General features: G+C 40.6%; 13 protein-coding genes and 1 long non-coding RNA gene across 30 annotated transcripts in view; 7 read left to right on the top strand and 7 right to left on the bottom strand.

The window, feature by feature from the left end:
* Window positions 1–3,157: 3,157 nt before the first annotated feature.
* On the top strand, window positions 3,158–17,540 carry LOC129188952 (phosphatidylinositol 3-kinase regulatory subunit gamma-like). Its single transcript, XM_054790119.1, has 12 exons — window positions 3,158–3,707; window positions 5,292–5,891; window positions 10,416–10,556; window positions 10,853–10,958; window positions 11,277–11,375; window positions 12,865–13,045; window positions 13,506–13,625; window positions 13,734–13,876; window positions 14,083–14,283; window positions 14,442–14,510; window positions 15,774–15,935; window positions 16,012–17,540. The coding sequence occupies exons 2-12, from the start codon at window positions 5,663–5,665 to the stop codon at window positions 16,199–16,201; spliced, it is 1,641 nt and encodes a 546-aa protein (XP_054646094.1). The 5' UTR covers window positions 3,158–3,707; window positions 5,292–5,662; the 3' UTR covers window positions 16,202–17,540.
* Window positions 17,541–23,377: 5,837 nt separating this feature from the next.
* LOC129188286 (gamma-interferon-inducible lysosomal thiol reductase-like) lies at window positions 23,378–29,387 on the top strand. The gene is made up of 7 exons (XM_054788533.1): window positions 23,378–23,905; window positions 24,375–24,563; window positions 24,649–24,720; window positions 24,803–24,892; window positions 25,325–25,477; window positions 26,144–26,212; window positions 26,602–29,387. Exons 1-7 carry the CDS (start codon window positions 23,765–23,767, stop codon window positions 26,659–26,661), a joined length of 774 nt encoding a protein of 257 aa, XP_054644508.1. The 5' UTR covers window positions 23,378–23,764; the 3' UTR covers window positions 26,662–29,387.
* Window positions 25,658–127,518, bottom strand: pde4cb (phosphodiesterase 4C, cAMP-specific b). 7 transcript variants are annotated; one of them, XM_054788525.1, is made up of 17 exons: window positions 127,343–127,518; window positions 118,476–118,523; window positions 108,747–108,949; window positions 48,593–48,784; window positions 47,257–47,293; window positions 45,847–45,920; window positions 45,719–45,768; window positions 45,376–45,488; window positions 43,172–43,265; window positions 39,222–39,394; window positions 39,052–39,150; window positions 38,804–38,968; window positions 38,614–38,713; window positions 37,834–37,988; window positions 36,057–36,179; window positions 35,591–35,773; window positions 25,658–34,191 (listed from the first exon to the last, which is right to left on the bottom strand). In XM_054788525.1, the coding sequence occupies exons 2-17, from the start codon at window positions 118,488–118,490 to the stop codon at window positions 33,736–33,738; spliced, it is 2,232 nt and encodes a 743-aa protein (XP_054644500.1). In that variant the 5' UTR covers window positions 118,491–118,523; window positions 127,343–127,518; the 3' UTR covers window positions 25,658–33,735. The 7 variants fall into 7 exon arrangements, with proteins under 7 accessions (XP_054644500.1, XP_054644501.1, XP_054644503.1 ...); XM_054788526.1 differs by lacking the exons at window positions 108,747–108,949; window positions 118,476–118,523; window positions 127,343–127,518 and adding an exon at window positions 105,123–105,500; XM_054788528.1 differs by lacking the exons at window positions 108,747–108,949; window positions 118,476–118,523; window positions 127,343–127,518 and adding an exon at window positions 78,334–78,940 and having other exon boundaries at window positions 25,659–34,191.
* An 11,802-nt stretch (window positions 127,519–139,320) lies between these two features.
* On the bottom strand, window positions 139,321–146,904 carry mpv17l2 (MPV17 mitochondrial inner membrane protein like 2). Of its 3 annotated transcripts, XR_008572706.1 has the most exons (6): window positions 146,573–146,904; window positions 145,357–145,518; window positions 144,966–145,042; window positions 142,572–142,700; window positions 140,983–141,138; window positions 139,321–140,914 (listed from the first exon to the last, which is right to left on the bottom strand). XR_008572706.1 is itself a non-coding variant. In XM_054789948.1 (5 exons), exons 1-5 carry the CDS (start codon window positions 146,760–146,762, stop codon window positions 141,034–141,036), a joined length of 663 nt encoding a protein of 220 aa, XP_054645923.1. In that variant the 5' UTR covers window positions 146,763–146,904; the 3' UTR covers window positions 139,323–141,033. The 3 variants fall into 3 exon arrangements, 2 of the variants coding, with proteins under 2 accessions (XP_054645924.1, XP_054645923.1); XM_054789948.1 differs by having other exon boundaries at window positions 139,323–141,138; XM_054789949.1 differs by lacking the exon at window positions 142,572–142,700 and having other exon boundaries at window positions 139,321–141,138.
* A 1,206-nt stretch (window positions 146,905–148,110) lies between these two features.
* On the top strand, window positions 148,111–167,993 carry LOC129188864 (ras-related protein Rab-3A). Its single transcript, XM_054789950.1, has 5 exons — window positions 148,111–148,165; window positions 157,325–157,549; window positions 161,002–161,120; window positions 162,431–162,555; window positions 163,301–167,993. Exons 2-5 carry the CDS (start codon window positions 157,325–157,327, stop codon window positions 163,489–163,491), a joined length of 660 nt encoding a protein of 219 aa, XP_054645925.1. The 5' UTR covers window positions 148,111–148,165; the 3' UTR covers window positions 163,492–167,993.
* Window positions 167,994–170,613: 2,620 nt separating this feature from the next.
* On the bottom strand, window positions 170,614–172,081 carry LOC129189124 (transcription factor JunD-like). Its single transcript, XM_054790480.1, has one exon. It carries the CDS (start codon window positions 171,893–171,895, stop codon window positions 171,092–171,094), a length of 804 nt encoding a protein of 267 aa, XP_054646455.1. The 5' UTR covers window positions 171,896–172,081; the 3' UTR covers window positions 170,614–171,091.
* A 2,540-nt stretch (window positions 172,082–174,621) lies between these two features.
* lsm4 (LSM4 homolog, U6 small nuclear RNA and mRNA degradation associated) lies at window positions 174,622–179,962 on the bottom strand. The gene is made up of 5 exons (XM_054790481.1): window positions 179,846–179,962; window positions 179,482–179,523; window positions 177,882–177,980; window positions 176,197–176,377; window positions 174,622–175,798 (listed from the first exon to the last, which is right to left on the bottom strand). Exons 1-5 carry the CDS (start codon window positions 179,846–179,848, stop codon window positions 175,695–175,697), a joined length of 429 nt encoding a protein of 142 aa, XP_054646456.1. The 5' UTR covers window positions 179,849–179,962; the 3' UTR covers window positions 174,622–175,694.
* Window positions 179,963–180,964: 1,002 nt separating this feature from the next.
* LOC129189252 (pyroglutamyl-peptidase 1-like) lies at window positions 180,965–194,332 on the top strand. Its single transcript, XM_054790760.1, has 5 exons — window positions 180,965–181,109; window positions 182,860–182,912; window positions 183,538–183,654; window positions 189,363–189,595; window positions 191,254–194,332. Exons 1-5 carry the CDS (start codon window positions 181,076–181,078, stop codon window positions 191,447–191,449), a joined length of 633 nt encoding a protein of 210 aa, XP_054646735.1. The 5' UTR covers window positions 180,965–181,075; the 3' UTR covers window positions 191,450–194,332.
* Window positions 194,333–196,079: 1,747 nt separating this feature from the next.
* Window positions 196,080–211,476, top strand: LOC129189052 (regulator of nonsense transcripts 1-like). Its single transcript, XM_054790327.1, has 24 exons — window positions 196,080–196,463; window positions 196,883–197,025; window positions 197,419–197,508; window positions 197,905–198,072; window positions 199,505–199,685; window positions 199,846–200,007; window positions 200,173–200,260; window positions 200,426–200,524; window positions 200,894–201,002; window positions 201,843–202,002; window positions 202,206–202,324; window positions 202,435–202,599; window positions 202,864–202,978; window positions 203,549–203,692; window positions 204,007–204,220; window positions 204,321–204,438; window positions 204,513–204,669; window positions 205,844–205,986; window positions 206,111–206,285; window positions 206,363–206,444; window positions 206,528–206,692; window positions 207,371–207,585; window positions 207,750–207,872; window positions 207,987–211,476. The coding sequence occupies exons 1-23, from the start codon at window positions 196,293–196,295 to the stop codon at window positions 207,867–207,869; spliced, it is 3,303 nt and encodes a 1,100-aa protein (XP_054646302.1). The 5' UTR covers window positions 196,080–196,292; the 3' UTR covers window positions 207,870–207,872; window positions 207,987–211,476.
* Window positions 208,560–216,524, bottom strand: ddx49 (DEAD (Asp-Glu-Ala-Asp) box polypeptide 49). The gene is made up of 13 exons (XM_054790328.1): window positions 216,249–216,524; window positions 216,043–216,166; window positions 215,527–215,612; window positions 215,326–215,447; window positions 214,824–215,011; window positions 214,594–214,734; window positions 212,428–212,503; window positions 212,266–212,342; window positions 212,100–212,197; window positions 211,702–211,776; window positions 211,474–211,562; window positions 211,310–211,381; window positions 208,560–210,456 (listed from the first exon to the last, which is right to left on the bottom strand). Exons 1-13 carry the CDS (start codon window positions 216,361–216,363, stop codon window positions 210,274–210,276), a joined length of 1,446 nt encoding a protein of 481 aa, XP_054646303.1. The 5' UTR covers window positions 216,364–216,524; the 3' UTR covers window positions 208,560–210,273.
* Window positions 216,525–218,155: 1,631 nt separating this feature from the next.
* il12rb1 (interleukin 12 receptor subunit beta 1) lies at window positions 218,156–231,908 on the bottom strand. 2 transcript variants are annotated; one of them, XM_054790937.1, is made up of 15 exons: window positions 231,742–231,908; window positions 229,120–229,249; window positions 228,899–229,050; window positions 227,814–227,950; window positions 227,694–227,736; window positions 225,519–225,641; window positions 225,291–225,367; window positions 224,953–225,181; window positions 224,734–224,880; window positions 223,141–223,239; window positions 220,860–221,015; window positions 220,472–220,627; window positions 220,273–220,348; window positions 219,192–219,267; window positions 218,156–218,933 (listed from the first exon to the last, which is right to left on the bottom strand). In XM_054790937.1, exons 1-15 carry the CDS (start codon window positions 231,869–231,871, stop codon window positions 218,628–218,630), a joined length of 2,037 nt encoding a protein of 678 aa, XP_054646912.1. In that variant the 5' UTR covers window positions 231,872–231,908; the 3' UTR covers window positions 218,156–218,627. The 2 variants fall into 2 exon arrangements, with proteins under 2 accessions (XP_054646912.1, XP_054646911.1); XM_054790936.1 differs by having other exon boundaries at window positions 225,519–225,644.
* LOC129189334 (uncharacterized) lies at window positions 231,759–241,788 on the top strand. Its single transcript, XR_008572787.1, has 3 exons — window positions 231,759–232,114; window positions 239,658–239,799; window positions 241,666–241,788. It is a non-coding gene; the product is annotated as an uncharacterized LOC129189334 (long non-coding RNA).
* On the bottom strand, window positions 235,802–244,987 carry LOC129189333 (uncharacterized). 4 transcript variants are annotated; one of them, XM_054790942.1, is made up of 7 exons: window positions 244,961–244,987; window positions 241,498–243,532; window positions 241,204–241,347; window positions 241,018–241,122; window positions 239,683–239,841; window positions 237,252–237,289; window positions 235,802–237,180 (listed from the first exon to the last, which is right to left on the bottom strand). In XM_054790942.1, exons 2-7 carry the CDS (start codon window positions 241,565–241,567, stop codon window positions 237,043–237,045), a joined length of 654 nt encoding a protein of 217 aa, XP_054646917.1. In that variant the 5' UTR covers window positions 241,568–243,532; window positions 244,961–244,987; the 3' UTR covers window positions 235,802–237,042. The 4 variants fall into 4 exon arrangements, with proteins under 4 accessions (XP_054646917.1, XP_054646913.1, XP_054646915.1 ...); XM_054790938.1 differs by having other exon boundaries at window positions 241,018–241,347; XM_054790940.1 differs by having other exon boundaries at window positions 241,018–241,347; window positions 241,498–241,648; window positions 244,961–244,982.
* Window positions 244,988–252,859: 7,872 nt separating this feature from the next.
* The window catches only part of mast3b (microtubule associated serine/threonine kinase 3b), a 44,564-nt gene continuing 9,065 nt past the window's right edge, over window positions 252,860–288,358 (top strand). The window contains exons 1-17 of one of the 5 annotated variants that reach the window (XM_054789542.1): window positions 252,860–253,150; window positions 258,879–258,968; window positions 265,662–265,750; window positions 269,992–270,064; window positions 271,747–271,767; window positions 272,659–272,737; window positions 274,734–274,891; window positions 278,545–278,620; window positions 278,873–279,082; window positions 282,066–282,167; window positions 282,476–282,608; window positions 282,739–282,800; window positions 284,556–284,647; window positions 284,808–285,016; window positions 285,194–285,332; window positions 287,485–287,617; window positions 287,697–287,862. In XM_054789542.1, the coding sequence (XP_054645517.1) occupies window positions 253,104–253,150; window positions 258,879–258,968; window positions 265,662–265,750; window positions 269,992–270,064; window positions 271,747–271,767; window positions 272,659–272,737; window positions 274,734–274,891; window positions 278,545–278,620; window positions 278,873–279,082; window positions 282,066–282,167; window positions 282,476–282,608; window positions 282,739–282,800; window positions 284,556–284,647; window positions 284,808–285,016; window positions 285,194–285,332; window positions 287,485–287,617; window positions 287,697–287,862 (1,879 nt within the window). In that variant the 5' untranslated portion in view covers window positions 252,860–253,103. Of the gene's footprint in view, window positions 253,151–258,878; window positions 258,969–263,204; window positions 263,608–265,661; window positions 265,751–269,991; window positions 270,065–271,746; window positions 271,768–272,658; window positions 272,738–274,733; window positions 274,892–278,544; window positions 278,621–278,872; window positions 279,083–282,065; window positions 282,168–282,475; window positions 282,609–282,738; window positions 282,801–284,555; window positions 284,648–284,807; window positions 285,017–285,193; window positions 285,333–287,484; window positions 287,618–287,696; window positions 287,863–288,358 lie in introns of those variants that run through there. The other 4 variants (XM_054789543.1, XM_054789546.1, XM_054789544.1 and 1 more) reach the window with 4 other exon arrangements.

Genomic DNA, 288,358 nt, shown 5'->3' on the forward strand with positions numbered 1-288,358 from the left:
TGTGTTAAAGTTTCACCCTGAATAAGGCCCTGTCCACACAGGAATGTTCTTGGAATTTTTTTGACAGGTTGAAAAAATGTGCGTTCATAGTACCGGATTAGTAAATACATAGTTGCATCCAGGTGGGAAGGGATTACTGGGTGAAAACGATGTAATACACAAGGCACACCTATGTGTGGCGCTGTGAAGAGACAGGCAGACGGAACCATGTGACACACCAAACTATAGAAGAAGAAAGAACACATGTGCATAAGTCCATCGTCTTCTGGTTTCCAAGGCTCCTCTAGACTGACGACGAAAGCAGAATAACTTCCACAAGTCATTTTGGAGAAAAGACAACAAAATATCAAGAGAATGTTGACTGGAGTGAGTCACGTCCGTCGAAATATTCAGATATTATGTTGGTATGTCGTCAAAGCTCATTTCTGTTCACTCTGGAAGCAGTTTTTAAAAAATACTGTTTCAGGGCACCCAGAACGCCGTTCCGCTGGATGAGAGGCTGAAACAATAAAATACTTTGCCGTTTTGTGCTGAAAACATTTCGGTGTGGATAGCCCCTTACAAGTAAGTGGTAGTATGCTAATACTGAGCATGTTAGCATTTTAACCACCATCCGCACACTCTCCACCCCTGACTTTGCCTTCTTTTTCTTGTGAAATACATGATAGTAGAGCCCCAGAATGGTCCTCCATGGAGACTGGAGCATGCGCACAAGGCCAGACCTGATATCACACTGAAATCTAATCACTTATCTGGTTGTCCATAATTACCCTGTTTTGTGGGCATGAGACTAATTTTCGCCTGAAAAGACAGTTAAAAAATGCATTACACAAGCATGAAACATGCACTGATAGTCGTGGTGGCATTTTGTGAGCTAGACTTGAATGAAACCCATCTTTAAAAGTACAACTCGGCATACAAAGAATAGTTTGTCTATCCTTATAGGTCAAAATATTTTAAACTCTAGTTTCATAAAACCCAACTGTTTTCCAGCTGAAGTATATTTGACCTTTCACTCCAACCTACACAATGAGAAAAAAAACGTTCATGATATGGTACGTTAACAAATCAAGTGTGACCTTGTGTGGCTGTTCAGTGGAAAGTACCATCTGTCACGGAACATAGTGCTGAGAGTCCGAATGGAGATGAACAGAGTCGTTTGAGTGTACACGGAGAAGCGTGTTGAGCCTTGACACAACAGACGACACTTCAGTGTCTCACATAGACAAAGCCCACAGCACAATAACACTGACGGAGCTCTGACAGGACATCAACCGAGACAGAACACCACTACGTGCTGTCAAAGCCATGCAGTTCCTCACCAAAGGCTGCAAAGAAACCACCCAGCGTTAGCTGATAATCAAAACAAGACATTTAACCTCAACTCATCCCATAACTGACATGGAATGAGCATGAGCATGACAGTTTTCCAGCCTTATACTCTCCTGCTTGTTTGTCGTTGAAAAGATACTAAAAGGTGGAAGCACAAGAGGCAAACCACATTGGGAGAAAAGGGCTAAGCTATGGCCTCATGAGACGACAATCCAAACATGAATGCAAACCTTCACAAAGGACAGGAAACAGCTACCATACATGGCAAAATGGTTGAAACCATCCCTGAGGAACTTGAGCCTGCCGGAGGCTTTATAACACCGATCACATCCGCCGATCAGCTCCGCCCGCATTGCAGCATCCTTGCTCAACCAATACAGACTGATACACACATTTCAACTTCAAAGACTTAAACCTTTGGATTATGCTGACTGTTATTTCTGAAATATAAATCAGCAGGGGTGCACGGAGGCCTGGTGGTTAGCATGGTGGCCACACAGTCAGGAGATCGGGAAGATCGAATCTCCGTTGGGCATCTCATCCCCGTGCGTGGGTTTTCCACAAAACACGCATGTTAGGTTAATTGTCTCGAGCCACCATAGGTATGAATGTGAGAGTGAAGGGTTGTTTATCTACACGTGCCCTGCGATTGACTGGCGACCAGTCCAGGGTGTACCCCGCGTCTCGCCCGAAGTCAGCTGGGATAGGCTCCAGCATACCCGCGACTCTAGTGAGGATAAGCGGCATAGAAGATGGATGGATGCATTGCGTATTGTGTGTATTGTTGTGTCATGCTATCTCTAAGAGGCACATAAACTGGACACTTGAAGTCTAATTCCCTTCTTTATCAACGTCCATCAACGAGGCAGCAAACTGCAGAAAAGGCAGCAAACATTCAGTAAGCAGCAGTTGATGAGAAATGCAATTAGCTCATTTTTGATTAAATATCATTACTGATTTTGTTGTTTTGTCATTGGTATTATAAGTAGTCAGTGGACCAGAAATGTGACATCCAAAGTCTCTACTTTAGTCGCCTGACTAATTACAACATTGATGTATTTTATTGATACTGTCTATTTGACAGGATTAAAAAGATATCATGGATAAAAGAGTATTGTTGCATCAATGTAGTCTATTTAATGGTCGTTAAATAGCTGTCTTATGTCAATTACCAGCCAAACTGTGTCCTTGCAAGAAAATCACTTAAAAAGCACTCATATTTCATTAGAAAACAGGGGATACCATAGAACTCATTCACGTTTACATGTTTGTCTTCAGCCAACACAAGGAATTAAAAAACCCCTGCTAGGAATATGTTACTGTATTTTACCAACTCAGTAAAAGTGTACTCTAGACAAGACTAACAGATCCTTGAATTCACAAACGACATTCAAGAGGAATTTGTTTTCTTACGGTACTGGCTCACGTATCACCGAGAGGAAAACAACCGAGGGGGCTGCGTCTCGTGTTTTGTCTATGATGACCTAACATTTTTTTAACCACTTCCTTCCACACCACTTCTTTCATTATGTTGATCTGTGAAGTGGAACGTAATGCTGGCAGAGTAGAGGGGTCAGGGGCTCCCACTGCCTAGATACATACAGTCTAATATTAGAACATTTCCTTGATTTGTTAGCAGCATCTCTGCTGATTCCCAAGCACATGGCAACAAGCCGGCCAATAGCATTTCAGGAGCCCACTAAGCACCTCGCTCTGTATAGCAACAGCAGCATCCGTCCTTTATTTATTTATTTTGGAGGGTTTTTTTTTTTTTTCCCCCCACCGACTCATTCTCATGCTTCTGACCCCCACTGTGCTGGCACACTATGCTCCTCAACTGTGAAAAAGAGTTCCGGAGCGAAGACAGCAGTGCTGCGTGTGCCTTTACCTTTCTCTCTCTTACAAAATACCATCGTTTATGTAGTTGTTTTAAACCTTTTTTTTCATTCTGATGGACAGTTTCAGCATTTTAACTGCAACCCCAGAAAAGTTTGGTTTTCCTTATTTACAGGGATGTCAAAAAATTAACATAAGTGGGAAAAGTCCTGGAATATGCTTCATTTTAAGGGGGACACTGACTGCCTTGGAGAGGAGAGGAGAAGAAATACTCAGGGGGACTGACATCCTGGGAAGAAGTTTCTTTCGGACGGGATATACAAACACAAAGTGGAGAGGATTTTCAAAGATGGAGGACACAGTAGAAGAGGCGGTACAGGATAGGAGGAGCGGAAAGACATAAGATGGCGTGAGGACCAAAGCCGGTGGTTGGTTTGATCTGAGCCACGTGTGCGTTCAGCCACGTCTCTTCACCGCTTCATGGATGTCGACGAAACGTTGGGTTCCTCTGATGGCCGGTCTCTTCAGTCTCAGACCAGGTAAGTGAGTGCTGTCCCGTACCGCAGGCATTCCCAATAACAGATTCATTTATCTGGCAGTTCGGATATTACCAAAAAAGTTGCCATTGCAAAGTTCTAGGCATGTTTAGGCAAAGGCAGCATGATGGCTTCGTGCAAATATGGCGAACGTCAACCGTCCCATCTGCAGAAATCATTCCATCGTCATTCGACTTTATCTGTTGGACATTAACTTGGTGATTTGAGTTGCTCATGTCCTTACAAACTCATGGTAGTCAATGCTTCAGCCTTTCATTCTTATTTTACCATATTTATTGTTCCGTAGAGCTTTTCCTGTATTTCACCAATTCATCAAGTGAGCAAACGATTGGTTTGGATTACATCATCATCAAAATCCACCAATTTGTGAAACTAATCTTTGACTTGCTTCACAGAAATTCAAATTGTTAGTTGATCGCAAAAACAAGATTATCTAACGTTGCTGTGTGACCCAAATGATTTTGAATAAGAAATGTTATTCTAAAACTGCGTCGTCCGCATAACATTTGAAAAATTTCTTTCCTTACCCAACGTATTGACCAATGATTGTCATGTGTTGGCAAATTTGGATTCAACCGTATACTTCTTTATGAAAATGGATTACGTCACAAGTAATCTGTTTGGTATTAGATATAAAGCATGAGTAAAGTAAGTAAATCTGAGTTTAGCAATAAATGTAACGGTAAAATCAGTCTGTGCTGATATAACTGCAGAATCTGAAAGTCTTAAATCAGTGACCTGGATAAAGGTTTGTACGCTTATGTGTTGTATGCCCTTAGTATTTTTTCAGTTGGAATCGACAAAGTCAGAGATTGATTTTGTTTTTGACCTTAGATGAGCTTAACTGGCATCAACTTTATTCATATTCCAAATATAACCCATAAATATAAATTGTTTTCTTGCGTAGACGTCAACTGTAAACCCACTTCACCTCACATCTCCTTGGCAGTGCGTCATAAATTGCTGACTAATTCCAGAAGCTTGGGAGTAGATTTAGCGGCATTCCCCTGAATTCTGCGGCTTATGGAATTCTTCGGAAAAAAACAAAGCTAATATATGAAATGGCCCGCTACATTCTGGCTATGCTGTGGCATTGGGGAATTAAAAAGACATTTCATATACTATTTATTATCTTACTAATTGGTGCGAGCCTAGGTGTCTTTGACTAAGGCATCAGATGACTATGATTGCGGGACATTAGATAATCACTGGGATTTTTTTTTTTATGAACTAAATAATTTAAATACATAAATACATATATAAAATTTAAAGAAATATTTCAAGAAATAAATAAATGCATCATGAAAGTAAAATAATTATGTTTTCATTGTAAATAATTTGGATAAATCTTAAGAAACAAGTAGGGTTTTTTTTTCTTACCTTGCGACACTAGGAGGTGATATTATTATTATTTTATACAAAACCTAAATTGTGTCAAAAGAAGGGAAGGGTATGTGTATTTTGGCTTACATCAGGAATGCTTTATTTTCTCCTAAAAGCAAAAATGCAGCTGTCATGATAAGTGATTTTCTGTTTTCTCCGTTTCTCCCCCCCCCCCGTTTTCAGGTAGCGCATTGTTCAGTCTAAAGCAGGTTTGTGGCTCAGTAACTGATATAGAGGGGTAAATGAACCAAGCGCTGCCCGAACAAGACATGAAACTGAAAAAATGACTGTGAATGTCAACAGTACTAGAAAGAACAAGATCAACTGACAATGTCACCACTCATCGCTCAAGGACGTGGTTCAACCAGGGATTCAGACAGAAGAATGAGCCCTTCCTCCTGAACCCATGGCGTCCATGAAATCTGCACTGTCGCCCTCTCTATCACTGGCCATGAGTGTAACTGGAAGCTGATAGCATGTGATCAACGGCACTGGGAGAGACCCAGCATCCCGCTGTTACACCACCGTCAAACCTAGCCGTCTTTGTCAAGAAAATGGCCGATGCCGGTTTCCGACTTTGGAAAGAGGACGAGTTCCAGCAAGCAGATTTTCTGACGTCACAGTTAGCATCACTCCATCTCATGGATGAGAAGACCAACCAAATGGGGGATGAGCCTCCACCCCATTTTGTCTGTCCTCCAATGATGTCATCATCCAGCCAATCACAACAGGAGACTGACATATCTTCAGCTACATGCTCTAATCCGTCACCAGCAGATCAAGGTAGAAAGCAGATGCAGTTTATTGACATTATGCTCATCCATCTCTAAAGATATGACTTACGAGCTTCAACACACACAACAGTGCATTCTTATTTTGTGGTATGCAAGCAACAGATCTTCTGCTACCCAGACGTTGCATCAAACTGTAGATGTAATGTATAAACTTCTGCATGCATGATTTTGTGTTACTATTGTTCGCTTTGCTTCTGCCGTCTTTGGTTAGCTTGCTTCCTGATTGGTTATTATTTCATTCCGTGTGATAATCACAGGGTACGAGGCTGGGGCTTCTTATGTTGATCACACACAGCAGGTTTTCGATCAGAAATATTCAACATTTAGCATCTGTAGTGCACCTGCTATTTTCTTTGCCGACTTTGGTCGAAAGGGAGGGGGGGAATCAGGGTCAAAATCATCTGTATTCAGAATAATATTTATAACCATGCAATTGAATTCCTTCTTGTTAACAAAGCGAGATGGACTTCTGAAATGAAGACCAATTGAACTGTGGCAGATACACAATTGTTCATTTAATGTGTCCGACAAGTCTCACCACAATGGAATTGGCAAAAAAAAAAATTGACACTGTAATCACGCTATCATATAAGTTAGCAACTCGCAGAGCAGTTCCCTTTACAGGTGGTCCTCAGGTTACGAGCGAGTTCCGTTCCTACGACGCATTGAAATTCACGCTCCTACCTGAATTTAAAACACTTACGTCACTCACACTGTACACAGAACACTTGAAGGACATACAATACAGTGATAAAAACACTAAGAACTAAATGAAACAGTAAAAAAAAACCCACTATGCTGCTTAGTTATTTATCCCTGTACTTCTCATAGAAGATCCTTTAACATGCTCAAGGATGCTGTAGCGACCTGACAGTTACTCTAGTGTTAGAGTTTTGCCATTTCCGACATTCTGTGAAGTCGTGAACGTGACACGAGCGATTTGACCGACAGTAGCCTATTTTGTTTTTGCAATAAGATTGTTGATCGACTAGTGGTTTGCATTTTGGCCACACAGTTAGGAGAACGAGAAGATCTGGGTTCGACTCTCCGTTAGGCATCTCTGTGTGGAGTTTGCGTGTTTTCCCCGTGCGTGCGTGGGTTTTCTCCGGGTACTCCGGTTTCCTGTTACATTCCAAAAAACAGTTAGGTTAATTGGCAACCCTAAATTGTCCATAGGTATGAATGTGACAGTGAAGGGTTGTTTGTCTTTATGTGCCCTGCGATTGACTGAACCGTGACCACTATATCAAACAATACGCAATTTCCTATTTATTTGATCAACTACTCTGGCTTAAGTTGCATTATCAAGCACAGAGCCACTGAGCTCCGCCTCCCACATTCATACCATGCTGAAAGTGTGAGGGAAATGTGAAAAATGCTGCCAATTTCAGTGAAATTCACATTAAAAAAAGCCAATTAATTTTTTGTATCAAAAAATATATAGAATGTATCGAACTGAACCGTGAATTTTGTACATCGTTGCACCCCTAACATGTATTCTTCAGCCACCGTGCGCTGTAACTAGTTCTCGAGCGAGTCCGGTGTTCATAACCACAAAACATAATACAAAATGCCATACACCGAGTATCAAATGGATTTTCTAGAAGTCCAGGTACCTTGTGGCTCCGGTTTCCTCCCACATTCCAAAAATATGTTAGGTTAATTGACGACTCTACAACTGTCCATAGGTATGAATGTGAGTGTGAATGGTGCCCTGCGATTGGCTGGCGACCAGTCCAGGGTGTGCCCCGCCTCTCGCCCAAAGTCAGCTGGGATAGGCTCCAGTATACCCCCGTGACCCTAATTAGGATAAGCGGCGATCTAATAGCAATCTAATTTATCTTATTATGTATTGTGTAAAACTAAGACATGAATAACATCAAATTAAAAGCACAAAATGAATGCCGACCCACCATCCACCAGGTCAAGCATCGCTGTTTGACGTGTGTGGTAAAAGGCAGTGTGCTAGCTTGAGTTAACTTGAGACAAATGTGCACATTAGCACTCAATAAGTCATCAAAACTTAGCTTTATGCGTTCCCACATAGTATCAGCATTTGACACCAAATATGAGATGAAAGAAAAATGGTAAAAATACAGTAGTAGTCTATCTGTGCGGCATGAGATAAAGTTAGCACACGCACAATGGACATGCGTCAAGTGAGACGGATGTAACAGAGAGAATCCGGACACTTTTCAAAATAAAACATAAAAAAATGAAATAATGGAAATTATTTTTTCTTTCTGTGTGGCCCGGTACCAAATGACCCACAGCCCGGTACCGGGACACAGAACATTGTGTTCTGTGGCTATATAAACATGGAACTTACCAAAAGAAAACTTACACTGCTGTCTTTAATCAGAAAAAAAATAAAAGTTTGTGTCTACCTTTTTTCGTTCTATAGCACTCAGCAGTAGAACATAGGTTAATTTCTGGAAAATATCAGTTCCCGACTAGAAAAGGGAGAAAAAGGGTGTTTTGTGAAAAGATGCATTTCAACATAACTTTCACTTTGACACAAATATTTGTTGCGTTTGTGACAGCTCAAGTATCTAGACAACTATACCAACATAAACAACACAAAAAAGGTTGTTGTTGTTACATCAAAATAACAATTTACTTACAAATATAACACCCTGAACAATTTACAATTTTCACATTTGGAACAGAGCTATGTGAGTTGGAACTGACACACTTGGTGTGCATGTGCATGCGCGCATGCATTAAAATTTCAGTGCATAATTTTTTTTCATGCGGTACGCAATGTAAAAGCTGCCTTTAGGCTTCTCCTTCCTCTCGTGATGCACTTCTGCCAACTAGTGGCCGTTTTTAATGGCATTAATATTGCTCTCAAGCCTAATCCATTCGTGAGGAGTTGTGTCATCACCTCCCTTAGCCTCTCGTGCAAAAAAACATAAAAGACGTATAAATACATAGTTGGGATCGGACGTTCGGGTTTATAGAAACTTATGACTAAGTCTTTGGTATTGAATGAGTTAACTAGCACTGACTTTATCTTCTTGGGCATGGAATTCACCAGCACTGCACAGATTGTTACTGGAACACTCTTCCACTCCTCCATGATGACTTTGTGGCGCTGGAGGATCTTCCGGTTGACGTTGCCCCACACGTGCTCAATTAGGTTCGGTTGTTAGCTTCACCATCAGCTTCCTCAGCAAAGTAGTCACCATTTTGGAAGCGTGTTCGGGCTCATATTGAAAAACTTACATGTGGCCCAGTTGCCGAAAGGGAAGGGCAGGGCTCATGCTCCACAGTACATGTTGAAATTCATGTTTTCCTCAATGAACCACAGCTCCCCAGTGCTGGCAGCACTCACGCAGTCTCAGCCTATGATGCCATCACCACCATGCTTGGTACTCACTTGTATTGCCAGCTTTTTAGACATGGCTGTGTATTCAGTAATTTTCAGTGCATAGTAAAGCTACACTACTTTATAAGCAGTACACTGACTACTCTTGTTTGATTTCTATAATATTGTCCCTTGAGAAGATATATTGTCATAAAAATAGTTGCTGAAATGTCGGGGGTCTTAAATATGAGAGATACTGTACATGTACTCTCAGCAGCCCAGCTGCCAGAGTTGAATATGCAGTCTATTAACAGGAAGAACTAATTGTACGAATGCGTTCTATACAGTTTGGGATCCAACTAATTTTTAATTATTTTAATTTTAAAATAAGTATATACTATTTTTTAAAGGGCTAAATGTAGCATTCAGGTGGCACAATAAACGTGTTGACCAAAAATGTTCGTAGAGGCATCATCTGACCATGCAGATATTTTAACAGCTGGGATGATACGGTTTTTGAGGTTCAGTGGGTGTGTTCAAATAGATTCAACATTTAATACAGACATGATTTATGACCAAGGTGAAATTTCCTGTATGTAGGGCACGGGTTAATAAGTTTGGGCCTTTCTAATTTTAACACGTCATACACATTATTTCCACATGCAGCCACAATTTTATGCATCTCTTTGCATGCCACCGTCAAGTATCAAAGGGGTAAACTTTCATGTCATAGTCTGCACACATAGAAATCTCAATCTCAATACAAACAATTTGCACATAGATATGAGATACGTAGAAGTCTGAAGCCACGCCACTATGAAGCCATGCCATAATAAACAGCAGCGATTCAGCGTAACACGAAATCTCTATGTAGACAGCTGTTGTTTGTGAGGCAAGGCAAAGTGAGGCGAGGCAAGGCGAGGTCGAACTCGAAGCAACACACATTCTGGCCCAGTGTGCCAAAGCATTGAGGAGTGCCATTTCTGGTATTCTAGGCAGTCAGACAGTGTCACCTGTCAGCAGACTAGTCTGGGCAGTGTCTCCTACATGGTGCAGTACTCAGCAACATAACCATACACTCTCTAGAGTCCTTGTTCAGTAAGACAGCAGGGTGTGAACAACACACAAGTAGATTGTCACTTATAGACTGGTCGGAACGGACTGGATGGCTAACACTGGGCCGTTCTTCGTTTGATATTGCAGAGTCCGTGGAGCCTAGGATGAGCCGAAATGACAGCGAGGCTCAGCCTCCTACTTTGACATCTTTCCTGCAGGACCTTTCCACCACTGCCGCTGCTGATAATGATGTGTTTCAAGAGTTAGGAAACGTCCCCAAGGAAGACGGTACTTTCTTCAACTTGTTTAATTAAAGGGATTGTCGGTATGTGTCTTAAATAATGCATTCTCCTTCTTTATTGTTTCTCCCATCGAGTGCCTCGTCAAAATATTACAATCCAATAATGGAGGGATTAGATTATTATGTTACATTTGTTTTTTTCCCTGATGGTGTAATATAACAAAAAAAGTGCAGGCACTATTAGCAATAGGTCAACAAATGCCTTTCATTAAAAAATAATAATAATAAATCATATAATACAATACATTCTATCGTCTTGTTATCTTTACTTCTCTGCCGGCAGAGATCCAACGCAAGAACATCATCACTACCGCAATGGCAGCATGTGATTCCTGCTCTGAGCAAAACCAGCTGGTTGATGCAGAGTGGTACTGGGGCAACATCTCAAGGTGCACCAGCTCTCTTCTCCTCTAAAAGCCACAAATAATTCTCCAAAGTGGACACTTTGGAGAATTGATCAAATGAATACTTTACATTAAGCAACTGTAACATACTGCAATCTAGAGATTAAACGGGAAGTCGACAATTAACAAAATGCATTACATTATTTGAATGTGTTCAATATTTTCTAAAAGTGTGTTCATTTACTAACACGTATTCCGTAATTTATTTCTCTAAATCAAGGATGCAGTTGTCAAACTTTTATTTTGGAATTGTTTTCTTCTCGCTGCTAAATTAATGAAAAATTCATTGCTGTATTTGACCAGAGACGAAGTGAACAGGATGATGAGGAACACACCTGATGGCACATTCTTAGTCCGAGATGCTTCTACCAAGGTCAAGGGAGAATACACCTTAACACTGAGGTAAATCATTTTATTCCTTTGTGTGCTGTCATGTGTCTAGTTCTGTGGGGATACTGATTTTTTGTTGTTGTTTTGTTTTGTGAGGCTCACTAGTACTAACAATAAACAATACTGCAATATAGTATAAACCTACAATAGAGGTACAGGTTTAAAAAGGGAATGGAGTCAGGTTTGCATGGAAATAATGGGCAAGAAATTATTTGGGAGAAAATGCATTCATTCTGCACAAAAAAAAAACCCAACCAAAAAAAATAATAAAAAATAGCAATTTAGAGACATAAGTGGGGCCCTATGATTTCCGCGTTAACAGAACCGCAGACGGAACTGGCCAATAGAAACGGAATCTACTGTTAAATAATCTCGTGAATATTGACATAATGTGAATGAAATGTTGTCATCGTGAGAAGAAGGAACGTTTGTGTGAGGAAGGATTTCCCCGGCGGGCCGCTCCAAACTAAACATGTTGAAACGCCGACCTGAAACACTGGCAAAATTTGGCGAAACTCCTCTCTTATGGAACGTGCATGGAAGCTACCAGAGTTAGCTTAGTTTGGCGGCGCATGCTAGTGCGGTGTGTGTGTATGCGACTCAGCTGTGTTTTACAGCTTGTTAATGGAAATGAGCATTTCACGATGCCCGCTGTTGTCGTGCAAGTTCTGAGTGAAATAAGGACAAAAGACTTGTTTATTCTTGCACCTAGCTCGTCTGAACAGTCAACGGACATTCTCAACACACACACAACACACTTCCCGTCTTCAAAATAAGAGCAAAATAAGAATGTGTAAACAAAATAAGGGTGTCATAAAAAATATCATACATAAATGACGTAATTGGAATTGCATTTAATTAACGGGCATTTTATTTTCACACTTCTATGCTGGTGAAATAAGTGTAAAAGGTAAAAACAATTGATAAAAAAAATTAAAAAGAAAAAAACTACTTGGAATTTTTTTTTTTACTGATTTCATAGGGCTCTAAACAAACAATTTTATTTCTAAATGATGGATTCTTTTTTTTTAACTTTACTTAATCTGCATCACAAATGTACAAATGCTGCCATGTCATTGCCACTTGATAGATTACTTTCAGTCTTTCTATTAAGAAAACCCCCCCATCAACTCCCACGAAGAACAACCAGAAGACCATTAGAAGTTTCTTTAAAACACAACAAGACAATAAGGAGTGTAAAATGATGATAAAAGTGTGATTTCTTTACAATCTAAGTCTGTGTACATGTGCAAAAAAATCATCCCAGGGAAACGCAATCTCAAGTCCAAGCAAGAAAACCGTCATTCACATTTTTTGCAGAATAGTGCACCCCCGCTTCACTTGCATGGTTTAATCATTCAATTCATTTTCCTTGTACAAGGAAAAGGTTTGTTACTGTACAATGCAAAATATGATGGAATTTTAAGTGTTTTTTTTTTATTATTATGTGTTCTAAATATTTGTACAACTGTTTAAAATCAGATGTGCTTAAATCTTACAGGAAAGACGGCTCCAATAGACTGATAAAGATCTTCCATCATGGAGGGAAGTACGGCTTCTCTGAGCCATTGACTTTCCTTTCAGTCGTGGATCTTATTCAGTATTACCAGGACAAGTCACTCGCCCAGTACAACTCTAAACTGGATACCAGGCTGCTGTTTCCCATCTCGAAATATCTGCAGGTGAGTTTCTGGTTTGTATTGTGAAGAAATGGCTATTATTCAGGCAGAATACTGTATACATTAAACGTCAACGGAATCAACAACATTTTAAAGATATCACTCAAATATAAGATGTAGACAACATCTTGGCATTGAGTAAGTAGGAGTATCCTGAATAACTCCTACTTCACTTTTCTCAGAACCTGGACTGTTCAGGTTGTTTTGCTATTCTAGAGCTGTCCTATCTAGTCAGACTGGAGCTGTCCTATGTAGTCATTGCGCATGAACTGATGAAGCCTGCTCGGATAAGAGGCAAAACGTCTTCTTAGACAACCTGAACAGTCCAGTTGCGATCGATTCCGTGTCCTGAGAAATGGTAAGTAGGAGTTATTCAGGAATTCGATAAAGAATATTTGTTTCAATCAGATAATGTGCCGTATAAACATTCACCATTAGTCTTAGTCTTTATCTGTCTGTGCAGCAAGTGATGGAGGTTGACATTGATGCAGTCGGAGAACGGCTCAAGTTATTTCAGGACCATTATGAAGAGAAGAGCAAAGAGTATGACCGCCTCAACAAGGAGCTTAACCAAACATCACAGGTACAGCGCTATCCCCAACTTTGAGTTCTTTACGTCATCAAAATAGATGTTTTTCCAATTACAGAATGGCCAGTCTAATATAATTTTTTTTTTTTTATCCAAATGTAGGAATTGCAGACTAAACGGATGGCCATTGAGGCTTTCAGTGAAATCATTCGGATTTTTGAGGAGGAGTGTGAAACCCAAGAACGCTACAGCAAGGAATACATTGACATGTTCCTAAAATTAGACAACAATACGGAAACTGACAAGTATGGATCCAAACAACTTTTCTTTTGTTTCTTCTTTACTTTCACTTCTAGCAGGCTTTTTGCCATTAAGGAATTTTCTATCACAGACCAACTTCAAGTAGAAAATATGATTCAAGTGTCATAACATTTTTCCCCAAATGCAAACTTGCAGATAATGTTCATTAGTGGTGCAGATGACAAATAAATAACCATTCTTCTTTACCGAGGTCGACTCTCCTGCCTGATTCTCGGATTCAGAATAACTCTGATGAGCTGCAGTCAAGGGTGGAGGAGATACACAACAGCAAAATGATGTTGGAGGACGAATTAAGGAGCAAAGTGCTGGCCCACATGGAGGTTGACAGGAAAATAAACCACCTGAAGCCAGACCTTGTGCAGCTCAAGAAGATCAGGGATCAGTATTTGATGTGGGTCCATACTTCCACTTGGTTTCAAAACAGTTTTTTCTCCTTCAAATCTATGCACGTATACCTGGACTAGTCATGATAGCCAAATACGCCTCAGTATGTGCATAATTTATTGCAAGTCATCCATTTTGGCAAACTAATTGAGCTTTCTGTTACAGCTGGCTCTCACAGCAAGGAACCAGTCAGAGTCAGATTAATGACTGGCTCGGTGTACGAAATGAAGAGGAGTGAGTATCATTGTTTATCCTGATCTACTTATTTTTTTTATTCACAAAAACTGCTGCAAATTGACGTGGCCTAATGACACGGTTCAGTCATAATGCTATTGCTCTGTTGAATTTGAAAAGTATGAAATAAAATACATTTCTTTGCTGGACTATGCAAGCAATGCGCAATACAGGTGGTCCTCAGGTTACGCACCCATTCCGTTCTTAGACTATGATGTAAGTAGAGTTTTGGTGTAAGCCGCCTCTTGTAGCTAAATTTTCTCCTGTGTGACTTACACTGTACACAGAACACATGGACATGAAATACAGTAACAAAACACTAACTACAAGAATTACAGTAAATGGAACAGTAATAAAAAAATCCCAAACAAATTAAATTCTAGCCAAAACACGAGGAACCTTTCTATGTTAGTTTATAATAAGACCAGTACACTGCTTAATTATTACTGTTGCTTTCAGAGGATCAGCAACTTGGCAGGTATGTACTGTCATGTTTTTGATTTCCGTATGGGGTGCTGAATATGAAAATTCAGTCACACTTTTTTGGCAGATCTTTTGAATATTTCGATCACTATTGTCACAGCTAGTTTTCTTCATAATTGGAAATTAAATGGTGAAACTAAATATGAACTGTAAATGTTAATTACAAATATTAAATATAAATTGTAATTGTAAACATTAAATATAAATAGGTTGAATATAAATAAAAATGTTAAATCAAATGTTAAATCTAAAATATATATATATATATATATATATATGAAAATATGCAAATACAGTCGCCACCTGCAATATCGCGGTTCGATAACAGCTCCCTCACTATATCGCAGTTTATCAGAAATTAACTAATAAATGATTGCTGTTTAGTCAAAACCTATTGAAATACAAGTGATATGTAGTATTCTGGTCACTACGCGGCAGTAATGACACAAAACATTGAGACCTTACATTATATTACATTACCTTAACACTGCATGAAGTCATGAAGTCAGCCATGGCATGTCCGACAGGACTGAATGGAAAAAAGGTTCTCCTCCCATTGCGTGTGGAAGTGGTTAGCTCACTAGCTTGCTGGCTAGCAGCCGTGTCAAGTCCCTGCACCATAGGAGTTGCGCAATGTGTTGTAAACAAAGAATAATAGGAGTGTAAAGGTGACTATAGGGGTGTTATTTCATGTCAACGGGCTCTAATAATGTTAAAAAACGTATTTAGATAGTCCAACATTCCATGTTCTAACTATGAAAATATTCCACTTTTTGTTAGCCCATACACCCTGGCAGATGGTACCCACCACGAGGAGAGGACCTGGTATGCTGGAGGCATGACGCGGAAGGAGGCAGAGGAGCTGCTTAGGGGGAGGAGGGATGGCACTTTCCTTATCAGAGATAGCCAAAGTCAGAGAGGATCCTTTGCCTGCTCGGTCGTGTGAGTACCTTCACATTTTACTTCTTTGGGTAGTGGTATTCACGATGGAAATAAAGACAGGTGTCCTCCTGCACAGTGTGGACGGGCACGTGAAGCACTGTGTGATCAACAGGACATCTACAGGCTATGGCTTTGCTGAGCCCTATAACCTGTACTCATCCCTCAGAGAGCTGGTCCTCCACTATCAGCACACATCCCTGATCCAACACAACCAGCAGCTGAATGTAACCCTGGCCTGGCCTGCTCTCAGCCAGCAGCCCAGCTGAGAAACCACCAGCACGCCACACTGATAGCACTTTCTCAACGCTTCACTATATGAGCACTCAGAAGATGAAAAAAAAACAGAGGGACACTGTTAACCAGCTCAAACTGAACAAAATATTACTGTTTTTAAAATTTTAGCGGTTATTTTTATATTTATATCCAACTGTCCAACAAAAGCATGATGTCACATCAAAATATCAGAAATACCGTCCTTTCCAAGGCAGTTTTAAGGATAATTACAACTGGCATGTTTTTCTTGTTGGGCAACAGTTACACAAAATTAGCAGATGTGGTTCTACATTAAAAAGCTTTTCTAGCAATGACAAGTTTGAAACCTCACGTGCTGTGACAGTATGATGGAGTCAGTCAGTGTTGCCATGATGCGATTTTCACTGGACCCGTGCTGCTGGTGGACCCAAAACCGTACAATCAATCAATCAATCAATCGGTGCAACTGTAATTATTATTCATTCTCATTTTTTTACTAATATAGTGTTCATGTAGCTTACTTTACTACGAACTCTCAAAAATTCAACAAGAGAATAAGCCAATTTTCACACAAGTGTAACTTTTTTCAGCTAAATCGCAGCTCTGCTAAATTATTTTTGGAATTGTCATGTTTTCATGGTTGGAAAGGACAGTCAAACCTCGGTTTTCGAATGCCCCAGTTTTCGCCATAATTTTGCCTTTGTTTGTGTACACTCTCAGTTTTCGTACAGTATTGTGCGTAACAAACTAGTCCGGTTAACCTGTGCTGTACTGTATGTTTGTATTTTTTGTTGACATCTTTGGGCGTCTGGAACAGATGAATTTTAATTTGAATTATTTCCGATGGGAAAACTTGCTTGGTTTCGTACATTTCTGTTTTCGTCTGACCTAGGGGTGTCCAAACTTTTTCCACCGAGGGCCACATACAGAAATTGAAAGGATGCAAGGGCCACTTTGATATTTTATAAAAGATACGCTAAGAATTTATGTATTTCAAGAAATTTGTGATATAGGTGAAAAAGCGTATTAGTATAAACTTCAGTCTTTGCTTTTTTTTTTGCTGTTGTTTTTTTTTATTTCAACTTTCTTCTTAAATAATCTTTGTAAATTTTATTTTTGTAATATTATGACTTTATTCCAATAATATTTTGATTTTATTTCCATAATGTAACGTAACTTTTTCCCAACATAGATTTTCCAAAAATTATAACTTCCTTTTGTTTTGTTTGTTTCTCATATTACGTAACACACACACACACACACACACACACAACACATATATGCATATATATATATATATACTGTAAATATATATGCATATATATATATGCATATATATATATATATATAATATACATACATACACACACACATATACACACACACACACTACTACTAATACTAATATATAATAACACTTTATTCTAATAACTTTTTCCGCACCTAATTTTCAAAAAATGTACTTCATTTGTTGTTTAGTTTGTTCCTCATAATATTCTTGTAAAAAATAGCATCTTTTTTCTCTAATTTATTAACTTTAGCATTAAAATGACATTTTTTGTCAAAGTATTACGACTTTACTTGTTCACTTTTTTTTATATTTTGACCTTATTTTTGTAAAATTATTGCTGATTTTTCCATTTTTCCTTTTTTTGTTTAACTTTTCTTGTTCTTCTCACCCCTGGTCTAACCTTTTGGAACAAATTAATAACAAAAAGCGAGGTACCACTGTAGCCGGCACAGTACAAGCTAATTTTGAGATTGGTTTAAGACTGGATCTGCATGTCGTGACTGTTCAAATAGTTAACAGTGGCACGTAACTCTATGTAACTGCATCTGTTCTCCATGTTTTCATAGTTGTACTGTTCTTCCTGGCGCAAACATGACCACTTCTTTCATTCACAATTTTAGGCGATTTCTCAGTCTATCACAGATCTAATACTTAGGACAAATAATACATTTAAAACGATATAGAACTTACAGATTATCCTTTTAAATTGACTAGGCGTGGGACAGTACAGTATAGTGGTAGTCATATAATAATATGTTTGAAAGCCAGTGAAATGAGAAGATTTGGACTGGAGAAAATCATCCAGGCAATTCTGCATCAGAAGTGCCTTTGAGTGCTTTTGTAAGGATATTTCCATTCATATTGAGGTGTGTCCACAGGGGAAATAAAGCACAATAAAAAGCCCATTTGGAGTACTGTATTGGAAGGTTTGGTTTCAGGTCAGCCATTATTTCTACTTTTAGCAATTTCGGTTTGGTTGACAGACAAAAGTGAAATCCATCCGCAGTGTTAGGATGACTTGTGTGAAGCCAGTGTTAGGTACAATCAACAGAGCAGTCAGCGGTAAGGATTACTCTTGAATTTAATGCGTTTACATTTCAGATCTGTCCAGATCCGGACAGGTGTGCTCTCTTTGATTGTGCTCTATATAATCATATATGACAAAACTATTTTTTATATGGAAAAATACTTGGGCTCATAACTCAGCGCTTTCATTATTCCTTACATATAGAAATAATGAAAAGTCATGCATGCCTGGTGTGGTTTGCTGTGGAGTTGACAGCAATGAAGCAGTCGTTCAAAACTCAAACGTTTTTTACTGAATCGGAACTCACGGGTACTCACCTCCTTTAACTTGTTCACCTGCTACCACTGGCTACATTAAAAAATGAAAAGCAGTTCATATGTCACTAATTGTGCAACTGTTACTTTAACTGCATACGTGATGACTGATTCACAACGGTTCACTCGACTTAGCCAGCGAGTTTCACTAACTCACCAGTCCCCGACGAAGACCCGATGTTCTGACTCACGGGTACGCAACAAAGATTCAAGTTTCTGACTCACAGTTAAGCAACAAAGACTCAAGTTTCACTGACGGGCACTCTACAAAAACTCGAGTTTCTGACGCCCGGTTACTCAACAAAAGCCTCAAGTTTCATTGAGTTACGGGTACTTGTCGAAGACTCGAGTTTCTGACTCAGAAGTACGCGACGATTATTCAAGTTTCACTAACTCACGGGTACTTAACAGACTGAGTTTCACTGACCTACGGGTACTCGTTGGAGACTTGTGTTTTTAACTCACACGTAGTCGACGATTAAAGTTTCACTAACTCACGGGTACTCGACAAAGACTCGTGTATCACTAACTCACGGGTACTCAACGAATACTCGAGTTCTTTACTCATGGTACTCAACGAAGATTCGAGTGTCACTGACTCAAAAGGTATTCAATGAAGACTCGAGTTTCACTCACGAGTATTCAAGTTTCTGACTCATGTGTACTAGACAAAAACTCAAATTTCACAGACGCACGGGTACTTGAAGACTTGAGTTTCTGACTTGAGTACTCGACAAAGAATCGAGTGTCACTGACTCACGGGTACTCATTAGAGACTTGTGTTTCTGACTCACAGGAAGTCGATGATGATTCAAGTTTTACTAACTCATGGGTACTCGAAGAAGACTCGAGTTTTTGACTGACGGTACTCGACAAAGACTCAAATTTCACGGACTCACGGGTGCTCGAAGACTCCAGTTTTTAGACACACGGGTACTTGATAAAGACTCGAGTGTCACTGACTCACGTGTACTCGCCAAAGACTCATGTTTCTGACTCACAGGTAGTCGACGATGCTTTAAGTTTCATCGACAAAGACTCAAGTTTCACTGACTCACGGGTACTCAACGAATACTCAAGTTTCACTCACCCACGGGTGCTCGAGTTTCTCACTCACGTTTCTGTGCGTGCGCTCTGCGACGAGTGGCCCGAAAAATTGAGTACCCGATTCACTTCAGTAAGTGACTGAAGAACTATTAGTATGTGTGTGAGTGCTTGTGTTCTCGTTTCCGTTTCACAATTTATTTATCGCAAGCATATATTTTAAATAACAGTGAGTGTTTACTGAAGTCCATAATGTAAAATATTGAAACACATATTTAACATTGTGCAACTGAGAAAGAAAAACATATTTAAAGCACATGCACATGACAGGAATTGCACAGCAGCTCCGAAATGGGGTCAGTTTCAAGCATATTTTTGCACTAATGCATCTTATTTGATGTGGAGGTGTGATGACCGTTTCATGTTGTCATGTCATGTCACTGTAACTGAAGCAAGCCGATTTGTGATGGTGCTAAGTGTGCTGACTGATGACTGAAAGAGCACTAGTGGTGCTTGTGTGTGGCATCTTAACCGCGTTCTCAGCAGTGTTTTATTATTTCAAGTAGACGACTTTGTGTTCCCTTAAGTGTGCGCGATTTCTTTTTCTGTTGGTGTAAATATTTCGTCACTGTGCAAAAAGAAACACACTAGCCTAGTTTAATGCACGTGGAATGCTCAGTTTGTTGAAACTTCAGGCAGAAAATGAGCTCTTATTACAATTCAGTATTTAGTGATGAAATGTTATTTATATAATAACCAGATCTGGTTGTCTAATTTTATAGCAGTAAGTGAATTTTTCACTGCGCTCACCATCATTCACGACAAAACTCATTCAAAAAGAAACGCGCTGGGTCCCGTACGCTCCCTCCTCGAGTGACTCCATGATATTTCGTGACGGTCCTTGAATGGTTGCGGTTGGAGGGAACAGATGTTGAAAGTCTTTTCCCCAGCCACCTCGGCTGTGATCATATTTCTAATCGTGTCATGGCATGTGCTCGAAACAATCACATCAATTTAGCATAATTGTGAACACGATCAACCATTACAAGATACTGCATGGATTATCAACTTCAGCTTTCATCTTGTTGGTGGAGGTTTTGTTTAGGGACTCTGTTATGTAGAATATGAGGTTGTGCTTTGGTGTTTTTCAATTGCTATGGCTGCGTTTACACTGCGGGTCTGAGCGCCCAATTCCGATTTAGTGGCGATATCCATGTTTTTTCATGGAAGTAAACAAAAGTGATATGTACCAAAATGCACCATATCAGACCAGTGTTTACCATATATTCATTTATTTGTGGCGGACCAAATGTGACAGTGGTGGGACAGATTTGACGGTACCTGTTCATCCCAACACATTACGATGGCACTATCTAGACAACTCCATAGGTGGTATCATAACTCCGCTTCTTAACACACCTGGTCTGCCAGAGAATAAGAACATGTAGCAGGAGGGATCAGTGTTACGAACTTAGCGACCGCAGGTATTCGGACCTCTATCGTTTTCATAAGAAGCGACTACCAATAAATGTAGCGACATTCTCTGGTCTTATTGGACACTTTTGGAGATGAACATGAAAGAGCATGTCGCTCTTCTCAACGAGCCCCCCCGCCCCCCAATCAAAAAGCACTCACAGGCTGCCCTGTCTTGCTTGTGACATACAAAAACCACAAAAAGAAGCGTCCCAAGAAAGTTAATTTGGAGTGCGAAACTTATTAGTTCGGTTTTTCGTGTTTTTCGCTCACTTTTTTCCTCTGCCTCCGTGACCAGTTATGCAAATTAGATGGGGTTGATCACCATATTTCAGGCTCGCATTGACAGTGTAGATCTGTTTACGGTCGACACACGTTGGCAGATATCCGATTTCTATGGGATTTTTAAAATCACAAACCTCCTCTTTTCCTTTTTTTTTTCTTCACGCCATCATGAATTGTGCCACTTGGGAGAAAATCGGAATTGTGTCACCATGTAGTGTAAATCTAGCCTGTGAGGAGGGCATACATTCAGGAAATGTAAGGGATCGGTGGGATTAAGGGAAGTGTTTTCTGTCACGTTTGTCAAACAAAACCAGTCATCCCTCCAAAAAGAAACATTTTAGAAAAACATGAGGTCAACCAGAGGACTTATTTAGCATGAAAAACAATATCTAAAATCCAGTGACATAACAGATTTAGGAAAGTTGTGTTTCAGTTTGAGCTGTGCATATGATCAAATACCTCTCTACGTGTTTGTGTATTTCACTCAACTGTTTCCGTGACCTTGGCTTGTTGCTCTCGTGACTGTAGGAAATTGTCCCTCTGCTTTCATCAAAAATCATTTAGCTGCACTTAATAGTTTATTGCTGTGAAGAACTACTGTTAACGTAAATGTTTGTTTACTACTTTCAATTATGCAATGGCATTGTGCGTTTTGTCGCGGTAGCTTGTCTTTCTTTTAGGAGTCTGCAGTCATCTGAGGAAACGTGTTGGTTTCAAACTATTTTGTTGGTGTAAAACTTATTGTCCTTCTTTACCTTCTTCCAGAGTACCATTGTTCATGTATGCACTTTAACTACCAAATAAAGTCAAGATTATAAAAGACGTGTGTGTCTGTTGAGCTCATTTGAGATAATTACATGCCCCGATCATGTAGTTAAATAACTGTTACCTCGCAGTATGATGCAATGCAGTGCTACACCATTGCAAACTACAAAAACAGAGCAATAACCGTATTGTTGCTAGCATACCTTGTGTCCAGTACTTTAAGTATTCCAGGGCATTCCAGGGCTTTGAACAAGGTTGCAGACTCCAATTTCACCACGAGATGTCACTAAAGCGTACACAATAATAATACTATCATACTGTATTAAGACTACTTAATATCATACATAGGACACTACTGTTCATGTAATATAAATAAGAGATGCGATTAATTAAACCACAGTGACATGTACCATTGCTTGACATCTATATATCACACGACACAATACCGATAATTGTTGAGGTTTTGCTTTTGCTGTATTTCATAAGCCATCACCTGTGTTTGTTGGCATTCTGCTTCAAAACATTGGCATGTTTGATGAATCTTGGATACAACAAATAGAAAACAAATGAAATACCTTGTTCTGGACTGGGGTGGCGTCTCAACGTGGTGCAGTTGGGCACACCTGACTTTCCAGGCGGAAGACAATTTAAGATGGCGCATTAACTTCAAATGTTGGTATATTCATTATGCTTCTTTCGACGCCGTTAGGAACTATTCGGGTTTTTGTTGGAAAGTTATCGGCTAACTGACAGCTAACTAGTTACTCGCTCACCTCGAAACTGTTCAAATAAGTTATTTCCCCCGTGCTTCACTATGCAAAATGACTGGACACTGGAGTGGACGAGTGTCAATGAAGGCATCGATGCAGCCTCCATACCTGGATGCAGTCAGCTGTTATTAATGCTGTGTTTCAATTCGCGCACTTTTCTCACTTGAGTGTATAAGTGCGTTCCACTGCTAAGGTATGGCAAAATGCGGGCTGTTGTATTCAACACGCTCCAGTCACACCTCAATCATCACCAGTTTTGTGTGTAATGTTTTGTTTTTCGTTGTTTATAAAATAAACAACATTTGAAAAAAACATCAACGCAGAAACCTTAAAAAACTCAAACATCGCCATCTTGTTTACGTAGCGGAAAAGGCGGGACTGACTGAAGTGTTTGCGAATAAATACCGGGTCGTCATTTCCGGTAAGTGCTCAACGACAGTAATAAATTTGGGACACCACTACACAGTCAAAACTCTCGCCCTCGGAAACTAAGTACGCAGTGTACACAGTACTGTATACTTACTGATGTCAACACACGGAAGCGCGCCAATTGAAACACGGCCAAATAGCTCCAGTCTGTGGCGACGTCTTCTCGCCTTTCAGCAGCAATGAAGCTCGCAGCTCTTGTCGCTTTTTTTGTGCTCCTCTGTAACGACCGGAGATGTTCAGGCTCGTCTCATCCTAAGCATTCGTGTCGCTATCCTCCATCACAGTGGTGTCGCTCTTTGGAGATTGCTATTGAATGCAAGGTGAGTGGAGTGCTTTCCCTTTTCGATGAACGTTGCAGCGTAAAGTTGAAACGCACACTTTATTAGGTACACACTGTCTAAACTAAAGTGATTCAATTCAAGATGTTTGATAATGAATTAAGACTAATGTACTGTATTTAAGTATACTGTAACTAATATTGTGTCATATATTTTTTGATAAATAATTTAAATTTATCGGCATATTTAATGGAGAATTTGGAGGTGACCTAATACAGTGTATATATGCAGTAAAAAGTTTCATTTCTGCGCTTAAATGAGAGTCATGCTTCAGATTGAAGACCAGCGGTTCTTCATGTGACCCCTTAACTATTAAACACTTTAAATTAGATTTAACTTCTACCGAATGTTTTTTTTTTCTCTGTTCTTGGCTGCAGTGAAAGAAGTGTTTGTTTGCACCATGTGACGGTACTTTCACCGCTTCTTCTCTTGTTTTCTCCGCGTAACACAGGTGCAGAAGCAATGCATGGAGCTCAGCGCCGTACGTCCAAATGAGGCGGTTCCTCAGGTGTCTGTCACGCTGTACTATGAGAGCCTGTGTCCAGCCTGCAGAGCCTTCATCACGCAGCAGCTGTTCCCCACCTGGACCATGCTGCAGGACATCATGAAGGTCACGCTGGTCCCGTACGGGAATGCTAAGGTGCGCTCATCTAGTTGGTAATTGTTAAAAGTGTTCTTCATAAGGTAGCATGAAGTTAAACATATGTTCCAATGTTGTCTTCCAGGAGCATATGTCAGGCAATACCACCTTCACCTGCCAGCACGGAGAGCCGGAATGCCATGGGAATATGATTGAGGTTGATGGTGATATGATGTGTTTCGTCAATGCACTGCACTCTCATTCTAATCAATCTTCCAATCAATGAATTGTTCCTTTAGGCTTGCGTCCTGCACCTGTCAGACCATGCAGCATTCCCGATCATCTTCTGCATGGAATCTGCTGCAGACGTTCTCAGCGCAGCGCAGCCAGTGAGTAGCATTATAAATGTCATTGAGAGTAGGGGCAATACTATAAAAATGAAACTTATACTGTAGAGTAGTCAGTGTAAAGCTTGTTTGGCAGTATCGATTTGATATCCTCTGAAAAAGGCTTGCGTTGACAGTTATTTAACAAAAGTGAGCAGCAAGGTGAACATATCTCGCCTACAGTCATGCATTGTGGTTGTAGCGTCACCGTCTGGGGCTGCACGAGTGCCACCCGGCACTGGGGAGCTGCGGTTCATCATGGGGTAACATGGATTCCAACATGTCCTTTTGACATTGTCAAGAAGCACATGATCCCCTCTCTTGGGGAAACTGGGTCACATGAGCGTTTTCCACCTTGATAACGAGTCCAAACACACCTCCAGGATGACAAGTGCATGACAGCCGCGTCCCCATGTTGTGCACGTGTTGTCGCAGTGTCTTCAGATGCACGCCCCCTCCATCCCCTGGGCCAGCGTGGACTCCTGCGTGAGGGGAGGTCTCGGCCGCAGACTGATGCACGCCAGCGCCGCCATGACGAGAGCGCTGAGCCCCGCCCACACACACGTCCCCTGGGTCACCTTCAACGGGGTAAAAGACTCCACACGATGTTTCATTTTGCCACGTGGCAACGTGTTTCTAGATTTGGTTTTTCAGTTTGTTGGCGCAAACATGCAGCAACACGCTGAAGGATCAGAAAAACAATGCAAATGCCAAAAAAAAGACAAAATCCCGCTAAAGAGCTGCATGAGATAAATGCTGCAAGTTAGCCAGGATAGCAGGGAGAGAGACCCAGCTTTAGAAACATGATCGGAAGCTGACGCCCCCCAGGTCTGGCTCCCGTGGTTGCAGCGTTGCTCTTATGCAGTTATTTTAGGGGTTTGTGTGTGTTTTTGAATTTTCATCCTTTCTTCTTTTGCATTTTTTTTTACATTTTTTCATTTCATTGTCATTTAACTGCAGCATTTTTAATGTGCAGCAGTTTCCCATTACGTTTGTTTTATGGTGTTTTTGGTTTTGGATAATTTCTGTCTTAGTGTTAGGTTAGGTGTTGCTGCACGTTTGCCCTAACCTGCCACCGTAGTATGAAAAAAAAACATTTCTAGGATAATTGCATAGCATTTCATGCAAACACAGTATGTGTTCATTGAAGTCATTATTTTCCCAAGTTAAATTACACCTCAGTGTAATTCCCAATACTGCCACCAGGGGGAGATTAAGCACAGACCGGCCGATAACTCCCTGAACTCTTGACAGGAATACAAAGAAGATCACGAAGACAAGGCCATGTCCTCGCTCTTCCATTTGGTTTGCCAGCTGTACAAGGTGAGAAAATGATGTGATTTTTGACACTGCTTCATTTATTCACTTATATTTGTTTCTGCTTGCAACAGTATCTTTCCTTTCTTTGCATTTCTCTGCTGACTGATCATGAAAATGCGTCAGTGTTTCTCACAGGACTGATGCACGTGCATGTCATTTTTACTCATTTCATTTTTTGTGTTCATTCAAAATGAATTCACCTGGCCACGGCGTTTGGTACACCCGCTCGACACAATGAGCTCCTATGCCAGCGCTTTAACTACAACCAATAATAAACATATACCACAGCGTCAATCTTTGATACAACTCTTGGATTGGACCTACCTGATGTACGTAATGAAGTGGCTGGCGGCTATAGCTATGCTATGATTGTGACTCTTGCGTCTTTTCAGGGGGTGAAGCCTCCAGCCTGCACCGGAGCGCCAGTCAGACTCAACAGAGGCTTCTGCTGAAAATGTGGACATGTACTGATAGATTGTAACACATACAATATTACATTAAAATCATACCTTACCACTTACAAGCTATGATGATGATGTGCATGGTGGCTAACACATACAGTATTCCATCAAAATCATACTATACCACAGTTATAAGCTATGATGATGATGATGATGTGCATGGTGGCTCATGAAAGGAAATCCAGTCAGTATAACTTGAAGTAATATTCTGTGTAAGAATCATGAAAAGGACAAACAGCGAGATCAATTTCCATATAATTTATTGGCATTTTCCCCACATAAAACACCCTGAACTCCCGAAAATCATTTGGTTTTTAAAATGCGAAAGCTTTCAGAGTGGCAGATCTTCTCTATACTTGGAAAGTATGTTTGATCTTTCGGCTCCAGAACATGATTTTTAAATTTTTTTTTTATTTTATTTTTTTTACAGTACTTTGTCCTCGACAGACAGACATGTACGAATAAATAGCTTTCGAGACGTTTGCACGACATGATTAACATGAATGATGACAGCTCAACACAAGAAGTGAGCGAGTGCAGGAACACCCGTGTACACCTACAGCATATTGTAATAATACTTTTTGGCACTGATGTTTTCATGTCAAGAACCACTGTGCTGAGTTCAGCTCGTCTGCCCGTTCTTCGCATTCATTCAGTTTCACATCATGAGCCTTTTGGCTATACGCCGAACGCAACAGACGACTTTTTATGCCAATTAAAAATGAGTTAGGAGCTGACTGGCATGTTGACCTTTTGAGTACAGTAGATATACTGTAACTGAGGCTCCCATAAAATGTCTGTTTTGACGTGCTAATCTCTCCCTCACTCACGGTGCAACCAAAAATAACACGTGAAACACACATGTAACGCCACCACAGAGACACCATAATCCCTCGTTTATCGGTTCCAGACCTGACCGCGATGAGTCAAAATCAAATATTTTGGTAGTTTGAGCATTAAAAAAAACTGTTTACAACCTTCTAAATACTGTTTTTAACATTATTAGAGCCCTCTAGACATGAAATAACACCCCTACAGTCACTTTTACACTTGTATTACCCAATATAGTAGTCATAATAAGACTAAGACTCGTGCTCGAGTGTTGCTGTAAATGTGTTCCGATGCTAGGGGAGCTGAGTGTGGGGCCGACAGGAAGTGACGTTGAGAGTTGTATCTTGGTGTGGGTTACGGCAGCAACAGCGCCCCGTGTTAGGGATTACCGCGCCTATTGTGAGATAATTCAAACCTGCAAAAAAAGCCTACTGTTACGACGATCGAGTCCGGTGCTTGTGCGTCTCACCGAGCGTTACAGTAGCATTACTGACTCCTAGTGACAAGCGTAGAATACTGCGACTCACCGCAATGTTTTTGAATGCATCTTCTGAATGCCTTATTGTATTTTAGTTCATTTAGACATTTTTGTGCTTGAAAATGCAAATGCAGTGTTCCCTCGTTTATCGCGGGGGATGGGTTCCCAAACTAGCCCGCAATGAGTGAAATCCGCGAAGTAGCCAACTATATATTTTTTGTACAATTATATGTTTTAAGGTTGTAAAACCCCTCACCAGACACTTTATACTCTTTTTTTTTCTCAGACAGGCATTAACGTTTTCTCACATTTCTCGCTTGTTTAAACACTCTCAAAGTAGAATTGTAATGATCAACCTACTAGGTTGGACACTAGAAATTATTTAGTGACTCACGTGTATTTCACTCCTCTGACTGCCTTGTCGTCCTGGCGCCATTCCGCTGTACTGTAGCGTTTTTTGTATGCTCGTTAAAACGAGGATATCGCTCCTGTCGTATTTTCCTCACACGGTTTGTAGTATGTATGTTTACAGTATTGCCGGTTAGTAGGCGGCACGAAGCAGATTGATTGATAATGGTGTACAGCCAATCGGGACGTAGAAGACAATGTGCGGTGCAGACTGAAGAGAGACACCGCCTAAAGCGTAGAACTACGACACTCAACTTCCCACAATGCAATTCTTCTTAAAGGGCCAGATTCGGACTATAACAGCAGCGTTCATACGCTGTAAAGAAATTAAAAAGCACTAAAATTGCACAAAAAAAATCCATGAACCAGCGAGTCCGCGAAAGGCGAACCACGATGGAGCGAGGGAACACTGTACATAAATTTTGCTTAATTATGCTCTTTTTTTTAATTTTTTTTTTTTTAACTAATAGGCCATATTCAACCACAAAACAGTTTGAAAAAACAAGATAGAGTGACGCCGCAAAATTCTAAGCGCCATTTTATACTAAATTTATACCTGCAAGGTATGTTGGGTAACTTCCTGTTGTGGAAGTGTGCCTGTGAGCTCCCAAGCATGCCTTGCGGGTTATAGATAAGAATAAAATATTATTAGTATGGGTGTTTATGCCTCTATTTCAATACCCGCTTAGTCCGTGCGGTACAGTTACATTGTAACGTGTTATTCTGGTGGCACCGTGAGCGAGGTAGGAATTTGGCTTAATAAGTGCCTGTTGGTTTGTGATGAGTCAGGGTGTTCATAAGGTTAAGTGTGTAAATATCAAGCTGGCTCACTACGTACCACGAGCACCTCTCTGACTACTTTCAGTGTAATTATGGAGAGCCTTGCTGCAAATGAAAAAAATAAAGCTCTGAAAATCTGCTAATGTGCAAAGCTGAATCGTACGGCCGAGTATTAGGGCCACATAGGGAAAATAAATCTGCAATTTTGAAAATAAAGTCGTAAATTTACGAGAAAAAAAAGTTGTACATTTACGAGAATAAAGTCGTAATTGTATGAGAAAACAAGACGTAAATTTACGAGAAAAAGAGTCGTAATATAAATTTTTATTTCAACTGCTCAGTTTTGCCGCCAAGAGCAAAGTTTCCTTCCTTCCTGAAGAGCTATGCTCTATTTTCCCTCTGACGTGTATGACACGTAATATTACAACGTTATTCTCGTAAGTGTTAGCGCCACATTGGAAAAAAACCTCAGAGGTTTCGAGAATAAAGTCATAAATTTACGAGACTAAAGTCACACATTTACAACTTTTTTTCTCGTAAATTGATGACTTTTTCTCGTAAATTTCAGAGACAAAAAGGCGTATATTTACTAGGATAAAGTCTTAAATTTATAAGAAAAAAGGTCATCTATTTACGAGGATAACGTCATGGATTTACAAGAAAAAACGTCGTACCTTTACAAGAATGAAGTCGTCAATTCCCGAGAATAAAGTGGCACGTTTACGACTTTTTTCTCATAAACTGACGACTTTATTCTCGTAAATCTACGATTAAAAAAAGTCGTACATTTACGAGAATAAAGTCACACATTTACAAGAATAAAGTCGTCAATTTACGAGAATGAAGTCGTAAATTTAGGAGGAAAAAAGTCTGACATTTACGACAATAAAGTCGTAAATTTAGGAAAAAAAAGTCATACATTTACGAGAATAAAGTCGTCAATTTGCGAGAATAGCTGCACATTTACGACTTTCTTTCTCATACATTGACGACTTCATTCTTGTAAATTTACAAGAAAAGAACAAACAAAGTCGACAATTTACGAGAATAAAGTCGTAAATTTATGAGTAAAACAGTCGTAATATTATGACTTCATATTCCGAGAATAAAGTCGTAATATTACGACTTTTTTTCTCAAGAATAAAGTCGTAAATTTATGAGAAAAAAAAATCATAATATTACAACTTTATTCTCATAAATTTCCAACATTATTCTCGTAAATTTACGACTATTCTCAGAGAAAAAAGTCGTAATATTACGACTTTATTCTCGGAATATGAAGTCATAATTTTACGACTTTTTAACTCATAAATTTATGACTTTATTGTCGTAAATTGATGACGTGCGGATTTTTTCTCTGATTTTTTTTTCCAATATGGCCCTAACACTCCGTCGTAGAATCCCAATCTGTATTAAACAAATGTTTCTTTCACTCCAGAACACCGTATTTATATTTTTCGTCTCAGCATGTCCGAAACAGTACAATGGTCCTTTAACATCAACCGCCAACACTCCACTAAATGTAAGGCTGATCAATACGACTTACTAGTGTTTTCTACCACCGCCTGACCAGGAAGTGCATTAAAACGTGTAGTGCTGGCTTGCTTCCTGGTCTTTCTATCTGTGTGTTGGCCACAAATACTGCTCTAGACGGGACACACACAGAATATACACACAGACGCAAGAACTCCTCAAACACTCGGATTAGAATGGCAGAGCACTACTACTTGTAAGCCGCACAAACTCTAAGAAACTGTCCGCTCTCAATACAGTTGACATTGATGCTTGGTAAAAATTATCACTACAAAGTCACTGTCTTTGATACAATCATCCATTTAGAATCTCTAGTGTAGAAATGTAGCGTTGTAGGCTGGCAGGTGTGTTGTGTGTGTGTGTGTGTGTTTATAACACCGTTGGCACACAGTTATCCCAGTCAAGCACTTTACTACCAAATAAGACAATCAGTTTGAATTACAGTCATTTCTTTCTGCAACTTTCACACCTGTGCTCCTTTTTTTTCTTCTTTTTTATTAACCAAGTGTACCTGTGGGCTGGGCAGGAAACGAGCCCCCACTCTTGGAACTTTAAAATGTAGTAATAAATATGTTTTGTTTGTGTGTCAGGTAATATTTGGGCTTGCGTGATTTAACCACAAACTAGATTAAACTACTGTACATTCTTTTTTGTATTATTTAAAGGCACTAGAGTTAATGAATGGCGGGTCTTTCCCACCTCATCCTGCAGAAGCCAAGAAGGAAACACTAAGCTTTCAAGTCGTGACAGCGAAGTCCCCTTTGAAGGATATAGAGCAGGGGTGTCCAAGCTTTTTCCATCACATAGTGGGGTAAGGTGTCAGGGGGGCCCTAAGAAGCAGTGGGGACTACTCGCACTCATAACATTTCTTCAAGATTGGCAGGTCTGTTAGTATATTTAGTCCTGCTCGAACGATGCTGGTGCCAGCCAGCAACTCGTACAGTGGTTTGTACAGATAAATAAATCAAGATAAAAAAATATACTAAAAATATTTTAAAAGTTGAACATTGTAATTTAAAAAAAATAAAAAAACATTTCACTCCTCATGACCATGGCAGAAAATAATTTAGCAAATAATTATTACTGTAATATGTCATCACAATTTATTATAAATTTCCTTTGTTAAGAGTATGCCAAGACCAATAAAAATGTCCTCTGGCCTCCACTGTGGACACCCCCATAATGATTAAAGTGTTGATGATATATAATAATGCATGTAATTCATTAATTTATTCTATAATTTTTATTTAGCGTATAAAAAACATAACTAAAAAAAAAATCAGAATTTTGTTTTTCACTTCAGTTTTCATGTTTGGGATTCACATTGCTTCTACATTGTTGCACTGAGCCGTTAAAATGTTTTTTTGTAAAAAAATGTTTTAAATAAAAAAAAAATAAGGGTCATTTTTTTGCACAATTTTGATGTATTTTTTAATAAAAGTATTTAAATGTAGAAATCCATCCATCCATTCATTTTCAATGCCGCTTATCCTCGTTAGGGTCGCGGGAGCCTTAAAAGTAGAAATAAATATGTCAAAATATAATAAAAAAATGCTGCACCGTTTGAAATGATAGGGTTGAAGGACAAAGACGAGCAAAAACATTAAGAACTGGACTAAATGTCCTTGAATGCGTCATCTTTTCATTATTATTATTATTATTATTATTATTATTCCTATAATTACAAAGAATAATGCAGCTTCTGTTTCTTTCCATGCTGAGCTACTTAACCAATGTCTGGTAAACTTTATGAAGTATTTCGGTCCAAGGAACTTTCATCTTGTTGGCTTTACGAGTGCTCGAGAGCATACCTCCTCCAAGGCTGAACCAACCTTGCCACGCAGCTCCATAACATTTTGTGCAAAACACTCGGATGGGCATAACAATAAACCAATTTGTAACATGATTTCATACCGGAGACATTTTAAAGTCATCTAAAAACATATTTTTTTACTACTTTGTAAAATTCAAAACAAGAAATGGGTTCTTGGTTCCTGCCCGCCTTCAGGTACCTGGTGCTGTATTCATGGTGTGGAGGCCTACGGTGGGTGAAGCCCTTTGGAACACATCAACAAGAGCTGAGCGACAGAAATGGTAAAGTGCTACTGCGGACTGGAGGCACCCTGATAAATCAAGCAAAAATGCTTTTCAAGCACATAAACACGGACGGGACCAGCAAATGTACAATGAAGACGTGATAAAAGACATACGTTTCAAACAAGGACACCATTTAAATAAATCTCAGGTATAAAAAACAAACAAACAATAAAGCTTCGATACAGGTAGTGTCTTCTTTAGTGCTCAATCTGTGTGCTGCTACAAGCTGGTTCGATGATTGCTTTCGGTGCCGAATTTAAAGGGTTTCACTTCAACGCAGAGACTCTGCCTCTGGAGGTAAGTCAAACAGGGAAGGACAATTTCCGGGTGCATGCACAACATCCACGCTACATTCGATTTGACTTTTCATACCCTGAGGTCTAGGTCCATTGATTCTCTCGCTGCTCCTCAACAAACACTTCAACTCTCACGTCGTTCTCAACATTTTTAAACATTAAAAAAAAAAACATCGGACTCTCATATTCTAAATGGTGCAAAAATGTCATTTCCAGGACCCTGTTACACCACTGCAACTCTCATTCGCTCGTGTCCAGATGTTACAGTTATTTAGGAGGAAGACGTTTCTTTTACCTTTTGTTCTGGAAGGGCGTCGCCTCGGCGTAACTCTTCTTCCTTTGCGGTTGGATTGCGGTGGACACTCCCAAGTGAAGCTCCCAAAGCATGGTGGCAAATGAACCTACTAGGCACCCGAAGAGAGGCTAAAATGAATATGAAATCAAAAAGAGGGTGATCATCCCTCCGTCTACAGAGAGGCTGTCTCCAGTGTAAAGGGACTGTGGTGATTTTACAGACTTTATTGGTAGGTAAGGGCCCGCCCTGCCTTCCTCTTGGTGCTGCTGTATCTTCTCGGCAGGGCAGGTTGTGCTGGTTGTTATGTGCCCTTATGCAAGCAGGGGGTGCTTTCCTCCTGGCCTGGCCTATGAGGGCGGGCGCTCTGCAACGTCAGACTCAAGTCCCATCAAGGCCCATAACGGATGAGGTGAAGGGGGGCGGTACCTGCTGCCGGCGTCCGGGGACGTCGAGGGAGAGGGCGAGTCCTGGTGCCGCTCCACCCCCGACTGGGGGTCATCCTCCAGTGGACTTTCCAGGTCAGAGTCCAATTCCTCGTCCTCCTCTTCTTCCTCCAGTGTGAGTTCGAACTGGAACTTGTCCCCGCCTAGCGCTGCTGCAGGGTTAGGCCCCCCCACGGTTCCTCCCGGTCTCACTTCGGCGTGGGGCTCCTCGGGGCTGGAGGGTGAGGGGCTACGAGGGATCATGCTCTGGTACCACTCTCTGTTGTCCTCCAGGGTGTCCAGGATGTCCTGAGCGTCGGGGTGCACCAGGTCTGCCCACGTCTCCCACAGAGGGTGTACGATGTAGTCGATGAAACCCACCTGGCAAAGACAAACATGTCAGAAATGACCTGTCAACGTTTGCATTTGTAAATAAGGAACATTTTTCTGAGACTAATTCTGCTACCGACACATATTTTTTCCACGGCATTTTGTAAATACGATCACTTTGGACAGCCACAAATAGATTTGGCGCTACCTGTTCCCCCTCGCTCATAAACACATTATAATGGGACTATCTGTGAATGGAGCTTGCTGTTCTAACGCCGTACGATAAACGGTATCGTAACTCTGCTTCTTAACACGATCGATTTGCCAGAGAATAAGAAGACGTAGCAGGAGGGATCAGTGTTGCCAACTTAGCGATTCTGACCCTTCTAGACGCTCTTTTTTTTCAACAAAGCAGCTAACGGCAAATCTAGTGACTTTTTCTGGTCTTTTTGACGTGACAGCATATCTTGCACTTCTCAACGAGCAGCGGGTGCTGCTGTGGGTCCCTCCCCTATCTAAAAGCACTCAAAGAAAGTTTATGTGCATTTCTAAACATACAGTAATCCCTAGTTTATTGCGGTTAATTGGTTCCAAACCCTATCGTGATAAGTGAATTTCTGCAAAGTTGGATTTTGTAGACCTGTTTACGCCCTTCTAATATGTTTTTTAACATTATTAAAGTCCTCCAGACATGAAATAACACCCCTATAGTTACCTTTACACTCGTATTACCCAATATAGTAGCCATAATAACATAAAATAAGCCATTTAAGGCATAAAAAGCCTCGTTTTTGTGTGTTGCTGTACATGTGTTGTGGTGGTACGGACAGGAAGTGACGTCGGGGTTCAGAGGTGTGTTTTAGCACGGGCGTGGGTTACGGCCGCAACAGGAGCTTGCGTTAAGAGATTATTGTGTGAGATCATTCGAACTTGCAATAAAAGCCTGTTGTTCCAGCAATCAAGTCTGGTGCTTGTGTGTCACACTGAACATTACAGGAACTCTACTGACACCTAGTGTCCAGTGTAGAATACTACATGTCATTACAACATCTTTGCATGAGTCATCTGAATTCCTTATTTTTTTTATGCTTGAAAATGCTTCATTTAGGCAAAAAATGCGTAAAATGTGCATAAATGTGCATTTTTTCCAAAAACCAATAATAGGCCGTATTCAACCACAAAACAGCATGTTTTACAAATTAATATTTTTTTTTAAATCCTGGAATAAAATCCAAAATTCAAAGTGCAAAGTGTATTTGTTTTGCTTTTCAATTTTTTTTTTTACTCATTTTTTGTCTCTCCCACAACGTTATTCCTCTCTTACAGTGTACAGTATACATTTATACACACATATAATTATATTATACATTATACATTATACACACATACACACAGTTGGATCTCCATAGATAAACAATCATATTTCCAGATGTCTTTCAGGTTGCGTTACCTGGCTCTTCTCAATGGAGGCATTGTGTTTGTCGCACATGGGACTGATCTCCATTCCCTTGTCACGCTCTCTGTCTCCCTGTGTGAAGAACTCCACCATGATGCGGTCCGTCCACTGTCGGTAGAGCTCCAGAGGCTTGGTCGGGTTGCTCAGGTCGGCACAATGAACCATGTTCTGAAGAACCTGAAGGAGGCACGCGTGTCAAAAGTAGTTCATGTAGTAGTAGTAGTAGTTCAACACTTGTTACTGCGCAGATATCAAACAAAAGTATCCAAACGGTGCAGTACAGTATTTGTCCACTAGGCGGAAGCATGTTTACAGATTCAGTGAATCCTCCATCCATCCCATCCATTTTCTATACCGCTTCTCCTCCTTGGGGTCGCGGGGGACAGCATAATAACACAGTGTATGTGGCATAGGTGTAAGCATAAATAGGTATAAGTTCCTTTTGGGTCAGCACTCTAACCTGGATTCGGTCCGAGTAGTTGTCAAGAAGCAGAACACCCAAGCTGGTCACTTTCTTGGTCTCCACCATGGTCTTCATGTCCGCCAAGAAGTTCATATGTTTAGACATATCTGTGGCTAGCACCTGTGGAAGACATTCAGAGGAGATAGTGTATATCCTAGTAGAAAATGAATAACTCATTGCTTTTTAATGGGATTGGAAGAGTCTCTCTGAATGATGGGAACTTCTGTTTTAATGACAGTGGTGTAGAATAGTGACGTGTCGAACGAGTCGGCTCTTTGAAGTGAGCCGGTTCCCTTTTCTCTATTTAATTCCGTCCGAGCCACATGTGATTGGTCAACATCATCGATGGCTTCTGCCTGTCCGCACTGACAGGAAGGAGAGAGGCGGGGTTACGGACATGCGCACACAGACAGAGAGAAGTCCACTACAGAGAAAGGTTAGAAAATGAGTGACTGAGGGAAACACAGTTATGTGGTAAGTCCTCGGAGCCTGCTGACTAAAAACCTGACGTTTAAACATGAGGTGCACTCAAAACTTGCTTATTTTTTGCAGTGTTCAATCACCGCCACGTCATAAAACACATGTAAAAAGATTACTGTACAAGGTTAAGTTAATGAAAAATGGTGGCAAACACAACCTAAAAGCAATTCTTAAGACTCAATTAAGAGGTCATGCCAATCTCTGATGAAAACCAATTGGGAATTATCGTTGAAAACAATCTTTGATGGCTACATTTTGCTTTCACAATTACTGCTACTGCTATCTTATCATTGCAGGTGTGACAAGGATCCATTACGTTTCTCACTGATACAGTGGTGTGCCATCAGGGCCAGCAAAGCCTTCTCTGCTGGCCTACACACTATCAGAAGCAAAGACCTACATTTACAACTTAAATTCTAGTATTTCTTCAATGAAATATTATTTTTTTCTATTATCTACATTTTGTAGTGTGTCTCTTCTCTGCACTGCTTTCAGGCGTGTACAGTGTGTATATGTTACTTATATATATATGTTACTTTTTTTTTGTCCAATCAGACTTCAGTTTCTATGTGTTGCCATATCAACGGATCTGCCCAGAGCCTTCAGAATCAGTAGTGCTGGCCAGATGTCACGTAAACTATTAGCAATGGGGCTGTTTCTTTAACCAATAAGATTTCAGATTCGCCTCACAGGGCCAGCTAGCAGGCGAACAGTAACATCGGCATTTTTATGTCCTCTGATTGGTTGATGTGAGAAAGCCAATGCGCTTGAACACCTAATCACATGAACAGTGCAGCGCATAATTGATCCTGTTCCGACACAGAGAAAGAAGACAGACACGGTGTTGTTCATCGTTCAGCATGTGTTATATGTATACAGTATGTGTGTATATACTGTATATTGGGAAAGGGTTTGTCCACCACTTTCACAGGAAGCCGTCCAGACCAGTGCTTATGAGTGAGTGTGATGTATTTTATTTCATTTTTTTATGTTTTTGTCATGCTATTAAGACAAATATTGATACAGAACTGCTCCAGATGATGTTGCAGTGTAGAGGTTTGGCGTTAATTCTAAGATAAAGGGTTAACCGGGTTGGTATTCATCCCTAATTCTGTAATGCCACGCATTTTCATATTGCGTTTTTGTCTATTATCAATGGTTTGTATAATTGTGACGCAATAGTGGTGGTATTAAAAGGCGGACTGGGTCACTTAAGGCCCCACTGAAGGCTCAGGTTATATATGTACAACACGCCAATGCTGCTACTACTAACACACGATGTACAAATTCTCACCATGTCGATCACCATCTTGCGGAGGGAATCTCGCTGTTTCTTGCTGAGGTTCTGGAAGATGTCACAGTTGTCCCCTTGGAGTAGTTTGAAGCCCACGGCGAGGTGATGGTTCTCTAGCACTGAGGCATCGTTGTACATTAACGCCAGCTCAGAACCTGCGAAGAGGCCGACGTGGAAGTTGGAACTACAACAATAGTTTGTGTTGAGCGAGTAGCCAATTTGCGCTTCAAATTTCATGGGTTCACTCTATCACGTTTTTAAAAAAATGCATTAATTAATAAATCCTCAGTGTTTTTCGTGGTTTAATTTAAAAATATCTAAATTTAAGCAAATGTTACATATTTTTTGCCAAAATGAAGCATTTTCAAGGATAAAAATGGCTAAAAGAACTGAAATACAAACATAAGGCATTCAGAAGACACATTCAAAGACATTGTGACTATGTGTAGTATTCTACGCTGGTCACTAGGTGTCAGCAATGTTGCTGTAATATTCGGTGAGACACACAAGCACCAGAATTGATCGATTATGTCTACTATATTGGGTAATACAACTGTAAAGGGGTATAGGGGTGTTATTTCATGTCTAGAGGGCTCTAATAACGTTAAAAAACCTTATTTAGAAAGTCACATCTATGCACTAACTACAAAACTATTCCATTAATAAATACAGAATCCTACTTCGCGGAAATTCACTTATCATGGTCGGGTCTGGAACCAATTAAACGAAATATATAAATATCGGGGTCTCTTTAATGTGGACACAAAGTAAAATACCTACTTGTGTTTATTAGGAACTGGTTAGTGACGCCTGGGTGGTCAACATCGTGGATGGCACTGGCAAACAAAACAGCCATGATCTCTAAATCTGTAAAGACAGCCTGGGAAGGAACAGGAAGAGAAAACACACAGAATTAGAACTCACGTTAGACTGGAAGTGTTCACCATCGCTAAATGATCCACTGACTCACCTCTAGAGCCGGGGTGGACAGGAGCACGTGTGTGGACTGCACCACATCAGCAGCATGGATGTTGTTGTGATAAGCTACATCAGCACGGTAATGGTCCTCTAACGTCATCATGAAGGTGATGAAGGTGTTCATTGGGATTTTAAAGGTTTTTAAAAGCTCTCGCTCCTGCCAGGATTCAAAGAAGGTCATATTAACTTTCAGTCTTTTTCTTCCCGCTCCCATAACTTTCTTGCTCTACTTGTTTCTACCTGGAAGATGGAGAACATTATGACCGTCAGAGGGCGATTTCCAGAGAGTTCTGCTATCTTGAATATATCCAGACCCCAACGGTTAAGGTCCTCAATCTCCTGAAGAAGTCAAACATGACATTTAGAACATGTTTTCTGTCTTTCTTTTGTGTGTTTATTTGAAGACCCACGCCAGCCAGCAGGTTCTCCTGTGGGGTGTTGACTCCAAAACGAGGGATGGAGGTAGATGCGAGGCTGGGGCTCTGCGTGGTCTTTTTCACGCCACTGATCTGTGACATGGGCCTCTTCTTCTTCTCCTTCTCCTTTGGAGGTGGAGACAAGATCTCCACATCATGTTGTTTCTCTGCAGTGACAACCATAATTCTAATTATTATCATAATTATCATAAACACAAAATATACATTCCGGGTGGTCCTCTTGTCTCAATTGCTTGACTCTCGCAACAATCTTGGAAGGATCAAAACCGTATCGTAACGTCTGTCTGGACGTTGTAAGGATGACAAAGAGGTGGTCCATCAACAATCTCTTTAATGCGAACACAAAACAGGCTACTGTCGGCTGAACCACGCCAAAACAACATCAGCAAACTTTTCGCTCATACAGTAATTGTATAAATACTAGGGCTGCCAGAAATTGCGCGTAAATGACGATAACTAGTTTATTTAATTCCCTGTTATGACGACAAAGGAAGGTACAGAGTAGTGACCCCACAGAGTCTGACGCTCTTTTATGACTTTATTCTAACCGGAACACATCAACAGCGGGGCAAACCAACACCATAAATGTATCTCCAACTCACAAAAATGTCTGTAGTCCCTGTGTCATCGGAAGGACACTTCCTCATGGCTGCTAGACGGCCGCGAGATGCATTCACCGACGTGCCAAACATCACAATAACGTCTTTATTATGCATGTATATGTGGTCGAGATAAACAGAAATACAAAGACAAACAATACATGTATATTCTTATCACTCACTTTGTAACTCTTAACGCGGAGGTACAACTTGCTGCATTTAAGTACGCTCGGAAAATCCAAAAAATAAACTCAAAACGTGAATTTAACTTAAATGACGTGGTGTCTTTCGACACAACCCTCATAATAATGCTTATAATAACACAGTTAAAGTGTGATTCAAATGTTCTGCTACTATTAAAGAAACTAGTGTTCGTTAAATAAGATTTTCAGACGTGCGTGCTATCTTTTAGCTTGATTTAAATTTTCAATTTATTTGGAGCTCTTAATGCATACAAATATATATTATTCTGCTTTGTCATTTATATTTCTTTCAGCAAAGTATAGTAAAAATGGGCATATTTCAGACATAGTTGCAAATGGTGATTATTCATGATTAATTAATTTGAAAACCGTGATTAGTCTGATTAAAAATTGCAATAATTTGATAGTCCTGACAAATACAACAAGCCGGGTGTAATCAAGTATTTCTTTATAATATTACTGACATGTATATGGAATTGATAAACACCAGCCAAAAGGGATTATGGGTAAGCGGGTCTCTTTTGCATGCACATATTCTTGTAAAAACACTTGAGGAACGACATGCTTTTTTACCATACTTCAAATAAAGGTGGTCATCGTCCTTTCTGAAAAACCATGGAAATCATCAAACAGGAAAGCCTCACTATGGCCTAAGATGACATAAACATGCTGTCCCCATACGCACAGCGTGTTTAAAATGACTCATCACTTTTTGTGTACCAAATTGGAGCCTTAAGATCCGCCAACAAGCTTTACCGAATGGCTACGAGCAGTAAATGAACATCCACATAACATACTAACATACACCATCAGGATGCAACGCAACCACGGCGCTGACATCGCACAAGAAGCCGTGCAGCGCCTCTCACCTCTCTCATAGTGCCTCCTTTTCCTCACACCCGAAACCATGGTGGTCATCTCCGAGCAGAGCCAAGCTTGACGTCGAGGCACCCATATCAAAACCCCGTGTGACTGACAGCTCCCTTCTCACTGAGCTGAGCCGCCATCCTCCCAGCCGGGCTGATGTAGACTGAGCCTTCTATCGATGCAACATGCCCTCTAATAATATTGCACCCTGTTGCTACGACAACGCCACACAATGTGTCCGGGAATGCTGTCTGTCACAGCACCTCCTTTTTTAGCGTCGGGGGGGGGGGGAATCACCCTATTCCGCATGAGAAACGCTCCTCTCTTCCCAACTCTCACTTAAAAACAAGCTCTTTATTCTATTTGATTCAACTGACATCTGTTCTTTCTTTTTCCCCTTAGCACAGAGGTGTCCAAAGTGTGGCCTGGGGGCCATTTGCAGCAAACAGCGAGTTTTATGTTGGCCCTCTACTTCTAAAAATGAGTAATTAAAAAATACATAGATAGATTAGATATCGCGCTCATTTCCTAGATCACCTGGAACACAAAACAAAGATGTGAATGTTTTGTTCGGATAGCTTAGCATATATTTACCTAGACTGTATCGTTTTAAGAACCTTTAATGCACAAAATACAGGTGGTCCTCAGTTTACAAACGAGTTACGTTCCTATGACGGCGGTGTAAGTTGGAATTTATAACTACATTACACCGAAATGAATGCCTATAAGTCACTCACACTACACAGAACACACAAAGGACATACAGTACAATACAGTAATAAAAAGATTAAATGCAAGAATTACATGATACAATAATAAAAGAGAGAAGACCTCCTTAATTATTGCAAGTGCGGGAGAGACGGGCTTATTGGGAGGAGGAAGACCACTGCACTGCTCGCTTATCGCTGACCCTTTCACAGGAGCAGATCCTTTCACACGTTGAAGGATACCTTTGTCCTTGATGATGGTTGCGACAGTCGCCCGACTGAGACCTAGCGTGCGGCCGATGTTGGTCGGCAATTCTCCACATTACAGTGTGTAATTTGACTTCACTTTTCACTTTCACTTTCCTTTTCTTTGTGAATCTGACTGACGCTTGAGAGACGTACTGAAGGTTAAAGTTAAACGTTAAGTTACCTAAAAAAGAACAGAACTGACGTCGTCCTTCGTCAGTGTCGCAAACAACGAAAAGTCGTAACACCGAACGTTGGAAAATGAGGACGGCCCGCATCCTTCGGTTTTTCTGTATGCGGCTCTCGACGGAAAAAGTTTGGACACCTGTCTTAACAATAACAGCAATAGTGACACTACTTTTGCCTTTCGGGTGTAGCATGTTTCGGATAACACACTTTTTAATGTTATCATTTGCCGTCAACCAAAACTAGTTCTACTTGGTTATAAAAAACAAATATGAAACATTACCACAGTTGCACAAGAAGAATATGAAGGTGGGAAATATTACATTGCCAATTTTAGCGCAAACTAGCAATTAGGTATACGGTAATCTGTTCATCGCGGTTAATTGGTTCCAGGCCCAACCATGATAAGTGAATTTCCACGAAGCAGGATTTCTTATTTATAAATAAACTATTTATAATATAATATAATTATAATATATATATTTATAATAGTTATACTTAGAAAACCCGTTTGTGAGCTTCTAAATACATTATAAGAGCGCTTTACACATGAAATAACACCCCTATAGTTACCTTTACATTTGTATTGCCTAATATAGTAGACATAATGAAAGACAATAATACATATTAGACATAAATATGACATAAGAAAGACTCACACATAAGCATTGGGAGAGTTCCTTGGGTTTTTTTTTTTACTTCCTGTTCTGCACAGTACTTCCTGCGGTGGCTATTGTCTCATCAATTAAACATTACTGACACCTAGTGACCAGTGTACTACTGATCATCACGTCTTTGAATACGTCTTCTGAATGCCTTGTGTTTATTTTAGTTCCTTTAGCCATTTTCATTTTTGAAAAAAACATCAACAAAGCGAAGTTGCAAAATTCAAAGCGCGACATGGCAAGGCATTACTCTACGGCAATAATTCCCTTTTTATTTAAAAAATCCCAGAAAAACATTAAAACATTAAAAAACATTAACAAAAAAATTTGAGGATACATGCTTTTTAACTAGACAGCAACATTTATCTTTGTTATAACTGACTAAAAAACATAAAGAGGGCTTCATATGACACCAGTAATGCGTTTTTCCTGCTTTGTGCGATAACTCACCGAGGAAGGTATTGGCGATGAACTCTGACACCTGATTCCCTGAGCGACTGGTCTCTGATAGTTGAGTCAGTTCTCGGTTTAGCATCCTCTTAAACTGTGTGGAGACATCAAAATGACAAACGCACGTATGTGGTTAGTATGATAAATATTTTTCCGCAGTTCCAATTGTACATACAGTTTTTTACATGCTTGTGATAAGGAGGAACGACAATAAATGACGTAATCTGCTATGCTCGCTGCAACAAAGTAAATGCATAATAGGATTGCTGTTTTGAGAAATTGTTTGTAGGAAATAACAAGTAGTAGGACATAGAGTCAAGTGCAATGTAACACATATGTAATACATTTACTGTATGATCACAGATGCTAGCAGATGAGCACATTGCACAGCGCAAAACTGCGATAAATTGCTTCTTTGCAAACTTCAGTGTTCAGCATTGATGTGGTATCGCACTGCAAGCGGTTATGTAACATCTCCAGCACGTGGTGAATGGGGATCTGGGTGAGAGTAATGCTGCAGTGGTAACACCGATGTTACTGTGTGCCACACACTCACACACATGTGTTCACGTCATTTGTAGCCCCTTACGACAGACGCTTCATGTGTTCACTTCCGCCCATTTGTCACTCATGTCACCTATATTGTGTAAAAATGCAACATTCTCCAGTTGCAACTTAATCCCTCTAACGTGCATCCTTGTCTCACTCACTGCTACGTCCCCCCCCCCCGGCAAAGCCTGCACTTCTGATCAATGCAACGTCAAATGTAAACAAGGCAAGCTGGCAGATGCTCACCTGTCTGAGTCTCCAGTACAGACAACCCCAGGGAGCCAACACAGACATGCCATCCCACGCATGTTGATCTTTCGCTGCTTAAAATCCAATCCAATGAGTGGACACATTTATTGGTTTAGTCCCAAGCAGCAAACTGCTCCATCACTGCTGCTTCACGCCCAGCAGTGACGGTTCAAAAAGCAAAAGAAGCCCCTCCGTGAAAGTACAAGTAGCTGAGGTTTGGGTGGGTTGTTGGGGTGGCGTGCAGTGGGGAAGACTGGAAATGGGGTCTGCGAACGGGGAGGAAAAGGAGCGACTGAAGTCGCCCATTCAACTACTGATACACACTGTCAATGAGAAACAGAAAGAAGGAGAGTCAGTCCCTCCCCCGCCCTGCACAGTGTTTGCTTCCCTCTGTCCAATCAGATTGGTCTCCTTCAGAGGTTGGGCAGAGGAGAGGAATCTGACTCGCTGACTGGGGAAGATTTGAGTGTAACAGCCTGAAAGAAGCAGGTGGTGATGGGTGGGGGTTAACTCTTTCATTGAAGGCACCGTTCTTGAGTCTCACGGTAGCTCAGTACATTTACGTGCACTGCAACAGCCGGATTCCTGAAATAGTTTGGCCTCTCCATTTTTCACACGTCTATGTGAGGACCCCGTTTACATGTAATTTCATGGTGGGCTAAGCGATGTGTGTCTCCCATACAGGCAGAATGCGCGCTATGTGTAGGGAACCCCAGATCCACGGAACGGCCCCCAAGGGGACGCATTCTCTCCAAATGCGCAAAGGTTGCACCTCGCTGCAGTGAGGCGTAGAGCACCAAGTCAGCCTGAGGCAGGACAGAAGGCAAAAGAGACGAGCAATGTGACACTGCTGATTGACAGCACGCGGCAGAAATCACTCGCTCACTTGTCAGTCTCCGGTGGTGTAATGGTACAGCTGCTACCTTGTAAGGCAGTGGGCGCTGGCTTGTTCCCAGCCCCAGATGTTTTTTTTTTTATTTAAATCTGTTAATTTGTTATTTTGTACTAAAAATAATGTACCGATACGATATGAACCGATGTCTAATTTCTATGCCAATATCGGCAGACAATATCGACCAGCTGATGTTATCGGACATCCCTAATTTTATGCTACACAATGGATGTTAGCAAAACTTGTGTGCCATTTCTTGACATGGACATTGCCTCGTTCTTGTCAGACCGCACGCTGCTGATTGCAGAAACTGATGCGCAGCACACTTTGTTCCGACAGACAAAAATATGAGACTTCAGTGTTTCTTTTCACCTTTGCTAACAGTTCAACTTTGGCACTGAGTGACATGTCGGACAGAGCAAGAAGGAATGATTACATCCACCCCCTATTCAGTGCACAACAAAAGCATACACTCGATAAGATCCGTGATAAGCAATCCCGTCTGTCTCCTCACCTTATTAGAAGCCATCTCGCTGACCGAGTGCCTCGTCTGAAGCGTCTCCAACTGGTCCAGACACCAGTCCAGCTCTTCCAGAGTCTCCATTGCTAGTTTTTGATAAGGCTCCTCTGAATGGACAAAGACAGGGGCCAGGCCGACCAAAATTCAGTGCTTCATCATTATGCTTCTGCTGTTTCAATGCAATGTCTGCAGATACTAAATAAAATGAGAAAGCCTTTATGTATTCAATAAATCTATTACTTTGGCTATGAAATCCTAGTAGGTTGAACGATTTACATGCATCTTCAACTTTGACTGGAACGTACAGACATTTTGCGGGAGCGTTATGAGGACTGACCTGCATGACATGGCTTACACAGAGGTGGCTGGTTGCTGCTGGATGGCCACCTGCAACAACGAACAGGCCAACAGTGGGTAGAATAAAACCTAGCAGACATTCATTTGATCCTTTTAGCTCGCTCTTACTTGTTCCCCACACGGTCTTGCAAGTGTGTGAGAACAGCGAAATTACTTCTCACTGTTCGTAGACTGGCGAGAATCTGAGAAGAGAGAAACAAGTATGAAGTGGAGGTGGCGGATGGACGATCATATTTGGAGATATATTTAGCACATCCACAGGTTATGTTCATAGACTAGAGCAGGGGTGTCCAAACTTTTTCCGCATACTGACAAATCAAAGGATGCAAGGGCCACTTTGATGTTTTACATTTTGTAAACCTACCCATGTACAGTCATGACCAACAATGCCAATGTTTTTGGTCAAAGACGCCAATGTTTTTGGCTGTATACAATAGGCCGACTTGGTTGTATTCCATACAGGCATGGCCAAAAACAGTGGCATCTCTGGCCAAAAACAGTGGCATCTCTGGCCAAAAACAGTGGCATCTTTGGCATGCCAACATTTTTGGCCATGACCGTAGATATGCTAAGAAGATATACAGTATACAGTTCAAGGAAAAACAGCCTGCATCTCAGGTTTGTGATATAGATGAAAAGGCATATTATTAGTAGGAATTCCCTGAATTACTCTTTGTGCTCCTTTTTCCATTTCTGTAGTTTTTTTTCCAAATTATTTGAACATCTTTATTTTTGTGTAAAGTTACGAATTTATTGCCAAAATATTTAGACATTATTCTTGTAGTATTAGAACTTTTTCACAACCTAATTTTCCAAAATGTGCAACTTCATCCTTAGTTTTGTTTTTAGAAAAGAACATATTTCGTCTTGCATTTTTCAACTTTATGCTTCTAAAAATGACTTTTTTCCTCATAATATTGTGATTTTATTCTCATCAAATTATTACTTTTTTCCCATACGGTTACCATTTTTTTCCATTAAATAATATGACTTTATTTTCCCAATGTTTCAACTTTATTCTTGTAAAATTACTGCTGCTTTTTTCCATGTTTGCTGTTGTATTCTTCATTTTTAATTGCAATCTTTAATTGCAATGTGCCGTGGGCCAATTAAAAAAAAAAAAAAAACAGTCGCGGGGTGCAAATGGCTCTGGGCCGCACTTTGGACACCTTACGACTCGAGAATGAGGCAAAAGACAATGTTTACTGGTGTGTTGGTGTCTATGGTGAAAAATGCACCGCTGAGTAACGACCAGTCAGATCTATGGGAACTGTCTGGACAAACTCCCACCGACTGTGTGCGGATGAAAACAATGTTTATGCAAACGCATGCTGTCCACAGACACAACAGTAATATCACGACACATAGCTTTAGAAGGTCCATGTTTTGACAAGCACTAAAAATAATTATTAGATTATTATTGTTACATTACTGTCGAAGCTGTCATTTTTACTGTGACAGGGTTGTAATCAAGCTGAATACTGCATTGTGTGTGAATGCACTGTAAATGTTACCAACCTGTGCAAATGGAGTAACTATCATGTCTTCTCCATGCCTGCGAAAACAACCAAAAACATGAACTTTAGAAGATCTTCTTTTGGAGGATTTCCGATTTTTAAATTTTTTTTTTTTCAACTAGGTGGTTCTGACAGGTTTCTCCACGTAACACGACTTCTTAAGTAACGCTTTATGAGCTTTATACTGTTACGTTTTACTAGCGAAATAACTCATGTAAAAAAGAAAAAAAAGCCGTTAAAACAGCAAAGCTAGTGGTTGCACATCCATTTTATGTAGTAGGGCACTTTACACATGCAGTATGAAAATAATTGTATGCATTTATTTCTATCCTGAATGCACTGGTTGGCATTCACCTAAAATTTCACACTTTCACTCTGGGCGCCCAGTTGATTGCAATTTATATGTGTGATGAAAACAAGTGACATTTGTGCATACTTCGGGGTGTCCAAACTTTTTCCATTACAATGCTAAAAAAAAACTACATTATATACTTACTATTTAAAGACAAAGCTTTGTTTTATTATTAGTTATTAATATTGGTTCTCTTTACTATATGCCTTTTTATTTATTTTAATTTCAACACTGTGCTGAGGGCCAATAAAAAACAAACCAGATCCCGCAAATTGCAAATTGGACACCCCTTCACGACATGCTTACTTCCAATGCATGTTTTCATCACCAGAGCTTTTGTATATGCAAGGGATAGGAATGTTTTCATGCATTATGTGCTTAGGTGTTTGAAACGTTAAGAGCTCTGTGAAAGCTTTTAGGTCACAACATGCGTGTAAATATGTAAATGCATGGTGACAGCGACAAATAAAGCAAGAGCGAGACAATACTGTACATCCCACATGGCTCATATTCCAGCAAACATTTTGACAGTCAGTGTTTGCAGACATGATGCAGCTGCAAATTGTATGTGTCCGCTAGTTGCATGTTGACTTCACTCCAAGCCTATGTGATGTAGCGTCACTATCCATAGGGCTGTGTTTGCATCCAAGATTGCGCTCCAGGAAGGGTGGCATACGTAAAAAGAGTAGGATGTGAGATGTAGTGGATTTAAATCATTCGGATTAGATCACAGCAATCGCCACACTCTGCCTCACCGAGGTAGCCAACTGACTTCGCATTGCTTCAATCCCTCTTCCCTTCAAAACAAAGAAGCAACATCTACTGATTGATGAAAATAAGTTCATATTAATGATTCAACACATCAGTGTAAAATGTGCATTAGAGGCCAAATGCAGCCAGGACACGTGTAGTGGTTCTACTGCTTTACAGTAACCATGTATGGAGATATTTGAACCGATCCAAGAAGTCTTTAGGAAGTACTCACAAGTCGCTGGCCGTGGATGAGTTGCGTGACATGGTTTTGGGAGACAGGTCATAATCAGAGTCGGAGCGGTAGAGGAAGGACTCACGACGCTGACTGTGCGGGACGTTGGACTGGAGGACCAGGCCCGAACCCGGGCTGGTCTGAGTGTCCAGAGGACTGCGACCCACTGATAGGCCATTCTCCACATCAAAACTAAAAAGAGAGAGACATTCATGTCAGTGTTTCTGGTGAGTCTAAAGAAATCTAAATAGATGTGGATAAGATGACAAGACAAGACACAATGGATTTCAAGCTGTCCAATATAGAACATAGAAATAGACATAGAGAACAGATAAAAAAAACAGATAAAAGATACAAGATAAAGCACCAAACAGCATTCTTGACATAAGGCAATTTATTAGTACAGCTTAGGGCTAAAACAAAATGTGATCTCGATTCACACTAACATGCAATCTTGTTTCTAAATTTCATAGATAGATCATTTTGCTTAACGGGCTGCATCGCCAAGAAACGCTCCCCGTCCCTCAGCGAGCCTCCCCGGCCGGGGCGAGTTGGCTCCCCTGACCTGGTTCTCCCCATCGACAACCAACAACCGACGAGGCTCGCTGGTAGGAGTGAATGCATTAACTAATTTACTTTTCTTTTGTCTTTACTATGTGCAAGAATGTACTGTCAAGTGAGCGAGCGTACCATGTTTTTGACTTGATGGAACGTTTTTTGTCTTTTTAGTCATTTCTATCAAGAAAACTGTCCTTCCGGGACCTCCTATGAAGAACAGCAGAAAGGCCATCGGAAGTTTCTTTCAAGCAGAACAACACAATGAGGAGTGTAATAATAATGATAATAAACTCCTAAACTTTGCATAGAAACAAGACCACAATTGTTGCTCAGGTTGAAGTTGCGGATGTCCACCATCTCCTGGTGTAAAATAGTAACTACATGAGGCATCATATTTGTCTCTATGGCTCTATGGCTCTCTGTGGCTCTCTATGGCTCAGCAATGTTGCTTGTTGTAAATTTGTGACTTTGTCGCTTAAACGGCTAACTGTCACGATTATTCCAATGGTTCCTGAAGCGAGAGACTGTGTGCTTTCTAGTGATATACAGGTCATTACGGTAATCATTGGAACTACTACACAGCAGCTCCAGGAAGATGGGACTTTGACAGAAAGCAGTGTCGGTGGAGGTCTGTGTACGAAGCAGCTCGAGCCCGTGTGACACAGAGCGTCAGGGAAGCAAACTTTCTCCAACAAAGTTCTGCAGAAAGGTAAATTACATTTTTTTAGATTAATTAATTATGATCTGTAATTAACTGATATAATTAATGTTCTTTAATCTCAAGTATCATTAGCTGTGGCTGCACTTGCGACTGGGTGCTTTACATTGATGTGTTGGGTAAACAAAGAAGGCATATCACTCTGCCTTTATCAACGGTGCCGTCGGGTCGTTTTTTAAATGTGAATTTCCCATTCATTGGACCAAAAACTCTCACATGAGCCTCCATTTTCATGTCTCCTCTCAGCTACAGGCCGCTCCTCACCTTGCCCTCCCAACTACAATTGGAGCCTATCAGGTGGCGGTAAACAAGCCCAAACGCAAAGACAGCCAATGAATGTCCACTTCAGGGTGCGACTGGCCATAGTTTTCCACACCCAAGAACTCAAGCACAAGGAGCCCAACGCATAAAATTTGATTGCAAAACAGTTCGAAGGTCGTCCCAACCAGGGGTGCACGTACTCCAAGTGGTACGGGAGCAAATCGCAGGGGGCACGTGGAAACATTTAATTTCCACGATGATACTGTAAGTAAATACTCTCAGTCATTTCATATTAAGCCAGAAAATGAAATGGAGCGTGTGTGCGACAACTTGTTTCCACAGGGTGACAATAACCTGTGGCACAGCTGCGCCAAAATCGTAACAGTTGTGTTACATTCTACTTCCGGAGAATTATCAACACGTATGAGTGAGAGGGTACTCATGGTATGACGAAAAGGCTCTGGGGGTACACAAGGCAAAAACAGTTGGGAAACACTGGTCTTGGAAGTAAACAAGTTGGGACGCTCACAGTCTCTTGCTATTTGATGTTTTATAGTTCATCGCTCATACTGTAAATCCCACATCCTTTATTCATGTACATTATGTGCATCTTGTATTAATGTCTCTTCTGTTTTTGTTGCTTAATTTATTGGTATATATGTTTATGTGTTTATGTTTCTTATGTTCTTATTCTTTCTTGTGTTTTCTTTCTTTTCGTGGGAGAATGAACAGAATAAGATTTTCATTGCATGGTATAACTGCTGTTTTACCATGCACATGACAATAAAACTCTCTTGAATCTTGAATCTTGAATCTTATTCAGTAAAATCAAATTCAACTCTCTTTTTTGAGGTGGTCTGTCATTATTACATTTTTAGCATGCATTAATGCAAAGCAACCTACAGATGTTTAAGAGGCTCCTGAAAAAAGGGACCTGAGCTCATACAGTAGATTGTGTGACACTTTTAGAGATAAAATAAGACAAATCATACAGGTGGACTGTTAGTGTCAATGTTTAATTTGCAGAAATGAACTGCACTGGGCTATGATGTTTAGTCGCATACCATCTGCAAACTACAACCACAATAATGCATATATCATTCAATTAAAACCTCCTTGACAATGTCAATCAAAAGTGAATGATATTACTGCTCCTCCAATGTCTGCGTACTGTATATCAAATATATTATTTCCATATGGCTCATCTAAAAAAAAATGTCTTGAGCTTGCACTCTTGATTAGCGAGGATCTTTTCAGGCGACCTTGAGACACATTGCTTTTCATCGTCCTTTACGCACACCTCCCTCCCAGCCCCTTACATCAACATGACATCAACACCGACGTTATGCGTGTTACATCAGTAGCGCTCCTTATTCATATAAGCCCTCCACACCCTTTATAACCCGCTCACTGCAGTCTCATGTACACTATGGAGGTAAATTAAATACGCAAATGGACCAATGAAAGCAATTTTTTTTTTGTTAAAGTCTTTCTCGTTCAAGTGCATGATCAATTCTCCTCATGTGATTAAATGATGTAATTGTTTTAAGCAGGGACACAATGCACTGCAACAACAACCTTGTTGGAAGGTCATTTGACATTGGCAGAAAAATGATGTGCCGTGTGAGCTTTAGGTCTTTTTCTCATGTTTAATAGGGCGCCACCCCAGCCCACTTTCTTGCCTGGTTGTAACAATAGAAATCAGAGCGCTCACAGAGCAACTGAAGGTTGCTGGAGTCTATTTTTAGCACAACCTGTCTCGAGCGCTCCACTTATAGCTGCGCCTGATAAATGGGAGACGGCTATTATGCAACTGATGCTGAATGAAGCGGGCCCAATTCACAGAGAGAGAGCCGGAGAGTGTTCGGGGAGGCTGCAGCCAGCACAGTGATGCAGGTCACCATCTCGCACCTGATTGGTGTGACGTGGCCGAGAGGGGCGGGGCCTACAGCAGGGCTTACCTCCGTAATGATACCCTCCGCCTAACCCGGGCCCGTTTCACTCCCCACCCCTGCCAGCTCAGTGAAATTGGCCGTGACGAGGCTCCATCAGAGCAGGCCAGTGACGTCAGAAGCTATAAATAGATCTGCCTGGGGAACTGAGGGAGCTGTGAGGGCAGCTTACGTATACATTCCCCGCCCCCTCCCGCCCCACTTCATCCTTTTTACATTTGTGAGACATTTTGTGGTACTCAAATAAATAAAAAATTAGGTTTTAACAGTACATTTCGTTGATATCGGAATGAGATGTGCAGTGTTTTGAAGGTGAACGCATTTTTTCAGTAGTTGGAGGCCGTACTGGCCAGTTTGAACAGACAGAAGCGGTTGCAGCTGTTCAGCAGCTGGTGTCAAACAAGTCATTATGATCTTGTCCAGTGCCCTCCAGAAGTACTGGAACACTGAGGCCAATTACTTTATTTTTGCTGTAGACTGAAAATATTTGATGATGAATATGAGACCAGAGAGCAACATTTCATCTTTTATTTCCAGATATTTACATCTGGATTGGAAGCGCAACCCACCCCATTTTTCATGTGAGCAAAAGTACTGGAACATGTGACTGACAGGTGTGTTTTGCTGCCCAGGCTTGCCCTACGACATTGTTGACTTATTCAATAAATAGCAACAAAGGTCTACGCACAGTTTCAAATTGGGTAGGATGGGTTTTGCCTGTGTATGCTGCATTTAGAGGTGAAAACAAAGTGAAAACCATAGAGCTGTCTATGGGTAAAAACAAGCAATTGTGAATCTCAGAGAAGATGGAAAATCAATCAGAACCGTTGCACACACATCAGAAGACTTCATGAACCAAAAAAAAAAAAAAGTACAATGGCTGCACCAGAAGATGCAAACCACTGATTGGTAAGAAGAATAGCAAGGCCAGGCTGGAATTTGCCAAAACGTGCAGAGAATTTATCAGTCCATAAAACATTTGTCTCAAATTGTTAGGTTCGTCTATCTACGTATTATTGGAGGGCACTGTAGATACAGTGGTGTGAAAAAGTGTTTGCCTCCTTCCTGATTTCTTTTATTTTTTTGCACATTTGTTGCAATGACAGCGCTGTGGAAGAATTTTAGCCCACTCATCTTTGCAGAATTGCTGTAATTCAGTCACACTGGAGGGTTTTTCAGCATGAAGTGCCTTTTTAAGGTCATGCCACAGCATCTCAATAGCATTCAGGTCAGGACTTGGACTAGGCCACTCCAAAGTCTTCATTAAGTTTTTCTTCAGCCATTCAGAGGTGGAGTTGCTGGTGTGTTTTGGATCATTGTCCTGCTGCAGAACCCAAGTTGGTTTCAGCTTGAGGTCACCAACAGATGGCTGGACATTCTCCTTCAGGATTTTTGGTAGACAAAAGAATTCATGCTTCCATTTATCACAGCAAGTCTTCCAGGTCCTGAAGCAGCAAAACAACCACAGAGTATTTTCCCAAAGGTCTTGGGGATCATCAAGATGTTTTCTGCCAAAACTGAGACAAGCCTTAATGTTCTTTTTGTTGAGCAGTGGGTTTACTCTTGGAGCTCTGTCATGCAGGCAGTTTTTGCTCAGTGTCTTTCTTATGGTGAACACTGACCTTAACTAAGGCAAGTGAGGCCTGCAGTTCTTTGGATGTTGTTGTGGGGTCTTTTGCGCTCTTGGGGTAATTTTGGTTGGCTGGCCACTCCTGGGAAGATTCACCACTGTTCTGTTTTCACCATTTGTGGATAATGGCTCTCACTGTATTTCGCTGGAGTCCCAAAGCTTTAGAAATGACTGTATAGCCTTTTTCAGATAGATCTCGATTACTTTCTTTCTCATTTGCTCCTGAATTTCTTTAGATCTCTGCATGATGTCTAGCTTTTGAGGATCTTCTGGTCGACTTCACTTTGTCAGGCAGGTCCTATTTAAGTGATTTCTTCATTAAGAACAGGTGTGGCAGTAATCAGGCAGTAATGTGGCTAGGGAAATTGAACTCAGGTGTGATAAAGCACAGTAAAGTTATGTTTTAACGGAGGGAGGGGAATACACTTTTCACACAGGGTCTTGTAGTTATTTTTTTCCTCACTTAATAATGAAGTTTCATTTAAAAAACGCATTTTGTGTTCAGTTGTGTTGTCATTGACTAATATTTTAATTTGTTTGATGATCTGAAACATTTAAGCGTGACAAACATGCACAAAAAAAAATCTGGAAGCTATAATCTTTTGGCTATAATCTTGCATATTTACATGAAAATGTTGATACATAGTTCCACTGGCCCAGTCTTTCTTCAAGAAATAGATCTACAAATCTACAATGGGTACATAGTGCCCACTATTGATAAAAATGGTGTACTACAACAACTGACACAGTTGCGAAACTCATCCTGATCTGTTTACAGTAACATCATCACAGTTCATCCCCCAAAGGAATTAATGGACTTTTCCTGTAAATGCAACCAGTGTGGCTACTGATCAGCAGATTTGTTGATGTGAGATTGCAAGATAAATAGCTTTTAAAGAATGATTAATAACTGTCACAATTATTAGTATTTAATACCACAAAGCGCTAAAACATAAAGTAAAACTTCTCGCCGTTAAATAGGCTGAGAGACAGGCTGGCGTGTTGTGCAGTGAGGGCATTCATAACAAGTTGACCTTGGTGGGTCTTCAGCCTCCAGCATTGTTCTCCATCGCGCTGACGTAAATGACAGTGCCCCATGCCGGCCCCCCGCCTCCTTTTCTCTCTTTAACTCTGTTCTACTTCTCAGCTTTTCTCACACACCCACATCCTAAAGTTTGCTTTTGTTCCCAGGATGTGCAGTTTGCACTTCATATCCATGCCTTCCTTCAGTTTACTTGAAAACAAAACAAGCTTGGCATTAAACTTTAAAAAAGCCTGTCATTGCTGAGGTTATTTGTATTTACATTTCAACTCTGATTGGTCTATTTGCTTTGCAGCATCTTAAAAAATGCAACTCACAATGCCATGCATTAGAAATTGTGTGTGTGTATGAGCAAGACAGAGTTTGGGGGTCGGGTCTGCCATTCTGCTCCTTGTGCAGCAGGTTGTGCAGAAAGTAGGGAAACATTGAACAGTGGGACACTGCGTTCAAAAGTTTTACGTACGCGCGAGCAATTCGCATTAACAATTTCAAACACCTGATCTGTAGCTCCTGCAAAACAAAAAGCAAAAGACGTCAATAGATGTCGTTGGCAGTGAAAGAGTTAATAAACCACATCTGGCTGCATTAAAAAAAATCCCGTAAAAAATACGAGCGCAATATTAACACTCGATCCAACCCCTGATCTAATGTGCATCATTTTGTAGCACCCTCTTTTTAATGTTTAAAATGTTTCAACTTCATTATTTGGATGTGGACAAAGACAAAGAGGGAGAGGGATTTTAGGCTTCATTTAGTGGAAAACTACGAGGGGAAGCTTCCTGCTAATTCTTTAACACTAATTCCCATGGATCATTGGTGCTTTATAGTGGAACGGTGTGCATCTGAACAGCATTCATCTTTTATTAATTACTGCCAAATCTATTGACGAGCCAATGCTGATTTTTGTGTTGAATTCACTCCAGCATTCGATCTACCAGTCGACGCAACCACGCTAAAAGTTAGAATGCTGGATGGGTAATGACAACCAATGTGTGTGTGTGTGTGTGTGTGTGTGTGTGTGCTCATGGAAACTGGGACTGAGGGATTTAAGTTGATGTGTGTGAGGGTGATACAGTAAGGAACACTGGCAGCCAGATGTTATTTGATGGGAAGATGACACAGGGCTCATGTCAAAGGTCAATCCACGCATCTATAAACACACGCTCCCTCCTGTTTTCATTCCTTGTAGCGTGGGAATTGGCTGGGAGGCCTCAAACATCACACCAGGAAGGAGGCAAGAGGTGAGGAGGAGAGGAGCAAAACAGATCAGTGAACACTTCATTTGTGTGAGTGTGAGTGTTACAGCGAAAGTTCTAAAATGAGTGAAAAGCAGAGAGGAAACTCTTCAAGACTATTGCCAATTTAGTGAGCGTGAACCTGGAGGAGTAAGAGCAGACATGGAATAAAGATTAACCTACATCCAGTAATTACTTTTTATTTTCATATATATACAGGTATATATCCTTACCGTCTTTACTTTACTTGTCTTTATTTTAATGTTTTTACTTATTCTAACATTTTTATTATTCACTATTTATATTTTATTACTGTTAGTACGTTCTTACTTTTATTTTTGTCTCTATTTTGAACATCCTTTTCCTTAGAATAGTTGACGACTCAAAGATTCAATTTGGAGGAGTCTGATTCGACGATAAAATCTCTCCGTCGAATCATATGAACATGTCATGTGATGAAGATTGAACCATTCTGACCACCCGAGGGGTGCCCACGGCTGCTGCTGAGCACGCATTTTTAACAAAGAATGGTGTTTTTTGTTATTAATTAGTCATTTGTAGTTAATTAGTCACAGCACCACGTAAGAAGACCAGCCCTCATTTAGCACACAATATCAATGATCAGGAAAACCTTCAAGATTAAACACTTTTAATGCACGACGTCATCATCAAACTTACTTATTTGTTCATCTAACACACACAACAACAACCACCACAGTGTCTTAAAAATGCAGGGTTAAAAATGGAGTGTTAGCCACCATTTACTTATTAATTATGGCTCTCAATTTTTTAAAATTTCTATCCATGTATTTATTTATTTATCCTTGATATCTTTATTTGAATATTTTTATCTTATATTTTTAAGTAATCCTTTTTTTTCTTTTCTTATTTTATATTTCATTTTTACATCTCTACTTACAACTTATTTTTTTGTTTGCACAATCTATTTACTATTTACCATTTTTTTCTTTTTATACTCATATTTCCTTATGAATATTTCATTTTTTCACCACATTTTGTTTCTTTCCTTCACTGCTGCATAAGCTATTTATCCATTGCCACACTTTCTCTATTTTTTTCTCTTTAATTAAAAAATGGTGACACATGAAGTGAACAAACTTTAAATCCCAAAATGTAAGCCAATGAAATATGATAAGTTTCAACATGTAAATTTATCAGTTATCAGTCTGATTAAAAGTAAGCTCTGCTTCTTCCTATGCCTTTTTGGACATGCTGAATTAAAGATTTGTTTTCTCTGCAAGTCAAACCAATTGTATATTTGCTCTCAAAGCAGCAGTGGGGAGGGAGACTCCTACTTCCCCTTTGTCGCACCATGTCAAACTGATCTTTTCTTTCATTGTGACACTGTTTGTTTACGTCTTAATGACAGCACACATGGAGGAGGCCCAGGCAAAGGGTGCATAAACAACCTCCAAAAGTTATTAATACAGATCCTGATAGCAGCAAATCAAGGAAAGAATGGCAACAGTCGCCCCCTGGTGTCCAACAGAACTCAAGAATTTTACAAACCTCGCATTTAACATCACAAGAATGTGCGATTTTATTTTACACCGTGTTGCATGCAAGCAGCATGACTTTCAAAATGATCTGTGCTGCAGCATGCTACAATGCCCGATTACAGCGGCGAAACACACACGAGCCAGCTGATCGCTCCACCAACCTGACCCAGCACCGTGGACGCCTGTCAAAACACAGCAAATACTCGGCGTCCAACATCAACATCTGATCTCAGAGCAGCTCCATGTCTAAATATAGCTGCAGCGAGATCACGTTCAAGGCAGGTCATCAGCTCTGCTTTGTACATACACTGTACACATACAGTATGCATACACTATTTACTATTTATTTTTGCCATTCTGCTCTTCTTTAAAGAACAGAAACTTGTGCGGAAAGTACTGAAACATTCAACAGTTGGATATGTGCATTCAAACATTTAGAGAAGGTCACCTGTAAAGGTTATAGGGCGCTTTAGTAACTTTTTGTGAGTAGTGTATGTCCACTGCATTCATTTTTACAGCCTATAATGATGGCCTATTCTACAGCACATGTGCTGATTCAACATTCATGTCTACTGTATCTTCCGGACTAGAAGTCGCTCGGGAGTAAAAAAATAAAAATAATAATAAAAAATCACCATGAAGAAGAAAAAAACATCCATGTCCCTCACCACTTCACAGTTCAAATTTTGCGACTTCACTCTATCATGGTTTTTCAAAAATAATATAATAAAATCAATCATGCTGTTTTGTGGTTGACTACAGCCTATGATTAGTCAAAAATATGCATAATGAAGCAAATTTTATATATTTTTGCCTAAATTAAGCATTTTCAAGTATAAAAATGGCTAAATGAACAAAAATATAAGGCATTCAGAAGACGCATTCAAAGACGCTGTGAATGATGTGTAATATTCTACGCTGGTCACTAGGTGTCAGTAATGTTACTGTAATGTTCGGTGAGACACACAATCACCAGACTTTGACCCCTGGAACAACAGGCCTTTATTGCAAATTTCAATTGTCTCACAAAAGGCCCAATAATCCCTACTAAAAATCCCAAATAATAATAAACAAAAATTTACGGTCTGGGTCTGGAACCAATTAACCGCAGTAAAAAAAGAATGACTGAAAAAGTCGCACTCGACTTTAAGCTGCATTTATGTAGGAATATATTTCACAAAATTCAAGACCAAGAACAGACGGTGTTAACATTTCATCCTGCCACAATAATCAATAAATCAGTTAACCGCACAATAAATAAAAACAAACTTGATCATTTTGCCGGTCTCGATATATTGACATGTGTATATATATGCATGTTTGTTTTCCTCATCTCTCTCTACCAAACAGGCTGGATGACAAGAGGGTTCACTCGGTGCATCTGTCTCACCTGGGCAATAGCAGAATGAACGGAATGAGTGAACCCTCCTGTCAGTCATTCAGTCTCTTTGTCCCAGTGGGAAGAGCCGGGGTGCTACGCACTAGCGAGTGCACTTCTTGCCAGCTGTGTGTGTCGTGTGCTACACAATCGAAAACTTTCTTTGTGCCTGTTGTGTGCAAAACACCATCCGATGTCAATTTCAGCCCGTTTGTGCATCGTTATTTTGTGACATGAAAAAGTTGGTGACAAAGACAATTAAATAATACTAAACGGTGGAACTCAGGTTTCAGTGATTCCCGAAATATGACACCTCATCGTACACCAAACGAATTGTGCTGCATCCAAAACATGGAGTTTGACCAAAACTCAGACAAAACGTTACAACCCATCAAACGTAAACAGCGCGAAAGTGAATCCTGAAGTGTATATGCAAATGAGCTGACGTCTGCAATGACACAATGTGAACTTCAGAGTCTTTCCGGGTTATGTCTCTGTTTTTTTTTTGTCAATATTCCGACAATAACAAAAATGTCACTGATTCAAAATCAGAAATATTGTGATTGATCGTGATTTTTATTTAAGTGCAATTTTTGTTCAAAGCGACGGTCAGTCCATTTTATTTTCATTGTTTTTTTTTTGGTTAATGTATCATGTTGTTTGTTTGTTTAATTTATTTTATTTTATTTAAAAGCTCTTTACATTCCAATTACAATAATAATTACATTTTTATGCCAAATATTACCATTACATTATTGAAAAAATGGTCTCAAAATAATGTCGACAATAATATCGTTTATCGGCAATAATTTGTAGGACAATTATCGCCCCAAATTTTTTTTTTATCGTGACAGGCCGGTTAACGTGACACATTTACAGTTATTCAACTACACAATAGCATAAAGAACATACCCGTGAGCCTGAATAGGCTTAATTAACATAACAAGCCAGCGAGTCCAACAAAGCAAGTTACCGGTAAGCAAGTTCACCAAGCTTCCGATCTTATTCCACATCATCCTCGGTGTTGCTAGCCTAGCGCCCTCTCGCAGCAGCCGACGGTAATGTTCACTCCGTGGTTCATGTCAGTCAGTATGAATTCACATTTAACATGTTTGATATATAAATCACTATGGCTGAGGTGGAGCCTATCCCATATGACTTAGGGCGTGAGGCGGGGCACGCCCTTGACTGGTCGCCAGCCTATCACAGGGCACATATAGACAAACCGCTACTCACCCTCACATTCACACAAAAATTCATTGTAAACAAAGAAAAAAGGACTTAGGAACCTAATGTCGGTTAAAACATCACAGCAGTTTAGCTGTTCTTGCAGATGTAGCCCACGTTTTTCAAACCCTTAAGCATTTGGCCTGAGATAAATAATACCTCAAGCGCATCGTTCGCATGCTGAGTGGAATTTGTGTAAATGCTCGACACTCACAATTCACACAATGAGTGGACGCTGAAAGAAATTTGACAAAAAAGCGTTGGCATTTTTTTCGGTATGACCATTTCTATACATAATGGCGATTTATATTTTTGGACGACCTCAAAGGTTGATTCACTCAAAGGTTGAAAAAGTATTGATCAAGGAGTCTACGGGCAGTGATTAACTCTGTCCGTCCAGCGGCGCAGAGTTCAATACAGTGGCTGGTCAGCATTAACATCATTAGAAGCTGGAAAGGACAGTCACACACGGGGCCAGAACAACCCAGAAGCACACAACACACATACATGGAGGGTCGTGATTACCCACCAAGCAGCCGAGACCGAGTTTTGGCTCCAGCATCGATCTAAAAATCGAACAACCTGACATCACACTGATACACAACTGGGTCGGCTAGTTCAGGCCACACACACATACACGGATTCTACCTGGGCTGCTAACAGGCCATGCTGCGCTCTCCTCTAATCATGTTCATATAGCACTAATTGGCGCCTTTCGGTATACAGTGATTGAGTCCGACAGAGAGACACGATTGTGCCACTTCTTCCTCTAATTAGCCAAAGGCAGCTAAGGAGCAGCCAGTCCTTGTGCTCACAGTGGGACGGACATGGCAAAAACACATCAGGGCTGTTTTCTGAAGGTTTTCTCTGCCCATTTTATTCTTTCAACGCATTACCCAATATTATAAAAATACTCTTTCTGATGTATCGTTACTTACAGTGTAATGAGATGATGTTGTGACAAAATAGGAACTGCACGCTGCGTACGCTGGTTCTGGTATAAGTCTCCAAATATGGGAATCATTTTAATTCGCATTGAAGATGTATTTTATGTATGTACATATTTATTTATTCATGATTTATATGTACATATTTTTATTTTTTGTGCGTTTTTGTCAGAAGTTTTACTGTAGTACACATTTATTCCTAATGTCTTTACTTCATTTGTCTTTATTTTGATGTCTTTTCTTATTGTAATGTATTTATTTTCTATTACTAATTATTAAAATAATTACTAATTTATTCCCATTTTATTACTCATATTATTACAATTTAGCTTTTATTTTTATTATTTTTTTTTTAATTTTATATCATCATTTTTCTTAAAACTGCAGAAGCAATATACGGTATTTTTTCCAACACTTTCCAACTGCTTATTGATATTTTAGCATTTGAAATTGTTTTCCTTCTTTCTTTTCTTTCCTTCATGACTTCTTGATCTACGTCCACCATTTGTTTAGCATTTGTGCTTTTCTGTCCCAATTCTTACGCCACTATCTGTTTATTCATTCATTTACCCTTAACATGTTTGGTTATCCTAGCTGATTTTACTTTATATTCATTCTATTTATTTTTATTGTATTTTCAATTTTTATTACATTTTTTGACTTTTTATTTTAACATTTATTTTCATTTGTTTCCCTGTATTTAATGTGGTAAATGTGAAAGTAAAAAAGGAAAAACACTTGTTTTTGAATTTGATCATCTACCACAGTTGTGTCCAAAGTGCGGTCCGAGAGCCATTTTTAGTCCGCAGGTCATTTTTTTTCTTGGCCCTCAACATTTTTTAAAAATGGCATTAATTCAGTATTAATGAGATATATATTTTTATATATTACACTAATTGGCTTAGTCACCTTTAACAATGATTGCCAACTGGTGGGTTGTGACCCAAAAGTGGGTCGTGGAGCAGTTTTCGGTGGGTCTCAAGTGCCGTGAATGCACCACTCGTTTTTGTCTGTGCTATTTGCTCGCTACGCCGCGTAACCGTTGCAAACGGTCCCTTTTAAATACAAGGTATTTGAGAAGTTTGAGTCTAAAAAAATCGCACTGTGGCCGAGTGGTTAGCATGTTGACCACACAGTCAGGAGATTTATCGAGAAAATCGCCAAGTTGGCGACACTGGGCTGCACATGAGATCGGAAGTCATTCACAGATGGAGTAATGAATCGTTCATTACTCAACTATTCCCCGAATTAAAAAAACAAACAGGAAATGATTCATAAATTGAAAGAATGCCTCTCTTTGCAAAGACAGCCAAGGACAGGACCAGTAGAACGGTTATTGATGACAACTCAGTGCAGGCATAACCGCTATTGAGCAAACAACACTGATTTGACACAAATATGGGAACCACTCAGAAAGCCCAAGAGAGTTAAGCGTTTAAATCATTTCATTGTTGAATTTTGTGGTTGTAACCAGTAACATTTTAAAAAGTTTACAATTTTGACAACTTCATAAGCCGTGTAATGTTTTGCGGCTTTTTTTTACTGGAAGAGGAGGCAAAATGGCTCTTTTGAAGGTCAAGGTTTGCCGACCCCTGATCTTGTGTATTTGTACTGTGGTTTGGTTGATGTAACACAGTTTGCATTACAAGTCCATCTGAAACACATGTTCTCATCCGACTTGAAGCTTTTACAACAGAGCCTCTCTTTTTCCTCGAGCTGATGATCTTCGTGATTTACAGTCGGTCTACTATTCTTCACACTTACTTGCTGACGTCAATTGTGTCTTTGTGGATGTCACTGTAAGAACAATTAACCTGTCTGTAATTTCATGAAAAAGTTCCGTACTTTCAATCCTGCGATTGTCTCGGACACTGGAAGGGGCGTTGCAAGGGCGGGAGAGACACGCTTATTGAGAGGCCGAAGACTGCTGCACTGTGTAGTTATCACTGTCTATTTCATTGGAGCAGATCCTTACATATGTTCAAGGATACCATCTGACGTGTGGCGTTAGAGTGGCTCGGACCGGCGTTACTCTCTTTCCTGAGCATTTTACAACGTCTAATTTCACTTCACTTTTCACTTTCCTTTTCTTTGATGCATCAGAAGTGTTAGCCCCACGGTTGGGCTACATAATGAAACTACATAAAAACTACGAAAAACGAAAGCGACGTCCTTCCCCAGTGTAGTACCTAAGTATTATTCCACCGTGTGCACATAACTAGTTCTCTTTTTCTTTTTGTACAGTATTAATGATTTATGGGAGTGAGTCGTAACTGGAGGACCACCTGTATATGCACTGATGTCAATACAGAGGAACAGGATTCGGAACTTCATCAGCAGGTTCAGTCCAAATGAGTAACTGGCTGCACAAACACAGTGCGAGTGCTGATATTGTCAATTCGGATTATGTCTGACTCACTAAGAATTTGGGTGCCCTGGCAGAGCTTACAGGACTCTTCTTATTATGTCACAACAGGCTGGCAGCTTGCAGTGAACTCTGACCTCATCATGAGTGAGCTGTGCGTCATGTCTCAGTGTGATGACACGGGCTGAGGCACCACGGGGTTAGCTAACCTGCTGTGACACCACCAAAGGTCACAGCTCATTGTTGAACCGGTTGAGGGGTGGAAGGAGTGGAGAGCTGGAAAACTCATGCAATACCTGCATGTGTTGCATGCGACATTTAACGCTGATGTTTGCCGTTTGTTTCACGCAATCACTGTCCAACTGTAATACAATGATTCACAAGACATGCTATGACTACCTTGAGGCCTCCATAGCTGGAACAGTCAGGATTTGGCTAAGTCAGTAAGCCAGTGTAAACAAATGCAATTATGAACACAATAGAGAAAGACTATCAGGAAATGATAACATTAATTGAGCAATCATCACAATACGGCAGAAACTGACTCACATACAAAGCAGTAAGCCTGTAAAACCTTGAAACTTTTTACACTTGTATCACAGTTAAGAAGTAAAAAAAAATATATACAGTATATATATATATATTAGGGAAATCCGATATCGGCTTTTTTGCCGATATGCCGATATTGTCCAACTCTCACTTTTCCGATTCCGATATGTGTTACATCGCATACAGTTCCTCCTGTCGTAGAATGAACACATATCTGTTGTGAAGCTAATGGATACAGCATCAGCAATTAGCTTCTCAATGTGTCTTTAAACAACATTATACAACATCGTAGAACATCTGAGAAATACTTGCGATTAGGCTTAGGCTATGATTATTTGTTTTAAAAATCATCAGAGTAGCCATTTACATTTTTTTGATCATCAAAAAGTCCAGAAGAAAACCAAGAGTCATAATGTTCAGGTATGCCGCACGCTGTATTTGTTTCCATTTGTTTACTAAATTTCACCTGCAGATAGATTTTAAAGTCAATTTATATCCTACATACATTTTATCTTGTCCTGAAGCTCCGATCCATGAGTTTGAAAGGCTTAAACATTCAAAGCCGTCGTATGAGTCGATGTGGTCCAACGTTGAAGAGGAAGAAGTAATCTACCAAACAAATGTATACAAATGAAAATACACCCGATATCATATGAAAAAGCAACGTTTTCACAGACGTCCCCACGGACTCTCCTAATCGAGCGTGCACACACAGTGTCAGATTTTACCGTCGCTTACTTCCGGGAAAATACGGAAGCCCATAGGCCTATAAAAAGCAGTATGTTTATAATCGGCTTTCATTATAGGGGAAAATCCCGATGTTATATTTTATGGCAATATCGGGCTGATAATATGCGCGGGCCGATATTATCGGACATTCCTAACATATATACATGAGGGTGACTAGCGTGTCAGCCTCACAGTCAGTTAGTGTGGAGTTTGCATGTTCTTCTGGTGCTTGCGTGGGTACTCATCCCAAAAACACGCATGTTAGGTTAGCTGACTCGATGCAGTGTGAAGGTATTGTAATCTATGTCTCATCAATGTAACATTACTGACGTCTAGTGACCAGAATACTACATACAACTTGTCTTTCAATATTTTTTGACAAATAACAGGCCATAAGGAAAAGCATACAAGCAGTATAGAAAGTGAATAAATGAATGAAAGATGCATGACGAGCATCGCCTCCATGTTATTAAGTGTGCTTTGCATTTTACTATGAACAGTGGTCAAGTTTATTTACACTCGTACCACAGTTAACAATGTTGAAATGTTATTTAAAGCACTGCCTGCACAGTTAAAAAAAACTCTTATGACCAATATCTTGACAGATTCGTGATATATCGTCATCGTAAATGCGTGGTGAAAGGAATTCTTCAAAATAATTGTTCCGGTTTGTTCACTTGCTACTTTTGGCTAAAACCAAACAGTAGAATTGGACAAATGACAGCTCTAGTGAAAAGACTGTTAGCCCCAATAAAGATCTTGTTACGCACTGCTGAGTCCTATGAGAAAACAGCTGATAACCATCAGTACAAACGTAAGGTGAAACATCACTCATGTCACATTTGCACACACATAAGAAATACTGGCCTGGATGCGCATGTCTCCCAAAAACTACCCGCAACACCGCAGTCTTTACAATGTTCTTATGTGGAAAAATGCACAAACACTGGCTTGAAACCATTCCAAGTAATAACAGAGTGAAGTCTTCCTCTGCTGCTTTTTCACACGTGTTATTACACACATGTGGTTCATCCATCAAGCCCGTGAATGTGGTTGACCCTGCGATCATTATCCCTGTTTCCGTGAAGGCGTTTTACCAGTGGGACAGCCTAAAGACACTTTGGTCCTCAAAAAGGCTCACGTCATCAGGACTGTCTTAAAAATTAGTCATACTTCCTTCTGGTGGAAAACATGTACACTAAGCATTGGCAGCATTACTATCGTCACAATGCTTGGAAAATGAAACACAAACCTGTTATCAATGATTGACTCTGTCGTCCTTTGCACAGTTACGGTTACACCACACATCTCAACAAAGTTAACACAAAACACATTTTCATAGATACACAACTGTAGTTTTACATGTATAAAGCACTTCTAAATGCACATAAATGAGGAATGAATAGGATAAATGAACATCTAAGGTTACATTTACCTTCACTGAAGACGTGACGACATGTTGACAAAGACACAAAGCGGCAGCAAGATCAACGTGGAGACCACCTTTGTGTTTTGCCATGAGTTATTTTTTGAATTAAATAGTGTTTGTCAACTTCTTAATCAAAATGTTGGCACTTGCAACTTTCTTTTGCTCCAGGTTGGTTTATTTTGCAGCCGCGATCAAAAGGAAAGCAGACTTGAGGTGAGAAACAATTTTGAATTCAAGAAATAATTCAGGCAAAACACAAAGGCGGTGTCCGTGTTGATCGCTCTGCCACATCGAATCATTGCCAACACCACGTCTTCAGTGAAGGTAAAAGTAACCTTAAATGTTCATTTAGCCACTTCATTGCAGTTTGGATTGATTTCTGCATGTAAAACTATAAAAACCTATTTTGTGTTAACATTTTCTGGAACGGATTAATTGGATTTACATTATTTCCTGTGGGAAAAATGGATTCGGTTGGAGTATGTTTTGGTTAGAGTCGGACTTTCCGGAAAACAGTAACGACGCTAACTAGGCCTGTGAAGATTGTCATTCATCGAGGTCATTGTGTTCTCAAGGCATTCAATCGATTGCATAAGACAACCTGAGCAGTCCAGTTGCAATAGATTTAATCCCCTGAGACCCTAAGGTTCCGCTGTACATGTACATTCGTCATAGCCAATAACGTAAATTAGATGACGACATCAACAACCCCTTACCCCCCTTGCAGTCCGGTGGGAAACACCGGATATTATGCCTTTTCAAGTAAACCTCAGTCCATCAACTGAGTATGCCTATCATTTCAACTTGCTTTTCTCAGACAGCCGGTTTCAAGACTAACACAAGTCTAAATACCGTAAAGTCTCTTTTGTATGCATGCAAACAGTTTGTGTTGAAAGACTGACCAGCGAGAATGACGCAGCTGATGGAGAAACAAATGAGATGTGTGTGGTCCTGATTGTGTTCTAATAAGAGTTTCACAAACATTCCCATACGTCCAAAGCCACATCATTCAGCTTGAGTCACGTACAATTACCCTATCACAGAAACCCAACGTCAGCGATCACATGTGCAACCTTTCTGTGAGGGAATTATTTCAGCTGGGAACAATAACTCTGCCATAAAATGATTAATGCTGCAATAACAATCCAGGTAATGTGGGAAAAAATATACAGTATAGTTTTCGCACAAATTTAGAATTCATTTCTTTCAAAATTAAATATCACCTTTGTAGGGTGTGAACAATCATAGTAAAACTTAAAATTAATAGTGCTTCTAAAGCTGCCATGCATCAATCAAATGTAATTTTTAAAAAGGCACTGTGGTTATTAACACATCCAGCATTTATACTATAATTCAAGATAAGTTGCTTTTATACACTCAACTGATTTCCAACCAGGAAGGTTGTATAGGAAAAAATATTAGTTTCATGTAAATCAATACAAATAAAAACCAATGAGAGGTCATTTCATCTTGCATATTTTCAGTGTATAGCTTGACTTAACTAAGACAAAAATACAGTACTATGGATCTCAACATACGGAAATATATGAAAATTAGTCGCACCTGGACATGAAAAAAGCTGATATCATATCTTAAAGAAACTGGCCTACTTATCATTTAAGTGAATACTAGCATTTAAAAGCAAAAACATTGAGTGGAAGCAATTTAGTTCTTGTTTGTGTGGGGTTTTTTTTAATTTAATATTACTAAAAATGAAAGGGGGCTTAATTGATGAGGATAATAAGAGAATTTTGTGTAATGCATTGACTGCACATCTGGCCTACCGTCTTCGTTTCTGCACAATATCGATGGGTCTATTGACGGCGCACGGTGACCCGCAGATATTCCCATTGCGCATTTTGAAGTAGCGGTCCTGGAACGAGGGGGCCAGATATACACAGTTAGTTGGCAAACTCATGTTTGCAGTTGTCGTGGTGTCCTTTCTTTCTGATTGTTCTCCGCTAATCGTCCCCCTCTTCCTCCCCCGGACACTCCACTACTCCTAGACTCTTGTGCGCGCTCTCCTTTCCCCTCACACCGCACCGGGTTTCCTTTGACGCACGGACAGATGGAGGAAAGCCCTCCTCGCTGTGTTTCAGCTGCATGCCTCCCGTCCAAAGCACGGCGAAGGCCAATGTGGCGGTGGCTATTGATGAGCCATTTCCTCAGATCGCTGTTTCATGTGGCTGTGAAGAGCTGGAGACAAACGTGACAGCAGAGACCGAAGCGGCTTGTTTCAAATCCGAACTGAGCGGAACTCTCTGAGGGTACACTCCTCCTTCACTCTGCCCCTCTATGGCTCTTTCTGTTTGTCTCCTCCTCCCCAGGCACATGGCCAGAGTGTGCCTTTAAAAAAACACATGAACTATGTGCGCGTGTATGTCCAGAATGTGTGTGTGCGTGTGTGTAAAAGTGGCAGGGAAACGAGGGTCTGTGGTTGGGCAACTTAGTGTGGTTGTTGTAGCTGCATCACGTGTGTCAGAGCAGCAAGTCTGAGTAAGAAAAAACACTACATGCAGTGTTTGAGGAACAGTAATTGGCCGTAACTGATGATGGAGACTAGTTGTGCAATACGCACTGACAAATCAGTTCCCTTCCAAAATGTATTAAAAAGTTGACTTCTGTTGAAATCCTCGAGAACATGGCCGATAATATTTTGTTGGACCGCCTTTAGCTTTGAGTACAGCACGCTTTCAGTGTCGCATCGTTTCCTCAGGCTTCTGCAATGTCACATTTATCCAGAGTTGTATTGATCGGACATCCATCGCATCCCAAAGATAATGGTGGTCAGGTCAGCACTGGTAGCCAATCCATGTGTGAAAAGGATGCCTTATGATTCTTGAACCACTCTTTCGCAATTTGAGCCCAATGAATCCAGGCATTGTCATCTTGGGGTATACCCGTGCCATCAGAGAGGAAAAAAATCAATCGATGGAATAAGATGTTCAATCTTTACATTCAGGTCGTCAGCTGACTTCATTCTTTGGATAACATTGCTGAACCTAGACCTGACCAAGTACAGCAACCCCAACCCTGCAGTCCCCCCCAGAAATGTTGGAATATGGAGGCAAATTCCTTTATATTTGCTGCAGATTGAAAACATTTCGGTTTGACAAAACATTTTACAAAAGAGTTACGAGATTAAATAATCTGAGAGAAAAGTTTTAGGGACTGATGAATTTTTGAGGCACCCCCAAAGCGAAGCGGTTCAAAATTCTGAATCCCAACATGTTTCCAGCTAGAGCTGCAACGATTAATCGACGATTAATCGAGTATCCAATTAATCGACAACTATTTTGGTAATCGATTAATCGTTTCATTTAAAAATGTACTGTGAATATCCTGATTTCAGCTTTTCAAATGTGACTATTTTTTAACTTCCTTGGTCATCCATAAAAGCAGACCTACACTGTATTATATTGGTGCTTCAGGCAAAACAAGATAGTCACACACTTCAATCAGCATTTTTGCCTCTTTGTGTGCGTAGAGTGTGTGTAAAAACATTACCATGCAAAGTATGAGATTTATCCACTTGTGCTTGTGTGCAGGAAACTGCGTAAATTTATGCACAACTCTTACCATGCGTACACACAAAACCTAGTGGTAGAACAGTGAAACTACAAACAGCAGACCATATCATCTTGCTACGTGCGTCACAACTTGACCATCAAACAAGGCACCGCCCCTCGTTAGTTGCAGCCGTAGTTCCAGCTCATTAGCACCGAAATTCCCGGACCTCAACTTATTCTGACACCCACACTTGCCAAGACACATTGCCAACAACTGTCGTGTGGTTTGCCAATAGGAGATGGGAAGAAATACCCCGCGGTCACTTTGACTCTTCTTCTGTGAAAATGCAGATAATCCATAATTTCAGTGTATTAAAAAGATCCAATCACCGGGATGGATGGACTCACTGGACCTGGTATGTCATCAACTGATCGACGAGCTGCTGTCGCCATCACAGACAAATATTTGTCTTTTGAAACATAGGGCAAAGGGTCCGAATCAGACGTGTTGGCAGGCACATCACGGAGGAAAATGGGTCGGCAGGAGAGGGATCCTCTTAGTGAGAGGTGGACATGATGACGACGGCTACTTTTTACTTTTACTCCCCCCAAGCAGCGAATAACCTTGCTGGGTGCTAGGCAGATCCAGCTATAGTGAAACATTAAGCCATTATCATGGAGCAGTAAATGTTGCTAAATGTTTCATCAGAAAAACAAGAACACAAGAAAACAGCCACTTACAATGCCGACTGATGGGATGGTTGTATCTTTCAGCACAAGACTTGTGCTCCTCGTAGAGCTGTTAATTCAGGATAGCCCTCAAGTAAAAAATGCGGAGAGCAAATGAGCATCCGGCTGAGTCTCCCTCGATGTCGTCGGGTCTAAGTTGAGAGCCATTATCCACTGCTTCAGTATGTCCTGATGTTTAGTTGGTAGTGTGTGGAATCTCAAAATGTACCAACTCATTGTCACAATCTTCAACTATAAATGTGCGAGGCATGATTCATCACCTAGTATTAACTTTTCCAAACTCACCGGCGACGCAGCAGCAACAGATTCGGCGGCTAACCTTACCTCTCGGTAGTGGCCTAATGTGCGAGTGGAGCTGTGTCACTACGCCAGAAAAGAAGTTCTTCGGTGTTAGCTCCTAAAATCACAATGTTGCTGTAGCTTGGTTCATACGCAGGTTACATTAGTAAATGGAACATTGTTGGCATGTTTTGGAGGGTCTTTTTAGAGGGCTAATAGTCGAAATAGGTGAGTCCCATTACGTGCATTGTTAGCTGCCTCGTTCAAGGTGTTTTTCATGTCTCACATAAAGATTACTGATGATGGGCAAAATTCCCCCCAAAAGTTCCGTTTTCCTTTAAAAGCAAAGGCTTCAAAGTTTTACAAACCTTCCTGGCTACTAAATTATATGTCTAGAATTCTTTCATTTCATTAACCTTTGATTTTTCTACAGCATATTCACTAGACTGGATTGGCCAGACATGGACGGGCTGACTAATCAATAGTTGGGACTGTAGATTGTTTGGATAAGTCAAGCCCAATCACCCACATCGACGCTTGATATTCTCATCTTGCTTCATGCTACAAGCCCCATTGCCAAAATCCAACTCTCTTCTGAAACCCACTTGGTTTAGTCATCAGATGTGATAGTTTTTCTTTCTTTTTCAATATATGTTGTTAATATTAACTTGCAATTCTGTAATCAAATGCAGAGGAAGTTCAAACATCCATCCATTCATTTTGTCCTTGTCCTCAGTCTATCACAGGACACATACAGACAAACAAATGGACAATTTAGAGATTCTAATTAGCCTAACATGCATGTTCTGTTACTGCGTGTGATGGAGGAAGCTGGAGTATTCAAAGAAAAACCCATGGAAGGTAGAGGTGCTAACCACTGCTCCACCGTGCTGTCGAGTTCAAGTATTCATTGTTGTGATATTTTCAGGCAGGAAAAACATTGCAAACTAATGTCAGAAGGTACATAAATATGTGAAAATGTGTTTGCCCCTTTCCTGATTTCTTATTCTTTGCATGTCACACTTAAATGTTTCAGATCATCAAACAAATTTAAATATTACTCAGTGATAACACAACTGAACAGAAAATGAAACTTAGTTTTAAGGGAGAAAAAAAAAGTCCTAAACCTGTGTGAAAAAGTGATAAAGGTTGGAAAACACTGCTCTAGAATACACAAGAACATCCTGCTTACGAACGTGTGGCTTGAATTTTGCTCTTTTGTTAACCTAAACCAAACCAAACGTCACACTCCTCCCACTCATGGCCACTTCCCTCCTTGTGCAACGTGCTTGTGAAACATGCTGGACCTCAAAACAGATGCCGGGGTGGACGTTCGCTGAGAATGAGGTGTTTGTGAGGCCACGGTGTAACTGAATCCACCCGCCAAATGGCTTCTGCAGCCCAGCTGGCTGATGGCTCCTATGACAACATTAACTCTGCTAATGAGAATAAGCTGTGACGGGGGAGTATGATTTATGTGTGAGCGTGTGTTTTGGGGAGAGAGAATGCGTACTGCAATTATTTATTGTCGGTCTCTACTTTCAATGTTTAAAAAAACTGTTAATATGGCCTAAAAATGTTAACATTTTACTTAAGTATAAAACCCGTCTCAGACATATTGTTGATTTTTTTCCTTGAATTAGTATTATTACATTTTAGAAGTATTTAAAACAATAAAGAAGAAAGGCCTAATAAATATGACTGCATACCTTCACTTTATATGCACTTAGTCCAGCGGGTAATTGTTTATAGAACATGTATACAATACGTTACACATGTTTTACTCTGTGTCTAGGTGGGCATTCATATGCTTTTTGAGGGGCTTTTACATAATATTGGCTGTTTACAGCACACTCATGATACATGACATACAGAAATTAGCCCTTGTGAGTCCAGTACGGCATGTTTGACATTTAAGGTCCAATACATGAATAACCTTCTGATGACCTTCTGATCTGTTGAGACAATAGTCTAATCAAAGTAATTTGCTACTTTATAAATATTATGATACAGACCACTATATTTGTACAGTATTGTTAAAACTAAATTTTCAAATAGACCTTATGTTTATTAAAAACTGCCACAAATATGCACAAGGTGAATGTTACTCGATGTTACTAGTGATAGGTGTTAGTATAACACAGGGGTGCCCGAAGACCAACAATAGGGGTGTCCGAAGACCAAAAATATAAGTTCATCATAAAACTAAAAAAACTAAAACTAAAAAAAATGGAAAAATCAGCAGTAATTGAGAATAACATAATATTATGAGAACAGTAACGTCATTTTAGTAGCATAATGTTGAACTATTAAAGAAAAAAAGACATTATTTTTTAAACGCTATAATATTATAAGAAACAAACAAAACAATGAATAAAGTTGTAATTTTCTGAATATTACATTTCAGAAAAAGTTATAATGTTATGAGAATAAAGGCAAAAATTTGGGAATATGGGAATAAAGGCATATTTACGAGAAGAACATTTCCTAGAAGAGAGTTGAAATAGTTAGAACATTAAAAAAAAACCAGCAGAAATGAAAAAAGAAAAACAGATGTAATTTTACAAGCATAACTCTATGACCATGAGGAAAATTTAAGTAGTATAGATGAGGTGATATTAAAAGAAGCAATTTTATTTTTTAAGCAGTATGAGAAACAAACAAAACAAAATAAAGTTGTAATTTTGGAGAAATGAAAACGTTATAATATTATGGGTAAAAGGTCATAATATTATAGGAATATAACCATAAACCTGTATAACAGAAAGAAACAAAAAAAATAGTAAAAAAATAGCAAGGACAGAAGATCATACAAATAATACACGTTTTCACCTACAAATACATACGTAACTTCTTAGCATATCTACATGTGTTGCTTTAAATATGTAAGTGGCCCTTGCATCCTTTCATTTTTCAGTATACGGCCCAAATGTCGGACACCCCCGGTATACTAAATGGTTTGTGCCACCTTGTGGAGAAACTAAGCTATGACACTGCAGCACAGACACCATCTACACATGCAATCATTCTCTACAGCACTTGTCCTCAGTTGGGGCACGGGTGAGCTGGAGCCTATCCCGGCTGATTTTCTGTGAAAGGCAGAGTACACCCTGGACGGGTCGCCAGACAATCACAGGGCACATGCAAACAAGCAACCATGCACACGCACATTCGCACCTATGGACAATTTAGAGGCTCCAATTAACCTAACATGTATGTTATGGGGATGTGGGAGGACGTCGGGAGTACCTGGAGAAAACCCACGCAAGCTCGGGAAGAACATACAACCTTTACATAGAGTTGTTTCAACAGACATTCAAACCCCGGTCACCTGACTGTGGGGGAGACGTGATAACAACTACTCTTTATGTATTAATAATGTTTGGATTAAATGTGCTAGTAATCATGGTAATAATGTCCATGTCGTCACTCGCTGTGCTTTCTACAGGTGCAGAGAAATCTTTACCGAGGGGACATGGTCGTTACTTGGAAAGACGGCTCTTTAGCGCTACAGGGTTATGAATCATAGCCGAGCATTCATTCCAATCCAATAATTACTCTGAGTCAACGTCAACCTTCAGTGATACAGCAATGAACTGTATGCGTCAGCAAGCTGCGGTGCCAATAGCCAGTAGATGTCGCTCTATGCCAAGAAAACAAAAGTGAACCACGCGCACAGGCTACCGACAACCACAATGGGACCAGCCCACATGACAAGGATGCAAAAACAAATTGCACCCCTCACTTAATTTACCCCAAAATACACCTCAACATTTAACAGCAAAAGTTACCGAGGCCTGGATTACCAGAGCTCGTTAAACACAAACATCTCGGCAACACGGCCGTATCTGAAACAATTCATGAGCGTTTGGGGAATGATGTCAGAGACAGGGTGTGCGCTCAAGTGCATGTATGCACGGGAAACAAGAAACACATGTCACATTCACGTGTAATGAGCAGCCAGTCTGGCGGGGCTGAGGAACTATTCCAGGCATGGGGGGGGGGGGGGGGGGGGGGGGGGGGGGGGGGGGGGGGGGGGGGGGGGTTATTTTGGGGGTCTGCTTTATTATTGTTTGCCCCTTTATCACTCTTGCAACGGGTTGGAGTGGCGATGACTGCTGGGAGTGCACTGGACAATATGAGGATTCACTTACACACACAAGGCTTCCAATGTCAAAAGCTGCACAGTGGTATAAGTTACAGGAAAGCCATGTCTGGACTCCCTCATTATGAGCTGCATAATTTGATGACCAGTCAGTGTTTGCCAGCCCACCACAAATACATTTGGACCGCCACAAATGCCAAGCTTCACTAAAGACAAAAAAACTCCTACCTGGATGCTGCTGCTTCTTTTAGTTATGGACATTTTAATTTGTATTTCTTTGTGTAATGTTTTGTGGATGTTGTGCTTGTTCACTGTAGTTTTTTTTTTTTTTTTTTTTTTTTTTTTTTTTACAAATAATACACACAATCAGAGAATTGAGATAGGTCTTTGGATTTGTATTTTATCATTTGTTTTTTGTAGCAGTCTGTTCAATGTTGAGCATGTAAATAGAGCCATATAAATAATAAATAGTGGTGTCCCGATACATTTTCACTTCCAATACCATACATACCACTATTGCGGCCGATACCGATATCAATGGGATCTCAGCACAAATCATACATACTATCATGACTTACTTTGTCGTGTGGCACAGAGGTGGGAGCAAGTCAGCGTTTCTGCAAATCTCAAGTAAGTCTAAAGTCTTTAATCTCAAGTCAAGTCTCAAGTATATACAGTACGTGCAAGTCCAAGTCAAGTCTCAAGTCAAGACAAGACAGGTCGAGGAGAGTACCGCAGTCTTAATTTCCGCGTCCGTACAAGTCATACATTTAACAATGTAACAATCAGACAAAAGCAATGAATGTATTTTGAATTGTTTTATTTTTAAAATAAAATAAGAGCAGTACTACGAGGCTCACAGAAAAAGAGTGCTGACATAGCATTAAGGATTCAGTCAGTATACAGAAATGTAATCCACACATTCGCTGTTTGTTCTTAAACGTTATTGGACATTAATAAATGCATTCAATGGGGCTGATTCAAAGGGAAAATATGTTGTCTTGCTGGAAATTACACAATAACAATCGCGTTAGTTGAATACTTTGAATGGGGGACACATTGACTGAAAATGTCCAGTAGTTTCAAGTCATCAGACGAAAGTCCAAGTCAAATCCTGAGTCATCAATGTCAAAGTCCAAATCAAGTTGCAAAAAAAAGTACATGTTTGTAAGTATCCATGGCCTAAATTAAGTATTTTCAAGCATAAAAATGGCTAAGTGAATGGAATTACAAATACAAGGCATTCAAAACACAAGATATGAAGTGTAATACAGTATCTGTGACTTGCGTGTGCCTTAAGACCTCGGAAGTGACGTGTGTGGCGCCAGCTGGCTAGAGTTGCTATTGTTAGCTGAGTGCTACCAGCAGGTTAGCAGTGTAGAGTGTGGCTGACAGCAGCTCCTGTGTGAATGTTACTGCATGTGTTCTCTGCTTGTTAATAAAGCAATAATTAGAATGTCATGAGGTTTTCTATGCTAAAATAATCCATTTATTAATAATGAATCCGTCTTCACAGAAATTCACTTATTGTGGTCGGGTCTGGAAACAAATAACCACGATAAACGAGGGACGACTGTAATGGCTTTTTGCCGTCCCGTGGCCGTTTCTCACGCTTTGCAAATGTTTCAGACACCGTTGGATGTTTGAGGGAGCCGTGGTCTTGCAAAACACCCCATGCTGTTTTTGTATTATGCTGCTCAAATGCACGATGAAGTCGGTTGCATTAAACCTCCCTGGTTTTTGTGTATTCAGCAGCAACGTCTTTTTCTGACTTGAACGAAAAGCACTGCAACTCCTTGCTACTCTGTTAACACGTCAGCACACGCTGTTGTTGTGATCACGTGGGCTCTGCATCCTGGATCCTGGCAATGCTGGATAGAAGTGCTGGGGCGGAGTCTGAAATGAACTTCTTGTATTGGAGTGCCAATATCGGAGATAAATGCAGGATAATATAGTCCCATACTCGTTTTTTCTTGTTGTTGTTTTGTTGTGTTCTTATCCGACTGACACTGACACTCCTAATAAGCATTTTATATAATTACATTTTTTTTAGAAATTCATTTTACACATATTTTGGTAATAAATCAATTTAAGCAACAAAGAAATCTCATCAATACATTCCCATCACTACCACTAGTCCGCTAATTTTACAGGTGAGCTTCAAACCTCATGAAAAACTAGGAATGAGAATGAGAATGAGTAATAATTTAGGTTCAGTAAAACACTTTAAGCGAGGGCAGTGTAAATTAAACTGCTAACCTTCGACATGAATTGGCAAATAGAATTACAAGCACTTTAATAGAAGCAGCGAGTACTTGACGTGTGGCATGTGTTTGTGGTCATGGTGGGATGTGCAATGTGAAGCTGAGCCAACAAAGCAGTAGAGTAGAAAGCCCAATAATCCCAGCACGGCCGCCTGACTGGGACTGGGAATAGAAACACACATGAATTTTCAATACAAAATGCAACATTCAAACATGCAAGCAATGGAGATATAATGGTAAGTGTGCTTTAGAGCAATAATTAATCCAATTAATTGACAGCTACTTTGGTATTTAAATAATCTTTTTTTTCCTTAGCTATCCACAAAAGCACACCTATTATTCTTTGTTTTAGGCAAAACAAAATATTCAACCACTAACTGTTTGTGTTTGGTTCATATCGATTTGGTCCCTCTTGGGCCTAACCGATTAAACTAAACAACAAGCTTCAGATTAATCGACTAAGGAAATAATTGTTAGTTGCAGCCCAAGTGTGCTTAGACGTCAGCAGCATCCACTTATCAAGCAGAGAGCCACAATTCACCCATACTGTGCACAGGTCTCTAATACAGTGTACGTAGCAGACCGACTGACGACACTGTTATAATCGGACACACACAGACAGGAAAATATTTTGATGAATGTAAACTGTACTTCGTATCCATCTGTGTTTAAAACGCTGCAGCACAAACATATCCACATGCTTTGACACTCTTATTCATGAGTTTTGGCAGTACCATTTATCTATGAGGTCATTTCAAAGTTTCTGGGAAACATTTTAACCAAACAGGAAGTCACGATCATAACAAAACAGACAAGAAATGACCCACTATAAATTGACCTACTATTTCTGTGGATATATTTCAACAAGTAACAATGCGTAAGCTGTGTGCATTACGGACATTCCCGCGTTGAACATATGCATGGCGCGCCCTTCAATTAGAATACTTTCGCTTGAAGACGCACTTCCTCAAGCTTCCGGCTTTCGGGATGTGAATTCTGTTCATGGCAACACCACAGCTGGCATTTCAACAAGGAAAAATACATTGGAAAGCAAATATTATTAGCTTTAGTACAAGTTGTGAATAAAGGATTCCACCTGTCAGTGTTTTCCTGAACAAGACGCGTACGAGTGCTGATTAACAGTGTGTATTGTCAATCATGCAATTCAAAGTAGTTACAAAACAATGGCATCCTATTTCTTTCAATATCAACCAGTAAATCGGCCTAAGCACTTCTGAAAGACTGAAGTGTAGCAACCATTCCCTCCTGATAGTACGGAAAAGTTAAAACCTACCCCAGGCATGAGTGTCTTCGGCCATGTCCAAAACCTGCTGCCAAGCCTTTCCTCGACAATCTAGTGTCTCTGTTCATCGTCCGTCTAAACTCTGAACTCACACTGTCGACTGCAATGACAGTAAGGTGTACATCTGAACCAAGCCTCTAATGGAAATCCTTGAACTTGTTTTTGTATTTTCATTGATGAACCAGCGGATGGGTGTGGACTGACTTCATGAGTTTTTTTGTTTTTTTTTAACCAAAGCAAACAGGTGAGAGAGACAAACAAATGTGATACAGGCAGATGCAGGAAGGATCTGATTAATCTTCAGTGCCTCAGGATGCAAGAAGGAAAAAAAGTAAAGGAATGCTGAACAGATGATCCAGTAAGTTCCCAGACAAGCCTTGACAGGACAGACTGGAGCGCTAATGTCTCTCCAAAAGGAAGCTTCACTCAAAGATAGTGAGTTCATATTTGACAGCCATGGCCGCTGGAATAAACTGGGGGGAAAAGCCTACGAAAAAAATAGCTTTGCCGTGCAATTTCTCTTATGGAAAGAGGAAAGTCCGAGCTGTTGCTCTTGCAGGGTAGTGTCCACAAAGGCTAACCTCTTCGTCCAGCAATGAAAGCACTTGTGCTGTCCCCCGAGGTTGCAGTGGAGGACAGCCCACTAAGCTGTCAATGAGTCTGTATACAAGTATTTACAGGGTATCCAATGCCAGGGCGCACATGCAAACCCACAACACTAAAAGAGTTGGCATCGAGTTACAGAGGATGATCTTTTAAGGTGCACTTTACAATGACTAAAAACGCCAGACCAACAGGGGGCGAGAATGTTAAGCATTCAAAGACTTAATCATAGTCAACAGTTTGATAACAGAACACAATCTGGGTTGTCACAACTTGGAATGAGGGAGAATGAGGTCTGGAGGGTGTTTCTGTGTCTGCTAGAGCTGGCTTAGCCCAGTTTTTGTTGAGACATGCAATCAAAAGGCAAGCTGAACTGAACTGAAACGTCCCCTCAGATGCCTTGCAGCCACCCAAGTACTGATGAATATTGTTGATGAAGCATATACATGGATGCACAGCAAAAGTTGTTAAATGATGAATTTATTGAATCAATTGTATGGAACCATAAATTTGGGGGCTCTTTGGTCATTCTGAGGCTAGACTTTTTAGTCTTTTTTGAAAATAAAACCCCATAAAAACGTAATTTTGCCCGTTGGTTCAAACAATGAAACATTTCCGTAAGTAAGACGCAATTTTCTAACTCGCAGGATGTTCGCGTGCCAAGTAGGTCACATCCATTCATGAATGGATGAGAACAGGGCTGCTGTTGTTTGTGTGTGTGTGTGTGTGTGTCAACATAATAACGCTTCATAATGCTAATCCGGCAAGGTTTGACCAGCAGGGACACATTCATATTCCTGACCCCAATGTACGCTGAGCAAAATGCCAATAATAAAGTAGCTGGTGTGCACTTGCGTGACACAGGCTTGGTATGCAAATTACGGTGTCCTCAAGCAGTGTTACAGCTCCGTATGAAATGGGACGGTCATAAAAACGAAAGACACAATGAAACAAAACAGGTGTTTTGCTGGATTTTTCTCGGGTAAATAGGCCCTTGGTATTAAAAGGGCAAATACTACAAATAGCTGACTTTAATTCACGACAGCTATGTTATTTTTGTTAGTTAAACACACGAAAGATTCAATGCATTAGACGGGATGACATAACAATTTAAATTTCAGTGTCGACAGCATATTTAGGAATACAGTAATCCCTCGTTTATCAAGGTTAATTCATCCAGACCCCACTGTGATAAGTGAATTTCAACAAAGTAGGATTCTTTACTTATAAATAAAATATTTTTGTAGTTAGAGGATAGGCAACCTGTTTACGACCTTCTAAATACAATTTTTAACATTATTAGAGCGCTGTAGACATGAAATAACACTCCTTTAGTCACCTTTACATTAATATAGTAGACATAATCACAGAAAATAAGACATTTAGGACATAAATTGTGCTCATGTGTGTTGCAGTAAATGTGTTCAAGACGAGTTGAGTTTTAGCTGGAGTGAATTATAGCCGCAACAGTAGCCCGTATCATTATTATGATTATTATTAGTAGTATTATTATGTTATTATTATTGTGTCTGTTGTGAGGTCATTCAAACCTGCAAAAAAAGCCTGTTGTTTCGGCAATCAAGTCTGGCGCCTGTGTCACACCTAACACTACAGTAACATTACTGACACCTAGTGACCAGTGTAGAACACTACATAGCATCTTTCAATAAATCTTATGAATGTCTTAGATTTGTACTTTAAGTTCATTTAGCCAATTTCATTCTTGAAAATGCTTAATTTAGTCCAAAAATACATAAAATGTGCTTAAATGTGCATATTTTTAACAATAATAGGACGTATTCAACCACAAAACAGCATAATTTATTAATAAATATATTTTTGAAAAACCACGACAGAGTGAAATTTGAAACACAATGTAGTGAGGGACGACTGTACTTACATTAGTTAATTTTATTTTTTAATGTGACACTCTGGAAATTTACAGGTGAATATTATCCACCCATTTAAACATGGGCCTATTGTATTCATTAATTACGGTCTTGATGAAGAACAGATAGATCCGGTGTACAAAGGCAAATATCACATTTGCTGAACACTCATTAACGTTTCACACGTTTTATGATAATCAGTCAAGTAGCACAGTGCGCTAAAACACGGCACGGCCAACAGCCTGCTGACTTAGGGGTGAGGTAACACCCCGAGCATATACCCGTACACATCCTAAATTAAACTTGTCACAGCTTGGAGTCTAACAAGAAAACTCACAACAGTTGTGAACTTTTTTCTGTAATACGCTCAAGACAAAATGGTTGTCTGTGAGCACAGATATGGCACAGATAAATATCGTATATAAAATGAGCCCGCCCTGAGTGTACACCCACCAGTTTACAGACAGCTTTCTAAAAATAAAAAATTTAAATTAAAAATAAAAAAAGGCTTTGCTACACATCTTAAAATAAAGCCTGGAGGTCTGTCATGTATCCGTTTAGTCTGCCAGACATGACAGCTGTAAGTTTGATCATTTTGTTTTTCTTCAGCAAATAGGCTACCCTAGCATGATGTAATGCTAACACTGTAGTACACATAGCAATGCGAGTGTTTGTGTCTAACGTTTGTGTCCTCCTGTCATACTCCTTAATGTTACGCTGTTGTATGTCATATGTGGCATTTACAGTGGAACCTTGGTTAGCGTCAAGAGTTCATTCCAGATGGTCTGACTCTCACTGAAACAGACGCTCGCCGAATCAAGTTTGCCCGTAACAAAAAATGGAAATCCAATTAACTGGTTCCACGAAGCCAAAAATGTTAACACAAAATTGTGGCGTAAATTTCCAACGTTAACCAAAAAATACACTAAGTGGGACAGACGCTAACCGAGGTTCCACTGTATTATGCTGAACAAGCGCAGAATTACAGTTTATATGTAAAAAGTGTATCCTGGAGACACTCACTCCACACAAACACAGCTTGCTACAAGCACATAAAAAGGCGTGTTCCCCAGTAGGGATTACTAAAAGCTAGGGGTGTCACAAGATCTCGTGTCAAAAGCTCTCACAAGATTAAAACGTGACAAGATTTCTGTTTAAAAAAAAAAAAAAAAAACTGTCTCGTGGGCACTAGGCCTGGAAGACAAGTTCATTAATTAATCACACAATAAATGCTTTGCTGGCCTCAATATATTGTCTGTTTGCCTCCTCCATCGCCTCCACACAGGCAGGACGAGAGTTCACTCTGTGCATTGCTTTCAGCACCTTGACACCTTTGTTCCAAAGAACAACACCATGAACGGGGTGAGCCTTTTTGTCAGTCACACAGTGAGTGGAGGCAGGGCAGGCTAGCATACGCACAGAGTGCAGAAGAGTGTAATGTAGTAAAAATGTAATTAGTAGATGGCAATTTACTGTCATAGATATTTAAATATTTTTTCGTTGTACTTTTCTTTTTTTTTTGTAGTTCTTAAATCTTCATTTATTTTTAATTAATTTTTTTCTTCTCTAATTTGGAGCGACTGGACCGGAGCAGGAGGGGACAGAGAAGAAGAGAAAAGGAAACGGGGGAGGGGGTGCGGGGATGAGAGGGAACAAAAAAAAAAGAGAGACAAGAGACAAGGACAACAGCAGCAACAACAACAATTGTGACAACAAGAACAGAACAACAGAAACATACATACAATATACTGTCATAGATATTTAAATATTTTTTCGTTGTACTTTTCTTAAAAGTAAGGTTAATATCTTGTCTCGTCCCCAAATCTCTTGTATCGTCTTGTCTCGTGAACTGAGTGTCTCGTGACACCCCTACCAAAAGCACTTTTAAACTGTCTAATTTCCACCACCAAAGCTAGACGGCACACGGACTGATCTAAAACTGCCAAAAAACAGCATATGGGGTCTTCGAGTATATCTTGCATCAACTACAACATGTGTGACTTCAAAAAAAGCATAAATACCTTTTTTATCAACATCTTGTTGCAACCACAAACCAATGAAAAGCATTTCAACAATGTCCAAATCTAGACTTGATAATATAGGATTTTTTTTTTCCTAGTTGACCACATTTACACGAATGACTTGCAGTTTTAATACCAGTACCTGGGTGTGTGTGCCAATGTAAAGCGTCTTTGCAAGGCGATGCTGCGGTTCACCAGGAGCTTCCGGAGCAGCAGAGGGGAGTTGCGAGGAGAGCCACAGGGTGACATCCTTGGGGATCCGCAAGGAGAGACGGACGTTGAATGTGGTTTCAGTTTGATGGACTGGGAGTTGCTGAGTGAAGAAGCTGTCTCTCCTGAGCCATCTAAGAGGGCCTCACTCATGTTGTTGTCAGGGCTGACGTTAAATGGAGTTTCTTAATGTTGACTTGTAGAACGGGTAGTCCATCTTAAAGGAGCTGATTTGCAAACATGCTGGTTAACGTGACTGAAGTCGGTCTAATAATGTTGCATGTATTCTGCATACTCTGTGAAGGGACACAGGCAAAGAGTGCTGAGAGGAAGCCCTCCCCACTGCTGCTAGTTCTGTTTACAAAGAGCTGAGCCCTGCCTAAATATGGCCAAGCCTAAATTGTAGAGACGTCATCTAATACCATCCGTGCCTGCCTCTACCCAGCAACCACTTCCTGCAGAAGTAAACTAGCAACACCAGTCTGTTTCCTTCTTCAACACATCAGTGTGCAGACGTTAACCAGTGATTACACACAAACACCAGAGCCGTGTTGTGTCAAGTGGCAGCAGCCAAGATAGAGATTTTCATTGTGGCGGTCAGTGGGCCCCTCGCTCTAAAAACAGTCAGCCTCAGATAAGAGATAGCGAGAAGCCTGAAAATGTCATCTCAACTTTTACTTCTCTCTCGAGCGAAAGCTGCTTTCCAGCTGGGTTCAGGGGTGGTGGAAAATTAGCCCGACATCCCGCTCCAGCTAAAACAGCCAAAATGAACTCAAATTTTTAAATCTGCTTGTATTAAAAATGTCATGCCGTCAATGCACGTTGCTCCAATTTTGCTTCCCCTAAGTAAGTGCACCGCAAATGCAACATACTGTATTAGAGAGTCCTATAACACAGTGGTCCCCAACCCCCGGGCCGTGGGTCATTTGGTACCGGGCCGCACAGAAATAAAAAAATAACTTCCATTATTTCATTTTTTTAATGTTTTATTTTGAAAAGTAGCCGGATTCTCTCTGTTACATCCGTCTCACCTGACGCACGTCCATTGTGCGTGTGCTAACTTTATCTCATGCCGCACGGATAGACTACTACTGTATTTTTACCATTTTTTTTCATCTCATATTTGGTGTCAAATGCTGATACTATGTGGGAACGCATAAAGGTAAGTTTTGATGACTTATTAAGTGATAATGTGCACATTTGTCTCAAGTTAATTCATGCTAGCACACTGCCTCCTACCACACACGTCAAACAGTGATGTAATAATCTCTCTGGAAAAACTTGGCTGGAACTTGAACTGGTGGATGGTGGGTCAGCATTCATTTTGTGCTTTTAATTTGATGTTATTCATGTCTTAGTTTTACACAATACATAATAAGATAAATTAGATCACTATAATGTACGACACCCCCCCGGTCCGCGGGAGATTTGTGGGAACACAAGCCAGTCCGTGGGTCAAAAAAGGTTGGGGACCACTGCTATAACACCCCGAAGATGGGTTCTCATTGGTATGAATGTGAGTGTGAATGATTGTTTGTCTATATGTGCCCTGCGATTGGCTGGGCACGGCCCCCACAACACATGGTGTAATCATGCTGTCTGACCCGGAAGGACAGCTGGCATTGGCTCTGACCACCCGCAATTCACAGGAATCGCCTGTCTGCCTTGCTGGCACTTGAGCGTGTGACCTGATAGGCAACACGTCTTGTGGTGACTTTCGCTTTGTTATTTTCGGGAGAATTAACAATAGCCCGTAAAATGCATTTTGTCACATGCTAAGCCTATCTATGCCAACATGTGGGATCGATCACATTTCAATCTCATTCCACTTTCTGGCGTTTTTGTTTACATGCCTGGCTGGCGGCATCTAGCTGGCTCGGAGCTACAAGTGGCTGTTACGTTTTTGGGATACAGTAATCATCGATCATCAACGCAACTTACTTATTGAAAGTGTCACTTAACAATCTTGCTGTCTTGTTATCATTATAATACTAATGGCTCGTCTTCAGAACACGAGTTGTATGTCGAAGTTGTGCAACAGAAACACGTTATGTGTCCGGCTTCATCTCTTAGTATTTTTATAAGTGCTCTATCCCAACATGACACCTGTATTTAATGACAAATTAGCACGCTGAGCGGAGATGTGCTTTGGAAATAAAGTGAAATTTAAATGTTGGCAGTGCTCTCAGCAACTTTGCCATTCAATTAACAGTTTTGCAATATTCTTGGATCTTGTTGTTTAAAATGTTAAATAAATAAGTTAATAAATAAATGTATTAAAACATAAATAAATGTATTACAAATTGCTATTTGTCATTTTAAAAAAAAATTGCAGACGCAGCAGTGGCAGCAGTCCACCCTCCGATGCGGCCCACCACCACCGCTTCAAAAAAATCCTAGCTATTGTATGGCCATCCCCATCTCACTCTAAGCTCCCTTGCTCCGCAGGCCGCTGTGTCATCCCGGCTAGCTGTCCAAGAAGCCGTTTCTCCAAGCCAGGTCTACATAATCCCCACTGCTTATTAACTCATGCTGCACTCTTTGAGGCCCAATTTGACGAAAGTTGACAGTAGAAGCTAGTGCTGCCGTAGCAACACACACACAGGGTGCCATCTTGCACTGATGCGTTACGCTGTATGCATCCTGTACATTTCATGTAGCGATATCACGTATTTATTATAAATTATTACTGACTTAGGGTGAATGAGATGTGTTAAAAACCGCCTAAAAAGTTTTGTCTTTTTAACACAAATTTGCCAACCTGCAGCTTCGCGAATGCTGAACGACAATGCGAGGATCGACTGTCGTCCTTATCACATTCTAAGATTATGCCCCTTTTAACTGACAACAGGGTTGGCTAAAGGGTAGGTAGAAAATAATTAAATGACAAAAAAAAGATTTTTGAGCGAGATAAGGCAAACACTGAATCCCTTTTCTGTGACTAATGCTGGGATTGGAACTATTTATTGGAATGAGTCACATACCGTTCTTCCTCCCACCACCGGATCAGACACACAAAAGCTGACACAAAGACACAAAGTCATCATCCAACACACACATCAGCAAATTCAGACAAATACCTGAAAGGCCTTCAACTCAAACTTACATACGGTGTGTTTAAATGACAATGCACTATACACAAGTGCAGCGAAACACTTACACAAAACTTTATTCATATAAAAAGGGGGTCCTGCTCCAATTTAAAATCTTTCTTCAGGGTTGTCCTTTAATAAAATAAAATGTCCTTAAATGTCTGTATATTTAATATGACTTATTAAGCCTCGATATCAACACATCCTGGATACTGAACTCAACTGACTTGTTTGAAAAGCCGGTGGGTGATCCAGGTGTGAAAATAACAACCGTTACACAACCGTATCATGCAGGTGATACACACTAACTTGCCAGCTCATTATCACTAGCTGCACCAGTAGGTCCTCTGAATTTGAAAGGGAAAATGCTGCTGCATGGAAGGATGCTGTGGGACCCTCAGCAATCTAAAGGCACGACAAAAGGAACTGCCAGGAGAAAGTTCATTTGTAATTCGAGAGATATTCGTTTTGCTTGTCATGTTTTTTTACCCGTACGCTCCAGCATACCCCCGGGACCCTTGTGAGGATAAGCGGCATAGAAAACAGATGGATGGATGTTCTTTACCCACTTTTTGCGAATGCGTCAATTATGCAAATTTGAGAAATAGATTACAGTCCTGTGAGAAACACATTTTTCTCTACTGCTTATTCTGTTCAGGGTCACCACCATGGACAATTTAGGGAAGTCAGAAGCTTAAATATGCTCATCATCTGCTTGAATGTCTTATGAATGATTTATTCCCGTTCTTTTTCCAGGATGGTGTGATCACTTATGTGTATGCTTTGTATTTGATCTGTGTGCATAGTAGCAGTTTGACCCTATGTAAATGGAGAAAATGAACATGAAATTCAAACTTGTGGACAGAATTCTTGCTTTTAAAAATCATTGCATTCCGTTGTATAATCATTGAACCCTGGGGAAAAAAATGGTCAAACAAATCATTCAGGGCCAAAACTGATATGATATTAATTCCGATGAGTGTATGTAAACTTCTGTTTCTGGGCTGTGGGAGGAAGCATACACAAGCACAGGCGGCGGAGCTTGGCAGTCACCTCGGATTCATACCTGTCAACATTTGCATTTGAAAATACGGGACATTTTCCGAAAATTAAGGGAAAATAAGGGGAATGCCTCTCTTTCCACCAACACTGCTGAACAGCCTCATTATTCTTCATTACCACTGTTACCTTCCCATCTCACCCAGCACTCAACTATCATTTTATTTAAAAGTACATCAGTGATTTTAGCTTTTGCAAAGTGAGGACGAACAAACAAACCAATTCGTGACTTCAGTTATATTGATGCAGCAAAGAAAAATGTGTAAAACACCAGCAGGCGCAGCATTTTTGTCATCTTCCTCCTTGGTACATACTCATTGCAGTTATAAGTGAAAATATCTGACTTTATGGTCTAACTTAGTACAATTTTGATATTTCATTTTAATTTATGCATTGATGCATGCATTTTTATACATGCAGTTATCATTTCCTTAACAAAATGCTTTAATAAATCCCTAAAATGCACTTTGGTCGTGTAATTCTGAGTATTAATATTTAAAATTATGACATAGGTGATTAAAAAATATAAATATTAAATATTAATAAAAAAATAAAAGGGGTGTGTGACGTAATCACCATTGGGAAAAGTGGTTCCCAGGTTGAGACCATTTGAGAACCTCTGGTGTGTACACTCCTACTATATACAAATGAACCTTGAACTAAACCAAAGCTATGAACTCTTCCACCGCTTCACCTGACTTTATTATTGAAGTGATACTGCATCACCTTGGCAAACAAAAGCTTCTCAGTTAAGAATAATTAGTTATTTCAACACTAGCACAACCTCAGATCCATTGCCTTTCAGTGGGTGCTACTGCGTCATGACTGACACCTAGTGGTGTACAGTATGTTGGTTTAAAAGGGTTACTGTCTGTCCAGGTTGAACACTTGTACAACAACCCAAGCTATCAGGCTTTATTTACTTCAGCAGCCAGTAACTTTACTTCAAAGCTGGTGTTGACATAGAATCCTTTTCTTTTTTAAATTTTCAGTCCAGTCTGCTTGTCTCTCTGTTGCTCCTCTCCATGTGAAGGAGCAGTGCCACTATTCTGAGCCCCTCCCGGATGACCAAGCTCCTCACCCTATCTCTTAGGGGGAGTCCAGCCACCCTATGGAGGAAAACTCATCCGTGAATCAACACCTTATCGTGGTGGAGGAGTCTGAGTGGCCGAGTGAGGGTCCGGTGCTACAAGTATGTGCTTTGGGGTGTTTATTTTATCCTGTTGTTGTCAAAATGTTGTCAGGTTGCGTACGGTGAGTTCCATGGCTAAAGGAGAACAAGCTGTCCACCTGCCAAACTGCAATAAAAGTTGAAAAAGCGATGCATTTCTACCCGAGTAACGGTGAAAACAGCAACGGCGCAGTGGGACAGAGCCTTGAGAACCCAGCAAGTTGTACAAAAAGTACAGTTAAACCTTGGTTAGTGTCTTTAATCCACCCCAGAAGGACCGACAAAACCCGAAACATACTCAAACCGTATAAATTTTCCCCGTAAAAAATAATGCAAATCCAATTGATATGTTCCGGACAACCAAAAGTTTGAAAACAAAATACTTTTACTACAGAACAATTACAATTTTACTTGCAGAAAACAATTCTGAATGCATATAAATGACAAACAAAAGGGATAAATGAACATTTGACATCACTTTTACCTTGACTGAAGGCTTAATTGTTGACAAACACGACGCAGCCGCGAGCGACGACGAGAGACCCACACACGTTTGCGTTTTACTATGAATTGTTTCTTGAATTCAATACTGTTTCTCACCTAAAAATGCTGGCACTTGTAACTTTTTTTGGCTCCATTGTGGGTTATTTTGCAGCTGTGATCAATAAGAAAAGCAGAGACTTGTGGTCTAACTGTGTTAGTTAGCAAAGAACTGGGCGTCGTAGATGGGCGACAGAGCTGGGGTACAATGAATTCAAGTTACGGTTTCCAATTGAGAGCATGCTTACAGGTTGTTAATAAAGATACATTAGGAACACAGTTGAGTACGGGATTGGTGGCGCGCGACTACGTGCCATTCGGTCCGACAACCGGAGCGGGAGCCTGGTTCGCATTATCAGCAGTAAGTCAAGCCTGTTCCCGGTGAGCGTTGGCCTCCGCCAAGGCTTCCCTTTGTCACCAATTCTGTTCACAATTTTTATGGACAGAATTTCTATGCGCAGGCAAGGCATCGAGGGGGTCCAGTTTGGAGGCCGTCTCTGTTATTTGCAGTTGATGTGGTCCTAATGGCGTCATCAGGCTGTGACCTTCAGCGTATACTGGGGCGGTTTGCGGTTTGCTTCTGGGATGAGACTCAGCACCTCCAAATCTGAGGCGATGGTTTTCAGCTGGAAAAGAGTGGACTGCACCTTTCGGGTTGGGAGTGAGGTCTTACGTCAGGTGGAGAAGTGTTAAGTGTTTCGGGGTCTTGTTCACGAGTGAGGGAAGGCTGGAGCGTGAGATCGACAGGCGATCGGCCCAGCGCCTGCAGTAATGCGGTCGCTGTACCGGACCATCAATCTATGCTCCCACACTCACCTATGGTCATGAGCTTTATTTTCGTGATTGAAAGAATAAGATTGCGGATACAAGCGGCCGAAATGAGTGGACTCACCCTAAGAGAAAAGGTGAGGAGCTTGGTCATCCAGGAGGAGCTCAGAATAGAGCCGCTTGCTCCTTCACATTAAGAAGAGCCAGTTGAGGTGGCTCGGGCATCTAGCCAATACGCCATATTGCACACAAAACGGGGCAACATTTTCGACGTACACCAAAATACATGCCTACGCTAACCGAGGTTCATTGAACAGTTGAACACGTGCCTTCAAAGGTTTAGAAAAGATCAAAGTAAGTCCACCTGTAAATGTTTTAGTATATTTTAGGTTCATCCTGAAATATCCCTAAGAATGAGAGAGAAGCTGGAGCTCTGCCTTTCCATCATCCCCTTCAGAAACTGTGGAGCTGTTCTCCAATAGTAATTCAGCTCTGCTCCTATAAAGAAGAAATCAGTTCTGCTGCACACCCGAGCCCTGACACTTGAAAAAGAAGTCACATTACTTTTCTTTTTTTCTCAATTTGCAACACAGTGAAACCTGGTTTAATGGCCCCTAGGTAGAACAATTTGGAAGATAACGCCTCTCAAAATTCTATTCAAAAAAGCACGGTGGAGCTCCTGGGCTTTGTAAAATCTTTAAGATATTTTTCTTTTAAATAAACCAGTTACAAAAAAACGACGTCAGAAATGTTAGGATATAATTCATTTCAATAATGAGTTCAATAATGACATTGCTTTAATCAAATTAAGATGGCCTGGTACTACCTTCACCCACCTTGCAAAAATGCTAAATGGTTCATCCTACCTGGTGGGGGGGAAAGGTAAATGCAGCCAACAAACACTTGCACTCCACACCGACCTTATGACGTCATCAAGCTCACGTTCATGCATTCACACACAGCAGCAGCATTTGATGGTGAGGTGAGATGGATGGATGGATGTGAGTGTGAATGGTTGTCTGTCTACATGTACCCTGCGATTGGCTGGCGACCAGTCCGCCTCTCACCCAAAGTCAGCTGGGATAGGCTCCAGCATACCCCCGTGACCCTATCGAGGATAAGCGGCATAGAAAAAGGATAGATGGATACACCAGAGGACTCAAAGCAGTAAGACTCTGGCATCAACATACTTGTCGTTACTTATTATTAAATATCGTTATTAATGTACTCAAAATGCTGATTTCATTGTTTTAACATGGTTTGGGAGTATTTTGCATCTCTCAGCAAAATAAGCAAAATAAGAAATTGATCAGACTATGGTGTGCCTTTGTTGTGGTAGTATTACCAGACTATACACATAGAACCCCCCCGATCTCATATCGGTTTTCTTTTTCGCATCATTCTGCAATGATGACATCAACATGACATAAACTAAAAGTACTAAATATCTAACATTATCAACCCTGAGAAAGAAATGTTATTTGTCGCAGTATTACCAGGCTGCTTCTGCATTTTAGCCGTCACAGACTTGTACATAGTAAGTAATAAAAGACAAAAAGCTTTCACTTTGACAAGAAAGAGGCTTTTTAATCATCCCAGATCAACAGACAGCTAAAAATTTGCCATCGCTGCTAAGTACTAAGTACGCTACACATTACTTTCCTCCCATACTAAGTGCCATCAGTACTATTTCAGTTCTGGTGAAAGTGGCACATGAGTGTGGTAAAAAAAAAATAATGATTTGTCTAAATAGTCTGAATTTGATAACTGTGCCTTTCCACAGTCGCAAGGGTGAGGCTCACCGTTAATTCAACTATAAGGTCACACATCTGCTCCCCTCTCAAGATCAAGACAGAGTCACAATGAGGCTGGCTGTATGTTCAAAGGTCATACAACATTAGAGACTTTGGACAGTCATTTTATTCCCACCTGCAATTTACAGCTAAATGTTAAACTCTACTGTGCCATTTCAGGCTTGATGTCTCTGGGTGCTATTTGCATTTCACATAAAAAATACTACATAAGAGGTATGCCAGTGCAGTCATTTGGGGGTATAATTTACCAAAAAAAAGACCTTAAAAGGTTTAAAAACAAACATTTGGAGCTAAAAAAAATTAAATACCAGTTACATTTGTAACATACATTTGTACATAGTGCAGCCTGTAAAGCCTGGGTGATTTCAAGCAACAGGCAAAACTGAATTTGCAGTGAGCTTGTCACACAGTGAAATGAACCACAGTCATGCAAAAAAATAACAGCACAACATGTAACAGGTAAGTATAAACGCACATAAGGCAACTACTACTACTATAGGGAATAATAAACATCTACATTAACTCAAAACATGTAACTGTGGCAACTTTTTACAAAACCAGTGTCGCAAAGCATGTCGGGAGGCCGGAAGTGATGCTGGCTCCCAGCATGCTTGCGGCACCTTTTTGTAACTACTGTAGTTACTACAAGTACATGTTTTGTCAACATGCAGTAGTTATTGTTTGCTCTGTGCAGGATGCTCTGTGCAGGAAAGCCGTCTGTACTTCATCAGAAGGCTGGCGTCCTTCAACGTACACGAGAAGCTGCTACAGATCTTCTACCAGACTTTGGTAGCTAGTGCCCTCCCGTATGCAGTAGCGTGCTGGGGGAGCAGCCTCAAGAAGAAGGATGCCACACGCATGGACAAACTGGTGAGGAAGGCAGGCTCCGTCATTGGCAGTGAGCTGGACAGCCTGACATCTGTGGCCTTTCCATCATGGACAACCAGCATCATCCAACAGAAGAGCAGTTTCAGTGGCAGATTACTATCACTGCCTTGCTCCACCGAAAGACTGAGCAGATCATTCCTACCCTGCGCCTTGCGGCTTTTCAGCACAACAGATGGGAGTGATGAAAACAAACACAGGGCTGGACCTTATTATGTATAATTATTATTATTATGTATTAGAGGTGTAAAAATACAAGTGTCTGTATCGAACCGTTCAATGCACATGGATAACGAACCGTGACCCGTGTATTGAACAATATGCATCTTTATACTTATCTTATCAACTTCTGTGCTGAAAGATCAGTGTATCCGCGATCAACTACTACTATATTGTCAAGCACGGAGCCACTGAGCTCCACTTCACACATTCATATCATGCTGAAAATGTTCAAAAATTTGAAAAATGTTGGCAATTTCAATCAAATTCAAATTTAAAAAGGCAAGATCATTTATTTTGTGTATTGAAAAAGTATCGAACCGTAACACAAACGTATCAAACCGAACCGAACCGTGACTTTTGTGTATCGTTGCACCCTCATTATGTATTATTATTATTTATCATGTATGTATTATTGCACTTCAAATTTGATGTGATCTGTTCCATATTCATGTATTTATTTTTTTCTTATTGTCTTTTCTTATTGCTCTTATCTCTCATGTCTTGTCATGCCGTGGTTCTATTTTGTGAGTAATCACCTCCTGCAGTGACATCAGTTGACAAGCTCATTGCGATTGATTGCAACTCTACCTCCAGCAGCTCCCAGGTAAGCCCTGCGAGAAATCATCTCCACCTGGCTATGAAACGTGTGTCACAGAATCTGGAAATAATGACTACATAATATTACCAGCTTTAGAATGTCAAGAAGAGGATGACAGTTCTACTTTTGCACTGTCCTGCAAAAGGCCTGCCTTCTATAAATGGAAAATGTAACCTCTTTCAACCTTTTGTCGGATTGACTGATACTAAGATTTCCCTTGACTATGCTAATATGCTCTACTGCCAATGGACCATGTCAATTATCTTTACTTGTCATGTTTAACGATCACACCAATCGTCACTTCCAGGGCTATCAGGAGGCAGCAGATGGTCCCATGATAAATGAAATCTCACTGATCATGAAAGCTTTATTCGATTAAACAACAATTGCAGGAATTAATGGGTGCCTGTGAAAACAAAACAAAAAAAAAACAGTGAAGTGGAATCCCCTCCCCCGCCTCATCTTAGCCCTTTAAAAGCTATTAAAATAAATTACCGGCTGGACCACATTAGGGTCAGGGCAAGGGCAGCATAAAAAATGTCAATTGCACTTACAAAGCATTGTGTATTCCCAGAGGGTGCAGCAGTGGTGATTTTTATAGAGTGATTTGTATAGAGCAATATACTGTACATGTGACCAAGAAGCGCTAGATATTCTGTCACGGTGAAGTGCTCAATCACCATGCAACCCCCGTGCTGTCGACAGATGGATCAGAATCTCTGTTTGCTGTTGTGATTGCTTTGCGCTCAGTCATAAGTGGAGGATCACTGAACAAATCCATCTACCTGCACAGATGAGGTCGCTGCGATTTACTTGAGGGTTCCCCTTTCTTAAAGCTCACTGTGACCACGAGTCAAAACAGAAGTCATCAGCAGGGTCATTTTTTTATCAATATTGTTTTTGGCTACTGGCTGAGTTTAACCGTTTGGGGAAATGTGTATCTGGAAGGATCCCTCGAGATTGTTTTCAAGCAGCAATTGACAGAGTGAGATAAGGCCAGGGGTTTAATCGAGGCTGAATAGAAGATGAAAAGCAGATTTTGGTGAAAAAGATTAGGCCGACTGAAGATACTTTAAATAACAGAGAGCACAAAGAGACGCAGTTTATACTTGTTACTGGTAATCAAAAAGAAAACATCAAACCGATCAAAACTGTCGCTTTGAAGAACATTCACTTGGGGGAAAGTCCCCATGTGTCGGTTTGCATGTGTGGCATAAATCATACATGACAACATTCGCATTTGAAAATAAGGAACATTTTCCGGAAGATTAGAAAAATTCCTTCCCCACCCCGACTGTGGAAAGATCTGACTGTCCACTGCCAACATGCTGCACCATTGTCTTCATAGATTGCTGTGGTTCAAGCGTAGATACCGTCACCATTGTCACCTGCACTACCAAAGAAGGCAAAAATATGGATCAGGGAAGACGGAAGGGTTGGAAAGTATGGTATAAATCTCTAGAGTCCAAATATAAGACGAGTCATCTTTTTCAGACTTTTTTCGAGGGAAAAAATACATATTAGATTGGAGTCAGGGTCAGCAAAGCCTTCTCTGCTGGTCTAACCACTACCAGAAGCACTAACCTACATTTATAAATGAAATTGTAGTATTTGTTGCATAAAATATTATTCATTTATTCCCAGCAATCTAATATCCTTATTTCGTAGTCTGTCTCTTGGCTGGACTGGTTCAAGTACGTGCATGTGTATGTGATATTTTTTTGTCCAATCAGATTTCAGCTTCTATATGTTACCGTATCAATGTAATTTGCCCGGGGCCTTCAGAATCATGAGTGCTGGCCCATGTCACATGCACACTATTAGCAATGGGGCTGTTTTTTTTAACCAATCAGATCTCAGATTTGCCTCGAAGGGCCAGCCAGCTGGCCTACAGTAACCTAAATATTTTTCCGTCCTCCGATTGGTCAAGTTACGCCCACAGTGGCTGACTGAGGAGGAGGAATTGACATCTCTGCTGACTAGATGAATTTTATTTACATTTTTTCTGCTTTTTCTTAAGTATTGGTTGTGACCTGCTCCAGACAACATTATAGTGTGGAGGTTTACAGTTAATTGGTTAATTAATACTATCGCGGCCGAGATGAACCGCATTTACACTCATTACCCCACAGATCTGTGGGGTCTCCAATGAATCCCTTATTCTTTAACAAAATGATGGTATGAGTGGTTATACAAGTATACACACTTGTCCTGTCTAGATCCTTCAGCTTTCAGTGTTTGTGTGACTGATATCATCTGCACACACTTTGGGTCTGAGAGTCTCATTTATAGTTCAGTTATATTGTAGGGAGGACAACAATGGCAAATGGCTTTATGAAAGCGCAACAGGTCAGCAGACCATTACCGTTAAACATCACATCCTAAGTAAATCCAAACAAACAGGTTTATCAAGCAGGCAGCAATAGCGGTTTCCTAGAAACACCTGAACTGTTTTTGCTACGGATGAATGGTCTGCATTGGGAATGAGTAAACACAACCACTTCCTGCCAGACTAAAGGAAAAACAGCATGTAAAAACGGATACAGATTATCAGTGGGTAAAGGTGGTTGTTTATTCTCTGTTTTAGGTTAAAACAGTATCAATATCAAACAGTTTGACTTAAATATATGACTTAAATATATTGTTAATGGCAAGCAGTATCCACTATTTGTATAAAAAAAAAAGGAAAAGTGCCATGACCTCATAAATTGCAATTACAGTCAAAGTTCGTTTTTTGTACGCCCTACTTTTCGTACGATTCGGGTTTAGATGGCAATTTGATGAAATTTCATCGTGCTTTTTGTATGCTAAATATTGTGTGTAGCAAGCTAGTCTGTTTGCCTGCCTATCATTTCAGAGAAGGAAGCAAACCTGTAGCAAAGTACGAAAATGGCGTACACATGGATGTATGGGAAGTTCGCCTCAACAATAAGTATCAATAACATTTGTATTTAAATGTGGAGAAACCAGGAAGGCCCCAAGACTGGATGGCATAAACCCTCGTGTCCTGAAGGCCTGTGCAAGCCAGCTGTGTAAAGTCCTACGCCAACTCATCACCAGAGTTCCAGTTTGGTGGAAAACATCATGCTTACATAATGCCTAAGAAAGAACATCCTGTGGCATTGAACAATTCGCTCTGATCTCCCACATAATGAAGGTTACGGGCATCAGGCTGGCTACGTTGGAGGAGGTGATCAGGGACACAACGCTGTGCAAGATCAGAGCTATCGAGAACGATGTCTCTCACCCCCTCTACAACACCCCGGACAGCCTAAAGAGCAGCCACGGCAACAGACTTCTGCAGTCCAGATGTCAACAGGAGCTCTACAGCTAGTCCTTTCAGACTGTGTAATTCACATGTCGCCTCCAAAATTGTGCACTGAATTCCTTATATTGTTTTTCATAGTTTTAAGAAGTACACTGTTTTATATGGGCGTAAGCTACATGTGTGTATATTTATTATGCTAAATTAATGTGTGTGATGAATGAGTTTATCTATGCAAAACTGGAATTATTCGTTATCAAATGTATTGTTTGTTAATATTTTTGGGTGTCTCGAACAGCTTAATCGTATTACCTTTATTTGGTATGAGAAAAATTGTGGTTTTCGGTTTTGACCTTACTGTATGGAACAAAAACTGAGGTTTCACTGTAACCACTGTCACCTCAAATGTTTCTGAAGGATTTAGATGCCCATCCATCCATTTTCCTCCGCTTATCCTGGTCTGGGTCGCGGGGGAAGCAGCCTTAGTAAGGATTTAGATGCACAAATCGGCAATAGGCCGCACGGTGGACGAGTGGTTAGCATGTTGGCCACACAGTCAGGAAGATCTGGGTTCAAATCTCTGATTGGGCATCTCTGTGTGGAGTTTGCATGTTCTCCCCGTGCGTGCGTAGGTTTTCTCTGGGTACTCCGGTTTCCTCCCCACATTCCAAAAACATGCATGTTAGGTTAATTGGCAACTCTAAATTGTGCGTGTGTGTGAATGAGCCGGCGACCAGTACAGGTTGTACCCCGCCTCTCGCCCAAAGTCAGCTGGGATAGGCTCAAGCATACCCCCGTGATCCTATTAAGGATAAGCAGCATGGAAAGTGGATGGATGGATGGATGAATCGGTGATACAGTTAAGATAACTTTTAAAGGTTTAGGATTGTTAAAAACAGCTGCAGCGTTTTTAATATTTAGTCCTGATATTCAAATTTTGAGCAACTATAAACTACAAATTTAAAACATTTGATAAGGAACTTGAAATATAAATACATAATGAAATTAGCAAATGTTTGAAATGAATGTCTTGCTGTCTTTTGCCACTTTCTTGTGGCATTCACTTAAAAAACAGATTTGTGTACATTTTGTTTCTATTTTACATGACCGTTCCTTGACCGTTTCGTGATTTGTTCTTTAACAAGGTGCCAACATTCAAAGAGTATTTGTTTTTTTTCCCACTACAGTCATCCCTTGCTACATCGCGCTTCGAACATCACTCCCTCACTCCATCGGTTTTTCAAAAATGACTTAATAAATGATCGTGGTTGAACATGACCTAATTATTAGTACAAAACATGCACATTTAAGCAAACTGTATTTATTCTTGGCCTAAATTAAGCATTTGCAAGCATAAAAGTGGCTAAATGAACTAAGTAAATGAACTAAAATACAAACACAAGGCAGAAAAGGCATTCTAGTTGGGAATGTAGTACAGTACCATATTCTACATTGGCCACTAGTTGTGCGTAACTGTTCGGTGAGACAGGCACTAGACTCGTCACTAAGGTTCCCTAGGGAACACATTTACTGGGACACTGTTCGAGCAGGAGTTTTATTTAAGTCTTAACTGGCTTATTTACACTTATATTGTCTACTGTATTGGGTAACACGGGTGTAAAGTCATTTAAAGTATGCTGAAGTATGCTGGAAGTACACTGTCGAGAAAAATACAACACGGAACTGCTTACATGTGAGTCTATGAGTTATTCATGTCTAATATGTCTTATTTTCTGTGAGTATATCTACTATATTGGGTGATATAAATATAAAGGTGAGTGTATGGGTGTTATTTCATGTCCTGAGGGCTCTAATAATGTTAAACACCATATTTAGAAGATCATAAACAGGTTTTCGATGGCATAAATACGAAAACGATCCATTTATTAATATTCAATCCTACTTCGCGGAAATTGACTTGTCGCGGTCGGGTCTGGGACCAATTAACTGCGGTAAACGAGCGACGACTCAACACCGAGTACACTCATTTTTCCACAATAACAAAGAGGAGGCGTAATTGTCAGTAAGTTGGGTTTTACGAGGATACATTTTCATCTTTCCAATAATGAGGATGTTTTACTTACAGTACATAATACATGAATAAATAAGAAAACGGATGTGACTCATACGCACTGGATAAATGGGTGATAAAAAAAAAGAATGGGAGCACTGTCATTGTTCCACCTACACAACAACATGCTTGCATTTCCTACAGCCGAATGACAGTGGAAAATGGAAAAGCCTGGCCTTAACTCGGCGGAGTAGCACAACAGACATTTATGCTACACTTTGAACTCTCTAGAGGCTGATGCATTCAAATTAACCATAGACTGTTTTTTGAATCTATTTATAGATGGTTTTCGTACTCACATGCTCAGTGACAACTACCACATTTGTCTTTGGAGATGCATAAGGACTCGGGACAGATGCCTGCTACATCCGTAAGGCAAGGTACAGTAAGTTCACTTGCACAGCACTATTCATACACAGGCAGTGTTTCCCACAGGACTTCAATCAATTTGTGGCATTTGTATGTTGCAGCAGTAAACGAAACTGCTTTCAGGCGTGATGCACAGTGTGGACGCCTGTGGAAGAGCACAGGTGGCAGAGCAAGTTAATTCCGACCAGGACATTTTATACTTTACGAGCAACTCAAGTGTGGAAGTCCTATTAGGGCCCTTCCACTGCAGCACATCATGCATTAAATCAACCAAACCCAGTACCAATTTCTGACCAATCATACAATAGCTGTCAGACACCACACGAGTTCTTGTTTTCTCTTTCTTTTCCAAGGAGAGAAATATTTTTATTGGCATGTATCTACAAGCCTCAGTTGTTTTGGTGGGCAGCATTTTGCTTTTGGCGTCATCATCAACATGTTGCTGTCCGGTCCTGCCGCTCCAAATTAGCATAACAACAAAACATCAAATAAAGTCAAATCAATTCTGTATAACAGGGGAAGAGAATCTTACACTTTTCCCGGGCAGAGCAAATCTGTTGCGCACAGGAGGGCATTTAGATCAACAATAATATCTTCCCTAATGGCCGGACAGGACCAAAAAAAAAAAAACTGCGTATTCCACACAATGATGTTAAAAGTGAATTAAGTAAGTGTACAGTATATGCAAATGAGCTGAAGTCTGCATTGACACACTTTGAGAACTTTAGAGTATTTCCGGGTTATTTCTCCGTGTTTTTTTTTTACAATAACAAAAGTGGCACTGATTCAAAATTCAAAATATTGTGATTGATTAGAATTAAATGCAATTTTTTCAATTTTATTTACGTGAAATTTTTGATAAAATAGACTGAGAGTGCATTTTATTTTCTGTCTTTTTTTTGTTTGTTGAATTATGTAGTTTGTTTTATTTTATCGAAAAGCTCTTGACATTTCAATTACAATGTTTTTCAATTACCCTCGAGAAATTAAACTTTATTGCAGGCCTTGTTGAGGACTTGTTATCTGCCTGCTGAGCGAGGGGCAAAAATGTCGATCACTGTCTTTCAAAGTCAAAGCTAATGTATGCGAATATCTTGTTTTGCCTGAAACACCAAGATAATAGGTCTGCTTTCATGGATGACTAAGGAAATTAAAAAATATTTACAATTAATTGAAAAAACGACCAAAATAGTTGTTGATTCATTGGATAATCAATAAATCATCAATTTATAGATTCATTGTTGCAGCCCTACTAGTAAGGACAAACCAAATGTTAGCAGTGTTAGTCCCTCCCGCCCCCTTTGGGCTCCCCCGATGCCTGGCCCCGCCTCCCAGGGGGGGCACGCCCCACTAAATGTAAACATACACTAACTGAAATACAGTAGCATGCTTCTATATTCTATATCTGTATCATCACTTTAAGCGCTTAATTTCATGTTTCGACATGCCCATCTTACAAGGGCAATGGTTTTATGCGATTATCTTGTATCTATCGAGGGATTAACACAACAGTTCATCTTGCGCGTGAAACGCCTGAGATGAGCGGCAGCATCACTTGTTGACAGGAAGTGTCATCGAGAGAGCTGAGCTAAGGCGCCTGTCATGCCTCATCAACTCTGTAGCAGCCAATCACATACACCATTTTAATTAAAGCCTTTTGTCTCCTTTTGTTGTGGTGAAAAAAAGCTACTGCACAGACCAAAAAAAAAAAAATGCAGATTTTGTGTGGTAGGATGTGCAGCAATGTGACTTTTTATCCAAAGTGTGCGGGGTTTTTTTTCATTTTTTCGTGTTTTTCATTTTGTGTGCAGTTTGTGTTTGTATTTGTTACAAACAACAAACAACAACAACAGGCAAACAACTTATTTACTTACTTACTTTGAATGTTTCTTTTTTCGATAGTTACCATTTTATAATCTCTGACCAATTTGGTTTTATTGGAACTAGGGATGCTCCAATCAGGGTTGTATGCTGCCAATTCCAATACAGATCATCCATGACTGAGATTGGTCGATACCGATCACATGGATTAACTGTACGTACTTCAATTTATTGATGATGAGTGCTATTGGCGGGGCCGCACGGTGGTCTAGTGGTTAGCATGTTGGCCACAGAGTCACAGTCAGGAGATTGGGAAGATCTGGGTTCGAATCTCCATTGGGCATTTTTGTGCAAAGCTTGCATGTTCTCCCTGTGGGTGCGTGGGTTTTCTCCGGGTACTCCGGTTTCCTCCCACATCCCAAAATCATTCATGTTAGGTTAATTGGCGACTCTAAATTGTCCATAAGTATGAATGTGAGTGTGAATGGTTGTTTGTACAGTAGAACGTCACATCTCTGTTAGCAAGCCGGCGAGCAGATAACAGCTGTTAGATCAGCGGCGCATAATAACGCACCACACTGCACGACAGTACCGGAAAACTGTTATTTTTAATGATGCTACTGTTAGTAAGTCGCACAACATAAAACCAGCACACGTAAGTCAATAGTTACTCGTTCTGTTACTCATCCAGTTTTGGAAAATCTTCACCTTGGCTAGAGTTTTCCAAAAGCTCAGTTTTTAAAAACAAAAACATACATTCGCATTCGGACGAAAACCCCAAAGGACACATCCAACATCCACGTTCGTGTAGACACAGCCTCAGTCACGTGATAGTCTCTTCACCTCTTGTGTACAAGTGAGTGAGGAATGAGACACAGTAGAAAACAAACAACACATAAATAATGTCAGGTTCCTACATTAGTTTGACTGATGAGGTGTACAAAGCAGTTCCTTGTTAACTAAAACATCAATCACATTATTCCGTCATCTCTGAATGTGCATGAAATACAAAGCATAATTCTGCAAATGTAAGAAACCTTTCATCCATTATCTGCCATCTTTTTTCCTCTGGCATGGCTACAGGGAGCTGGAGACTATCCCAGCTGACACTGGGTGAGAGGCAGCTAACACCCTGCATCAACCACTAGTTCCAGGGAAGAAAACTAATATGGACACACAGATGCACGCAATTACTATAAACTTACAGGCCATTTCTTTGGGTATGCTTATCAACACAAATATCTGTAACCACTTGGCAGCAATTCAAGATAATTCAGTTGAATGCAAGCGTCAAAATGGGAAAGCCAGGTCATTTAGGTGGCCTTCAAAGCGGCATGCCAACTGGTTGGAAACTGCTGAATTACTGTGATTTTCACACACAATATCCAAGCCTAGCAGACAACGCTCCAACAAAGGGAAATCATCCACAGAGTACCGGGTCTTTGGACTAAAGTGCCTTGTTAATGGCAGAGGTCAGAGAAGAACGGCCAGATGGTGTGAGCTGATAGAAATGCAACAGTGACTCAAATGTCTTTGCTGCAGAGCTGTGCAGAACAATATCTCTGCACAAACCCTTAAAGAAGATGGGCTTCAGTGGGGAACAGTCCTGTCAGCTCAGAATTGAGGCTACAATTTGGAAAATGGGATGGGGGGGGCTACATTATCTGATTCTGTACATCCTGAAGGAAGGGTCTGAATTCGGTGTGACCAACAATGGCATGGACTCATCCTGCTTTGTATTAAAGTTTCAGGCTGGTGTAACATTGCAGGGGATATTTTTGTCATGCTTAGTACCACTCAAGCATAGTTAAAGCTAGTGATGGGCATAATAAATTGTCAATTGATGGTTATTGATGAATCGCGATTGAGGCAAAACATGGAGTGCACTACATGGTTGCAACCAGCAGATGTGCTGTTGATTCCGTCTCAATTTGTTTGCCAAATAAGAGAAGTTGAGCGGACCTCCCATTTAACTGATAGTGAAGCCCCGAAATTTGGAGCGTGAAGCGGCAAGGGATTACCATAAAATGAAATTAGCCAATTGTAAACATACATACAAGCATGTCACCATCTCGGCATTGCATCAGCTGTGTTCATGTCCACATGCTTATATATCTCGAATGATTCGACCCATTAAGAATGGAAATTCAGTCAAGCCCCCCTTTCCACAGCCACACATCATATTGTCACCAACCATGCCATGACTACTTCCACCACGACATGACATGGGCCATGTCTCAGAGCTCAAATCAAACCGATGTCAGTCTAATGGAACACCTTTGGGACATGATTCAGATCATGGATGTGTAGCTGACACCTTCCTGACACTATGCCATGAAGCAATAAGACCAAGACCACCCTGAAGGCACGAGGTAGCTTGGTGACGTGACTTGTAAAAAACAGCTTTAGGTCACCTATGCTATGGATTTAGTTCAATGATGACAGATTTTACAAGACAGTCTTTGAATTGAATCGCATTCGCATGTCAAGCCAAGCAAGTAGTTAGCCTTCAACCATTACACGAACGAATTAGCACATCAACAACAAGAGCTTGCAAACCAAGAGAAAGTCAACCATCTTTCATTATGCCTTCTAGCAAGTTGATAAACATATCGAGTAAGCAAAGATTATTCTCATTTCCCTGAAGAGACAGAATCGTAAGGCTTTTCTGTCGACACCGTGTACTAATTTGAGCATGAATAGACCAAGTTGGGATGTGAAGAGGCTTTATAGCAAATCAATAGCCGTTGTCTGTGCGTGCTTTTGCAGGCCCATCAGTCTTGGGAAAACCATGTTCCAGAACACTTCAACGTCTATTGAAACAAATTTTAAGGCTACAAAATAACCATTTGGGGCGTTGCATATAGAGCTGCTTTGAAGAAAGATTGAATAGGACAACACTCTAAGCGGAATAGCCATTACCTGCTGGCAGACCTTCAAAACCGGCTTCTCCTGTCTGGGGTGTTTTGTAAGTGATTTAACACAATGCATTGCTCCTACAGTCAGATGCTGTTCTGCACAGGAGGGGCAGTGCTCCTGCCCAGCACTCCCTATTCTTTCTGTTCAATGTGTATTTCATACTAAATATAGTGGAAATAACTAGCAAATGTGTCTCATAATTCGTATAGTGCCGTTTTTCAGTAATTTTCTTAGTTTATGTCTGTCTGACTTCCTGCTCTTGATGATTTTCTGACTCTAAGCCACCAGTTTATCATTCAAACAATGCAGTGCCTGTTCCTGGCACATGACTGTTTATTTTTTTTTTGACTTGCTGATGCGACGTCACCGGATTTGACCACCAAAAAGGTTTGCTTTCCATTATTTTTACGATTGAAGAACAGGACATGGTGTTGTGTATGTGCCAGTTTACACATTTATGGTCAAAATGTTTTTGATATTTATAATTTTGTAAAAAAAAAAAAAAAGATTTAGAAAGTGCAATGCAGACGAAGGCACCATCATCCCTCCAACGTGTCCTTGGTCTGTCCCGGGACCTCCTCCCGGCTGTTCTCTGCCCACAACACCCTACCAGGGAGGCGTCCAGGAGGCCTCGCCCACCCCAACTGTCCCCTCTCCATGTGAAGGAGCAGTGGTTCTACTCTGAACTCCTCCTGGATGACCAAGCGGGGTTTTTATTAGATGTAAGCTATAATCATCCAAACTACTCAGAAATACACTCCTCAGCGTGGTGAATCTATAGGCTATAAGTTTTACATTTGCACTTGGACTACTACAATAAATGTACTTTTCAAAGACATTCTAATTTATTGAGATGCACCAGTACTTATAGACAAAGGTTTGTGCTATTATTATTAGTCATTAAAGAGCAGTCTTTTCTCATTATATTATGCCTTTTTCTCTATTTTCCATTTTTACTGTGTTGTTTTTCCTCTAGTTTAGTTCCACAATGTGTCATGGGCCAATAAAAATCAAGCCACATGCCACAAACGGCCCCTGGGCTGCACGTTTCACAATCCTGTCTTCATGTTGTTGTAGTGCGGAGCTGCAATGCGTTGTACTGAGAGTTGTTTGGCTCACTCAAGTGGATAAATAAGGCAATATGAAGAAATAAAATATGTTTACAAAGCAGTTAAAGCAGGCTTATTTGGACTTACAATGCTGCTTCTAGTGTTGTCTTCATTGAAAACATGTACTGTATACTTGCAAACCAATAAAGTCGTAGCCGATTATTATACTGTATTAATAATGTTAACCTCGAGCGCCATATGAATTGTCTAACGACTTTAATAAATACAATTACTTGTAATGTGATATATTTTACACCTGCTGATGTAATTTCGATGGTAGTGCTGGTTCGCTACCTCCTTGTAAGTTTAATATTTTTTCCTTCAAAGTGTCATTTTCAAGGAGAAAGTGTTTACCGTTTGAGCGAGGTGGGCCAGGACAAGCGAGGCTTCTTCAGTGCCGGACGAAGCTTCTCCAGAGTCCGGTTGCGGCACAGGTAGCGCTCGGTGTCCGAGTTGAAGCGCTGTTTGATCCGTATGTTGGTCCTTGGCTGCCGCCACAAGTGTTTGGGTGGTTTGGCGAGCCCCGCTCTTTCTCTGCTTAGCGCCGCGCACTCCATTTTATACTTTATTTGCTTAGTGGGCGATTCTCTTCCGGGAACGGGGACAAAAAAACGGACGGGGTGACGTGGACACTACAGGAGGTGAGCGCGGCGGGACATGTCGCGTTGCTGTCCACGCTCCACGGTGCTGAAGACACTGCGAGGCTTCCTACAACTCTGCTCGCTCTCTCCTCCTCTTCCTCTCTCACTTGGCCTTTATGGCTCTCTCTCCGCCCTCCTGGATCCGAGCTGCCCACCATCTGCCCATCATTTGTGTCACCATGAAAAGTGCTCATTCTCGAAACGTTTAATGGAGCTCTGAGAGGGAAGTACTTCATGTACAATCATGGAAAAAATGATTAGACCACCCTTGTTTCTTCAGTTTCTTGATCCATTTTAATGCCTGGTACAACTAAAGGTACATTTCTTTGGACAAATATAACGATGATAACAAATATAGCTCATAAGAGTTGAATTTAAGAGATGATATCTACCAACTTCCAAGGCTTAATAACCAAAATCACTGAAGTTCTTTTGAATAGCTATAGCATTGTACTGCCAAAAAATGTAACTCTTATGAGCTATTTTTTGTTGTCATTGTTACATTTGTCCAAACAAAAGATACCTTTAGTTGTAAAATGAACAATAAACTGAAGAAACAAGCGTGGTCTAATCATTTTTTTCATGACTGTATGTGCTTTCTTGGATGGAGGGTTTTCTCTCAGCTATTTATGGGATTGGACTATTGCTAACAATTACAGTACCTACATCTACAGTCAGTTTACTCCGGCTTCCTCCCACATTCCAAAAACATGCATGTTAGGTTAATAGGAGACTCTAAATTGTCCATAGGTTTGAACGTGAGTGTGAAAGGTTGTTTGTTTATATGTGCCCTGCGATTGGCTGGCGACCACTCCAGGGTGTACCCCGCCTCTTGCCCAAAGACAAGTCTGTCCATAGACAAGATTCAGCGTACCGAAGGGTAAAATACGACAGTGTGTTACACACAATTTTGTACAATAACCAAGCTGGTGTACGAGTACTGAGGCAAAATTTTAGGAAATTTCATAGACATTCGAAAACTGAGGTTTGACTGTATACAGTGGATCCCCGCCTATTCGCCATTCAGCATTCTTGACCCCACATAACCGCAGATTTCTTATGATAAAGATTATTTTTTGCACTCATTTGTGCTTTTTCTCTCCGAAAGTAGGCTCTTTTTGCATAGAAAACCCATTTCATTCATCCGAAAGTCTTTATTATGTTTCTGCATAGTCACTTAATCTTTTTATAGCTCAACTCAGTGAGCAACCATGACACTTCCTTTGTCGTGAGTGAACAATGGCAATTAAAGAGAGACAGGGAGTGTTATTGCTGGAAATTATGAATGTGCAACAACAATTACTTTTACTGCAAATGTTGAATCGGAGAAAGCGTTCAGAAAGGTGGGCTGTACTGTACGCCCTCTGTAAAAGCCTTATACACACAGGACATAATGTACTATAAAGCGACCAACAAGTATGAAATGTGTGATGGGAACAGGTAAAGGCCTGCTCATTTGACTTTTCACTTTTTAAAAAGCTAATCATGGTTAAACGTCACAGTACATGATGGAATTCCAAAATAAACCTCATCTCTCCAGTGCTGGCACCACTTGTGCAACCCCAGTAGACCATGAAACGACCACCATCATGCATGACTGTAGGTAAGACACACTTATCTTGGTACTCACTTGTGTTGCCAGCTAGTTAGGCAATAATGAATAATGGACAGTAAATGTATACTACTTTCCAAGCTGTACACCAACTACTCTAAAGTATATCAAGTTTGATTTCAATAGTTTTGTCCCTTTAGAATACAGGTATATACATCCATAAAATAGTAAAACCTGTGGACTAAACCAGAGTAAAACGGCATACATATCGAGAGTTTAATACCACTGTCCTCTGTCTCAATGTGTGCGTGTTAACTTCAATCTGTCTTTTTTCCCATTATTTCCTTGTATGAATTTAATAACTGTGAATTGGACCTTGGAAGGCAAACTCTTCTACCTGCTTCTGACTGAAATGGGACATACTGTGGATAATATTTATCCGGAAGACGTGAAAACACCATGTTGATTCGGAAAACTTGACGTACACGCGGGGCTTAATCAAAGTTGAGATAGGGAGAAAATACTGTATCTACATCAGCTGTGAAGTTTTATCATGAATCATGACTTACTTGTGTTGCCTGTGTATTTCACAGCACTGCTGCTGGATAAGAAATAGTAATAAAAAAAAATCTGTAAGATAATGTAGAGTATCTGAAATAATAACAACTACAAACATGACTGATCACCCATCACACACCTCTAATGCTCTGGCAACTATAAGTATTTTACCAATGAATAACCCACTCGTAATACAGACTAGAAATGCATAGTGGGAGACAACCACAGTATATGCATTCCAGTGTGCAAGAAAAAGCAAAGGCTGCATGGTTGTTGCTGTCAGACAGCCTTCAGCTGCTAATCGACTGAGATTGTCACACGTAAGAATCTCTTGAGTTCAACAGAGAATGGTTTGAGCAAGAGAAAATGTCCGGTGAGTGTCAGAACTCAGGCCACAAGTGCCTCGTAGATGGCAGAGAACAGGCAGACTGGATTGAGCCGACAGGAATGCTACTCGAAAAATGATGTGTGACAATTGAGACATGCAGAAGAGCACACAATACATTGACTGAGATGGACTACAGCTGCTGGAGACCAGTAATAAGTACTGGTGTAAGCTAAGAACAGGAAACTGAGATTACAGTTTGCATTGCCGTACCAAAATTGGACAATTTGAAGACGCTACCCGAGCTGATTTCAAACACTGGGGGTAGAATTAGGTAGGGCTGTCACAAGATCTCGTGTCACAAGATGTGGCTAGCTTAACACATGACAAGATCTCTCGTTCAGAAAATTAATCACACAATAAATAAAAATGAACTTGATCATTTTGCCAGCCTCAATAGATTGCCATGTGCATGCATGTCCGCTTTCGTCATCTCCCACCTTCAAACAGGCAGGTAGAGAGTTCACTCTGTGCATTGGTTTCAGCACCTTGGCGCGTTTGTTCGATAGAACAGCATGAACGGAGTAAGCCCTTTTGTCAGTCATACATTTTCTTTGTCTCTGTGGGTGGAGGCAAGGAGTGCAGAAGAGTGTAATGTGTGTAGCAGAAATGTAATTAGTAGATTGCAATGTATTGTCATGTATTTTTTCATTGTACTTTTTTAAGTCAAGTTAAAATCTTGTCTTGTCTCGTTCTCTGAGACCCAGTCTTGTCTCGTGACACCCCTACATCGTATCAATACTTGTTGATACGGCAGTGGGGAGAAGGATATTTTCTTGGCATATTTATGCTTTATATGTGACTACATTACTGAGCATTAGCATAAATAGAAAAAAACAGACCGGTGTTCATCATGACTGGCCAGTGCGCGATGGTACAGAGCCTCCAGGCGGTGCAGCGGTAGGCCATACGTTGCGGAAAACCTCCGGCTGTCGGAAGGGTGGTCCTGACACGAGTGTCTCCTCCGCAGTGGCGGAAGATGCAATGGCCCAGAGTAGCGTCGTCTCACCACCTGGTGGACCACAGGGAGGGACTCCCTACGAACCTGTCGAGCAGCAGGATGAGAAGGAGGAAATGAGTCTGGATTGTGGAATGGAAAGATCATCAGTAGCTCATAAGGCTGCTGCTCACAGCGGATGATACAGGATCTCATTTTAAAAACACTGTGTGCAGGAATCATATTAGGAAAGGACAAACATGATGTGCATAAAAAATAATCAAATCCATAAAAGCGACCCAGCTGACACCCGGGGCCCTCATAAATCACAGTCCATCTGGTCTTACGTGCACGTGGTTCAGCCTCTTATCCCATCCTCTGCACATCCATATTCACCATTATGCTAAGCAGCACACGTCTCTCTCAAGTCCTATTTTCTGTGTGTGTGCAACACTCTTGTAAATAAGAATAGTGTTCAAGAGATTCAAGGGCGATGGCCACTGACAAAACATTTTACATCTCAAGTGTCTCTTTAAAATGACAATGATTTTATAAACAATATTTCACAATTGTGAATTATTTGAATTAGTTGAAAAATGTAATGTCGAACGTTAAACATGCAGTAATCTTCTTGGTAAATGCAATGACACAAGTTCCTATTATAAACCCACAACACAGAACTTTGGTTAAAAAAGTCAGTTTCATTTTTGTACATTAGTCAACAAGTTAAATCCTCCAGATAAAGATATTTAAAGGGATAGTTTGGATTTTTTGACACGAATTTGTATAGCATTCCCATCAGCTGTGGACTATTTCAACAGTGACTTACCCCATACTTACTATCTTCCCATTAATAAAATACAACGGAACCTTGGTTAGCGTACTGCCTGGTTTGTGTAATTTGCCTCGTTTTGCGTACATTTTCAGGTTAGCGCGCATCTTGTCGTGTTACTGTGTGAGACCAACTGTGTTCTTAATGTATTTTTTATCACAAAACATCCTTGTTACCAGCTTATTAACTTACTACTACATGGAAACAGGAACCGAAAGTCAGCTCCAGTCTATAATGACTCTGTAGTCCTTTGCTAACTAACATATTTAAGTCACAAGTCTCTGGTTTTATTATTAACTACTGCTGCAAAATAACCCACAATGGAGTCAAAGAAAGGTGCATTTTTATAAAGAGGGTGAGAAACACAAATCAATTCAAGAAATAACTCATAGCAAAACATGAAAGTGGTGTCCGAGGGGTTCTCGCTGCCACATCACTGTCTTTGTCAACAATCATGTCTTCAATCATGGTCAAAGTCATTTATCTCTTTCATTCATAACTTACATGTACTTATATGCATTTCTGAGTGTTTTCTGCATGACAAACTATTAATGTAAAACTATGAAAATGTGTTTTGTCTTGACATTTTTGGCTTTCTGGAACGGATTAATTGGATTTACATTATTTCTTATGGGTAGAGTCCGCTTAGAGTATAGTTAGAGTTGGACCTTCCGGAATGGATTAATGACACTAACCAAGGTTCCACTGTAAAGTAAAAAAAAAAATAAAAAATACAATTGTTCCTCACTACATCACAGTTGAATATCGCACCCTCACTTTATCACAGTTTTCCAAAAATTAAATAATTAACAAATGATTGCTGTTTTGTGATTGAATACGGCCTATTATTGGTAAAAACATGCATATTTAAGGAAACTGTACATATTCTTGGCCTAGATTAAGCATTTTAAAGCCTTAAAATGGCTAAAAGAGCAAAAATACTAATATAAGGCATTCAGAAGATGTGACATGTAGAGTAATACAGTATCTGTGACTTGTGTGCGCTCTGAAAGAGCGGGGCTTGTGAAGTGACGTGTGTAATTTCAGCTAGCTACAGTTGAGTGTGTTTAGCTGAGTGTTGTTAGCGTCACAAACAACTGCATTACAATATTCTACAGTAGTATTCTACACTGGTCACTAGGTGTCAGTAACAGTACACTGATGAGACAAGGGCCAATGCAGAAAGTAGCTTGTCAATGCTAACGTGCGAGTCTATGTTGTGTCTTTTTTATGTTTAAGATGTCTTATTTTCTATTATAATGTCTACTATATTGGGGAATATGAGTGTAAAAGTTACTGTAGGGGTGTTATTTCATGTGTTGAGGGCTCTAATAATGCTAAAAACCTATTTAGAAGGTGGTAAACAGGTTTTCTATGCTCTAACTACAAAAATATTCCATTTATAAATAAGGAATCCTACCTAACGACCATTCACTTACCGTGGTGTGGTCTGGAACCAATTAACCACAATAAACAAGGGATTACTGTATTTCAGACATAGTTGCCAATGCACACTCAAAGCAAGCTGGCATGCAACCATTTTATCATATTGCAGAGGTACAACACGTCACATGTCACAACACATCTTTTACACAAGTTAACAGTCAATGAGCTGGCCATTTTTTTTTTTGCGTTCCCCCCGCAGATCCACTGAATATCTGTTGATGTATCTGGCGTAGCAGAGGTGAAAGACGACTGTAGCGGGCAGCTTTGTGTGCTTGACAAATGAGACCATGATAAATCAATTCTGCCTGTTTGTGTAAAAGGGAACCTAAGTACCCTATTTTAAAAGTGTTAGACGAGACCGAGTCAGTCAAGCAAACACACACCACAAAAATCAATACCCACTTCAGCGAGGAGTCCTTGCAGTTTAGAGCCATTAAATAATGCGTGTCTATGATGAAAATAACATTTTAAAAAATTAACTCATGTTTTGACTCTGTACTTCACTTGAAAGGGGTTGCCAAGGCTGACATTTTGGAGGTAAGACCTCTTCACCCAGCATAATGTACGCCCCTTATCAGAAGTGTCTTCAACGTGTTGTTTTTGTTAGTCAAGTGGCACGTTCTCTTCCAGCCAAGCAGCTGGCAGCGTTATCACCTGGCTGATGTCCCGCCACGCGACAAACAAGAAGAAGTGTGAATGAGATGGAAGCAGGAAGGCCAGTGTGTGATCAGATGGGACATAAGATGCTCAGCAGGCCTCCGCCTCTGAAAAACCAATGAAATGATTGCGCTCTTGTTCGACACACTTCTGTATTAATCAAGGGTCTGCTGTGTTGATGTGGCTGACTCACAAGTACCAATGTGATTTTCAGTACTACGACGCAGTCAAAGAACAAACTCAAAACCGTTTTGGTCCTTACATTAAAAACTAAGAGGCGTAATCAATATACCGTAATTTCAGCTACTTTTTTCTTAAACTTTGAACCCTGCGACTTATGCAGCGGTGCGGCTAATTTATGTCTATGTTCTAATTTCGTGATGTCTCCTTTACTTCAGAACTACTACTGATCCTTTAAATACTGTGACGCTCGCGAGTCAGTGAGGAAACGGTAGCTCTTTCTTTGGCAGAAGTCAATCACAAGCTATAAGTGAACTCATGCTTGTCAACCCATTGGAATGCAATAATATCTCTGTCCACTAGAGAGGAGTGTTGAGCCAAGAGGGAGGCTGATGTCATTGCAGCTCCCCAGCAGCAATAACCAGTGAAATGCTTTGCTGGGACGAAATGCATTATGGGATGAAGTTAAAATAGCTGTTGGTTATTATTATAAACTCGTACTTGCCTCGTATAATTCTTACCTAGCTTTTGAGTGTTAAGTTGATGTGTGATGATTTTAGCGTTCTTTGTAAGATGAAACCGTGAGTCAGACTGTTATAATGACCAATGACCGCACATTAAGTGCTTAATGCACACTTAAGACCTGGCAATCCAACCTACCTTCACAGCGTCAGCGAGTGACGTGTGGCTATTGATTTCCGTCGTTAAACGTTCCGGGAACCCCAAATTTCTAGTAGGGACAGCTGTCTACATTTGTGATTCTACATACTTGATTACTTAGATTTGTCAGAGCAAACCACGTAGATTGTCGCACTTGTCTGCACCCTTAATCACCAAGCGGTTCTATTTACGCTCATTATATTTGGCTGAGCGCACTTTACAAGCACCAGTGATCACCGCTTCATAGCACACCTCATACGTAGAAGAGATCCGTGTTGACAGCGGCATGGTCGCTCATTACAAGTGAAAGTCAGGAAGTGTTTCTTGTTTGAAGTATCCTACACGCACAGCTTCATCTCTGCACCTCTGCACTCTCGCACAGGCAAGCGAGAGTGGAGCTTTACCTCCAATTGTACAAAAGTACACATAATGTTGGTTGCATAAACTCCTCCACAATGCAACGATTGTGCCGCAGGGGCCATCTGTGGAACATGGCGTGGTGGAAAAATAGAGCAACAAGGTATAAATTTCACCTTATCTCCCTTAAATATCAGGTGAGAAGCACTGTCATCCGGGAGAAATTCGGAGTAGAACCGCTGCTCCTTCGCATTGAGAGGAGCCAAATGAGGTGGCTTGGGCATCTGGTCAGGATGCCTCCTGGACACCTGACCAGAGGTGTTCAGAGCACGTCTGACTAGTAGAAGGCCTCGGGGAAGACCCAGGACAGGTTGGAGAGACTATGGGCCTCATTCACGAAAATCTTCTTAAGTCTTCTTAAGAAGTGTACTTAAGAAGGCGCGGGTTGGAAACTGCGCCGCATTCACGACACGTTCTTAAGTAGGGATAATCGTTCGCACCGGTGTTCTTAGGTTGATGAATGCCAACTGCGATGCACGTTCATGTGAGCCCTAATTTGCATAGGTCACCGCCTATTATTTCCCATACAAGGTAAAAAATGTGCCGTGCGCAACACGCAGATGGAGACGGAGATGGCAACGCGCAAGGGCAAGACTGAGGAGCAGCTGGACAACAAACGAAAGAAAAACTTCAATTCTACTGAAATAGAGGTGCTTTTACAAGGAGTGACAGAACACAAGACCACCTTATTTTCACGTGTATCCACCGGTCATCAGGCCATCCAAAAAGAGTCGGCATGGAGCACCATTGCAGGAAACATAAATGCCGTTTCCACGGAGAAACGCACCACCGCAGAGGTTAAAAAGAAGTGTTTTGACTTAAAATAGACTAAAAAAAAAAAAGATTGGACTGCACCGGAGGGATCTGGAGGAAACGGGAGGCGGGCCATCAATCAGAAACCAAACCATTTCGGAAACTCTAGAAAATATTTACACAATCATGATGGAAAAATAAAGTAAAAATACATAGTTTGTGTGTGACAATTTATTTTTTCTGTGGTTACATTTGATTAGACGCTGCCTAATTAATACAGCAGCCCCGTGCTCTGGCTCAAGACGTGGCTGGGGGCGCATGTCGTTATCTGGGGGTGCTACGTGCGCAATAGGCACACCACGTTTCATTGCGATGTTATTCTGATGATCCTGAACACCTGCAAGAACAGAGAGGGAAGCCTGAAGCAGGGCATTAAATATTCATGGCTTTCAGCAAATAAATCTAATGGTCCCTTTACATTCTCTCTCTGCGCAGCGCACGTCCAGCCAGCTACTTTTTTTTTTGATGAATTGAGATGTGAATATATATTTATCGATGGAGTATATTTTAGTTGTTTTGATGATAAATAATTGTTAGGATATTTTATTTGCACTACATTTTTGGGATCAGGTTGCAAAATCCATCATGAGGGCGATTGCGCATTGAAAGTGCAAGCTTTGCTTGTGCGTAAGAGTCCTCCTGAGCGTTTGTAGAATTTGTTCTTAGATCTAAGAACTGTGAGTTAAGAACACGTTTCATGAATGCCAAAAATCTTCGTAAGAAGGCTTTAAGAACAGATTTGTGCGTAAGAACGTTTCGTGAATGAGGCCCTATGTCTCTCAACTGGCCTGGGAAAAAGCCTCGGGATCTGCCAAGAGGAGCTGGACGAAGTGGCCCTGCTTAGGCTGCTACCCTCACGACCCGACCCGGATAAGCAGTAGAAGATGGATAGATGGATGGATGGATGATACACCCGAGTTATATTTCTGCTAGTAACTTGGAACACTTGGATCAAGTAACTTCCACCCATGATCAGCGGTGCCTGTAAATTTGGTGTTTGGCAAAATGTAACAAGCAAAAATGTAAAACCTCCACACTACAACATCATCCCTAGCCATTCAGAATCAATACCGATTCTTTAACATGAAACATTTCAATAAAAGTCATCTACTAGCTAGAGACATAAATTTCTCCTCCTCTGTCATCCATTGTGGGGGTGTAACTTGGCTTGTCAAACAGTTTTGCTCTGATCTACCAATCGGAGGACGGAAAAATGCTGACATTATTCTTCGCTTGCAAACTGGCGCTGTTAGGCAAATCTGATCCATTGCTATTACAGTTTAAGTGACATGGACCAGCACTACTGATTCTTAAGGCCCGATGCAGATTACATTGACATGGCACAACAATGAAGCTGAAATGAAAATAATAAGACTGTTTAATGGAACAAATACTACAGCTGAAGTTGTAAGTAGGGACGCCCAACATTGGCTTTTTTGCAGATAGCAATTATGCCGATATTGTCCTACTCTCAATTTGTGTAACATCACATATCTCCTGTCGTGGACTTATTACGTTATTATGTATTATTATTATTACGTATCATTATAATGTATTATGTATATTGCACTACAAATTTCACGTGATCTGTTCTGTATTTATTTATTTATTTATTTATTCTTATTGTATTTTCTTATCTCTCATCTATCTATCGATGTTGTGCCTTCGGTGCCTTCTATCATCATGGGAAACGTTAATTCACTACCGAGCAAGATCGACGAGCTGGCAAGAACGCATAGAGACCAAGACCTTTCACTGAATGGTTAACGGCTAGGGTCCCAGAGGACAGGAACAAAAGAGCCTGTGCAAAGGAGGTGGGCTTGCACTGTATGTGAACAAACTGTGGGGTCATCCTGGCCATATGAACATTAATATGTCCATCTACAGTATACAGCATTTTTTTAATGTCAACATCGGGAAAAAAAAACCTGATACCGATGTCTACTGATATCACATTGTTATGTAATGTCAGGGCAATAAAATCAGTAGGCCGATATTATCGGACATCCCTAGTTGTAAGTGTAACACGGTGCTTTTAATAGTGTTTAAGCCAGCAGAGGAGGACTTACTGGCCCTGAAAGCCCACCACTGATGTAATTATTAAGTCTTATTCATAACATTGGTTAACTGATTTTGGTTGTTACTTAAATCATTGCCTGCACAGTAAAAAGTTTCCAAATAAAATGCTGTGACGACTATAGCTGAAGCCTGAAGATTAGGAAAGGCAAGTCAATTGTACAAATCTTCACAGGAAATATGCTCACTCTTTTATTTTCACAAGTTAATAATTCAAGCTGTTGTTTAAATGCGGCACGCACTCAACCGCAGTCACTTGTGTCACTAGAGAGATCCTTAAAATGTGGCTCTTGACAACAGCCACCAATCTGCATAATTTTCTCTCACAAATTGCCTTTTATATCGCAGCCTTTTGTGCTCTCATTTGGTAAACAAATCAAGGTGCCACTGGGTGTTTCGTCTGATCGGATGAGCACAGTGGCTTGACATTTTGTTGTCTGTTATAAACAGAGATAACGCTGAAAGCCTGCCTGCCACCACACGGTGCAGGTTTGATTCAGACATCTTGGGAAAAAATGAAACAAAGTTCGTGAAAAACATGAAATGACAAACAGAGGCAAATGTCAGTGCCAGGTTTGAACCTGCCAGAAACAGCAACACCTGATCTTCACTCTGTGTGTGCGTGTGAAGTGTGCTGAAAGCGTGATCAGTGGAAGCTCCCACACCTCTCTCAGAGTTATCGTGCTGTTCGCCTTATCTGCTTAGCACAGCATGCATGCATTCACCTGAATAATACTATAGCACCATGCTCTAGATACAAGCGTATGCTTGTGTGCACAACATGCAAAACACAGAACATTTCTGATACAGTGAAACCTTGGTTTTCGTATGCCGTACTTTTCATCCGATTCGGTTTTCAATGACAGTTTTCGAAAAAATTTCGTCCCAGTTTTTGTATACCGTCTACGTTTTCATACGGCCAAACTAGTCCGTCTGCCCGCATATCATTTTGTATATCATCCCTCGGTTGGTGACTCAGTGTCCGTGCTTTTTTTTTACCAAGCGCGATTGCTAAATAACCCACCATGGGGCCAAAGAAGCTTGCGAGCCAGCAATTTCTTAAAGAATGCTAAAAACTATTGAATTCAAGAAAGAACTTGTAGCAAAACATGAATGTGACATACGCATGGCCAATCTTGATCTTTTCAATAAATTGTAAAGTGATGTTTTAAACGTTTGTGTGTCCATTTCATTAGCATTTATAGATATTTCTCACTGTCTTCTGCATGGATAGCTATAATTATTGTCAATAAAATCCATTTTTAAAGATTTGTGTGTGTCTTGAATGAATTTACATTATTTCTTTGGAGAAAAATTGCTTTGGTTTTGTACATTTCGGTTTTCGTCAAGACTTTTTGGAATGGACTACTAATGAAAACCGAGGTTCCACTGTATTCAATAATGTTGTGTCAACATCAGCATTCTTGTCTTTTTTTATATCATAAAATAAATGCTTTCTGTTTCAAAAAAGTTAAAAAGATAGGATCTAATAATTTTCTCAAAAGCTGTACTTTGTGTGTGTCATGGGTCAGGGTCTATGAATCCGGTTATCGGCCGTGTGCCTACCCGTGACACTGTGTATTCAAATATACTACAGTATGGGGAAGGCCCTTTTCTGTTCCAGCATGATTGATGTCCTGGTGCACAAAACAAGGTTCGTAACGGCATCCTTGGATGAAGTCTGGTGCCACCGATTTTAAGAAAACGCTGACCTCAACCCCATCAGACACCTTTGGGATGAACCACCAGAGCAGGCCCTCACAAATTGTCTTTCTGGACAAATGGACCAAACTTCCCACATACATACTCCAGCATCTTGTAGAAAGTCTCCCCCGAAAAGTAAAAGCTGTTATAGCTGCATTTACACTTTAGTTAGGTGTAATGTAATGTTCATCAATACAAAGCTTGTAGGATTCATTTATTTTCTAGGAATTTACTCAGACAACAACATGGCACTCGCCCTTTTAAACTAACTTGCGCACACACACACGCACAGTATGTACCAGCATGATGTAATCAGAGATGAGAGCGTTTCATGATGACGATATCCTAAATATGCATGGGCGCAATCACAGCTTCTGCTATTTCCCTAATTGAGAAAGTGAATATTAATTGATCACGATGGTGGGAAAAGCGAGCATGATGACCTTCCCACTGTGAGTCTGATTTCTGGGCATGTATCACAGCAGGGAGCCCCAAGCAAAGATAGAAAGCTTTCACCTACACTGAAGGCACAATGACACCCAAGTGTGCAAAGACTGTGATTTGCATCATTCTCAGAATAGAACCTGTCTCAGCATTCCTTACGCATTACCGTAACCCATAGGTACCGGATGCGCAACATGAATTACCATGCAGGCAGAGAGAAACTAAATCATTTCTCGAGAAAAAGAAAATAACTGGAAAAGATTTGATGATGCTGTTGTTTACATTACATTACAACAAACAACTCAGTAATTCATCTTGTCATGTCATCTTAGCGGATTATTGTTTCTATAAAGATTACCATATATTACTTTTTGTTACCCACTGTGTATGCGTGTGTGTGTTTACCTCAAGCCAAGACATTGATGCCAGTAAGTTGTTGCAGCAGGACAGCAGCTGAGACAAAAGAAAAACAACATCACATCACCAAGTAATACAGTTTTGACTTCATTTCATTCATTATTTCAAATAAATATACTTTATACTTTACTCCTATGCCGCTTGTCCTCAGGATGCTGGAGCATAACCCAGCTGACAAACAACCATTGCCACTCACATTCATACCTATGGAAAATTTAGAGTCTCCGGTTAACCTAACATGCATGTTTTTGGAATGTGGGAGGAAGCCGGAGTACCCGGAGAAATCCCACGCATGCATGGGGAGAAACGCCGCAAACTCCAGATTTTCGGAGATTCAAACCCAGATCTTCCCAATCTCCTGACAGTGTGGCCAACATGCTAACCACAAGGCCGCACAATATATTTAAACTTGCAGATGTATATTCTCTAAGCTTCACATACTGTATTGCTTCCTGTTTGATAAGTAGCCTGCTTCTATACTGTATTGTATGCTGAACGAAAAATGTACGCAAACCGAGGCAAAATTGTGCCATACATTTTCTGTGTTAACCAAAAAACACGCTAACCGAGGCGCCACTGTATTTATACAGTTTGTAGTTTTGTTCTCAGACACTGTTGACTCACTGTAGGAATAACTTTGACACACTGTAACTGATGTTAGCTTAGCAGGTTTGAAAACTGTGTTATTCCTTCTTTTTCTCAAGTTGCTGCGCCGCCTCGTTAGTCTTCTGGCACCTCATAGAGCAAGGCAGTCTTACACTTTGAAAACCCCTGTACTGGTCTAAACTAAAAATTAACTGTATGGAAAATCTGGTGGTGCCATCCATCCAGTGCAAACGGTAAACACAAATGAACAATGAATGGGACCCTAAATAAGACCAAATGTCTGAATTATAGCAAGATACAGTACTTACACAAGCGTCAGCCAACCATGTCTAAATATCCTCAACTTTTATTCTTACATTAAAACATTTTTCCAAGATGAAAGAGTATTTTCAGTCTTCTCATGAGCTTACAAGCCCTCTGGCCCTGATACATTGATCAGAACTGCTTCACACGTGTGTCCAAGATACTTTTTGACAGTCTCATTTCCAAAGCAAAGTGCCTCCAGCATTATAGCCACTCATTCTCACCTTACACAGCTGTGAGGCATGACCGCAGCTGTGCAATATTGCAGGAAAGTAGCAGGCAACATCGGCTTTCAAATGCACGTTCATAAGTTAAACGGGAGAAATTTGGTTTAGTTAAATTACCATTTTTATATGTGTGCTGTTCAGTCATGCTGTGTAAGGCTGCCATGGAATAAGTTTGACATAGCAAAAGTTGAACTGGCTTGTGTTTCCATCTCAGGGAGGATGATAACTACACCCGCTACGCAAATAGCGTGACATCATCACATCGCAACACTCTGTGACTCCTCTCCAATGAATTCGACAAAGGGATGTGACACAGTAAACACAGACAACAAATGTGGGCAAAAAAGGAAAGATGTGTTTGACAAAAGGCTTATTTTTTTGTGTGTTGTTACACAAAACTGAATCAGCCATCCGATCAACTGGCGGCAATTTGTCTAGCTCCATCCTTTAAGTACCCCAATAAAAGAATGCGAAAAAGCGCTGCAGTATGGAGCCGCTACTCCTCAATTCTTTTCACAGTAGAGACTAGGGGTGTAATGATTCATCTACTACATCGACGTATCGATTTATATTCCTATGATTCAACTACATTTGGTCTGCCTGTCTGTGACGTCATCGCCACAGACAACAAAACGTAGCCTGGCGGATGGCAGAGGACGAGCCGGCAAGCGAGAAATAATTAAGCCACCATTGTGCTCCAGTGTGTGGAAACACTTTGGCTTTTGCAAACAGGGAGATGTTCTAAATAAGTCGCTCGTTGTTTGGAGGATATACTGTATAAAGGTCAAGTAAAATACCACGGTAACAAGACAAATCTCTCCAACCACCTTCGAAAGGCGGCATGGGATTTCACACAACGCTGACCGTCCACACCTCTTGCAGCAGCAAGTAGCAGGTAAACCTACTGTTAATTCAACCTGAAGAGATGTTGGTTGCACTTTATTTTGATATTAATATTGTTATATTTTATGATGAAAACAAAAGCAGAAGTTGCAGGTAAACCTACTGTTGAAAGGTTGGTTGCACTTACTGTACTTATTGAAAATGTCTTGAATACTGAAAACGAGAGCAGAAAAGGTTAACGTGTCAATTCAACCTGAAGTACTGGTTGCACTTTCATTAAAAAGTTACTGAATCGGTTAGGATCGTATCGTTCAAAATGAACCAATATCGTCCCTCAATCGTATCTGCAACCATGAATCATGGTACAAATCGAATCGTTATTCAAATGATTCGTTACACCCCCTAGTAGAGACACACAAGATACCTCTGTATGGTATATGAAATAACACGTTTTTAAAAGTAAAAATAAAAATAAAAATAAAAATAAAAATAAAAATAAAAATAAAAATAAAAATAAAAATAAAAATAAAAATAAATCCATCCATTTTCTATCTATTATCTTATATATTATATAATATTATTTCTATAATTATCTATCTATCAGCTGTATATCTAACAGAATGTGAAAACAGACAAAAATGTTGAAATGAACGAGGTACTTAACCAGCTCTTAAATCCTAATGAGTCATCTCATTAGTACCCCACTAAACACTAACTGCCTTAGGAAGGTCATCCTCTTATGACGGTCATCATGCTCAAACCTAAAATGGTGCTCATTTGTATTGCAGAAATGCAGCATCCAGCTTTCTCCCGCTGCTCGCAGAAAAAAAAAAATAAACTCCATCATTCCATTTAAATAAACAGCACAGTCATTTCATGAAATACCTTCTGTGCAAACCTGTTAGATTTTAAAGTCTATGAAAATGCTTTGAACTGATTAGAAGTGTCTGGCGGCATGATATTCAGAGCTCCACCAGGTCTGCAATGATTTACAAGCAAGAAAACAAGGCGTCCTTGCCGGCAGATCTTCAGTCAGCCATCATGAAGTGAAAACAAGACGTCTTGTGATGGTATCGTCACAGTGACGCAGAGCAGATATGACTGACTAAAACATAAGCTGATAAGGTCTCAAAGAGTCTGACCAACGTTCAAGAGTTTGGTCATCAAACTATAAATCTGCTGAGGGGGAAACGTGATTGTCACACGATGCCAAACGTAAATACAGTAAAAAGTGAGCACACCTATCAAATTTCAGCAACCACCTTATTATATCTTCTCAATTGACAATATCGTGCAATCCAAATGAATTGAGTGAACTTGGAGAAGTCTGTGTACAGCTTGGAAAGCAGTACAACTTTACCATCTTCTGAAAATAAGTCACACACGCATTATTGTCTAAATAGCTGGCAACACGCAAGTACTCCGCAACAGTGAACATATCCATCCATCCATCCATTTTCTATACCGCTTCTTCCTCATTAGGGTCGCGGTGAACATATCCAAATTGTGAATATTTAGTGTGAGCACCACTGTTATCTAGCATTGTCTTAATCCCCTTGGGCGTGGGATTCACCAGAGATGCAAAGGTACTGGATTCCTCTTACATTCCCCTGTGATGACGGCGCTGCTGACTGTTGACACCTCACGCTCCTGGACGCCCCACGAGTGCTCAATGGGGTTCAGGTCTGGAGACATACTTGGTCATTCCATCACCTTCATCTTCCTCAGCCAGGCACTTATCATCTGGAGGTATGTTTAGGCTTGGAATGTTGGGAGGAATGTCACAGTACATAGGCTCCTACACGGTTGGAAAGCATGTTTCTGGGTCTATGAACCGCAGCTCCCCAGCGCCAGCAGCACTCGTGCAGCCACAGACCATGACGCTACCGCCACCATGCTTGACTGTCGGCTAAACACAATTCTTGCTTGTTTTTAGACAACCGTGGTTGACTGTGGTTGTCATAGAGTCCCAGGAAGATTCATTTATGTCATGGGTGTACAAATTTGTGGCCATTTGCAGCCTGCATCTGTTTTTTTTTATTGGCCCGCGGCACATTCTAAAAATATAATTTCACAAGAAAACTATAAAAATAAATAAATAAATGCAAAGAAATGAAAAATCAGCAGTAATTTTGCGAGAATAAAGTAAAATATTAAGAAAAATGTGACAATTTGACAAGTATAAACTTAATAATATGAAGAAAAATAGTGTGGTTTTAGAAGCAATGTTACAAAAATAAAGGAATAAAGTCTGTTGGAAAATTTAAAAAAAAAACCACCAGCAAAAATGAAAAAAAAAACAGCTCTAATTTTGCGAGAATAAAGAAAAAATATAAAGAGAAAAAAGTGGCAAGTGACGAGAATAAACCCGTAACATTATGAAGAAAAATAATGTCATTTCAGAAGCAAAGAGTTGAAATATTAAAGACTCTCTTTCTATGTCATATCATTATGAGAAACAAAAAAACAAATGAATAAAGTTGTAATTTATGGAAAATTCAGTTGTGAAAGATGTTGTAATGTTACGAAAATAAAAGGAATAAAGTCAGAATTACAAGCACAAAATTTAAAGGAAGAAAGTTGTAATTGTTGGAAAATTTAAAAAACAAAACAGCCGAGAATAAAGTAAAAATATTAAAAGAAAAAAAGTGTCAATTTGATGAGAATAAACTCAGAATATTATGAAAATAAATAATGTCATTTTAGAAGCCAACAGTTTAAATATTAAATATTTTTTTAAGTTGTAAAATCATGAGAAAACACAAATAAAAAAGTTGAATTTTTGTTTGAAAGGTTGGGGAAAAAAGTTACAATATTATGTGAATAAAGTCACAATATTACCAAAAGCAATGTTCCAATGGTTATTTAAGAAGAAAGTTGAAATATTTGGAAAATTAAACAATATAAAAAAAAAACAACAGCAAAAAGGGAAAAGAAGCGCAAAGAGCGAAGTTAATACTAATATGCTTTAGTTTGTACTAATATGCTTTTCCAGGATTTCATTCACAATGGTATTGGGGAACAAATGCTTGTACATCGAATAGAAAGGCGCTCTGTAGAGAGAACTGGCGACCTTCTTGGTCTTCGTGAAGACCTGATTGGTGTCATTATGAAATATGCATTACGCATGGAAAAACGAAGAAAAATGTCTAAAAAGGTGACATAAGCAGTAGGAACCATTTTGCGGTATCACAAGGCAAAAATGTCGACGTGTTGTTGTCTTGTCACACTTAGAATTGGAAAGCACTCGCAGGGAATTCTCTAAATAAGAACTATGACAAGTGACATTTTCCTGCAATGGATGTCACAAGATAAGACTGCATTTTATACCAGAAGAAGGGGGGGGGGAAAAAATCAGCTGACATTTACCACAGTCACCTGTCACTGTGACAAATATTTCACATTTCCCCCCCCCATGAGGAATTTCTTAAAGAAAAGGCAAATTTACAGTGATTTTCCCCTTCAATTATGCAGATAAGAAAAGCAGCTGCAGATGGGGAGAAGCAGAAAGAGTGCAGGAACAGAGTGCCACCTAATGGATACACAAGTGATGACACTGTGGGAAATGCCCCCTCATCACGGGAACAGGTCTGACAAGCCTAAGGGCTCTGCCACAGGTTCACTGCATGCTTGGGTAAACGTGCTTAAGCCTGAATCCAAATTTAATCGCAACATATGGGCTCATTTAGTCGTCTCAGTCAATTAGAATTCCAATTTTAGTACATTTAAAAACAATTTCTAATGCTCCCATAGTGGTCAGGGTTTCAGCCACATGTAATTGATCGTGGCGGTGTGCTACTACAAAATAAAAACTGCTTTTTTTTTAAGTTGAAAACAACTTTAAGAAATATATTGCATGAATGATATATATGCTATATAGATAAATATATAGCATATTATTTAATGCACCGGAATCACCTGTCTGCCTTGCTGGCACTTGTGACCAGATACACAACTTTCACTTTGTTTCTATTATCAGGAGAATGAACAAGAGCCCGTAAAACGTGTAGTCAATTGACGACAGCGCATCACATGCTCAGCCTAACTCTGCCAATGTGTGTGATCGCTCACGTTTCAATCTCATTACACTTTCTAGCAGTTTTTTTTTTTTATGAATTTGAAATTGAAATAATATTTGTTTGAGAGACTCTTGGCCTGTGATATAATGAATACAATGTAACATATAATATTAACAATGAGGGGCCGCATGGTGGCTTAGTGGTTAGCATGTTGGCCATACTGTCAGGAGAACAGGAAGACCTGGGTTCGAATCTCTGTTGAACATCTTTGTGTGGAGTTTGCATGTTCTCCGGTTTCCTCCCACATTCCAGAAACATGCATGTTAGGTTAATTGGCGAATCTAAATTGTCCATAGGTATGAATGTGAGTGTGAATGGTTGTTTGTCTATATGTGCCCTCTGATTGGCTGGCGACGAGTCCAGTGTGTACCCCGCCTCTCGCCCGAAGTTAGCTGGGATAGGCTGCTCCAGCATGCCCCGCGACCCTAACGAGGATAAGTGGCATACAAAATGGATGGATGGATATTAAGAATGAAACATCTTTTATTTTTGAGCATGGTTTGAGCCACGTCACGTGGTGGATCTTTTGACGATGATGACTATGCCGCCTGTAGAGGGTGCCCATCTGCCACACATCCTGACTTAATGAGGAAATCAGAGCTGAACACAATAAATTTGATTTTTTTTTCTTTCTCCCAAGAGAATGCTGCCCTGGGCAATTGCCCATGTGGCCCATAGCTAGAACCACCACTGCGCCCGTAGCAAAGTCTAAAAATATAATTAACTAAGACCAGCGCACAATATGTGCTTAAATGTTTTGTACCGTAGGCCTGTCACCATAACCGATAAATCGATTAATCGAACAATTTAAAAAAAACAAAGTTGATCATTTTGCCGGCCTCGATAAATTGACATGTGCACACACACGTGTTTGTTTCGTCTCTTTACCACACACTTTGCATCTGTCTGAGCGTGTTGGTGCCCCAAAGGAATGAACAGAAAGAGTAAACCCTCCTCTCAGACATTGAGCGTCTTTGTCCCAACAAGTATGTCGCATTTGTTGGAAAGTAGTGACGAGGAAGAAGGGCGATACCACCAACGGTTACTGAAGCGTTTGGTCGGCAAAGTAAATCTAAACAAACAGCGCAAAATGTGCGACAGTGTCGCTCGTGACATTGCAAAAGAAATGCAACCTTTCAATACGGTTGAAGAGCCAACATTTCGGGAAATGTTAGAAATGTTTGACAGACAGTACGAATGGCCTGGGAGAACGTACAAGTCACAAACAGCAATTCCTGAACTGTATAACCGAGTGAAAGAAGGCGTGTTGAAGGACATCAGAAACATTGCATTTTACCACAACTATGTGGTCCAACAATACACTACATAACTGTGTGTGTGTGGTTCTTATTGGAGTGTTTTTTTTTTCTTAACAGAGACGGGGTCTATTTTTTATTGTTTTTGGTTATGATTTAAATTTTTAAAGTGCAATTTTTGCCAAAAGAGACCGAGAGTCCATTTTATTTTCATTGAGGGTTCTCTTTGTCTTTTTTTGCTTAATTTCTTATGTTCTTATGCTCTTGAGATTCCAATTACAATGTTAAATACTCTTTAGAAATTAAAGAGGAAGGGAGAAAGGAACTGTTGATGCGCTACACTGCTGATGGGGATGTCATACAACTCTGTGTCAAAAAATCCCAACTATCCCTTGAAGATATCTCAACAAAACACTGCATCTTAGCTTTCTATCATAAGTGACAAAGCAAATTAGTGTATTATCTAATAAATTATTCATTAATTTTATGATTAATTTAATTGGCTAAGGCCCAATAAATACCCAGCCCACACTTTGGACCCCCCTATCAGAACGTGAGTAAAGTAGGAACAGGAACTACAGCAGAGAACCTCGCCCTGAAAATCCCTTCAGTTATAAAATTCAGAATCATGCCTTTAATGACGCACACAACTTTGGAGTTCAAACCCCACGTGATGTCACACCTCAAACGGTGGTGTTTCACCAACAAAGGCCAGTTCAGAGACAATCAAAGGATGAACGCTGAACTCTTTTTCTTTTTTTTTTTTAAGATGAACATGCTCCAGATGTTACGTAAAGCAAGCAAGCAAAACTAGTAAACAGAGAGGTTTTTAACTTCTTTTTACTCTTGTAAAAACAACCTCTGGAATCACCTTCACGTTATACCGTTGTTATTAAAGACCGCCGTGTTTTATTGTTTCTATGTCTAAATATTAACTTGCTTCTTTTTACACTTGTACCGCCGTTGAGAACGTTACACTGTTACTTTAAACACTGACTGAACAGTTAATAAAGGATTTATTAAGTTTGATGCTGGAACTGATTATTTCTGTTCTTTCCAAATGCAATTTAGAGGCCCCCAAATCGAGCTGTTGAGGTTCCACGGGGATGATTTGAACATTTTTGGACAATTCCTTCTGTCCTTGAGATACAGGAAAGAAGAAATAATCCACGTCAAGCCCTGTCTGTCTGTCTAAGTGAGTGAGGGAGTTAGGCAGCAGAATAAAGGAAGCAGATAAATGGTGGAAGGAAGGAGATAAAAAGCCAGCAGGAGGGAAATCATAAATAGTTTGTGGACATACACAGCACACGTTGCTGCTTACATTACAACACAATTAGAAACAAAATCCTTAGGCTGAATTAAATTCTGCAACGTGTTCATCGTTAAATAGTAAGCATCATGTTGCAATCATACATGACAATTTAAACTCTAAAAGACATAGAAATATAATGCACCTCGTTTCTCGCCCTTAATGACGTTAAGAGCGTTGCAGCAGAGCGCGGACGTGAAGTATTTCGACTTTTAAAGAACTTTTAACTCACCGGAGAGACGTGGACTGGTCTGTCGATGGCGTCTCTTCATCGACGTGGGGAGCAAAACCGCGTCTTCTTCTTCAACAAGTCCACACGGCCACACTTACTTATCGCCGCTTCCATTTTTATTGCAGCAGGTTAGTTGGATTGTTAGACTTCAAACTCTACATGCTGCTGCGCCGAGTGGCGCTACGTCACTGTGACGTCTCCAAGGGATCACATGACAGGATAAACAACTCTACTACAACGAGCACGAGGAGTCTCCAGCTAGCGAGCTGAGCTCATAATTCCTGTTTTATTAATTGACAAAAAAATGCATATTTTACACATGATATATATTTGACGGCATGATGGAGGTCTAACTTCATAAGCAATTAACTGAAAAGTAATTTAGTGATATCCTTTTATTATCAAAATGTAATATAAATCAGACTTACCTTAGCTATAGTCGTATTAGCTTGGCCTTTGTAAAGGACAAGCATTTCACAGCCTAAATGCACAACACCCTGCAAGAATGAAACCTGTTGTGCTGTGGAGATGACACCCTGGGCTTTCCACTGATTTGATGGGGTTTGTCCAATGGAAATAAAATATCCGCCTTCCCAAAATGGCTGCCATACCGACCAGCGTGTTTCATCGACGCAAGAGTTAAGTTATTTTAATTTATCCAATTATTGGGTTTTTATCGGGAGAAAATTAAAGTTTTTAATCAAAAGTTGAAGGTAGTTTTGGGAAAAACATAAATTTTTGAAGATACTGAAATCATTTTTGCAATGTCCTCTGTGGTGCACTTCAGGACTAGTACTACTCACTGTTGCCAACTTCTTAGTAAGAAAAGTAGCTATTGGCTGTCCTACAAGTCGCTAGATGACTAATTTGCATACTATTTGCATGTGATGTTGTAAAACACTGTAGGAAAAAAGCATAACCTGTAAGAGAGACAAAAAAGTGAGTAAAAACACACCTTTATTAAAATAGCTGTTGAGAACTTATTTCAATTCGCACAAATGAACATAGAATAGGGCTGCACGGTGGCCAAGTGGTAAGCATGTTGGCCACACAGTCAGAAGATCGGGAAGACGTCCACTCGGGCATCTCTGCGTGGAGTTTGCATGTTCTCCCCATGTGCGCATGGGTTTTCTCCGGGCACTCTGGTTTCCTCCCGCATTCCAAAAACATGCATGTTAAGTTAATCGGAGGCTCTAAATTAACATGACTCAGTGTGGTTCGTGAGTAGCACACTCTTCTGGTGAATATATTTAATAGCAACTGGTTTATTAATTACTTACATTCACCCCACGAATTGCAAGATAATCCACGTCATTTTACAAATAAAGAGTAGCGATTGGCTAACAATAAAAAAAACAGCCTCCTCTTTTATCCAGGCAGTTTGCCGCGGAAGCTGACTGTACACTCCCGGCTTGTGACTGCCTTTGGGTGGGGCGGAACTGTCAGCGGCACCTGCTGTTGCTCAGTGACAACACAAAATGCAGAACAATACGTGCTTTCACTTTTGAGTCCCCAAATACCACAAAACTCCCCAACAATCCCAGAAAAAGTCGCTAGATTTGAGAAAATATGTTGTCAAGGGGGGTTGGACTGCCAGGTCAGAACGCCAGATCTAGCGACAAAATCTCCAAGTTGGCAACACTGGTACTACTACCACTAGAAATGTGCGAATCATGAACAAGTCGTTCAAAACGTTTTTGCTGAACAGGACTCACGGGTACCTGTCTCATGCATGTACTTGTTGACTTACCCACACTCCGTTCAGGGGTGGTGGGAGGCGGCTTGTTGTGCGCGTGTGAATTTGTGCGCATGCGCTCAGTGACGGGTAACGCAAGTGAATCGACTACCCGATTCACAAATTGTTGCGAATGTGCGAGTTCTGCACCATGTACTGTCACTTCAGTGAGTGAGTCCTATGGTAAAACGAATGGAGTTTCCCATCACTAAATAGTACAATGACTACTTTGTCATATAAAATGATGAAGATGGTTGATGTGGGAGGAACAATTTGAAAAAGTCAAGGAGAAAAACACCCGCATTCCAGGATGCCAGCAAATTCCAAAATGGCTGTCATACCGACGGCACAAAAGAAGTAAGTTATTCATTTATTTATAGTTATTGTGTTTTTAAAAGGTAGAAAGTGAAAGTGTTTAATCAATAGTTTGAAGTGGTTTGGGTAACATGACCTTAATTTAAAGCTCTGAACTGAGAAAACAGACACTGACAGCATGGCCTGTTATTATGTTGCCCTCGTGTCATGTGGTTCTTGGTTTTAAGGTTACATTAGGAAGGAAATGTCATTAAATTCATGTGGGTCATGTCGTGTCGCCAGGCTGACCTTTTTGCCACTCAGCGTCCGAGCGTGCGTACAGCTGTGTGCGTATGACCGCTCTGAGTCATCTTGCTCAGGAAACTTGACGTGTGTGAGGGGACAACAATAGCGTCAGGTGGCATAGCATAAGCATGAGTCAGCAATTAAAAGAAAACCGTCGAAGTAGGAAGCCATATTTTACGTGGATGTTCATTCATTAGAGTTATATATCTTAAAATATTGAAATATGTTTTTCAAACTGGTCCCTTCTTTAGTTTTGATAATCCATCTGATGCGTCGTTATTTGTGTGGAAAAACATCAATACATAACATGCAGATCAAATTGTCATACCTCAGGTTTTGTTATTAATAAAGTTAAACAACAACTTCAACATACACGCCTACATCCTCCGCTATGTGTAAGTGCGATTTTTGCAATTCACAATATGACCAAACATGCTGGTAAATGGCCGGTTGTCTTTTAAAAAGGAGAAGCAAAGGCAGAAGTATTCACTGATAAGAAAGTGCTGTACGGGGAGACTTGAGCTGCTGCTTTGTTGTTGCGTGGGTCTCTTGAAGTCTTATTTCGAGTCGCGAGCAAACGGAGATCCTTCATTCATTTTGTCCTGGAAAGATTAAAAAAGCACATTCAAAAGCAGCATTCTTATCATCATACAGTGCTCCATTCATACAGGACTGCAATGTATCTGTGGCCATGGGTGGGGAGGATGGCGGGTCAAATTTGCATAATTGTCGATATGATGCATTTATAGATGCTGTGGAAGAGACAAAAAGTGAGCATAAAACATGTAAAGCAATAAATATGTTTAGAAATGCAAATGAATTTTCTCCTGGCGCTTCTAAGGTAAGATGGACCCGCCTGCGAGGCTAGTCACTGCGCAATCCGTCCCGGAAAAGCAATCAGCTCTACGCATGGTGCAAGTGGATAATTTCTAAGCCCTCTTTTCCTGGTCCCGTATGAAGTTTTTTTCTCCACTGAAAACATACAGACAAGAGCATTTGCTAGGAAGATATGTTTGGATGGACGGTATTTCTCCTTTTAGAAAAAAAGTCTACATGAATCCATCATTGCACTCTGCTTTTGGTTGTTTACAATCAAATACAACTGCATTTTGTGTGTTTTATTCTGTTTATTTACGTTGACTTAACCGGATATGACGTTTACGTCTGCGCTACGTGCAGTGCGTAATTTTTTACGAAGCTCAGTCTTGGTGGAGGTCATGAGACGATAGAAACATCCGCATGCTAACGAACTTTTTTAATAATAATCACTAATAAAACAACCCCCCCAGTATATTACATATATGAAGTATGGTTATTGACCATTTACTGTATGTTCCACTACCACACCGCGTGACGTCGCAGAAGCGCTGTCGTAAAAATTTGCTAAAGGAGGAAGTGACATAGGTTAGGGTGTTTTTCAGTGATTATAGTTCCAAAATTTTGCCTCGGTTTGCGTCGTGTCGTGTTATTAATACACTGTGTGAGTCCAACTGTGTTCTTAATGTATTTTTAGCACAAAACGTCCTTAGCTTCTAGCGATGAAGCTAGCTTGCTACAGAAGTCAGCAACGCACCCCATCTGTGAAGTCATCAGCGTTGTGTTGTTTATAGTTTTACAGGCATTGAACAGTCTTAAATGCATATAAACGACAAATGGAAGGGATAAATGAACATTTAAGATTACTTTTACCCTCATTGAAGGCGTGATTCTTGATGTGAGTGTTCCCAAAGACACAATGTAGCAGCAAGACACAACACGGACACCGTCTTACTGTTTTGTCATGAGTTATTTCCTGAATAATAACCATGATAAAAAACACTTTATGTTATAAAAAGCTCCTTGCTGTTTTCCTCCTTGCTGACCTCCTTCCATATTTAAGTCGTGTTGCAACAACACAATAAACGAACAGGAAATTCAAATGAATCAGCACTCTTGACACTTCCACACCCGACACTAAAAGCTACCGAGGCAGCTAAACTGACCTCGAGCTAACCTTCAAGCAAACTTCAGATCCCTCGACTTTTGTTTTCCGACGTCACTTGTGCTGTCATTTATTAAACCTGCCTCTTATCTGCGAATCATCACCCACTTGCCTCGCAAAGTCAGTGTTTGTAGCCCGTGTGACAGACATGGCCAACTGGCGCCCCGGGGTCCGGATATGCCCCTTGCCTCTGATTAATCCCGCCCTTTCAAATTTCGAAATCTTGTGTGCAGGTAGCCACAAAAGTGTTGTGCAGTAGAATAGTGTATGTATTAGCAATAGTCGTCTTGCCTGTTAACTTTAACACATTAGGTAGACTACATGTGCACAATATAATACTGTATCAAAAATGCTGCTTTTACAAATATAACATTGCTCAGTTTCAACCGACATTTGACAATTTGCTCATGATAGTGTTTGCAGTGCTGTGCAGTAGCACCGCATCATACTGAGTGGAAATGATCAGCGTTTACTCATGGGGGAAAACACCTTAGCCATGGCACACATCCCTTTGACTTCTTTCAGACACAACAATACAGTCAGCTTTCCTGTTGACGTGAAAGAGAAAGCAGAAAACCACAGCAGGAAGAAGAGGTGACAAAGGCAATGATAGCCTTCATTCAGTACTGACGGTTCAATTCTTCTGTGGCGCTTATCACGCTCCAAACGTCACTGTTCATTCATATTGAGGAGAGTGGGCACCAGCTCACCTGTGACCCTGAGCAGCATCAGCCATTGAAAATGATGCTGCTAGTTGGAGATGTACTGTATGTATTTAGTAGGGATGCTCCGATTACGGTTTCATGCCGCCGGTTCCGATACCAATCATCCAGGACTGAAATAGGCCGACACCGATCACATGGATTAAATATACTTTTTTCAACAATTCCAGGACAGGACAATTCCAAGGTCCCTAGACTGCCAGTGGCCTCGAAAACTCACCATCCTCCGTCAAGTGTTTTGCTTTTCCTCTTTTCTGACCTATAAATGTTGTTATGATGTTGTATTCTCGTGTTAAACGATGCCAGCACGTCAGGTAATGAGGTTCGCGCATTTGGAAGTGAGCCCTGAAAGCAGTATTGGACGGCTATGCTCGCTGTGTTTTATTTTTGTTTTTTTTAACACTGAGTTCCATTGGCGTCAATGCAACCCGGACTTCCTTATATGTCCAGCACCCCCGCTCTGCTTTGCTCTGTTCACGGTGATAACACGTCCAGCCATGGCTCCCAGGAAATGTTTGTTCGGGTGTGTCGAAAGAGGCAAGCAAGCTGTAAGTAACAATTTACCAGTGTCCAAACTGGGTTTATTTTGTGTAAGTAATCGGACAAAATGGGTTCAACAGCTGTCTGGAAGTCCTCGGGAGTGCTTGGGAGTGTGACCAATCACAGCGGAGTGGGCTCGGCAGGAGGCAGAGAGTCAATTACACAGACCGTTTGGGCGGGAGGCAAAAAACCACTGCAGTCAAAGAAACACTGCAGGAAGAGGTGCAGAGTCTGGGAGATCTAGAAAGCTTTCTGTGCGGGTTATCGTGTGTTGCTGCTCTATAGGAGTCCAGAACTCAACACAAAGGCCCAAAAATTTGTATAAAAGGTCCCCTTTAAAGTGCTGCCCCCGCAAGATAGTTTTCGTGGCATGTGTCGGCAGATAAGTTCCACACGGTAGACATGATTGTTTTTCTTTTGAAGGAGAGTGGGAGGACACGCTGGCCAAGACATTAGTTAGGACGAGACACTGCACGAAAGGATCGCTGCGGGCTGCAATGGTGCTAGCCACAGGTGATCAGCGTTGAAAGGCATTTATCGGCGTATGCCGATCATGTGATTTTTTTCACGGAAATCGGCCGATACCGATTGGTGGCCGATCAATCGAAGCATCCCTAGTATTTACCCTATACACACACTTCGCCCCGTTATTGCTGGCTTGTAACCACGTGACTTCGAGACTCGAGGTTTTAACTTGGGGGGGAAAACATTGAAATGTGGCTGCCATTCCGTTACCACCGGCTGCACAGATGTTGGACTTTAGATGATATTATGAAGGTTTACAGCTGAAAAGACAAGCCAGATGGTGTGTACGCACAACATCACATCACCAAAGTCAACATTTCAAACTATCTGGTGGCCCACACTTCCTTCTACATTGGCAAGGAGTTCAAGAACTACAAAAGTATGGAGGCAAGTCATTTCTTTACATTTGGTTTTAAGGCCATGAAAGACAATGTTGGAGTTATTCGTGCATCGGTGAGATATTTCTTCATCGGAGTCGGTTTCTGCGTTGTCATACAATTCGCTTATTTGCTTTTCCATATTCTCAGATATTTTGCTGTCATTTATAATTGGGCGTCTGCAGTTGCTTTAATGATGTGAAGTTTATGTTTGGCCTCAGTGTTTAGTTGGGTTTTTTCAGTTGTTTCCTGTCGGCCAGCAACGTTTAGATTCTGTAGATGGCAAACAATTGTTTTGCCATTTCTTGTCTATGGTAACTTGATTCTAAGTCTTCGCAGACATTTTAAAGTCTTCAGTTGCACTTTTGAGTTCCAACAATATTTTAACTTTGGTTTTAGTATCAATTTTGCTTGTTGGTCACTGCAAACTCGGGCGCGTGAGTTTTTTGGTTGTTTCTTAAACGTTTTTCCTTTTATGATGGACTTTTATGATGGACTTAGAAGCTCTGTAATAAATTTTTCCGAAATCCCCATTTGAATGAATGCATGCAGCCTTTTCGCTCTGATTGGACGTCTTGCTACGACGACACGTGTTTGCCCCCGTGTGCTTGAGCCCGTGATGACTGCAACCAGCTATTAAAATTAGGGTAGACCAAAATGGATCGATAGTCAATTTCAACAAGGGATTCCACTTGCATGTTTCAAACTCACCATGGGCACATCTTCAAGCCTCTCAAAGTCGGACCTCGGTGAATGGATACATTTCACCGTGGCCACTATCAGCACAAGGGCCAGGATGATGCAGAAGATGGAGATGATGGCTACAAGTCCAGGATTTTTCCTCAGCTCGCCCTTATCGAAGACCTGTGGGGGAGCTGAGAGAGAGACGGATCAACTCATAAACTGACAGATTTCTGGTTGTGTCACTTCAAAAAGTAGCACTTTATACTGAAAGGGCTTGAATCAAAACTCAAGTCATAACAGTTGTCTCATTATTATAAGACAGTAGGACCGTGTGATTTGTCCCTGCCAGTCTTCACAAAAAGGTACTGATCATATTAAAGAATGTGTAATCAAATGCAATGAAAGCAAAGTATATTGCATGTTGTACCCGCAGGCTGACCTTGGCTGCTTGTGTCGTGACGAGGTGTCACGTCTGTTAAAGCGGCTGAGAATGTCGACAGAAGAGGCGTGGTCTCGTTGGACGTCGGCCCGCTAACTGGGGTCCCAGTCTCCTGCTTCCTGTGGGGGGTTTGTGAAGGCCATGGTGACTCTTGTGACGTCACTGCAGGAGTGACTGCTTGCTGCTGTGTGGTGTCACTGGTCCGACCCGCCGCATTTGGCTTTGTTGACAAAGAGGTGAGCGTTATCGATGTCGTCTGTTTGGTTGCTGAAGAGAAGGCGGTGTCTAGAATTGAGCAAACAAAGATTTAAAAACAAAAACAAATCACTCAAGGCTGATGACTTTGTTGCAGACACTATCATACATGCGGAACAACTGGTGTGAAAATAGCGAAATTAGTGATTCCAACCTACTGTGCCGCATGTGCCATGAGAGATCATCAGGTGTGTTGGGGAGATTACCCAATTTCACTTGATAGGTCCAAAAATGATTATTTATTCACAACAAATCATATCTTGTTCTATCTATCCATGCCAGTGAGGAATAGTGACAGGCAGAACAATTCAATGCTCTTCCACTAGATGGCAGGAGGGAAATAGGAGTATTAGGGCCACATTGAAAGAAAAAATCGGAGATTTCGGGAATAAAGTCGTAACTTTAGGAGAATGAAGTCGTAAATGTATCTTTTTTTTTGTAAATGTATAACTTTATTCTCATAAATTTATGACTTAATTCTCGTACATTTACGAAAAAAAAATCGTACATTTACGAAAAAAATCATACATTTATGATTTTTTTTCTTGGAAATTTACATCTTTATTCTCGTAATAATACGTCTTTTTTTCTCATAAATTTACGACTTTATTGTGGAAATATCCAATATTTTTTTTCAATGTGGCCCTAATAATCAGTCTCGGGAAAACACTGGCCACAACACACTCGATTTCTCCATCAGCTCTTGAAAATCGGAGTAATAAATGTGAGGGTTTTTCTTCACTTTTAAAAATATGTTCACATTAACTTGCAATTCAGTAATCAAAAGCAAAGGAAGTTCAGCTATCTATCCAGACATTTTTTATACTCGTCCAATGAGGTCCATTTGGTCTATCATTCATACTTTGGAAACACTTGTTTTTGTACCGACCAGAGTTAGGTAGTTTTTCGTACCTCAGAGTGGTCACGTCGGAAGACTGCAAGCGAGCAGTCGAAACTGTCAGGTACGAAAAACTAACTAACTCTGCTTTGTAAAAAAAAGAACTGTTTAGAACAGAAATTTGTATACTTCTGGTCACCAGTCGTTCAGAGTACACATACAGTCCAGACAAACAACCAGGCAGGATGTCATTCCCGACCCAGAGATGACGTTGCACCCTTTTTCAGGCGAGAACCATGGACTCTTGGAGGTGCTGATTCTCAAAATATTACGACTTAAAAAAAAAAAGCCTTTTTCTTTATTTTGACAATATCGTTCTTCATAATATTACACCATTCTCCAAAAAATGACTTTTCTCATTAGATTACAACTTTTTTCTTTTAATATTTTGACTTCATTCTTGTAAAATCTCTGCTGATTTTTCCATTTTTGCTGTTGTTGGCTTGTTTTTTGGGGTTTTTTTTAGCTTTCTTGTTAAATTATATTTATAGAATGTGCCATGGGCCACAAATGGCCCATGGGCCGCATTTTGGACACGCCTGTGTCATAGTCTCCAACATGCATGTTTTGGGGATGTGGGAGGAAGCTTGAGTACCTAAAGAAAACCCACACATGGAAGATGTACGAACCACTACTCCACCGTGCAGCCCACCTCAAATATTCAGTGCGCTAACTCATATTTTCAGGTCGGAGGGGTGACTTCCAACTGATGTTTCAAGACTGCAGTCGGATTTATTTGAAATTTCCGGTCTTTTTGTTTCTCGATTATGATCATGATGTTCTAGTTTATCCCAGAGGTGTTTGATGGGCTTGAGGTCGGGTTTCTGTGCAAGTTCTTCTACTCCAAGCATGTCTTTATGGACCCCTTCCTGCTCTATGCACTGGGGCACTGGAACAGAAATGGCCGTCCTCAAACTAGGATAGAAAAGTGTAGAACTGCTTAAAAGGGTCATTCTTGACTGAAGGATTACGATTCAGGGGGCAGCACACCTGATGGATTAGTTATTAGATGAAGATGTGTACCCCAATGATGTTATATATTATCTAGTCTACAGCAGGGTTTTCTGTTCACCCCAGACTCTGTTTACTCTCTCACTGTAGGAACTAAAACATTTTCTCACTACTGAAGTTAGAAACTTCTCAGGTTTCCAAAAAATATTTGTTTTGATTTATTTGTCTCAAGCTGCCACGCCTCCTCCTGCAGTGTTGTGACACCTTGAACGTCTTTGGTATTGAATGAGTTAATGAATAAATGGTTGCTGTTTTGTGGTTGACTATTGCGTATTGTTTAGTCAAAAATTATTGAGAGACAAAGGTATATGTAGTATTATGGCCACTAGGTGTCAGTATTATTGAGACATGACGTTAGATTACCATCACGCTGCATGGAGTCAAGAAGTTCTCCTCCCGTTCAGTGTGGAAGTGGTAAGTTTTTGGCTTTGCTGTTCCTTTTCCCCACTCCATTTTAAACCATTTGTTAAATTTAGAATTTCCAGTGTGCTTTCCTAAAAAAAAAGGTTTAAAAATGCTTTTAAAGCTCTATTTAAAAAAAACAACACAAACACGCCTATCCGTTCAAGAGGTAGAAATGTGAAAGGCCGACTTACCCTGACTGATGGTCACGGGCAACATGGAGATGAGTACAATCAGGTACATCACTGCTGGTGGCATGATGAGAAAGGAAAAGACTAGCAGCCCCACCCCCAGCACACGTACACACACATCCTTGAGAGCAGGATGCGCTCACTGTCTGCTGTCAACATTTGGACAATCCAAGTAATCTCCTTGAAGCTTGTTGGTCAATGTTTGAACAGTATCTCAAATGCCACATTGACTCATACGAAGGAGTACTCTTAGCTTCCAACACAACCTATCGCTTTATTATTGCAGATTCATTTCCGTTATTGTTTACTTTACTGTCCAGGTATCATACTCACCAAATGTGGCCCGCCATGTCATTTTATGTGGGTCTGGAAGTGATGCAGGTTGTGCTGAATGTGCAATGGTGTGAATAAAAAAAGGGGTGTGGCAGGACAGCATAGTTATTAACGTGGTATTTTTATTTTAGGAGTGACAGCTCTCCGCACTTTTTGTACAGCAGGTCACGCCACGGTGCGTCTTCACAGCACGGCACGAAGGACACGTCTCAGGCCATGTCCGCCCGCACGTGAAAATGCAGTTTCTGTTGTGCACTTTGGCCATTTGTCCACACGCAAAAGGTTTTGACAGTAGAGCTTTTGCTAAACTGCTTGAACAGTGCCGAGCTGTGTCAAAACACGAAATAGTGTAAATTATATAAAGCAGGGATTCTCAACTTGTGGCTCGTGACCCAAAAGTGGCCGTGTGAGGCATGGGGGACGATGGTCGCAAAACTTATTTTCAGTTCTGTTCCCTGCTTGAACAATGCTGCAGCCAGCAACTCAATAGTATATCAAATTGGGGGTGAGTGGAAAAAGAAATCTTTTCTCTCAGGGGGAGAACCCCTGTACTGTATTAGACAAAATGCCAAAACGCACAACTGTATAATATTGGTTGGCTTTTAATGTCATTTGGTCTTTTTCATGGCATGTAAAATGATAAACATTGGGAACACTTTACAATAAGGCACAGAAAATTACAGTTAATGAGGAACAAACCTACCTTACCATAACCACTAATCATTAGTTACTCATTAGTTCCTGAGTAACTACTCTAAATGTACTTTATGTGCCTTACTTCCTCAGTAACTACTCTACTCATTAGTTCATTAGTTCCTCAGTAACTACTCTAAATTGATGTGCCTTAGTCATTAGTTCATTTGTTCTGCATTAGTTCCTCAGTAACTACTGTATTTTTGTGTACATATTGTAAAGTGTGACAAATAAATTGCACAGTCATCAGTAACACTTTACAATAAAGGTACACAAAATTATATTTAATGAGGAACGAACCTACGTAACACTAACCACCAGTCATTAGTTCCTCATAAGTTCTTCATTAGGTCCTCAGTAACTTGTGTAAATTTATGTGCCTTCGTCATTAGTTCCTCAGTAGTGTAAATGTATGCGCCTTAGTCATTAGTTCCTCAGTAGTGTAAATGTATGTGCCTTCGTCCTTAGTTCCTCAGTAATGTAAATTTATGTGCCTTCGTCATTAGTTCCTCAGTAGTGTAAATTGATGTGCCTTAGTCATTACTTCCCCCTAGTTCTTCATTAGTTCCTCAGTAACTACTGTATTTTTGTGTACCTTCATTGTAAAGTGTGACCCCAGTCATCAGCTCTCTAAAATGAATAGTCATTTTCGGTAGTAAACAAAGATATTTATTATATTTGTCACTTTATGTGACACAAAGTGAGCGGCATGATACGTTACAACCTCTGCAGTTACATGACTGCAGTGAAAATACAGTAAAATACATTTACACTTAACATCGTAAGTTTGGCATCATGAAATATCAACAATCTGACGATTAATACAAATAAACTGAATCAAGTATATAAGTTATCATGAAGAGACGATATCAATGTGCAGGCATCTTTCTCAGCTTGAATGGAAGACTGCTATTATTTACGACTACTTTTTTCCAGCAACACAGTGTGAGCTCCATGTGATGACAAAAAATGTAAATGATTATTTGTATGTCATCCCGTTCCACTGAATTTGTTTAGCGTAGCACGATGGCGCAGCCATGAAGTCGCTCTTTTAGCTCACGTAAAAGTTCCGACTTCAAACTGCTTTTGAGTCTCCAAATGAGAAAAAAAAAAAAAAAAAAAAGATTTACGATCAATAATGTTCACTGTGATTTTGTCATTGTGTCATCACGTCACGGTGCAGAAACATGACACCAACTTTCTACTGGTGGAAAAAAACTGTCAGCGATTCAAAGCATGAACAGCCGTTTGGTTGCAGAGGGGGTGGGGGTAAGTACTGTAAGCCACATCATGTGGCCGAATGACGGAAAGACGTATAGAACGGCTTTGAAGGGCCAGCACAGGCCTGACCTGTCCCTCTGGATGATCAAGGTGTTTTATTTAGCTTTCTTGAGGTGGACAAAAACATTTTTTTAGAATGGGACACATTTGTTGTTGGGTACATATTTAGTCAGTTGTAACTGCCTGCCTGGCTTTGAAGGTAAATTAGAGATTTTATGTTTGCATTTATTATTTCAGAAATTATAAGAGTTCATTACACATTTTTCCGACTTGGATTTTAGGTTTTTGGGTGATTCTAGGCCCAAAGTATGAAAACACAGGTATGTCAAACTGAAAAAATAACTGTCCAGTCACATACACGAGACTGTGCCGAATACAAGGAAGCTAACTGAGGCAAGATGTAGAGTTTTTTGATTGAGATATTGAGGCAAACGCAGAAAATGACATTCATGTTGGCTCAATTTAATATCTTGATGAAATTGGGTGGGACAGTGAGCTTTTTAACTGATAGTAGATAGGGTACATTTCTACCCTCTATTAAAAGTGAAGATTTTGTTTAAAATCTAACATCATTTTTGCACAGATTGTAGTTACGGTTTGTACAAAATCCTAGGAAATTCTCTTGAGGACGGGCTCCCAGGGTTGGGCTTGAAAAGTGTGTACCTTCAAAACAATGCTTGCTATAACTTCAAACAATTTGACACAACCATTATCAGTCACAGTAAAAAAAAAAAAAAGAAATGCCAGTATAGTTTTGCACAGTTTAAATATAACTCACAGTGACTAGAGCATCAAGTTTAGGGTTTCTTCCTTCCCAGCACATCAAGTAGTGCTGCTGTCCTGTTGGGGAGCAACTTCCACAGGCGGTGAAATGACTCTTCTGTTTGTTTTGAATCCCTGAACACCTGCACAAATGCATCACGCTGTCTGCATAAACATACATAGCGACCGGCGTACGATTAAAGGGTGCAACCTTGAAGCTCCGTGCGGCAACTTTTATCTTCTGGGAAGGACAGTTTGTCTTTCACCAGCCACTTTTCTCCTCCAGAGGTTTGGATGGCGGCACAGCTTTCTGCTGCACATCGGACACACTGCTGTCTGATACCAGCTCTGAGGGCTGACTGTCAACCTGCCAACACAAGCAATACACGGACAGATAACATTAATATAGGCGGCCCTTCTGTTACGACGTTCCGTGGTTATGAAAGTACACCCCATAATTATTAATAGAGTACAAAAAGAAAAAGACAACTACTGGTGGGGTAGAGAGAGATGCATTGATTGACATTTTTTCCACATTCGATCCGATACGATTCCGATACCACAGCTCTGTTTACTGCTATTATATTACTACCAGAATGACAAAGACCTGGTCAATCGACAATCGTTTTATTGAACAAAACAGGTTACTGTCAGTCACAACCACGCCAACAGAATACCAGGAAACGTAGCCAGAGGAATATCAGCCAACGTAGCTGCCTCCACACATGCACGCGCACAAGCGCTCAGCCAGACACGTTTACGGCTTCAGACATTCAACATTGCACATAACTTCCGGGCCGCTGCATTATCATTTATTGTGGCGACTCCAGTTTTTGGAGTGTTGTGCCTGTGTGGCCGTGACAGTGAACGCACCAGGCGGAGCATTTGTGGATGCGTGTGTGGCTACAGTGCATGTGTGGAGACGGCGCCGTTCGCTGATACTCCTTTGGCTATGTTTGCTAATATTCTTCTTGCTACATTTGCTAAAGCACACACGTGGCTCACCGATCGGAAATCTCCACAGGTGGTATGGGAAACATACAGTACATGAATTAGGCTGATACTGGATCGGATCGGCCCCATGCCTAGGAAGAATATGCAGGCGGAAGAATATGTCGTCGCGCGTCACTACACCGAGGAAGGACTTCACTTTTGTTCTTTCTTGTTAAGGGTTAAGGTTAGGCTTAAGCATGAGGCAGACTCCTCTGATGGCACTACACCAAAGAAAAGGAAAGTGAGAAGTGAAGTGGAATTAGACATCATAAAATGCCGAGAAAGTGGAGAAACGCAGATCAATACTGCGACCATCACCAAAAGATCTTCGAACATGTTAAAGGATATGTTCCGATGAAATGGACTCTGATAACTAATCAGCGGCGTGGTCTCATTATTTATTTACTTATTGTCAAACTGCACACTGCCAATGAGTCATGAATGTGTTAAATTGTAGTGATTGTATTAATGAAATGGTAATTATTTAGACATACATATTTTGAAGCACTCTGCACTTTAGTTGCTTCACAGCGTTCATGTCTAAAGAATCTCTCTCTGACACACACATGAACACAAACTCTCTGTCTGTCCCGTTTCTGTCTTTCTACCCCACACACATAAACATAAGTCATCTTTGCAAACAACTGATTTCTCCCCATTTGCATGCCTTCCTGCTGACACTGTGTATCGGGGAAATCTCGGGGCTCTAGGCAACTGCTTGCGTTTGCCTAATGGTAAGTCCGCCCCTGCTCATTCCTACCTCCTGTACAAGAAAACAAAAAATTACAAAGCAAATGGCCAACTTACTCTGTGTTTGAGATAGGAGAGGTAGGTGTCCCATCCCAAGGTGATGGTGTTGACGTACACAACACGGAATTTTGGCGAGAGGAAATAAAAATTGACCATCTGAGCCGCGGGCCAAACGCACCAGTCAGCCTGCCACAGCAAGGGGAGCAGAGATTAGCATAGGATTAGGCGGCGCAAACGTCGTTAAAGCAGCACGTCACAAGCCAAATGTTGGTACACAAAGACGCACAATTTATATGTGGAAGTTGCTCTGTCAAAAATCGGAATTTTTCTTTTCACAAATTTGGGAATCCAAAAGTGACCATAATCTTTTTTTTTACGCAGTAAAGTGAATCATTTTACATGATCGTCGTGAGAGACAATTCCTTATGATCCATGGACAAATGTCAGTGGAAAAGAGACAAATGGTAGGTTTTTAAAAAGTACAACACAAGCTCCAAAGCACACAATCTGTTCCATGACGCTGGTGGATTTGTTCAGGCAACGTTTTAAGTCACAGTTCAACATGACCAACTGGCACACTAGTAGGGTTGTAAACCTCCTTGTGATAGGCAATTCAATAGGCTTCTAGATACACCATTGAAAAAATATTTATTTTAAAAACACAATGGTTTGATACGATTCAATTGCATACGATTCTACGGTTCACATTTGATGATGTAGATATTAATCTTACATTATAAAATAAAGACGCATGGCACTGGCAAAAGTAAAGTCAAAAGACAACAACAGAACATGTCAAGTTTATTTGCTTTTAGACACGGGCCAAAAAAGAATGAATACCTTTTTGTTTGATGGGATCAATAAACAATATCCATCCATCCATCCAGTTTCTATGCCGCTTATGCTCGTTAGGGTCGCGGGGGTATGCTGGAGCCTATCCCAGCTGACTTTGGGCGAGAGGCAGGGCACCATTCACACTCACATTCATACCTATGGACAATTTAGAGTCGTCAATTCACCTAACATGCGTGTTTTTGGTACAGTATGTGGGAGTACCCGGAGAAAACCCACACACCAGGAGAACATGCAAACTCCACACAGAGATGCCCAAGTGGAGATTCCAACAGGTCCTCCCAATCTCCTGACTGTGTGGCCAACATGCTAACCACTCTGCCACCGTGCGGCCGAGTCCAATCAATATTAAGAAATAAATAAACAGAGCAAAGCCCCACAAATAATGACACATTTCTTCAAAAATGTGTCTGAGCAAAGATAACTAAATAGCACTATTTGCCACATGGTGCGATGTTAGGTTGGAAAGTAAACAATCCCATACTCAACATGACCTAACAAGCTAAGTGGTTAGCGCTAGCACATTGCTACTGTTGACATCCTTTCTCACCTTCCGTCATGCTAAGCTATGGGCGCAAGCGCGACAATTGTTTTGCCGGCAGCCAAGCCGCGATTAGTCGACCCAAGTCATAATTAGGGATGTTGATATTTGCTTTTTTACCAATAACCGATATGCCGATATTGTCCAAATCTCAATTTCTGATTCCGTATATCAACAGATATCGATACTGATGTGTGTAACATCACATACAGTATCTCCTAAACTGGACTGGACTGGACTTATTACTTATTGTGTATTATTATTATTATTATTATTAATGATGTACTGTTTATTGTACTACAAATTTGATATTTATTTACAAATTACAATATTTATTTTTGAATTTATCCTTATTCTATTTTCTTATCTCTCATGTCTTGCCTTGTTTTTTTACGTCCCGCATTGGTGTGATTCCCTTTCTACCTAGTGATGTCGAGGAGGCAGAGTAAATATGAAAGTCAAGCGGCTAGCACGAAAGTGGAGATTCAAGCCTTTGGTGCCTTCTATCATCATGGGAAATGTGAATTCACTACCGAGCAAGATCGACGAGCTGGCAAGAACGTCAAGACCTTCAGGGAGTGCAGCTTAGTTGTGAGTCACTGAAAGGCTAACAGCTAGCGTCCCAGGTGCTAACGTGGAGACCGGGCCGACTTCAGGGCAGTCAGAGTGTACAGGAACAGCCTGTGGAATGTGCAAAGGGGGTGGGCTTGCACTGTATGTGAACAAACTGTGGTGTCATCCTGGCCATGTGAACATTAAAAGGTCCATCTCGACAGCATTTTTTTAAAAAATCCCCTTTCATTATCGGGAAAAACCCAATACCAATATCTCTGAGGCCGATATTATCGGACATCCCCAGTCATAATTGACCATGAGGGTTAGTCGATGACAATTTTTGTAGGAAACGAGAAAATTGCAATCCTTCCCATTTGGAAAACAGGTCTTCATGTTCATAGAGTGCTTGTGTCTCAAACACAGCAATGCGCATACAATTAGAGACTTGTGAAACGTTTATGGATCCCTGTGCACCGTCTCTGAGCCCGTCCACATGCACTTACCTTGTAAAACTCCCAGAACTTGTCTCTAAACTCCTCCCATCCGTCAGATAAAGAGCGTCCCTCTGCGACACCCATACCTGCAATGCACGCAGGTGTCAGTCAGCTGTGCGTCACCAGTGCGCTTCATCAAGACACACTTGAGATAAGATCCACACTTGGAGGTGACCGGCGGCCGCAAACAAAGCATCAGTCAAACTTATCACACACGACCTCTGAATTCCTCCTGATATGAACACACGTCATTTTTGTTTTACCTCACCTACAACTTCCACCGCCTTTGACCCTGTTCGCCAGCATGTGAGAACGTCCTTGAGAAAGGTGAGAAAACACCACTTTGAATGGCGCAAAAAGGCGCCGAGCAACAGCAAACAACAAAACGAGGTTTCCTTACCTAAAAAGTACCACATGCCGAGTGTTGGCGATGCAATCATCTGGTCCACCAGAACTTTCTTCACCACCGTGTTCAGAGCGTAGCCCACAAACCTTCTGTCGAGCCAAGTGTACCAAAAGTGCAGCACTGGTCCCATGGAGCAGCCCACCACACACATACGACCTTTTGGGAACAAGAAAAAACTCAAATTTACTGACTGTTTTTTTTTTTTTTTTTTCAAATTTACATTTCGACTTTGTTTGCTCCTGCCCTTTATGTGGACTTCAGCTTTACAGATGCCACGCCTGCTCTGATGAATATAATCAAACTGAATACAACAGGGGTGCCCAAACTTTTTCCTTCATGAGCTGCATACTTAACAAAAATAAATTTAAAACCAAAAGGAAGCTCTGCCACTGTCAATCACTGCCAGGCAAACAATATACCTGTGTGATGTCACGGCCAAGTTTAGAAAAACTCGCTGGCGGGTGTTTGATAATCACAACTTCATTTCGCTCCTTTATAGCTGCTTACTGACGGAAGACAGCAGTATGACAAAAACCTTTTATTCAGTGAATACTTTTACCTTTTTTAAAAAATTTTTTTTACTTTTTGGTGTCACACTGCACAAAAGGTAGCAGGAATGGCAGCGTGTGTGGTGGTATTGGCATCCACGGTAAAACAGGCGCCCTAGGAAAGGTCATTACAGTCACACGAGCAGCATCACCATTTTGGAAAGAGGGTCGATTTGATGTGCGGCTCTTATTTATTCAAGTTGACAACGCACCCAGCAATGACTTGGGACATGGAGGCTATTAGAGGGGTATACTTTCGAACCATTTAAACGCGCCCACATCTTCAGGTTTGCATGCATTCCAATCTGACTCTACAAAAAAATAACAAAGCATCAAAATCGATTTAGCTACTAATCTTGTGTATAGTTAAGCCTGATCTTTGACACAGACCCCCAGGCCACCTATGTTTTATAGTCGTTTTTTGTCCTCTAGGGACCCGAAAGGGTCTGTGTTGGCCTGGGTTGACCTAGGAACACATTTTAATTTTTCATTTTATGTTTTTTCATGCAAAAAAAAAGTCTTAGGAAAAATCATTCCATATGGCGTAATACAACCAAAGTTACAAGCAAAAAATTACCTGCAAAGACAAAAAAAAGTCCTTAGAGACCCCAGAGGTTTAAATGTAATAGCCTTTGTCAGTGTCTCCCCCCTTGTCCTCTCACCTGTCCTTTTCCAGTCTCTGACTCTGGCCGGATCTTTGTGCGTTTCCCAGCTCTGTTGCAGGAAGTCCCCCATGGCCAGCATGCCTCCTCCGCTCAGAGTGTTGGTGAGGAGCAGGTAACGGCCCTGGAACAGCTGCCGCCACGAGAATCGTATGCGGACCACAAACTCTTTTCCCGCCCGGGGAAGCATGTCGTCTGGGCCGTAGACAGACCAATGTCATCAATGAAAGTCTTTTAAGGGCGAATTCGAAGGACAAAATCCAGAGTAAGTTGCTGAAATTGAACGTTTTCAATGACAGGACGTGACATATGACGTTATGTTGCCGAATGAGTCGCAACAAACAGAGGAAAGCAATCAAGAGAGCGTGCCGCTGTTAAAGGGAGCAACTAAATGCTGGTGCGCCCCCTGCTGGTGTGGAAGAATACCGTTTTCACAACACTGCATGGTTGTATGCCAAGTACCGCACAATACCTTCAACACCATTAAACCTAACCGATTTTATCTTCATATCCAGTCAGTTGAACTCGTTGAGCTATTATTCGTTATTATCCTAGCCTATTACTCTGCTGTATTAACTGCACTTCTAATTGAAACTACATTGGATTTGGAAGAAGCAGAATGCTGAGAACCGCAATGTCTGACATCATTTATCCTGAATTTATTTAAATATTGTTATAAAGGAATACCTTAGTGGCTGATATAATTTGTCCTGAATTCATTCAGTTACATTATACATATATTTATTTACAAATATATGTACAATGTTTTTGTCAGTTTCATGTATAATATTCTGTATCTGCTTACTCATTATGCCAGGGTTGTCCAAAGTGCGGCCCGGGGGTCATTTGTGTTCATCCATGAGCCACGACACAACAAAAATGTAACAATAAACATCCAAAATGGGGGGAAATTAAGCAAAAAGGCACAATAAAAAGAGAAAATGCTCAAATGTTGATACTAATAACTACTGTAATAACACAAAGCTTGTCTCTAAATACATACAGCATATAACAGTTTTGCTGCCTTTTAACAAATATCAAGGTGCCTCATTGTGCCTGCGATGTTCTTTAATATAACCCCACCTCGTGACCTTGATGCTTTTGCAATATTTATATCTGAAATAATAATATTGTGCAGCTGTGGTTACTGACCTCTTCATCAGTAACTCAGTCCCTCCAGCAGCTCTCATCAATAAAAGATGTCATGTGTGTATTTCCAGTGCAGCTCTTGATTGGTCAGGTGGACTGTTCATCTTTGCGCCACCGTGTGGTTCCACTGTAAGTACAGCCGAAGGAGTGACGGAAACTGGCCTACCATACAAAGTAAAAGCTACGGGTGACATAACTGCGATTCATCTTAAACAATACATCACTCTATCACGTTTCGTGTTCGAAAAATATCCAGGGGGCTACTTGAGATATACAATATAAAAACACCGCAGTCTAAATGTCACATTCATTCTTAATAAAATTAGTCATGTCTTGTTTTGAAAGTTTGAACCGGATGTAGTTGACTGTATTTTTTGTATTTATATTAGTGGTGTCTGCGGATGCAGGACTTGCTGGACAGCAGCCGGATAGAAATCTACAAAGGTGGGATTAAGACTTTTTTTTAAATGTTATAACGCCGCTACATAAAATCAACCACTCCGTAAATGTATATATTTTAGTAGGATTGACCATATAATACCTCGTTCATCAAAATAGACAGCAAACAATTCAGACCATGCCCATAAGAGGTTGGCTTTAGAACAGCTGTTTCGGTAGCAAAAAAATATAATATAAATGCATATTAATATAAGCTGTTCTATTTGTCGACTGGATATCGAAGGCACGTGCTGATGGTTTTAAAGGTCTGTGGAGTGATGCGGGGGAGAAAAAAGGCGTTTCACTGACCTGATGATACCAATCGGGTTGATGGGTCCTAATTGATCTGTCGCCTGAACAAAAGAAATTATTACTCCTTACGGAGCGACAGTATCGATATTCTTTTTTTATGATTAGGCGCGATGAGGTCTTTATTGTTCACTTTAAAGTATATGAAACAAGACTGGATGATACAGGCAGTATTGTGATATTACATTATTATTTGGTGCAATTCAGTGAGATACAGTATATGGGGCGTTTTTATTCTTTATATCCTTTCATATTCCTTATTGTCATATTTATGTCACAGTTTGTAACACAATAACTAGATGTTACAACATAATGATATATAGAGAAGAGACATAAGCAAAATACTACAAATATACTGCAGATGCTACACATAGTTGGCTGTGAGTCTTATTATTATACTATTATCATAATAAATTCCAAAATTAACCATAGACCAATATCGGAGTACATTACAAGTCTTTAGGATTCCGTTATTACCGTTTGATGGTATAATAAAGTGAGGAATTAACAATACTATTGTTATAATGATTCATTTTTAGTTGCCACCAATCACGCAGGTATAGTGCCTCATAGTGAAGTGTGGACCGTCCATTTTGAACACCCACTTAATGGAACCAAATATGGTTCCTTGCCTGATAAGAGGTGCCAGTTGACAAACGCACGTTCTTTCTTTCATGTCAACGGCCGTCTCGCAACAAAAGTAGGTTCTCGAAATCCAAAATCAGAGCGTGAAGATCTGCAGTCAACAACTGCATCGCACAGTGGATTGGATTTTATATCGCGCTTTTCAAGGCACCTAAAGCGCTTCACAATGAAGTGAACCCATTATTCATTCACACCTCAGTCACACACTGGTGGTAAGCTACATCTGTAGTCACAGCTGCCCTGAGGTTGCCTGACAGAAACGTGGCTGCCTACGGCCTCTCCGAGCACCACCAAACATTCATTCACATTCGCAGTAGTTGAATCAGTGAGTACGTTTACATGCAGTCAATAATCAGATTAAGGTTAATATTCCGGTTTCTGAAACATTCGGAATAACCGGTTTACATGCGTGGCGTGAAAGCAAAAGAAAAAAAAACCCACACGCACAATGTTTCGACGCACGATAAACGTCATGACGCAGTGCGCGTCATTTTTGCTTCTTCTTCCTGTAATCCAAAAACTAACAACACCGGCACGGCGGGTAATGGACGCCTTTGTTTGCGTTTTGGTGCTGGTACTGTTCCACCACCGGCACATCTGTCTCACTTTCTTCATTAATGGAAAGCGAGAACGTGAAGAAATAGGAAATGGAGCCGGAGCTGTGCCATCCATAGCCATGCTTTTTCCCCAGAGGCCCCCCGGACACTTTTGAAGATCCGTTCGTACAAACCCTGCCTCGCGTACCTTCTTGCTCACCTTCTGATAGATTTCGCTATGGCGGTATACTTTCTAGCGTCAATAAATGACATAACGTTACTGTCTTTCACCACACTAACGAGGTGGTTTGTTTCCCCCTCACTCAAAAAGCGTGGGGCTTTGCGTGTCGTCATGTTTACAAGTAGTTCCTGCCAAAGACACAAGATTCGTTTCGATCCAGACAGGCGTACACATGACCCGATTTTCGGGCTAGAAAAGGAGTAACCCAGGGGTAATATTCGGGTTTTTCAAAAGCCGGAATATGAGCATATTCCATTTTTTCAAAAGCCGGAATATGAGCATATTTTGTTTTTTCAAAAGCCAGAATATGAGCATATTCCAGTTTTTCAAAAGGGTTATTGGTGTTTACATGGCCTTGCTAATAATCCGGTTATGATAGCGTTGACTGCATGTAAACGTACTGACTATGACCAACATACCATTACCATTTCTTGAAAACAGACCTGCAGTCAACATCAGAATTGTGAAAAACAGAGTCAGTATCCAGCGTGTGGATTTATCATGTATGATAGAACAAAGGACCAAAAAAGTTGAATCAAGATGACACGTATGAGCAATTTGACAAATACTACCGGGTTTTGAAATATGTGAATACAGTGCAGATATTCAGGTGCACACCGGGCTGTGTTTTTTTTCCCCACAGAGACCACCCTGAACAACCTGCAGCGCTTGTAAAAAAAACCCCAAAAAAACACAGCTCCCCACAGAATTGCTCTGCTTTTCTGTTTGCTGTGCAGAAGAGAGAGAAAAAGATGAAGCAGGGCTATTTTTAGCTTCCCCTCCTCTCATCTGCAACCACGCGCTTCCTAGAAAAGGAGGCACATGATTGGAGGGAAGGGGGGGGGGACGCCATCTCAGACAACCTGAGAGGACAGCATCTGCATTGCAAGCGCTGATGCGATGTGTGTTACATCATTTGTAGGCGCACGAGAGAAGGGTGCAAGATACAGTACGTCATTTCTCTCTGGCCGACCTCTGACATGTGATATTCCGACCTAACTTCAACTGCTGGGGTGATACTGCCCCTTATGGATGATTTGATCAATTATGTCCACACTGCTTAAAAAAAGGATGCAAGGGCCACTTTGATACTTTGTAAACCAACACATGCGGATATGCTAAGAAGCTATATGTAGCTCAAAGAAAAACTGCATTTCACCTTTGTAATATATCTGTAATATAGGTGAAATGCTACTAAAAATTATGTTTTTTCTACAATAATACGAGTTTATTCTTGTAAAATTGGCACTTCTGTTCTTCATTCGAATATGACTGATATTTTGACTTTATTCCCGTAAAATTACAGCTGTTTCTTCCATTTCTGCTGATTTTTTAAATTTTTCAACTGTTTCATTTCAGCTTTCCTCTTGTAAATGTTCTTCTCTCAATTATAACTTTATATCTTTTTTAAAAAATAATGTATTTTTTCTTTATTTCAACATTGTTACTGAAATGATATTTTTCCTCATTTTACAAGTTTATTCTCTTTTTTTTTTTATTAGAAATCGATTTTTTTCCTCATAGTATTTTGACCTTATTCTGGTCAAATTTCTGCTGTTGCTTTTTTTTTTGTATAATTTTCCAAATATTTCAACTTCTTTTCTCCTGATATTTTGACTTTATTCCCATTTTCCCCCAACCTAAGTTTCCAAAAATTGCAACTTTATTTATTGTTTTGGACTTAAAAAATAATCATATTTCAACACCATGCTACTAAAATGACATTTTTCCTCATACTACTACTTTATTCTTGAGAAATTATGACTATTTTTTCCTTGCTAGATTACAACTCTTCTCTTAATATTTTGACTTTTGATTGATTTACCCATTTTGGCTGCTGTTGTTTTTTTTTTTTTTAAGTTTCCTTGTGAAATTACATGCCGATAAAATCACAGCCGCGGGCAGCAAATGGACCCCGGGCCATACTTTGGACACCCCTGGTCTAATGGGACGTCATCCTCTGCACACATTGCTGCAAAATCTTTAACAAACTGTAATGGGCACGCTTGCGGTTAAGGAAGACATAGTCACCGGTGTCGTTTGGGCTTGGCCATACAGCACAGGCCAAAGGTTTGGACGCACACAATACAACCCCGTGGTCCCAACCCCATTAATAAGGCAAGAAATTCCACTTCGAGTAACCCTGACAAGGCACACCTGTGAAGTTAATTATTTCGAAAAGAAATAGGCAACAATGAGGAGCAGCGAGGAGGACGCTGTCAGGAGTCCTCAGCAGGGAGGTGAGGTTGAACCGCCAGTCTGCAGAAAGGCAGCCGGCGCTGATTAATGAAATGAGCCCGACTCCCTGGCAGCAGCACTTAAGACCACATCAATGCAGCTCGACTCTCGTCAATCCTCTTTAGGCGACAGCTTTAAAGGCGCACCTTATGATGTCATCATCCAGGGCAGACACTCGATTTATGAGTGGTTTAAAAAGCACGACTACGACAAAAAAAACCTCCATTGTCTCACAGGAGCTTGGTGATACAAGTCGCTGATACGTGCAGAATTGTCTTTTGTTTCGTCGAGAACTGTCGGATGACGTGTAACGTATATAAACGAGGTGTTGGCAAGACACGATTGTCCTGCTGCTCACTTGCGTTGCCAGATGCAGTCGCCCCTCGCAACATCGACTAATTATCCTTCTATCGCGGGTTTTCAAAAAAATGAATGAGCTCTTTCAATCTCAGCCATTTTTCAAAAGACAACCCCTTCTGCCATTTTAGACGATTTTGGCCGATCTTTTATTGTGCTACATGGCTACATAAACATGGAACCTACCAAAAGAAAGTTTGTTTCTATATTTTTCCGTTCTTAGCACTCAGCAGTAGAACACAGGCAAGTTTCGGGGAAATATCAATTGCCGACTAAAAAAGGGAGCAAACCCAGCTTTTTGTGAAAAGATACATTTCAAGCATATCTTTAACTTTGACACAAATGTGTTGCTTTTGTGACAGCTCGAATATCTAAAACGACTGTACCCCAACATAAACAACAAAAAAAGGGTTGTTTTGACATGAAAATAATTTATTTACAAATATAACGCCGTGAACTATTGACAATTTTCACATTTGGAAATGAATGTTTTTTCCATTCAAATTCACATGCCGAGCTTTTGTGAAATACACTTCTGCCACCTTGTGGACGTTTTTATGGCATAAATCCGCTTTAAAAGTGACGTCTATTAGTGTGCAGTTGCATCATCACCTCTTTTTGCCGCCTGTCACGCAAAAAAACCCCGTAAAAGACGCTTTGGGATCGGGCGTTCGGGTTTATATAAGCATATAAATACGTGTTTGGTATTGAATGAGTGAATAAATAGTCGCCGTTTTGTGGTTGACTGTGGCGTATTAGTCTAAAAATATTGAAAGACAAAGGTATATGTAGTATTATGGCCACTAGGTGTCAGTATTGTTGCGACAAGACGTTAGATTACCATCACGCTGAATGGAGTCAGTCATGGCATGTCCTACATAATAGATAAAAGAAGTTCTCCTCCCGTTCAGTGTGGAAGTGGTAAGTTTTTGGCTTTGTCGTCCTTCCCCACTCCGTTTTAAACCATCCATCCATCCATTTTTGATACCGCTTCTCCTCTTTAGGGTCGCGGGGGCATGCTGGAGCCTATCCCAGCTGACTTCGGGCGACAGGCGGGTACACCCTGGACTGGTCGCCAGCCAACCGCAGGGCACATATAGACAAGCAACCATTCACACTCACATTCATACCTATGGACAATTTAGAGTCGCCAATTAACCTGACATGCATGTTTTTGGATGTGGGAGGAAACCGGAGTACCCGGAGAAAACCCACGCACGCACGGGGAGAACATGCAAACTCCACACAGAAATGCCCAAGGGAGAATCGAACCCAGGTCTTCCCGATCTCCAGACTGTTACTGTGCTAACCACTAGACCACCCTGCGGCCCTCTGTTTTAAACCCTTTCTTAAATTTAGAATAGAGTAAATAAATTGGAGGCTAACTAGTTAGCTGGCTGGCTTGCTAATGGCCATCTCTTGTGTCCCTACAGTGATCCCGTAGCCTGTGCATTACAGTTGAGCAATGAGTTGTAAATAAAGAATAACAGGAGTGTCAAGGTGACTACTGGAGTGTTCATGTATTTAGAAAGCCATAAAAAGGTTTTTTATGCTCTAACTACGAAAATATTGAAGCCTACTCCGCGGAACAAGGGTAATTTTCTGCGGCTAGTAAAACTATACTGCTATATAAAGGGTCAAGGATTGTCGAGAATCCCAAGCATGAGTTTCGGTGCCTCTCGAGCTGAGTAAGCAGTTTGTGCAACAGCAACATGAGAAGATACATATTTAATAAGACTGTCCTCACTCAACTTTGGCTGTGATCAAGCGTGACCTGACTTCCTGCAGAGCCACTGGGTCTTGAGTCTGCGGTCTACTGTAGGCTGCAATTTGGATTTCAGTGTTTTTTGGCCACCAGTTTTCTGCAAGGGTGACTTTTTACTGAAATGACAGGTGTGGTGACTCTGTTGATGTTGGATGCTGTTGTAAAAGTTTCAACATGTGGAATATTTTACATCAGCTTGGGGGAAAGAGACATTCTTTGCGTTTGAGTTTTTGTTTCAAATTGGACGTTGAAGAAAAAACATAGTAAATAGTAAATATAGTAGTATGTAGTAAATTATGAACAACAGTGCAAGCAGTATTTCCGTTTGGTTTTAGCTTTTTTGGGGGTGCGGGGGTTCCACTAAAAAACAGCAAAGTGATGTAAACATACCAGCCTTTAAAGGGTTAAACCCCCGGAATATTATTTATATGTGATGTGTATATGTCAGCCCTGCGATTGGCCAGCGACCAGTCCAGGGTGTACCCCGCCTCTCGCCCAAAGACATCTGGGATAGGCTCCAGCGTACGTGACCCAATTGAGGATAAGCGGCATAGAAAATGAATGGATGGATGGATGGATGGATCGATATGTTGGCATTGTTTTCTGTAGGACCGTAATCTATATGTGGTGTTGGAATGAGGGCGTCTAATTTGCATAACTGGTCATGACTAGGCCTGTCACGGTAAGATTATTGTGCTACAAATTATCGTCGATATTAAATATTATCGCAACATTTATTAGACAGTTTTTTCCATTCATTGTAGTCATGAGAGGTGTCATTCACATTTGAACCACTGGATGGCACTCAAGTATTTAGTCTACGCCGGTGTAGCTGTGTGAGACATTAGCCTGACGCAGAAGTTGCCTGTACGTATGTTTTTGCAATGTAGCCAGCGACGCTGTCTACTCTGTGGGTGTGCGCCATTTTCAACTGTTTTGTTTATATTTGCCAAGCCAACGCCTCAGTAAGCGTTGACTGTCGGTCGGGACGAAGGCTCTGCTGCCCGAGCACCTCCATCAGTGTTTTTTTTTTTCCCCCAGTTGAGAAAACTGTCCGTGTCAGGCGCTCACCGTGTTCATAGGTAGTAACGAGCATAGAATAGCTAGTAGCTAGTAGTCCCGCCTCCACAAAGAATGAGATGAGAGCCTACTATCTCCGTTCATTCCACTATAAAACCAGAGTGGACCCTCTTGTCATCCAGCCTGTGTGTCACAGATAGACAAGCAGACATGTATACATACATGCACATGTCAATTTATCGAGGGCGTCATAATTATCAACCTCTTTTGTTTTTTTTAAATCGATTATCGTGACTCGTCATGACACAAAACTCCAGCCAGAGTGGGGATTTTTTTAAACTATGACTCTGGAGCCTGTGGGCGGGTAAAACTGATCATTTTAGTTCGTGTCATACGAAATGTGCGACTCTGTCTCATGTTTTTCAACTTTATTTAAACAACAGAACATGACGTTATTGACTGACGGGTTTTGGTTTGATGCGTGACGCGTGCATTGTAGCATTCCTTAAAAAAGCATTCATGGTGTTTTCTGTGCTCTGTGTATGTGTGCGCTGATTTGAAAGCCAATGTACGTGACATTGTACATCTACTGTCTCACTATATTGATGAACAGGGGCGTTAAAGTGTGGGACCAGGTCAGTTGTGGTAAAAACTGGTTTAAAAAAAATGATAATAATCATAATATGAATGCAGTACGTGCTATTTTGACAGTAGTTTTTGGGAAGCTGACATTATTTGCCGTTAGGAATTTCCTTTAACTTAATAGTCAGATGTTTGTTTACTTGATGGCTTTAGTTGTTTAGTAAATGTAAGCACGGTGATTAAAAAAAAGAAAAGAAAAGAAACTGAGACCTGAAGACACGCAGTGTAAATGAAGTCTTAGGTCAAAGTGACCACAACAAAAGAGTGGCGTGGTCGGAGCTTCGTTCTTCCCTTTTGGGTTTGTGCTTCTTCATGATTTATGCAGCGTCTCTGTGTTTCTTCATGTAAACCGATAGGCAGGCGCAGTTGTTTTGCTTTGTGCTTTTCGTCTCTCACCGTTCTAGTGTTCCGCTGCAGCCAGTTAAGATAATACTCTAAGTACAGAGCAAGCCGCTGGAACTCTGGCGGGAGTCTGAATGCCAGGCCGAAGTCAAAATCTTCTCAAGGTCTCCTGGTTGCCGCCGTTTTGTCCTTCCAATGCTATGTGTCACGCGGTTTTGAGACAGTTGCTATGTCTGCTCACACAATACGGGGTGGTAGAAAGTTGGTCATGACAGATCTAAAATGGTTAAAACTAACTAACATTGGAAGTCTTCTAAGGTTGCCCTTAATTACCGGAATATCAGATGTTGTTGATTCAGGAGAGGGATAACAAGGGATGTCCTTTACATGAGGGTCGCCTACACGAATATTGAAATATTGAAGGATAATAATGTGTTCGATGACCAAAAAAAAAAAAAAAAGTGTTGTCCACCTGAGAGAGCAGAATATAACATGCTTGATCACCCTGAGGGAAAAGCCGAGCCTGTGGCTCACCTTTCCGACGCTCCCTCCGCAACCAAACGGCTGTTTATGCTTGGACTGATCGATGACGAGCTTTTTTTCCATACAAACAGGAAGTCGGTGTCGTGTCTCATTGCCCGTTTTGCAACAGATGCCCTTCCTGTGCCGAAAGCACTTACAAATGTGAAAATCACATGATGGCATGACAATGGCAAAAATCATCATTGATCATGAATCTGGTTTAGCTTGACTGATTTTCACCATTTGACGCGTGTTCTCCCTTAGCGAATCAGGACACAGAACAGAATGCGTTCATACGCTGTAAAAAAAACCCAACAACAACAACAAAAAAAATGCTTTACTGTAAAAAATTGAACACAAAAAAGATCAGTGTAATAACGAGGCCGCGTAAAGTGAACCGCATTAGCGAAACACTACATACAAAATGCATTACATGCCTCATTTACAGTCTTTAGGCCGCAGTCTTCAGGCACTGTTGACTTTTGCTGCTAAAACATGTGGCATGGGGTCAAATTAAGGCCTTACCTTTTTCCCATGTCTGTCCACAGATGGCCTCGGCAACAGCAACCTACGGACAGAAGGAGTCCTCAGACCAGAACTTCGACTACATGTTTAAGATCCTCATCATTGGCAACAGCAGTGTGGGCAAAACCTCCTTCTTGTTCCGTTACGCCGATGACTCCTTCACACCCGCCTTCGTCAGTACGGTGGGCATCGACTTCAAGGTGAAGACCATTTACAGGAACGATAAAAGGATCAAGCTGCAGATCTGGGTAAGGCTTCAATGCGAGTGAACGTAGCATGCTTGAAGTCATATTGCAAATGTGCTGGCGAGGAATGATTTTTGTTTTATTTCTGGTGGCGTATACTGATGTTCTTGCATGCTCATGCATACTGTGGAACCCACTTATGCTGCCAACCTGTCTACTGTATAGCGAACAGCTCATTAGAGTCCTGGTCCGCCCTGTTCTTCTTATCACTAAAAGTGCCCGTTTGTCCATCCGTAGGGATCATTTCTTGAAAACGGTTCTGTTTATGTCGACGTGTCATCTAGTATTGTTGACGTCATCATTAAAACGTGCACACAGAGACCTCCTGTTCAGTGCAAAATAAGCTCAAAAATATCGATCCATAGGGATCATTTCTTGAAAGCGGTTCTGTTTTTGTCGACGTGTCATCTAGTATTGACGACGTCATCATTAAAACGTGCACACAGAGACTTCCTGTTCAGTGCAAAATAAGCTCCAAAATATCGATTCATAGGGATCATTTCTTGAAAACAGTTCTGTTTATGTCGACGTGTCATCTAGTATTGACGACGTCATCATTAAAACGTGCACACAGAGACTTCCTGTTCAGTGCAAAATAAGCTCCAAAATATGGCAGTATTAACACAGATTCTACCATAGCACCTAAAAACCAAAATAAGATTTACAACATGTACGCATGTTCACACGTGGTAACCTTGCGTGCTTTTGTTATCCAGGTAGTTTCAAATTAAGTCGCTGCATGACGTGCACCTCCAAAAAAAAAATCCTTGCTCGTAACGCGGCTGTGATCGGTCGGCTTGTAGTAGATTATTTCCGGTGTGTATACAACTCGTTCAGGGGGCGGACAGCCCGCCTCCGCAAACGCCTCCTCCCGCCGATTTTGGATCGACATTTGCAATAAAAACAACTGCTGTCGCGCGTCGAATAGTTCCGGTTGCAGTAACACTCCCCTGCGCACTTTATTTCCTGTCGAAGGAAGCTAACAAGATAAATAGTCGGTTGGTAACAGAATTGACGTCACGTCACGAGTTCAAGCCTGACAAAAGAGAGGGGTCTCCAATGTGCGGCACAGGGGCTTGTTGTTGCGATTGCCCGACGGTACATTATAGAAAAATAAATTTTAAAAATTTAAAAATTTAACCAAAAAAACTGAAAAATTAGGGAAAATATAATAATAAATTAATAATTTTTTTAATAAAATTTGAAAATAGAACAAGAAGTAATGACACTTTTCTTTAAATACGTATCGCACAAAATTTAAACAAATATACACAAATAAGCTTATATAAAAAGAAAGCTTCAGTCATCGAAATTGACGTGGTTTTAATTGACTGAATTCCACAACACTGCAGTCAACTAAATGACAGTACATGTTGCCAAGTAATATAAAAACACATTTTGAAAGTTTCCTTGAAGCCACCTTTATTTAGGCCACCTGTAAAGCATCTCAACAATAACATTCATAATAAAAAGCAGCCCTGCTCCCAATGAATATATCAAAACGTCAAGCATTTCAAACTAAAATTAATTGTTCTATTATTTGGCCTGAAATTGGAAAAAAAAAAAACGCTGTCTGAGATGGTATTTTATTTTATCTTCATGAAAACTAACAGAGTGAGCCAAACGGCTTTTCCCCAAGCCAGTCAGAGCTTTTTTTCTTGTCACTCACACTCACACACCAGTCACCTGCAGAGAGGCGGCCGTGATTCAGGCACACACTGTGACGCAAAGGATGAGCTACGATGCTTTCAAGCATCTTTTTAAGGTAATGGTGATGAATGAAGCCACTGTCTGACTCATCCAGCGGCTGTGAGTATGACATTACTGAGCGAGTCTGACAGGCCGCACTGGAATAGAGTTGATTTTGTGTGAAATGTGCAGTTCCATTGCACACGTTAAGCCGATGTGCCTCACATTTTCACTGCACTGCTGTTCCATGGCAATCTACCAGTTATTTTGCTAAAAAGATTCACTATGTCTTTAAGAAATTATGTATTTCCCCCAGAAACGCGTTTTGAAAAACCGGGGTGGTCTTATATTCAGGGTCTTCTTATGTTAGGGGTCGTATTATGTGTAAATAAAGTCCAAGTACTAAATAAATGACATGATAGTTGTGTAAGATGTGTTGCTTCTGTTGGCTCACGGAACAAGCGAAACAGAAATGCCCCCAACTGGTGTGTGGTTGTGAGATTGCTCCATGTGTTATTAGGCTATTGTAGCTTCTATGCATGTAAAACATTTTTGCTCCTGTAAATGTAGCTTCAGGCTCCAAAATGTCGTGTAAAGCGCCCGTGGTTATCTTTACTGTATACGCTCCAGTTTTCTTAAAGATAGGTACACAGGACGTGTGTACGTTTTCCTCTGTTGTCAGCCTTTTCCAGGTCTTGCCTTCAGGAAGCAAGGCACAATCAGCCAATCAGAAAGAGAGCAGGATGACCGACGCTGCTCTCCCCTTCCCCCATTACTAGACATCTCTGAGAAAATAGCCTCACTGACACACACACACACACACACACACACACGCAAAATTCCCACCCCGCCATTTCAGCAACGCTCTCAGTTGAAGTTGCTGAAACTGCTTTGAGCTCAATATGTGAACCAAGTACATCATTTTTAAAGTGTTATACATTTGCATGTCATTATGCACACAATCCGTCTCGATGATGAACGCCGTGCATCTTATATAACGACGCCTACACTGACATTTTCGTAGCGCAAATACAGTGGATGTAAAGTGCATCAGCACTGCGGCGCTCTAAAAATAGATGTCTTAATATTCTTGGAATCTGAGGGAGAGATCGCATTTGATTCACGCAAATGAATTGTTCTGATCGCGTTAACTGTGTCGTGTTTCGCTGTGATTCGGTGTGGCGTCACCCCAGTGTGCAAGGACACGGCGGCAGTTTGGCACAAGATAAGATAAGATAAGATATCAAAGAAGGCAAGGCAAACATAAGACTCACCACGGGAGGTGGAAACAGGGCAGAAACGGAGAATAACATAAGACATAAGAAAACAACTAAATAAACCTGCAACTAGCAGAAGCCCTAAAACTAAATAGAACCCTTATTGCAAATCAAAGACAGGTGCGCTCCCCAGTTACCTCTAACCAGAGTAAAGGTAATGCATTCAGTCCAAACGGGAAACAAAATAACAGCACCAGAGCAGGAAATAATGTCAGAAAAAGACATAGCCCAACCCAAAAGTCCAAACTGTCTGAAAAATAATAAAAATAATAACAAAAACTGTCATGTTGTTCACATTTTCACCTTTATTTCCTATTTTACCTTCCGTCTCTCACTCACTACTTCCGGTGTTTGGCTATTCTTACATGTTTGTCAATTGTTAGCCCTAGCTATACCGTGTTTCCTCCTTGGTTATTTTGTGTGACACTTATGCCACGGAAAGTGTTTTGTACTTCTTTTTTATACAAATCGCTCTGTTGTGTTTTCAAGGACACGGCGGGTCAGGAGCGTTATCGCACAATCACTACAGCGTACTACCGAGGAGCCATGGGCTTCATCCTCATGTACGACATCACCAACGAGGATTCCTTCAATGCCGTCCAGGACTGGTATGTGACAAGGAGCTCTTTTGTTTTAGCGGCAAACTTGACAACGCTGTAATGCCGGGGTGTCCAAAGTGCGGCCCGGGGGCCATTTGCGGCCCGCGGCTGTGATTTTAGCGGCCCGCAGCACAGTCTAAAAATGTCATTTAACAAGGAAAGTTGAAAAAAAACAACAGCAAAAATGGGAAAATCAGTCAAAAGTCAAAATATTAAGAGAAGAGTTGTAATCTAGCAAGGAAAAAAAAGACATAATTTCACAAGAATAAAGTAATAATATGAGGAAAAATGTCATTTTAGTAGCATGAAGTTGAAATATTAAAGAAAAAAAAGTTTTATTTTTGTTTTTTAAAGTCCAAAAGAATGAATAAAGTTGTAATTTTTGGAAACTTAGGTTGGGGGAAAATCTATAGCATGGAAATCAAGTCAAAATATTAGGAGAAGAAAGTTTAAATATTCGGAAAATTATACAAAAATAATCAACAGCAGAAATTTGACCAGAGTAAAGTCAAAATATTAACAATTTTATATAACAACAATTTTCTAATGATAAAAAAGTTGCAATTTTATGAGCATATAGTTGTAAAATGAGGAAAAATATCATTTTAGTAACAATGTTGAAGTAAAGAAAAAATACATTGTTGTTGTAAAAGATATAAAGTTATAATTACAAGAGGAAAATTTACAAGAGGAAACCTGAAATTAAATAGTTGGAAAATGTAAAACAAATCCAGCAAAAATGGAAAAAAAACGGCTGTAATTTTACGAGAATAAAGTCAAAATATCAAGAACAAAAGTCATAATCAAATGAAGAACAAAAGTCGCAATTTAACAAGAATAAACTTGTATTATTATTATGGAAGAAACGTCATTTTTAGTAGCATATCACCTGTATTACGAAGGTGAAAGGCAGTTTTTTCTTGAGCTACATATAACTTCTTAGCATATCTACATGTGTTGGTTTACAAAGTATCGAAGTGGCCCCTGCCTCCTTTCATTTTTCAGTATGTGGCCCTCGCTGGAAAAAGTTTGGACACCCCTGCTGTAATGGATGTCCAATTCAAAATCGTGTACCGTATTTTCTGGAGTGTAATTCGCACTTTGAATAGTTTGGATGGCCCTGCGACTTATAGTCAGGTGCGGCTTATATATAAAAATATATACCGTACAGTAATTTAACACGTGCTGTGGGGCGGTGGTTGTTTTTTTGTCGACACCTAGTGGCTGCAGTAAGTAAGTTCAGACTTAATCGGTAGTGCCTCTGCTGGTTGCTTCAGAATGTTATACACTCCTTAATATGCCATCACGTTTGTTCTCAGGTCCACACAGATTAAGACGTACTCGTGGGACAATGCCCAGGTGCTGCTAGTCGGGAATAAGTGTGATATGGAGGACGAGCGCACGGTGAGTGGAGAGAGAGGACGGCAGCTTTCTGAACATTTGGGTGAGTACGCGCCAACGCGTTGTATATGTGATTCCTTGTTGTGCGTTTGTAGGTGTAACGTGGTAAAGTAATCCCTCGTTTATCGCTGTTAATTGGTTCCACACCTGAAGTGTAGTCCTGTAGGATTCCTTATTTATGGAGTATTTTCTTAGAGCACAGAAAAGCTGTTTACGACGTTCTAAATACAGTTTTTGACATTATTAGAGCCCTCTAGACATGAAATAACACCCCTACAGTCAGCTTTACACTTGTAATACCCAATATAGTAGACAAATAAGACAAAATAAGCCATTTAAGACATAAATAAGACTCATGCTCTTGTGTGTTACTATAAATGTGTTAATTCAGCCATTTTTATGCTTGAAAATGCTCCAGTTAGGCAAACACTACATAACATTTGCTGAAATATGTATACGCCGTATTCAACCACAAAACAGCAGGATTTATTAGTTCATATAATATTGGAAAAAACGAGATAAGAGTGAAACCGCAAATTTCGAGCGCGAAGTGGGGGCGAGGGACGGCTGTATTGCTTATTATTTACAGACATTAATGACATGAAATCGCCTCCAAGTCATTTGTTCGCTATATTCCCAGCCATAACAATTTATTGCCACCATAATCGGTCACTGAAGGCCTGATTCTAATCTGATTATATCCCATTTCATGTGTTTTGTTCCTTTTGGAAGCAACAAAAGCAGCGCTAAAGGGTTAACCGCCACCAGTTCTACTTTCCTCACTCCAGGTTTCGAGTTCTTTGAGGCCAGCGCCAAGGACAACATCAACGTGAAGCAGACCTTTGAGCGTCTGGTCGACATTATATGTGAAAAGATGTCCGAGAGCCTGGACGCTGGCGATCCAGCCGTCACGGGGGCCAAGCAGGGGCCTCAGCTGACAGAGCAGCCTGCTCCACCTCACCAGGACTGTGCATGTTAAAAGATGACTGTTCCTCAAAGCTCGCCTCCTTCCTTCTCCCTCAACACCCTCCAAGTGGGTCCATTCTCCCATCATGTTTTTCATTCACTTTCCAGCTTCCCTTCCGAGAACCAGCCTGTAAACGGGTCTGAAATTTGCTAAGATCCGCTCTTGAGGTGTGCTCGTTGTACCTATTTCAGACTCTTTGCAAGCTCTGGTTCTTCAGGGTTCCCATCCTGTATTTTATTGTTCCTCTGTGTGTATTTAAAAGAAGGATTTGATGGCCATTTAAGTCCTTCTTATGTTTACAGTACCTTGTTTTATATTTGGTTTGGATCTGGCGCACGAGGCATCAGCAGTGGTGTCATGGGTTGTGCACTTGGCAGTAGGGTCGGACGATGCTGCAAATGTTGGTATTGATCCGAGACTAAGTAAATATGGGGCCAGTCTTGTCCATCTTGATACCGATACTTTTTCTTTTGATTTTTGCCTTTAATTTGACGACCATGAATAAAACACAGAACAAAGATTTTAGGTAAGCAAAAAAATTATTTTGTGAACAGTTCATAATGGCAGTCGTCCCTCATTTATCGCGATAACTACGTTCCAGACCCGACCGCGATAAATGAATTTCCATGATACAGGATTAAGTGTTAACAAATGGAATATTTTCGTAGTTACGGCATAGAAAACCTGTTTATGGTTTTCTAAATACAATTGTTAACATTATTAGAGCCCTTTAGACTTAACTTAACACCCCCATTACACTCCTATTATTCATTGTTCACACCGGACTGCGCAACTATTTTACAGGGACTCTGGAGGGCCGCTGGCAAGCAAGCTAGCGAGCTAACCGGTTAGCCTCAAATGTATTTCTTCTAAACTTACGAAAGGGTAAGAAGCCACAGGCTTACCACTTCCACACGGAATGGGAGGAGGACCTTTTTTCACTCTGCACCCATGGCTGGCGACATCGAATGCAAGGTAGGGTAATCACTTGCATTTCTATATGTTTTGACTAATAACAGACCATAGCCTGCCACGAAACAACGATAATTAACAAATTAATTTCTGAAAAACCGCAATAGAGTGATGGACGACTGTATTAATAAACAATGTAACAATATCAACAAAATAAAAGGATTCCCTTTCATTACATACAATTGAATAAGCAAAATAACGCAAAAAAAGCAAAAACTCCTATTTTCTCTCATTTAGATCCTTTGGCTTTTTGCCACAATATAAAAAAATGTAACAGTGTGAACAACACAACAACAAAATACAGATATTTGTGACCACACACATAGAAGAGAACTGAAAAATATCATATTCATCACGCTAGTATCGACCCGATAACGATACCACCAGTGTTTCCTATACATTTGTTTGCGGCGGGCCGCCACTACTGGTTGGCCCCTCGCTCATAATGGGACTGTCTGCGTAACTCCGCATGTTAACACACCTCATACGCACCTGGTCTGCCAGACAGTAAGAAGATGTAGCACGAGGGATCAATGTTGACAACTTGGTGATATTGTCGCTATATTATGCTGTACTCTTTAAAAAAAAAAAAAAAAAAAAGTGACTAACAACAAATGGAGACTAAAACGAAGAGGCTCTCAAAGGGAAGAAGATTGAACTGGTTTAGAGTGGCAAAGATATAGATGTGTATGTTCCAGTTAAAGAACACAGTTGGTCTTCTAGTTGGTGTGTTTACTTTATTATTATTTATTGACTCGCGAGCCACAATGGGTTAAAACATTTGGCAGAGGGGCCATCTTTATATAGGTGGCATGAAACCGAACTAAATACTTGCTCACGGTGCAACAAAACACAACAACACATCCACAGCAAGTCAATGGATCACATAAATCAACAAGTAAGCAGCAAACATAGCACGTAACCTAAAACTGTTAGTTCCAAATGCCCGCAAGGCATGCTGGGTAGTCCAGCTGCAACAACAATATGAACTTTTTTTGTAGAAGCTACAGATTGAATCTGACTATTTTGGCCACTCAAGCGTGCCACAACAGCGCCGCAAGTCACGTTGCCGGCTACAGTTTCCATGTTAAAAGTTTAAAAAAAGGAATTTAGAAATGCCCGGTGGGCCGCAGGCCGCAGTTTGCCCGCCCCTGTCATAGCACATAGCTGTGGAGTGTTAAAGGACCGCCGAACAAAGAGCGAAGACGTAATCCGTGACTAAAAACATTACAAAACAAAGACATACTGTAAACGTGTAAAAATTGACTTTCTAACAGAGTCTTGACATGAAAGCATGCATCGCTCTTCTGAACGAGCAGCGGGTGCTGCTGTGGGCCCCTCCTCCATCAATAAGCATTCACAGGCAGCTCCGTCTTGTTTGGGTCATGACAAAAAAAAAAAAAAATTGTCTCCCCTGCATTACAATGACATGAAAATGCGTCATGGACACGGATAAGCAAATTAGACGACGGCGTCATTACGGCACCCCCATAAATAGATTACAGTTTTATGGGAAGCACTTGGTATCAATATTTGAATCAGTACTTGGCAGGAAGGAACCATCCGGCGTCATCCTTTGATATGATCAGGTCTGAATACATGTCGCACATTATTGATACTGAAGGTATCAATTTTATTCAGCCTTTTTTTTTTTTTTTTTTTTAATTTCGTAATTTTTTTTTGTATTGCTTTTATTTGCATCAAGCGCTGGGTGGAAACCACAAGACAAAGCTGAGGCAAAAATAGCATTTAATTTCATTGATTTCAGATGTACCTATATATGAATATTGTGCAATACATGATATATGCAGGTGTGCATTTCCGGAAGTAAACTTTGAAGCGGTATGACGTTCCATGAGCATAGTGTTATACTGTATATCTATGAGGTCTTTGTTGTGAGGTTTGTTTGGACGGTTTGTGTGCAATTGTTTGGCGACTCCTCGCCTCACGTCCCTGTCGGTTTGGACTCGCGCAGCTTTGCTGAGATGCTGTGAAAAGACAGATTCCGCGTTTAAAAACGACACTTCAGATAGCGAGAATCCGTCAATCCGCAGAAGCCCTGCCGCTGTTAAAACTGTTGGAATGAGCTCATATTCATAGAGGACACTGTTGGGGCTTTTGGTGGATAATAAAGCTTCCCATTTTTGCTGAAATATTATAATAACACATTTAACTGTGATATTGCTTGTCACATTTTTTTAAATGCCTTCTATATTCACAGTTTGAGAGTTAATATACAGGTTCATCTCAAAAAAATTCGAATGTGGTCCAAAAGCTCTTCGATTTTGGTCACGTTCCGCATGACTGGACTTTTGGTTGGGTTATCGCTATTTCTGACGTTATTTCCTGTTCGGTGCTTTTATTTTGTTAGGTCTGTTTCCTGTTTGGACTGAATGCATTACCTTTACTCGGGTTAGACAGAGCTGGGGAGCGCACCTGTTTCTGAGCCCAGTACATTAGTTTTCCTTGGAGTGTTGCTCCCATGCTGAAATTCATGTTTTTGCATTTGCTGTACCTCCCAGCCTTATTTGTTGTTTTGCTACTTTCCCTTTTTGTGTGTCGTGCCGCTCCATGTGTGCTTTTCTTTTGTTAAATAGAGACTTAATCGGACCAACCTGCCATGTGCATGTCCTTGCAAACCTTAGCAAAACATGACAGAATGAACTAGCTGTACCTCAACTGTGTTAAATAGCGCCATAATTAGTCATAGGAGGCAGGTGTGCCCCGCTGCTAGCCTTCACTGAAGTCAAGGGGTGGAACTAACTGGAGGTAACAAAATAAAAGCACAAAACAGGAAATTCTCATGAGAACAGGCTCAAAAGATTGAGGGCAAAGCATGCAAAAAAATGTGGTTAATGTATTATTGCTTCCATCGCTCCATCCTTTCTATTTTGGGGCCCTAACATTGGCGTTGTAAACATGCCCATGCGCCAGTGATGATTTTTGATGCTAGTCATCAAATCGTGGGGGCTATTTTTGGATCCTACGTGGTGGTGACTGTTTCTTTTTCTGAACTGTTAAAATGATTCCCCTAGCTAATGTCTTCCTCTCTATATGAAGCGCATCTGTAAAAACTAAAAAATGTACCTTTGTGTTGACTGACTCAGGCTTGCAAAAAAAACAACAAATAGGCAGAGTAAAAAAATAAAAAAAAAAATGCTGGTGAAAACAAAAATAGCCATGTTCATTGCCGGGTCTGCTTGTTAATGAATGTGTCACTTGGTCACAAAGCAATACAGCACCTACAAGAACAGAAATGGGGGTTGCTGACGTTAGCGCTTGTACTAGAATGCAACAAGGTTGGCTTTTTGTCTCACTGCCTCATCAAACCCCCTTCAGTTTTGGGCCGATAAGGTGAAAGAATACAAGTATGCTGTGTGTGTTTTTATCTGTACTTTGTGGTAAAACAATAAAAGCATTGCGAACAGACAGAGCACTCTTTTGGTTTAGGATTTTCTGTGGGTTTACTCCAGGTACTTGTTTCCTCACACAGTCCAAAAACATTGGACACTCTACATCGGGGTGTGTCCAAAGCTTTTCTACGGTCACATAACTGAAAAATGAAAGAATGCAAGGGCCACTTTGATATTTTGTAATAGATATGCTAAGAAGTTATATATATAACGTATTTTAAGAAAAAACTGCCTCGTGTTTCCGTCAGACTACCCCAGGGCAGCTGTGTCTCCAGATCTAGATTACCACCACCAGTGTGTGACTGAGGAGTGGGTTGGCTTCATTGTGAAGTGCTTTGAGTGCCTTGAAAAGAGCTATAAAATGTAATCCATTATTATTGTTATTATTATATACAGTAGGTGAAAAAGCATATTCGTATTTTTACTGTTTTTTTTACATTTTCTAAATATTCCATCTTTCTTCTTACATAATCTTCCTACATTTTATTTTTATCATATTTTGACTTCATAATATTAAAACTTTTCCCCCAACCTAATTATCCAAAAACAACTTTATTTAGTTTTGTTTGTATTCTTGTATTGCGACTTTTTTTTTAATTACCTATTTTTAATATTTCAACTCTAGACTAGTAAAAATGACATTATTTTTCTCGTTAGATCACAACTTCTTTTTGTTAATATTGTAATGTCATTCTTGTAAAATGACTGTTTCCTTGTTAAATTCTGTTTTTAGAATGTACTGCAGGCCAACAAAAAAAACTGTCACATGCTGCAAATGGCCCCCAGAGCTGCGCTTTGGACAGCCCTTACTCTAAGTTGTCCAAAGGTGCAAATGTGAAGTAGTAGTAGTACTGTAGCGTTCACTGTGGGAACGGAACTGGAGGAGTCTGTTGGAAATTGAGCTTCACTGCTCTCAATTTTGTCGCATTTCGCTGGTTTCAGTTTTGAGTTCAGTCTGTACAGTACAGATAAACATTTCTGTCATGACAGAAAGTAATTGAGAACCACTGTGTTACGCCAATCTAGCACAAGTGTAGTCGAGTGGACTGGAACTGGAAGAGGGTCCCCCCCCCCGAAAGTTTAAATACGGGAAACTATTAAGATGGGAGTGCACCTGGGAAGAAAGGCAAAGGTTTCCTGGGGAAAAACGGGAGGGTTGACACAACAAAGGGCCTAGTGTGAGTACACATATCTTTGCAAAAACAAAATCTTGCATCAAAGATCATCACTTTCAGAGGGAGAAATACAGCAAACATGAAAATATAACATTTTAATGCAAGGTTCTTGAAGAGGACGTTTATGCGCATGATATCCTGACCTCGCGCAACTGCCAAGAAAAACTTGGCAAAGCTACTCAAGGGTTGAAAAGATCAGAAATGCTGGACGCTTCTCCCTACAATCTTGGGTTGGAGCAGACCAAAACTGGGAGAAAAGTCTTTCAGAGAAGAAGCCATGGAATTCTTCATTTCTGCAGGGTTTTTTCCGTTTTTTTGTGTATGCTTTTAAGTATTCTCACACATCCAGGTCGTCAAATCGATCGCAACTGGACTGTAGTCAGACTTGAGCTGTCCTATCTAGTCTTCAGAGGCAAAATGTCTTGAAGACAGCCTCAACAGTCCAGTTGCCGTCCATTCAATAGCCTCAATTTTTTTCTTGTGTAATTGTGCTTTCAGAATGTTCCTTGGACCCAAAAGGAAAAACAGCTGCGGGCCACAAAAGGCCACTGGGCCGCACTTTGTATACCCCTGCTTTAATCTGTAGGACCAACCGAAGTACCTTTGGAAGAGCCAGCCAAGAACCTCACAGTCACTCTGGCTGAGCTTCCTTTGAGGAGATGGAAGTTCCGGAAGGACACCCATAGGGGGCGCTCTCCACCAATTTGGCCTTTATGACAGCATGGTCATCTTTGGCCTGGATTTTGAGTGAAACCAGGTGCTACTTATTGTCTCTCTTATATTACATATTTATCTTTCTGGGACTTTCTCCTATCAGTACTCAGGATCTCCGTCTAAAAACCTTACGAGTGCACATTTCAGTTCCATAAAGACAACAAGAAAATGTGTCCACCGTCACTAATATTACAGTACATACGCTTTTGCTATTTTCAAGTCAGCCAGTAGAGGGAGACAGACAGCAACATGATGTTATGTCAGTTTGCACTTCATACAGTACAGGACGCACCCATGAAAATGTCTATTTTTGATACTATAAACCCCATAGTATGCCTCTCGCAGTTCATAAGCATATTTTAAATTCAGTTGTACACATTAAGAGACAATTTAATGCTTACAGGAAACAGGATTGGACTTACAAAACGTCTTGCCAAAACGTCTTCCTGCTGAAAGAGGTTGGTTCTACTAACTTGGGAGACAGCACCCTCTGCTGGATTCCGTAGCTGCAACACTTGTTTCCCCCCCTGCAGATAGCACCATCAAAGCACTTTCTATTTAAATTACATCAAAGAAAATGCACAACTAAGGCAAAGAAAGGAAATCGGTGAGTGTGGGGGGGGGGCGGCTGTGGTGCACCTCACCTACATTCACCAGGGGTGTCCAAAGTGTGGTCCGGGGCGTACCTTCACATGTTCTAAAAATAAAATGAATCATGAAATATTAGATATTTAACATATTTGCTTTGTCAAATATACATCAAAGCTATGATGTGGATGTTTTGTTCTGATAGCTTGCATATTGGCTTGGGTTTATTATCTTTAATGCACAAAACGGTTCAAAGCGACCCACGTGTCCTTTCATTTAAAAGTCTATGAAATGAAAGTACTGAACATACAGCATTTATTTGTGATCTCAATTTAATTCACGACACATTTTCAGCCGTGGGCTTCAAGTCACTACAACAATGAAAAGGGAACACACTGGACTAAATAAATAATACAACTTGAAAGAATGCATGATGGTAATTTGACTGACCGATTGCACCATAAGACACTCAGCTGTGGGCTACATTCCACGTTGTAAACAACATGCAAACGATCAATACAGCAGAGTAATCAAATACATATTTATGACTGTAGTTTGTCGTGTTACATTTTATATTGAGGTCATGACGGTAATTCCATGTCAAATGTGAATGTATGCGTCTTCCTGCACAGCCTGTGTCTTATGTGTGTCCACTTAAATAATACAAAAACAAAGCCAATTTGATCCAAAATCCAGTGCTAAAGCTGCCTCGTGATAGATGAAGGCATGTGACAACACTTCATGTCCTTTCTAGTGCACCGGAACCTCATGTGGCAGCAGCTGACAGCCACTGTTGACGTGGGTCAGGACTTTCTCCTTCAGCAGCGCCACTTGCTCCCTGAGGACGCTAGCCGTAGAGGCCAAGTCGGTGTTCTGGTTCTTCAGCGTCTTCACCTTATCCTCCAACCTGGAGATCCGCTCCAGCTTGCGTCTCCGACACTTGGAAGCCGCGATGCGGTTCCTGAGCCTCTTCCGGTCAGCCTTGATACGCTCCTGTGAGTCCATGTCGATGGGAGACAGCGGTGGACTCTCCCCGAAGCTCTGCACGTCTGGGACCGTCTGAGGCTCCTCCTTGGACGGCTGGACGCGGTGAAGCTCCGGCTCTACCGACGGTGGAGTACCGAAATGATGAGACGGCGGCGGCGGCGGCGGCGGAGGGAAGGGGACCGTGTCCGTTGAGTAGTTGACGGTGGTTCCCAAAGGCCCACTGTCGTAACTGTTCAGGTTTGTATACACGGGTCGGTCCAGCTGCGTCGCGATGTTGACGCCCAGATCCAGGCTGCTGCTTGTTGACTGGTTCTGCTTGTGGAGGTCCTCCAACGCCTTCACGAAGCCCTCAGCGAACTCCTGCTCGTCCGTGGCGGTTTTGGGGTACAAGAAGTGGGAGCTAGTCGGCGTGGTGGTGACCATCCCGTTCGACTGAATGATCAGCCTCTCCAGCTCCGGTGAGGACAGTTTAAGCAGACCCAGGTCCGGGGAGCCCAGGAGTCCGTCGGTGTCTCGAAGGTGCGGTTTCATGCTCGTGTCGGTCAGACTCAAGTTAATATCCTTCATTATTCTTTCTGTTTATGCTGCGACTTTTCAGCGGCGTCCTGTCCATAACCTGTCAGACAAGCCTCAGGGCGAACTGACTAGAATCCCTTTCGCTTCCGCTATTGGCGGCTGCTTCTAAGCAATGCACGCGCCCAAACGCGCCTCGAGCCTTTCTAGGCTCTCAAGTTCTGTTATGTCATAGCAGCGCATGCGCATTGGGGACGAACCACGTATGAGGCCGGATGCATTTTGATTATGACGACGACCCAGACACATTAATAAAGGAAGATGTCTCACTCTTCTTCGCAAGGCAATCGATCAACTCTTAATACGCTCAACAAAACTATAAACGCAACACTTTTGCTTTTCTTCCAATTTTTCGTGAGCTGAGCTCAAAAGCTCCAAAACGATGTCACAAGATCTCGCAAGATTAAAACGTGACAAGATTTCTCGCTCAGACAAAAACTGCCTCGTGAGCACTAGGCCTGGGACAATAATTAACGAATCACACAATAAATGAAAATGAATTCAATATTTTTTTCCGGATATATATTGCCAAGCGCATGCATGTCTGTTTTCGTTGTCTCCCTCCCCCAAACAGGCAGGAATAGGATTCACTCTGTGCATTGGTTTTCAGCGCCTCAGCACGTTTGTTCCATTGAACAACGGCATGAAGGGAGTGAGCCCTTTTGTCATACAGTCTCTTTGTCTCGGTGGGTGGAGGCGGGGCCGGTAGCATACACACAGAGTACAGAGTGTAACGTAGTACAAATTATATATATATATATATATATATATATATATATATATATATATATATATATATATATATATATATCATATATAAAATATGTTGTCATATTTTGACTATATAAAATATAATAAATACAATAAAATAAATACAAATAAAAATGCATGTTTAAGGAATTTTTTTTTATTTTTGGCCAAAATTAAGCATTTTGAAGCAGAAAAATGACTAAATGAACTAAAATACAGATATAAGACGTTCAGAAAATGCATTGAAAGACACACTGATATGCAGTATTCTACACCGGTCATGACATGTCAGTAATGTTACATTAGCCACAGCAAGAGGTCTCGGAAGTAAAAAAAATTAAAAAACAAGAAGCAACTCTCCCAATGCAAATTATTATACTAGTATTGTCTTATTTTCTATTATTATGTCTACTATATTGGGTAATACGAGTGTAAACGTGACTATAGGGGTGTTATTTCATGTCCCGAGGGCTCTAATAATGTTAAAAAAAACATATGTAGAAGGTCGTACATAGGTTTTCTCTGCTCTAACTACAAAAATATTCAGTTTATAAATAAGGAATCCTACTTGGCGCAAATCACTTGTCATGTTCGGGTCTGGAACCAATTAACCGCGATGGACGAGGGATTACTGTATTGCCCAGCATTATTATCCTCAGGGGTTTTCCAATTCAGTTGATTTCCCGGCATTATTCTGAGTTATCTAATGCAATGTATTGCCCAACATTATTCTCCTCAGGAGTCTTCTCATGCAATGCATTGCCCAGCGTTATTCTACTCAGAGATTTTCTACATCAGCAAAAATTCTAACCTTTCGTGCCAAAAAGAACGGTCCTGAGACTTGTAGAACATACAGTATGTCATTCATCAAGAGTTCCCAGAACACTTCGGTGCGTCACAGGTGGACTCCATTCATTACCGCAAAGCAATAAACGTGTGGGTGGATCACGTGTAGGTGCTTGTGATGTGAAGTCTGTGTAACAGTGGTAGAAATGAAGGTGTGTTCATTTGTGAGTGTCGCCAGGGAGGCTTAGCGCATGCATATTTTGCAGTACTGTACCAAAAAATGACATTCGCATGTTGCCTACGCTAAGACGCAAGGCAGGGGGTTGGTGTGTAACAAATTAAATCCCCCTAAAAGGTTGCCTTAAACCTTCACAGCTGTGTATAGCAGTTGAATAGACAGAGATATAGAATTGTTCTGGAAGGCAGAGATTAGAGGAACGTCTACAAATATGTTGTGCATCTTAATATACTTATAAATAGGCCTTTATCCCGCAGGAAGTGATGACGTGTGCAGCCTGCCTGCATCAGCAACCGCTAGTTGCCTTCATGCTCATACTGGAAGAGGATGGGAGACAAGTATGTATGTGGTTATGTGGGAGATGGGAGGGAGCATCAGGGGTTACCATGGCAACACAAGCAGAGTGACGCAGGTAAGAACAGAGGAAAGATAGGGAGGTGGCGATTGGTTGGCAACTGCATACGTTTGTGTGTGTGTGGAAGAGATTTGTGGGTAGAAGAGGGAAGATGCAGACACACTCACATATCGTAACATATTTAACATGCTTTTAGTTCATCCAGTTCATGAATTTCTATTCAGTGACTCTCACTGCGGCATATACAAATATGGTTATGTTTTTTGTTGGTTTTTTTCCAGACATGCAAGTTTACAAGCATTTACACAATTCAACATGACCAAAAAGGAGTAACAAAAAGGATAGCTTACAGTATTTAATCCTACCCCTTTTCCATAGCTGTCATTTAAAATGTGTTCACTTCCTGTGTTAAGTGGCAACATTTTCTAGTTAAAGAATAGAGAATGTGTACACATTGGATAGCTTATGCAGTGCTGCAGGGGAAAAAAGAAGGAAAAAGGCGTTGACAAAATAAAATACTAATGACCAACTATAAGTAAAAGAAATAATGTTTAAAAACTGACAGTAGCCATTTATATATACAGTATATATATATTTTTTTAAAGACAAAAAACCCCTCATATATCTATATTTTTTATTTCTAGTTATTATGATGAACAGTTCAGCTTTTTCTCTTTACATTTGTGCCTTTTTGCTCTATTTTTCCTGCTAAATTTTATTTGAAAAATTGCTAATCGCCCCTGGGCTGCACTTGGGACACTCCTGGTATATCACTTATGCAATGTTAAAGGAAAAAGAAGATATTAAAGTACAGATAAAAATAAATATAAAATATGATACAATATTAAATTGTTCATTATGCGCGTAGGTTAGAATAGAAGAACACATAATTCAATGTTAGGTTAACTGACGACTCTAAATTGTCCATAGGTATGAATGTGAGTGTGAATGGTTGGTTGTCTATATGTGCCCGGCGATTGGCTGCCGTTTTACATTTTCTTTGACATCTTGCTTTAAAGACAAACGCAGCACTTTTAAACAAAAAGCTCCTTTATTCCCGTGTGCTCATGTACATAAATTACAGCATCTCTCATCATAAAAAAAAGAAAGAACCAAACCATCATAACACACGTTGGCCTTGCACCCTTACGAGGCCTATCTTTTTTCTTTTCTTTCCTACTGTCACACATGCCTGAAAAAAAGTGTTACTGAAAAAAAAAGACTGCTGCTCCACCTCCACTAAAGGGGCTGCAAACAAAATGTCAAAAAATAGAACAATAAAGGGCTGAGTTGGGGCGGGATGAAAGAAACTTCAAAGTTGGGCACAGGCAGCTCTGTGCCTTGAAAACTACACTCAAAGAGACAAGCTAGGAACGGTCAGCAAACAGAAACTAAAAACCTTATTCCAGTGTACCACATGACAGAACATCTCATTCATGTGTATCGAGACACAAAACCTTTTTGCAATATATTTGAATAATAAACAGCCTACCAACTGAATTTGACATACTTGGATAAGGTTACTGTAATAATAAAAAATGCAAATACCATCTAAGCTAAAAACAGGACAGAACATCTTGACCATTTGAGTGTTAGTCGTGTACTTGAGTGCTGAGGAAGTTGTGTGTGTGTGTGTGTGTGTTTTTTTTTTACAGCCCAACGTGTTAGTGCTGGTTCTTCATCCCCTGTGGTTTTCCCGGTTTCTTATCCTGCTGCTGCTGACCTCGTCCAGCACCACTCATTCCTCGACCTCGACCCCCAAACACACCTACGGACAGGAAGGATGTCAGCTGGCAACACGGTTTTGCGTCTGGTCATACGTGGCCGTATTGTCGACTCTGGTGACTGAAAATCACCACTGTTATGCCTCTAAGTTGTTGGTTAACTGTAAGAAAATACCCTCCTTTGCCAGTGAACAATGGGACTAACCAACATCTTACGAGACTCACTTTTATTGCAAATGTTGAGTCGTTGGCGAGGTTCGGTTGTGCACCCCCTGAACAAGTCATATACACACAAGGTGTACTAAAAGTGATATTTTCAAAGCACTTGTAAAAAGGTACGAATAAGGTAATAGATGATGTCCAACAGAGGTCTTAAGATAGTTCACCAAAGAGAATGCCACGGCCATTCTAGCGGGTGAAGAGTGGGAGTAGGAAAGATCACCTCGGCCTGCTCCTCCTCTTCCTTTGCCCTGCTGTTTGTTCTGCTGGGCGCCTCCCCTTCCTCGCCCCTTCGACACCACCTCCTCCTTCACCATGTCGATGATCTCGTCTGGGATTCGCAGATACTTGATGGTGCTTCCTCGGATGTAGCACTCGGGCATCCTCCAGAACTTGTCACCATCCTGTGAGGGAGAGAGAGAGAAGTGAAGCATCACAGTGCTGGACTCAAAAGCCTTCCTGGCACCAGTTATGAGGCAGCACTTCAAAACAATCATCAACCCACAGAGAAACTGCAGGGAGGAGCGATTTATTGCTCTAATTAATACATGGGTGTCCAAAGTGTGGCCCGCGGCACGATCTAAAAATATAATTTTAACAAGAAAAATATAATATATAAATACTAAGAAAATAGTTGTAATCTAATGAGAAAAATTTTAGAAGAATAACATTGTATATTATGAGGAAAAAAAATGTCATTTTAGTAGCATAAAGTTTAAATAAAAAAAACAAAACATAAAAAAAGTCATAATATGAGAAACAACAAATAAAGTTACAAAATATGAGAATAAAGTCAAAATATTATGGAAATAAAATAACTACAAGATGAAAATTTACACGAAGAAAGTTGAAATAGCTGGAAAATTAAAAAATAAACAGCAGAAATAGAAAAAAAACAGCTGTAATTTTACAAAAATAAAGCCAAATATTAAGAGGAAATTTTATGAGAATGAACTTGTAATATGTAATTTTATTATCACACAGTTGAAATCCTAAAGAAAAAATTAAGAAAAAAAATCTAGGAAAAAACAAACAAAACTGAATAATTGTCATTTTTTTTTTAAACTAAGTTGGGGGAAATGTTTTATTATGGGAATAAAGTACAAATATTACAAAAATAAAATTTCCAAAAATTATTTAAGAAGAAAGTTTAAATATTTGGAAAATAATTTTTAAAAAAGTACTAATTATACACTTTTTCATGTATATCACAAAGCTGAGATGAAATATATATAACGTCTTAGCATATCTACATTTGTTGGTTTACAAAATATCAAAGTTTGCCTTGCATCCTTTCATTTTTCAGCATGTGGCCCTGGGTGGAAAACGTTTGGACACCCCTGCTCTAACAGCTAGTATTATTCAACAACACTGTGGCTAGTAGCACGAGTCTGCAAAAAAAAATTACAACATTTTTAAAAAATTACAATTTTCTTGCCAAGAATTGAGCCTGCGATGATGTTTTTTCACCCACACGCATACGCACGCACAATATTTAAGACCATTTGCTTACATTTGAAAGAAACTCATCATCTTATCAACACTAGAAACTTATCATCACTACTCCTCATCATCTTGTTTCTGCTGTTCTTCATGAGGGGTCTCAGAAGGACAGTTGACAGGGGATTTTCTTGATAAGACTAACCGGGCAGGGCGAGTCAGCACTGCTGCAAAGCTGGGAGACAGTGAGGTGGTGATATCGGCCGTCGCACCTTGTGTAAAATACCAGTGTGTGTTTGTGATTCACCTGGTTCAGTAAAAAAAACTAAACACAAAGACAGTGTGAAGATGGTCATTTTTTCCGATTTTTGGGGCAGCTCTAGTGGCTTGTCATCTTAAATAAGTGACCACCGTCAGCAGCCTATGATTAAGTGAGTGTAATATGTGGCTAGAAAAGCTGAGCCATACCCGAGAGGTACAAATGACTTCTCTCAAGTTGATGTTCATCCAGTTGTCACAGCTGACCAGGTGACCGTTATACGTCTCTCCATTCTTCAGCTCCACCAGCTGTTGAGAAAACAGCGACAAAAAACAAACAAACATGAGCAGTCACACAATTCACTGAAATAAACCCTCCAGTGTCGCCATGTTGGAAGTCAGGTAAACATTTGCAAACTTCTTCCGCTCTAGTTCAGTACCGTGACGCGTGTTTCCGATACACTGCCCCCTGCAGTTTGCGAGCAGACGCCGCACGGATTACAAAGTCACACACGGTCTCTCGAGCAGATTTCCGAGCGGAAAGTATAACCCAGCCTTAATCGAGGTCACTTTTAGAGCAGTTTTAAGCCATAAAAACGGCCACAAGGTGCATTTGATAAGAGCTCGGCATGGATCATTTGCATGTAAAAACACACGACAGCAAGGAGGCAGTGGAAGAGCATGGAGGAGTGTAGCGTGCAGAAAGTTACGCATTGTAGGGAAATTTTAACACACACACACATAGTTTAGTTCCAAATTTTGAAAATTGTAAATAACTCATGGTGTTATATTTGTAAATAAATTGTTATTTTCATGTAAAACAATCCTTTTTGTGTTGTTTATGTTGTGGTATAGTGGTTTATCTGTGTCAAAAGTGAAAGTTATGCTTGAAATGTGTCTTTTCACAAAAAGCTCTTTTTCCCCCCTCTTTTCTAGTTGGGAACTGATATTTTCCTGAAACTTACCTACGTTCTACTGCTGATTACTAAAGAACGAAAAAAGGTAGAAACAAACTTTTTTTTCCTGATGAAAGACAGGAGACTAGTCTTTCTTTTGGTAGGCTCCATGTTTATATAGCCATAGAACGCAATATTCTGTGTGCCTTGAAAGATCAGTCAAAATTGTCTGTACTGAAGGGGTTGTCTTTTGAAAAATGGCTGGGATTGAATGAATTAAAATGCTTAGATGACAGTTTCTTAGTGTTTTTGTTCTGTAATAGTTCAGAATTTATTCAAACGTCAACTAATTCCCTTATTATAATTACACAGTGGGGAAAAGTACATCTATGACATGTACCTTTCTCTTGCTATTTTACAGCAACCAACACATAAAAAAGCACTGCAATTTTTGGGAAAAGCTGCCAAGAAATCAGACCACAGCAAACCCCAAAAAGCCCCAATGGTCCTCCTCTATATTTTAATTTGTGTGTATTTAATATTTGACTTTTTAAAACTTAAATTTGCTGTTGTACCACTGTAAATAAACAGATTATTTCAGTGTTTCCCAACCTTTGTTGAGCAAAGGCACATATTTTACATAAAGAAAATCTCACAGCACACCACCAAGCATGCCATGACTTATTGTCTTGTATGAATGACAGCATGTGGATGCACAGATTCATTATGTACTTTCTGCCATTGTTTGCCTGTCAGTCACTATGTGTCGCTGGCATAGATAAATGAACAAAGACACATTATTTGTATGAAATTAATTTCCAGACCAATTGAGTGAAATTGGGTCATTTCCAGTGTACCAAAGGACAGTGGTTGGGAATCACTGTACTAATCCAGAAAATACAACATAACCTCACCATTGGATGGTTCTGGGCAGTCTTCAGCAGAGACAAAGGAAGCTGTAAAATACATTGACAGACTTAACATTCAGTTACAAACATAGAGCAAACTTTTGAATGGCAGTGGATACATAAGCTATACATAATATATAAGACGTGCAGAATAACGAGGGTTTGCAGATGACGGGCAACGATAAGCATATAACTGTAAGTGTTAATAGAATGTTATATGCTTATAGCTGACTTAGCTAGCTAGCCACTGAGCGGTATTCATTATTGCTAATGCTGACATCCCAGTTAGCTACTCAACATGCCAAAAAAACGTTTATCTTTACGAGAACCACAGCATGTACGTATTTAAACACCACAATAAGTTACGTACCATTTTGATAGAGAGGATTTTAAATTGTCAAGCCTATTTAGCCACGAACTACTGCTTTCGGTACTCTACTTCTTCTTCATATAATGCTCAGATTAATTGTGGCTATGTTGTTCGCTGCTGCCCTCCAAAGGTGACAATAGGTATGACATCAATACGGTGGAAAACTCTACAAAAACAATTAATTGGATGTGAAATTTTACTAATGTACCCGTAAAAGTACAGATCTAAAATATGCTCCAGTAAAAGTTAAAAAGTAACTGATTTAAGATGTATTCAGAGTACAAGTTACTACTGTGGTTACTTTTTAAGGGGGGGGTGTAGTGCAAAGAAAATTTTTAATGACTTAAAACTCTCAAAACGGGTATTCTTTAACAACTTTGTGAATTAAAATGCAAAAATAAATAATTTTCCTGCGGAATTTGCAGCCAGATTCACTACAGTTTATGGGTGCATTTTTTCCCTTTTTGTTGATATTTGTTGATATTTCTACTCAGTAAAGGATACGATTTAAAGTGCAAAAAAGATCAATACGTCAAAGAAAACGTACTTCAGTAAAAGTACAGGTGGCGAATAAAAAAAAGACTGCTTACAGGCAAAAATAAAATAAATCATTTTCCTGCAGAAATTATACCTCCACGTGGTTGTCCTGCAAATCATTCACTTTTGGGAAAAGTACAGGTAAATAGTTTAAAAACAACTTTAAAAGTACAGACACAAAAAAACCTACTGAGTTAAATGTTTGTTATTTTCTGTAAATTAACTTTTATTTTTGACCTAATAAAGTTGTCAAATGTTTTGAGTGTTTAAGGACAATATGTTAAAAGAAACGGTAGATAAGAGTGAAGTTTTAATGTTTGAAAAAGTGAAAGATTCTCTGAAGTGTGTTTAACAATAAAACTAAAATTACCAACAAACTTTGTGATGTAATTGGGGCTGTTCCGAAGAATAACTTGTAGAGTACAGTCATTTTGATACATAACACACAAATGTACACCTTGATGGGTAAAGTTAAGTATTGCAATGCCGTTCCAATTACTGTACGGTGCGTTTTCGCCTCATTTACGTCGTTGCGTCACTCGTGACGTCATGGCGTCGAGGACGTTCGGACGCTTGCTTGAGCTTGGCAGTCGGGCGCCTTCAGCTGAGGGGGACAACAGGGCGACTTTATGGTCCTGCTACACAACAAAGACCCGATAAAACACCGAAACACTCGACGTGTCACGACGGGAAATGGACAACAGTAAACGGACTGTGGTCGTAACAGGTCTGTATTTGTTTGCTTAGTTGGCTTTCTGTCGAGCCTCCCTGCAACCTAGGGCTTTAGGTTCAAGTAGTGGAAAAGTTGGGTTGATGACAGCTGCTCCGAGGCTAATGGCGTCAGCCTGTTTGTGCTCCACTCTGCGGCCTTTGTAGCTAGCAGAAAGAAGCCTTTCGACGTTGTTATGTTTCGCTACTTTGCAAATAGGGGGACCCTTTTTGTAACTTGATAAAATAATGATGCCATTTTGCAGGTTGAACAATTTGGTGTATAACATTGGTAAGACACAGCAACAAACTTTTATGCTAATATACTTCATTAAATATATTCGTCTGTCGGGTTGTTTTTAGCAGGATGCAACTTTTCCCACAACCTGCAAAACTGAAAAAAACGTCATCTGATCAGCTATTTTGAATATTTAAGTAAGGGTGTCTTAATTGACAAATTATTTACATAGCATGTTAATCTGAGGCTATTTACAACTTTTACGATCACTTTTGACGACATCAATGGCCAATGACTAGCAATTTGTCTGCTTTATATTTGTTAGCATTATGAAAAATAATCTTTCCCCAACCTCTGGGCTGAGCGCCATCCCGGAGAAAACTTTCAGAAACAATTGTAACAATTTTTCTAACAATAACTATGAAATTGAATAACAATGCATATACATTTTGCAAATTAGGGAAATTATTTTATTTGAAAAGTAATCTAAGAAGACATTTGTTTTACGGTGACATAACAGTTGGGTCAAAGGTGGGGTGCCCCCGAGCTTTACCAGTCCAGGAGTTGCAAAAATGTTAATGTTAACAAGCTTTCACGCTGAGGATGCTGAAAAAAACAATGAAGACAAGAACACAAATGAAATGACAGCAGCTACTTCTGAATATGGTATTGCAGCTTCCACGCTAATATTTGTTGCTTGAGTTTTGTCATTTCGGATTAAAAGGAACCATCCAAGACGTTCTACAATGACATTGAAGACGCTAAATGACAATAGGATTAGCTTTGCTGGAACACAAGCTGGTCCGTGGGCTCAAAAAGGCTGGGGGCCGCTGTTCTTGATGGTTCATAATCTGAAATGTGGGTCCTAGACTAGTGTTTGGGGCCTTTGTGACTGCTTAGGAAGAAATGACAAGTTGGAGTGCAATTATTATAAAAAACAAAACTGCATTCCCAGAACAAAATTAATGAAAATGTGCCTGTCAGTATTTAGCAATTGAGAGTCAAGCATGTGTAATACAACACAAAATGCACAGGCAGTGACTACTTGGTTGTTTTTCCAGACACAAAGGCGTGCAGGAGCGCTGAGTCCTAGCTAGTGGTAGATGTGTAGGCTGCCTGGGAACGGCTTCCTCACAATAGCATGCCGGCTGGCAACTAGCGACCCCTCACTCTGCTCCTATTCAGCAGCCTGTCAGACAGACTGATCCTCCCTCCGCCCAACCCCCAGGGACCCGCTGACCCTTGCGGAGTGAAGGTGGAGGGGGCTCAGCTATAGATCCCAATATAAACAAGGCTGTGTGAGGGAATAGCTGTCGTCTGCCGCTGCCAGTTTTACAGGTCATATGGATTGATGCAGGGAGGGGTTGTTTGGCGTTAGTGATTGATCTTATTTTGCTCATTCAAGGAGAGAAACCTCTTTTTTGACCTAAACAAGCAGCTGAACTAAATCGGTAAAAGAGACAACTTGAATCCCAAGGGGGTAATATTTTCGATTTGTACAATCACTTGAAATAACAGTCATGTTTCGCAGGTTTCGGGCCATTTGGAGAGCACACAGTTAATGCCAGCTGGGTTGCAGTACAGGTGAGTTGTACCACAGTTTTCTGTCTTAATGCCCATTATTGATGATGCACGTGCATGAAATGTACAGTAATGCACAAATTCCTGCTATGGAAATGATGGTTTATCTCATTTGGAATAATTAGACTTTTTGTCTCATGTACACAATGCTTGCATGATGCCTGCTTCACACTATGCAGCAGTGTATGGCTGGTGTCTCAGGGTCCTGCTGGAGATACTACCAGTGGGGGGGACGACATTGGTTGTCAGGGTGTCTAGACAAACTTGATAAGGATATTAAAGGCAAACAAAAGACAGCTTTGTGGCGGGGTCACAGACGTGGTCAAACAAGCCTTTCAATGACAGTGGGGGTCAGTGTCCAGGGCTATTTGTCCTGCAAGTATGTGGGGGGAGGAGTTGGCCCTCAGGCTGTGAATTCGACACGCATTTATCTTGTTATTCTTGCATGATTGCTTTTATATTTTACGTGTTGATTTTCATGTAATTTTCACATATGGATTGGGGTGGTATGAATGTGTGAAATGTGCCCATCAGTCTTGCCTGTATTTACCTATCCGAAGGCATATTGATAGCAAAAATGTTCCATTGGCCCAAGCACGTGAACCTGAATATCTGTTTGTGTACTCAGGAGCTGAAGAAGCTTGGACTCGGCACAGAAGTAGACTTGCATGTCTGCGAGGTTCCTGTGGAGTACCAGACAGTGCAGAGTTTAGTTCCGTCACTATGGAAGAAGTATCACCCAATGGTAAGAGAGAGACGTTTGTCTTTTAGGTGATCAGGCCAGTATGAGGAATTACGACGTTATACCGATTAATCCGACAACATAAAAAATAGCTCCAATAACAGATAATAAAAAAAAAACACTCCAATGAGGTGAGATTACCCGTACTGTGCTGTAGGTGGTTAGGCTGGGCAAATCAAGCGCTCCTTTTCTCCTCGGTGTGACATGCTGGAAACCCGTGTTGTAAACAAACATGGCGTCCATCGTGTGGGACCTCCCCACTGCCTCAGACAACTTGCGCGTGAGGTGCACCAAACGCTCCGCCAAGACTTGGCAACAAGAGGGGAAAAAAACCCATCGACCCTCAACACACCAAACACCAGCACCACCACACAAATGTAGTTGCAGGGAGCGTGTGTGCTGTGGGTTTCACTTTGGCATTATTTGGGGTTTTAGGTTTGGTTATCATTAAAAATGAGAATGGAGGGTTGGGCATTGACTCTCGAACATCAATTCTCCTGGGATCGTTCTAATTAAAAAAATTTGATTCCTGGTTTCAATGGCCAGTCCGCCGGCCGAAATATATACCCGTAATCACCAACAATGAAGAAACAGCAAAAAAGTTTGGCTTAACTTACAGTATAAAATATATATATATATATGTATATATAACAGCGGTCGGTTGAGTGCAACAACACGGTGATGATATGAAAAGGAGGGTGCACGACCAACATGATTAACTCATTCAGTCGCAGCCATTTTTCAGTACCGACGATTTTGACTGATCTTTCAAGGTACACAGAATATTGTGTTCTATGGCTATGTAAACATGGAACCTACCAAAAAAAGATTAGACTCCCGTCTTTTATCAGGAAAGAAAAGTTTGTTCCTACCTTTTTCCGTTCTTTAGTAATAAGCAGTAGAACATACTTTAGGTAAGTTTCAGATTCCAACTCGAAAAGGGAGTAAACCAGCTTTTTGTGAAAAGATACATTTCAAGCATAACTTTCACTTTTCTTATTAATATTTTTTGCTTTTGTGACAGCTCAAATATCTAAACTATACCAACACAAACAACACAAAAAATGGGTTGTTTTACATTAAAATAACTTATTTACAAATATCAAATATAACACCATGAATATTTACAATTTTCACATTTGGAACTGCACTAAGTCGCACGCGTGTGTGTGTGTGTGTTTGCGCATGCTCTAAAATTTCCTACAATGCGTAACCTTTTGCACACTAAACTCCTCCATGCTCTCTTACTTCCTCCCTCCTTCCTGTCATGTGTGGTTTTGTTTACTTGATCTCTGGCGAGCTCTTATCAAATGCACTTCTGCCACCCTGTGGCTGTTTTTATGGCCTAAAAGTGCTCTGAAGTGAAATGCATCATTGGAAAGTTGCGTCATCACCTCTTTTTTGCCTCTCGCGCAAAAACGTAAAAGACTAAGAAATACCTTGCTGGGATCAGGTGTTCGGGATTATAAAAAACGTATACTGTAAGTACACCTCCAGATTCATGGTGTAGTAATAACAGGGTGCACCGTCTGTTACACGCTACATCAGACTTCTTCTCAGCAGTCAAACATGCCAAAGAAACCAAGGGTTTCAAGATGGTTTACAACAAAAAAATGGCGTCAAAGCATCAGGATAGAGAATCGTTAGAAACCAGACTCGGAATTGTTCAAATTCTCAAACAATGGCCATGCCTGGTGAAATTGAAATCATTCCATGACTCGGTTACGTTTTGTGTGTGCATGGAATTGTCGGGCCCTAGACCACCTCTTACAGCCATGCCAAAAGAGCCGAAGTGTACTGCGACTGGGTCCGCTGGCACGGACTTTAGGTGTTAAGTGGGCCAAAGCCTGGTACGACTGGCCTAGTGGTGAGCACGCCCACATATATTTAAAGTATAAAACATGAGTGCAATTTTTAGATTGTCTTGCAGTCTGCAAATGGCCACCAGTCCACACGTTGGACATCCCTGGCAGTAATTGAGCTGTGCTTCACATCCACTTGATCTACAGTCTGAAATGTATTACTATTAAAAGCACCACACAGGTGTGGTTGTTACCGCCGTTTGCCTCTCAGCTACAGACTACTTGCGTGACTTCTTCGGGCTGCGCCTGCAGTACAACATGTACAATGTGTTATTAATTGAAGAAATTGCCTTGCCGTGGTTGGAGTATGATCGCTCCTGGTCAGTTGTATATGATAGCCCAGACTTTTTATAATGAAAAAATATAACAAGCATCCAAATAATCCACAAAGTCAACACTCACAGCACGCTAGCTCCTTTTGCGAGTACATTCTCACACGTAGTAAAGACGTGTCATTAAATGTCATCAGTCCTCCCGCTGTGCATGATTCAGAGAGCAGAGGAGAATTCTAAAGGCGCGTCCATGTCGACGGAAATGACACTCCATTGTGTAAGTAAGATGAATCACATGAGTTTGTCATGCTATAGTTATGCTGCCACACCGTACCACTGTGAAGGGTGCTGAGAAGTGGCGAACGACAGTCAGGTTGGTTATTTTGGTACGCTGCAAAACAAAAAGATGCATACCAAACAGTTCGGTGGAAATGGGGCGAAGTAAGCTACACATGCTATTGATTAGTTGACAGAATGTGCAATAAAAAGAATGGAATACACTGGAATGACTACATGCCAAACGTGGACACTGTAAAAGTGGCGAATCGATCATTTATACTGTATCATGTCATCTCAACATTTATTGCATGAGAATGACGTAGACCTCCATTCTGCCTGCAAGGTGTATCTGTAACGCATGCAACAAGGCTTTGTGTTGAACTGGAAGTCTCATCACAATTTTTTGCACTACAGAACGATTGGTGTGGGTCAATTTGTAGACTCGATATTATTATGCCAGAAAGAGCGCGTACACACCTGCTTTTCCTCCACTCTTTCAATCTTGAATGCATTCTGCATGTTCTAGGCCGCTCTCCTGTGATTGAAGAGCTTTGAGATTAAGTTAAGTCAGGTCAATGTCTGTCGGAAAGTGTGGACTCCATTCTCCTGCTGCACTCTTCAGGAGAAAATAAGCTTGAAATTGCATTTGTTTGACTGCTTTAAGATCTTTAAGATCCTTCCTTGATGTCAATACTGTGGCTAGTATATTTGAATGTCTGCTTCCCCTGAAACTAAAACATAGTCTCTTGCTTATTCACGCAGCTGTGTTTTTGAAAACCTACTTTAAATATAAAAAATGAAAAAATATATATGTATATTTTTATGATGTATTGTCTGGGATGAAAACAATACACAGGAGCTTTTTTTGTCAGAAAATGTATGTTTTCTTTGCAATGAACAACGGAATCTCATGCCAACTGAATATTGCAATCCCTCGTTTATCGCAGTTAAGTGGCTCTAGACCCGGCCGTGATAAGTGAATTTGTGCGAAGTAGTAGTATTTATTTATAAATGGAAGATTTTCGTACTTAGAGCATTGAAAACCTGTTTACGGTGAAGTTTAAACATTATTAGAGCCCTGTAGACATATAACACCCCTATAGTCACATTTACACTTGCATTACTCAATATATGAAGTAGACCAATTAAATAAGATTCGTCCTCGTATGTTGTTGTAAATGTGTTCCGGTGCTAAGGGAGCGCTGTGGGGGGCAGACAGAAAGTGACGTCAGAGGTTCAGAGTTGAGTTTTAGCTTGCCATGGGTGACGGCCACAACAGTAGTTACAGATTATTGTTGTTGTGAGAACATTCAAACCTGCAATAAAAGCTTGACGTTCCGGCGATCAAGTCTGGTGCTTGTGTGTCACCGAACATTAAAGTAACATTACTGGCACCTAGTGACCAGTGTAGAATACTACATATCATCACAGTGTCTTTAAATGTGTTTTCTGAATGCCTTTTATTTGCATTTTAGTTAATTTAACAATTTTTATGCTTGAAAATGCTTAATTTATTCATAAAATACATGAAATTTTTTTTTTTTTACAAATAGGCTGTATTTAGGCCTGTCACGATAACAAATTTTGCTGAATGGTAATTGTCCTGCAAATTATTGCCGATAAACGATATTATTGTCAACATTATTTTGAGACCATTTTTTCATACATGGCATAACAATGCAAGTACACCGTATCAAAAGCAATAAACTTAAATTTCTCAGAAGTATTTAACATTGTAATTGAAATGTCAGTACCTTTTTAAATAAAATAAATTAAATGTGTGTGGAAACATGATGTACAGCGTTAGTTCCCCAAAGTGTATTGATTAGGAAAAAATAGATTAGTAGAAAACTGAAACATAATGCGTATCATGGACACTATGCCATATTGCTGATTCTGAATCAGTTTCACTTTAGTTATTGTCTGAATATTGACAAAAAACGGAGACATAACCTGGGAATACTCTGAAGTTCACTTTGTGCCAATGTAGACATCAGTTCATTTGCATATACACTTCTTTGATTCACTTTTAGCAACACGCTGTTTACGTTTAATGACGTGTAACGTTTTGTCGCCGATTGGTCAATGTTCATGTTTTGGATGCAGCAAAATTCGTTGGGTGCACAATGAGGCGTTATACTCCAGGAATCACGGCAGCTGAAAAGTATGTTCCACGGTTTGGTATTATTTTTTTAGTCATCTTTGTCACAAACTTTTTCATGTCACAAAATGACGATGCGCAAACGGGCTGAAATTGACATCACATCGTGTTTTATACACAACAGGCACGAAGAGAGTATTTAATTGTGTAGCACAGGACACACATAGCTGGCGCAGCACTCTGTGTGCACTCACTAGCTCCCCGCCTCTCCCCACTGGGACAAAGAGACCGAATGACTGACAGGAGGGTTCACTCACTCCATTCATTCGGCAAAAGCACCAACACGCCCAGGTGTTGAGACAGATGCACAGAGTGAATATTCTTGTTTGGTAGAGAGAGGAGGAAAACAAACACGCATTCACATGTCAATATATCGAGGCCGGCAAAGTTATCGAGTTCGTTGGTATTTATCGTGCGGTTAATTGAATTGTAATCAACCATGAAACAGCAGGATTTATGTTTTTGAAAAACTGTGAGAGTGAAGCCGTGGAATTTGAAGCGCAAAGTAGCGAGGGATTACTGTAATTGTGTTGCTGAGAGGAAGAAGATTTTTTTTTACATTTTTAAATCAAACCAACTATTTCAAGCAGTTTGTTGCCTTACTTGCCTATATATATATATATATATATATCTGATATTTACAGTTCTATCAACATTGGACATGAAAAAAAACACACGAATGTTGTATTTGGTATTATGTCAATTTCATGACACATTATAGTCATTATGAATGATACTACGAGAAGCTGTAACACACATGCATCTCTGCTTCTTGTTGCATCAAACATCTTCTATCATTAAAAAAAAAAAAAAAAAAGTCATAGTAAGTCCTTATGTCCACCACTGAGGACATTGGAAAAATAAGAGATTGTCAAAATCTCGGAAATGACAATATATTACCAAAACCACCTCAAACTATTGATAAAAACAATTGTGCTTCAAAAAACAATTGTCACTGCAGTTGCTACCTTCAATTTAATAAGTTACTCATATTATGCCCATAAAACATGCTAAGTATTTTTGGGAAGACAGACCTATTTCATTGGACAAACATCACTGGAAAGAGCAGGTTTCATTTGGATTTGTCCAGTTTTTCAGAATTCTGACTTGTACTTTTGTACATTTTCTGTTTTTTAGTTGGTTGTTCATGTTGGAGTGTCAGGCATGGCCACCACCGTCACGTTAGAGAAGTGCGGCAGAAATCATGGCTACAAGGGCCTGGACAACAGCAGCTTCTGTCCTGATTCACAGTGTTGCATTGTGGGGGGCCCAGACTGTATCGACTCTGTTATTGACATGGAATCAGTCTGCAAGAGAGTGACTGCCTCGGGACTGGGAGTTGCTGTGTCTGTCTCCAAAGATGCTGGAAGGTATTGAGGTTTTTTTCCATTTTCAAAGAAATTTTGCTGTGAAAAGGCTTACAGATATACTTTGGTGTGAAAAAGTGTTTGCCCCTTCCTTTTTTTTTTTTTTTTTTTTTTTTTTTTTTGCATGTTTGACACTTAAATGTCAATTATCAAACTAAATATTAGTCAACGACAACAACTGAACACAAAATGCAGTTTTTAAATGAAACTCTATTAAGGGAGGGGAAAAAATTCCACACCTACGTGGTGGCCCTGTGTGGAAAAAGTGATTGCCCCCTAAACCTAATAACTGGTTGGGCCACCCTTAGCAGCAACAATTGCAATAACTTGCAATGAGTTTCTTACAGTGCTGAGGAGGAATTTTGGCCCACTCATCTTTGCAGAATTGTTGTAATTCAGCCACATTGGAGGGTTTTTGAGCATAAGCCGCCTTTTTAAAAAGGTCATGCCACTGCGTCTTTTGTTTTTCTTCAGCCATTCAGAGGTGGGGTTGCTGGTGTGTTTTGGATCATTGTCCTGCTGCAGAAGCCAAGTTGGTTTCAGCTTGGGGTCACGAAAAGATGGACGGACATTTTCCTTCAGGATTTTTTGGTAGACAGCAGAATTCATTATTCCATTTATCACAGCAAGTCTTCCAAAGTCTTCCAAAGTCTTCAAAAGCAAAACTGCCTAAGACCATCACACTACCACCACCATATTTTACTGTCGGTATTATGTTATTTTTCTGAAATGTGGCATTACTTTTATGCCAGGTGTAATGGGACACACACCTTCCAAAAAGTTTAACTTTTCCCAAGGTCTTGGGGATCATCAAGATGTTTTCTAGCAAAAATGAGACAAGCCTTAATGTTCTTTTTGTTCAGCAGTGGTTTTCATCTTGGAACTCTGCCCTTCAGGTCATTTTTGCTCAGCTTTCTTATGGTGTAGTCATGAACACTGACCTTAACTGAGGCAAGTGAGGCCTGCAGTTCTTTGGATGTTGTTGTGGGGTCTTCTGTCACCTTTTGGATAAGCCATCGCTGCGCTCTTGGGGTCATTTTGGTTGGCCGGCCACTCCTGGGAAGATTCACCACTGTTCCATGTTTTTGCCATTTGTGGATAATGACTCTCCCTGTGGTTCGCTGGAGTCCCGCAGCTTCAGAAATGGCTGTATAACCTTTTCCAGACAGATAGATAGATCTCAATTACCTTCTTTTTTTATTTGTTCCTGACTTTCTTTAGATCTCAGCATGATGTCTCGCTTTTGAGGATCTTTTGGTCTACTTCACTTTGTCAGGCAGGTCGTAATTTAAGTGATTTCTAGATTGAGAGCAGGTGTGGCAGTAATCAGGCTTGGGTGTGGCTAGAGAAATTGAACTCAGGTGTGATAAACCACAGTAAATTTATGGGCTTTGGGGGGGGGGGTTCACTTTTTCCACACAGAGGTTTGAGGTATAGGTTTAGTATATTTGGATTTTTTTTCTCCCTCAGTAATAAAAAGTTTCATTTGAAAACTGCATTTTGTGTTCAGTTGTGTTGCCATTGAATAACTAATTAGCTTGATGATCAAGTGTGACAAACATGCAAAAAACAAAATCAAGGGGCAAACACTTTTTCACATCACTGTACCGTAACTACATTGACTTTTTTTAAACCCTGCTCACGTGTATCTCATGTCACAGGTATCTATGCGATTTCACCTATTACACATCCCTGTACATGAGCCACGGTCGCTCTGCCTTCGTCCATGTGCCTCCTCTTGGGAAGCCGTACAGCGGTGAAGACCTGGGCCGCGCGCTGCAGGCCATTGTCCAGGAGATGCTGGAGCTTCTGGATCATGCCAAGGAAAAGATTCACTGCCAGCAGCACTTCCACTAAGTGACCTCCCGATGCCAGCCAGCCTCTCCAGCCACGCAAGACAAATTGCACTCGACCACAAGTAGCCAAGTTGTTTCTTTTCCTCATCCTCTTGGATGTAATGAAAGCTGCAGTGTGCAGGGCATTATCACTGCGTGCCCCTGGTGTTTCCTCATATTTCGAATTTTGACCCCTTGGTAATGATGGAGACATAATTACGAGAGTGCCCCACGTGAAAGATTCAGACGTGTGAATATGTTTAGATGACTTACAAAGCACAGTAAGTTCCCATACAGCTGCAGAGTGTAGACGATTATACACAGCATTACTCCAAATGTGGCTACTAGTATTGCACCTTATAGCGTTAGGGTTACTGACATGGTTACAGAAGTCACATTTGGCAACCCTACACTGGTTGAATTTGGAATGCTTCATTCTTACATGTCAAGCTTTTACCATATTAATGTGTTACCAAAGCCCCCAGGTTACTTATTTTACATTCTCAATGCATTAATCACTATTGGTAAACAGATTATATGTGTAGTGTAGACACTTATACATGATTAAATTAGTATATTCATGTAGAACCCTTTAGCAAAAAATAATGTTTGTTCCTTTTTATATATTTTCCATTTTCTCTAATTTTTTTGCTATTTCGCATTTGATGTTGAATTGTTTCTGGAGTCTTTTTCTTTATAAGAAGTTGTACGTTTGCCTTCTTTTACAAAGGTGATTTAAAATAGGGAACGGGTTGGTTCCAGCTCACATTCCCCCGGTTTGTCGGCCCATTTCTGACAGGAAGACAATACTCCAGTCATTTGAGATCTGACCCCAGGTTGTGCAATGTGATTGAACAGCTCTCAGGTTTCACAATAGAGCCTTGCTTTCACAGCTGCACGATTATTTGAGAAAGAAGGTCACGATGACTGTGGTTTGCTATGCATTCTACAATGCACATGCATCAATATTGCCTGCGAATGCTGCAGCAGCTGAGTTTCTAGATGTACAGAATACTACTTACTGCGGAAAAAAGAAATGCTTTTGGAATGATACTGCACAGTGTTTCCCATACATTCATTTACTGTATTTGTGGCGGCCTACCTGTTAACACACCCTAAATGCACCTGGTCTGCTATAGAATACGAAGATGTAGCAGGAGGGATCAATGTTGGCAACTTGGGCCCCCCTCCCCCGCGTAGATTGCAGTCATGTGGAAAACACTGAATGATATTGAGAGCTATGAAGGTCAAACAAGACCTCCCTACGGAAGCTATGAAAGCAGCGCCATGGGCTGGAAGATCTTTCAAAAACGTTGTTGTGCCATTTTTAACAGATGCACTGCAGTGTTTGTCTTCCCCAAATAACGTAAAACTATTTCGCTGTTTACTTTTAAAGGTCATTTACGACTGCTGAAGTTGTATAAGAATCTGTTTTATAGTGTTTCACGTCAGATTTGGGCCTGGAATTTTATTTCTGTAGCACTTTTTTCTTGGATTTTTTTTTTTACTCTTTGACTCCCAATATGTAGCTTTACAGACAAATACACCCATTGTTAGACGTTTCCATTAATATTGTATTTTTATTTGAGTTATTTTGCTTTCTACCTGACTTATGCTCTTATTCCAAGCTTTGGTATATTTTCATTCGCTATAAACATGTAACTGTAGCAAATTCTTGTAGGATGCCTGTGTAAATGTGATTTTCTTTCATACCTGTCAACCCTCCCATTTTTCCTGGGAAAGGCCCATATTTTTCTCCGTTTTCCCGGCGCTCTCCCATTTTTAGTAGGTTCCTGTATTTTTCCATATTATAATTTTGTTTTTTGTTTTTCAACAGCCCGGTAAAGTCAGGCAGCAATATATCGCGGATGCGCCACTGTAGGCAGTCAGCAATTCTGGTGGAAAGACCAGCATTTCCCTCATTTTCCCTTCTTTTTCCGGAAAATGTCTCTCATTTTAAAATGCAAATGTCAACAGGTACAGCATGTTTTCTTTGGCTTCTTATTGTCTTATCCGTTTGACCGTGTACGACAGCCTGACTTTTTAGTGGTCCCGCATGACTTGAAATTGTCATTTTCCAATAGAGTTGCATTTTTATACTTTCACTGCAACCACCAAACCCCTCCTCCCACAAACTGATCCGTCTGTGGAAAAGATGGCGCTTGGCATGTGAATTGTCTTAGCAAGAACAGTAATGGAAGAGTGGTTTGTGTTGCAGAGATGGTAGTCTCACGGCTTTTCCTTCAAATGCATTTTAACACGAGTTCTTTCTTGTCACAAAGTAGCAACCAGTAGCACGAAGCAGAGCCGACATTTTAACCTTACAGTCTGTCATGTGTCTTTTAAGTATCGATCTGGAGTTTGGAGGTGCTGATGTTTTCCCGGGGTCGTGGCGTTGCGAGTTCTTCAACTCCTCCAGGGAAAGAGCGGCTTTTTACATTCGCTTTGAGGCTCCAGGCGCCTCGGCCTGAGTTTCTGCTTCACTCCCTTGACAAAGGATGTGATTGGGTCGCGCCACGCTTAAAGTAGATGCTCACAAATGTGAACCCCCCCCCATATGTGGCTCGTTGATGTTTCAAGTGACCTCTAGCCCCTTTAACTCTCTCCTGTGCCTTGCTGTTATTTATTTTTGTTTTGATAAGGCCTTAAATGGTTTGGTGGCAGGTCCGGTCAAAGATGTATCGAGATATATTCCAGGCAGATATGTGTGGCTACCTCAATATTTTTAATCTCAATGTGGACTTAACATCGTTATGACTGTGATTTATTGTAAGTACTGTACCTCTGATCAGTGAGCATCCTCGACAAGGCGTGTTCTCTGCTTCTGACATTATCAAAGCACTGTTATGAGAAGTAATATTGGCTTTATAAATGGAAAGGCTTTGAAAGAATTCAGAAATAAAGAATTCAGATGTTAAATGGATTTGTCTTGCATTTTATTATGTTTTTAATGACTTTGGAAAATGTATATTGTCACTAAAACAACTGTAATTGGACACAAAGCAAATATTCAGTATCCTGCTTGTTAATGCTGTATACCGGGGGTGTCCGAAGTGCGGCCCGGGGGGCCCTTTGCTCCCCGTGGCTGTGATTTTATCCGCCCGCAGCATAGTCTAAAAATGTAATTTAACAAGGAAACTTAAAAAAAAAAATGGGGACAATCAATCAAAAGTCAAAATATTAAGAGAAGAGCTGTAATCTAGCAAGGAAAAAAAGCCACAATTTCACAAGAATAAAGTAATAGTATAAAGCAATAGTATGAGGAAAAATGTCATTTTAGTAGCATGATGTTGAAATATTAAAGAAAAAAAGTGTTTTTTTTTGTTTTTTAAAGTCCAAAACAATGAATGAAAGTTGTAATTTTTGGTAACTTAGGTTGGAGGAAAATCTATAACATGGAAATAAAGTCAAAATATTAGAAGAAAATTAAAATATTTGGAAAATGATGCAAAAATATCATTTTTGTAATAATGTTGAAGTAAAGAAAAAATACATTATTGTTGTAAAAGATAAAGTTATAATTACGAGAAGAAAATTTACAAGAGGAAACTGAAATGAAATAGTTGGGGGGAAAAAAACAAACAGCAGAAATGGAAAAAAACAGCTGTAATTTTACGGGAATCATGTCAAAACATTAAGAACAAAAGTCGCAATTTTACAAGAATAAACTTGTGTTATTACGGAAGAAACGTCATTTTTAGTGGCATATCACCTGTATTACAAAGGTGCAAGGCAGTTTTTTCTTGAGCTACATATAACTTCTTAGCATATCTGCATGTGTTGGTTTACAAAGTATCCATTTCCATTTGCCAGTATGTGGCCCTCGCTGGAAAAAGTTTGGACACCCCTGCCGTATACTCTTGTCATACTATATTTGAAAGATAGATATGATACTGCGATACCAATTAGACACATAATACAGAGTCGAAGTCTCAAATATGTGGCATTATCAGCGAAATGTGCACTTTCACTCAGTTATTTAACCCTTATTGTAAATGTTTACATGCAAACTTCAGAAACCTGCAACCAAGCAAAAACATGTTCAATAGCTTGACAGCTAATGTTAAAAATGCTCACTTTTTATTACACTGGCCATACTGAGTTTGGACTTACAAAAAAAATGTATATACAATACAAATACAGTTATATTATTATCATACTCAGTCTTGAGTACCACGTTCGCAAATATTAGCTTCTCTATAAATGTTATATGTACATCATATTTAATCTACTACAGTAGGATAACCTAATAATATATACTTGAGTGTATATTTAAACCATTGTAACCAGCTACTACATTATATAGGATTTAATTGGGAACATTAAACTCCTGGGAATAAAAATGAAATACAGTATAAAAGTATTCTGTATAGAGTATACAGTATGTATCGTTATACTTATGTAATATATATTATAGTTAATATATAATTATATTTTATTATTTATATAAACATATCTAATAAAGTATGAAAAGTAAAATTACAATGAATGCACTTGAAGCACGTTACGGCCTGTTGTGATGTAACCACAGCAATGCTGCAGCCCTTTGATGTTTTCCTCGTGAAGCTTTCGCGTGTCTCTTTCGATATCCGGAAATAGACCCTGAGTGAGAGCTCTTCATGCGATCGCCTGTCTCTGCGCCACACTGTAAACGTAGTGGGACGTCACACGGCGAGCGGCGCAGAACGTTCCGTCGCTATTGGACCTCCCGAAGCCATCGAGGTGCCGTTCGGTACAATTTTACTACCCTGGGCTTTATGTTCGTACTTTTGGAGTCCGCTTCCAGATAGCAAGACACTGTGCGGATTTTAATCATCTTTGGACGAACGCGGGAAACATTTCTGTGAAACGAAAGTTGAGTCGAGATGAGTGTGGAGGCGTACGGGCCAAGCTCCCAGACCCTCACCTTCTTGGACACCGAGGAAGCGGAGTTGCTCGGAGCGGACACCCAGGGCTCCGAATACGACTTCACCGACTTTACCCTCCCGAGCCAGACACAGACCCAGGGCCAGACCCAGAGCCAGTTGGACAGTCAGGTTTGCAGCTCTCACTTGCAGGGGAAGAATCAACACCGCGCGGGTTAGCTACGTTAGCCGTGGGTTAGCTAGCTGCTAAAGCGTCGCCTGCTATGCTAACCCGCTATTATTGGACGTATCGCCACCTAGCTTGACGGTGGCTCGCTCTAGCTTTAGCTCTAGCTGTTAGCTTAATGGTGAGCCACCCTTCAAACTAAACCCAAAGTATTGGTGTGATTATTTGTTTGTTCTAAACTACACATTGAACGGAATAGGCACATGTGTGACCAAACTGACTAACAACGAAATAACGTGACAACCATAAAACTTTATCACACCTTTTTAACGTAATGTGATTGCCAATAAGCTAATAATAGCTTATCTTCGTTAGCATAACATGTTAGTGCTATGCTGGCAGTAACGCTTGTGTGGTGTCGCAGGTTAACGGTCCGGATGAGGGGCTCCACAACGGCGGAGTGGATGACTCTGTGGCCAAAGCCAGTCAGCTGTTAGCAGAGCTAAATTTTGAAGAAGACGAAGAAGATGCCTACTACACTAAGGACCTGCCGGTGCACGCTTGCAGGTACACTGACACGAGCATGGTGCATGCACTGAAGGAATATAGCTACACCGGGGATGTCTAAGTGCGGCCCGCAGTATTAACAAAAATATTTTTATTTTATATGAAACAACAAAACGAAAAAAATGACAAGTTTGATACCAACTAGAACGCTTTGTGCTTAGTCCTTGGAATATTTCCTGTCTAGCAGTCTGGAATGCACCATATCTCCCAGAGCAACTACCCATTCCCAGGGGTCCTGATACTTATTTAAATAAGAAACTATGCTTTATGAATCTGACACTGTGTTCTATCATATAGGGGGAAACTAGTCTTGAACACCGCTGGTTCCCATTTAAGGTCGCTTCGACTGCATGCACAGAAATGCAAATGTTCTAAAACACTTCTCCTTTCCAGCTACTGTGGTATTCATGATCCAGCCTGTGTGGTGTACTGCAACACCAGCAAGAAGTGGTTCTGTAACGGTCGTGGAAACACATCTGGCAGGTGTGTAGGCATCCCATCTGTATCATACATAAGCACAATCGACAGTGGAACCTTTCGTTTAATACTTTAAAGCAACTTTCCTGGAGGAAGTAACTGAAACGGCCTGAGTCAAAACCGTTGCAAGCATCAGACAGCTGTTATCTGCACAGACAAGTGTTTTAATTTGCATTGTGTGACTTTACAAGTATAAAAACAAGTTAACCAATGGTCATCATCACACCTGTAAGGCTTACAGGCTCACTGAGCTGAAGTCTCGCATAATGTGATGATTTGACCTCCGAATGTCGCAAAATTTTGGGCAGTTTCCAAACTACACATTTGAAGGTTCCACTCTATCGCCAAAGACAAAAGCATGAAATGCCCAGTTTGTAACCATACTTCACCCCTGCCTTGTAGCCACATTGTGAACCATTTGGTGCGAGCCAAATGCAAAGAGGTGACACTTCACAAGGATGGACCTTTGGGCGAGACGGTGCTGGAGTGTTACAACTGCGGATGTCGCAACGTCTTCCTCCTGGGTTTCATCCCAGCTAAGGCTGATTCTGTGGTGGTGCTCCTCTGTCGGTAAGTGACTAAGACACAATGCCCTAAACTTTTTAGCCGGCGGTTAACCCTCAAGACGGAGTTCGCGGCTCACGCTGCCTTCATGATGCCTACTGTCGTGTCTCCTTGCGTGCGTTGCCGACGTCTGGGTTATGCATTACTTCACACTTTACTGAACTTTGCAGATTTTCAGCACATGACAAATTATTTATATTTGCAAGACAGAAGAAGATGTTTTTAACTGCCTGGATTTTAAAGGAAACAATTTTGTTGAACCGTGTTAAGCTTGCAAATTCTATCCTGGTCATGTTTTCAGAACAACTATTTTGTTGGGATAATTGTACATAGAGCTGTTTGAGGCTTTATCGGCGTAGTATTTTCATGAACTTGCAATTTGAGGCGATAGTTACATTATTTTTAAAGCTTTCCAGAGGTAATGTAAGTATAGTGTGTCTGATGGTGTACATAGTCTTGCCTTTGCAATGTATTGAAAGCTGTGTTCCGTACACTTGTGTAACAATAACAAAATAAACCATACATTTGAGAAATATTGCTCATGTGTCGTTTATACATGAATAGATATTATACATTATCATGTTGGCAACAATATTACACTCGACAAAAATATAAACGCAACACTTGTTTTTGCTCTCATTTTTTATGAGATGAACTCAAAGATCTAAAACTTTTTCACATACACAATATCACCATTTCTCTCCAATATTGTTCACAAATCTGTCGAAATTTGTGATAGTGAGCATTTCTCCTTTGCTGAGATAATCCATCCCACCTCACAGGTGTGCCATATCCAGACGCTGATTAGCCACCATGATTAGTGCACACGTGTGCCTTAGACTGCCCACAATAAAAGGCCACTCTGAAAGTATTGCTCTCTTTAACGAGCAGACGGTGCTGCTGTGGGCACCCCTCCCCATCTAAAAGCGCTCACAAGGGGCTTCATCTTGCTTGTGCCATTAATTAAAAAAAACAAAAAAAAAACACAAAGAAGCAACAGAAGGAAGTTCATCTATATTTCTAAGCATACTTGTTTTGCATTTCACGGTTTATGCTCACATTCTCATAAAAATGACATGCACATGCATCATGGCTGATTATGCAAATTAGACAACAGTATAATCTTTCATGTTTGAGTCTCCAGAAGTGCGCAATAAGACCGGGAAAAAAGCTAGATTTGTCGCTTGGTGGTGTTTTTGTAATGGGTTCTGAATATTTGCTAAGTTTGCAACGTTGGCCCCTCCTGCTACGTCGTCTTATACTCTGGCAGACAGGTGTGTATGAGATGTGCCAAGAAGCAGAGTTACGATACCATCTACAGTACAGATTTGGAACCACAAGCTACATTCAAAGTCCCATTATAATGTGTTTATGAGCGAGTGCGAACAGGTAGCTCTGTACCCCGGCTCATCTGTGTGAAACTTTCATTTCCTCACAGGCAGCCTTGTGCCAGCCAGAGTAGCCTGAAGGACATCAACTGGGATAGCTCCCAGTGGCAGCCACTGATCCAAGACCGCTGTTTTCTCTCATGGCTGGTGAAGATCCCATCGGAGCAGGAGCAGCTGCGTGCCCGTCAGATCACCGCACAGCAGATCAACAAACTGGAGGAACTCTGGAAGGTAGGCACCAAATGCGTCTGAGAGCTTTACCCCAAGTGATGCCAGTCAGTTTGAAGGCTCTAAAGTGGTTGCTGCTTTAGTGTTGTCCACCTATGGCACAATTACAGTATTTAAAACAAATTTGACAGTTCTGTTCCCTCTGATTTTGTCTTTGCTCCAGGACAACCCCAGTGCTACCTTGGAGGACTTGGAGAAGCCTGGTGTGGATGAGGAGCCCCAGCATGTGTTGCTGCGCTACGAGGATGCTTACCAGTACCAAAACATCTTTGGTCCTTTGGTCAAACTGGAGGCAGACTATGACAAGAAGCTAAAAGAGTCTCAGGTATTTCTTCACCATATCTAAGCAGTCATCGTCGCTTTGCCCGTGTATCATATCACACACGAACCCATGCTTATTTATCATTTAGCAGATTTTATTGTTAATTTACTTTAATCCATGTATTTTGTAAGAGATAAATCTTTATTGTTTTAATATATTTCCTCATAGACCCAAGACAACATAACAGTCAGGTGGGACTTGGGGCTGAATAAGAAGCGGATTGCGTATTTCACTCTGCCCAAGACGGATTCAGATGGTAATTTCTGAGCTTCACTCCCTTCCAGTCGGACTGAAAGATCGCCATCCTATTGCCTCTTGCAACAAAACTGCAGACTTCTTCTCACCACTCAGCATTTATCCCTATATGCGTATTTCTGAATCTTTCTAAAAATATCCTTCTTTTCTGCTTTACCAATTTCAGATATGCGCTTGATGCAAGGTGATGAGATCTGCCTGCGGTACAAAGGAGATCTGGCCCCGCTGTGGAAAGGGATCGGCCATGTCATCAAGGTCCCAGACAGTATCCTTTTATTGTTATCAGTTTCCAGTTCAGCTTTTGCAGAAGAGCAGTCATTTATTTTTTTTTTCCCCCTGATGGGAGATTTGCAAGCACAAAGCATCCCATAAACGTATATGGGGGGGTGTAAAAAGGATTTTTTGCGAAAGGGCTGTGCTCTGGAAGCAGACTGTCTCATCATTAGCAACTATTCTCAATTTCTATGTTTGCTTCTGTTTACTGGCTCTCAAGTACTTACAGACTGAGCCTCCTACTGGTGCTGTTGCAGTTTGACTGTCCTTTTTTTTTTCTTTTTTTTTTTTTTCTCAATCTTCATTGGGAAAAAAAACAAACTGTTAAGGTCTTGCGTTCCTTAACAACTTGCTTTTCCAGACTACGGGGATGAAATTGCTATTGAATTGCGGAGCAGTGTTGGCGCCCCTGTGGAAATTCCCCATAACTTCCAGGTTGACTTTGTGTGGAAGGCCACCTCCTTTGACAGGTAGGCTTCCATTTTTACTACCCCAGTTTTTACATATAATCAATTATTTTTTTTTACTGCTCTTCATGAGTGATACCAAGTTTTTGAGGTTATTAGGCAGCTTTTAAATTGTAATCAACAAATGTGCAATAATACGTAACTGAGCGTTTCCAACAGCACTGCAATATTAGCATAATTGGCCACGACGCATGCGCTTTACGGACACTGTGGGAGACTCGGTGATCAAAAAACAAGAAAAGCAAAAAGATATATTTTTAGAAAACTAAACTTTGAGCGCATAAGAGTTAAGCTTAATTTGGATCAACAATACTATCTGCCCTAATGGCTGGACAGGACAAAAAAAAAGAAAAAAAAACGTTCTTCTGTCGCCATAAACAAGATTTTATATGCTTTTAGATGGGGGGGAGAGGCCAGCAGGAGCCACTGCTCTTTGAGAAGAGCAATACGAGCTCCCCCCCCCAAACCGTACCCTTTGGGAGGTACGGTTTAAACATTTATGGAATTTGTATGTATGTAATGTATTTATGGAAGGCCGCGATACCACCATCAGTGAATGTATGGAACTAACTTGAATTTGCAACCTTGTTTGGATTTTTTTTTTATTATTATTTTATTATTTTTTTACATAATAGCATAGACGCCATTCTCCTTACCCAACTCCTATTTATATGGGTTGAATCTTAGTGTTGAATTTGTGCGTTCTTGACAAAGCATGTAGGTTGTGTTCCCCTGTGACAGGGAGGCTCATAGTAAGTTTATGCCATTTGTCATTATTAGTGCTAAATAGGTAATTTTATGTCAGGTCAGTGATGGTAACCACTCATGTATGTCCGACTGCAGGATGCAGAGTGCTCTGAAGACTTTTGCTGTGGATGAGACCTCAGTTTCTGGCTACATTTACCACAAGCTGCTGGGTCACGAAGTGGAAGATGTGACCATCAAGTGTCAGCTGCCGAAGCGTTTTACTGCTCAGGGCCTACCTGACCTCAATCACTCACAGGTCAGATTCCTCCATTCATCATTTTTGTTGGCAAACATTAAACATTGTCTGGTATTCTGGTAGAATTGTCATTTATTTCTTCAGATTGCCTAAAGTATGCTTTTAAAGACTTTAGTTGCTAATGACTTTTGAAGCATTTTAATGTTTTTGTTAGGGTTTTAAACTTTACACTTAATCCTGTGTTTATTTGCATGTGTATGTAGGTCTATGCAGTGAAGACTGTGCTGCAGAGGCCTCTAAGTCTTATCCAGGGTCCTCCTGGTACTGGGAAGACTGTTACCTCTGCCACCATTGTTTACCACCTGTCTCGTCAGGGCAATGGGTAAAACATTCTTCAGTTTATTCTTATTCTTACATTTAATTGTGAATGCTGCAGCTAATGTCATGCAGCATCTATGCCTGTTGAGGGTTTCTCGGTGTGTTCCTTCGTAGGCCGGTCCTGGTGTGCGCTCCCAGTAACATTGCAGTGGACCAGTTAACTGAGAAGATTGACAAGACCGGGCTGAAGGTGGTCAGGCTGTGTGCTAAGAGCCGTGAGGCTATTGAATCTCCAGTGTCCTTCCTGGCTCTGCATAACCAGATCAGCAATATGGACAGGTCAGTGTAAGGCCATTGAGACCTAGGAAATGGACCTCTCTTTGATGGATGATCTTTTATTGACACATCCATGCACTTGTATGAGATCCTTCAGATCTGACTTTACATTTTGCTAATTTACTTTCTGCACAGTAAAAGAATCTGAAATCTAGGAGACATAACCAAACATGTATTGTGCTACAACGACCATCTGGTGCACACAGTTAAGGATAAAAGTGTGTGTCTTCATGGATTATCTGTAATTTTTTTTTTTACACTGTGTAGCATGCAAGAACTTCAGAAACTTCAGCAGCTAAAGGATGAGACAGGCGAACTTTCTTCTGCTGATGAGAAGCGCTACAGAGCCTTGAAACGTACGGCTGAGAGGGAGCTGCTCATGGTGAGGAGCAACTTCAATGCCTTTTTTGGATTTTCCTTGTGTTGTTTTTTTTTTTTTTGTATTGAAAAATGCAGTTATCTATGGTGCACCCAAGAGGCCAGGGAGGGAAAAAAATTATGGATAAAAAAAAAAAGAAGAATTTTTGCGTAATCCGATGTATGGCTAATCAGTGGCTTTCCTTTCGTGAAGGAGATGTTTCCAGCAACACTAGCCAGGACCGCAAGTTACCATTTTATTTTCAAAAGATGAGCCGAGCATCTCTGTGTGGAGTTTGCTTGTTCTCTCCGTGTATGCGTGGGTTTTCTCCGGATACTCCGGTTTCCTCACACATTCCAAAAACATGCATGTTAGGTTAATTGGGGACTCTAAATTGTCCATTGGTATGAACGTGAGTGTGAGTGTTTGTCTATATGTGCCCTGCGACCAGAAGTGTGTCCTGTTGATTAAAATAGTTTTGCCAGATCTGGCAAAAATGTGCTTTTTTTTTTCCTCCTTGTCTCCTTGGGGGCCCTGTAGTTATCACTGTTGTCAGAGGTTTGAGTATTGTAATTCTCCTCCTCTGCTGTTCAGAATGCGGATGTGATCTGCTGCACCTGCGTTGGCGCAGGGGACCCTCGCCTGGCCAAGATGCAGTTCCGCTCCATCCTGATTGACGAGAGCACCCAAGCCACAGAACCTGAGTGTATGGTGCCCGTTGTGCTTGGAGCAAAGCAGGTATTATTATTGTTTTGGGTCAGAACAATTCTTTAGAGTGGAAAGGATTTATAGTTCAAAATTCTTTAAAATTGTTTAGGACAAAGGTCAGGTCATACTTGTATGTCCCTTTGAAGGGCTGTTGCAATTTTTATATGATCTTCAAACTCCCTTTAACTGTAACTAGGCGTAAATGTTTTGCCCAAAATGTTAGAAATAAAGAAAAGGGGTATTTGTTAAAATGTAAATCAAATTTGGTATGTGGTTCATGCATCTACAAAATCAACTGGTGTTCTCTGGTATTTTATCATCACTACCATTTTCTCCCACCGTAGCTCATCCTGGTGGGTGACCACTGCCAGTTGGGTCCTGTTGTGACGTGCAAGAAGGCAGCCAAGGCAGGGTTGTCACAGTCCCTGTTTGAGCGCCTGGTGGTTCTGGGCATCCGACCAATTCGCCTGCAGGTCCAGTACCGAATGCATCCGGCTCTCAGTGCTTTCCCATCTAACATCTTCTATGAGGGCTCCCTGCAGAATGGTGTCACAGCAGGTTAGACAAACATTTCCATTTCTCTCCTATTGGAACCTCAGGAAAAAAGATCTTCAGCCCTTAGAGATTAAAAGAATCATCTCCATTCCATTCGTCCTAGCTGACCGCATCAAGAAGGGCTTTGACTTCCAATGGCCGCAGCCGGACAAACCCATGTTCTTTTATGTGACTCAAGGCCAGGAGGAGATCGCCAGCTCCGGAACCTCCTACCTGAACAGGTGATGTCCCACAGAGCACTTCTTTTTATGTGTAAATACACACATGTGACACATGATGTTGAATTTTCCAATAGGACTGAAGCTGCAAATGTAGAGAAAATCACCACCAGGCTGCTGAAGGCTGGAGCCAAGCCAGACCAGATTGGGATCATTACCCCATACGAGGGTCAGCGTTCCTATCTGGTCCAATATATGCAGTTCAGTGGCTCCCTGCACACTAAACTATACCAGGTACATCACACAGCTCTGAAAAACAACCTGCTCTTTCATAATAATACAGTTGAACCCGTTTAAGGTGACGCCCCTCAGATTATCAACGATAAGCGTTTCTTGACATACCCGAAAATAGCTGTTGCTTGCACATTTACTTGAGAATGAGCGATATTAAAGGATTCTGAACCGACGGCAGTTTGACAGTTTTCCTCCATTAGAGCATATTTCTGTTTTCATATGATGCTTTCTACTCTTATTAAGGAAAGCTGTTGCAATAACAGTAGAGCTTTTTGTACATGAGCAAATGTTTCTTCCGGTAGCTAACAATCTTTAAAAAAAAAATTAAATGGGCACGTTTTGTTAGTCACTGTGATAGAGTCCAAGTTAATACTGCCGTGCTTGTTATTTTGAAGCTTCGTTTGCACTAAACAGGAATTCAATGAGTACATATTTTAATACAGTGTTACTAGATAGTAGTTCAGTGTTTCCCATAGGACTGCAATCTATTTGTGGTGGTGGTGATGGTGGGTTGGGAGGAATGATGTCATTGCCAAATTTTGCGCATTTGCAAAAAAAGAGTTAAAAAACATGAAAACCAGAACATGTTTAGAACTACAAATTAACTGTATTCTGTTACTACTTTTTGTTGGGTTTTTTAAAAGTTTTTTTAAAGTTGAGCCGCCTGTGAGTGCTTTTTAGGTAGGGGAGGGGCCCGCAGCAGCACACACTTTATGTCAGGCTTGCCAAAGGTCTCTTCCCTAGACTTGGCACGAGTCACCTTTTTTAGGGGGAAAAAATATCTAGGGGTCTGTTAACTCGCTAAAAGAGCAGCAAAGTTGCTAAATTGGCGAACAGGTAGCTCCAAATGTATTTGTGGAGCGTGCCACAAATAATGAATGTATGAGAAACACTGTAGTTAAATTGCTGTAGTTGTTTTACACTTAGTGATGATGAAGTTGACAGTACTACAACACGTCAACATGTGCGGGCCCAATTGTATGTGGACGACAGCTAAAGCGGCCGGTAGACCAAGACTCGACATATACGAGTTGTCAGGGCAGACTTAGACGGGTTTGACTGTACTGCGTTAACTAGACAATGTTGAGGACATCATTACTATTAGAAAAGATGAAGAAACATGAATAACTGGCATAAAACACTGTAATTATTGTGTTATCCTGTCCTGTAACAGCAAGTGGAAATCGCCAGTGTGGATGCCTTCCAGGGCAGAGAGAAAGACTTCATCATCCTGTCCTGTGTTCGTGCCAATGAGCACCAGGGCATCGGCTTCTTGAACGATCCTCGTCGACTTAATGTGGCTTTGACCAGAGCCAAGTAAGGAAATGCTGACCGTTTTTGAATAATTAAACATGGCATACCTACTTTGGAGTGTATTTACTGCGACACCAGAGCAAACATTGTACAAAATCAACTTTTTTTCTTTTTTTTTTTTTTAAAGATATGGTGTGATCATTGTGGGAAATCCCAAGGCCCTTTCTAAGCAGCCACTGTGGAACAACCTGCTGAACAACTACAAGGAGCAGAAGGTCCTTGTGGAGGGACCCCTCAACAACCTGAGGGAGAGCCTCATGCAGTTCAGCAAGCCACGCAAGCTCGTCAACACCATCAATCCCGTGAGTAGCTGTGAGGATGACACTGGTGCAACGCTGTAGAAAATCCATTAGATTCAACTTTGTGTGTGTTTTTGTAGGGCGGCCGTTTCATGAGCACTGCGATGTACGACGCCCGTGAAGCTCTCATTCCTGGCTCTGCCTACGATCGCAGCAGCTCTGGTGATTTATTTTCATTAAAATAGTAATTTTCACACCGTTCAACTGGAATACATTCAACATACTTTTTTTTTTTTTTTTAACAGTTGGTCGTCCGTCCAACATGTACTTCCAAACCCATGACCAGATTGGGATGATTGGTGCGGGACCTGGTCATATGGCTGCAATGAATCTCCCAATACCTTTCAACCTGGTTATGCCTCCCATGCCGCCGCCAAGCTATCTAGGCCAGACTAACGGCCCTGCTGCAGGTATCGTACATGACTTCACCTTAATGTAGAGTTCATTTTAAAGGTCCCACTATTTTTTCAACTATTTCAAAGAGGTCCCACAATAGTCTATTGGAAATGTGTTGCCCAAAATGTAGCCTTGATGCTGGAATTTAAGCAGTTTAAAAGTGCTTATAGAAAGCCCTACTGGAAACATGCTGTCTTATGTGTCTGTAGCTTTAACACTAACAAGCTATGTTTATGTATACACTGGAACTAGTTTAATATAATAGATGCCATATATCACATACGACAGCATAGCATCACGGAAGGCAGGGGGTGATTTGAAACGTGAGTAACACTATCACAGCTAAGTGACCTACAGTGCTAACATTAAAGTCATGCTTTAACAGGCGATCGTGAAAGGGTAGTCTATTTACTGGAAAAAAAAACCCCAAAATGATCAAAGTTATAGATACTTGGCAGTTTATTTTAAGATGTGTAGTGAAGCCTGCTTCGTTAAAAAGCTGTCTGCCGTGAAGTGGTGCTTGTACACATTGGATAGGCTCATCGAGCTAGGGGCAGGTAAGCGGCGGTGAGGGACATGATTAAAAAGTCGATTTTCAGTACTAGGGGACTTTTTTAAATAAGGTTGATCAGAGAGTGGATGCTATACAAGTTTACAATGCATGACCTATCTGGTCTGTTTTCGTCATAAAGGGCGTGGAGCCTTGAAGGGTAAGCCTGGACGTGGTGGGCGACAGAGGCCCCGTGGCTCAGCAGCCCAAGGTGCTGGTCATGGACCCAACAGCCAGGCCAGCCAGGATGGGGCCTCCCAGTCCTTCTCACAGGGGCCGCTGACTCAAGGCTACATTTCAATGAGCCAGCCTTCCCAGATGAGCCAGCCTGGTTTGTCACAGCCAGAACTGTCCCAGGTAACACATCGTCGTCGTTACAGAAAGAGTAAAAGTCAGCGTTTTTGTGGTTTATTTGAATGTGAAATATGGAAAGAAAAAAACAAAACAAGTCTTGAGCTTTACACATATATAGCCCTAGCAACTAACATACGTTTTGGTTACACTGTTCTATGATACTACAGGACAGTTACTTGGGTGACGAGTTCAAGTCCCAAATTGACGTGGCTTTGTCCCAGGACTCGACTTACCAGGGTGAACGTGCATACCAGCATGGTGGGGTGACCGGCCTGTCACAGTACTAGAGTGTAAGTCCTGCCACAAGATGACATGCACATAGCAGGCTGCAATGACTTTAATGTCATTGTGTTAAAAGTACTGTGCTCTCGGCTGAATTTAAATTTGTGCACATGTCTTTCCAGGGTGCTTGAAGGAAGTGAGCTAGGCTTGAGCTGAGCTTTAGTTCACTAGCTTTTTAATCTGGGAAATATTAAAATCATAAAATGGATACCTGTTTTCCTCTGCTACAACCGAAGCACCACCGAGTGAAAGCGACGGGATAGCAAACCAATGACCAGCGAGAGAAATAAGAGGGTAGAAGAAGAGAGCACGAACAGACAGGCGAGGAGAAGGCGAGAGGCCGGTGGACAAGCAAAGAGGCAGGGACCGATGCCGGTGCGAGGAGTGAGAAGTCGAGAAGATGGCGACGTGTTGTCAAGCTGCCGAGGGGGGAAAACGAGGGGAGATGCCAACAGTCTCTTCACGGGAATGCAAATGAGGCTCACATCCCAACCCAAATGCCCAACGAACACCCTTCACCTTGCAGCCTCCAGGAAAGTCGTCGGATGACAACTGAAGCTTTCCAGCTGAGTTTTGAAGAATTGGTTCTGCGGACGTGCAGGAGGCAAGATCTTAGAAAGTGATCCACTCGGCGATAAAAAAATCATCCTAAATGTCAGCTGGTTGTCCAACACGTGATGTCCTGAACTGATCTAAATTTGATGGATTGTGGGAGGACAACGCTTACCCGCCAAACTGGGCGCTAAAACCCCCTTGGCCTCGGAAGGAAGTGGCAGTCGACACACACTGTCTCTCTCTCGCTCTCTGGGAGAGGAAACGAAACACTGTTTCTGTGCTTGAGACTGACGCTCTGGAGCCTTGAATTGAAAAACCTTCCATTTGCCTTGGGAACCTCTGGCTCTTTTTACAAGGTCTTCTAATGGATTGGTTTCAAACCACGCATTAGTGGTGCGAGTGGCGTGGGGTTTTCAGACTTTTCAAGGCATGACATGCAAATCCCACCCATGTCAAGACCTTTTTTCTTCTCTGAAGTAGCTTTTTAATCACGGAGCACAAAATTGCAACAACAAAAAAAAGTGATTAATTACACATGACCAGCATTGAATATCAACTCGTTGATCTTTTGAAAACAGATTGTCTGACCGAGTATTGATTTGAGACCACACGTTAATAAGATTGTCGGAAAATGCCTTGTTTGGCGATTCCTGGGGTGGAAGTTGGAAGAGTCCACAAACCCCAGCTTGAGGTGAAGGAAGCCTAGGCCAGCATGGAGCTTGTGGTAATCAACCACACACACACACACACACACACACACACACGAGGGAGAGAAAAGGAAGGTGGCTCAGAAAGAAATGGGTTACTGGATCATGTCACTTTGAGACCTTCAGATCAAGAGGTGACAGCAAATGCCTCCAGTCAGATGGCTGTCAGCCATTAGCGCACAACAAACTTAGACCAAATCTCCAAAATGGCAGCATTTTCAGGGTTTAAAAACTAAAAACAAAGCCATTCTCAATCATCCTAATGGGTAGGGACCTTTTTGAGTGCATTTAAAATGCATTTACAGTGGACATGGTTGTTTCCATGAAAGGTGAGAAATGAGCCTAAATCAGTGCCTATACATTTAGAAAAGTGGCTGCAGCACAAGCATGAATGTAGTTCTGAAAAACAACCAGCATTTAAGCCCTTTCACAACACGGGGCTCCGCTTTTTATTTTTCTACTACCAATGAGGCCAAATGAGTTGAGATGCTGGGTCGGAAGCCACCTTCCTTCTCTGCGGAGTGAATTGAACGGACTTTCTTTGTATTAGTGCAAAATGTGTTTTGCCTGTGTTGTGCATTTCTTGTAGACTTCCTCTGAGTTTATTTGGGTCGTAAATCGGAGGAGGCAACTTAAAGCTGAACCTTTATTTCAGTTGGCTTCTGTCACATGCTTTTTTTTTTTTTTGTATCTGTAGCAACATGTTGGCAGCGGGAATGCTTGCTTTATTAGATTCTCACTCTTCTCGTGATTCTAGTTTTGTGATAGTCAGATGTGACACGAATTGTGAAGTACACATCACCTTTTAAATATGTTCCTCTAAGAAGTACTAGCTTTAAAACCCTGGAGTCCCCCACCCCCCAATCAGAGCCAACATGTTTGCGTTCCGTGCAGTGAACTTTTTGCTACCATTTCCTTGAGTTGCTAACATGTAAAAGGCAGCGCTTAAGTTAGTAATTGGAATATTTCAGTGGGATGTAAATATGGAGTAGAAACAATGAGTCTAATTTCATATGAAGTGATACGAAGCAAACGCTGCCAACTGAATATTTCATTTATTATGGTATAAAATCAATGTTGATTTGCAGATGGTCACAAAAATGCAATGCATATTAGATATTGCAGACTAATAAAATGTCAAACCACCTTACGGCGTCACATTGTTGCCTCCTTTGCCTTTTTTCCTCTTCATGTGTTTACTTTTTAGTTTCCTTTTGAGCTGTCCTTGTTTCTGTCTGTCAATGTTCTCCTGTATCCGCTCTTTGAACTTCTTCTTCTGGCTCTTGATCTTCTCCAGTTCCGCTTTCCTCTTTGCTTCCATGTCTGGATCCTAGAACAGTAGGTTGACCAATAACACAAATTCTTATTAGCTTGTCAGTGGCAGTTGATGGTTTAGCTCAATATAGGTCACGGTTAAAAATGAGCAATTCGGTTCCTCAAACTTTTTTTTTTTTTTTTTTTTTAAAACACCAAAAGTGGTCAAATGTAAAATTACCCAGTACCCCAAAAGGTAGGGCCAAATGAATGTATGGAAAACACTGATAAATATTAACTCTTAGTAAATAATTAATAATATTCTCAAGACCAAAACTTATTTTAATTTAACTAGTTTGTGTACACATGGAGCTGAGAACTCAACCAAAGTTGGATTTTACACTACCTGTAGTTAATATCATGACGAACAAAACATTTTAAAAATAGCAGGAGTTCAGAAGTACAAACTGTAGCTCCAAGGGTTTAGTACTCGCCGACAAAAGCCGGTATCTTCAACAGTGATAAAGGCTGGTCGTCCAGCGGCATCATTTCCACGATTAAATCACAGATCGCTTTAGACATTGGGTCGCATCTGGCAAACTTTACACTTTTCAAAAGCTGCTGCGATAGGAACAAGGCCCGTGCGTCGTAGCGAGGCTAGCCTTTCAGGTGGCTGACAAGGTTTGAGGTTGTTGAATGCTCCAAACAACAGGCCGTTTGGAGCATGTCACAGAAATGGAATGCTTGATTTGCTCATACTAACCCACGCACAGCACAGTAGGGGTAATCACGCCTCATTGGAGCTTTGTTTTTCTTTGGTTATCGGATCTATTTTTGATCATTTGTGGGTATGACGTCATAATTCCTCATGTCGGCACCCCTATGTTACTCATAAGTTTTCACTTTTCATTTACAAAGCAAAGACTTGCCTTTCCTGCCAAGATCAGCTCTTTCCTCTTATTGATCTCCTTTTTCTCATCAAAGTCTGTCGACTCCAGTCTCTAGAATGCAGAGTTTCATGAAAACATTTCAATGCAAAGTGTGTGCATTCATTTAGAAAAAAGATCAGCAAAGCTAAATGAGAAGACTTTACAATTTCACACTCCCGTTTGGTCACGTTGACCTGCGTGAGAATCTTCAGGACTTCTTTCTCCTCCACAGGGAACTCCTTCAACTTGGTTTCTGAGGGCGGGAGGGAGGGGATGGAGAATGAAGGCAAATTTTAGCGTAGAAAGCGATAAGAGCTCAATAAATGGTCTTATCATGAAACTGAAACACCAGATTAAGGTTGTGAGGAGTGTTTATTAGTGCTCATGCTTACGAATCTGCTCTTCGATGGCGTGGACCAGGTGGATGTCGTACTGTGTCACCAGTGTGATGGACACCCCATTCCTGCCTGCAGAGGAGGAACCCCCCCACGGTGAGACTCTCCCTTGTTCTACTAACATTGTTCATGTTCCTTGTTCAAAAACATGGCATGCTCATTCACTTGACATCACATTCCTGCACGCAATAAGGAAAAGTAAAAAAAAATTAATGCAATCCCCTCTTTTGCAAGCCGATTAATAGCCATGGTACCTCGCCGGCCAGGGCCATGAAGCCAACTCGGTCTGGCCGGCAAGGCAGTCGGAGACATCACATTTGTTTTTGAAGCAGGACCCTACTCATTACTAATGAACTCGTGTTGCATATTCCCCACAGGCACGTGACTGATAGTACCTGCTCTCGCCGTTCGTCCCACTCTGTGGATGTAAATTTTGGGCAGGCCGGGAGTGTTGTGATTGATGACGACCTGAACAGTAGGAATATCCAAGCCCCTGTTGGGAAGTCAATGGCAGGTATGACTAATTATTTCAGCATGTGAAGGAAGAAGAGAAATGCTCACCTAGCAGCTACGTCTGTGGCAATCAGGATTTTATAGATGCTGGCCTTGAACTTGGACAGGTTTGCAAATCGTTTTTTCTGGAAAACCCAAAGAGAGGTCAGTCTTTTTATTGTGTGTGTTCCAAACTTCATTTTCTGAGCATGGTCCTGTTGTACATCTCACCTGTTTCATCATGGAGTGAAGGGAGATCGTGGGAAAGTTAAATTCCCGAAGCATCATGGTGAGGATTTGGCAACTCCTGTGGCGAACCAAAACTATTTTATGTCACATGCTTTTTTTTCCCTTATTTTTTTTTTTTTAACCCACAATCATACAAAAAACTTTTGCAAAATATGTGTTTAAAGTAACATTTTCACCATCAAGGGGCATGAAAGTATAAGAAGAAGTTAACCACTGTTAATATTCATATGTAAAACCAATGTTGGGCAAATCAGGAAGGCCGCATACTGAAAATGAAAGGATGTGGTGAGCCACTCTATTTGTATGTTATTTTTTATTTTGTAAAAAAAAACCCTTTATATTTAAATACAATGCTTTGTTTTATTATAGTTATTAGCAAACATTTCAGCTTCTACTCTTAACATTTTGCCAATTTGCTGTATTTTTCCCACTTTTGCTGGATTTTTTTGGTTTAACTTTATATGTACAATGGCCCCCGGGTCGCACTTTGGACACCCCTGTCTTCATTGACAAAGGCATAATATAAAAGGTGACAGGTGTAGAGTTAACCACTGGCATTGCTTTAATAAGAGACATTGCACATGCTTATGCTGCACAAAAGCATCGAGACCCAACTATAGCATTGCGGCTTTTGTAACCTCTAGTCGACAGCAGCTTGAGAAATATGAAGAAAAACCTCTTTCAAACCTGTTCAATTAACTTGAGTTCTGTCAAAGGTAAAATGAATTGATATTTATTTCTTACATTTAGTGAATAAACAGTGTGGGGTGAGCAAAAATAACACAAATTGTGCTCCACAATCAGTTTTCTAGGAAGTAAGGGAGGCCTAACTATTATCATCTCTGAGGGGAGGCTCACTGTCGCACACTTTGAAAACCACCGGTCGAGTGTGTACTCTTCTTCTCATGTTGTTCTCTGAAAACCGCATGTTGAGGCTGCTATTCTTTATGGGTTCCAGAAAAGCTAAATAAAAAGCAAAATGAATGAACTGCACTCAAGTGAGGTACACAGAAGTCTTGTAAATAATAAAATTATAGCCAGGATGTACAGTATGTTTACCCTAAACCGCAAAAACGGTGCTCAGTAGAAGGAGGCGATAATTGGACACAGGCTGCCATTTGTAAAATTTCAAAACTATAATAGTCAGCCCTTGCAGTATCAAGGTTCGATTGCTCCTCGCTATATCGTGTTTTTTCAGAAATTAATCAATTGTTGATCGCTGTTTCGTGGCAGACTTTGGTTTATTAATAGTCAAAACGTATTGAAATACCAGTGATAAGGAGTATTCTGGTCACTGGGTGGCAGTAAAGACACAAAACTTTGAAAACAAAACAAAACATGTCCGACATGATAGAGTGGAGAAAAAAAGTTCTCCCATTCTGTGTGGAAGTGGTAAGCTTGACTTCTTAAGCTTAGAAGAAATAAATTCGAGGCTAACTGGTTAGCTCACTATTTAGCGGCTGTCTCAAGTCCCTGCAGCATAAGAGTTGCGCAATGTGACGTAAACAATAAATAATAGGAGTGTAAAGGTGATTACAGGCGTGTTATTTCATGTCTACAGAGCTCTAATGTTTAAAAAAAAAGGTGTTTAGAAAGTCAAACAGGTTTTCTATGCTCTAACTACGAAAATATTCCATTTATTAACATTGAATCCTATACCGTGAAAATTCATTTGTCACGGTTTGGTCTGGAACCAATTAACCGCTATGAACAAGAAACAAATAACTTATTATTGCACAACACAGCAGAACCGATGCCGTGATACTTTTATTGTATGAGAAGAAAACTGCTTGGCCAGTATTACGAGTGCTGCTGAGGTCTTTGTACACAACAGCACGGCAAGTGCAACATGCATGAGTTTTACGCCGACAGCTGAGTGGTGCAACTAACGCTTTAAAGCGCATGCAGAGGCAGGTCAAGCTGCAGGATGCTGACCACTTGTGATGCTTTACATGCCATCTTGTGAAGTTAATAAAAAGTGCAACACAAGGTTGTCTAGAGTTGGTTGTTGACCTGGTACTCATTCATTAGTGACCTCAGATGTTATTTGTTGACCACACACACGGTGACTATAGATTACTCTGCATTTACGGCAATTGTGTCTTGTTCTAACTATGGCACGTGTACTTTAAGCACAGCAGGTCTTACTTGCATGTGTTGGTGAAGATGATGATGGACCAGTCATCGTGCTCGTCTGTGAAGGTCTGGATCAGGTGGACCAGGTAAGCATCTTTAACCTTCTCTGGGGTCAGAATGTACCTCTGGTCCAACTCCTCCACCGTACGCGTCCTGATAACAACACAGTGACATACTCAGCACTGGAGCGGCACAACGGAGGCCACATCGCATACGTCACCCCTTCTGCGCGGGCCACTCACTCGGATGTGCTCTCCCAGAAGAAAGGTCTGTTCATGGCGATGTTTTTCAGCTCCTGTAGCGTGTCTGTGAGCGTGGCGCTGAACAGCAGAGTCTGTCGTTTGGCTGGTAACACCCCGAGGATGACTTCCAGGTCTTTGGTGAAGTCAGTGCAGCCCTGCTCCAAAAGCCGGTCTGCCTCATCCAAGATCTGGCACACACACAATAGTAAACTCCCAATTTTAACGAGTGAATCCCAAAATACCCACAAGAGTAATGCCAATTTTCATGGGATAATACATAATTATTTGTTGACGAGTCTAACAAAGCTAACCAAAGAGGCTGTTTCTGTCCATGCTGGTCTTAGGAACAGACGCCATCCTTAAAACATACTAATAATGATAATCTAGTGTGGATGTGCAAAAAGATATTAGTATTTTATAAACGTAATTTCCGGTGTATAAGCATCTACTTTTTTCTTAACCTTGCGGCTAACTATTTCTTTTGTAGACTGACATAACTCACCAGGAACTGGATCTTCTTCATGCTGAAGGTGTTGGAGCTCCGGATGTGATCAGCGAGTCGGCCCGGTGTAGCTACGACCACGTGAGGCTGGTTGGAAAGCTCCAGGGCCTGACTCACCATGTCTGTTAGTGCACACGAGATGTTAGCGCACACGTCTTCCAAGTTTGTAGCCTTGGTATCAACTTGGACTGATGCACTCACCCATTCCGCCTACGACGATGCAGTCTCGCAGACCCAGCGGCTTCCCCAGGACTCGAAACTGCTCAGCGATCTGGTAGGCCAGCTCCCTGCATGATATCACAGAGACACTAACTGAATGTAACACACTAGAGTTGGTTTAGTTTAGCTGAAAATGACAGGATGTGCTAGCTAGCAGTAAAGACACATTGTCTTGTATCTGAGGTCTTGAGATTTATTTGTGCAAACCAACAGGTAGTGCCAAACAACTCCTCCCCAAGGGACTCAGAGCTTTTCTTCTTCTTCTCACACACACACACACACACACTGCTGACCCGGACACATGCAGTCGCAACATGTAATTCAGTAAATTTAATACAACATAAAGAGCAAAACTGAAACAGAAGTAGAAACGAAGGCAAAGACAAGTAGTTACTGTTAACATGTCACTTTGACATTGTAAACTCATCTGTAAAAGTGATGTATTTATTTGAGGCGAAAAAAGAACACCGAAATGCAGCAGTGTTCTGCAGCACTGACCTGGTGGGTGTGAGAACCAGACAAAATATGCCATAAGGGTCCTCTGACAGTTTCTGCAGCACAGGAAGCACAAACGCTGCGGTCTTCCCACTTCCGGTTTTGGCACAGCCCATACAATCTCGACCTGGGTTAAAAAGGGCACAACATATTCTTTGTTGATGTTATGGTCCAACACGTTGAGTTATTTAACATTTAGACTGTCTTACCTTCTAGAATGGCTGGCATGCAGTTTTCCTGGACAGCAGTGGGTTTGTTGATTCCCAACTGTTTACACTGTTTAATAAGCCAGTCTGACAGTCCGAGCGACGCAAAGTCACTCATTTTGAGTTTACCGTTTTCCCCCGATGGATTAAATAGGTAGACAGCGTCCGGAATGAAGAAATTGTCAATTAAGGAGTGAACCGTCGTTTTGAATTGTAGGCTTAGGAGACCCTCGTGTGTTTTTATTACTTTACAATATGGAGGACACGCTTCTTCGTCGTCAATTAACAACACACCGGATGTTGAGAAGACTCGTTGTTTCCTGTAGTGGCCAAATGGCGGCATTACAGTGTTTGCCTCTCCGTTGAGAGGCAAGGTTGCCAGCCAATCGCAGGCTTATAAAGCAAAGCCGTATATGACGTGAACGAGTTGCAGCCATTCAGCAGTCAGTGTTTACTGAGTACAAAGAGGGGGATATTGCACCGCGCGATATTTAAATCTCACAGCACCGCTTCAGCAGAGACCTAACGGAGAACACGACATCGATTTCTCTGAACTAGCCGTGGAAAAAGACTTCTACAACGATGAACAGCAGCGTGCGCAGGCGTCTGTCAGACACCGTGAACCACGAGCAGCTGGGGCGAGATTTGAAGCAGATGCTCCGTAAAATCTCAGGGGAGGACTGCCGTCGTTGGAACTTTAACTTCCAAACTGACACTCCGCTGCCTGGCACGTTTGAATTGGAGCCCGAAAACAGGGCCGCCCATTTCATCATTTTGATGTCTGACAGGAACTGATATGCAATTATAAAGTGTAAGGTTTAATAAACTATTTATTTTGGTGTTTGGTGGATTGATGGATGCTTGGATGCACAATCCAGGTTAAAGCCCCAAATATGGCTCACGCTTGATGAAACACAAAAGTATAAAATGTATAGATACTCACCACGAATGAATGATAATGTAAGATGGTCGATGACTGTCGAATGAAGCAAATTCTCGTCTCACAGCACACAACCGAACAAAGTTGCGACATTTTCAACACATTTTAACACTTTTTTTTGAACGGCGGTACATGTATGTTGCACATTTTACCTGTATTATCAGGTATTTATTACCAGCTTAGGGTGAATGACATGTTTTCTGAACAAAACTGCCCATTTTTGCATTTAAAAAAATGTTTTGACCAAAAATTTGCGTGAATGATGAATTTGGACCTCTTCCTTCACCATGACCTCATTTTCAGAATGAACATTTTTTGTGGTGCAGTCATCCCTCGCCTACTTCATGCTTCAAATTTTGCAGCTCCTATCACTGTTTTCCCAAAATATATTAATTGATGAGTCATGCTGTTTCATGGCTGAGTATGGCCTATTATTAGTTTAAAAAAAATGCATATTGAAGCAAATTTAAAAAATTTTAAGCCTACATTAAGTATTTTCAATCAAAAAAATAGGAATCGGAGTCAGGTTTATTGCCAAGTATAGTTCACAAAATACCAGGAACTTGCTCTGGTGGGTTGGTGTAACAGTAAAATAGTGTATAAAAAGTATAAGATATAAATATATAAAAATGACAGGGTAGCAGTGCAAAACCGCAGTAGAAGAACTATTGATGGCGTTAAATACTGTAGACCCACAGAATTATTTACAGGAATATTGAGGGTGCAAATATATTGAGATGTTTACAATTATAGATGTTTAGAGCAGAGTGCAATTTAAATGAACTATAATACAAATGTAAGGCATTCAGAAGGTGCATTAAAAAGATGCTGTGAATGATATCTAGTATTCTACACTGGTCACTAGGTGTCAGTAATGTTCGGTGAGGCACACGAGCACTACTTGATCGCCGGAACAACATAATTTTATTGCAGGTTGTAATGATCTCACAACAGGCACAATAACCTCTTATAAATATGCCTAAACAAAACATGGGCTACTTTTGGGGCTGTAAGGCATGCCAAGCTGAATCTCAACTCTGAACCCTCAACGTCACTTCACCGCTCATCTCCCCCAGGGAACACATTTATAGCAACACACAAGCACAAGTCTTACTTATGTCCTAAATGGCTTATTTTCCATTATTATGTCTAATATATTGGGTAATATGAGTGTAAAGGTAACTGTAAGGGCGTTATTTCCTGTCTAGAGGGCTCTAATAATGTTAACCATATTTAGAAGGTTGTAAACAGATTTTCTCTGCTTAAACTATGAAAATATTCAATTTATATATGAGTAATCTTACTTCACAGAAATTCACTTATCAATGAACTGTGATGAATGAGGGATTATTGTATAACCTTTCTGTTGTAAGAGTTTGGGAGAGATGGTGATTTGGGTTGTTGAAATAATACACATGATCTCACAGTGAAGTCCATTGAATCTATTTAACCAAGTCAGTCTTCATATCAAAGACCAATCCTTTCCTGTATAACAACAAAGCAAGCAAATCCTCTTGTTCCGTGTTTGGGATTTCCTTTTTGGCATCCCTCAGGGTTTGTGCTGTTGAAGAAGGGATCAGGGCATCGGCATTGGTCTCCTCAGGCACCACTGGGTCTAACCTCTTGATGGCAATGTCCAATGACATGGCCGTGTCCTCTGCATCCTCGGCTAGGGTCTCACCCGTTGGATGGAGCAGCTGCAGTGTGAAGCCATGTTCTACTTCCTCATCCTCCTCCTGCATCCATTCCTGTTGTCCGCAAAGTTGGACAACATTTCCGTTTTACAATTGAGCTCTGCCTGGCAGTTCAAAGAAAAGTTCATGGTTGTCTCACATCATCTTTCAACAGCAGGGACTTTCTTCCCTGACAAAAAACATCAACTGAGAGCAACACAAGCTCTCACTGTCTTCTCCTTTCTCACTTTCGGAATTAGTCTTCTTGAAAATCCCCACACAGACATGTGCTTACTTCAAATATTCATTTAGGAAAAAAAAAAACAGATTTACCTGAGTCACTGATTCACGAGAGGAAAAGTCTAAAATAGACGGCTCTGGCACTGGAGGAAGTATATTCTTTTTCATTCTGAATAAAAGAAGATATTATAAACGGCTAAAGAAATGATGTAGAGTGGAACCTCGGTTAGCGTACACCCCGGTTAGCGTGTCGACGTCGGAAATTTACGGCAAAATTTCGCCTCGGTTTGCGTACTTTTTCCGGTTCGCGTACAAAATGGCTGCGTGAGTGCAAAACGTCCTTGTTAGCCGTCATCTCTGTCGCCCGCCTATGATGTCACCGGCGCTTGACTCTGTAGTTCTTTGCTAACCAACACAGTTGCGCCACAAGTCAACAATGATAAAACAAACCACAGTTTTCATACTTTTACATGCATAAAAACAATTCTAATTGCATATAAATGACGATTAAAAGGAATAAATGAGCATTTAAGGTTACGATTACCAGAGAAACACTATTGAATTCAAGAAATAACTCATGGCAAAACACCAAGGGGGTGCCTGTGTTGATCTCACTGCCACATCGTGTCTTTGGCAACAATCGCGTCTTCATAGAAGGTCAAAGTAACATTAAATGCTCGTTTATCCCTTTCAGTGTTCATTCATTTGTATTTATATACATTTTGAATTGAAACGATGATTGTAAAACTATAAAAATGTTATTTTGTGATAACATTTTTGGCTTTCTGGAACAGATGAATTGGATTCCACACATTCAAGTTCCTGGGAGTTCAGATGACCTCTCCTGGACAGACCACATCTCGGCTGCTAAAAAGAAGGCTCAGCAGCGTCTTCGCTTCCTGAGAGTCCTCAGGAAGAACAATCTGCAAAGCTGCTGCTGGCCTTCAACCGCTCGTTCATCGAGCGCTCACGTATTGTGTTTCCACCTGGTTGGCTGCCCTCTACCCTCCCGTTTATACTCTATTCTATTTACATTATTTCTTATGGGAAAAATGGAGAGTCGGCCCATCTGGAATATACAGTATGTACAACGCTAACCAAGGTTCCACTGCATAACTTGCTGTAAAGATAGTGTTTAAAACCTGTAAAACTTGTAAATGCAGTACTCACATACCTTTTGCAGATGCATGCGCACACTACTAAAAGGAGAATGAATAGGAACGCCAACACCAAGCCGAGTTTCAACCATTCTATTAAGGAAAGAAAAAAATCTATATTAAAAATGAAGCCTTCACCTAATTCAATAAACCATTAACATTCATACTTTGTGAATTCAAGTGAAAGTGCTTTATAGTGTGAGTTTGGGCTGATACCATTCATAGAAATCAATGGCAGTGTGTTGATAGTTACTGTGGCCTTTGGACCTTCTCCTGCTGTTGTCACCCCAGCTAAACTGATGTTGTATTTCATTTCTGGCCTCAAGTTTTCCAGACGGTATGTTACCAAAGAAGCTGGTATGCTGTGACATTCTGAAATTAAAAGGGGATTAGGAAACGTCCCGGCAGAAAAACCATGCACGCACGTTCATGAATGGCCCACACAAGCATAGGGAGAACATGCAAACTCCACACAGATGGAAATTCAAAGCCGGGTGTCCCGAATGTGAGGTTAAACACTATTCCACCATGCTGTAGTTACGGTAGCAGCCGTAGCCAGGAAGCTTTTGGGCTATAACTGAGTAGAAACAAGTGATTTACTGACCTTTCAGCTCACCCTGAGAATTGATTTTCACACTACACATGTTGTAATGTGTGAGGAAACCTCTCCGCTCCACAGTGGGAATGGTTTTCCAAGACAGTGTTGCAGAATTGTGTGTTTGATTGAAAACAAACAAGTCCTGGGGAGCTTTTTTGGGAACTGAAAGTTTGAGAAAATGAGATTGAGTTAAAAAATAAAAATAAAAAATTGCAATCTCAAGTCACACTAGCAATTTGTAAATGGCCGGGATTTTAACATGTTTTTGTCTGCCGTTAGACAGAAGGACGAACACTTCCTTATCGCTATCCCTGGCCCACAGCAGGGAGCCTCACCAGCCAGGGTGACAGAACCACCTCGCCATTAATTCGCGATCGCATTAATTAATTGACTTTTCCATTGGCTTGTCTTTATTCCGTGCATAAATGCACTGTGACGTGAGTAAGAACGCCATGTCTTTCACTTGATGGATTATTTTCAGTCTTTCTATTCATTTCTATTTTTGAAAAATTCCCCTGTCAACTGTCCTTCCGGGACCTCCAATGAAAAATGACACAAAGACCATTGGAAGTTCCTCTATAGCAGAACAAGATAAAAATGAGTGTCATAATAAGGATTAGGGCTCCAGCTAATGATTATTTTCTGAGCTGATTAATCTGAAGCTTGTTGTTTTGATTAATCAAGTAATCGGTTATGCCCGAGACGGACCAAATCAATATGAACCAAACACTAACAGTTGGTGGTTTGGTCCGCAACATATCAGAAAGGATTTTCCGAAGTCAAAGCTGATGTGTGAGAATATCTTGTTTTTCCGAAAACACAAAGATACAGTGGTGTGAAAAAGTGTTCGCCCCCTTCCTGATTTTTTATTTTTGTGTATGTTCGTCACACTTAAATGTTTCAGATTACCAAACAAATGTTAATATTAGTCAATGACAACACAACTGAACACAAGATGCAGTTTTTAAATGAAACTTTTTTTTAAATTAAGGCACAAAAAAAACTCCGAACCTACACGGCCCTGTGTGAAAAAGTGATTTCCCCTTAAACCTAATAACTGGTTGGGCCACCGTTAGCAGCAACAACTGCAATCAAGCGTTTGCGATAACTTGCATTGAGTCTCTTACAGCGCTGTGGAGGAATTTTGGCCCACTCATCTTTGCAGAATTGTTGTCATTCAGCCACATTGGAGGGTTTTCCAGCATGAAGCGCCTTTTTAAGGTCATGCCACAGCATCTCAATAGGATTCAGGTCAGGACTTTGACAGGCCACTCCAAAGTATTCATTTTGTTTTTCTTCAGCCATTCAGAGGTGGACTTGCTGGTGTGTTTTGGGTCATTGTCCTGCTGCAGAACCCAAGTTGGTTTCAGCTTGAGGTCACGAACAGATGGCCGGACATTTTCCTTCAGGATTTTTTGGTAGCCAACAGAATTCATGGTTCCATTTATCACAGTAAGTCCTCCAGGTCCTGAAGCAGCAAAACAGCCACAGACCGTCACACTACCACCACCATATTTTACTGTTAGTATGTTCTTTTTCTGAAATGCGGCGTTACTTTTACGTCAAATGTAATGGGACACACACCTTCCAAAAAGTTCAACAAGTATTTTCCCAAATGTCTTGGGCATCAACAAGATGTTTTCTGGCAAAATTGAGACAAGCAATGTTTTTGGTGTGTTTTTGTTCAGCAGCCTTGGAACTCTGCCATGCACAGTGTCTTTCTTATGGTGGAGTTATGAACACTACTAACCTTAACTGAGGCAAGTGAGGCTTGCAGTTCTTTGGATGTTGTTGTGGGGTCTTTTGTGACCTCTTGGATAACTTGTCGCTGCACTCTTGGGGTCATTTTGGTTGGCTGGCCACTCCTGGTAATGTTCACCACTGTTCCATGTTTTGCCCATTTGTGGATAATGGCTCTCACTGTGGTTCGCTGGAGTCCCAAAGTTTTAGAAATGGCTTTATAACCTTTTCTAGACTGATAGATCTCAATTAATCTCAGTTATGTTTTAACGAGGGGGCAATTGCTTTTTCACACCACTGTATTTACATTTTCAAATAAAAAACAATTAATCAAACACCAAAATAGTTGTTGATTAATTGGATAATTGATTATGCATCCATCCATTTTCTTTCAAATGTAAGCACCGATCAAGTGCATACATTCGCATTTGCAACTATCTCATTGGACAACAACAAAATAAAGAAAAATGATCATAGGTCAGTCACAAGTGTATCTTGTGCCCTAAGGTAAACAAGACCAATGAAGGTCAAGCTCAAATGAACTCACCGTTTTCTTTCTGATAAAAAAGACACATGTTAACTGTTTTCGGTCTCTTGTTGACACACAGATGCTCATAGTAAAGGTAACCCACATAGTCCTTAGTGCCTACAACAGAAAGCAGAACAGTCAATCATTAGATTCAGGTACATCTCAATAAGGTAGAATATGGTGCAGATGTTATTGGATTTCAGGAGTTCAATTCAGGCTAAGAGACTAATCGACGACTCACTGTTAAGAGCGTTAAGGCAGTGCTGGAAAATAATGGTAGCTACGCTAAATAGTCACACTTTGGACAGAATTTGGACATGTTCACCTCGGCGTGTGCTCACTTTTGTTGCCAGCTGTTTTGACATCAATGGTTGCGCGTTGACTTATTTTGAGGGGACAATAAATTGACACTGTTATATTATATAAGCCATACACTGACTACCTTACATTGGATCCAAGTGTCATTTCTCCAGTATTGTTCCATGAAAAGATATCATAAAATATTTGCAGAAATGTGACTGGTGCGCTCACCTTTTGGAAGATTTCTGTAAGTATTTCACTTCGCAAATTTAAATACAGTCATCCCTCACCTTCGGGCTTTGAATTACACGGCTTCACTCTATCACGACTTTTCAAAAATATACTGTTCCGTGGTTGAATACAGTCTATTATTAGTTTTAAAAAGGCATATTTAAGCAAATGTGACATTTTTGCATAAATTAAGAATTTCTCAAGCATAAAAATAGCTGAATTCATATGTTATACAAATATAAGGCATTCAGAAGACGCATTAAAATACGTTGTCATGATATCTACTATCGACACTGCTCGTCAGTAATGTTACTGTAATATTCAGTGAGACACACAAGCACCAGACTTGCTCGCTGGAACAAGCTCTTATCGCAGGTTTGAATGATGCCACAACAGGCACAATAACCCTAACACAGGCTACTGTTGCGGCCGTAACCTGTCCAACACACCGGAACATATTTAAAACCACACACAAGTCTTATTTATGTCTTAAATGGCTTATTATCTGTTATTGTGTATACAGTGTTGGGTAATATGAGTGCCAAGGTGACTTTAGGGGTGTTATTTCATGTCTAGAGGGCTCATAACATTAAAACCATATTTAGAAGGTCGTAAACAGGTTTTCTCTTCGGTTCAAGGAGGAGGACGAGGAGGAGGACAATACGACGACGGGAGCACTGACGCTACAGCCGAACGGTGCCAGGACAAAGAGGCATGGTCGATGCACGGAGTGAAATACGCGTGAGTCACTTAATCGTTTCTTGTGCCCAACCTGGTAGGTTGATCATTAAAATTCAAAAGAAATTTGAACTTTAAATAAGAGAAAAGTGTGAGAAAATGTCTGAGAAAAGTGTATAAAGTGTATGATGAGGGGTTTTAGCCTTAAAACATATAATAATTGCAAAAAAATTAAGTTGGCTACTTTGCGGATTTCACTTATTGCGGGCTATTTTGGGAACCTATCCCCCGCGATAAACAGGGGAACACTGTATGTGCGTCTTACGTATATATAGGTATATACTGTAACAGGTGCAGTTTCTCCTCAGTGTTGGTGATGTTTGCTCTTTAACCACAACTTACTGTTTCTCATGAGCTTCCTCTCTCTTTTAGTCGTCCTGGCTGTTAACGTTCTGACACTTTCCGGCCTTAAGTCTCCATCTTGAAGCTCGTACCACTCAAGGCAGGTGGACTTTTTCACTTTTCCATTCAGTAATGTTTTATCACAAGCTGTAAATCCAAAACAAAGTATGAATAACCACAATCGCAATGGAAAAACAACCCATAACATGTGAATCTTACGTTTCAAATCGGGAGCCGGTCCGGCCGGCACTTGTATGACGGCTTCAGGAGAAGAGCCTGCCGCATTTCTGGCGATAACAGAGATGCTGACAGGAGAGTAGGACACATATTCGGTGTGTTCCGTCTGCTTGATGGAATGTGGCTTCTTCTTGCAAGGACATCCTCGGGGAGACTGAGTGTCTTTTAGGATGTACGTCAGTCCTGACACTGCCGTGGCGTGGTGCACTGGCTAAGGGACAGACTGCAGATCAGACACACTGCCAGAGAGGCATGATCGTACTGACGGTATTTTTAAAAAATTGATGCTGACCAATGTAATGGTGCGATTATTGACTCACCTTCCACAGTAGTGTGACCTTGCGAAAACCTTCTAAAGCTTCTAGAGTCATGTTGACATCCAGTTTACGTTCAAGCTCTGTGTTGAAAAGCCAAATGATGGTAAGCAGCATCTTTGTGTTTCACAAAATGCTTCAACGCCTGAGAGTGTCTTCATTTGTACTTCTTTTTTTCTTTTTTTTTTTAAACCAGTTGATTTTATCATTTGGAATAAAAGGAGTTGATGTCACCTGCAGGAACAATCACAAGCGGAGACCAGTCGCTCCACAGCGGGTAGCGAGTCACTGTGGTCTGGTGTCTGAGCTGAACCTGGTAGGATGTACGCTTCTGGAGGTCCTCAATAACTAACTGGTCTGCTTAAGAAAGAAATACAAGAAGACATACTGTATGTTTAAATAGCAAAATCCCCTTCTGAATTAAGACCCAGCACTTCACAGAGGACAGCTTTTGGGGGGAAAAACAAATAAAACAAGCAAGCAGGCTTCACTACATGTCTTAAAGCAATGGCAACTATCCTGTCAAAATCTGACAATTTTTGATACTCTAAACCAGTAGTGGCCCATGTCTGTTTTTTTGTTGGATCGCTGCACATTCTAAAAATATAATTTAGGAAGCAAACTTTAAAAAAAACAAAAAAGTAAGAGCAAAAATGAAAAAATCAGCAGTCATTTTACAAGAATAAAGTCAAGATATTCAAGAAAAAAAGATGTAATCTAACAAGAAAAGGTCGTAATATTACGAGAATAACATTGTAATATTATGAGTAAAAATAACGTTTTTGTAGCATAAAGTTTAAATATTAAATATTATATTATATTATTATTTAAAAAGACATGATCTTTTATTGTCGGAATATTATGAGAAAACAACAAATAATGTTTGTAATTTTTGGAAAATTAGTTTGCAGAAATGGTTCTAATATTAAGAGAATAAAGTCGAAATCTGGGAATAAAGTCATCATTATGAGAAGAACATTTTCAAGGAGAAAGTTAAAATAGTTGGAAAATTAAAAAAAAACACACAGCAGAAATGGAAAAAAACAGCTGTAATTTTACAAGAATGAAGTGGAAATATGAAAAGAAAAAGTCGTATTATAAGGAGAAAAAAAACCCCAGTCACCTATTTGTGGGTCGGCACCACAGTCGTCACTTGTCCCTGCGCTTCGAATTTCACGGCTTCACTCAATCACGGTTGTTCAAAAGTATACTAATTAAGAAACTAGAAAAGAAGACCTCCGTCAAGCGCCATAGTTCCTCCCATATTGTGATTTACACCATAAATGTTAGTCCTACATGTATTTTATCGACATATTTAGAGTCGTTGACCATGAAAACATACCATTAGCAATCGGATTCATGATGATATTCTGGATCATAGTATCCGGAATTATTCCGTTATCTGGATCAGTTCTTGATATTTTGTACAACCAGTTGGAAACTTGTCCCGTATTTGACCATTGACCATTTTTTGTGGAGTTATATGCACAAATGCCGAAAATGGTCCTATCTCGCAATTTCAAAGAATCCTTTCAAAAAATTCCTGGAAAATTGAATCAGTCCTTCCGTATCCCATTTCCGACAATTCCTGAAAATGTCATCCAAATCCATTCAGACCTTTCCAAGTTATTTTGAACACAAACAGATAAATGCCGGCGAAAACATAACCTCCTTGGCGGCGGTAATAATCATGGTGTTTCATGGTTGAATAACGCCTTATTATGATTTAAAGAATACGCATATTTAAGCGAGTTTGACATATTTTTTTTGTCTAAATTAAGCATTTTCAAGCATAAAAATGGATAAATAAACTAAAGTACAACTATAAGTCATTCAGATGAGACGTTCAAAGATGATATGTGATGATATGTCGTTTTCTACACTGGTCAGCAGGTGTCAGTAATGTCACTGTAGTGTTCAATGAGACACACAAGCACCAGACTTGATCGCCGGAACAACAGGCTTTTATTGCAGCTTCGAATGATCTCACAACAGGCACAATAACCACCGATAAAAACACGGGCTACTGTTGCTGCTGTAACCTACGCCAAGCTAAAACTCAACTCTGAACCGTCAACATCACTTCCTGTCTTCCTGTCCCCCCCCCCCAGCTTCCCTACGAAACACATTTATAGCAACACACACAAGCAGGAGTCTCATGTATGTCCTAAATGGCTTATTGACTACTATTATATCTACCATATTGGGTGATAGAGTGTAAAGGTGACTAAAGAGGGGGTTATTTCATGTCTCCAGGGTTCTAGAAATGGTTGTAAAAAGGTTTTCTGATAACTACACTGTTGTGAGACCTTGGAGAGTAAGAAATATGATAATAAACTTGACTTTGATGACTGTTTAAAGGGATTTGGGGGACATTTCAAAACAGCAAAACAAACAAGAAGTACTCACACATCAAATTCTTACTCTGCGTGAACTCTGTCAGGTTCCGTCTCTGTCATGAATAAAATAATCAAACGGTAATTGACACATAGCGAATGCAGACATTGATTTCTAAAGAAAACAACACACCTTTTCCCACGACTGAGTTTCAGCTTTTCGAAACCAGACCTCTGCCATGGCCGGATGTTTCTCCGCAGCTGTCCAGGTCATACTGAGGTGGTTTTGTGTCCAGGAAACCGAAATGTCTCGTGGCGCTTCGAATTTAACTGTTGGAATAGTAGTAGCACCAATAAACACTGCGCTGTTCGCACTGAACAGATCTCAGTTCAATGTGCACGTGAGGTCAGCACAGGTCAATAAAGTCCTCGAGTGAGTCTCGTATTTATGAACAGTTGAGGTCAAAACAACGTTTTTAAGTGTTTTATGGCAGTGGTCCCCAACCTTTTTTGACCCACAGATCGGCTTGTGTTCCCACAAATCTCCCGCGGCCCGGTGGGGGGGCATGGGTCGTACATTATAGCGATCTAATTTATCTTATTTATTACGTATTGTGTAAAACGAAGACATGAACAACATCTGAATGCGACCGACCATTATTACATCACTGTTTGACGTGTGTGGTAAAAGGCCGTGTGCTAGCATGAATTAACTTGAGACAAATGTGCACATTAGGAAATGGGAAAAAAACAGCTGTAATTTTACAAGAATGAAGTGGAAATATGAAAAGAAAAAGTCGTTTTGTAACGGGAATAAACTCGTAACATTACGGGGCAAAATAACGTCATTTTAGTAGCAGAGAGTTGAAATATTAAAGAAAAAATATGTTATTTTTAAGAAGTCGTAATATTGTGAGACACAAACAAAACAAAATAAAGTTGCAATTTTTGGAAAAGTGGACAAAATGAATGATTATTCCTTATTTATATGAATCACGACTCATTAGGATACCACGGGAATGACGTCATAATATTAAGAAAAGAAAATTGACAAAAATTACTTACGCAGAAATATTTGGAAAATTAAACAAAAAAAGCAGCAAAAATGAAAAAGTGGTGGAAAAAGTTTGGACACCCCTGCTGCAAACCCTATAATGTACCTCCCACATGTGCAGAACACATTTTAAATGAACAATTGCAGACATACAGTATGCAGGATTGTACTTTCAACACGCTTGCAGTCACACAGCACTGTTTTCTTCCAAGTCTGTCCCTCACCTGTTTCGCTGAGTAAAACGGAAGTCTTGTTTGACGTGCACTTGGAGTCTCCGACATGCGCTTCCACCCAAACGTCGACAGGCCGAAATCTGATGAGCTGCTCCTCGTTGACCCAAGCGTGGGTCTCTCTGAAGCTCCCCAACGGTTTGTCACTGCAGATTTCAGCGTATAAATAAAACCACGATCGAAGGTGTATATTCACCACTCGCCGTGGCGCTTACCAGAAGCTGAAGCGGAGGTCAAACGTCGCGTCACCCTCAGTTGTGTTCTGGTGCCATTCGCACTTGTAAACGGACTCCTCTTTGTTTCTTCGAAAGCACTGAGGACTTGAAGGAGCGTCGCATGCTGACCCTTTTGGAGAAGCATGTTGCAAATTAGGGTACAGTCATCCCTCACCACTTTTGTGCTTTGACTTTCGCGGCTTCACTTTAATATGTTTTTTCAGAATAAATACATGTGTCAATTATCGACGCTTTTGTGGTTGAATACGGCCTGTTATTAATCAGAATATGTACAGTATATTTTACATATTCTTGGCCTACATTAAGCATTTTCAAGCATAAACGTGGCTAAATGAACTAACGTGCTGTCTAACAGTGGTCCCCTTTTTTGACCCACGGACCGGCTTGTGTTCCCACAAATCTCCCGCGGACCGAGGGGTTGGGGGTTCGTATATTATAGCGATCTAATTTATCTTATTTATTATGTATTATGTAAAACTAAGACATGAGTAACATCAAATTAAAAGCACAAAATGAATGCCGACCCACCATCCACCAGTTCAAGTTCCAGCCAAGTTTTTCCAGAGAGATTATTACGTCACTGTTTGACGTGTGTGGTAGGAGGCAGTGCGCTAGCATGAATTAACTTTAGACAAATGTGCACATTATCACTTAATAAGTCATCAAAACTTATCTTTATGCGTTCCCACATAGTATCAGCATTTGAGACCAAATATGAGATGAAAAAAAAATGGTAAAAATACAACAGTAAGTCTATCTGTGCGGCAAGAGGTAAAGTTAGCACACACACAATGGACATGCGTCAAGTGAGACGGATGTAACAGAGAGATCCGGCTACTTTTCAAAATAAAACATACAAAAAAATGAAATCATGAAAATTATTTTTTCTTTCTGTGTTGGGGATCACTGCTGTATTAGGCATTCAAAAGACATGTCGTTTGTAGATATATAGTTTTCTACACCGGTCACTAGGTGTCACTAATGTTGCTGTCGTGATGGGTGTATTGTGTAGTTTTGAGCCTCTGTTTTGAGTGTGGGCCTTAGAGGCCCGTAAAAGTTTTTTTTAAATGCCAAGCTTTTTTTTTCATATTAAATTGGGCTACGTTTATGTTTTTTTTTTTTTCATTTTACCCAAATGAATACAGGAAGGACTGCGGACGGCACCTCTGCTTGTCGTATGATGTTGTATAAATGCAAAAAGACTAAAACTCGTGTTACGTTTGCACCTCCCGACTATTTTTCTTGAGCATAAGAGGGGGCAGAATGGCTCTTTTGATAGTAAAGGTTGCCGACCCTTGAGCTAAAAGTGTCCGTAGAAGAAGAGAACGAGGAAGCATTGAACTGTCCTGAAAAAAACAAGGAACTCTCCAATACTAACGTGGCCTGTCACGATAATCGATAAATCGATTAATCGAACAATAAAAAAAAAAGGTTGATCATTTTGACGGCCTCGATAAATTGACGTGCGTATATGCCTGTTCCTTCTCGCAGTACCACACAGTCTGCATGTGTCTGTGCGCATTGGCTCTTTAGTGGAATGAACAGAGAGAGTGAACCCTCCTGTCAGCCATTCAGCCTCTTTGTCCCAGTACGCGGAGGCGGGGGCTAGTAGTGAGTGGATACACAGGCAGAGTGCTAGCAGTTAGCAAGTTAGCAAGCAAACGCTAATATGAATGAAGGCACAAAAGCGATAGTTTTCTAAGCCGAATGCCACAGTTCTGGTGTGGATGTGCAGCACAGCCTTCGTCCCGACAGTTGGAGGAGTAAATATAAAAAGAAACAGCGCAAAATGGTGCGCACTCATTGCAAAAGAAATGCAACCTTTCAATACGGTTGAAAAGCCAACATTTTGGGGAATGTTCTAAATGTTTGACAGACCGTACGAATTGCCTGGGAGAACGTACACGTACATGTCACAAAGAAGGCGCGTTGAAGGACAATCAGCAACATTGCATTTTACTCTGCCACTACAGATACGTGGTGCAGCTCAAATATGACTCCCTACCTTCTCTCCCTACTCCCTACACTACATAACTGCGCGTGTGTGTATGTAGTTTTTATTGTAGTGTTTTTTTTTCTTAACGAAGGCAGGGCCTCAACAGGCAACTTCTGTGTCACGCGGGTACATTATACTTGAGTACCATCTAGTGGTTCGAATGTGAATGTGAAAAAATGTCAATGATATCGATTAACGCCGATAATTTGTCGCACGATTATCGACCATTTATCGTGACAGGCCTACGTGTGAGTGTATTTGAGAATGATTTTGTTATAGTGTCTACTATATTGGGTAATACACATGTAAACGTGACTATAGGGGTGTTATTTCATGTCTGTAATCATGGTAAAAGCCGTAATTAGGAGGTCTTAAACAAGTTTTTGATGCTTACGTATGCAAATCTTTCATTTTTAAATCAGGTCTCAGACTTTGCGGAAATCAAATTCTTACCAATTGTCCACGGTAAACAAGGGATCGCTATATATATCGGTTTTGACACGTTATTTCACTGGAAGTAGGACAAGGCCTATAAGCTTTGACACAGGAAATTACAGCAAAGATCACGATTAGTATGAACAATATTAACATGAAAATGAAGTTACCTTGGTTCACAGTTAAAGGGAACATGAGCAACATGACAACATATCCACGTGCTGAAATCCACCCCATGAAGTCCATTGATCGTACGAGATAAGAGTTCTCCTGTGTGTGTGTGTGTGTGTGCGTGTGCATGCGTGTGAGAAAGAGAGAGTTGCTGCTCGCAGCCTGCTTTCACATAACCCAGATCTGTTTCTCAGAAATGTCACAGGTTTCAGGTGTGTCGGATCGTACGAGCTGCAGAAGAAAACCACATGCGTGTGTCAGCAGTGGGAGAAACGAACGCTGGAAGGCCAGCACATCCTCAAAGCAGCTCCCTTGCAGACGTGCAAGTCTGTTTGTGGCACCACCCACACGAGCGTGCTTGTGTTTTTGAAGGTGACCTTTCTTTTGATTCTTTTGCGGTAGGCGTTGTCTTGTTCTCACGGCGGCCCCCTTCAAAGATGACTCCTTGCATCCTTTATCTGTCATCTGCATCTCGACATGAGTGAAAATGGATTACTAACATCAGTGTCAAGCTTCGAGCAAAGTCTTTATTTTTGTTCTCGAGCTTCTTTTGAGAAATGCAACTGATCAAGTTGACGTTTGAAAAGATGGATTTCTAACTTATCGATGTGTGTTCTTGTAGGTTTATGTGAGAAAGCAAATAAAAACAAAGCGATAGAAGTAATTGTAGGTCGTCCTGACAGCAGTGTTGCACCTTATAGCCACTAGGGGGCAGTATTCGACGATTTACAGCAAGTTTGTGTTTCTACTCGCGATCGTATGCCTTTAAACCGCAGATTTGACTTGCGCTCATTCTGTAAAGACAGCTAAAGTCACTTTGGCGAAGTACACCGCTCACATTTCAGCAACCATTTTATTCTCAAGGGACAATACTATAGAGCAGTGGGGGGGGGGGTCCACATTTTTCCCACCCAGGGCCACAAACTAAAAAATGGAAAGGATGCAGCGGTCACTTTGATATTTAGTCAAGTAGATATGATAAGTTACACATATTTCAAGACAAAAACTGCATCTCAGCTTTGTGATATAGATGAAAAAACGTATTATGTGTATGGACTTTGCCCTTTTTGTCCCCATTCTTGCTGTTGTTTTGTTTGAATTTTCTGAAAATGTCAACTTTCTTTTCAGCACATCATGACTTTATTCCCATATTTTTTTCCCAACCTAATTTTCAAAACAAATTGTTGTTTGTTTCTCATAATATGATGACTTTTAAAAAGTAACATATTTTTTCTTTCATATTTCAACTCTATGCTAGTAAAATGACATTATTTTTCCTCATAATATTGCAAGTTTATTTTGGTAAAATTGCGACTTTTTTTCCTAGTTAGAATACGACTACTTTCTCGTCATATTTTGACTTTATTTTTGTAAAATTACAGTTTTTTTCCCCCCCATTTCTGCTGTTAAATTTTTTCAGCTATTTCATTTCTTCATGTAAATTTCTTCATGTAAAATCTCTGAATTCTGACTTTATTCCCATAATAGCTTGACTTTATTCTCGTAACATTATAACTTTTTTCCGCAACCAAATTTTCTACAAATGACTTGTTATGCTAATTTTATGCTAAATGCGACTTTTTTTCCCATAATATTTTGACTTTACTCTTGTCACATTAGAACCTTTTTCTGCAAACATTATTTTTGTTTGTTTCTCATAATATTACGATTTTAAAAAATAAAGTCTTTTTTCTTTAATATTTCAACTCTATCCTACTAAAATGACATTATTTTCTGTGACTTTTTTATGTTAATATTTTGACATTATTTTTGCCAAGTTACTGCTGGTTTATTTCTATTTCCGCAGTTGTTTTTTTGGTTTTTAAATTCAGCTGCTTCAAGTTCCTTCTTGGACATTTTTTTCTCGTAATTATGACTTTATTTCCCCAATAGTTTGACTTTATTCTCGTAACGTTATAACTTTTTCCGCAACCTAATTTTCCACAAATTACAACTTTATACGTTGTTTTGTTCATTTCTCACGACTTAAAAAAAAGCCTTTTTTAATATACTCTACTAAAATGACATTATTTTTTCCTCATAATATTATGATGTTCTTCTCGTAAAATTTTCTTGTTAAATTACAACTTTTCCTCTTAGCTTATTCAATCGCAGCCATTGTTCAAATACAACCCCTTCTTTACCAAAAGAAAGATTAGACTCTCATCTTTCATCAGAAAAAAAAGAGTTTGTTTCTACCTTTTGCCATTCTTTAGTAATCAGCCGTAGAACATACTGCAGGTAAGTTTCAGGAAAATATCAGTTCCCGACTAAAAAAAAAGGGAGAAAACCAGCTTTTTGTGAAAAGATACATTTCAAGCATAAGCATAACTTTCACTTTGACACAGTTTTGTTGTTTTTGTCACAGCTCAAATACCTAAACAAATATTACACAACATAAACAACACAAAAAAGGGCTGTTTTACATCAAAACAACAGTTTATTTACAAATACAACACCATGAACTATTTATAATATTCACATTTGGAACTGAACTGTGTGTGTGCATGCGTGTGCGTGTGCATGCGTTAAAATTCCCCGTACAATCCTTAACCTGCCGCATGTTACGCTCCTCTGCGTTCTTCCACTTCCACCCTGCTGTCATGTATGTTTTATCCATTCACATTCACATGCCGAGCTCTTATCAAATGCACTTCTGCCACCTCGTGGCCGTTTTTATTAGTGTACAGTTGCGTCAGTGGCTTTGGGAGCGTCTCCGGCATCTGCCTAAGACAATGTGGTCCATCTCCTTTGCCACTAGACCGTTTGAGTACCAAGACCTGCGACCGAGCAAGTCAGGGTGTTAAAACCAAGATCCAGCGATTTTCAACCTACGACCTCAAACAGCAGCGACCCGTCGTTTTCATAGCACAAAAACATTTCATATCCAGTGTTTAAACAAGCAAACCCAGACATTTTTTAAAGCAGGGGTGTCCAAACTACAGTATATCCACTGAGGGCTGCAGACCGAAATATTAAAAGATGCGGGGCCGCTTCTACTTAATTTTTTTAAACCAACGCAAACAAAATAATGAATATAATATACATACACTTATAAAATATATTTATTCATTTTATCAATGACAAAGCGTATTATTATTATTATTATTATTATTATGAACGGTGTCTCCTCATATTACTTTTTGGCTGTTTTTTTTATGTCTACAAATATTTCAATGTTCTACTTGTACATTTTTTTTTCTCATACTAGTATAACTTATTTTCATAATATTTAGACTTTATTATCATAGCATTATGGCATTTACCCAACATAATTTTCCTCAAATTTCAACTTAATTCTTTGTGTGGTTTGTTTCTTCTACTGTATTACAACTTTTTTCCTGTAATATTTCACCTTTATGCAATTTTTTTCGGTTAATATAATGTCTTTATTCTTGTAAAATTATCGTGTATTTTTTCATTTTTGCTGTTTTTTAAAATTTTATTGTTTAATTGTATTTTTAGAATGCGCCGAGGGCCAATAAAAAAGCAGTCGTGGGCCGTAAATGGCCCCCGGGCCGTACTTTGGACCCCCTGGTTTAAAGCAAGCAATCTTAATAAAAGAAGGAAACCTTCTGTGGAGCGTGCATGTGCTCACGCTTCAGTCAAAAAGACGAACGGCAACCACATCAAAAGGTGTTTATTTTGCTCGTCTGTAACTAATGAGCAGGTTTTGGTTTACTTTTGAAAAGAAAGCGTACAGGAAAATAACTGTGATGGAAAACGGCAGCGATCGTCAGACGCAGCTGAGCTTGTGACCGACTTCCACACAGAAACAAAAAGTGTCACCGTGCTTCTGAGGCTCTCACTCACACTATGATGGAGGAAAACCTGAAGAAAACTTGCACAGCTGATCATTTTACTAAGCACAAATAGTCTACATTCCTTTTTTGCATTCAAAATCCAAATGGAGGTATTGTAGAAGGCGAAGCTATATATTTATGTATCTGTACCTCCCCCCCCCCCCCCCCCCCCCCCCCAGTGGCTTCAGGGGAGGGCATCCACCGTCTGGAACTGATGTCCATTTTGTAAACTTTCCTTACCATCCATCCCCCAAATGTTCTCAGTTGGATTTAGATCAGAGGAAGACACAGGATGGTCCAAAAGAGTGAGGTTATTCCTCTGGAAGACGTCCTTTGTCAGGCGGACATTGTGAACTACAAAAAAGCCAGTCATTACCACACAGACGAGGGCCTTCAGTCACGAGGGATGCCCCCTGCAACATCTCCACATAGCCAGCTGCCATTTGACGCCCCTGCACAACCTTAAGCTCCATTGAAAGAAAAAGCAGCCCAGGTCATGATGGTCCCCATCCCTCCACTGTGCCGTGTGGAAAACATCTCAGATGGGATCTCCTCGTCATGCCAGTAACGTTGGAAGGACCGTCAAGGTTCCATTTTTTCATCAGCGAATAAAACTTTTTATTGTCCCATGTTTTCCCATTTTTTTGTGGCGTTGAAGGAGAGGCCTTTGAAGACGTTTTTTGTTCTTAGAACCCTTCTCTCGCAGATGCCGTCTTTTGGATTGCACTCGGCCCCAGTGACAACCTTCATTTGGGCCAAAGTTGTCCCGTGTCTTGACGAACAGCCAATCAGATCCTCTGACTCGTGGTCGGTGACATTTTTTGGGGTTCTTTTTCATTCCATAACCCACAGGATATTTGAAGAAGTTTCAAATGACTGTCTTACTGCGTCCACCCTCAGCAGCAAAGGCGCACTGCGAGAGGCCTCAGCAAAGAGAGAAAGCTTTTTTGCCTTTGACACCAACAGATCAGGACAGTGTGAATACCTGATATAAAATGACATGGAATTCACATTTTTGCAAAGATTTAGGCTTTTAGAAGTTGTGATTTTATTCTTTTGTTCAGCTATAAATAGCCTGCTTCACATTAAATGGATAGTTCGGATTTTTTGACATGAAATTGTATCACATCCCCATCAGCAGTGGACGACGCCAACAGTGCCTTTTATACAGGGGAGTTTAAAATGTCAAGCACTAGGACCAAGCGGGAAGCAGCCGTTTCCCTTTAGACCGCCCATAAGCTCATTGATTGGCTCTGTCTTTCCTTGTGTGTGATTGGCCGTCACCGCTGTCACTTCATGAGTGCCTGGATTTACTGGTGTTTTGCTAGTTGGCCAGGAGAGCTTGTTCCTCTACCGCTGTTACGTTAACATGTTGGCCCGTGTCAATAGTATAAAAAAACCCATTTAAAACAGTACATATTTCTTTCAGCTTTATTTCACCTACCTTTTGCTTTAAACACACCCAACTGTGTTACATTCAATTGCACTTAACGCAGTTCATTTTTTTTGGTTGGGGTGATACCGAATACTGCAGTAATATGTACCAATTGGCTTCTCCTTCAAATGCGTTGCCTGTCTCATAGGAAAGTCCATGACACTGTAGACAAACGTGGGCTCTGGCACGGCAGGAGGCACCTGACAATTAAAAAACAAGAGTGAAAACGCAGCTTCTGTTTCGGATATTTACTTGGACTTAGAAGTCTCACCTGTGTTGCGGGTTGCGAGTTTTCTTCTGCACTGCAGTCTGTACAAAATGTTTAGCAAATCAGTAAATGTGCCAACTTTGGTCACAACAGCAATTCGTGACAAGATAACTTATTCTTGACGTCGTTGATTTTAGTCTAATTTCCCTATGGATGATCATGATTGATTTATGTCACGCGCCTGTGCCCCTGGTGTAAGTTTATTAAAAAAAAAACACACAAGTCGTTATGATCCAACCCCTTTGATAGTGACAGAGGGTGAAGAATGCAGTTTTTGAGATTCTTCTGGTAACGAGGGCATGTCGGTTTCCTGCAGAAACTCGCATGTGTTGACAGTGAGTAGGAGACGTTAAAATGTGTTTGTCCGGCCACAGAGCATTTTCTAAAAGTGCAAAATGCACCACAAATATATAGTGGGGAAGTACCGTACACTGCTCACAAAAAGTTACTGTATTTTATTTACATCCTGAATTTGCACAGTTTTGTGAGTAATCTGCTGATTTTGTAAACGTGCTCCGTTACAAAGATATGAATAGTCAACAGATGCCCCACAGATATTTTTTTTAATACATTCTGTCTTGACCTGGGTTAAATTTTCCCTTGGGCATTTCTGTGTGGAGTTGGCATGTTCTCCCCGTGCGTGCGTGGGTTTTCTCCGGGTACTCCGGTTTCCTCCCACATCCAAAAACATGCATGTTAGATTAATCGGCAACTCTAAATTGTCAATAGGTATGAATGCGAGTGTGAATGGTTGTTTGTCTATATGTGCCCTGCGATTGGCTGGCGACTAGTCCAGGGTGTACCCTGCCTGTCGCCCGAAGTCAGCTGGGATAGGCTCCAGCATGCCCCCGCGGCCCTAAAGAGGAGAAGCGGTATAGAAAAAAAATTCCTGAAACAAACGATTATTTTCTTAGTCGATTAATCTGAAGCTTGTTGTTTCGATTAAATGAGTAATCGGTTAGGCCCGAGGTGTCAAACTCAATCGCACGGGGGGCCAAAACTCAAAGCATATAGGAAAAGAGGCAAAAATGTCCATCACTGTTTTCCAAAGTCAAAGGCGATGTGTGTGAATATCTTGTTTTGCCTAAAACACAAACATAATAGGTCTGCTTTCATGGATGACTAAGGAAATATTCGCATTTAAGAAGATGAAATCAGAGGATATTTACATTTTAAAATAAAAAAATGAGGAATCAAATGCCAAAATAGTTGTTGATTAATTGATTAATCATCGGTTGGTGGATTGTTGCAGCTATACAGCCATTTTCAGCTTTTAACCACAGATTTTGTTTTTCCAGTGACATGCAGTGGATTATTTTTTAGCCAAGTACAGTAATTCCTCGTTTATCACGGTCAATTAGTTCCAGGTTGTAGTTTGAGCATAGAAACCCTGTTTACAACCTTCTGAATACAGTTTTTACTATTATTAAAGCCCTCTAGACATAAAATAACACATCTATAGTCACTTTTGCACTCATATTACCCAATATACTCGTAGTAGATAATAAGAGAAAATGCTTGTGCTTGTGTGTGTTGCTGTAAATATGTTCCAGTGTTCGGGGGAGTTGAGTGGTTGACGGACCAGAAGTGACGTTGAGTTTCAGCTTGGCATGTATTACCGCCACAACAGTAGCCCGTGTTTTCATGATGGATTTTTTGGGGGGGTTATTGTGCCTGTGAAATAATTCAAACCTGCAATGAAAGCATGTTTTTCCTGACTAACTAATATTACTAGAATAATGCCTTTTATTTGTATCCTAGTTCATTTAGCCATTTTTATGCATGAAAATGCTTAATTTAGGCAAAAAATAAGTAACATTTCTTAAATATTATTCAACCACGAAACAACAAGATTTATGAATGAATATATTTTGGAAAGACCGTGATTGAGTGAAGCTGTGAAATTTGAAGCGTGAAGTGGCCAGGGATTACTGTATTGAAAAAAAACGTATTGCTTCATATTACTGTCATTTTTTCCCCCCTGCCGATAACGATAGCAGCGCACAAGTGATGACTTGCTCACTCACTGACCTTTTTGGTCTTTAAATACAGTAAAAATGGGCATATTTCAGACATAGTTGCTAATGGTGATTAATCATGACGAATTAATTTAAAACTATGATTAATCTGATTAAAATTTGTAATCATTTGACAGCCGTAATTATTATTACCATTACCTTGCTGATTGACTGTGAGAAATGTCGTGATTCTACTGCATTACTGTGTGTTCAAGTGACCAAATGTGGTTCCTTGCCTCTTGCCTTGTTATGGAGTTGTTTTTCACTTTTGTGAAGCTTTGCATTGAGAAATGTCAGAAGGTGGGTGTCTGTGTAGTCCTTGGGTTAAAGCGAGTGCCGTTCTACACCTTAAAGACTAAAAATAATATTCTTGTACACCTTCCTGTTACAGAGAACACGAAAAGATGAGAACGTACCTCTTGCTCGGACGCAACGCCAGAAGAAGCAGGGGAGTGTTGCCGCCAACAAGACGACGAGTGAAACCACAAGGACAGCAAAGATTGGGCCAAAAAAGAGAGGAGAACTTTCTCTAGGTTGGTATTTGGTTGTTGTGCTGTTTTCCTGTTCATGAGAATCTGTGGGATAGAAAAGGGAAATGTAGACTTAAGAAGAATACCGAAATGCTCAGTTTCAGTTGAAGGGTACTTTTTGCATGGGAAAAAGGAATGTGTTCATAGGCCAACGGAACAATGGAATAACAGGCTTTCGTTGCTGATCTCACAACAGGCAGAATACAGAGAATATAGTCAAAATATGTTGGGAATAAAAGCAGTTTCGAGAATAAAATTTACAAGAGGAAATAGTTGGAAAATTAAAAAAAAAAAAAACAACAGGAGAAATGGAAAAAAAATGTCTGTAATTTTACAAGCATAAGATCTAAATATTAAGAGAAAAAAGTTGAATTCTTATGAGAAAAAAAGAGATGAGATAAAATTAAGTTGCGGAAAAACGTTACAATGTTACGAGAATAAAGTAAAAATATTATGGGAATAAAGTCATAATTCCGAGATGAAAATTTACATGAAGAAATGAAATAGTTTAAAAAATGTAACAGCAGAAATGAAAAAAAAAAAATACAACAGTTTTACAAAAATAAACGTCAAAATATTAAGAGAAAATAGTCGTATTGTAACAAGCAGTCGCAATTTTACCAGAATAAACTTAATATAATATTAGTAATATTATGAGGAATGTCATTTTAGTAGCATAGGGTTGAAATATTGAAGTAAAAATATCTTATTTTTTAAAAGTTGTAATATTACGCGAAACAAACAAGACTAAATAAAGTTGTAATCTGTGGTAAAATTCGGTTGGGGAAAAAGTATTATGGGAATAAGATCGAAATATTACGGGAATAAAGTCATCATTTTTTGAAAAATAAAATTTCCAAAGATGATTTAAGAAGAAAGTTGAAATATTTGGAAAATTTAAAAAAAAACAGCAAAAATGTGGAATTCAATACCAAAGACTGAAGTTGCTAATAACAATACGTTTTTTCACCTTCATCACAAAGATGAGATGTAGTTTTTTTCTTGAAATACTGTACATATAACTTCTTAGCATTGCTTTACAAAATGTCAAAGTGGCCTTTGCATCCTTTCATTTTTCAGTATGTGGCCATTGATGGAAAAAGTTTGGACACCCCTGAACTAAACCATCACCATTACCAAGGACATACCATTCCCCCGCTTAGTTTCTCCTGGCTTTAATTTATCACAAAACATGATTTTATACTGAAAGTCGTATCCTACTGGTGTCATGGCTGTTTTCCTCCTGAACAATCAGGTGCACTGAAGGACTCGGTCTGGTCTGGCCTCCTTCCGTGAACAGGGTGGCCCAGTATGTTCCAGTGTGACCTTGTGTGAGATTTGTAATTTGGCAAAGTACAGAAGAATTGTCAAAGTAAAGGTCAAAACCACGTTTTCCTGTGGAGCAACCTTTCCGCGGAGAGCACTCGGCCATCTTTTGGGGGCCCGTTGTGTAAACTGCAAAATGGCTCTTAGCGGTGATGGCGTCATTGAATGTGAACTGCAGGGTGACGTTGTGGCTGACAATCCCTGTGACCTCTGCTTGGCCGGGGCCTGTGCACAGACAAACGCATGTATAAGAATACAGTACCAATTATACCGACAATACCGCTAATCCATTTGGAAGACAAAACAATCAAGCGTTAAAACCAAAATAAGAGATTCTGTATAAAATGATGCAAAAAAAAAAAAAAAAAGACTTACCACTGATGACCATGTGCGTTGTTATCATCAAAACCAAACCAAGACGTTTGGTGACAATCTCCTCCACCATGACTGATAATCTGTCGCTTTTTATGTCGAAGTCATGCACAGAGTTATCATGCCAACCCGCTTTGTATGTCTTTAAGATGCTCTTTGTGTGCCCAACAGGAAGAGAGAGTCAACAGGAACTTAGACCTAGAATGACAGCGCTGAAACGGCTACCTTGTGCACTGCGAACACCTCCTGTCTTCCGAGCTGATGTGAAATGTAAGCTAAAAAAAACAAACAAACTAATCTCTCATGTGAGTGTATGTCCAGGAAGTGCTCATTATTTATATTCACAAGCATCCTGTGCTGAAATGTTACACAACACTTTACAATACCTACAATTCAAATGCAGCGCAACCTGCAAAGTCTACAATCGATTACAATCGATTTGGGTTAGAACCATGAAAACCAAAGGATGAAAGGTTTTCTATTATATGTGATGCAAACTGACTTTTTTATATCAGAAATATTTGTATTAAATTTTGACAAAGTCAAAAACAAGTGTACACAACGTTAGCTGGAAGTTTGGACAGAGAACAAGAAAAAATCAGAAATAAACAACAAATAACAAAAGCCCACAAGGTAAGCCACACACAGCCCAAAGAGAAAGATCCAAGTCTGGGAGGATAAGACACTTAAATGTAAAACAAACACAGCAAATGCATAAATGAACAAAACAACAGGTGACTGTAAATGGGCCAGAGAGGGGAAATAATATTTGGCAGCTCAGCTAGATTTAAAGTTATGAAAATACACTAAGAACGGTCCCCATCAATTTTGGAATTTTTCTTCTGCATTACAAATTGCGTAGTGTATTTTCTCCGTATTATCAATAAAAAGGTCCCGAAAACGTACTATGCCTAGTCTCCGCCACTCCCGGAACCCCAGATCCGCAAACTGACATTTTAATGACGTTATAGCAGTAACATGTTTCACTTAGAGCCTTTTTATGACCACCAAAATGTTAGAAGTGGGCATCTCGATCAAAACATCAATAGTGTCAAGGGTAGCATCAGTATCATACTAGCCTGAGATGGATATTTTTCAGTTGTCTGCTATGTTTGTGGACAAAAATCCAAAGGATTTGAATGACAGCCAGTAGTCATTTTTGCTTTTTGCTTTTGTTAAGTCATAAAAGGGAATTTTTTAAATTATTTTGTTGATATTGTCTTCCATCCCATCCATTTTCTATGCCGCTTCTCCTCATTAGGGTCGCAGGGGTATGCTGGAGCTGACTTCGGGCGACAGGCGGAGTACACCCTGGACTGGTCGCCAGCCAATCGCAGGGCACATATAGACACACAACCATTCTCACTCACATTCATACCTATGGACAATTTAGAGTCACCAATTAACCTAACATGCATGTTTTTGGCATGTGGGAGGAAACCGGAGTACCCGGAGAAAACCCACACACGCACGGGGAGAACATGCAAACTCCACACAGAAATGTCCAAGGGAGAATCGAACCCATGTCTTCCCGATCTCCACAATGTTACTGTGTGGCCAACATGCTAACCACTAGACCACCAAATGTTTTGTGTTTGCCTATAATCATTCATTGATCTTGAAAAATGTCCAAATAAAACGTATCGGCTTCGGTATCTGCGACACTAGCAGATACTATTACTAATTTACTACACCATTTACTAAAGGTGAGAAAAATCTCAACATCTCTGTCATTTTTGAGAGAAGAGGTGTAACTGTCTTTTGAAGTTCAGGGTTTTTATGACGTCATGGATACCACCTTTGACCTGCCCCCAGCTGGATGAGCTTGATTGCCCATTTTCATGTTTGTGATGTGATATCAAGAGAGAGTGCTTCCCAAGTGAGGTGTTCAGAGCATGTCCAATCGGCATTAGGTCTCGGGGAAGACCCAGGACAACATTGGAGTGACTACGTCTCTCAACTGGCCTGGGAACGCCTCGAGATCCTCCAGGAGGAGCTGGATGAAGTAGCCCAGGAGAGGGCAGTCTGGGTTTCTCAGCTTTGAGAGAGAAAAAAAAACACAAAACATGATGGATAAGAGGCACTGATGTGTTGTCAGGCCCAGAAAAAAGCCTTGTCTGCTGGCCTAGCCACTATCAGAAGCACTGACCTACATTTATGACTTAAATTCTTGTATTTGTTCCATAAAATTGTATTAATTTATTCCCAACTATCTATTATCTTCATTTTGTACCACGTCTCTGGCTGCGCTGCTTCCAGTACGTTTATGTGTATGTTAGATTTTTTTGCCCAATCAGATTTGAGCTTCTATGTGTTTCCATATCAATCTAATCTGCCTAAGGACTTCAGAATCAGGAGTGCTGGCCCATGTCCCTTATCCACTATCAGCAATGGGGCATACAGTGATGTGAGAATTTGTCTGTCCTCCAATTAGTTGATATCTGACAGCCTATTCCTAACACTCAAAGGTACCAATGCGCTTGAACGCATCATCATACGAACAGTGCAGGGCTTAATTGAGCCTGTTCCAGCACAAAGAAAGGAGACAGACAGTGTATTGTGTACCGTTCTAAGTGTGTGGTGTATTTTATTATGTTTTTTTTTTTATGTTTTTGCCATGTTGTTAGATAAATATTGATTCTGTACTCCTTCAGATGTTGGAGTTAGAAGTTGTTTAGCGATGATGTATGTACTGAGCTTGTTCCTTTAGTATGCTATTCATCCCCAATTCTGTAGTGCCATGCAATGCTATATTGCATTTTTGCATGTTACTGACGGTTTGCATAAATGTGACTTGATAGTGGTGGTATTAAGAGGTGGATCGGGTCGCTTAACTCTCCAATCATCCATCCTTGAATGTTTGTCATTCAAGGAATAGTTGACTTTTATTTATTGCTTCATATTTCATGACATTTGACTGGCGACCAGTCCAGGGTGTACACCGCCTCTCGCCCATAGTCAGCTGGGATAGGCTCCAGCGTACCCCCGCGACCCAAGTGAGGACAAGCGGCAAAGAAAATGGATGGATGGATATTTCATGACATTTCCTAATTTGATAGCTACAATTTATTGAGCAGAAAATTGTCATGATGATGTTTTCTCAATGTTCTGAAGACATATTTGACTCCAAGCTGTTTTAGCTGTCACTTTTGAGTTGCTATATTACATTGGGGAGGGGAAACAATTAAATATAATCTAGAATATCATATCTTATATAATTAGGGCTGTCAAAAACAGCGCGTTAACGGTGGTAACGAAGTTTTCATTAATTTGGTTAACAGTTTTAGCGTAATTAACGCATGCGCACCATGTCAAGCCACCCCCCTCTGTTATGATGACAGACGGAGGCACTGTGTAGAATCCCCACAGAGACACGCAGAGTCTGGCGATCTTTTAGAACTTTTCTATGACCTGAACACATCAACAGCAATGCAATTCCAACACCATAAATATATCTCGGACTCACAAACGTCTCTACTCCTTCTCGGAACAACACTTCCTGATTGTCACGCGATAACTGCAAGGTGCATTCAGTGGCACTCCGAACACCACATCAACGTCTTTATTCTGCGTGTATGTGTGGTCTAAATAAACATAAATACAAAGAAAAACAATCAGTGGATATTCTTATCACTCGTTTTTCTAACTCTTAATGCGGAAGTACAATTTGCTGCATTTAAGTATGCTCGGAAATCCCAGAAAATACATCTACACTCAAAACAGTGAATTGAAATGTAAAGAGTATGTGGTGTCTTTGAATGCAACCCCTCATGGCTCATAATGACATAGTTAATGTGATTCAAATGTAATGCTACTATCAACTCATTCAATCCCAGCCATTTTTCAAAAGACAACCCCTTCAGTACCGGCCATTTTTGATGATTTTGACTGATCTTTCAAGGCACACAGAATATTGTGTTCTATGTTCATATAACCTACCAACCTACCAAAAGAAAGATGAGACTCTCATTTTTCATCACAAAAAAAGTTTGTTTCTACCTTTTTCCCTTCTTTAGTAATCAGCACTAGAACACAGGTAAGTTTCAGGAAAATATCAGTTTCCAACAAGAAAAGGGAGGAAAAACATCTTTTAGTGACAGCTCAAATATCTAAACAACTATACCACAGCATAAACAACACATAAAGGGTTGTTTTACATTGAAAAAAAATATTTACAAATGTAACACCATGAACTATTTACAGTTTTCACATTTGGAACTAAACTGTGTCTGTGAACATGTTAAAATTTCCCTACAATGCGTAACCTTCTGCACGCTGCACTCCTCCACGCTCTTCAACTTCCTCCTTGCTGTCGAGTGTGTTTTTACATGCAAACGATCCATGCCGAGCTCTTATGAAATACACTTCTGCCACCTTGTGGCCATTTTTATGACTTAAAACTGCTCTAAAAGTGACCTCTATTAGTGTGCAGTTGCGTCATCACCTCTATTTGGCTGTTGCACAAAAAACGTAAAAGATAAAAAGTAAAATACATCTTTGCGATCGGGCCTTAACGGTTTATAAAAATGTATAAATACGCCTTTGTTACTGAATGAGTTAGACTATATTTAAGTAAATAGATTTTCAGACGTGTGCTATCTTTTAGCTAGATTTAAATTTTCAGTTCATTTGGAGCTGTCAATACATACAAATATATAAAATCTTGTCTTGTCGTTTATCTTTTTGTTCATAAAATACAGTAAAAAGGGCATATTCACACATAGTTACAAATGGTGATTAATCATGATTAATTTGAAAATTGATTAATCCAATTGACATTTTTAATCATTTGACAGCCCTAAATCTAACATAATATAAATTATATATTGCATGAACCCAGCTTCACCAATGTCCCCACTTTCAGTTGTCACTTTGCCTCTTTGGGCCTCCTCGGTCCAGGCCCGGCCACCTGACGCTTGCAATGAGACCCCAACCTTGGATGAGTGGAAAACCTCCTCACACACACCAAATAAAACAAGCAGAAAAACTTTCTGACACCGTTAGTTATTCCAAGTCCGAATAACAAAGGAAAAGCAGTAAGTGAGACTTCATAGTGACTGACCAGTATCACGGACATAAATAAGCAAATAAATGTGTTTATGACAGGAAATGGTTCATTCTGGGAGAGTCATGAATGTGCACCACAAGTTAGAAAAGATTTGGATGAAGAATTTTCAACATACTCTAACTCTAAAACGCAAAGTTTGACTTGTTGGCGGCGCTGCAGGAAAGGTCACATCATCACCAAAACCAGGAGTGTTCAGTCGTTAATACTGTCAGTTAACTTGACAAGATTTGGATGAAAACCCATCCATCCATCCATTTTCTATACCGCTTCTTCCTCATTAGGGTCGCGGGGGCATGCTGGAGCCTATCCCAGCTGACCTTTCAAGATAAAGTCATTTACAATTTAAAAATCTGGCCTGATGGTGACGCCAGAGAACAGGTCAGGGCTTCAATTTTCTGTTAATCATTATCTGGAGGAAAATATCCACGGGGTCAAACTGACTCCAAGGGTAAAACGTGTGAGTAATATTTGAGGAGAATATGAGAGTTAAGCCCCCACTGAAGGCCTAGTTACCAAATGCACTGCAGGCCCACACAGTGGCTCATAAAAAGTGTGTCATTGTGCCTCCTTGTGGATTGACTTGAGTAGTGCAAGTACAAGGTGAAAACAAAAGATACCTGTTCACCTGTAAAAGTACATATGTATATAAAGTCATGTTTGCAGTGGTGTAAAACTGTGCTGAGAGGTGTTTCTAATATAATGCCCTTCATAAAAGCATCTAAAATATCAAACAGTTCTCAGCATGATGCGGTGCACTTTGACACCATTATAAATTTGGCTTGGGAGATACTGCAACTGTTGGTATCAATCTAATACCAAGTAAATACAAGACCAGTATCATGGATGCCAGTAACCGTCTTTACTGAAAGTTTGACTTAAAGATCGTTGAATGATTTTGTGATATTTGCCTTTCGTTTGTTGATCATGATTATGATCAGAATAATCACAGGAAACAGATTTTAGGCAAACAAAAACAAGAATATTTTTTTATATCATATATCAATACAACAATGTAACAATATCAACAAAATAATACAATTACTTGAATTACATACAATTGTTTGAGCAAAATGAAGTCAGTCGTGCAAAATAAACAAACAAAAGGTAAACCTGCGATTGGCTGTCATTCAAATCCTTTGGCTTTTTGCCTCGAAAGCCCTCCTGTGTTCAAGAACTTATTCCTGGAGATTGTAAACAATATAATACATTGCAGCAGTGTTTCTCATACATTCATCACACTGTCATGGAAAAAATGATTACACCACCCTTGCTTGTTCAGTTTCTTCTCATTTCAAGGCCTGATACAACCAAAGGTACCTTTGTTTGTACAAATATAACAATGACAACAAAAATAGCTCGTAAGAGTTACATTTTTGCCAGTACAATGCTATAACTATTCATGTAAGAACTTAAGTGATTTTGGTGATTATCAAGAAAACCATGGAAGTTGCGAGATATCTGCTCTTAAATTAAACTATTATGAGCTATACTTGTTATCATCATTATATTTGTCCAAACAAAGGTACCTTTAGTTGTACCAGGCGTTAAAATGGATCAATATACTGAAGAAACAAGGATGGTCTAATAATTACTCGCATTAAACGCATTGTAATAGGACTGTCTGTGAACAGAACTTGTCGTTCCAACTCTGTACAGTAGATGGCATCGTAACTCTGCTTCTTAAAGGGATAGTTGGGATTTTGTAACATGGAGTTCTATGACATCCCCATCAGCAATGTAGTACATCAACGGTGACTTACCCCCAACTGGTCCCGTGAGTCAAGTTCTGGTCGGAGATCCGTGATGAGGAACGTAGTTCCTCTTTGTTGCTGTGGGTGTTTAAATAAAGAGTTTGGCTTCTCGAAACAATATGCCTTCAAAAAATCATGAAAATCATAAAAATGCCTCCTCGAAAAAAATCTGACCTCACAAAATGTGATGACGCTCGTATCTTCTTCCTCTGTGGGACACATACATAAACAAGGTGGCTGCGGCGCTCCGTCGCCGAGGAAGAGCGGCATTACTGCGTGCGTCTTTTGTGAGCATTTTGTCAGATTTTTTTGAGGAGGCATTTTTGGGTCACACTTTACTATAAGGTACACAAAAATACAGTAGTTGCTGAGGAACTAATGAAGAGCTAATGAGGAACTAATGACTAAGGCACATAAATTTAGACTAGTTACTGAGGAACTAATGAAGAACTCATGAGGAACTAATGAGTAGAGTCGTTACTGAGGAACTAAGGCACATAAATTTTGAGTAGTTACTGAGGAACTAATGAAGAACTAATGAGTAGAGTAGTCACTGAGGAACTAAGGCACATAAATTTTGAGTAGTTACTGAGGAACTAATGAAGAACTAATGAGTAGAGTAGTCACTGAGGAACTAAGGCACATACATTTTGAGTAGTTACTGAGGAACTAATGAAGAACTAATGAGGAACTAATGAGCAGTGGTTAGGGTTAGGTAGGTTCGTTCCTCATGAACTACTGTGATTTTGTGTACCTTATTGTCAAGTGTTACCCATTTTTGTCATGCAAATGTATTACTCTTTTGAGCGCATATTGTTTTGAGAAGCCAAACTCTTTACTTAAATCGCCCCAGCCACTAAGCGGAACTACGTTCCTCATCACAGATCTCTGACCATTTGAGGGGGGTAAGTCACTGTTGCTGTAGTACACTGCTGGTGGGGATGTCATACAACTTCATGTCAAAAAATACAAAATACCCCTTTAACAAAACCTCATACGCACCCAGTCTGACAAAGAATGAGAAGACGATCAGCGTTGCCAACTTAGCAAGGATTCAGACCCTTCTAAGTTCTGTTTTTTTCTGGCCTTATTGGCCACTTTCGGAGACACTCTTCTCAACCAGCAGCCGCAGTATAGGATAATATGTACACCTGTGTGGCTCAACACTGACCTTCTTTCTGCTGTTTTTTTCACTCATTACCAAGATGTGTTTTTGTTATATCTATCCGCAGTTGCCTCTTTCCTCCTCTTCTACAATGCCCCAGAGCGAATCATGCATCCGTGCTTGTTTATAGCCAATAGTCAGTCTCCATGCAGTGTGAAAGGTAATGTGATCTAACGTCATGTCTCATAACATTACTGACCACAACACTACATTTAAGTTATATACAGCATATTTCAAGGAAAAAAAGGCATCTCAGCTTTATGATCAGGCGTCAAAGTGTATTCTTCGTATGAACTATGGTCTCTTTTTGTCCATTTTCCAACTCTAGCTTTCTTCTTGTAAATTTTCTTCTCGTCATTATGACTTTATTCCCATAATATTTTGACTTTATTCTCGTAATATTGAGAATTCTTCCCCAACCTTATTTTCCAAAAATTACAACTTTATTCTTTTTATTTTTATTCGTTCTGCTTGTTTCTTGTGATATTACGACTTTAAAAAACTAATATTTTTTATATTTCAACTCTATGATTCCCGTAACATGTTTATTTTAGTGTCATACAATTACAGATGTTTTTTTTTTTTATTTTCCAACTGTTTCAACTTTCTTCTTGTAATTATGACTTTATGACCATCATATTTTGACTTCATTCTTGTAACATTATAACGATTTCCACCACCTAATTTTCCAGAAAATACGACTTATTTTTGTTGGATTACAACATTTCTTTCTGAATATTTTGACTTTATTCACGTAAAAGTCCCACTGAGTTTTCTTGTTGTCATATTTTTAGAATGTACCGCGGACCAATAAAAAAACCAACACTCAAACGGGCTACAAATGGCCCGCAGGCCTCACTTTGGACACCCCTGGTGTACATGTTGAAGTGTACCAATGGAAGTGTGTGAACTGAAACGCAGCCACAATGCATTCAACACAACTGACTGAATTGTTGATCAGAATGAACGTAATGTCACATCACATCCTATAACAGCATTATAATTTTCTGGTGATTGATTGAAGTCATGAAAAAAAAAGGATTGGAGGAACAAGTGCTGAAGCAGTGAATTGGTGAGCATCGTGTCACACAGTCGATACGGGCGAAGCGTGCAGGCTGATGAGAGGAGCAGGAAAGCCCTTGTTGCCATGGTAACCCCTGAAACGGACTCTCTTATTAAAAGCTGTGCAACAGCAAAACAATGACCTCGCGGGGATGGGAACCCCTTCACGGCCGCTCACCGAGCCACGCTGCTGTTTTGGGCTGAACTTGAAAAGCCTCTTTTATGGTTTGAGGCCGTTCCATCACATTGACATATCTCTGTAGAGTTGGCCCCATGCCGATGTGTGCAGTTCACACAACATCAACACCTGCTCATTACCTCATCATCGAAAAGAGAGCACACAATAGTACTAATATGCCTTTGCAAAGGCTGGCACTGCAGCAGGGGAATCCTTTTGTGTTGCATGTAAAAAAATATACTGAAGTTTGTGTGAATTAAAGTGAAAAAATTATATTCTAGCATTCAAGGGCTTGCTATTTTGGTCATTAGGTACTCTTGCACACTCTAATAAGATGTACCGAGCACTACTATATTTGTAAAAGGATACGACTCTTGTACTAGAGCTCATTAGATTATGCACACTGTATGTGCCTAATGTCTGCAAAAACAGATATGAAGCAACATGAAATTCCCTAAATCAAGGCCAAAAATATTTATTCATCGGAAGCCTCACTGAATTCCTTGCAAATGATAAATGGATCAAAATCATAAATGGCATTCCATGACTCAAACAATGATAAATAATGGCCAAACCCACAAAGTAAAGCTTTAAAAAAAAGCGCCAGAGAATATGACCTGGCATTCAGGCAAACTATCAGCAGCTTCTTAGCAACCAGTAAGACACTGGTGTCAACTCTGTCACTGGTTGCCATTGGAGACATTTTGCAGAGCCCCCCCCCCCCCCCCCCCCCCCCCCCCCACACACACACACACACACACGCACACATACAGTATACTATATGCATCTCGATGTGACTTCCTCCCATACCCTAAAAATAGCCATATTAGGTTTAATTGGAGACTGTAAATTGTCCATACTGTAGGTGTGAATGGATGTTTGTTTATATTTGTCCTATGATTGGCCAGAGAACCTCGCCTCTCCCCTGAGGTCGGCTGGGATAGGCTCCAGCTCAGCCCTTATGAGGCCAAGTAGTGTAGAAAATGTGACCTGGTGGTTAGCATGATGGCCTCACAGTCAAGAGGTGATTTAGTTTGCATGTTCGCCTCTGGAAACTCTAAATGGTCTGTAGGTGTGAATGTGAGTGTGAATGTTTGTCTATATGTGACCTGCGATTGGCAGGCGACCAGTCCAGGGTGTACCCCGCATCTCGACCAAAGTCAGCTGGGATCGGCTCCAGCATACCCGTGATCCAAGTGGATGGACTTTCAGAGGGCATGGGTTCAATTCCAGAGTGCTTAACTCACTCTGGTGACCCCTAACAGGGAAAAGCCAAAAGAGGGGAGGAAAAAGCAGGGCCAGGATTGCTGATACCAATGCTGATACAGATATTTCTTACTTGAAAATTGTCAAGAAGATTGAATGAATTTGTCATTTAAAAAAAAAATTATTATTATAGGGGCCACACGATGGCCTAGTGGTTAGCATGTTGGCCACACAGTCAGGAGATCGGGTTCGAATCTCTGTTGGGCATGTCTGTGTGGAGTTTGCATGTTCTCCCCATGCGTGCGTGGGTTTTCTCCGGGTACTCCAGTTTCCTCTGACATTCCAAAAACATGCATGTTAGGCTAATTGGCGACTCTAAATTGTCCATAGGTATGAATGTCAGCGTGAATGATCGTTCGTTTATGTGTGCCCTGCGATTGGCTGGCGACCAGTCCCGGGTGTACCCCGCCCGCCTCTCGCCTGAAGTCAGCTGGGATAGGCTCCAGCATACTCCCGCGGCCCTAAATAGGATAAGCGGCATAGAAAATAGATTTTAGTCATGGTATCAGATTGATAGCAAACATTGCAATATCAACCCGTTCCCCACTGTAAAGTCAAGAGTGCAATAAAATAGCTTGAAATAAGCATAAAACGACTATTGGCTATCACAATGAATAACACGAATAACACAGCAAAAAACACGGATGTTTGTGGAAATAAACATAGAAGAGAGCTTATCGTGCTAGTATAGATCATTTATTGACACTATCCTGGGTGTCGATATTTGGATTGATTCGCCCAACCCAAGTTCCCACTGCTGACTGACACCCACCGCCCAAATTGAATTAGCCTCAGCCAATAGACTCCCTCCCTCCTCAACTCCTCCCCCCTCCCCTCCCTGCAGTCACATGGCGGGTAACGGTGACTTGTCTCTGTCGGCTTGGCTGCCAGTCGCTCTCCGGTGCTCTTTGAACACACCAAAGAAACGACTCTTCCTTCGTTTTTTAAGACTCCTCTTTAAACTCCTCAAATCGGTGGAAATCCTCTGCTGTCAAAGTGGTTATTTTTAGTTCCCGGGAGCATGAAGCGATGAGCGGTTGGAACTTGAAGCCGGCGCAGAGGGCGAGTCTTGCGGGGTTGTGTTGAGGGGGAAGCCGCCTCTTGTGGTGTGGCGACAACATGAAGTCCAGACGGGATAAACTGAAGATCCCCTCTTTGACTCTGGAGTAAGTCTGGCTTTTTATTATTTTTTTTTTCTTTTACATTGTGTAAAAGTTGTCGTATTCTTGTGTTGTGTACACGTGTTGCAAATATTTTGGGGGAAAAAAGACCCAACAACTACATGATGTCATATGGAAAGTGTTGGAAGTGTCACTACATCCACTGCAACACGTTTTTTTAGACTATTAACAAGTGAAATATAAAAGAGGAACAGGAACAACCATCAAAACAAAGCCTCAGCTATTCATTCATTCAATTTTGCTCGATTGTTTCTTTGTTTTTAACTGTTTTCAATAACAAAATATTTGTGTAATGCTTTAATTCAGGGGTGTCCAAACTTTTTCCACTTTTTCAAATATATTTTTACAAACTTGTACAAATTCTTAAAAACTGCTACACAGTATCTTTCTAAAGACAAATCTTTGTGTTATTATTAATTAGTATCATTGTGTAAGCTTTTTTGTTTGCATTTTGAATTTCTGCTCAGTTTTGACCTTTTTTGCTGCTTTTTTTTGTTACTTTGTAAATAATTCATCCACATGTGTATGTTTCACCGCTTTAACCTACATTTTCACATACTTGGTGAGAATGCTGCCACCATATGATATTTTGTGTTTCCCATTGTCCCGCTCTTGCGTAGCATTGTTTATTTTCCCACTCCACCATTGCTGCATGAATCACACATCCTCCCTCACAGCACCAGACTAATGCATTTTCATCGTTATGCATGCATATATATATATATATATACATACATACGTGTATATAGAGATTTTTTTTTGCATAAAATTGCTAGGTTGTGATTGATCCATATATCCACTCTTCCTGCAAATCAATTGTTTTAAGCATGTCTTTAGTGGGAAGTGATGGTATGGGGGAGGGGGGGGGGTACCTGCTGCCCACTAGATGCTGATCCATCAAAAGTAGGAGCGTAGGAATCACTCTGCCTCCCCAGTGGATGATCTCAGTTGAGCATGCGCTCTTTGTTTTCATTGTCTTTTTTAGGCACTTAGCTGGTGCTCCCGCACAGATACAGAGGAGGTATCACTCTCATCGTGCAGGGAGGGAGGAGCTGGATGATCGCAGCTGCCTTGCAATATATGCACATGTTTGTTTTTTTCATTTCAGAGGATTGGATCATGCTGCATATGCACGTTTGCAGGCAAACTTTTGTCAAGATAATAGACAAACTACTCCCTGGCATCCGAAGTTAAGCTCAGTCATTCCGATAACATCACTTGCGGTTGCCGTTACAGGTTGTAGCGGTTGTGTCTGTAATTTGCGTTGAACGTTTGTGCCATATCGAGGGAATATCACCAATGAAGTGCCATCGAATGACATCGAAATGACACTTTATTCATCAGCGAATCACTTTACAGGGCTTTGTTTTAGGGATCTCTGTGTTTGGACGCAACATGGCATAATGAGCTGTGTAATTACAACCCAGTCTATAGCACAAGGAGTGTTTATGCAGGTCCTAACATCCTCTCTGCATTACTATGACAACGTGTTCATTAGTGTTTTGGTAGCTGGTTTAGCACTGAGAAGCCTCTGCAGCTCTGAGACAAAAGGCACATCGTGGAGCCCAGCTCACATATACTGTAAACAGGCAAATTGTTAGGAAACTGGCGCAGGGTCAGCATCAGGGTGATGCACGCCTTTGGGTGGCTCAGCTGGCATAATTCAAAGCAAAAGTGATGGGCTGAGATAGGAAATGTTGGCTGATGCGGTATGTTGTCATGCTGTATGTTTGCAGCATACAGTGTTGCATGATGCTTACTTGGCACATGTTGGACAATGACATTTCCTGCCGGGTGTGTGTTCACTTCCTCTCAAAAGCACGTTCACTCAGCTACAGTCACCCCGTGGGGTGTACTTATTTTTTCCCATATAACTGAATTTGTTTGTGTATGCTAGCTCTTCCACTCCTGAACTGCAGCACTCAAAACGCTGAAAATTTAGCAAAACATGCACGCTTACTGTGTTGCCCGTGCTATTATTTTCCGACTAACACGCTGTTATTAAATTCCAAAGTTTGACCGCCATATGTCGGATCGAGTTCAAAGTTCGTACACAGCTCAAAGCGCAATACAAAACACCCACTGTAACTTTGAGGTATTTGGGGTTTTTAAACATAATTGGAGCCCTCTAGCCATGATTGGCTGGCGACCAGTCCAGGTTGTACCCTGCCTCTCAGATGGGATAGGCTCCAGCATACCCTCGCCACTCTAGTGAGGACAAGCGGCATCGAAAATGGATGGATGGATATTTCTGAAACGGTGATAGAGTGATGTGGTGAAATGCGAAGTGGCGAGGGATTACTGTAGTAATTTAAATACTTCAGTAATGTGAATACAAGTAGAAATTCTATTGGAAAATCGACCACAGCTTGTCGTAAACACTAAGGATGGGGGGAATCAGACCAATACTAAAGAAAATTGGATCAAAAATCTGTCAGACAGAAGCCTCTCGGAGACAGAGAAGGCAGTATTAACCAAGGGTCTCAACTTCTCAGTGACTCCTAAAACGATACCCACAGTAGACTATATCACAGCAGCTGAATCGGCCATCAGGAACAATAACCTTTCTAGAACAGAGGCAGGGGACCTTCGTCTGAGAATATCGGCCCTTCTCAGTAGTGCCAAACCACCACCGTCCAATATCACGTTAGGTGAGAGGAAAGCATTAGCGGCTCTGCAGAAAGATGAGAGCATCACCATCTTACCAGCTGATAAGGGCAGATGCACAGTGGTTCTCAACACATTGGACTACGAAGAAAAAATAACAAGTCTAATTAGTGATGCCAACACATATGAGCAACTTAAAAGGGACCCATCCAGTAGGTATAAGAAAGAAATCATACACTGTCTCCAAAAGTTAGAGAAGGAAGAACTAATTGACAGACAGATGTATCATAGGTTATACCCTGGGGAGGCTACACCATGTATCTATGGCCTTCCAAAAATCCACAAGGAAGGGTTTCCCCTCAGACCCATTGTCTGTAGCATTGACTCTACCACGTACAATGTAGCGAAATATGTAAAAACAGTCTTATCCCCATTGGTAGGCAACACTGATCATCATATAGAGAACACAAAAGGGTTTGTGGCGAGCATCAAAGACCTCAGATTGGAGCCAGAGGAAACTTTGGTGTCTTATGATGTGACTTCACTTTTCACATCTGTCCCCACCTCAGCAGCAGTCTCGGTGGTGAGGAAGAGACTGCTCGAGGACTCAACTCTGCATCGGAGAACAAAACTTAGTGCTGACCACATCTGCCAATTACTGGAAATTTGCCTTAACACCACATATTTTCAGTTTAGAGGGAAATTCTACAGACAAATTCATGGTTGTGCTATGGGCTCACCAGTCTCACCCATAGTGGCGAATCTGTACATGGAAGAGATGGAGAAACAGGCTCTCACATCCTTCTCAGGGACAAAACCAAGGCACTGGTTTAGATACGTGGATGACACCTTTGTCATAATCAAAAAACAAGAAATTCAGTCTTTCACAGATCACATCAATGCGGTGGACACCAATATCAAATTTACTCGCGAGGACACTAAAGAAAACCAACTAGCCTTCTTAGACTGCAAGGTAATTATAGGAAAGGACAGACAGCTACTTACAGAGGTCTTTAGAAAGGCCACACACACTGACCAATACCTGCTTTTTGAATCAAACCATCCACTACAACATAAACTAGGGGTTATTAGGACCCTCCAACATAGAGCGGAACAAATACCAACTAGTGCTGAGGGAAAGAAAAAGGAGACACAACATGTCCAGAGAGCGCTCTCAACCTGTGGGTACCCACGGTGTTTTAACAAATGTCAAAAGAAGAGAGTAGGGAAAGAAACCCAAAAGCCCACAGAAGCAAAAAGGAGAGGAGTGGTAGTCCCTTATGTAGCGGGGGTCTCCGAAAAACTCCAGAGGATCTTATGGCAACACAAAATTCCTACCTATTTCAAACCAGTAAATACCCTGAGACAAAAATTAGTGCATCCTAAAGACAAGGCTCCAAACCAGAAACAGAGCAATGTGGTCTATTCCATCCACTGTAAAGATGAGGAATGCAAAGAGCACTACATTGGGGAAACTAAGCAAATGCTCCAAAAAAGGCTTTATCAACATCGCAGGGACAATGCTAGTGGTCCTCAATCAGCAGTACATCTACACCTGAAAGCTACCAATCACTCTTTTCAGGACAGCGAGGTAAAGATTTTGGCCAAAGAAAACAGATGGTTTGAAAGAGGAGTAAAGGAAGCTATTTTTGTCAAACAACAGAACCCATCATTGAATCGGAATGGTGGTTTGAGGTTCAATTTGGACCCTGTGTTCAGCAGGTTACTGAGACCAAAACCCACAGCTCTTAGTCTTGCAAATGAGGTGAAGGCAGGGCCGAGCCAGAACAATAGATGCTAACAAGCCAGTATCAGAGTCGTTCATACCCAATTCAGGGAGCGACACTTCCCTTTTATCGTAGGTGTGAATAACAGGATAGGATTATACCACTGCTCCGCCCAGGCTTAGTGTAACGAACCAATAGGAGGAGGGTGTTGGCACACCAATTCCGCCCACTCTTACTGTATTTAAGGCCTAAGCTACCAGCACTTATTAGTTTGCTGACGAAGCTCTTCGGATGAGGAGCGAAACGTCCGACACCTTCTACACAGAAGTACAGATGACGTCTCAAGAAGCCTTTTCCTCCAAGTAGAAATTAGTAATCGCCAATATGAAACCAAATTCACAAGATATTATTATAATTATCACAGCAAAACCAACAGCAGTACAAGTAAGAATGTGCAAAAAAAAAAAAAGTGCTTACATTCTGCACTAGACTACTGTTACAAGGATGCTTGCTAGTAAATCCTGCATCCTACATGGAGACGTGCAAATAGCAGAGATGATATCCTAAGGCCCCCGAACTGGACTGCCTTCACGCCTCGGCTGCTATGAAAATTATGAACAGAATCGGTGACAAAGGGCAGCCTTGACGGAGGCCAACGTTCACCGGAAACAGGCTCGACTTCCTGCTGGCAATGCGAACCAGGCTCCTGCTGCGGATGTACAAGGATCGAATGGCACGTAGTAGCGCGGCACCAATGGCGTACTTCCGGAGCACTAGATACAGCTCTTTTACTTCTGTTACGATACTGATATTGCAGCCTCGAGTATTGGCCGATATAGATATCAATCCAAACCTATATCAGCACAAATCTTACATTTTTATGACTTATTTTAACGGAGCGACAGAATCTCCGCGCAGCAAAAAAGGTTTATACATTGATATTGATTCATCGGTGATACGTCATAATCGGCCCGATTAATCGGCGCGCCAGTATCAATATTGGATCGGGACAGCCCTAAATAAAGAGGTGAACCGGGATTTAATGTGTTGTTCGGCATAGACGGGTAAGCGGAACCGACTTAAGCAGGTTCCAATACTAGAGCTGTAGGAACTTGATCAAAATTTTATCATTATACTGCCACGACCGTGCTCCGCTGATGATTTGCCCAACATTCTGTGTTATATAGTATGTATGTTTACTTTTTTAAAGTGAACTACCCAGGTGTGGTCAGCCACCCTTTAAGAAAGAACATGTAACTGACAGGCTATCGTTAGGTAACGTGGTTCCTCGTGAGTTCTGCTTCTCACTGATGGTAGATATCGGCGTTTGAAGGTCTGCGTCAGCGTACTAATCCATGAAACCATCTCTTGCCTTTCAGTTTATCACCCACTTGTCAGAGCCCCACCCTCCTGAGCCCGTGCAGCCCCTGCAGCCCTTGCAGTCCCTTGCAAACCCTTCACCCCTGGAGGTAAGATGGCCAAGTCACACACCGCTGCGAGCGTGAACTATATGATTCATGACAGGCCGCCAAAAGGGGCTTTGTCTAAAAGTGTCTCCCCTTTCAGTCAGCTCTCAAAAAGTTATTTCCGTAATGTCCTCTGCTGAAAGAAGAGGCTTGTCACCTGGCCTGTTGTTTCAGAATTTCAGATTATTTAAAAATGAGTTTCTCCCAGAGCAGAGGAATGTGAATGGACCAATTAAAAGTTTAGCAAGCAATGGCGTTTGAATCAGCAGACCAGAGCCAAATCCTATGTAGTCCTCGATGGGGCTGCATTAAGAGTCGATTAATTAATCCAGATTATAAAATGTGCATACAAACCTCATTTCACTTGTACAGTATAAATACATTGATTGATTGCTAATGTGTGGAAATGGAAATGCTATCCCAACTACTGAATACACATCAGAAGGCAATAAAAGTGAGGTTGTCTTTGTATTTTAAGATGCTCCTGTTTCACCAGTAAAGCCCCATCAGTTATTAGTTGTGTCTAAGTCTATGTGGGTTGCTTGGCAACGACGGCGGGTGCTCTGGAGGAAGGCAACACTGCAAACAGACCCGTTTGCATCCCGCACGTTTCTGGATATGTGAGCAGGGCTTGGCTATCGCGCAAACATAATGACTCTTCTTTTATTTCCTGCGAAAGCGATCAAAAGATTTGACAGATCTTGACGCCACAGCATGTCACATGCATTTGAATGTGGGTAAACAGCAAACCCAATCCAGACAAACTGGCATGGCAATGTTTTAAGAAGAACACATTAAACAAATGAACTGTGAAGTCGGTAACCAAACAACTGGAAAGGTAGAAAACCCTCACAGTGTTTTTGATTACTTTCCAACTGAGCACACGATGACCATAGGTTGAGCTTTTTGCTGTATTGAACAGACATAAATGCTGGATAATCAATAAATATTGCATGTATAATAGTGGTACGTCATGATGCATTCATGCGTGGGAAAGATGGCTAATGGCAACTTGCAGCAATTAGGAATTCAACTGCATAAAAGTTGTTGGCACAAGTTCATGACTGTTTGTATTCACGTACATGTTCATACACACAAAGGCAGTCTCGGAGAGGTGATTGAGTGGCGTTTAAAGGTATACGGTAATCCCTCGCCACTTCGCGAGTGGCTTCACTCTATCACGTTTTTTCAGTAATATATCAATTAATAGGTCATGCTATTTTGTAGTATAAAAATGGCTGAATTAACTAATATACAAATACAGCGCATTCCAGAGGTGCATTCTTGATCAAATGCTGGCACATGCAACTTTCTCTTGGCTATGTTTTGGGTTATTGAGGTGAGAAAAGCTATTAAATTCAATGAAATAACTCTCGGCAAAAGACGAAGGTGGTGTCTGTTTTGATCTCTCTGCCACATCGTGTCTTTGGCAACAGTCACGTTATACATATTTATTTAGTTGAAAGGTTTTTAAAGTAAATTAAAAAGTGATAGATATTTGAACTACAAACCGACAAATCTATTTGACTTGTTGGCTCAGTGTCGTGAGCGAGCGAAGCGATGGTGGTTGATGGGAGAGGGGCTGCGTTACAACAGTCAGTCTTGATGGGCAAGCATTTTTTGGAGGTGCACATCTATGGAGTTGCATTTGTGCCGTAACTTTGAGGTAGCAAAGGCTGATTTTGAGCCACAATGTGCAATAATTACTGTTGCGTGAGCAGGCACATCGCTGCGCGCTGACACTCTCTCTCTCTCTCAAGGTACGTGTGTGCGCTCATGGTACCTCCGGTCGGGTTTTGGGGACTGGGCTCCTGGCTGAATGCGGGTTGTGTGCCTGGAGAGCGCCAAGGTGTACGGGGCCTTCGGGATGGGTGGACACTGATGTTAATACAATTTTTTCCTAATATTGTCATGATCGACCGGCAAAGTCCCTAAGATCGGCTAGTAGTTCGCGATCGACTTTTTGGTGACCCCTGATATATGCATTTCAAATTGTTTTCTGCATGCAAAACTATAATTGTAAAACTATAAAAAACCTGTGTTAACATTTTTTGGCTTTCTGGAATGGATCAATTACTGTAGATTTACATGATTTCTTATGGGAAAAAATGGATTCGGTTATAGTCGGACCTCCTGGAACAGATTAATGTCACCAACCGGGGTTCCACTTTATTATTTAATGTTCATTTAACCAGAAATGAATTTAAAAAGTAACGGACAGCCGCTAGATACATATGCTAGCATTGGGTTTATATTATTTTTACTTTAGCCACACATGGAAATAATTACTAACCAAAGAGTCAACATGCAAATGAAACGGTGCCAAATCAAGTGTACTGTGCGTATTTAAACATGTTCAGTTAAGCGTCATTGTGGTTTCCAGTTCACTTTCACTTCCACTGTCTTTGTCTTCTCTGCTTTTGCGCCATGACGGCAGCGAGAGCAACAACAACAACAAGTCTCCACCCTTGCATTGAAACAATGAAAGGATGTAAAAATGACTGTGATCATAAAGCGAGCCTACTGGCAGGGGCTCTTCAAAATCCCACACATTCCGAAACATGCCTTTTTAGGTAATAAATGACCATTACTGTACTGACCCAAATGTAAGATGGTATTTTTTTTCCCTAGAAAAGGGCTGTCTTATATTCGAGGTCTAGCGATTCATACATCCATGGAGCACTCTGTCAGGAGAGAATGGAGTAGAGAGAGAGCACTTTAATATATTTGTCATTTTTGTATTCTAGGCCAGCGGTCCTCAACCTTTCTGAGCCCACAGACCGCCTCATGTTCGCTCTAACACCTGAATGACTGTAATCTGTTACAGTCGTCCCTCCCCACTTTGTGATTCGAATTTCACTGCTTCACTCTATCACGGTTTTTCAAAAATAATCAGTAAATAATGCTGTTTCATGGTTGAATACGGCCTATTATTAATCAAAACATGAGCATATTTGAGGGCCTCACGGTGGTGTAGTGGTTAGCATGTTGGCCACACAGTCACAGTCCCCCAGTCCCCCCAGTAATCCCCAATAAAAACACGGGCTACTGTTGCAGCTGTAACCCACGGCAAGATGAAACTCAACTCTCAACCCACGACTTCACTTGCTGTTCCGCCACTCAGTCTGCTCCCCAAAGGAATACATTTATAGCAACACACACGAGCACAAGTCTTATTTATGCCTTCAATGGCTTATTTATTCTTATTATGTCTACTATATTTAGTAATACGAGTGTAAAGGTGACTATAGGGGTGTTAGTTAAGGTCTAGAGGGCTCTAGTAATGTTAAAAAACATATTTACAAGGTCGTAAACGGGTTTTCTATGCTGAAAATATTCCATTTATAAATAAGGAATCCTACTTTGCGGAAATTTGTTATCACAGTCGGGTCTGGAACCAATTAACCGCAATATTACTACAGTATATAGGGGATTACTATATAGTAATCTCATGCAGTTGTGCTGTTGCCATTTACCGATGTAGTAAACAAAGAAAAGTACGACATCAAAATGAATACTGGCTCACCATTGGTACAAGCTCGGGGTTTGTTTTTCAGGGACAAGATGACAATAGTGTGGTTTGACGTGTGTGGGTGACAGGCGGAAGCATGTTTTTCATCATGGACGGGAATGGCAACGACGTCGTCATTCATTGTGGGAAGTCGTTCCTTTTTTAATTTTAGTACGAAAAGACGAAACAACCAACTTCTCCCCACAGACAACGAACACACAAATGGGTTGGCTCATTAGTATAGAGGCAACAAGGGATGATTGATCGCCAATGTGCTGTCAGAGTCAAATGACATTATTTGTATATTATGGTTCAAATGAAATAAATGCCCTTATCTCCAAACTGAATTGTATTTACATTCAATTTGAATTTGAAATAGTTATGTACATAACTATTTTTATTAAAATTTTATTTTTGCTATTATTTTTTAAAATACATTTCTTGTTTAACATTATTTTTAGAAAGTGTCACAGGCCAATAAAGAAAAACGAGATGTGGCAGCAAATGGTCTCCCAGGCTACACTTCGGATCGGACACCCCTGCATCATGTGTTTTTGCTCTTTAAAAAAAAACAAACAACTTTTGGTCTTTTTTTAGTTTTCGTATTCAATGTTATCTTTATAATTTGGAAGCAGTCATTAAAAATGAGCTGTGGGCCACAAATGCCCCCGGGCTGCACTTTGGACACCCCTGCTGTAAACTGAAACAGTAGTGCCAGAGGCACCGAGCAGCACTTGAACGCAACATCAGACTCCAGGTTAGTTAGCAGCAGCGTCTGCATGTTGGTGTCCCGCTACGGTGTGCTCGGCGTTATCCACAAAGACACCGTCATGGGGAAGGTCTTTCCGGGCCGATACCTCTGTCTGACAACGGACCGAAGCATATGAGGCAACGTGGGAACCGTTTTGGTTCGGTCTGCCCACGGCAGAGGGACTCGGCGTTAGACACAAAAGGAACCATCGAGAGAGAACGACGATGGTGGGGAGACTAGCAGAGGAGCTCCAATTGATTAAAAATGCAGAATAACTTTTAAGGCTATGAAAGAAAATCATCAAGTATGTCGGACCCAAGTCAACCGAGCCAGAACAAGTCCAATTTTGTTCCCGGAGCCTTGCTGAAGCGCTCAAAAAGGTTAGTTCACAGGAGTTGGAATTTCGAACTTCAAGCTAGTTTTACACTTATCGGTTCATTTGTTGTTTAATGGATGATTTAGGGAACAAATTACATTTGTTTTTTGTCATTCTCACGCTTGTCTGGCTTGATGAAATAGCCGTGTTGTGAAAGCTAAATACTCGAACGTTAATCCCGCGTTCAGTGGAGTTGATGCTTTTGTCTGGGATAGAGCTATTTACTGGAGCTCTGGGATCATTTTAATCAGTTAGACAGTAGTTGAATTGAGGATTAACATTGCAGCAGATCACGAATGTCATCAATGACAGCCTACAGTTAGTTTGCGTAAGGGTTTGTGAAAATGACTGACTCCAGACTATAGTTTGTTGTTGTCATGGGTCCTATCTATTAAAGCCTCCAAGCCATCATGATGAGCTCATCCAATATCTTGAGCTCATTGTATATGTTGTACATCACTTTGTTTACCCTGAAAACACAGACAGTGGTGGGGAAAAAAAGACTCATTTTTGCATCTTTTGTTGTTTTCGTGGCTCTAGGTTAGGTTTGACTCCCATTGTCAGAAATAAGGGCATGGCAGGAGTCCATTTCTGTCCTGCAAGGTACAAGTTACAGGAAAGTATCTCATAGGCTTAATAGTGGTTCAGAAATGAGCATTTCACTGGCGTGGACACATCAACACTCTCTATTGCATGTGGCGCTGCCCGCAATGTACAACATGTGCGAAAACAATTACTTCATAACATTGGTTTAATCTGCATTATTTATCACTGTATGACAGACAGAGAGAGAGTTCAGCAACATCTGCTCATGGTGTGTTTATGGTCCAAGTTTGCACCCTTCTTTTTAGGACTGGCGGATTATTTCCTCCCCTCCCTTATGAACACACACACACACACACACACACACACACACACACACACACACACACACACACACACACACACACACACAATCAGTCATGGACATCTGCAGCTCAAGCTGGGCGTGCTGCTGTCGTTGGACCCACTCCCGTCAGCTTTGAGTTTGTTGACACGAGGTTCCTTCTTTGTATTTTCGCTCTTATTACTTTTTTTCCCTCCTCCTCCTCCTCTCTGACAAGGCCATACTAGTGTGTCATGCTTTTGCCTGCAGACTAGAGTTGTAGTTACGTAAATGTTCTTCTAGGCGGATCTGCCCTGAGAAATAACTTAAAATCTTGATGGATGGCAATGTACAAAAGTTGTTGTAAGTCTGACCATCAAGTATTTATGTTGGTTGGTCACTGGCCAAAATGGAAGTGTTTGAAGGATTATCTGAGTTACATGGACTTATGGTAGACATCACCCTGCTTGACAGGATAAAACAGTGAATTTGTTCACGTTGACTCGCTCCCCCCTCTAAAGCCATTGATTTATGGAGGCTAAATAGCCCAAACCAGCACACCGTGTCCCACTGAAGGTCAATACGCAACATAGATGATAAAATTGGACCATCATCCACCAGTCCACATCTGGTTAGCATGCGATTTAATGTTATTGCGACTTATTCAGCGTGCTGCCGTAGTCACGGCTTAGTGGATCATGGCCACTTCCGAGGTCAGATCTCGTTAATCCGTGCAGTGCCATTACAGTCATTCAGCGTCATCTCTTCTCTCTCCTATGCACACAAGTTAACACAAGTGTTGCATAAGAAGAATAGTGTTGATGGTGGATAACCAAGGCCAACGTGATTACACAAAGCTTAGAGGAATACACACAAGGTTGTTTTTCCATGAAACGTTTTACCAGTCGGCTTAACTCTTCAGATCAGATCATCCCTGCCCTCCTATCAGCTAAAGGCAGCATATAACCCTATTTTGCGAGTGAGCTGGAGCCTATACCAGCTGACTTTGGACGAGGGTACACCCTGGACCTGTCGCTAGGGCACATGTAGACAGTCACACCCACACTTATATGAGCAATTTATGTTATTGGAGTATGTTTCCATCTTAATTGTTCTGTGTGGGCAACATGGATTGTTGTGTGTTGAGAGAAACTGCTAGATGTAATTTTTCTCCCGCTCTGTTTGTGTTCCAGCTGCCGCAGCAGCAACAGGAAGAGTCTCTGTGTTGGAACGCCATCACCCACTCTGTCCCGACCACTCTCCCCACTCTCAGTCCATACTGGTAAGCTCTATGCTCTCTCTGGATGGGCAGTAGCCCCCACGCACTTTTCTGTTGATTCCTGCTGGGGTTGTCGTCCTTGATTCTGCATTGATTAAGCGGGGAAATTTATATCTAACAGCCTCCGTGCGACCATTTATTAATTTATTTCTTAGCTCGAAATGCTTACGTTTTAACAAATCGACCATATGCATGCATTAGTTGACAGCCTATGAATGTATTTGCGGGAAAAAATGAACTCTTATGCATAATGTCTTTAAATAAAAGCTTTATCATCATAGAAACTGCATTTATATCTTATCAGAACATGCATTGTCGAAGTTCCATCCGTATAATAATCAACAAAAGTCCACCAAAACAAAAGAAGCAATGATGTTATACATTGATTGGTTCCAGCTGCGACAACGATCTGGATGTCGCTTCAGTCACTACTACTACACAGGAAGCTAAATAGTTTGTCAACAAGCGTTCTGGTTGCTCACTTTCGGGACCACACAGCCCCAATTTTTAGTAGAGAATTGCAAGTTATGGGCTCAGTCCCCGCTAAAGAGCTGTAATTCAGACGCCGTCAGAAAGGCCGACACTGTGACTGCATTGTAGCATAATTCAACCATTTAAGTGGGCACTTTTTAGTAATAAGAAGAACACAGTGGACTTGACAAGTTACTTAACATAGATGGATTGTGGACTGTATCAGTAAATCGGTAAATTCTGACCAGGTTTGCATTTTCATCGCACATCCCCAGAGCTCACTTGTAAAGAAACATGGCGTTGATCGTGTGGGACCTCTCACCGTTTCAGAGGAAGACATTTTGACAAAATGCTCCAAATGCTCTGCAAACATTCCACAGTGAGTGGAAAAAACATTGAGCTTCCATACACCGAACATAATCAGCCACCTGGAACTCCAGCATTGCTATGACGCCCAGGGCCCGTGGCTTGTTCCTGTCGCTGCGTAGTTAGAAAAGTGCAAAAAGGTTTGCTAGCGATGACCCAAAGGGCTAAAGCGAACTGTGATTTCATCATTGAAATGATGGCACTGGAAAACCAGCCCTTTGCCATCATTGAAGATAGCAGCTTTTGTCGGCAAGTAAACACCTTGGAGCGACGGTTTGTACTTCGGAGCCGCCGCTGTTTTTTTTTCCATGTTTTGTTAATAGTAGTGATGTCATGGTTTTTGGTAAGGGCAAGTCTACAGGTACTGTTTGTCAACTCCAATTTTGTTTGTGTTGTTCTTACTTCCCGGTGTGCAAAAAACTACAGTTAAATCTAAATTTTAAAATCTGTATTGGTCTTGAGAAGCAGGAAGTTATCTGTATCGGCTTGAAAAAAAAATGTGCATCCCTAATTTTAAATTATGCTTTTTCTGGTGGTTATTCTCTTACCTTCCATTATAACACACATATGACGACATACTTGTCGACCTGTCAGTGAGCACCAGTATGTATCATACACAAATGAAACGTCACCACTCCAAACAAAAAGTAAGATGGTGCTGGTTAGGTATTTTGGGACTGGCAGCCATTACCATACGCTACAAACAGAAAAGTGGGTACCATAACAAACTGAACGGCACTAAAGTAGGTCATCTCAGATGGTGATGACAATGAGGGACAAAATGCTACACACAAAATAGTACAGCAACTGTTGACAGCAGTGTCCTAGAGTTGTATAGGTTTGCTCTCACATAACACACAATCCCGCCTGGCTTTCTGCTTCATGTTTCACTATCTACCCGTCCGCCGCAGCAACATGTCCACACAAACAACACACTTGTTGTTTTGCTGCAATTTCTTCATCTCGCTCAAAGCGCTGTTAGAGGTGTCAGCAGCGGCAGGTGGTTTGTTGTTAAACCAGTCCAATACCAGCTCTCGTAATTTGAGCTCAGCAGGATCGACTGAGCCGTGGCTGCTCAGCGTGCTGGCGTCCAAACTATTTAAGAACATTTTGATACACAAGCAAGAAATGAGCTCCGGTTTCACGCCACCACGATCTCGTTTCCTCTCTAAGCGCAAGGAACATCTTGCCGTGCTCGCCTTGAGTTCCCAACTTGCATGGGTCTTATTCGGGCTCTCATGAGGGTAAATGCTCATGTCGGGAATGAAAATCCGAGCCTCAAGTCCCATCTACACCGAATACAATAACTACTTTTAGGTATCTGGCTAAGGCTGGTTGGTTGGCTCAGCTGACATCCATCATGGACAACACCTCTCACCCGCTACATGACACTGTTGTTTCCCTGGGCAGCTCCTTCAGCAGCAGACTGTTACACCCACGGTGTAAGAAGGAGAGGTTCCGCAGGTCCTTCATACCGACCGCTATCAGGCTCTACAACACCTGAACCATTTTGTATTCACTATGTCACTATGCATTCTTTACTTGTGTATCTTGGTTGCTGCTGTAACAGGTGAATTTCCCTGCTGTGGGATTAATAAAGTACTACTACTACTACTACTATCAGTGTTTTTATAAATAAGCACGTCAGCGATTCCACGAAACCTGAGTATGCGCTTCTGAGATACTGTTTGTAAACCCTAGGATCCACTGTCTCTTCGCTGAACCACTAATAACATACATTTTTGCTCTTGCAGTTGATTGTACTGAATATTTACTAGGCACAACCCAACCCAATTAACTAATCCATGAACCTGTTTTGCATCGCATTCATTTCATAGTCCAACATACAGAGAGAGAGGGAGGTACTAGACAGAGACAGAAGCATATATCAGACAGCAATGCAATACTTAAAACACACTGGAACAAAAAAATTCTCTGTCACTCTTTGCTGAGCATTTACGACCTTTTGGTCTGCCCAAGTTACCTTGGGTCCTCAAGACCACCTACAATACTACGCGGCAGATCTCTGCAAATTGCACACTGCATTACAGAGCATTGTCGGAACCCATGAGTGTTAATAGACGGCATCCCGCTTCAGAAAAAATCCCCTTCAGAATAAAACTGCAAAATTAAGACCAGCCACCCACTGAATACCACCCAACAGCCGACAATCTCAGACCTGAATCAGACCCATTAATTGACAAGCACTTGCAATTTAGGGCAATCCAGCGCAACGGAATTTGCGGTAGTCTTATTTAACATACACAGCTTTCCAGCCCCTCCTCTTGTTATTAAGGTAGTGAACGCACGGTATGCACCCAGGAAATACACAGGCCAATCTTGTGCACTGTAACTCCTCCTACGTGACACGACCAAAGTTTATTCAAAGCATTTATACATAAATGGCAGTTTGTAGAAGACCTGGAAATTGCATGGATCACTTGAGGCATATCCTTGTGTGTGAACTTGTCCTTTGGTCATCATAAACTTTATTACACATTACGTCCAACAACACCTTGGCAAGCCTTAAAAAAAATCAAAGACTTCACTATATCAAGTCAGAAATTATATTATATTATATTCACAATGTTTAAAAAAAACTCACAAATACAATGAAACCTTCAAGATCAGACATAATCTTTTCAAAGGTCCTGGTCGAATTATTTCTGATTTGGAAAGGCTTTTTCCTTTGGGAATCAATAGAAAAAGAATACATTTCTAGGGTCAAACTGTCACTACCATAAAACCACTGGTGTTATTAAAAGTTGAAACAGGGTTCCCAGGCTTTCTGGAAAACCTGGAAAATGATTGACCAATTTTTCAGTCATGGAAAACTGTGCCTATTTCCCATCATGGTTTGCAGAACACACTGACGGGTCGTTAATTTAGAGTGTCAAGTGAGTGTCAAGATTATTTGAGGTGGCTGCTTTCTGCATCAACAATATTGTTGACGTTCCACTTAATGCTGTGACTCACTGGAAAGAGTTGAGAGTCGAGGGCTCCTCATACCAGCAATGTGTGGATATGCAATTTACTGAGGATTATCATATGACGGAGTCCAATTTAGGCTCTAATCGTCTCCATCTCTCAGGTCCATAATGGTGCTAAACCCCTTTAGTGTGACCAGACTGACCACCCCCCTCTCCACAATCTCCCCAATTAATGCTATACATAAATAGGTGCTAGGATGTTTGGAAAAGTAACACCAAGATAGACTGGATCATTTTGAGGCGCTTGTTGTTATAATGCTGTCACCATCAAGGGTCCGTGCGTAGACATGACGTCAGCTAATAAATGCAACCATGTGGTCGTCTGCATTCTCTTTAGATTTCTTTTAATTACCCCTTGTCTGTGTATTAATAAAGGCATGAATATGACTGATAGTAATTTCATCTTTCCTCATTCAGCTGCAAGCAGCCCCTTGGACAGTCCTCGAAATGCGTCGACTAGTGCCTGCCTCAACTTTCCATTTGCCCGAAGGTATGACAACACCGCTGCACTGTATTGAAGTATTATTTGTGAGGCTCCATATTTCACAAAATGTCAGAAATATCCGATTCATCATTTCCAGCTAGGGTTTCCCAGAGGATTTTTTGAAGCTGTGGTGGTGGGCTGCATGGGAGGGCGGGCTGCCGCCTCTGTGTTGTGCCGTCAACACAAAACTGGTCGCATACGTTTACCTGGCCACACGTGCGCAAGTGCCAACAGGGCAGACAGGCGATTCCGGTGCATGTTTATCAAAATAAAGCGCAGTCAAACCTTTTTATGATATTTTAAATTGTTTTCAAACTAATTGTGGTCAATATGTGCATAAATAATCTATATATATCTATATAGCATAGATATCCATTCATACACTATGTTACTGAGTTAAAACACCTAATTTTTAAGCTGTGGCTGCTTTTATTTTGTCATGGTGCTGAGCCACGATCATTTACATGTAGGGGAAACCCTGCCAGCTATTAATCTGAAGTCATTAAAAGCGATTATTTTACAATTTGTGTTTTAAGTGTGAATACTTCTGACCAACAGCAGCAAACTATCGTCCACGTCGCCCCAAAGTCCTCATCAATGTCTTTTTTTTATTCCATAATGAAATTTGGGGGTATTTTATATTATTTTCAACAGCATTTATGGGTCCTTACAAAAATGGCAAAGTTTGCAAGCACTGGATAGCTTTCATTTGACACTTGGAACCCAAGTGAACCAATGCACATAGTTAAAAGTCGATAATGAAAACATAATAAGTGCGATCACACGTTGAGGGTCTCCATGTGAGACCGGTGTCTGCATCGGGATTGTGGTCTGGCAGCCTCAAGGATGCAGACCTTCCCCTTTCTGCCAGATCCTCCTACAGGCGAGGATGAGTGCACTGCCGTTCGTTAGAGGGTACCCTGAAGCCCACTCACACAGTTGTCAACCCAGTTCCCATGGCAACGCGCTTCTCTTACAAGCATGTGTAGCCTACAAGTGAGACTTGAAATGATGGCACCCTTGAAGACACCCAGCAACAATTGTTGGAAACTGGGGTGGAACTCGTGAGGATCATTGCTGGATGAATTCAGGAAAGGAAAAACATTTTGCTTATTAAATGCTGGCTTCCTTTTAACATACAGTACATACCAGCTTTGAAGTTTATAACTGTGCCAGATATTACCATTATTGCAGTTACTTGAACCAGCAAATTTTAACAACTAAACTTTTGGCCTCACTTGTAAATTAAAACTAATTGTCGAGGAATGTAGCCCTCGTAAATCATCATCAAATAACATTTTCAACCTGTCCTGGATTTAACATTCCTCCTCAAACTTGCTGGTTCAGTCTGTGTTACGCCTTTGTGCAGTAGAGTCACTTTTGCAGCCAAATGTCTTATTACCCCTTCTTTTTGTTCATGTATGGTTCTTAATCCAAACCGTCGCCACTGCAAATACAATCTTTGGACTTGTCGCACTTTGCAATGAAGATTTATTTTCGGTTACGTAAAACGTTTCCTCAGAAGAATGGTAGTATGTGTGCTAATGCACAGTGGCAAGGAAGGCAACATTGTCAGGATGAATTCCTCAGCCGAATGCCAGAGGTCACAGGATCATTTACACTAAAGTCTGCAGCCTCACTGAAACTCTTTTCTTTCTCCTCTCTTCTCTTTCTTGCCTCCGTCTCAGTCACTTGGCTCGTGCGGACAGGTAGCTAGCTGCTTCTTCTCGTGGCTTTTACATCATATGTATATCGATTCACTGACCACACCTTTATGTACACTTGTACAATTGAATAAGATCCAATAGCTCTAGCTAAAATTCTTTGAGGAATATGTGTTGTATTGTAATTTGAAAAAAAATGCGTTACCTGATTTTGCTACTCACTGTAAACTACCGTATATCTTGGACCATAAGTTGCATTTTTTTCATAGTTGGGCTGGTCATGTGACTTATAGCCAGGTTCGACTTATATGTCAAAGTACAGTATATACTGTGTATATATAATTGAACATGTGCTGCTTCTAAGTTAAAACGGGGTGGTGGTTGTTTTTTTGGTGACACCTAGTGGCCACAATAATTTATTGAGTTGACCTTGCGACGCAGTTAGGCACACAAATTGAATGATACAGAGCATACCGGACGCCTTATGTTACAGAATACTTTCTAATACGTTTCTGCCTTGGAGACTGTGTCTGTAAGTAATGTGCAACTACAATTATATGACACCTGGATTGAAAAATTTGACATTTTAGACAGCAGTGTTTAATTAGGACACTAATTATGTAGAGCTTGGAGATTGTAGCTGTTGTGCCAACTACTGACTAACTATATATACACTTAGGATGTTCAGGCTGTTTCCATTCATTTACACAGCACTTTTGATGCTGTTTCGGTATTGGATCTCATTTCAAGATTCTGCAGGTGTACTAAAGGAAATGGCTGGTGAGGATGTCTGAAAGTATTGCTTGAGTTTTGTTTTATGCAAAAGGTAAATGAATTGATGACATAAACACAGAAATAAGAAAACAATGCTCCATGTCTGTTATGTAAGGGTTGCGCTTATGAAATGCTAACTAATGCTCAATGTGTTCCTCTCAGAGCTGAGGGCCGACGATGGTCCCTGGCATCCCTCCCCTCGTCGGGCTATGGAACCAACCCTCCGAGCTCCACTGTTTCAGTAAGTAGCCCGTACCGCACACACAAACACGCACACAAAAATGGCTGCATCCTTCAGAGTTTCTAGATTTCTGACCCCTCATTCAGGCCCAATGGCAGATTCATTTATGCCGCCAAGTAGCGCAAATGCCAAGATTGAGTTAACAAACAGCTAATTGTTTTCTTGCATTATCTGCTTGAATGAGTCATTCAGCCAGTCGGTTGAACAGTGTTAGAGGTAATCGGCACAGTCTGTGTGGACCCATACAGTCTGTGTGCGTGCATGTTAATGAAGGGATTAAGTTGAGAGTGTGGGCACACCCTTGCCTTGTTCCTTATTAAATAATTCTAGAGGGGCTTTTCCAATAATTATGGCCATCTTTCTTCATTAATAATAATAACAATTCTGATAGCTTTTAAAGTAATTTAGTTATGATGACTTGTTAATTGCTATTGGTCCATAAAAGTTGTATTTGTAAAGACTTCACCCTTGCTGTATCCCCACCATGTGCTGCTATTATGACTGGGACCCGGCCACAGACCTTAAGATCAGTTGGGACAATAGTGGGCCTCTCTGCCATCTTTGTAACACTGCATTAAAAATGGACTTCACAGATGCCGCCCCTCTGGGCCCGTCTGTCAAGGACATGTTGCCTGCAGAATTAAACAGACTGCCGGCTGTTTACCCCACATTCTGTTCAGTTTACAATGGGTTTACACAATGTTTCATGATGTCTCTGTCAGGCCTCTTTCTTCTACGTCACAGTTTAATGTAATAATGGCCACGGTAGGTGTGCTGCTCTACGCAGATGGATTCTCTGCTGCCTGGGCGTTTGCATGGATTTTCCAGCGGTATTGTTTTAACTTGATGTTGGCCTAACTTGTCTGAACACATACTTGTGGTTTTCAGCAGCGCATACACATCATGCTCCCTCTGAGACGCCAGTGCAAAGGTGTCAATGAATCATACCTGTCATTTGCATTTGAGAATAAGGGACATTTCCCGCAAAAATAAGGGAATAACCCCCCCCCTCCCCTGAGGGCGACGGGAAAGAAGGGCAAAATACAGGAGTTTCCCAGGAGGGTTGACAGGTATGCACTGAATTGCACATATGTTTTCAGGCCTTTGGAGAGTAGTTGACAAAACACAGTGGTTTTCGTCATTAATCCCTTCCAAAAGGTCAGACGAAAACCAACGTACGAAACCGAAGCAATCTTTCTCGTCGGAGATAAAGTAACTTCAATTAATCCATCCCAGACACCCAGAAGTATGAACAAAAAATATATTTTATAGAGAATAATTATAATAGTTTTAAGTGCAGAAAACAATGAAAAAGACATATAAATGTCAAATGAAACGAATAAATGAACATTTAACATCACTTTTGCCTTTATTGAAGACTTGGTGGTGGACATAGAGATGAGTGGAGGGAGGAGGAGAGGGGACAGAAGAGCCACGCTACACATATTCAATGGTGTTTGTCACTTTTATCCAAGGTCTTGTACTTGCAACTTTCTTTGGCGTCTTGATGTCTTATTTTGCCCCCCAAAAAGCACACAGAACACACAAATATGCAGTGCCCTTGAACACCTCATCAGCGCTTGGTGCACATTGCTTATTAGAAGGAAGAAATGCGACACATACTGAGACGCCAGTATCTGTCTGTAGTGTCCCAACTCTAAAGAACCACAATCCATTCTTCAGAAACCGAGTCGCCAATGTGTGGATGCTTTGTTTGGTACGAAAACCGAGACATATTTTAGGCAATATTGGTCATCAAAAACAGAATATTGCAAAGCCTGGCTGTACATAAACCGAGGTTCCACTGTGCTAGTTTTTATTTAATCCACATGATTGATGTAAATAATTAATCCAAATGGTTATTTGGTTATATGTGTCGCGTGAAAAGTGAGTGTTGTCAAGGGCTGGTGATTATGGGCATCATAGCTGATTGTAGTAGTTTTGTAACTGATATAAAATGAAATTCTTGACTGATTGCTGTGTCGTTTGTCTGCAGTCTTCCTCTTCCTCCCAAGAGCGCCTTCATCAGCTTCCCTACCAGCCAACACAAGACGAGTTGCACTTCCTTTTCAAACACTTCCGCAGCACTGACAGTATAACCGACGAGGATGGGCGGCCCACGACCGTCATACGACCTCGCTCACGGAGCCTCAGGTAGCACATCTACATTACTGACTGGGAGACTGGGTCTAAATTTACAGCCCTGCATGCCAGACTGTTTGTTTCACGAGGTAGTTTTTTAAACAAATCCACTGGGAAATAACCAATAGTAGCTCTTTTCATTCCGTCTGTCTCAACCAGACATCGCCTGGTATGTAATAAGCAAGTCCCCGATGAAGGCTGAAGGAGGAGAAGGTTGATAATGAAACAGAACTGTCTCTGCTCCTTTGTTAATGGGGGGGAAAAAATGTCCGGTTCAGATAAAAATGCTGTGAGCTGCTTGCTGTTTGCACATTTGCAGTCACTCTGCACATCTAAACCATGACTATACTGACACCTCTAAGAAAGGATGATCATGGCTCCCTTCATTTTTTGGCTGCCACACTTGTGTCAATTTGAAGATGGGCATGATGGATTGTGAGATAAGCACGTGACCCTGAACGTGGTGTGTGTGCGTGTGTGGGAAAAAAAATTGACCCAGAGAATTGTAACATCAGTTCTTAGTAAGAAAATCCTGATTTACAGTTCTTGCAGAATGGTGCAGCCCTGATAACTACCATTTTTGGCAAAGACATTAACTGAACAGGTTATCGTGACAGGCATAGTCGTAGCATTGTTGAAATGCATTTTATCCAGATTAAATGCAATAAATCCCCTCCATGGATTAAAAGTTGAGGCAAGGATTCTGCATGTCAGGGCCTGAGTGGCAGACAGGAAAGAAAAACATGTGTTTAGGTGAGATGTTGTTTTATGACCAAGATGAATTTGTAAGCCTTCAGTGGGTGCCTCCTCGTTGATTATACATGCAGGATGGCCGGCGGGCAGATGGCGATTCAACGGCTTAGCTGTTTGATTTTTGACAACTTTTGTGTGTTGGCTCTGCTTTGCGCTGTTTGTATGATGCCTGAGTGCTGTGTTCTGGCACCATGGTGTGCCATGCGTAGGCGTGCTAGCTTACAGAGTGCTGCAGGGATCTAGCTGCTGAACTGTAGTCGAGGGCGGGGGTGTTTTAGGGCGCAGGGGGGCGGGCGTTTGTTGGGTGCAATGGTGAGCTTCAGCAATGTGTGCTGGGCAGCCGTCATACTGTTTGTCTGAGGCGGCTAGAATGACAACAAAAAGGCTCGGGGAGCATGTTTACATGTGATAGGCTTTGCTTCTGTTCTGCTTAAAGCTCTGACGAGCTAGGTTTTTCTGTAAAATTCCTCCAGCGCCCCATGCCTAAATCCACAATGATGTGGTAGTCGATGAAATACTGAACGCTGCTTGTGAGTCACTGTTTGGCCTGAAGAAACCCCTGCTTTAGATATAAACACGTGTGCAACAGACGCATCAAAACCTAAGTGTGAAATGCACTCTGATAACAGCTTTTAACAGCTTTACGCAACACCGTTTTCAGCTGGAAATCAAAGACAGCTTTTGACACTTAAATAATCACTACACACTGACCTGAAAACATGTGTGCATCTAAATATGGTTCAGATTAAGAATATTTGGTCTGATGCATGTGAATATACTATACTTAAGGTCAGCCTATTAGAGTCGGACAGAAATGGTCATGGTTGAGTTAACATCAAACATGCATACAAGAACTATAGTATGTAGCCATGCACAGATCCACATTTTTCCACTTTAGATCCGATCCTGATACCCGAACCAAGCATGCCAAAAAAATATCAGCAAATGGAGCTAGAACAATATCAGCGAACAAAGCTTTCTCCACACATGCAGCGCTGCACACACACACACACACACACACACACACACACACACACACACACACACACACACACACACACACAAGCGCTCAGCCTGACATGTTCGCGGCTTCATAGCCAGACAAGACAGACACACACATTGTTGTTGATTTTATATGAGGCTCTAATAAACTCCTCTCTACAGGCAAGTATGATACTGTAGCGACCCGGAAGTGTAAAACATAAAACTTCTTAGGTATTGTTATAATGATTTTTAAGATGAAATATAAAAGGTAATAAATATAAATCTAATAAATATATTTATATATTTATTATATTTAATAAATATAAATATAATAAAAATATATAACATTCAAATTCTCAAATATATAAAAAAAAAAACAGATAAAGCATACAGAAAACTTCAAGTACTTTTGTACATTTTGTGCATTAAAGATGCTAAAACAAATCCCATGTCGGTCAAAACCTCCACATCGTAGGTTTGTGTTTTTGTACCGGTCCCCATCTCGACTGAACAAAATGCCGGCAGGCACACTGCTTTCATCTTATCCAATTTGTCTCTTTATGTACTGTACTTCACCTGGAAGGCGAAATGGAGGAACCCAGAGACGACGGAGGAGGGTCTCGAGCCATGACTCCTGCTAGCCAAAGGCTGGGCTGCATTGTATTTGTTTATAGAGTAGATGCCCGACATGGGAAACAATGACTTGGGAAATCGGTACGCCTCTGTACCAATCCAAAGGTTCCGTACAGAAAAACCCGGTTAGGAACAAATGTACCGTTACACCCCTGTTGCTACCCAGTATAGGGCTGAAGCTAACGATTATTTCTTTAGTTGATTAATCTGAAGCTTGTTGTTTCAATTCATCAAGTAATCAGTCAGGCCCTAGACGGACCAAATCAATATGAATTAAATGCTAACAGTTAGTGGGTTGGTCTGCAACATATCAGGAAAGAGGCAAAAATGTCGATCACTGTGTTCCAAAGTCCAACTGATGAGTGTGAAATCTTTTTCCTAGAACACAAATATGTCTGCTTTCATGGATACCTAAGGAAATGAACAAATATTCATATTTGAGAGGCTGAAAACAGGGGATATTTACAATTTTTAATAAAAAAAAAACATTAATCGAATACTAAAATAGTTGATTAATTGGATAATTGATTAATGATCGATTAATTGTTGCAAACCCAGTAGTTAACTAGTCAAAGGACCGAGATTCCCGTCCTTTGTGTATAACTTCACAATAAATAACGATCGTTCTTGTCAGAGCATACACTGCTGATCGCAGGAATTGCAATTTGCATTCTATATTTCTTTATACTTTTATTAACAGCCTTTTAACCCTGGTTAAGGTCTTTGTTTTACTGACTGTTAAGAGTTTAAAAATGTAGCTTTGCTAGCGTTTGATGACTAACAAAGTGCTCATACAAAGGTATCCATGACCATGCGTTCTGTCCAGGACATTTAAGTGACTCCTTAAACAGCTGATATCAGCTTCCAGTTTGACTTAAGTTTACGTCACTAGATTCGTAGTTTTCTTAGTATGTTTTTGTCATGATAATCCCGCCCCTTTCTTTTGGCATTGACAAATCTTCATGCGGTGCACCTCCAGTTTTCCGGGCTCTAAATCAGAGGGGTTTTGGCCTTTGGCTGGCAAAAAGCAAAGAAGTCTTTAGCACCAATCTATTACTAATACTGCCTCGAGAGTACCGTAATTGGGTTTTGGGGTATTGTATTCTTCATGTCTGAAATAGAGAGCAAAACATCTTTTGTAGTTGGATGACTTTGTTCTTGGTGACATCATTTCACACCCCGTCCTAACAGAGTGTTACAGTTCAAAGCACGTTTACATTGACAGTAGTAAATGTAAATCCATCTTGTGAGCTAGTACTAGTAATAGTAATTTGCTTTGTTTGTTTGTGTTGCAGCCCTGGCCGATCAAGCGTCTCCATTGACAATGAGATAGTCATGATGAACCATGTATACAGAGAGCGATTTCCAAAGGTGAGCTTAAAGACTCAGTTTGTAAGTGAGCAGCAAAGGTGTGCACGCTTGTGACCATCTGAAATGCTAACCACCTGAAACACATGCTCTAAACATGTCTGCATGAAAAAGACTTATTGTCGGGCCAAAATGTGTCAGTCATTGTTATGTGATCAACAACCATATGAATCCGCCCACAGGAATTGAGTGTTATAGTAAGTGAAGAACCATAATTACCGCTAAATGTGGTAATGTTGTGATTCTTGCCTGCAGGCCACAGCCCAGATGGAGGAGCGATTGTTGGAAATTGTCACCCACTGTTCTCCAGACAGCTCCCTCCCGCTGGCCGACGGGGTGCTGGGCTTCATCCAGCACCAGTTGGTCGAGCTGGTCCGTGACTGTTTGGAGAAGTCCCAGAAAGGGCTGGTTACATCCCGCTACTTTGCTGAACTGCAGGAGAAGTTGGAAAAGCTGCTTCACGAGGTTAGGATGCAGCATCTCACTTGGATGGTAGAATGGTTTATCGTTCCGAAAATTGATGTATAGCCCGATGAGTGCTTTCACGTCAGCTGGCCACTTGGCGGTAATGACATTACCAAAGAGCATCAGTATAGCTTGACTGAGCAGGGATGCAATCAGGCCTCCTACCGCTCAATAATCGTCCGATAACCCAAGGTACACATTACAGATCAGCCTGCTAGAATTGTTGATAATGGCGCAGAGGCACCTTTGCTACAGGACTGGAAATGTTGTGATCAAATACTAGCAGAGCTGCAACTTTCCCTATTGCTCTGCATGCTGATAAAAGACGTAGTTTCTCCACTGTTTGTCCAGCTGAACTGATAAATCCCTTCCCATGCTATGGAAAAAAGACATTGTCGCACACAATTTTACACATATATTTCACAGTTATATTGATTTAATGCACAGAAGTTTTTTTTACAGCTACAAATGCTACAGTAAAATAAAAAATAAAAACAAAAAGCAAAAAAATGCCATTGGAATTATAATTGAAAGACTTCTGCTTTGAGCATAGGAAATCCTCCAAATGTGTGTTTAGTGCAATAGGTATGAAGATTGAAGCCCCACCTACAGAGAAAGGAAGTATAAATATTATTTTATGATTAAATTATTATTTTAAATTAAGGCCAATATTTCTTAAAGCTTCTTAACACAGTGAGGTTATTTAAATGTTATTTTTTGCCAAGCACTTACATATAATACAAAAATAATAAAGACAACTTTTTTTAATTATTGGTCAGATTTTTCTGTCTGATTGGGATTACCAAATTACATTTGGGACATTCAATTTAGATGCTACAGAAACGTAGTAAATATTCCCACTCAAAATATGATGTGCAGTCAATGCAAGTTGCTTGTCTTGCACTATTACATCATTATTTTATTATTACGTGAGTTTGCCATTACTTGATAAACTTTTCATCACCAGTGGTTTTTGAACAAGGCATTGAATGGAGTCTGTAGAGCTCTTATGATGGCTGAAGAAGAGGGTATAGTCCATACGGCTCCTTGAGATTGTGACTAAGCGGTCTGCTGGCTGACTCACACTTGACCCATCACACTCCGGCTGTGTTCAAAATGACGTAACATCTGACGCACTTGACGCAGCTTCTGCTTTCATTTTTGTCTTAATGCACTATCCATCTGCTTGGAACACAGTATGTGTCCCGTTTATTGGGAATAAACTTTAAATAACAAAATGTAAGCAAACTAAATAATAAGTGTCAACATGTTAAACGCATGTTGCGAATGAATTAGAATCTGCTTCTTCCTATTTCTTTTTAAGATGAATTGTGCTAGTGTAATCATGTGATGTTTCTTAATGTAACATGTTGAGCATGTTTGAAACAAACAAACCGTGATCACGACTCATGTAAGTTATAGCTTTGTTTTTTTTTTCCCCAACAAGTGTGATATATACTCTGATCAAAATCTTAACACCAGTTGAAAAATTGCAAGAATTGACATTTTACACTGCTGGAGATTAAGTGGGTTCTAAGTAGAGCTTCAAAATGCAAAAAGAAGAAATGGGAGTGATACAAAAACAGACCATAGCCTTTTAAAAGCCAAAATCTTGGCAAAAATGTGGATTCGCTGTCATTTTCTGTCAGGTGCCATGATCTCTTGATGGCAAAGGCAAAAAAAGCTTTCTCTCTTTGATGGCGGCTGCACCATTGCTGCTGAGCTTGGACGCAGAAAGACAGTCACTTCTTCAAACATCCTGGAACAAAAAAGTCAAGTGGTAGACCCAAAAAAACCCGTCACCGGCCCTGAGCCGAAGGATCCCATTGGCTGGCTGTCCATCAAGACACTGGACCGTCCTCAGGCCAAATGAATGTTACTAGTGCAGAGTGCAGTCCAATAACCATCAGACTGCATCTGCGAGAGAAGACTTTTAAGAAGAAAAAACGTCTATGCCACAAAATTACGCATTTGGAATTTAGACGAGAGCACCAAACATGGAAGTTGTGGAAGGCGGACGGAGGTTTGACTCTCTGAGGAGAAAATATATAACCTTCACAGTCCCGATGGCTTTCAACGTTACTGGCATGACAAGGATATCCCACCTGAGATGTTATCCACACGGCACAGTGGAGGGGGCGGCATCATGATCTGCGGTCCTTTTTCCCTCGATGGAACAATTGAGCTTCAGGTTGTGCAGGGGCGTCAAACGGCAGCTGGCTATGTGGAGATGTTACAGGGGGCATCCCTCGTGACTGAAGGCCCTCGTCTGTGCGGTAATGAGTGGCTTTTTCAACAGGACAACACTGCAGTTCACAATGTCCGCCTGACAAAGGACTTCATCCAGAGGAATAACCTCACTCTTTTGGACCATCCTGCGTGTGCACCTAATCTAAATATAATTGAGAACATTTGGTGGTGGATGGCAAGAGAAGTTTACAAAAATGGACATCAGTTCCAGACGGTGGATGCCCTCTGTGAAACCATCTTCACCACCTGGAGCAACATTCCCACTAACTTCCTGGAAACACTGGCATCAAGCACGCCCAAAACTATTTTTCAGGCGATTACTAAGAATCGCGCTGCTCCTCATTACCAAGTCCTTTTTTGAACATTTTATTTTTGGGGGATGTCAGGGGTTTTTTGAGCTGTGGTCTTAAAACTTTTGATCAGCTGATGAACAGCCTGTTTCACTTGAATGCTTGTTTGCAGTAAATTCCTTACTGGAATTTATTTTTTGTCTCACTCCCATTTCTTCTTTTTGCATTTTGAAGCTCTACTTAGAACCTACTTAAGGTCAACAGTGCAAAATGTAAATTCTTGCAATTTTTCTAATGGTCTTGAGGTTTTGATCAGGAATGTGTATGGATGCAACATTTTTCATCACTGCTGTTTAGTTTGGAGTCATCTGTGAAAAGCACTGTATAAATAAACTTGACATTTTTCTTTTCCTTTTGCCCTCCCCCCCCCTGCTGTTTTCCAGGCCTACGAGCGATCGGAAAGCGAGGAGGTGACTGTCATCATCCAGCTGGTGAGGAAGATCCTCATCGTAATCTCTCGACCTGCTCGCCTCCTCGAGTGTCTGGTAAGCAGAGGCGTAGAAATCTCTCTTTCTAATTGAAAATGACATGACTTTGACGGAAATAGGATGAAGTGAGCTCATTGTAAAGTAGTACCAAAATTAGATACTGCCCTTGAGAGCGGATATTCATGTTAGCAGAATGGGATGCTCATCATCTCTGTGAAAGGAGTTGAAAAGTGCTCAAGCTTTAACCTAATGAGTCACACATTTAGCCTTCAGAAACACAGTGCTGGTTGACCTGTGACGTTACATCAGCACATGTTCTTGACACCTTTTCTTGCTATGAATGACATGTCAAATGCTCTTTGCAGGAGTTTGATCCGGAAGAGTTCTACCACCTGCTTGAAGCAGCAGAAGGTCACGCCAAAGTTGGCCAGGGAATCAAATCGGACATCCCTCGATACATCATAAGCCAGCTGGGCCTGACGCGAGACCTTCTAGAAGGTAAAAGAAAGGGGCTAACCTTTAGAGATAATTGCTATAACACATGCATCATGGGAGCCACAATTCAACTATGTCACCGCACCTGATGATTATTTGACTTAACCTTGTCCTTTTTGTCTTTTATTTGTAGACATGGTGCACCTTGAACAGTATGATTACAGTCCTTCAGTGTCCACTGAGCCAGATGTGGAAGTGAGTCAATGTCCTTCGAAACTATCTTGGGTGATATCAATATAAAAAAGGCAAATGAAGCTGCTGGTCCATCGTGGCATGATTTTATGCATACCAGTTTTTCCCATACGCGTCCTGCCATGAATACATTTAACATAAATTTGTTGTTCGCTACTTTCTACCGTCTTAACACACTTCTTGTGCACCTGGTCTGCCAGAGAATAAGAAGACATAGCAGTAGGATAGTGTTGCCAACATGGGGACTAGCGACAAATGTAACAACTTGTTCTGGTCTTATTGGCCACTTTTGGACACAGAGGTGTCAAAACTTTTTATACCGAGGGCCCGATACTGAAAATCTAAGGATGCAAGGGGACACTTTTATATTTTTTTTCAACCATCCCATGTCGATATGCAGAGACATTTTTATATTTAAAGAAAAAAACAGCCTGCATCTCAGCTTTGTGTTTTCAGTAACAGTGTATTATTAGTATGAACATTTTCCCCTTACATTTCACTTTCTTGTATATTTTTTTTGTAATATTATGTCTTTATTGTCATAATATTTTGACTTTATTATCATAACTTTTACCCAACCTAATTTTTCTAAAATTGCAACTTTATTCTTTGTTTCTCATATTGAGACTTCCATCCATCCACCCATCCATTCACCCATCCATCCATCCATCCATCCATCTTCTACCACTTATCTGAGGTTGGGTCACGAGGCATAGTCTCTCCATGTGTCCTGGGTCTTTCCCGAGGCTTCCTACCGGTCGGACGTGCCCTGAACACCTCCCCAGGGAGACGTCCGGGAGGCATCCTGACCACATGCTCAAGCCACCTCATCTGGCTCCTCTCAATGCGAAGGAGCAGCGCTTCTACTCTTGAGTTTCTCCCAGATGACAGTGGTTCTCACCTTATCTCTAAGGGAGAGCCCAGCCACCCTATGGAGAACGCTCATATCGGCCGCTTGTATCCGTGATCTTGTCCTTTCGGCCACTACCCAAAGCTCATGAACATAGGTGAGGGTAGGAACGTAGTTTGATTGGTAAATTGAGAGCTTTGCGTTTTGCCTCAGCTGTCTCTTCACCACAACGGACCGATGCAGAGTCCGCATCACTGCAGACGCCGCACCAATTCGCCTGTTGATCTCCCGTTCCATCCTTCCCTCACTCATGAACAAGACCCCCTAGTTACTTAAACTCCTCCACTTGGGGCAGGATCTCATCCTCGACCCGGAGATCCACCCTTTTCCGGGCGAGAATCATGGAGGTGCTGATTCTCATACCGGCCGCTTCACACACTGCTGTGAACCGATGCAGTGAGAGTTGATGGTCACGGCTCGATGAAGCCAGCAGGACCACATCATCTGCAAAAAGCAGCGACCCAATTCTGCAGCCACCAAACTGGCCTAGAAATTCTGTCCATAGAAGTAATGACACCGATAATGCAACTTTTTTCCTTTTAATATTTGAACTTTATGCTATTTTTTATATTATGGTGTTGCTTTCTTAATATTTTGTCTTTATTCATGTAAAATTGATGATTTTTTTTTCCATTTTTGCCTCTTTTTTTTTTCTTGTTTAATCGTATTTTTAGAATGTGCCGAGAGCCACTTAAAAAAAAAAAAAAAAAGTTGCGAGCCGCACTGTGGACACCTGTGCTCTAACATGAAGGATGCAGCTGCCTTGGCAATCCCTGTGAAAGTCAAAATTCATCCCTTGGTGTGTGTCATTATTTTTCACAAGCATTATGTTTCTGCTTTTCCTGTAGAATAAAACACCCCAGGTGGTGACCCCAACACGGCGGAAACCTTTAGAGAGTGATTTTGAAACCATTAAACTCATCAGTAACGGGGCCTATGGGTAAGAGGAATTCTCCATTGTTTCTCCTTCCTGTATGTTCTCCAATTCTCCTATTGTCATTGCCTACTGGCCTTGCAGTGCTCATCCAATGTATTTGGTCATTATATAACTGTCTGCGGGGGTTTATAATTATCTAATGGGATATCCTAATGTTTGACAGGGCCGTGTATCTGGTCCGCCACAAGGAGACCCGCCAGCGGTTTGCCATGAAGAAGATAAATCGTCAGAACCTCGTCCTGAGGAACCAAATCCAGCAGGCGTTTGTGGAGAGAGACATCTTGACTTTTGCCGAGAACCCCTTCGTTGTGTCCATGTTCTGTTCTTTCGAGACAAGACGTCACCTCTGCATGGTCATGGAGTATGTGGAGGGTAAGAGCGAAATTAAAGAGAGGCTTTACAAGCTTTTCGGGCATTAACTTAAAATTAAATAAATAGACACTGGGGGCTAGACTGTAAATAGCATGAGTTCCTGCGTTGTTTAGTAATCATTTCAAATGGCGGAGGTTGGAAAATGTGGTTAAATACAGTTTGATTTTTGCTTTTAAGGTGGAGATTGTGCCAACTTGTTGAAGAACATGGGTCCACTGCCTGTTGAAATGACAAGGATGTACTTTGCTGAAACCGTCCTGGCCCTGGAGTACCTTCACAATTATGGCATTGTGCACCGAGATCTAAAACCTGACAAGTGAGAAAAACCTTGAGTCTCGTCCTATTGAGATCAGAATACACGGATGAATCTTTCCCGCTTACCATGAATGACCAAGCTATGACACCAGTAGCTCATACCACGTTTTGTTGGTTTTTTTTCCCCTTTTTTTTTGTGTTCTTTTTTCTTTCTTCTTCGTTGTAAATTTTCTTGTCGCAAAATCATAATATCCAATAATATATTAACTTTTTCCCCAACCAAATTTACATAATATTAAAATAGTTTATGTTAAAAAAAAATGTTCTTTAATATTTCAACTCCTTGCTATCAAAATGAAATTTTTCGAGTTTAGTCTTGTCAACCTGCAGCTTTTTTTTTGTTAGAATACAACTTTTTTAAATCAATTTTTTAAAACTTTATTCTTGTAATATCACCACTGTTTTTTCATTTCTGCTGTTTTTTTATTATTTTTTTTTTTTACATTTTCCAACTATTTGAACTTTCTTTTTTTTTAAATGTGATTTTTATTCCCATATTTTCATCTTATTCCTATAATATTATAACTTTATACCCAACCCTAATTTTCCAGAAATTTCAGCTTTGTTTTGTTTTGTTTGTTTCTCATAATATTATGACGTAAAAAAAAAAAGAACCTTCAATATTTCAACTTTATGCTTGTAAAATTTATAAATATTTTTCCTCATACGAGTTAGTCACACAAAACTTTTTCGGATTAGATTACATCTTTTTTCTTTTCCTATTTGGACTTTATTCTTGTAAAATTGCTGCAGATTTTTCCATTTTGGCTGCTGTTTTTTTTTTTTTCTTTAAAATTAAAAAAACATCCGGCCAATAAAAAAAAAAAAAAAAAAAAAAATATCCGTTGGTCGCAAAAACAAAAGCCAAAAACATATGGCAATGTTACATTGTAATACCTTTTCATCATTTTGATTATCAACTGATCTGTCATTAATATAACAGTTTCTTTGTCGTCTCTATAGCAACAGATCACCTACTTTAGTGGTCTATAATTAGTGAACCAGCCGGGACAGCTCTGTCTGGGTAAACCTGGCACTGGTGCTAATGTCTATTTAAGTTTTGTCACTGTCCAACGCATGCATTGTTTCTTTAGTTTTGTTGCTTCAACTTAGTTTAGATTGACATTAATTAGATATTGTGTATTCAAGAGCACATTATTATGGGTGCAGCAGTAATCGTTTTATTTGTTTTTCGGACAAGCTTAACAAGTTATATTGAGAAACATCACATGTTTACATTTGCCAAAGTGTCTGAAAAGGAGCAGGAAGAAGCAGTTACTGATAGTTTGTTCACTTCCTGTTTCAATGTTACCATTTTCTAAACTTCGGGAAGGAAAAGAATAGAGTACATGGTTTATACAGTAGTAAAAGAAAATGTTAAAATAAATAGATTAATACATTAATTAATAAATAGATAAGTTAAAAAATAAATTTAAAAAAATGGAAGAATTAAAGAAAAATGAAAATACAAAAGAGAAAAACAATTCATCCGCAACAAAATATAAATTAATAAATAAATCATTTATTGGCCCTCTGTATCTTATAAAAATACAATTAAACAAGAAAACAAAAATCATGAGGAAAAAGTCATAATTTTACAAGAATAATGTAATGTTATGAGGAAAATTAACAATTTTAATCGCATCAAGTTGAAATATTAAAGAAAAAAGATGTTTGTTTTTTTAAAGTTGTAATGTGGGGAAACAAAGCAACAAATAAAGTTGTAATTTTTGGAAAACAGGTTGTGGAAAAAGTTATAATGTTACAAGAATAAAGTCAAAAGTACGAGAAGAAAATTTACAAGAAAGTTGAAATGAATTTTTTTTTTTTACAAATAAAGGCATAAAGACATAATAATAAGTGAAAAAAATGTATGAGAAGAAACTTGAAGTATTTGTCAAAACTAAAATACAAACAGTAAAAATGGGAAAACGAGCACAAAAGGTAATGTAAGGAGAAGAAGTTAATTCCTACGAATAATATGCTTGTCACCAATAACACACAGCTGAGGTGCAGGCTCGGGTGAAGCCAATATCCGTATAACCTGGCAGAAAATGTACATTTACTGTTGTTAGTGTGTATGTACCACAGTAGCTTAAAAGTAAATTACAGTTATAGTTTAAATGAGATTGTTGTATTCTTCCTCCCAACAGTTTGCTGATCACATCCATGGGTCACATCAAGCTAACAGACTTTGGCCTGTCAAAAATTGGCCTGATGAACATGACCACCAACCTCTATGAGGGTCACATGGAGAAAGACACGAGGGAGTTTGTTGACAAACAGGTCAGACTGCAATAGTTGGCCACATCTGTTCTTTGTTTTTCTTCTTCTAAATGTTTGGTGGGGGGCATTGTTTGTGCAGGTGTGTGGCACCCCAGAGTACATTGCCCCAGAGGTGATTCTCAGGCAGGGATATGGAAAGCCAGTAGACTGGTGGGCCATGGGGATCATCCTCTATGAGTTCTTGGTCGGGTGTGTTCCGTTTTTTGGCGACACTCCGGAGGAGCTTTTTGGCCAAGTTGTCAGTGGTGAGCAGAATGATGTGAGAAAATGATGTACAGTAGTCACAAAAAGTTAGGGATGTTTGTCTATTTCATGGATCACACTCATGTTGTGAGTGTTGCTGCTCAGTTCCTTCTTATAGAACGACAAGTTGTGCAAAAGGTAATGCAACACTGAATAACTGGACATATGCATTCAAAAGTTTAGAGTAGGTCAAATTAACTTCACCTGTAAAAAGTTATAGTGCATTTTAGCTTCACCCTGAAATTTCACCCGAAAGCTGAATATCCCTAACTTTTTGTGAGTAGTTTGCGCTTTGAATTTCACGGCTTCACTCCATCATGGTTTTTCACAAATGTATGCATGAACCATGCTGTTGTGTTGTTGAATATTGCCTGTTATCAGACAAAATACATGCATATTTAAGCTAATGTCATGCATTTTTGCCTAAATTAAACATTTTCATCCATAATAATTGATAAATGAATTCAAATACAAATAAAAGGCATTCAAAAGACACAG

The sequence above is a fragment of the Dunckerocampus dactyliophorus genome, chromosome 10 (genome assembly GCF_027744805.1).
Source record: "Dunckerocampus dactyliophorus isolate RoL2022-P2 chromosome 10, RoL_Ddac_1.1, whole genome shotgun sequence".
NCBI classification, from domain to species: domain Eukaryota; kingdom Metazoa; phylum Chordata; class Actinopteri; order Syngnathiformes; family Syngnathidae; genus Dunckerocampus; species Dunckerocampus dactyliophorus.

Coding starts and splice junctions, on each gene's coding strand:
- pde4cb (XM_054788525.1), bottom strand. Junction 39,395..43,171: donor CATCGCCAATACCTTCCTCG/GTGAGTTATCGC, acceptor TTGTCACTGCAG/AGAAACAACATGATGTGGAG. Junction 38,714..38,803: donor TGTCCACCCCGGCTCTAGAG/GTGAGTCAGTGG, acceptor GTTCCTTCCCAG/GCTGTCTTTACAGATTTAGA.
- LOC129188286 (XM_054788533.1), top strand. CDS start 23,765: ATGAAGCTCGCAGCTCTTGTCGCTTTTTTTGTGCTCCTCTGTAACGAC. Junction 24,721..24,802: donor GCCATGGGAATATGATTGAG/GTTGATGGTGAT, acceptor TTGTTCCTTTAG/GCTTGCGTCCTGCACCTGTC. Junction 26,213..26,601: donor TGGTTTGCCAGCTGTACAAG/GTGAGAAAATGA, acceptor GCGTCTTTTCAG/GGGGTGAAGCCTCCAGCCTG.
- lsm4 (XM_054790481.1), bottom strand. Junction 176,378..177,881: donor AAGTCATTTGTACCTCTCGG/GTATGGCTCAGC, acceptor TCTCCCTCACAG/GATGGTGACAAGTTCTGGAG. Junction 175,799..176,196: donor AAGAGGAGGAGCAGGCCGAG/GTGATCTTTCCT, acceptor TCCTGTCCGTAG/GTGTGTTTGGGGGTCGAGGT.
- mpv17l2 (XM_054789948.1), bottom strand. CDS start 146,762: ATGCTTCCCCGGGCGGGAAAAGAGTTTGTGGTCCGCATACGATTCTCG. Junction 145,519..146,572: donor CAGAGACTGGAAAAGGACAG/GTGAGAGGACAA, acceptor TGTTCCCAAAAG/GTCGTATGTGTGTGGTGGGC. Junction 145,043..145,356: donor CGGCATGTGGTACTTTTTAG/GTAAGGAAACCT, acceptor CGTGCATTGCAG/GTATGGGTGTCGCAGAGGGA.
- il12rb1 (XM_054790936.1), bottom strand. CDS start 231,871: ATGCACACGCACACACACACACACACACAGGAGAACTCTTATCTCGTA. Junction 225,368..225,518: donor GCTTGTGATTGTTCCTGCAG/GTGACATCAACT, acceptor TTTTCAACACAG/AGCTTGAACGTAAACTGGAT. Junction 225,182..225,290: donor AGGTCACACTACTGTGGAAG/GTGAGTCAATAA, acceptor TCTGTCCCTTAG/CCAGTGCACCACGCCACGGC.
- LOC129189124 (XM_054790480.1), bottom strand. CDS start 171,895: ATGAAGGATATTAACTTGAGTCTGACCGACACGAGCATGAAACCGCAC.
- LOC129188864 (XM_054789950.1), top strand. CDS start 157,325: ATGGCCTCGGCAACAGCAACCTACGGACAGAAGGAGTCCTCAGACCAG. Junction 157,550..161,001: donor GGATCAAGCTGCAGATCTGG/GTAAGGCTTCAA, acceptor TGTGTTTTCAAG/GACACGGCGGGTCAGGAGCG. Junction 161,121..162,430: donor TTCAATGCCGTCCAGGACTG/GTATGTGACAAG, acceptor GTTTGTTCTCAG/GTCCACACAGATTAAGACGT.
- LOC129189052 (XM_054790327.1), top strand. CDS start 196,293: ATGAGTGTGGAGGCGTACGGGCCAAGCTCCCAGACCCTCACCTTCTTG. Junction 202,979..203,548: donor CTGAGAGGGAGCTGCTCATG/GTGAGGAGCAAC, acceptor TCTGCTGTTCAG/AATGCGGATGTGATCTGCTG. Junction 205,987..206,110: donor GTGGCTTTGACCAGAGCCAA/GTAAGGAAATGC, acceptor TTTTTTTTAAAG/ATATGGTGTGATCATTGTGG.
- LOC129189252 (XM_054790760.1), top strand. CDS start 181,076: ATGGACAACAGTAAACGGACTGTGGTCGTAACAG. Junction 181,110..182,859: donor ACGGACTGTGGTCGTAACAG/GTCTGTATTTGT, acceptor CATGTTTCGCAG/GTTTCGGGCCATTTGGAGAG. Junction 182,913..183,537: donor CCAGCTGGGTTGCAGTACAG/GTGAGTTGTACC, acceptor TTGTGTACTCAG/GAGCTGAAGAAGCTTGGACT.
- ddx49 (XM_054790328.1), bottom strand. CDS start 216,363: ATGAGTGACTTTGCGTCGCTCGGACTGTCAGACTGGCTTATTAAACAG. Junction 212,198..212,265: donor GCCACAGACGTAGCTGCTAG/GTGAGCATTTCT, acceptor ACTTCCCAACAG/GGGCTTGGATATTCCTACTG. Junction 211,777..212,099: donor GGGACGAACGGCGAGAGCAG/GTACTATCAGTC, acceptor CCTCCTCTGCAG/GCAGGAATGGGGTGTCCATC.
- LOC129189333 (XM_054790938.1), bottom strand. CDS start 241,567: ATGGTGGAGGAGATTGTCACCAAACGTCTTGGTTTGGTTTTGATGATA. Junction 239,842..241,017: donor GGAAAACAGCCATGACACCA/GTAGGATACGAC, acceptor TCTATCCCACAG/ATTCTCATGAACAGGAAAAC. Junction 237,290..239,682: donor GCGTTGCGTCCGAGCAAGAG/GTACGTTCTCAT, acceptor CATTTTGTACAG/ACTGCAGTGCAGAAGAAAAC.
- LOC129188952 (XM_054790119.1), top strand. CDS start 5,663: ATGGCCGATGCCGGTTTCCGACTTTGGAAAGAGGACGAGTTCCAGCAA. Junction 5,892..10,415: donor TCCGTCACCAGCAGATCAAG/GTAGAAAGCAGA, acceptor TTGATATTGCAG/AGTCCGTGGAGCCTAGGATG. Junction 14,511..15,773: donor GGTGTACGAAATGAAGAGGA/GTGAGTATCATT, acceptor ACTTTTTGTTAG/CCCATACACCCTGGCAGATG.